This window comes from Dermochelys coriacea, chromosome 7 (genome assembly GCF_009764565.3).
Source record: "Dermochelys coriacea isolate rDerCor1 chromosome 7, rDerCor1.pri.v4, whole genome shotgun sequence".
NCBI lineage: Eukaryota > Metazoa > Chordata > Testudines > Dermochelyidae > Dermochelys > Dermochelys coriacea.
This window is the reverse complement of record NC_050074.1, coordinates 95,822,523-96,048,130: the sequence shown is the minus strand read 5'-3', so window position 1 is coordinate 96,048,130 and position 225,608 is coordinate 95,822,523. Positions and strand designations below refer to the sequence as shown.

Sequence of the window (225,608 nt, the reverse complement as noted above, 5' to 3'; positions counted from 1 at the left end):
ACTTGCGCTATATTGATGACATCTTCATCATCTGGACCCATGGAAAAGAAGCCCTTGAGGAATTCCACCATGATTTCAACAATTTCCATCCCACCGTCAACCTCAGCCTGGACCAGTCCACACAAGAGATCCACTTCCTGGACACTATGGTGCTAATAAGCAATGGTCACATAAACACCACCCTATACCGGAAACCTACTGACTGTTACTCCTACCTACATGCCTCCAGCTTTCATCCAGACCACACCACACCACACGATCCATTGTCTACAGCCAAGCTCTATGATATAACTGCATTTGCTCCAACCCCTCAGACAGAGACAAACACCTACAAGACCTCTATCAGGCATTCCTACAACTACAATACCCACCTGCTGAAGTGAAGAAACAGATTGACAGAGCCAGAAGAGTACCCAGAAGTCACCTACTACAGGACAGGTCCAACAAAGAAAATAACGCCACTAGCCATCACCTTCAGCCCCCAACTAAAACCTCTCCAACGCATCATCAAGGATCTACAACCTATCCTGAAGGACGACCCATCACTCTCACAGATCTTGGGAGACAGGCCAGTCCTTGCTTACAGACAGCTCCCCAATCTGAAGCAAATACTCACCAGCAACCACACACCACACAACAGAACCACTAACCCAGGAACCTATCTTTGCAACAAAGCCCGTTGCCAACTCTGTCCACATATCTATTCAGGGGACACCATCATAGGGCCTAATCACATCAGCCACACTATCAGAGGCTCGTTCACCTGCGCATCTACCAATTTGATATATGCCATCATGTGCCAGCAATGCCCCTCTGCCATGTACATTGGTCAAACTGGACAGTCTCTACGTAAAAGAATAAATGAACACAAATCAGACGTCAAGAATTATAACATTCAAAAACCAGTTGGAGAACACTTCAATCTCTCTGGTCACTCGATTACAGACCTGAGGGTGGCTATCCTTCATAAAAAAAACTTCGAAAACAGACTCCAACGAGAGACTGCTGAATTGGAATTAGTTTGCAAACTGAATACAATTAACTTAGGCTTGAATAGAGACTGGGAATGGATGAGTCATTACACAAAGTAAAGCTATTTCTCCATGTTATTTCTCCCCCCCATCCCACCCCCCACTGTTCCTCAGATATTCTTGTTAACTGCTGGAAATAGCCTACCTGCTTGTCACCATGAAAGGTTTTCCTCCTTTTCCCCCCTGCTGCTGGTGATGGCTTATCTTAAGTGATCACTCTCCTTACAGTTTTCAGAGTAGCAGCCGTGTTAGTCTGTATTCGCAAAAAGAAAAGGAGTACTTGTGGCACCTTAGAGACTAACAAATTTATTAGAGCATAAGCTTTCGTGAGCTACAGCTCACTTCATCGGATGCATCAAGTTGCAATGGGGGAGGTTTAGATTGGATATTAGGAAAAACTTTTTCACTAAGAGGGTGGTGAAACACTGGAATGCGTTACCTAGGGAGGTGGTAGAATCTCCTTCCTTAGAGGTTTTTAAGGTCAGGCTTGACAAAGCCCTGGCTAGGATGATTTAACTGGGACTTGGTCCTGCTTTGAGCAGGGGGTTGGACTAGATGACCTTCTGGGGTCCCTTCCAACCCTGATATTCTATGATTCTAAGTAAGCTGTAGCTCACGAAAGCTTATGCTCTAATAAATTTGTTTGTCTCTAAGGTGCCACAAGTACTCCTTTTCTCCTTACAGTGTGTATGATAAAACCCATTGTTTCATGTTCTCTGTGTGTGTATATCAATCTCCCCTCTGTATTTTCCACCAAATGCATCCAATGAAGTGAGCTGTAGCTCACGAAAGCTTATGCTCAAATAAATTTGTTAGTCTCTAAGGTGCCACAAGTACTCCTTTTCTTTTTGCGAATACAGACTAACACAGCTGCTACTCTGAAACCTGTCAAAAAATTAAACTAAATGGCTTTTTCAGCTCTGGGTCCTTCCTTGGGCCATGATAAAAATACATATTTTAGTTCATAAACTAAACTACATTCATTTCTTTCATAGCCTGAGGATAACCCAATGGCCAAAATAGCAGTTCTACTATTTGTAACTAATTTTACCAAAACAAATTTTTTTTTAATTTTTTAAAACAAATTTTAATATTTCAAATAGGGATAAATAAGAGGAAAAACAGACACTAAAGGTTATATGTAAAAATTGCAACAAGCGGTTGGAGGAAATTACGATGATCAGGGCATTAAGATGCTAAGCAATCTTCTATGGTGGCGTCACTTCTCTTTGCCAGCCTGCTGATCAACCTTAAAGCATTGGAAATCTCCCTCCTTACCACCTTCCCAATCTTGATACTTTATCTCAATTTCCTACAAAGAATTCGAGAACAAGTTCTCATCTAAGTTAAAGTCTTCTTTTATGTTGTAATTAATTCAGTGTGTTTGAACATGCAAAGAAAATTTCCCTCAGTCTAAAATCAAGATGCCCAATTCCAGAAAACAACTCTTCTGGCACGAAGATCCCCATTAATATACTGTGGGCCAGATTTTCAATGGTATTTAGCGTGCCTAAAGATTCAGATAGAATCCTAGTGAGATGTTCAAAGTGCCTAGGTAGGTGAATCCAAGAAAGAATGAATGGATTCAGAATGATACCTCCCCTTGCAGTTAATTGCTGTTTTTCCTACAGATCTTCTTTGAACCTAATGCAAACAGATTTATTTTCTTCTTTGTCTAATAAACACAGCATCAATGTCTTGCAAAGGCCTGTCAATGATCCAATTTTACCAACCACAACTTGTGAATTTAACTGGATTTTCACCTCCCACTTGAATAATCCACTCCCCTACAATTTTACAATATACATATTTCTTGACAATAATTCACAAGGTGGAATATGTACTTGGAGTAAGCAAAACACAATCCAGGTGGCAGTCGCATTTGTGGTTACTTTGCCAAAAAATAAGAAGCTAGGATTTAATCTCATGAGTTGCTAAATCAAATTTAAAATTAAATGTCATCTCCCTAAATTAGATATTTCCAGAATAAATGTTTTAATTATTTTGGTCTTACCAGTTATTTTTTACATCTAAGTAGACCAAGAAATAATTGTCAACTCTAGTGGTTCTCAACCTTTTGGCATCCAAAAAATCATCCATTGAGCCATGATACATCCCACAATCCATTGTGGCCCCCAAAGATTGTAGGATTGAGGAAATAGAAAGAAACAATGGGAGAAATTGGGTGCTGTGTGGCTGTGATGGTGAGGAGTATTGAAGTTGGATTGGGCTCCTGGGATTTGCTTTATTCATTGGTGGTGAAATATCATGCCCAGAATTCCTGCCTATCTAATTTTGTAAATTATTCCAAGAATGACATCATAGATCAATGAACTGGATAATACATTCATGTTATTTTTGTCCTGTATATCTTAATGGCCATTAGTTGGTTATGCTGCATATGTTTTCTTTATCTTACAAGGTACCATCATTTCAATTGTTCTAGTCTTTGTACATTCTTAAATATAGCTTATCACCTTGCAAACCTTGAGTTCATGCTGTGTCTGCCTCTGATGAGGAAGCAACTAGATTTTTAATGGTTTTTAGAAAATACAAAATACAATTAAATAAGCACATATGCAAGTTGATGGGCCTCTCTCACTGAAACAGTGCCTGCAAGCCACCAGCTTCGTCAAAAGTTAGAATCAATGTAAAACCAGGCAGTAAAAGTAGGGGAAATGTCAATACAATGGGAGACAGACCACAAGGTTTCTTTCAAGGATTGAAATAATCAGATGCATGCATCCATCAACCAAGAAACCTTCTTGGGGCTTCTCTACACTTAAAACACTGCTGCAGTGCAGCTACGCCACTGTAGCACTTCATTGTAGATACCATCTACGCTAATAGAAGAGGTTCTCCATTGGTGTAAATAATCCACCTCCCTGAGAGGTGGTAGCTAGGTTGATAGTAAAATTCTGTCTACACCGGAGTTAAGAACGGGTTAACTGCCTTGCTCAGGGATGTGGATTTTTCACACCCCTGAGTGACATAGCTATATTGACCTAATTTCCTAGTATAGACCAGGCCTCAGATTCAACAGGATTCTTTCATATTGTTTGCAGTGAACTAAAAATTCACATGAAGTGGTAAAAAAAAGCTATGCTAGTAAAGATGCCAGTCAGGGAACTGGCCAAATCTCAGACACTAAGTGCAGCAAAGGAATTCCTGATCTTTTCACCATCTAGGCTAGAGACGGTCAGAAAAAGCCCTCCCATTTTCCTCCTCTCCTCCCCCCCCCCATTGAAAATTTTCATGAAAACAAATTTAATATAATATAAAATCATTTATGTCTAAATTTTCTACTGAAACGTGAGAGTTTTGACAAATAATTGAACCAGGCCTATCTGGGTCTGATGCCAGTTGCACATATACGGCCCTGAAATTAAACAGCAGTTTTGGCGTTGTCACATTACTGAAGGTCCACTTTCAGGTCAGCATGCTGAATCCAATTTAGGCAATCGAGTTACTTACTATGTTGCTCTGGTGCAGGTTACACATGAACGTGTTGTGTAAAGAAACTATTCAATCTTTAACACCTTTTTGCACTTGACTCCGGATACTTTGGAAAGGGACTGGTCCACTGACAATCCAAAATGCATAACCACAAACCATATTGTACCTAATTAACTATGTGTTCAAAAATAAGAATGGGTGGCCTGATTCACAACTGCATTCACTTGGTGAAAAATCCACGCAAACATTAGTTTGTCATATTTTATTCTTCACCAGAACAATGGACAATTGCCGCAGGGCTGTTCCTCTGGCAGAAAGGCACCTTCCTAGTTACTTATATTGGATTTAAGTAGCCATCATTTCAGAAGAAGGTTGTCCCGTTACATGAGTCATGATACCATATGTGACTTCTTACTCTTCACCACCCATGGTTAGTGGCATAAAAACCACACAGACCACAGCACTGTTTTCAACAAAGTGAAATTCCTCTTTATATGCCATTCCCCAAGAGCATGGCATACTGCATTTGCAAACCTCTGTGGCAAGTTGACTACAGAAACCCAATCGTAGGATTTTTAGAACAACATTTCCCCTTTCTGATGCTGTTCCCATAGGAAAGGATTATCAAGGCCACAGAGTGCAAATGAAACATCCACAAATATTGTTGATGATTTAAATGATTATCCTATAAGTGTCGATGTGTTGCAGTGTTTGTATCAATCACAGTAATAGAAATAGTCTGCAAGCAGTACCCAGTATGGGCCTGATCCTGCACTCCTTATGCAGGTATGAGAGTTATAACTCAATGGGAGTTAGATCTGGAGGAGGAGTGCAGGAGCAGCCTGCTTCTGTAAAGCATAGACGTGCTTGTTCAGTTCCACTTCATCTCTGTATAAATGTATGTTTTCATTGTGCCTTACCTGGTATTTTCAGCCGTTTGCTTGCACAGAAACTAGATATTAAAATATATTAAATTTTTTTGTTACATTCCAGTTAGCTTTCTTGTGTAAACCCAAGAATATGCTGTGAGATGATTTTAGTGAATAGTTGCAGTATGTTAGTCTTCAAAGCAGAGGGAAGAAATGCAAATGGACAGCACCGTTTAACTATCAACAGAATCTGTAGAGTGATATTTATTCCTTTTTTTTTTCCCAGTTGCAACAGATATATACGATGACCTTTCCCCCATAGTTAGGTACAAAGCCCAAGGATTCATTTTGCATAGATTCTTTGAAAAGTGGCATAAGGAAGTGTTTACGATTTGTTGTCTTTGCCAGATGATGGAACTTGGATAGAAATTCAGCATTTTTCAGTCCCAATGATACCCGTCTTATTTTTGAGCCCTTCTAATCTGTATTTTTCTTAAGAGGCTGCTGTGACTTCTTGTTTGAGTTCTGGTGCTTATTTGTTGCTGAGTATTCTATCTTTTATCAATGCAGGTTCTAAAATGTCTAGAAATAGGTCAAGAAGTTTTAGAAATATGGAAGGTTTTTCCTTCTAATAAAGTTTCTGTGGGATAGATTTAAAACCCAAAACATATTTTGAAATGCATTTGTGATATGGTTCTTTTTTCTTATTTTACACTGCACAGTACAAAAGCATAAAAGGGCACATATATAACCAAAGTGTAAGACCTATATAAGATGTACTTTTAAAAGTTTCCTTTCCTCCTATTTTGCTACTAAGAACATAAAATAACAAAATCAGGGTTTTTAAGAGAGTATTTGTCTATTTTACTACACTTCAGTTATCTGCGGATTGCCATCAGGAAATAATACAGCATTCGCAATAGCTTCACACTTCTGTTCTTAATCCAGCTCTGTCCAAATAGGTTGTTAATTAGTTGTAGTTGGTGTCATTATTAAGTAGGCAGCCCCAGACTGCAGCAAAATATTTCCATTGCATTAGAACAAAAGTGTAAAGTATCTGGAAGGCACATATCTCACTTCATCATTTACCCGCCATTGTGAGGGCCTCCAGGACAGATGCAACTTGCTCTCTCTTATTTGCTGCCTGTGGCACATAATAGTCTCATCTCATGTGGGCTGTAATTCTTTGGTCTAATTTTCATTTTTGGGTTTAGTGTGCAAGTGCTGCGTGGGGTCTGTGGCCTGTGATATACAGGAGGTCAGACTAGATGTTCTGGTACTCCCTTCTGGCCTAAAACTCTATATGACAAATTAGATGAGCTAGAGCTCTGATGAGAGGTTCTGAATAGTAGTAGCCAAATCAGCAGCCATTGTTTAAATGTATTTCATGTGAAGCTATTTCTGAAGCCAATGTCTTTCTCCAGTTTCTACTATAACTCTGGCAAAATTTATACAGTAAAATAATTCAACCTGTTTGCAAACAGAGAAGCAGTTACTCATGCTATCAGGGTAGAGACCAGGGTTTGGAATAAGTGGGATAGTATTAGAGATGGGCAAATCCTGCAAAATACATTCCAGGTGTAGTGGTCTCTCAATCTCAGGCTCAGAGGGAGGCCACTCTGACTTGCTGCATCAGGCAATAAACAGAGGGTAATTAGCAGTCCCTATCCCAATCCTCTTTGCTAGGGCAGACAGTAATTCAAGTCTGGGCTCTGACCCTCTGGGTGGGCTGACCAATAAGCAGTCTTTGGGCCCAAGCTTCCTGAGTAAGCAGACAATAAAAACAGTCAGGCTCTGAATCCCTGGGCACAGCAGAGCTACAAGCTATCTTTAAAAAGAAAAGGAGTACTTGTGGCACCTTAGAGACTAACAAATTTATTAGAGCATAAGCTTTCGTGAGCTACAGCTCACTTCATCATCCGATGATGAAGTGAGCTGTAGCTCACGAAAGCTTATGCTCTAATAAATTTGTTAGTCTCTAAGGTGCCACAAGTACTCCTTTTCTTTTTGCGAATACAGACTAACACGGCTGCTACTCTGAAAGCTATCTTTAGTCTGAGCTTTCTGGATAAAGCAGGCAATAACTACAGTCTGGGCTCTAACCCTCTGGGAAGGGCAGAACAGTAAGCAGTTAAGCAATGTTTTGCCTAGCCTCCTGGCTAAGGCAGACAGCAAACCGTCTAGGAGCATGCAACTTTCTGGCCGGGGTAAACCACAAATAAGGCTCAGGCCTTCTGGCCTACGGCCATCCCAGGGTCGGAGTTGGCAGCAGGGGGGGGTAGGAGGACCTGGGCCTACCCTACTCCACCAGGCCTCAGCCCAGGACCTTAACAGTGACAGGGCATCCTGCCATTGGGTCAGGGGAATCCTGCCAAAACACACTGACTTGTATTGCAACAGCACAACCTGACTAACATCTGGTTCCCTGGGGCTATTTCCTACCACAGTCCATTGGTATGACTCCGTAGTCTGTGTCCCCTCAGTGGTGGGCGGCAGTCCCAACAACTCTTTCCCACTCTTGGTTTCCTTTGTGGGCAGGGCCCCATACAGCTTGGGGTCTGGTCCAGAGTACTACAGTGGGCTAGAGACATCTGCCTCCTTCACTGGCTCTGGCCCAACTGAGCTGAAGGGCCCAACTCTTATGTTTCCTGTCCTTCCCCTCTGCTTCTCGCCTGGGGGATACGGCAGGCTTGGCTCTGCCCACCAGGTAGAGTGTAGTGTTCCCTCCATCTCAGGCTTGGAAGGAGGCCACTCTGCCTTGCTACACGTGGATTACTTGTGCATACTTATACATCAGTTCACTTTCAGCAATATTCATGCCCCTTTAGTGTTGACTTGCACCAGCAACTGAATTTACTTATTTATTTATATGTTTGTGGAAAGCAACTTTGAAGTGTGCGTGTCAAGTTTTCACATAAGAAACATGAGACTTTATCAAGTAACCTATATATCCAGAAAATCAATAATTTTGGAAAGGGAGATTACAATTTATGGAGAAATTGATAATTGGTAGTATAGCTAAGTAAGCACAGTCAAGGCATATCAGGGTATTTGGACTGTAAGATAAGGAAGGCTTACAAAAGAGACAAAAATCTTATAATTGCTGTCATTCAGTGCCTAAACCTTTTGCGGTACATGAGTAATAAGAATGTTAACAGGGAAAAAACAGACAGAAAACTGCATAATGAGAATGAATTCATCAACGATACTCAAAAAACACACAAGAATTAGACCAACAACTGGAAAAATCCAGTCCATTTTCAGGATTTGTTTGAGAATTCTTTACACAGACTGCCTTCTTCATAGTTTAGAAAAACTCTCTTCTTTTAAGTCCACTCACCAGGAATTTATAAAAGACTGGGACCATACCATGATTCAGAGAGCATGACAATACGGTCACTGGTATTCCACTTGCACCAGGGGAAAATTAATCAGCACCAGTCCTATAACTGGAAGAGATTACTTCCCTTTCCATGTTGACTCAGCTGTACCCCATAGAAACCTCTTTTCCCATGCCACCACCAACTCCTACAAGGCTCTCACTTGTATGCGTGCATGATAAAGCTTATAATTATAAAAGCTCCAAAGTTTGTTTTCACATACACAGTAACTATACATATTGCAAATGATTGCTCAGCTGCTTCTGGTTGCGATTAGAACTGGGTGAATACTTGACTTTTTGGTCAGCCAGCAAACCAAGAAGTCAATGGAAATTTTTGGTTCATTTCCAAAAAAGTGTTCAGAATTTGTCAGCAAATTGGAAATGTTCATTTCAGGCAAGTGAATCGTGTGCGTGTGCCCCTTTAAAACCTTTAGCCCTGACACTTGCCTGGCTTGTAGGAAACTCAGGTTTGAATTCCTCCCAAGGAGCAGTGACTTGAAGTCAAACCTCCCCCACTCCACACACACACACACACACACACACACACACACACACACACACAGACTATTCGCTATTTTGAGGTGGATTACTCTTAGTCTTTCCTGACGAAGGTGTTCCATTTAGCATAAATAATTAAATATTCATTGTGTCAAAGAGATAGAGAGTGACGAGGACATTAAGCTAGCGATTAAGGCACTCATCTGTGGGGGTAGGACACGTAGATTCAAATCCCTCTTCAGAGAAAATAACCACTATGCAAAGGACATACACATACAGAAAGTTTGCTGAATCTGAAAAAACTTCCCCAAGCCAAAATTATCCATTCAAATTCACGAATAGTTCCAGGTCACCCAAAACTGCATTTTTGGGCAAATAAACTATCACACCCAACTCTAGTTCTAATGTGTTATTGGACTGATTTGTGTCTGCTGTGCTGCTGCTTCAATGATTTTGGTTTTTTAGGTTTGTGCAAGTTAGAAAGACATTACAGTGAATCCTTTCCTACCCCCAGTACAATTTCCGTAGACTCCGCTGGATCAGACTCACAGGGTATGTCTACACTGCCAACTAATTCAGGCTTGGGACTAGGAGCTATTTAATTGCAGTATACACATTTGGACTCAGGCTGCAAGGAGGAAGGGTCCCAGAGCTCAGGCTGCAGCCCGAGCCCAAATGTCTAAGCTGCAATTAAGCAGCCCCTTAACCTGAGCCCGGTAAGCTCAAATCAGCTGGCACAGGCCAGCCACAAATGTCTAACTGCAGTCTAGACATACCCTTATATGCAGTTAGCTAAATGTTGCTGAACATGCAGAAAGATCTTCTGAGAAAAGTTAACATTAATTACTTGTCTTAAATATACTGAAGATCTGAGTAATTCATTAGAGAAATAATAAAAGCTTTTTTAAACTAAAAACCATCATGTAATTTGTATAAGTTATTGCAACAAGTAGACTGGACTCTAATAGGTATACAGAAGGGACTTCCATATTCTTGGTATAAATGAACAAATTATTGTGTTAAGTAATAAAAAAAAGAGTACCTGGCCACTTGCACATGGGGACTGGCCCAGAGTCCATTGTAATCAATGTCAGGATCAGGCCCGTGGTGCTGGAGGCTTCAGCTGTATCTGCTATGGACCTGAATAAGCACCAAGAGAAATTTATTAGGCCAACTTTACCTATTGCCAGAGATATAATGTTTCATTAAACAGAGAACTGACACTCTCTGAAAAAGCATGGATCAATGGGCTTTGTGTGCAAGCACCTCCCAAGAAAACAGTCAGAGGTCCTAGGATGTTCAATATGGAATAGGACTTATCTGGACACTGGCTAGGACACAAACATGACAATGACAATACTAGCGCCAACTTGCTAAGCTACTAACAGTCAAAGATCTGTCAGGGGAGTGAAGCTACTCAAAGGGTTTACAGTATGGCCCACATCTGAATGGAGTGGTCGTCTCGTGGACCATTTCCCTGTGTGAATGACAATCACATAACATTTCTCTGGCCACTGTAACAACTTCTTACACAAAAATATTAAAAATTAGTCTGATATTCAATGCTTCTGCTGGTGGCTCCATTTCCTAAGCAAGACTCATTTCCTCCCCTCCTTCTCTTTTATAGTAGTGGCTGCTAATGCAGGCAACTAGATTGAGTCCACCTACTTGCAACCTTCTGCTTTCAAAGGTATCTTGTGCACATGGGGTTAATCTGGCTCAGGATCTTTAAAATAAGAAGCTAGAATACTTAACATTGGACCAAAACCCTAAAATCCTTACTCAAGCAAAACTTCCTTTGGGATAAATGGAAGTTTTGACTGAGTGAGGACATCAGGATTTAGCTCCCAGTACACCACAAAACTCCCCCTCTGTTTGAATGGCTAGTAGAAGCAGTGATTATTATCATCTCCTCCTCCAGGCCCCAAATTATCTCCAAACAAGCTGGTCACCAGCACTATCTCTGAAGGTTGTGAGAAGTGCTTTGCTAATTATTAAATCCTGCTACTTAGAAGTATTATATAGCTGGTACAGTACAGTCTGCACATTATAGTAATACTATAAATAATATAGTTCTACAGCTACTCATTAAAAAAATTGCAAACCAAAATGATGCATGATTAATGCATTCTATATTGTAGGTGGTAAACCCATGCTTCATTTAATAAAAATGAGATGCAAATTAATTATTCAAAACCAGTGACAAATAGAAACAGGCTGGCATTTCTATATTCAGCTTAATTGGGGAAATATGCGAAATTCATATAGAAGGAAAACAGGATTGCATTTAAAATACATCTTTCAAATATACTCAAGTTACAGTAGTGGGGGAAGGTTTCATTTTGCTTGCAGCTTCCACTTCACTAAACTGAAGATATCATCAAATCAGATATTATGGGAAGAGGGGATATATATAGTAAGTGCTATAATTAATACTGAGATTGTCTACATATGGGAGTTAGTCCACACTAACTTGGGTTAGTCTGTGTGAAGATGCCTGAATACACACTGTGCAATTCATTAGAGAACACTAACTCCACATTTATCATGTACTCTGGATTCCACTTTCAAGTGTACTAAGTTTGATGTGAATTGAGTTAGTGCAGTCTATTGTTTGTGTGTAGCCATTGCTGCTGTGCACTACTTTGGCAGTCCTCCAATTGCTATCCCACACTGCTTTGTGGGCATCTGACATTACGCCCCATATTCTTCATAGAATATTGTTATGATATGAATACGGCATAACTAAGATATGTTTTATGCAAGATGGGTCATGTGAGGTATCATTGGAAAGGTTACGATTTGCTGAATGTGATTATCCAATTTGTATGCATGTATCTTTTCTGTATCTGAAGTTAGGAATATTGACTATATAACAATTACAACTATGTACTTGGGGAATGCCCACCAGACAGTATGCAATCAGCCTGCGGATTAGGGGAAAAACTATAGGTTTCATCTTGTTTCAGCACTTTGCCATTTTGTTTGTAAGGAGTTGTTGTTTGTCCACCATGTTGGTGAACTTCTTCTTGAGACAACTGGCATCTTTTTCTCTCTAAGGTGGGAAAGAGCAAGGGTCACATGGCCTGTGTTCTACCTAGTAACAGGAGAGCATAAAAGATTGCTGCACCCGAGAGGAGAAGTTGTACATGTCCTAGCCAAGACTTCAAGAGATCTACAGAAGATGATCCAAACTCCATAGTTCCAACTATCAGTTCCTGATTGATTCCTATCTTACAGGTATCCTGAATTCTTGTGTCCTCACCTTGCTGTCCTGATGTATTCCATCCATGATGTCCTCTGTTGTGAGTCCATTCCTCTCAACCTGGTGTAGTATGCTGTCTACTTCTATACCTTACCGGTAGTAAATTCCCCTTTGTCCTCATGGGTTTGGGACCTTGACTTTATGTCAGTTTGTTGTGCCAACCTTTACCTGTATGCCCTTTGTGTATTGTTTTGCTGGGGGTCCTATAAGTTACTGTTTCCTGTTTGAGTCACTGTTTTATAAATCAGTTTGCTTTATAGTTAATCCTGTCCTTAGTTTTTTCTCCATTGATGCGGTTTGGGGGAATGAGTCTGCTGGGTGGGGACTCTGAGGTGTGGAACCTAGAGCACACCCAGTTAACCATAGGCAAGATCTGAGTTCCTGGTTAACACCTGGATGGGTCATTAGGAAGGATAATAGATCTTTAAAGGTACTAATCTCCCTCCTTCCTGAGAGGTTTCCTGGGATGCTGCTTTGACACTGCAGGGTCAGGTGATCATGTCACCTGGTATTAGACCCCATCTTGGGCTTTTAGTGTTTTTCTATAAAAAGGTGGTGGGGGTCAAACTAGGAAACAAAGCATTCCCGCCATATGCAAATCCGATTTAAGGCTGGGGAGTGAATTAATCTAGGCTCATCTCCACTGCTTCCCCACCCAAGAAGGAAGACTGCTGAAAACTCCTGAAGAAACAAAGGAACTAAGCTGGGGGAGGCGAGACAGATCAGCCTGTAAAAGGAATCCCTGGAGATTTAAGCTGCAAGCAGTGCAGTTTACTTTCAAGAACTCTGCAACATGCTTGAAACATTTAGGGTGAGAAATTATTATTTGTAGCCAGATTCCTTGCTGTATTAAGCTTAGTTTGCCTGTTTTGTTTTATTTGCTCAGTAATCTGCTTTGTTCTGTATGCTTTCCCTTATAAACACTTAAAATGTACCTTCTGTAGTTAATAAACTTGGTTTTTTGTTTATTCCGAAACCCAGTTTGTGCAATTCATAACTGCGGGAGGCAAAAAGCTGTGCATATCTTCATCCACATTGAGAAAGGGAGAAAATTTCAGGAGCTTACATTGTATAAATCTCTATACAGCGCAAGACAACATAATTTTGGGTTTACACTCTAGAGGGTGTGTGGACCACAGTGCTAGGTAATTCCCAGAGCTGAATCCTCCCACACAGAGCTGATTGCAGACTCTGTGAGATTCCACAGTTGGGTGTGTCCCTACCTGTATGTGTGCTGGAAGGGGGCTTCAGAGCCTGTCACAGCAGCACTGTAAGAGGAACCCAGGCTGGTGGGATAGGCAGGCTCAGTGGGACCCCAGCACATCAGGTGGCACCCTGGAAGGTGGGGGTCTAACCCATCACAGCATCCATGACCAATCTGTCTATTTACCTGTCTACCTTCTACTGCTCTGGGATCAAGTTGACCAGATGATCCCTCCCCCATTTAAAGACAGGCACTGAGTCAGAATCAGCCCATTTGCTCCTGGATTCAAATATATCAGCATTGTTGCAATATTACTCCAGCAGCCTTTACAACATGCCTTGAGCAGCACTTTGGGCCAGAGGTGCTAGCTCTCCTCACCATCTGGAGGGAAGCATTGATGCAGCAGGCTCTTGGGGCCAGCCACCAGAATAAAGATGTGTTTGTGAACACTGCAAGTCAGATATCTGAACGGGATCACAAGCAGGATCCTGATGGTGCTGGATAAAGAACAAACTGCTTGGGAGAATTTACGTTAAAACCAGGGATGTCAACTGTGGATGTATAACATGTCAATTTTTTGAGGAGAGGTGGCAGATCTGTACCTCCACCCCCTCTGCATGACCTCGCCTAAGGATAAGTGGCAAGTCTTTAGAGGAGGAACTCAAGCAGAGCAATGAGGAGCTCTTCCGGGAAAGCCAGGATCTCTTCAGGACTCAGTACCCTGAAGGCATCCAGCATCCTGAAGCCAATTCCCAGCAAGCAACTCAGTCCAGGACTCAGGAGGCATGTCCTATCAAGGAAACGTTGGCACATAAGTATCTCTATAATTTATTTATACTTTATTGCTGTGCTAGCTTCTGTTCTGGAAGCCCCACAGCTACAGCAATTTTTGGCAGATGTGAGCTAGGAGCATTTCAGAGTCTCCAGCCTCCACCTCTTTGGGCCCACACTATGCTTTTCATTCATTCAGCCCCTTTACACACACACATATTTCAAAATGGCAGCTGGACTGGCTGGGCAACTGGCTTTTGTCTGAGGCTAAAGTCCTGACCACTAACTGTTTACAAGCCCATACCATGGAGGGCAATGCCCATCTACCTATTTTCCTTTTCCCATCCCTGCATCTGTCTTGTCAAAGGAATACGCTCCCTCAGAAAAATATCCCGATGGCTGCTCAAAATGGTGGCCAGCAGCATTGGACAGCCACAACCTGTACCCCACTTCCCCTCCTACAGCATATTTGAATACTGAAAACATTCAATTGTGTGAAATTCAGCAGTTTGTTGAGACCGTGGTTACAGGAAAAGAAGTTTAGTTAGTGTTCTCAGTTTACAGGAGGTAGACATGGGCACTGCACATGCATAAAGATAGTAAGACTACAGCTCCTGCTGAGGTATACATGTCCTGTTACACACATTTAGGGAAAATACACACATTACAGGAAAATAAGTTTGCTTTAGGGATAGCATGTCTATACAGCTCTTAATGGCTTTTCACAGGCTTATGTACAGAAAGACTGGGAGCAGTTAAGGTTTCAAAACAATCTTTGCAGAACCCGAACTATTTTTCTCTGCACTCTCAGCAGTCTGCAGGGGAGATAAAGCAGAATTAAAGACTGAGAAATTCCTCAGTTGTATTCCAGAGGGATAGTTTCTGCAGTATAGCTTGCAACTCACTTCCTCTTCGGCGGCATTTTTGGGGGGACCATCTTGGTGAATAACTTCACAGTGGATCTCACTGGTCTGCCCTTTGACTTTTTGAATAAAGCCATTCTCTGCCTCCTAGTCACCCACCTCAGTGTAACATCAAGAGTCAGGGCAGCCTAACAGGGATGCAGAGGGAATTACTATCCAGCTCACCCCCAGATGACCTGCCCAACTCCTCTTACCCCATATAAGTACCTCCAAGGCACAGCTTAAACAACAAAGCTAAGGGGGAACATAATTCCTAGGACTTCCCCCAATAGCCTCCAGTGCACAACTGCAAACCCTAACAGCAAATCCTGCACACCCAAAAATTTCAAGCATATACCACTAACCATTTCTGAGATCTCCCCAAGACTGGAAACAATCTCCGGGAGGGGAAAATCAGAAATATGTTAAAAAATCTATTATAGCCTCTTTGGAATATGAATAACTGCTGGGTTGTTTTTTTCCATATTCCCCCAGCTATGGCACCTGCAGTAGCCAGACCCTCAAGGACAGGGCCTTTACCAAAGACTGAGTGGCTGGCTCACCTGAGGGGGAAGAAACTGAGAACTTGGGATGAGATGTCTGAAGACCTCCTTGCAGATTCCTTCCAAAAACAAAAACAAGAGAACTGGAGAGATTGTTTTTTAGGTCAGACAGGGAAAAAGAAAGGAAATTATCCATAGAAAGCTCACATAGAACCCAAACAGCCTCTGCATATTCACAGTTGCCAGCATAGCAGTGCAAAGCATTGCAGGGTCCACACTAGTAGACAGCAATTCAAAAACAGCACTAGCCCACCCAGAAAGAGAGGAAGCATGTGATGAGAGAGTGGAATCATGGGATTTTTGATTCCAAGTTCCAGCATTCATCTGGCTTCTGCTATGCATCCCGCAAGCCACAGCAAGAGCAATCCCAGAATGCACACAAATCAGTAGCAAAGCAAAGGACTGTAGAATACCCTCCCGAAATGCTATGCACTTAGTTTGCACCAAGCTCCTACTGCATGTACACAATGATGTGAATGGAAAGAGGCACAATTGTCCCATGTGCACACTGTTAATGAGTTTTGTACACTAACTAGTGCGTGTCAACTCATTGAACTAAACCACCAGGTAGCCAAGACCCTAGTTGAAAGGGGAAGAGAAACTTATGGATATTACTGTTTTAAAAAGATTTTTTTCATAGAATATCAGTAACTAATGAATAGGAATCAAGACTGTTTCTCATTCTTTTTTCCCCCTAGCAGGTTATGCCAATTACATAAAGATTATATATTTGATCTTTCTGACTACTAAGCAAAAGTGACAGTTTCTGGTTTAACACCACCAAGATTTCTGAGGAATAGTGCTTGTTCTGCACTCTCCATTGACACAAGCAGCAGAAAAAGACTGAAACTAGCAACAAAGAAGTTGAAAGAACTTCTGCATATGGGGATTACACACATCTTCCCACTACCTTGGGAGAGAAAACATAACAGCTGTTCTTCTGAACAATGCAATGTGAGGTTTCCAGGTGGATGAAAAAAATTAGATACCTTTTTCATTTTGTAAATATAATGAACGAAAGGAACTCACAGCATAGTGTAGGACAAAAACAACCAACCTTCCAGAATAACTCTCCTAAAATGAGCTATTATGTAAGGTCACAGTCCTAATTTCTATGGCTTATTCGACTGCAATTGCTCAGAATTCTCAGTCCTTTGATTTAGTGAAGTACTGAATTCAGTTATTTCAGAACTTACTGTCAAGTAACAGAAAAATAGCTGTGCAAGTATCCAAAGTGTTTGATTTATTCAGCTAGATATTTTTGAACCCAAAGCCATTCCTGCCTTATATCCAGAGAGCACACAGTCTCCAAAGAGCCATTACTTTCTGGTTTCTATCCAACTTCACCTTTCGTTTGTAACTGCCTATGGCATTATGAAATATTTTTAAATCATTTATTTTGCCATGCAGCTTTTAGTTCTACCTTTTGCTACACTGAAAACTCATTTAAAAAAATGATTCATTAAATATCAATTTATTTCTCAAAGCCACTGTAAATTCCTCCTCCATGCTAAATCAAACTTTGTTCCACAGTTTTATTTTACCCCAAGATGAGTATTAAATCAGTTCAGAATTATAAATAGTCTTTCTTCCTTCATTTATTTTGAAGTTTCCTTTAAGAACATAAGAACAGTCATATTGGATCAGACCAAAGGTCCATCTAGCCCAGTATCCTGTCTTCCGACAGTTGACAATCCCAGATGTCCCAGAGGGAATGAACAGAACAGTTAAGCACCAAGTGCAGAGGTGAAAGTAAGCCGGTACACCCCGGTACTGGGGCAGCCCAGCTTCCCCAGGGGGCAATTTAAAGGGCCTGGGGCTCCCAGCAATGGCTGGAGCCCCAGGCCCTTTAAATTGCCTCCAAAGCCCCACTGCTGGAGCCCTGGGGTAGCAGCTGCGGGGCTCCAGCAGCTATTTAAAGGGCCCAGGGCTCCCCTGCTTCTACCGCCCTGGCCCTTTAAATAGCCGCCAGAGCCCCGCCGCCACTACTTCAGGGCTCCAGGGGATATTTAAAGGACCGGGGCGGTAGAAGCAGGGGAGCCGCAGGCCCTTTAAATAGCCTCCTGAGCCCCGGGCTGCTGCTGCTACCCCGGTGGGGGAGTGGAGAGAGGAGGAGGAGGAGAAGGAGGGGGTGTACTTACCTTACAGGGTGGGCTGGCTCTGACCCCCTCAGCCCCACCACTTCCGCCCTAGGCCCCACTGCTTCTGGGAGCCAGAGCTGGCCCCAGCGTACTGGTAAGTCGTAGGACTTACTTTCACCCCTGACCTAGTGATCCATCCCATCTCCCATTCCCAGCTTCTGGCAAAGAGAGGCTAGGGACACCATTCCTGTCCATCCTGGCTAATAGCCATTGATGGACCTATCCTCCATGAACTTATCTAGTTCTTTTTTGAACCCTGTTATAGCCTTGGCCTCTCTAAAATGTAGAACATGAACTAACATTCCAAACTTTGATTTATATACTCCATTTACCAGAGACAGGAACTTACATCAGCACTGTCCTGCAACACTTATAAAAAGTATCAAGTTTGCATTTTAAGTCCCTATCTCCAGGAACGTTATTAGCTCCTTCATTGCCTGGCCAAATATTGGGGTTGGTACCACCAGCACACATATTCTGTTTCATCTCTATTAGAAAACCACTTCTGTTTTAAAGCAACCAACTTTTGTGGGGCCTTTCTGTGGTAATTTTACACTGCACTTTCCTTCCCTCCATGGCAAATATCAATACAGGTAATCTGGGCCACAGTTTTAAGATGCAGCATTATTTATTTATCATACAGTATCTGCAGTAACTGAGACATCTATTCAGTTCATTCATTTTCTGCAGGTCTTTTCCAGAAAATATCCTTCACCCTCATCTTTTCTATTCCCCACATCACAGACTAGAGTCCTTGGATGGAGGTCATGTGCCTTTATTTAATCTTATAACACACACTTCTTCATTTCCATAAGAGGAACCCCATTGCAGGTCCCAGGAGTTCATTATGCGATTCAAGGGAACAATGTAAATCCACATAATGAAATCCATTGTATACTGTGCTATCCATTGTATACTGTATACAAAAGCTAATTTTGTACCATGCCATAGTTCAGTTTATGTGGCTATTGAAGAGATGGTTTCTATTCAATAGTCAAGAATCAATAAGAGTACTGGAGATCATGCTCAACTGAAGAATTTGGTTTACTGTCACATTTTGACTTTTCTCCTAGCGTTAAAGTTTCCCATATCCCTGGTTAAAATGATTGTTAATGCCTTTCAAAGTGTGAGAGAGCAGGAGTGATTTAAAACTGGCCAAATCTATCTGTTGGAACTCAAATAATTCACTAAAGCACTTGGCTGCTTAGAATTTAGAGACATTTTGATTTAGCTCAACATGGTTTCATGGTGGATACATTCATAATTCAGTAAAGTGATTTTCCTTTGCTGCTGGTTGAAATATTACGAGGCATACAATGTACTGAAATTACTAACTGACATCAAGAGGAGCTCCGTGTGCAGAAATATATCAGTGGTGTCAATCATGAATAACGGTTTAAAGCTGCGGTATTCCATTAAAGCAAAATCAGGCTATGTCAGAAGACAATATTGTCCCCGAGACTGTTATAATGATTGTGGAGTGGGAATGCCATTGAACACAAAAGCTGAGAGCCCCTACGTAGAAGAATTTTGTTTTCATATATATTTTCTATCCCAAGGTATGTCTACACTGCAACCAGGGGTGGGATTACAGCACATGTAGACGTACCTGACCTAGCTCTGAAGTAACTATCTTCAATAACAATAGCAGTACAGCAGCACAGGCAGCATCAGAGGTTGTATAATCCTGATTTTTACCCTGGGCACCTACTCGAGCAGCTAGCCCATGCTGCCACCTATGCTGCTGCAGCTTCACTACTATTATTCTTCCAGCTAACTAGATCAAATCTACACATGCTGCAGTCACACTTGGGAATTCCTCCCTGTGGGGTACCCTCAAGCTGTTTCACGCCTCACTCCGGGGAAGAGCTGAGAAAGAAAAACAAAAGAAATCAGCTGTTGCCACCAGCTAATTAAACATGCACAAACCTCTTAGGACACAAAAACCCAATCCTGTTCTTAAACAAGGTAAATTTTATTAAAAAAACAAAAAGAAAGAAAATACATCTGGAACGTAGGTTTAAAAAAGAGCAAATATAATAATTAAGCATCAAGAATGTTTTTCTTGAGGTCCAGCTTAAAGGTTACAAGCAAAACAAAAGCACCTGGTGTTAGCACGGAGGAGTCCACAAGCCATAAAGAAATAAAAGATAAACCTAATCGCAGCTTCCTAGGCATTCCCTGATCTACTTACATATCTGGGGTTTCAGATAAATAATTTCAAAGTATGATTTGATGATTTTTCATACCTGGTTTAAAGCTTCTTACAGCATTGGTGTTCTGTGTCTCCTCTCTCTGGAGAGCAGACAGACAAAAGGGAAAGTTTTTTCCCCAATTTTAAAAAGTTCTAGCCTTCCCATTGTCTCTTTTGGTCAGGTGCCTACTCCCTTCCTTTTACCTATGGGCTTTTTTAACCCTTTATAGGTAAAGCAAGTAGAAAACAGCTACTAACAGGGATTTTGTAGCTAACTGGCTGGCTGGCTGGCTGGCTATCCATAAATGGGAGCTATCTACTCCCCTCCCCCTCCCCTTCATTTATCACAGTTTCAGATGACAATTTTTGGGGGTGTGAATTTTTAGTTTTTTGTTAGCAATAAGAAAAGCCTGAAAGTTTGACTAGTGTATTATGGATTAGAATAAACATATCTTCTTGGTCTTTTGAAAATCATACTTCCCTTCATCAAGCTGATTTCTGTTATTAGTTCTGGTAGCTATACTGGTTATTTTCAGACAATAGAAAGTAGCTGCTCCCCTTTCTTAAGAGGATTGGTTTCCTGAAATGCTGAATACCTCCCTGAATGAGAAAATTTCTTTTAGTATATCCCTTTGCTTAAATGTAAAACTATATAGGGTGTTTGACCATTCAATTTTAAACTATGCTTATTTCCACATGGATTGTTGCCCAAGTGCTGTAGTGGTTTCATAAATGTGGTATGTAGGAAAATGGCCTATAGAATTTAATAATAGAAATAACAAGTTTTCCACACAATGTTTAAACTAACCTAGACAAGCCTAATAGCAGACATATAGGCTGGGATTTTCAAAGATCCTCAGCTCCCTTGAAAAGCCCAGAGATAACTCTCCAATCAATTCTCTGGGAAAGCTTATAGCCTAGGAGACAGATATCATTCTTCATTAAGTACAAGTTTGTAGAGTTTTCTTTATAGAACCCTCTTGGTTTCATCCCTATTGCACTGTACTGGACTATTCTTACAGGGCTGGTATTACCTTTCATATATTTGATATTTTCAATACTTTTGGCTGCATTTTTTGTTTTTATTTGGGGGGGGGAGATATTTGAATTTTGCTCATTTATATTGATATTTTTGAACAAATGGGCCAGACTAATAATTCTTAATTTGGAACTGTAAAAAATGCTCAAAAAAATAAAAATAACCCCAAACCAAACCAAACACTAAACACACACAAATCCAGTATCACTGTTCTGAATTGGTTTATAGAATAGCAGATGAAATAGAAAACACATACAAAGTAAACAACCTATCCTAGGAAATCCGTTTGACTGAATAATTAAATTTTTTTTATAATTACTATACTATGTAATCCATTTTAATTAGAGTATAATCTAGAAAAAATATGATTTGCTGGCTAATGGAAGATTTGGAATAACTGGCCAATCTCTTACATTGTGTAGATGTCTTAATAAAATTCCAAAGTAAATCAGTTGCACCTCCTGCAGAGAAGGGACAGTGGGAGTATTAATTCTCTAAGGCATATTTTCATGCATCATTTAAAAGTAAAGCTAAAAGTTCTCTGCCACAAGTAATGTTTATTACATGCATATGCCTCTTTGCAGACCTGATGGTTTACCAATAATTTATTTCTCTGCCATGTGAGTCAAAATGCCTCCTGGATCTCTTGCTCCTCAACCCTCCAGGTGGCAAAGCATCACTCGGAAGGTGTGCAGGGGGTATTACTCTCAGTTCAGGGGACTGGAGGCACATGCTCCAGATCAATATTATAGTAGCCTCTATGGCATAAATTGAATGTAGTGCTCTAAATGAAAAAGCTGGAGAAAAATATCTAGTAATAAATATTTGTAGAAGGAGGTTAAAGAAACTTCCTAAATCAGTCTGAGAGAGTTTTTTCTGGTGTTTTCGAGGGGGAAAGTAAGAGGCTAGTATTATATGTTTGAGGGAAAGCAGGAGTGTGAGGAAGAAGAGGTTGTAAATCAAAAGCTGAGGAGGCAGATGTGTGTGTGTGTGTGTTTGAGAAGGCATTTCTAGGGAAAGGATCTCAGAGTGGGAAGGATTTGCATGTCTGAGGGTGAGGAGGCTACACAGACATTTCTATAAAGGCAAAAATAGTTTCACCATCTTACATCGGCAACTAGAGAAGCACCTTAAACAGCTCGTCTAGACCTTCTCAACTTGTTGAACCAAAAATATCATTAGAACATGCTGAAAATAATTGTATATTTATATAAGTACATATTATTCCTCAGTTGGGTATATAATCAGGAAACATTAAAACGATAATTTAATTTACTGTCCATCAGCATTGTATAGAATCATTTATAATTTAAAAAGTTTTAGTGTGATGGTGGATGTACTCTAACTTTTAAAAAGACATTATGTTCATTCTTTCTTGAACCGCGGGATTGGTGAGAAAAAAAAAATCAGTGATAGCTGCCATTTTGGTGAGATACAGATATAGCGTATGAGCTCCCCCTGCTGGTCTGCACCAAGCCAGTACTTGACTGTCAAATTGTATTTCTAGAAATGTTCCATACATTGAAATGCTAATTAACAGACAAAAGGAAACAAAAGGCAATGAAACATAGAAAGGTGGGGGGGGCTGGAAATTAAGGATTAATTTTAAAAAGAGGAGGCTAACATCATACAGAGTATGCTACCAGTTCTTGCCATGGCGGCAAGCATTAGCTAAGACCTGACAACCTCATAGCTAGAGATCCGATCAGGTCATCTGTATGTTAGTTTTGCTCAAAATAGGAATCAGTTTTATAAGAATGTATTTAGACTATGAAATGCTTGTAAATTGCTGCATGCATTACTCTCACCTATACAATCTGTATTCCAGGCTATACGAAATTATGTAAGTGTTGCATTATAACTTTGAAAATGTTTGCTCTGAACTTGTGAATTCAGGCACCCACTCTCCCATCCAGAAGGACTATCAAAATCAGATGGATCCTCATGGATTATAACAATAAAAAGGATTGGCACTGCCAGACGTGAGAAATGCTACAAGCAAGGAAACGCATCCTGTGGCGTTGGAAGTTGAATGAAGGAAATAAAACAAAGCCACAAGAAAATTTTCTGTCATTTTGCCTTTTTGAACTCTGAAGGGCCAGAGATTCTAAACTGAAGCCAGAGATCCTCCTGGGTCTGCCCTGAAAGACACTTTGGAATGACAGATCACTGCAACTCTGTCACTCTTAGGATTTAGACAGAAACTCATTTGTGTATATTTTGCTTGCTTTTTCCTAGTTGTTAAACCTTTAGATAATTTATTACAGGACTGGCTACAGGCATTATCTTTGGTATAGGATCTAGTATATCAGCTGATCTGGGGTAAGTGACTTGATCTTTTGGGACTAGAAGAAACCTGAACGTGGTGTGATTTTTGGTGTAAGTGACCATTTATCACTAAGTCCAGTTTGTCTGGGTGGGGAGTCTAAGGGGACTGTCTGACTCCATCATGAGACTGTTATAGTGATGGAGGAGTTCACATTTGTTACTGGCTTGGTGAAATCTAATTATAGAACAAACCACCAGTCTGGGGTGTCTTCCCTGTTTTTGATGGTCTGCCCTGGGATAGGCATTCACAGTCGTGAGCCACTCTAGACAATATGACAGGTGTGAAAAAGTAGTCAACGTCCCTTTAAATATATTCAACTGGGTTAAAATTTTTTTTGGTTGATCAAATGTTCATTTATTTTATATTGCCAGGTAACGTTACTGAACAACATATGCATTATGTAACAGTGCTTACGGAAATACACAGCATTATTAAAATTAAACTCCTAAGAAGGTGCTCTGTATGTGTATACGACTCAGTTACAAACAATTTATTACAGACTTGTCAAGCACAGCGCAATTTTATGCCATACATATGACAGCTTGTACTGTCTTGAATTTATAATAATGGCAGTTCAGCCTCTCTCAATAAACTGTCTTAGCTAAAGGGAACTCACCACTGCCCCAGGCTCACTGAACCAGTGGGGAAAACCTGCCAAGCCTGCTGCACTGGCAAAGCTTGAATGATCTGTGGATAGTCAGAAGAATCAGCTGAGAAAGCATTTTATTAATAGGATGATATTGCCAATTACTTTATGACCTTACTTTTTTAAAGAAAGATATGCAGCCTACTAAGTCAATCCCAGTGCAGGCAAGAGAGAATTCAGCAATATATTAAAAGAACAACGTCCCCAATTTTCTGAACTCCTTGATATTCGAGAATATTTTCTCATTAGATTGATCACTGGGAGTTATTTCCCTGCCCTTTTATTTTGTCTCCTCAGAACCCATCTTATTCCAGATGCTATCAGATCTGCTTCATTTTAGGCCTTTGACTTTTGAATGGTAGTTTCAGTCCCATTTTCTCAATCTTCTGCCATAAAGTTCTAGCTCTACAGTGTGCGTTCCTCCATGCAGCACTGTGCCATTTAGTACCTTATTAATACATGAGAATACTGAGCAATGCTCTCTTTAATGCAGCTGTTTCCCCGCTCAAAATAGCATTGAATCAATGAGAGGGAAAATATCCTCCTTAAAGACTGAAAAGACCATGCAGATCTAGAACATCCCAATTGTACGCATTTAGGACCTTGCTTTGATACTTTGATCTCAGATATATTATAATGGTATAATGGTAACATTTATTACTGATAAGCCGCTTTTCAATTTTAAAAAAAACTCTTCAAAATAATTTCTTAACATGCCTTCAAAGTAGGTGAATTATCCCTGTTTCACAGATCTCAAACTAACAAACAGAGATTAACATAAGTGAAATGCCCAAGGTTACACAGCATGTCAGTTTCAGAGCTGGGTTCGACCTTCCTAGCTCCCATACCATATTCATTCCCCATAAACCAAACTGCATCATTCTTATATGAACTTGCTATAGAGATCAAGTCTGAATACCTCTCTAGGCAACCTCTTTCGCAGTCAAAGGAAGCTGGAGTGAAAGTGGTTAGAACACAAAAGGTGGAAGCCTTGGGCTGAATCTGTTTGTATTTGATTTGCACAAGCTGCAATTTCCTCAATGGGTTATGGCACCCAGGGATTAGCTGAGAGTAAGAGAGCCCTAGCTACTGCCCTTTTCTCCAGGCTTGCCCTCTGCATCAGCTGCAGGGTCACTTGTGCATGACATAGGAACAATTAAGAGATTCTATGTCATCCAAAGATTCCCTCTAAGGAAACCCTCTCAGGGCTGGCTAGGCTGGATTTAGGGACATTTCATTTCTAGAGAAGTGCAAAGTAGCTCAAATGCAAGAGAGAAAGTGGCCCTATATCTTTATTTTATCTGACACTGCTAATGTTGTACAATGCCTTTCCCAATCTTTGGTAAAGATTGAGCCATTTATGAAACTCAGTATGGTTAATAACATAAAAGTAATAGCAGTAGGATGGGGATGTGACCAGAAGTCACAGTGAGCAATATATCTGTCACTTTAATTAAGGGCTGGTGTGCACTATTTATAACTTGAGCTTGCAATCTGGGGTTACTGTTGAATTCCCAGCTTCTGTTAGATGATCATAGCAGTGGCCAGGATTGATTTTTTTTTCTAATTCATTCTTGGTTAGGAGATTGCCACAATTTATTTTAAATGTGAACCTTGCTACTGGGCTTCATACATTTTTCACATCAAGATTAGACTATCACAGGGCACTCTGAAATGAGGTACATTAACTTCTTGAAAACTGTACTGGGTGCAGTATTTAATATTGTTATCAGTGAACTGGAAGAAAATAGTAAAAGTTTGCAGATGACACAAATATTGGAGGAGTGGTAAATAATGAAGAGGAGAGGTAATTTGTAGGCTGAACTCAATACACCAAAACTGAAGGCCAAAGAAACAGCTAACACAAGCCATACTTAAAGGATGGGAGGACATTATCCTGGGAAGTAGTAACTTTGAAAAGGGTTAGGGGGTCATGGTGGATAATGAGCTGAATATGAACTCCCATTGTGACACTATAGCCAAAAGCACTAATGCAGTTCTTGAATATATAAACAGGAAAACCTCCAAAAGGAGCAGAGAGATTATAGTCTTTGTGTTTGGCTCTTGTATAACCACTATTGCAGTAGTGTTTCCAGTTGTGGTGTTCACAATTCACAAAGGATGTTGAAAAGCTGGGAGAGCATTCAGAGAAGAGCCACAAGAATGATTAAAAGATTGGAAAGCACACCTTATAGTGAGACTCCAGGAGTTCAATCTAGTTAGCTTCTCAAAGAGGTTAGGGGGTGATTTGCTCAGTCTGTTTACACCTACATGGGGAACAGAAATTTGGTAATAGAGGATCTTTAATCTACCAGACTAACGTATAACACGATCCAATGGTTGGAAGTTGACATTTGACAAATTCAAACTGAAAAAAAGACAGGGTAATTAACCATTGAAAAAATTTGGCAAGGGTTGTGGTGGATTGTCTCACTGGAAATTTTTAAATCAAAATTGGATTTTTTTTCCCCTTTAGAGGTATGCTCTAGTGCAAGCACAGCTATTGAACTTGAAGCAGAAATTAATTCAGGAAAGTCCTTCATCATGTGTTATGCCGAAGATCACAATAGATTATCACAATGATCCCTTCTGGCCTTAGAATCTATTAGTCTCTTTTCTTAGGCTTTGGGGAAGCAAGGGATGATCTTCATGCTGGGATTTCTGCACTGGAGTGATTTCCTCCCTTCCTTCCTGGTTTTAAGAAGACTGCTGCATTTATTTCTGCTTCTATCAGTATGACTGTATGTTTGATGTATGGCAAAGATGCCTAGAACCCTGGAGAGGGGCTTTTTATGTTTTGTATAAATCTAAATAAATATATAACCAAGTAATAAATACTCTGATAGGTATGCAGCTCTTCCACTATGCAAGTTGCACAGAAAGGAATAGTGCAATGTGCATGCACATGCACAGCATAAACCTAACAAACAATATGGTTATAAGAAGACACCACCTGGTACTGGATAGTTTAAATGTTTAAAGTTGCATAACTTGTGGTACAGCTAATTCTGCATCCTAGAAGGCCAGAAAGGCAGCCTTGACATATAGGTGAGCTTTCTTGGACAAGCCACAATGTTCTGCAGGGCACTGAAACCACAGTGCTATGTTCATTTGGAGCACCTGCAGTTTTCAGTCCAGGTACTTATCCAGCCCTCATTACAATAATATCTTTCATGGCAGATAGATTATTCCAGTGAAGGCTCTTAAAGTAACTGTAATGTTTCTGATTTCGAGGATAAATCCAGCTTAATTGTTATATTGTTCATTACTTCCATCACAGTTGAGAATAATTTGGTACTAGTCAGACATATGTTTGATTTTTTTTTTACTTTTTATATGAATGGAGAATCAGGAAAACACAATGGCCGCCCCGTTGACCAAATATCGCTGAAAGACTGGGAGGCCAAAACAGGCTGAATATGAGAAGGCCGCACGGTTGAAGTGAGGAATAAAGAGAGAGAGGTATCTGGAAAGACACAGAGGACCATCGGGGAATCAAAGTGAAGCCATCGCTTCTATCAATATGAACTCTGATTTAAGCCTGGCATTCTCATAACTGTCTCATGCTTTATTCCAGATGACTAATAAATGCTACCTTGCTTCAAAAATGCTGCCCTGCTACACTGCAAATATCCTGCTAGTTGTATGGCTCCTTCAGAAGGTAAAGTCTCTCTCAGTAGTCTGATCTCAGACTTGCTGTTGAGATCCATGGTGAGAAACAGGAGGTGATGGAGCCCGAAGGGTCCATCTAGGAGTCAGGGAGGCCACATGGCCTGCCCTGGTGAAAAAGAGTGGACCCTTGGGGCCTGGCATACTAAAAGAGTTACTCCCAGGAACCTTTTTAAAGGCTGTGACATAGCAAAGACCCTGTAAATCCCTGACATTACCCATCTTCTAGTCTTGTGCCCTGCATATCATCCAGATTGTTCAATATGTTTAAGGATAAATGGCCTGTTGAAGAGTCATATTAAGAAGGCTTGACACACAGAACTAGCTGGAGAGCTAGCAAAGCTGCAGAAAGAGGCTGATGTGGCAATAAGCAGCTGGTAATAACAGTGCCAGAAGGGCAAATGCAGATCTCCAGCAAACTCTCAAGGACAGATAGGCATGTATGTGCTGGTCTAGCTACCATCCAATGTCATTGACATTTGGAAACTTTTTTCAGATGTGATGATAAATACCTGGCAGCATTGTTCCAGAAAAAGTGAGCATCAATGGAGTGTCATATCCTGAATGCAAAAACACATCAGATACAGACAGCCAGTGTTGCCCTGTCTTGAAAAAAGCTGCAGCTCTATTGCCATCATCTCCCCGTTAGCTGTAGGAGCCATCAGTTATGAACAATGTTCTGTCTCCAGCCCAGGCTGGAGCCCAGGCCAGCCCGGGCCCCAGTCATATCAAGCAATCATAGCAATGTTGCATTCAGTTCTACATATTGAACCTTGAGATACTGTAACCATTAGAAATTTAGGTGTCTCAGAACTATTGAAAAAGCTGACCATTAAACAGATAAGAATAAGTAGGGATCCATTTTGCTATTATTTTCCCCCAGAAAACTAGAATCAATATTTTTAAGTGTTCTGTCACTAGTTATTCATCGATCATCATCTAGTGCATTTCACATGTGCATTTCAAATCTAACAATTAGACTCAATACGAAGGAAATACAGTTGCAATTGTCCTTAGGTCATTAGTCAGTATAAAGAAATTACTTTAGGTTTCTGCAATTTTAATAAATGGCTTGGTGGGAATAATTAAGGTATTATAAGGTATTATTCTTAGCATTGACAGTTTTTTGAACCTCAGTTGCTGAAGAATGAAAAAGTACAGGAGTGACTAGGTGTAGGGCTCCTTTATTCCCAATTCCCTTGCTCAAAATCACTGTTTAATCAATCAAAACACAGAGTTAGATTCCATTAGGTTTATAATCAATGGCTATATGTTGCCTTTGAAAATGGCTTAGTCTGAAAGTTCATTTAATCTTTAACAAATATTTTCCTTCTGGAATCAGTGTCATCAGTACATTGAGTGCATCTGATCCATCAGAAAGAGTGTCTAAACCAAAATTTGGTATATTACAGCATGGTTTCCATTTAAAAGGTGATGCATGTTTACAGTGAATTTAGTCCTGGTAGAGGAACCAAAATGCAAAAGTTTGTGCTTTTTAATTACTGCATTTCCATTTCATATCCAGGAAATAACAGAAGTCACAAGAACCTGGTAAAACAGTTACAGTATTTTCCTTAAATAACCCTAGAGGTTGCAAGTCTAATTGTTACAGTGAGTAACAGAGGGCCTGCAGACCGGAGTTGTATTCCTAACTCTACCACTGATTATACTGAGGCATGCAGGGGTTGTGATTTTCTAAAAGCTCCCCAGCTAATCTCTATGAAATGGGCATATAGTAATTATTACCTACCTTAATGAGTTTGTAGAAATTGTGAAGAACTTACAGATACTCAGATGGCAGGCAAAGAATATACATTGTAAGAAGATATACAATTATAATTCTAGAATTCTTTCATTACAAATTTATCAAGATAAAATAATACTCTATATATTCTGGTAAACCATATTAAAGCTATGGCTATTTTATAAACAAGCCCCAGTTAACATGTAGATAATACCTGATATTGTGGGAGGAAAGCCCTGAGTGACTAAATACTATTTTTAAATGTACATATCACACCTATTTACCCGGGGTAAAATTCCAGACAGAATCTGTATTCAGTATGGAGATACTTACAATTATATCTCCATAAGGTTAAAGTTAATTCCTTATTCATTCTCCAGGCAAGCAGTAATCAAACTTTTTTGTAAGCAACAGAACTCCATACTCTTCCTCAAAATTAAGTTTAATTCTCAAGACTAATTCAGCAAAGCACCTAGGCATGTGCTTAATTGTGTCTTCAATGGGATTTAAATGTTTTATGCCTAAATATCTTAAGAAATCTTATGCTTGCATTAGCAATATAAACAAAGAAGTTATGTTCAAAAATATACCAAGTCTGTGCTAAAGCTGTTTAGTGTCTTTATACTCAAGGTTTAACAATTTAATGAAGTTAAGTTCTCCCCCTGGTGGTCTGTTATAATATGGCATTATAATATTGTGTCTCATTTATGATTAAAAACTGTAGCATATTCTGTATGTACCATACCCACACACACACTTCATTGAAGTTACTTTAGTTTAACTATCGTAAACAAGATTATAACTTGGTCCACAATGTATATTTGTGATAAGGGACATTTGTTATTGCCAGATGATTACTCACTGGCTTGCTTTGAGATCTATGAATGAAAATGACCATCAGAGAGCAAGATATTGATATTAAATTATTACTTGTTTTTGATATAATTTTCTGCAGTGCTCAAATACCAGTTATATGCAAGGCAACAAATATATGTTGTAATAAGATATTAATATTAGTATTAGTATTATTATATATCAAATAATAGATTAAAATAATTAAAGAGGGTTCATTTGAGCTTTTTTTTTTGCTTTCAGCTATTCATGAAATTAATAAGAACTTCACAGCTAAGATGAATTACTCCAAATTTGATTTAGTCAATTCCTGTAAGCAAAGAGAAAAGGAGTACTTGTGGCACCTTAGAGACTAACAAATTTATTAGAGCATAAGCTTTCGTGAGCTACAGCTCACTTCATTTTTCCACCAAATGCATCCGACGAAGTGAGCTGTAGCTCACGAAAGCTTATGCTCAAATAAATTTGTTAGTCTCTAAGGTGCCACAAGTACTCCTTTTCTTTTTGTGAATACAGACTAACACGGCTGCTACTCTGAAACCTGTAAGCAAAGAGTTTAGGGAATGGAATGCCCCTAAAAGTATTTCTTTGGATGACTCAGGGTAGTTGAACAAAATCTTTGTTTGTGGCACCTTAGAGACTAACAAATTTATTAGAGCATAAGCTTTCGTGAGATACAGCTCACTTCATCGGATGCATTTGGTGGAAAAAACAGAGGAGAGATTTATATACACACACACACAGAGAACATGAAACAATGGGTTTATCATACACACTGTAAGGAGAGTGATCACTTAAGATAAGCCATCACCAGCAGCAGTGGGGGGGGGAAAGGAGGAAAACCTTTCATGGTGACAAGCAAGGTAGGCTAATTCCAGCAGTTAACAAGAATATCAGAGGAACAGTGGGGGGTGGGATTGGAGGGAGAAATACCATGGGGAAATAGTTTTACTTTGTGTAATGACTCATCCATTCCCAGTCTCTATTCAAGCCTAAGTTAATTGTATCCAGTTTGCAAATTAATTCCAATTCAGCAGTCTCTCGTTGGAGTCTGTTTTTGAAGCTTTTTTGTTGAAGTATAGCCACTCTTAGGTCTGTGATCGAGTGACCAGAGAGATTGAAGTGTTCTCCAACTGGTTTTTGAATGTTATAATTCTTGACGTCTGATTTGTGTCCATTCTTTCTTTTGCGTAGAGACTGTCCAGTTTGGCCAATGTACATGGCAGAGGGACATTGCTGGCACATGATGGCATATATCACATTGGTAGATGCGCAGGTGAACGAGCCTCTGATAGTGTGGCTGATGTGATTAGGCCCTATGATGGTATCCCCTGAATAGATATGTGGACAGAGTTGGCAACGGGCTTTGTTGCAAGGATAGGTTCCTGGGTTAGTGGTTCTGTTGTGTGGTTGCTGGTGAGTATTTGCTTCAGATTGGGGGGCTGTCTGTAAGCAAGGACTGGTCTGTCTCCCAAGATCTGTGAGGGTGATGGGTCGTCCTTCAGGATAGGTTGTAGATCCTTGATGATGCGTTGGAGAGGTTTTAGTTGGGGGCTGAAGGTGATGGCTAGTGGCGTTCTGTTCTTTTCTTTGTTGGGCCTGTCCTGTAGTAGGTGACTTCTGGGTACTCTTCTGGCTCTGTCGATCTGTTTCTTCACTTCAGCAGGTGGGTATTGTAGTTGTAGGAATGCATGATAGAGATCTTGTAGGTGTTTGTCTCTGTCTGAGGGGTTGGAGCAAATGCGGTTATATCGTAGCGCTTGGCTGTAGACAATGGATCGAGTGGTATGATCTGGATGAAAGCTAGAGGCATGTAGGTAGGAATAGCGGTCAGTAGGTTTCCGATATAGGGTGGTGTTTATGTGACCATCGCTTATTAGCACCGTAGTGTCCAGGAAGTGGATCTCTTGTGTGGACTGGTCCAGGCTGAGGTTGATGGTGGGATGGAATTTGTTGAAATCATGGTGGAATTCCTCAAGAGCTTCTTTTCCATGGGTCCAGATGATGAAGATGTCATCAATGTAGCACAAGTAGAGTAGGGGCATTAGGGGACGAGAGCTGAGGAAGCGTTGTTCTAAATCAGCCATAAAAATGTTGGCATACTGTGGAGCCATGCGGGTACCCATCGCAGTGCCGCTGATTTGAAGGTATACATTGTCACCAAATGTTCAATAGTTATGGGTCAGGACAAAGTCACAAAGTTCAGCCACCAGGTTAGCCGTGACAGTATCGGGGATACTGTTCCTGACGGCTTGTAGTCCATCTTTGTGTGGAATGTACATTGGTCAAACTGGACAGTCTCTACGCAAAAGAATGAATGGACACAAATCAGACGTCAAGAATTATAACATTCAAAAACCAGTTGGAGAACACTTCAATCTCTCTGGTCACTCGATCACAGACCTAAGAGTGGCTATACTTCAACAAAAAAGCTTCAAAAACAGACTCCAACGAGAGACTGCTGAATTGGAATTAATTTGCAAACTGGATACAATTAACTTAGGCTTGAATAGAGACTGGGAATGGATGAGTCATTACACAAAGTAAAACTATTTCCCCATGGTATTTCTCCCTCCCATCCCACCCCCCACTGTTCCTCTGATATTCTTGTTAACTGCTGGAATTAGCCTACCTTGCTTGTCACCATGAAAGATTTTCCTCCTCCCCCCCCGCTGCTGGTGATGGCTTATCTTAAGTGACCACTCTCCTTACAGTGTGTATGATAAACCCATTGTTTCATGTTCTCTGTGTGTGTGTGTATATATATAAATCTCTCCTCTGTTTTTTCCACCAAATGCATCCGATGAAGTGAGCTGTAGCTCACGAAAGCTTATGCTCTAATAAATTTGTTAGTCTCTAAGGTGCCACAAGTACTCCTTTTCTTTTTGCGAATACAGACTAACACGGCTGCTACTCTGAAAAAAAATCTTTGTTGTTACTACCAATACCTGGCAGAAGATCATGAGACATGGCAACACTATTGTGTCAGCACAGGGTATGAAGTGACACTAACATCTTTTGGAGGGGCATGACATCTCAGAATTTTGCATTATTACACCTATGGACATGACTCTTGGCACCTGCTTATTCGCTCTAAAATGTGCACCAGGGGCCAGACGGTTCAGCATCTGCTCCAAACCTATGATCTGTAGGCAAACACATCCAGAAACCAGAGTAGCAGCCGTGTTAGTCTGTATTCGCAAAAAGAAAAGGAGTACTTGTGGCACCTTAGAGACTAACAAATTTATTAGACCTTGTCTCTAAGGTGCCACAAGTACTCCTTTTCTTTTTACATCCAGAAACATATGCTCAGTATATTTTACCCTGATAACAGTCAGATTCTTGATTATTCTGCTGCTCTAGTATACTATCTCACAAGATTATATCACATATAGTGTATGCCTCAATGCATTTATGTGCCTGAGTCATCTAAAGATGCAAGTACATTCATCTTCCAGGCAAAAAGAACCGATATAAATCAAAGAAGAAAGTAATGTTGGGGGAAATCTTTGATGAACACTAGCATACGATCCTCAAACTGCAAATTAAAAACAAAGTATACTGTAAAGCTCATGGAATTTCATTTACTTAGTTCAATACTAAAATATTGGTAGCAATCATCTTAAGTCATCTTGCTAATCACATCAGTTAAACTCCCTCTTTTCATTGAAGAAAGATTTCCCTCAGCCAGAAGATGCATGATCTAATGGCCTGCAGAAAACTAGAAACTGATAAATGCTGATTGTCTCATTGTTTCAAATGGGGTGGCAAACAAAGATATGCAGCTTTGCCACACCTTCTCTTCTCATTAGTGCTATTAGTAGTTTGTCTGATGTATTAGGTGCATTCTTGACATTCACCTTCCCTCCCCCAAAGAGTTTACAATCTAAGGACAGTCAGACAAGTTGACAGACTAGACGAAGGGAATCAAACAGGGAATTGTTATACAAATTACCTAGATTCCACAATCATTTTTATATGCAGGTTATTGAGATTTTCTATAAGTGGCATGGTAGCAGTAGGTCTTCAAGAGGTACTTAAATGAAGACATGTTAAAAATCTCACTTCTGTTAGTTGAAAAAAAGGATGCGAGTGGAAAGATTGGGGACAGGATGGAGGAAGCTGAGAAAAAGCACAGTATCAGCACTCTCTGATCATAGTTCATCCTGATGCAACCACAATGAATTCATCTACTATGCAAAGCAGTTTAGAGATCTGAGCCTTCCAAAACCCCCAATCTGAACATTGCTTTTGCCTCCATTTATTTATCATGCTTACTTAATTTTTCTTTACAAGATGCCATCTGGAGAAGAGTTCTGGTGAGGAAGTGAAACAAGGAAGTTATTTGATGACAATGTATGTGACTGTGTTGTCTGCAAACTGTAATCCATTGAGCCATTATGCATATTTTTGTTTCTTTCTACGTGGTTTTTGCTAAAATTGAGAAAGATATTACTCTCCGCCACATAGTATGAGAAGTTCTGCAAACTTTCAGCTGCAAGTCTTCAAACTGGACTAGAGAGATAAGTGACATTAATTGGGGTGTCTCAGAAGACTAAGTAACAACATTCTATATTTTATTTTATATTCTATAAAAACCACACCCCCTCCTATGCAGTGCTAGTCAATGTGAGGTAACATATGACATGCCCTAAATAACATTAAACTAAATCCAGCCACCACAGTAGATTGGAAACTCCACAGTATTGGATAGTAATTACATTATTTTAAAATGACAAAAAATCTGCAATCAATAGGCTATGGCTGACTCCATTTCATCCTGCTTATATAAGAAAGTCAGAGATGGCGTATGCTCCAGCAGCCTTTGCTTTTCATGTGTGCTGAGGTTATAAACCGCAAGGAGTTCATAAAGTAAAGTACTGGGGTTATAAACTGGTCAATTGGTATGCCAGTATCCAGATCTGGAACAATTTACAAAAAAGGTAGGGTTGGTAGAGATTAAATAAGTGCTATAGTTCACTGATCCTAGAGTGATGTGTATCTGCGGAGGGTGAATAGCAGATACTCAAAATGTTGGTTCAGAGTACCTGTGTGTGTCATGGGGTGCTGTATAAATTGCACAGATCACATAGGCCTAAAACCACCACTGCTTCATATGATTAACAACTTTTCACTTCAGCAGATAACCATCTGAGCCAAATCTCACAATTAGTTTTTAAGGCAGGGGTTCTCAAACTGGGGGTCGGGACCCCTCAGAGGGTCACAAGGTTATTACATGGGAAGTTCTGAGCCTCCACCCCAAACCCTACTATGCCTCCAGCATTTATAATGGTGTTAATACATAAAAAGTGTTTTTAATTTATAAGCGGGTGGGGGGGCGCATTCAGAGGCTTGCTCTGAGAAAGGGGTCACCAGCACAAAAGTTTGAGAATCACTGTCTTAAGGTCAATGTGAGGTCTTGATCAGCTTGACATTTAATGTGAAAAGGAAATGTTTATTTTCTAAGATGTCTTCTCCCCCCCCCCCCCAATAACAAAGAGCTGCAGACAGGAAGGATATGCATACACAATTTCCAATGACTTTTCAAAACATACTTGGATCAAAAGAGTCACACAGGTATACTTTGATTTATCAGTAATGTAAATGACATTATCAAAGTCTCATTCACACCACACATCCATTAAACTTTTAAAGACAGGCACAGACTTATAATTATCTGGAGATGCTTTTAAGAAGTTTTTGAAAATGTGAAACTATTTGAAAAAAATGCTACTAGAATATAAATTGTTCACGTAATATATTTCCTTTCTTTTTGATACTATATGCTCCAAACTTATCTAGAACTTCTGTACCAGTGTTAGAGAACCGAAACATCTGCTTCTGAACCAAAACAAGAAGCTACTCTGTTTTCATTGCTACTTAGCTTAATGTTTTGCAAAGTCCAGTTATGTAGTGTTGTGCACAACAATTGAGATCATCAATGAAGGAAAGATTGGGCTAGAATTGTACTTGAGATACTCATGAAAACATAGTTCTATCAATACTCACCTTTATCAGTTCACCTTTCTTTATACTATCTGGTAAAGAACAGTATAAAATACACTGGGATTACTTAAATTGATTGTGCATTTTGCAATAAAAAGTTTTGTTGTAGATGAAAGTTAGCCAGTGTGTTTAGTTCCCATGTTACTATTCCAGCCAAAATTTCACCATCATTTTGTACTGCTTTGTATGATGGACCAAGGGAACACAAAACATCACAGTATAACAGACTGGCAAAAGAATAATTTAACCACAATCCAAGTGAGAAAATGTTCAGTCAGTTATAAATATTATAATGTCACATGTATGCACACATATTGACCAATATACATATACACACACAAATACATGCATCATTAAAAAAAGTTTACTGGATTAATTTAATTTACTTACAAGTCAAACCCCAGATTCTTGATTGGTTGCATATTTACAAGCTGCTATGGTAGTTTTCTGGTTTAGGTTGGGAGATAATATCTACCACAAACCTCTTCATCATGTAGCAATTAGATTACCAGATTCAAGACCAGAAGGAATCACTGTGATCATCTAGTCTGACCTCCTGCATAACACATACCATAAAACTTCCCCCCAAATAATTCCCAGAGCAGATCTTTTAGGAAAAAAATAAATTTAAAAATCAGTGATGAAGAATCCACCACAATGCTTGGTAAATTGTCCCAATGATTAATTACCCTGCCTTAGTTCTAGTCTGAATTTGTCTACCTTCAACTCCCAGACATTGGGTCACACTATACTTTTCTCTACTAGACTGAAGAGACCCATCAGATATTTCTTCTCCATGTAGGTGATTATAGACCAGGAATCAGCAACCTTTAGCACGCGGCCTGTCAAGGAAATCTGCTGGTGGGCCGGGACCGTTTACCGACAGCGTCCGCAGGTTTGGCTGGTCACAGTTCCCACTGGCTGGGGTTGGCTGTTCCAGGCCAATAGGGGCTGTGGGAAACGGCACAGGACGAGGGATGTTATGGGGCCATCCTTAGGATTTATGGGGCCCTATACAGTATTATTAAACACCCGCGGAACCCCAGAAGAACCCCCCCCACCATGGTTGACACACATTGAGCTTCATATGAGCAGACGCTGCAGCAGCCCAGGCTCTCAGCCTGGGGTGAGGAGGAGGGACAAGGCAGCAAAGGATACCGAGCCGTCCAGCCTGCCTCATGGCGGCGGCGAACCACAGTTCCCTGCAGAGACCCCCGTAACCTCTCCCTCATACAGAATGGACCATACTGGCGCATTTGGCTCTGTGAATATGGCCCCTGCCTAAGGAGGCTACAGCACGCGCAGGGTGTGCAGGAGCCAACCGGCTGTCCCGGTAGTGTCGCAAATTTTCGGGTGCCCTATGCAGCCTCATATGCCTAAGAACAGCCCTGGATGTTATATTCTTGTTGTACTCATGTTATACCCTGTTATAGTCTTGGCCTTCACAACATCCTCTGGCAAAGAGTTCCACGGGTTGACTGTGCTTGGTGTGAAGAAATACTTCCTTTTGTTTGTTTTAAACCTGCTGCCTGTTAATTTTATTTGGTGAGCCCCTACTTCTTGTGTTATGAGAAAGAGTAAATAACACTTCCTTATTTACTTTCTCCACGCCAGTCATGATTTTATAGACCTCAATCATATCCCCCCTTAGTTGTCTCTTTTCCAAGCTGAAAATTCCCAGTCTTATTAATCTCTCCTTATATGGAAGCTATTCCATATCCCTAATCATTGCCCTTTTCTGAACCTTTTCCAATCCCAAAATATCTTTTTTGAGATGGAGTGACAACATCTGCAAGCAGTACTCAAGATGTGGGCGTACCATGAATTTATATAGAGGCATGTTTTATTTTTCTTTAATCAATCATTCTCATGGCTTTTCTCTGAATTCTCTCCAATTTATCAACATAACCTTGAATTGCAGAAACCAGACCTCAACACAGTATTCCAGTGGCAGTCACACCTGTGCCAAATACAGAGGTAAAATAACCTTTATACTTGTACTTGAGATTTCCCAATTCCAAGGATTGCATCAGCCCTTTTGGCCAGTGTCACACTGGGAGCTTGTGTTCAGCTGATTTCCATCATGACCGCTAAATCTTTTTCCGAACCAGTGCTTCCCATGGTAGAGTCCCCATCCTTTAAGTATGGCCTTCATTCTTTGTTCCCAGAGGTATACATTACATTTAGCTTCATTTATAATTCATATTGTTTGCTTGCCCCGATTTTACCAAGCAATCCAGATTGTTCTGTATCAGTGACCTGTCCTCTTCATTACTTATCACTCCCCCAATGTTAGTGTCATTGGCAAACTTCATCAGTGATGATTTTATGTTTTCTTCCAAAGAATTGATAAGAAATGTTGGGTTAGGGCCAAGAATCAATCACTTCAGGGCCGCACTAGAAACATCCCCAGTTGGTGATTCCTCATTTACAATTACATTTTGAGACCTATCAATGAGGCATTTTTAATCCATTTAATGTGTGCCATGTTAATTTTATGCCATTCTAGTTTTATAATTGAAATGTCATGCAGTACCAAGTCATACACCTTACAGAAATCCTAGCATATTACACCAACACTATTATCTTTATCAACCAAATTAGTAATCTCATTTAAAAAAAAGATTGTTTGATATGATCTGTCTTCCATAAACCCATGTTGATTGGAATTAGTTATATTATCCTCCTTTAATTCTTTATTATTCGAGTTCTGTATCAGCCACTACATTGTCTTTTCTGGGATCAATATTGACACATTAGCTGATTTTAAAATGTCTAACTTTAGTAGCTGCTGTTTAACATCCTCCTGAGATACTAGTGAATAGAAGGTGTGCTATAATCATCTGACTATATGATTTTTATCATGCTGTCTGGAATGGCTCATGACCATGAGTGCCAAAGCAGGGTAGAAACCCCAAACTGGTTGAATGTTCTGTAATTAGTTTTCACCAACCCAGTGATAGTAAACCCTGAAGCACTATAACAATCTTATCATGACGTCACAGACAGTCCCCTTGGGCATTCCAGTTTATCTTGCCATCAAGGCAAGCTGGACTATGTCATAGACAGTCACTTTAGACCAAAAGTCACAACAGTATTCAGGTTACCCATGGTCCCAAAGGACAAGTCACTTACCTCAGGTCAATTGTACTCAGATCAAATCAAAGACAATGCCTGTAGCCATTCCTAACTAAAGACTTATTACCTAAGAAAGTTATTTACAAGGTTAAAATATAGGAAACATACATCCATAAATGAGTTACATTCTTAGATTTATGATAAACAGCTCTATGTCTTTCAGTGCTGACCCATGCCAAGCAACATGAGAATCTCTTGCTTATGTTTAGGAATCTTCCCCTCTCAGAGTCCAAATAGCATAAAGATCCCAGTTTCTCCTTGTCTGGAATTTTTATCCTCTCTTACCCCAGAAACCAAGTTAATGGGATGAATTTATCTGCAGGTTTCCCCTTGCTGGAATCAGTCAAGAAGCTCTCTGTCCTTTGATGCTACGCAATGCCTCATTTGCCTTCGATGGGCCATATTGTGTGCAGGATGAGCACTTTACCTTAACTAAAAACCGCAAGGAGTCCTTTATTTGGACATAAGCTTGCGTGGGATATAACCCACTTCATCAGATGCATGGAGTGAAAAATACAGTAAGCAGGTATAAATACACAGCACATGAAAAGATGGAAATTGCCTTACCAAGTGTGGGGTCAGTGCTAATGAGGCCAATTGATTAGTGGAACTACTGCCCTTGTCTGGAGGAGCAGGGAAAGGAATGAATTGAAGCAATTGAAACAATTCTGTAGTGTAGTCAATTCACACCCTAAGAAGCGTCATTGGCATTGTGAATAGATAATAGCTGTGGGCATATTCGCAGTGGTGTTTTCCTTGTATCTCTCTATGGCAACCAAGCAGGAAATGCTGAAGCTACGGAGGAAATCTGGCAAGGGAAAGAGTTAGTTGATAAGGAGGACTGGAAATAATCTGTACCCTACAAAAACCCAGAGGTATTAAGAGCATTATAGACATGCTTCTCTGATTCTGACTGTGATCATTAGAGACTATATTTGTCCTTTCTATTCTTTCATGCTGATTTTAAAATCCTTGGGTCAGAGACCATTTTTATTTAGGACCACTCTGGTTGAGGCCTGTAGTCACTATCAAAATGTTACATAATAACAATGTGTTAATAAAGAGGAGTGAGAAGAAAGGGATGCTGAATTATTGTAGTTCTGATGGCTTGTGGTGCTATTCAAAGGCATCATTCTTCTCAGGCTGAGATTCAGCAAGCACAATAAACTAGGTCACATCTTTTTCTGGATACATCCTCCATGATTTGGAACATAATAGCAGCAATAGAAAGCATATTAGCAACATCATGCCTCTTGAATTGACCTTTGGTTGAACCTCTACAGTTTGTGCAGAGGGGACCGAGAGAAGTTGTAGTGGTAATTTATTCATTAAGATTTTATCATTTCGTTGACTTTGTCAGCTGAGCCTTGTTCATAAAATCCTGTGGCTGTGGGTTAAGGAAAAGATCTTCCAAAATTACTCAAAGCATCTAGAACTGACTTCCTCTTTAAAAGAGACTTCAGAAAACAGGTATGGAAGAAAGCAGCCTGAAATTCACATGGGACAGTTAAGGATATGGGAGAAAGGCTTAGCAAGCAAGCACCTGCTGGTCACTCTGTTTATGCTGTGCCAGTGCCTCAAGCCTTCTCTAGCATATGCACGCATGTGCGCGCGCACGCGCACACACACACACACACACACACACACACGTAAGGCCACACCCAGCTGCAGACACAGACTGAGATCAGCTGTGTGTGAGAGGATTCAGCTCAGAGATTCACCCAGAACTCACGTGCACACTCCCTTTGGGGAGTAAACTCAAAATAATATTGTCTTGCGCTGTATAGAAAAATTTGCACAGCGCAAGCTCATAAAAATCACCATCTCCCTCAATGTGGAGAGAGATGCACAGCTTGTTGCCCCCCCCACCCCGATATGAATTGAACAAACTTGGTTATGTTATAAATAAATAAGTTTATTAACTACAAAAGGTAAATTTTAAGTGATTATAAGGGATAGCAAACAGAACAAAGCAGATTACTGAGCAAGTGAAACAAAACACGCAAACTAAGCTTAATACACTAAAGAAACAGGTTACAAAACATAATTTCGCACCCTAAATATTGTTTTAGGCAAGGTGTAGAGTGTCTGTAGCTTAGAGTTCCAGTTATTTCTCTTTACAGACTAGACTCCTGTCTTAGTCTGGACTCAGCCCTTGCCTTTCCCTCAGCTCTGTTCCTTTGTCTCTTCACATACTTTCAGCAGTCTTTCTGCTTGGGCAGGAATGCAATGGAGAAGAGTCCTGTTTGCCTTACTCCCCAGCCTTAAATAGCATTTACATTTCCTTTGTTTCCAGTGGAAAAGTACCATCAGTGTCCAAGGACATTATCACCTGACCTTGCAGTGTCAAAGCAACCATGAAATCAGGTTTATTTGCAATGTTCACAGGAAGGCACTCCAGGAAGATGGCAGATCCACATCTTTAAAGACTCACCGTCTTTTCCTAATGGCCCATCAAGGCGGATTGCTTACTGTCTGGTGGGCATCTCCATTATAACCACAGTTGTAATTGTTACATAGTCAATATTCCTAACTCCAGATACAGAAATGGTATGTGCATACAAATGGGATAATCACGTTCAGTAAATCACACCCTTTCCAATGATGTCTTACATGAGCCATTTTGCATAAAATATATCTTAGTTATATCATATTCATATCATAAGTATATTTCTATAAAGAAAATGGAGCATCACATCACACCATCCACTAACACACATGCTACAAACACCCTCCTCAGTTTCTGCCCTCCTTTATCCCAGTCCTTTGCTTACAGAGAGGCTGCAAAAACTCTGATTTCACCCCTTCTTTTTCCCTCCCAATTCTCCCTTAATTTTTTTCTGTTAATTTTGTGACCTACCGGTATCACTGCAGCCCATTGCTAATATATTTTAGAATGACACATCCTATCAGAAGCACAGAAAATGAGAACACCAGACAATCACTGCTGTGCAGTACTATTTCGATGTTTCCCTCTCTGAGGTTCCTAGCTGGCAGGGTCATGCACCCTTTCTGATTACGTGTAATAAACAAGAAAAAAAGATACATATCAGAAAAGAAATCAGTTCTAGTTTCCACCTGATCTTTTAACTTTCTTGTTAGGGTCATGCAAATCTTTCTCCTTTGTTTGCAATATGAAAATGAAATAAAATAACCTTCCTTGCCCCTCAAAAATCCACACATTTTTTAAGTGCAGTATTGGTTTATTTTCAGAGTCTGATATTTACCTGACTGCTTACACATGTAAAACCCAATGGGTACATTCTTCATACAATTCCCAATGAATCAGTCTTACGAGTACAACTGTCACAAAACACTTAGATGTGGTTTTGTTGCTCTACGCAAGCTGCAGCCTCTGCTCTTCTTTCCTTTCATTATCTCTGATATACTGGCTCCTGCTTACATTTCAATCACTTCGGCTTTCATAAATGAACTGTCAGGTATTTTATTTATTTTGTGTGCATGCACACACACAAATCTTTACGTTTATTTTTATGCAAAAGAGGAAGCAGCAAACAGATGCAGCTCAAACAAATCAGCAGCTCAAAAGAAACTTGTTTTACAAATTAATGCTTCAAAATTGGATACATCCTCTGGTGACCCATTTAATTGCTACTTAGAATTTGTACTAATCCTTAGTGTAACACTTTTGATATTAGAATTTTTAAAAATAAAAATAAAATAATGTAACCTTAATATAAGCCTTCTACTAGGTATCATTCTTGGTAGGAAGGTTAAGATTCAATGACATCTAGGAGTCACATTTAAAATAAATAAAATGACTGGCTCAAGCTCTCACTTAAAACCATATCCTCTCCCTGGTTTAAGGAATTTAAATTTAAATATCATTGTCACCTCTACAGGTGCTTCTTCCCCCTCAGGCACACAGACAGGAATCCTCAAGACTATGAAACCAGAGATATCTTTTATTTGGGGGAAAAACAAACCACAAATGTACATAAAAGCGAATGAGCAAAACCCCCAGCATTGTATGAGAGGTTACAGCTGACTCCACAAACCCAGATATTAATTGAGGCCCAGAATTCTTACTCACCAAACAATGCCCAACCACCAAAACCTCACTGACTAATCCAATTAGAGCGACTCTGCAATGATCCTAATCACTGCAGGTGGTTCTCCTCAGCCTGTCCACTGCAGTCCAGAGAAGGCCACACTGTCAGTTCCAGCTCTGATCTGTGTATACTCAGTTCAGTCCCACAAAGTCAGCTCCACTAGCTTGGCCACTGCTTGACCGAGTCAAATTAAATCTACTCCACCTCTGTCAGGTCCAGACAAAATCAGCTCCCCTGTAGGGCCAGCACTACACAGGACACAAAATTTCTCAGCAAGAAACCCAGAGCAAATGAAGACACCACTGGCCATGGCCCTTCTAATCCCCTTGTTGAATATGGGCACATTACCCAATCAGAATCTACTAACTGTCATTTCTGGGTGACTCACTTTCCCCCAGCTATTCCTGTCACAGTTTCTCCCCACTTCCATAAATATATTTATATTCACTAATTAATATCACTTCCAGAAAACACAATTGTTTGTGGGGAATTCAAAAATTCAGTTCTGTTTGTATATAATTTTCACTATCCACTGCACTTGCTGGCTTCAATTAAGACTAGATGCAGAAATACTGAAATATCCCCGAAAATGTAAGGGCCAAATATTCATCTGCTCTAAGTTGGGATAGCCAATAGAGCTATGACAATTTACACCAGTGTCCTTGGTACTTCCAACTACTATAGGCTAAAACAAGGAAGTAAGAGAATCACTTTAGAATTCTTGTGCTTGTGAGATTCCAGCTCAGTTTTCCTACCCAAAGGGAGTAGTATACTTTTGGATAAACTCTAAATAGACATTCATGCTTTTACATCTGTGATAAATGAAGGGGGGAGCTCCCTTTTATGGACACCCAGCTAGCTATAAAGGTCCCTCTTGGTGGCTGCTTGCTTTACCTGTAAAGGGTTAAAAAGTCCCCAGGTAAAGAAAAAGGAGTGAACACCTGACCAAAAGAGCCAATGGGAAGGCTAAAACTTTTTAAAATTGGAAAAAAGCTTTCCCTTTGTGTCTCTGTTCTCTCTGGGCTGAAGAGATGGGAGCAGCTGAAATGCTGGGTAAAGTTTTGACCAGGTACAAAAATTCATCATCCATGCCTAGAAGAATTCATTGGGACAGGGAATGTTTAGATAAATGCGATCAGGGTTATTTCTTTTATTTTCTGTAAGGCTTGTGGACTCCTCCGTACTAACCCCAGATGCTTTTGTTTGCTTGTAACCCTTATCGGAACACCCAAGAAAGCTATTTTGGGTGCTTAATTTTTGGAATTGCTATTTTAAAATCTAGCAAAAGCCTAAGTTCCAGATGTATTTTCTTTCTTTTTGTTTTTAAATAAAATTTACCTTTAAGAAACTGATTGGTTTTGTGTGTCTTAAAAGGTCTGCGCATATGTTTTTCAATTAGCTGGTGACAACAGCTGGGTTTCCCTTTTGTTGTTTTCTTTCTCGGCTTCCCTGAGGGAGGGGTGGAGAAGCTGAGGGAGAAGACAGACCCAGATCAAGCCCAGACATCCAGCTCCATGACGGAAATAAAAGGAGCCGATGGGCGAACAGGGACTTCTCAGGAGGGAAAAGGGTCAGCCTTTCCTCAAACGAGATCCTGGTGCCAAGATGGAGGGATGCCCTTAACCCAGACCGAGTTCTGTCTGCGGAAGACAGGGATTTCTTCCTACAGATGATGCACTTGGAGGGGGAAGCAGAAAGAGAGGCGAAGCACTTGGAGTTGGAAATGCAAGCAACACACTTGGAGGTGGAATTAGAGCTGAAGTGCTTAGAGCTGGAAAGAGCTAATCTGGGTCCACCAGGTAACCCTAACAGTCCTTCTCCAGGAACCGTGCTCCCCATTCCAAGAAATCTCCCACATACAAGGCAGGCGATGATACAGAGGCCTTCTTAGACAATTTTGAAAGGGCCTACCTTGGGTACAACACCCTTACAGACCAGTATATGGTGGAGCTGAGGCTGCAACTCAGTGGACCCTTAGCAGAGGTGGCAGCTGAAATGCCTAAGGAACACATGAACGAGTACAAACCTTTTAAACAAAAGGCCAGAATTAGAATGGGGCTAACATCTGAGCATGCCCGTCGGCAGTTTAGAGCCCTAAGGTGGAAACCAGACATGGCATTTTCCTGACACACCTACTATATTGTAAAAATTGGAATGCCTGGATATCAGGAGCAAATGTTAAGTCTCAGGAAGATCTGACTCTCCTAATACAAATGGAGACATTCTTCGAGGGTGCTCCTGAGGAAAAAGAAAGGTACATCCTAGATGGGAAGCCCAAAACTGTAATCGAGGCGGGGGGAGATTGGAACCAAATGGGTGGAGGCGGCAGAGAAGAAGAAAGCTAGTATTTATATCCAGGAATTCTGTCTTGATGCAACGTAAGTGACCCATTGCAGTTCCTGCACTAATATCAGAATGGCCCTGAATAATTAAAATATCAACCTGCATCAAACTATAGACTAATGTGTTGTTACAGTCGCTGAGACTTTGGGTAGTAATTTTATGTTGTTCTTCCAACAACAACAAATTGGGTGTCATGTGAATTGAGAAACTTTATGTAAATATTAATGCTCAGATCAACGGGGCTTAACCAAGACTGTCAACAAAAATTATGTCCACATAAACATAACCTTTATTTAAAAAGGAATGAATGAGTCCCAGTTGCTGATTTTCAAATTTAAATTACAGAGGGATTCTATTTAAATGATAAAGCAAGATAAATCATTCAATTATAAGGATATAATACTATATATCATATGGAAAAGTAGTTAATATTGCTCATGTATGTTTTGAATAATGCAGGCAGATTTTTATGCATAAAAAAGTAAAATTTTAAAGCACTTGTATAGAGTTCCAAGATGGCAAATCAGTTTCTTATATTTTAACTGAGAGTTTGAACATGCATTTTGAGTGGTTCTGTTTTTCTACAAAGAAATAGCATATACTGTATGTGCAAACTCAGGCTGTAAAAGCCCAATGTATAATTGCAGCTCAATAGCTCTGACTTCATCGCTGCCAAGCTGTTCAAACAAATATAATTCAAAAAAGTGGCTCAATTAAATTCCAAAGAATGTTGGAACACACACAAAAAGATACCCCAATCAAGCATTTCATCATCAATTGTAGCCTTCAAAGATCAAAGAGAATTTCAGGTGAATGGAGTCACAAGTGTGGCAGGTATTTATCATCTTCTTTACTGTACCAGTTAAGAACAAGAATTTCTTACAGGATGAAGAAAATTAAGTACTAAATGTAGATTCCAACAGATGTGCAGGAGAGCAAAGTCATTTTCAGTGCAAAAGAAGGAAAAATTAAGAGTGGGTAAGAAAGCATTAAAAGCCTCTGAGATATGTCTACTTAGGACAATTGATTACATCTATTGCCCACCAAGAAGATAAGGGGAAGGCAACTATGATGGAGAGATAGAGGAGACTTTAGAAGGTTGAACTATAAGATTAAGAATAAATCCTCTTGAGACTTTATATCAACCCACTGTGGCATACAGAACAGAAAAACAAGCAATCAGCCAAGGGACAGATTAAAATTTTACTGAAAAATGAATAGGAAGGTGTATATTTCCATGGGAACATAGAGAAGAACAAGGGAGACAAAGAAGACAGAGGATATATTGAAAGCAGTAAAGCAGCTAAAGTAGAAATCGTCTAGACATGATGAAAGAAAAGGATGGTCTGCACTTATGACTCGATAGAAGACTATGATACATTCTTTACCTTTGCCACAAAGAGCAAGAGATGAGGCTGAGCCAACACTCCGGAAGCAAACTCCATGGAACTTCAGATACAAATCTGAACTTTAAGGATCAGATCTTTCTCAGTTGGGAACTTTTGCCCTTGTTCCATTCTTCAGCCTTGAGCTTGCCCTTAGAGCTGGTTTGAAAACTCAAAGTAAAAGTATCAAAAAAAGTGGCCAGCCCTAGTTTTCCTACAGTTGGACCCAGAGACCATATTAGGGGGTAAGATATGTCCTGCTGCTTTGTAGGTATATGTGCACTGGGAAAAACCTCGGGTGAAATCCTGGTCCTGATGAAATCAATAGGATTTTCACCATTGACTTCAACAGAGCCAGGATTTCATCCCTTGGTTGGGTCACTGCAGATGCAAACTGTTTGGCGGCGGGGAGAACGGGGGGGAGGGGGAGAAAGAGATCCACTGATGAAATTAAGGGGAGATTTCATGTAATTAAAACATCCATATGCAGTGTCATTACTTTTCCTGAGAGAAACACATTTTGGAGTTATATTTGGAGCTAAGCAGGTTGACTGTTCAGTTAAACTGAATTACATTTATCACCAGTTACACAGCATAAAACAGATTTTTTTTTCCAGTTTTTAAAATCAATAGCTAAACTTATTTTTGCAATTATGAACCAAGAGTCAAAGTTCTTTCAGAAATTTTCCAATGATATCACAGAGAGATTTGCCTGAATAAGAACTATGAAATGGCTCTTTATTACTATTTAGAATGAACTAAATACTCAGGTAGTTAATAGAGTGGTTAAACAATTCAGGTTAACTTTTCCATCACAAAAAGCTTCCTCATAATTTAGATTTCCATGAACAGAGAAATATATCCAACATTCCTGTAATATCTCACACTATATCAATCACTTCATGTGCTCAGTGACCATAACCACAAACATAAGAACAAAAATGTACTGCAACAACATCCACTGTATATACATATCTTATGTTAGCTCAGTGTTCACTTCCTCTAGCCATCTACTGCACCAATTTATTATAAATATTTAAACATGGCAACCAGTTTAGACACACCCTTAAAGGGTTTTATTTTTTGCCTATTCTGATTACAAGGAAACTGGATGTTTAGCACACCTATCTTTGTCACAATGTGGACTTTTATCAGAAAATGGCACTAGAAAGTTACCTTTTATTTATAAACTTGCCTATGGGTCTCCTTACCACAGTATCTGAGCTCCTTACATAGACAAGGATAAATCCATTCACCACACCACTGTGATGGAGCAAAGAGTTATCATTCCATATTTGCAAACGGGAAACTGAAACAGAGATTAAGGGGGAGATTTTCAAAAGCACAAGGGCTGTTAGGCATCCAACCCCCATTGTCCCTTTGAAAATCTCCCCTAAATGAATTGCTGCAGCCCAGTGTCACCCACAGTTCTGGACATCTGGGCTGTTCTTTCTCCGCACTTCAGAGACGGCCAGTGTTTTGGAGCCCCTCTGCTCCTGCTTTCTGCCAGTTTTCCTCTGCTTCCACAGCAGCAGACAGAGGTGGTATTTTGCTCCTGCCCTGACTTTCTACTTTAATTTTTTTTGCTCATTTGTTGGGGCAATGGGGAGTAGGGTTCTCTCTCCTCCGCATTTCCGCCTCTTCCTGCGTCTATTAACCCCTCAGAGGTTTAACTCTCCCTAAGCATCTGCTGCAGCATCTGACTGCTGGCTCCTCTGCCCCCACAGGCATAGCAGGGCAGCCAAGAGAGCACCAGATCAAATCCAAGCAGTGCTGTATATCTGAGGCAGCCCTCCCAGGCTTGGCAAATGTCAAGTAGTGCACAGATGCATCCTGCCTGTCTCCAACTCCACTAGATCCTGAGGCTGCGAGTTGGACAGACAAGTGGATTCCCCTACCCACTGAGGTAGCCATGACTCCGAAGTGGGGAAAATGGATCAGGAACCCTAGTGCAGAGCAGGGAGAGGCTCCAAAAGTTAGGAGGACTGACTACTCAGCTTGGGGGGTAAGTCCCAAGCAACTCCTATAACAAAACAGAGATGGAAGGCTCACAGGGCCACATTTCCACATACACCCCAATCTTAAAATAGTTCCTGAGCATCCTAGGGAAAGAAGCAGTGCTTCTAATCAGCCCCCCTCTACCCCAAGCCAACCAGGAGGGTTCTGACAAGTCCCCCACCTCATCCTAGAAGGAATGGGACCCAGCAGGAGAGGATTTTGAGACAGACCACTCAAGAGGGCTCCAGGCCCTAAGGAAGCCAAGCTGCAGAAGTTCTCACAAAGTGGCAGCAGATCTTCTATGCTCCCAAAGCATGCAAACAATGGGGTTTTTTTAAATCTAAAAATGCCAAAAATAGAAAGAAAAAGCACCAAAAATCAAGGAGATACGAGTCTTCTGACTACTCCCCTTCCTTCTGTGAAGAAGCTGAGCTGTCTGGCTTTCAAACCTGAGCAGACTTCTATAAGTAAGCATCAGAGTAACCGATGAAGTGAGCTGTAGCTCACGAAAGCTTATGCTCTAATAAATTTGTTAGTCTCTAAGGTGCCACAAGTACTCCTTTTCTTTCTCCCATCAAATTCTCCCATGAGGTTGCAATACCCACTTCACTCCTCATCAGAAGAAGTGATTAGGGATGTATGGAACAAGCCTAGGGTGAGCATTGCTGCATCCCCTGAATACCAGACATTCTGGTATTTCAGGAATGGCATGGGGCTGTCCCCACCAGCAGGACCTCACATGCACTTGCACATCCAAGATTGTCCTGGAGTCTCCAGGAATTGAAGATGAATTTTTAATTAAAGATGTCATGTGATAAAACTTCCAGGAATATGTCCAACCAAAATTACACTAGTGGGGGAAATGGCATCCCCAGTCATCCCCTCACAATACTAGACAAAACCACATCTTTTTTCCTAAAATGCCAGACAGAGGACAAAAACATGGGGGGGGGGGGGGAGAAGGACTGTCTGGCTTAAAACCAGGCAAATGGCCTGCTTAAGCCGGTGATATGTTTGCCCTCAACAAGAGCACCCTCAGGCTCGACAGCATTCAAGAACCAACGAGCCCTATTGCTGAGACACCAAAGGTTGATGCCGCCATAGCGTCCCTCATCAAGGATATGATAATTCCCCCAAAAGGGGAGTTCTACCCTAAAAAACCCACAGATAGAAAGATGGAGGCCACTCAGAAAGGGCTTTGAAGCCTCCTCCACAATCTTCTGAGCATTCCTCACAGCTATCTGCTTTGTGGAGCATCTCTTTCCTAGCTGGAAGATCTCAAAGCTCTTAAGGACAGAGATCACCCTGACTTTGGCTCCACTTTGAAGAAAGTCTCTGTAAGCAGGGTTAGAATGAACTCTCCTCTGACATCCAGTGACGAGCTGGGGAAGAGGACTTCAGGAACCAACCTTGTTCGCATAGACACACCCACTCTGCCTCGGTGCACAGCATGATGGATCTGCTTTGCCCAAATGATCACTTTTGATTGGTGTTGGATTGCAAGTCACTTTGTTATTGGGTGCAGGGGTAATAAAGTATTATCATTGTGTGAATCAAGGGGAGCAAAACTGTACTTGGCATGCCCTGACTGAGGGGTTAGCCCTCAATTGAACTGCACTTGCTGAGCAGTGAGGTAGGGGTGCCAAAGCCCAGTGGTAATGAGAGAGAGGGTGGGGACTGGTGTTTCTACCTGGTGGTGTGGACCCTGCCTAAGGGTCCTAGACACCATTTGACCCTCTCCCTCTCCACTGAGAGTCTTCTTGTGGATTACTAGAGCTGAAATCACTGATAACCAGGCCTAAGTGTTAGACCTGTGCTGACACTGTTTCTGGTGAAAGAAAGACTAGCCAGCCTGCACTAGCAGTGAGGCACCCCCACTAACAGCTAAAATCAATGTTCCCTCTAATTTTTTCCATCCATGTGCGGAATGAATTTTGTTATGTGCACCAAATTATAGAGGTAATGTACAGATGTGCACTACCAGTAGAAACAAAAATCTCTAGATACAATATATATTATTAAAAAGTTATCATAGGGATAATTACTTCAGCCAGGACTGGTTAGGTATTTTGGAACTCACTACTCAAAGAATTATATTTAAGCATAAGAGAAAAATAAAAATTATGAAATGCATAGACCAGTCAAAAAACTCAAACAGCACTTTGAAAGAATAAAATTACAGAGACTATATGTGCATTGCAGGAAGGATCAAGAAGTAACAACAACAAGAACACTACAAGTATGTGTTGGAAGGTGAGTGAAAAACTGTGTGTGTGTGTGTGAGAGAGTCTGAGTGAGAGTGTGAGACAGACAGACAGTGAGTGAGACAGAGACATGTGTTGCCCCTTTAAGTACATTCACAGCCTGGCAAGACTCCCCAGTGGACTGCAGCTGCCCTGGGGCAGCCTTCAGGTAATCAATATTGCTAACTCATGCTATACGGTGCTTTTCCTTAAAGCCCCTGTGTTTATACACAGGCACAGGAGGATGATATTGAGGAAGAAGTGTGTATATACAGCATCGTCTTGAGTTCTGGGAGAAGTGGAGCAGCTTCCTCCCATTCTAAGTTCTAGTCAGGGGACTAAAACTTAAAGTATCCATATATCCAAAGTGTGGAGTCCTGAGCTGTGTGCCGATAGAGAAGTCAGGCCATTGCCCCAGTCCTGGCAACCTGGATCCAGGATGGGAGAATACATCTCCAAAACCACATTCTTCACTGAAAGGGGCTTTTTTGTTTCGTGTTCTACAGAGGACCCAGCCCTCTCTCTCTACCAGAGGCAGCTCTGTCGGGGTTACTGTCATTCTAGCATTTACACATCAATTTACAGTGTTATGACTCAATATTCACAATGGAAAATGATAGAAACTCAGGGATTGTTTTAATTAAAGCGCAAAGTATCAGCTGATGGCAAAATGCATCCCAAATGGTGGAGACTCACTAAAATCCTGAGCGCTGCCGTTTCTTTTCAGCCACCAGCTGTATATTGCTCTTTTAAGTAGATCAGCACTCAAAGCAGCCACCAGCAAGCTCCATTTGTCCTACTCCTGAACCCTGTCGAGTCTCCCCCACCCCGGGCTCTGCAGAGATGGGGTACTGGAGTGGGGCAGGGGGACACTGACATCAGCAGCCCCATTACCCCCCCACTCTGCATAGTAAGCAGGAGGCTCCCGGGAACAGCTCCAAGGCAGAGGGCAGGAGCAGTGTGGCAGTGGGTGGAGGGACACCTGAAGTGCAGAGCACTTGATAGCTTTCTGGGCAGCCACCAGCCATGCAGCTCACAGGGAACTTAGGTGGTGGGACTTCAAGACATCCCAGTGGTGGCAACAGAGAGGGAAGTTCTAGAGTGAGCAACAGTGGAGCAGCTGACAGCAGAGCAAGTGGCTGGTGGAGCGAGCAGCCAATGGTGGAGCAGCAAATGAGCGGTGGCTAAGTGAGAATCCCCATCTGCCTTCCAGACCCTTTAGTCCTCGCAACTACTGCCAGCCAGGAGGGCTGAGGAGCTCACTTGGAGCTCCAAACAGTGCAGCATCACCAGAGCAAGGAGGAAAAGGCTTATACCACATAACTCCTAGAGCTGAGAGTAATCAAACTCGCTCTGCAAAGGTTCCAGCCCATTCTAAGGGGGAACACCACCTGGTTCAATCAGACAATACAACTATGATCACACATTTAAAATCTAAGTGGGGGACAAGGAGTCCAGCACTACACAGCAGCAATGGAAATAATGAGGTTGGCAAATCAGTTCCTCCTTTCCCTCAGAATAATCCACATCAAAGAGGACCAGAGCCAAAAGGTAGACTGGCTCAGCAGGTGCAGGGCCAACAAACAGTAGTGCCTGAAATCAGAAGCTTTTCGATCTCATTGTTCAGACATTCGGCCTCCCTTCAACCAGCCTGTTCGCATATCCTATGAATGCAAAGAGGCCAAAATAAATTCACAAGCGAGGCAGACCCCAACTCCATGGGGACAGATGGTTTATCTCATAGTTGGTTGCAGGACCTCCTTTATGCATTTCCACCCTTTCCACTACTTGGAAAGGTGGTCCACAAAATAAAATGAGAATAAGCAACAGTAATACTGATAACTCCTCATTGGTCAAGACTACTTTGGTTCTCAGACCTGATAGAGCTGAAACTGGAGTTCCACTCCAGCTTCGGTGGAGACCAAACTATCTTTCAGAGAGTTCTTTTCTTCATCCAGACCTAAAACAGATTCAACTAATAGCCTGCCTATTGAGAGGGAAGCACTAGAAATTCTTGGTCTGTCATCCAGAGTCATTGCTTCAGTCTAGAGAGTATCCACACTAAAAAGGTACTCCTCTCTAGTCCAGATTCAACTACTGGTGCCAAGAACACAATGCAATTCCCAGAAGTCCAGGAATTCCAACCATTTTGACTTTCTCCAAGGATGTATGGACAGAGGCCTTAAGCCCAGTAACATTGCACATCAGGTGCCTGCAATTAGAAGTATGCTATTTGCAGGATCCTTGGGCTCCCTGGTGGACAATTCAAGGGTAGCCGGAGTCCTTCGAGCAGTCTGATTAGCCAGACCAGCAGTCAGGCCACTCTTCCCAGAATAGGACCTTCTGGAGTTTTGAGGGCTCTGACAAGCCATCCTTTTGAGCCTCTGATTTCAGTGTTGGCCTTTTATTTATCCATTAAGATTTGTTTCTTTGTAGTTGTTATGTCTGCCAGGCAAATGTGAAAGCCGGCAGCCTTATCTATACAGGAGCTGTACTGTGTTCCACAGGACACCAGAATCCTTTCCTCCTTCCACACTTCCCAAGAAGTTGTATTTCCTTCATCATTATGTCCAAAATCACAACATCTAACTGAAAAGGTATGGCACGTGGAGATTCTGTGTACAAACCCACACTAGAGAACAAGGGGTTAAGAAGCAACTCTGGGCCCACGTGGCCACACCCAGCCCCACCTGCAAAGCCTGCATAAGATGGAAGCAGGTCTTAAAAGGAGAAGCAAAGCAGCTCAAAAGGGAACAGGCAATGGAAAAGAGCAGACTTCAACTCTGGGGAAGTTTGGAGGTGGTGAAACAAGCGGGACAAGTTGACTATGAAATCTGACAGCCAGGGAAGAAAAAGAAAATGTAGGTGTACCATGTTAACCTTCTGAAGGCCTGGAAAAACAAAGGAGGACTCCTCATAACACCCTAGCTACCTGAACCCAGACTAGGCCCTCAAGCACCTGTGACCCCAGAAACTCAAGCAGTACCAATGGGAAAGGAGCTTCAACCAGAAAGCTCAAATGCAGCAATTGATTGAATCCTTCCCTGAAAGATTTTCAACCTTACTGGATCAGACACTCCTCGGGTATCAACACAGCCACTGAACCAGGACAACAGGTCTGCAATAACCCACAATCCCTTCCATGAAAGATGAGACATCATGCGAGAAGAGCTACAAGCCACATTAGACCTGCAGGTAATGGAAGAGTTTCACCATGAGTGGAGAAGTCTCATTGTGCTGGAACCACGATCAGATGGGACAACCCATATCTATATTGATTTAAGAAAAGTAAACGTGATCGAGGTCTGATGCCAACCTATGCCCAGGATGGCTCAAATGGCTGGCAATTGTCAAATATATCCCCACCGTAGACCTCACAAAGGGATACTGGTAGATCCCTCTGACCTTGGAATCTCAGGAAAAGACAGCTTTCTCCACCCCATTTGATCTGCACCAGTTCTGAACTATACCATTAGGCCTCCCCAGGAAAGTGGCCACTTTCCAATGACTCATGGACCAAGGGCTGCAACTGCATGACCAAAATGCTACAGACTACATAGATGAGATGCTGATTTACAACAGTAATTGTATTGGCCAGATGTAACATCACCTCTGTCCTACAGCCCTCGAGAGTGCAGGACTCACTGCAAACCCAGCCAAGTTCATGATGATGAACCAGGAAGTTCCATACCTTGGCCCAAGACCTGGAGAAATTGACCTGATAGTATCTACAAAGGAGAGACTGTTGACTGATCAGGAAGGTCAGAGACTTTATTTGCAATAACTGCAAATAAGTGCTCGGAGGGGGCAGCTGCTTACCACCCTCAGATGCAGAGCACAGCTGTCCACTATTGGACCCTGGATCAAAGCCCAGTGGAGAGTGTAGTCCCAGATTCCCCTATCCACTCTCAAAAGATGGGACATCATCAGAAGCCTTTACCTCAGTAGAGAGTCTAGCAGTAGAAGACCCTGATTGTTCAAGATCTGAGCCCCACAAAGTTCCCATACTAAAGTAAATGCCATGAAGTCTTCGGGGAAGCTGAAAGACAGGACTAATGGAAAAGGGGCAACCACCTGCTGCACCCCTGCCTGACCCCCCCTAGGTGGCACTGGTGGCCCTTTTACACACCTTAGAAGTCTGAAAATCTATCTCAAATATACAGAATCCATGAGAAGATCAAGTTCCCTTTTCATGTCTTTCCACCCAAAATGCCAGGGACTCAGAACTTCCAAGTCCTCCATCACTAGTTGGATTAGACTATCATTGTGGAAAACTACAAATCATCAGACACTCCTGTCCCAAAAAGGATCAAGGTACACTCCAAGAGATCCTTAGTAACCTCATGAAATGAGCAAGTGTCTCCACTTCACAAATTTGCAAAGTGGTCTACAGTTAAAACTTTCATCAATCACTACGAGGTGGCCTTTCTATCTTCTGCCGAGGCCTCCTTTGGCAGGAAGGTGCTGCAGGCGATGGCCTAGAAATAATACAAACTTTTAAGCGAGCTCAGGAAAAGATGGCTATTTCATAACCTTCCCTACATGTGTTCACAGCCTGCTATTTCCCAGACATCCAGAATTGTGGGACATGCTGGGCTGCAGAATGGAAAGAATTCTTCTGATAATTTCCTTTCTGACAGTAGCATATCCCATGATTCTATCCATCCTGTATGTCTCCTGAGTCAAGGTCAAATATTAAATGGAATTGTTACCATATGACCATCTTCCGTGGTCTCATGTGCACAGTTATTTCATTGTAGCTGGAATATTTGTTAATGATCTTATGCAAGTTTCACAGCTTTGGATTAATTCATCTGGCAGCAAGCTGGAGCAGAGGGGGCATAGCCTCCCTGCAGCTCTAAAACACTTATCTGCCACCACAAGCTTGAGAGAGAGGACAGTAATTCAGATGTCAAGAATTGTGGGAGACATTGCTAGCAGAAAATACATTATTGGTAAGAAATTTTCCGTTTCTAAGTCACACAAGAAGTCTGACATTCAGGAATGGAACCCAGATCTGTTGATTTCCAATCCAGTGGCTAGCAAGACCATCTTTTTATCATAACAGAAAATATGCAAGAACACATTTCAAAATCTCATAATACACATTACCGTTACAATACACTTTACTGTCTAATTCCCATTTGCACAAACCCAAAATGGTCTTGCTGTCCCCCTGCCACAGCTTTGAGTCATTAGCTACCAAAGCACTTCTGAAGTTTTCTTAGCACAGGTGAAATTGGCAAAAAAAAAAAAAAAAAAGTGATGAGAAGAACAGAAGTCACTTTTAAGCAGTGTATTCTGACGTATTCTTCTTATGCAAGAGAAGCAGTTTTAATCTTATTGAATACATACTGGAAATTAGCAAGGTTTTGCAAAAAACACCAAGTCCCTGGAAAACGAAGGCAAATCAAAATTTGCGAAGTGTGATTGAAGCTTATCTATTGCAGTTATGCAATGATGTTTTTGCAAAAACAAACTTGTGTGAAACTCACTCACCCATGGCTACTTTCCAGAACCTGTCATTTCCGTCAATTACAGCCTGATCAAGACCATTGAAGTCCTCAGAAAACTTTCCAGCGATTTCAATGGCCTTTAGACCAAGCCCATACACATGAGCTGTTCCACAGACCATTCTCCAATTGACTTTAATAGTACTTTCTACTTTCAGGCTATCATATTGACATGAAATATCCCTTTTCTGCTTTTCCTCACCATCCTCAAACAAAACTGAAATTTACTCATTTGTGTTATTTTCCACTGTCTTTAAATGTCTAAATCTAAAAAATCTAAAATGTCTTTAAAGCTGAATTCTTGATTCACAGTGTATTTGGTTCCTCTTTTTGTACCGATGCCCATGTTTTCTTTGTCCATAAAAGATGTTTTAGAATATTAAAACATCATTTTGAAAGAGAAAGAAGATACAGCCATGTGTTACTGCTTTGTTTCCCATTGTCTTCTGGTTCATTTCAACCCAACCTTAGTCTAACAGTTGGAGAGAATGTACAAAGGTTTGTTAACTAGATTTCAAATCTTAGCCCAACTACTTTGTAGCAGTTCTACCAAGACCATCTTCAGAAGAAAGTCCACACAGATATAAAAATGTCAGTGATAGATTGTCTTGGTGAATCTAGTGCTCCAAAAATAAGTTCACCTCTTAAGTATTATTTTTAGACACTGTTAGAGGCTAAAGAGCGAACTGACAAAGTTTCATCAAACTTTTAGAAAGAATTGTAGGCTCCCTTTCCTTTTTTCAAGTCTGTCTATTTTTTTATACTAAATACAAAATCACTAGGTTTTGACTTTAAGGATCCTTTTCTCCCTCTTACCAGAGATAGCAAGCCTGTCAATCATTCCAACAACAGTAACCACAAGGGAGTGTTTGCTGCAGGATAGCAGATACAAGAAGCAGCTCTTACTTTAGTTTATTTGAAATCAGCTCTAATATGTATGTCTGTAGAAAAAATTATCCATGTTTGGTAAGCCATGTTCTTTTTACTGTTTTTGTATCTACTGGACAAAATCACCAGTGCTACATGTTTATACTTTGTATTAAAGTGATACCTTAAAGATCTAAGATGTTAGCATTTAGATTGTTAATGAAAATGATGTTTCACTATTAATATTAGTCGAGGAAACAGAAGTTGATGTAGTTGCTGCTTTTTGTAAAGCTGAGTTTGATTTTAAAGTTTGCAATAAATGTATATGTTAAATGATTACATACATGATAGAAGAAAAGGAGTACTGGTGGCACCTTAGAGACTAACAAATGTATTCATCGGATGCATCCGATGAAGTGAGCTGTAGCTCACGAAAGCTTATGCTCCAATACATTTGTTAGTCTCTAAGGTGCCACCAGTACTCCTTTTCTTTTTGCGAATACAGACTAACACGGCTGCTACTCTGAAATACATGATAGAATGTAAGTATTCGTGTTTGTATTAGTATTTGTGTTTGTATTAGTAAGTATTTTAGCAAGAAAGATTATGACATTCGCTGAGATAAATTTGTTCTGCTTAATGCAATGACTTCTAATAAATTGAAAATTGAATGTTTACCAAATGGAACTCCAAAGAATTATACCACATAAAAATGCAGTTGGCACTTCAAAACTGTAGATATATACACACGTGTACGGAGTAAATTGCTAAATAGTTTTACAGTCACCGGGTTTTAATAATATGCTGGTTGTTAGTAAATCTGTCAATCACTTTGCAAGTCACAACATATAGCAGAATTTGAAAAAGGGTAACAGACAAAATATTTTAAACTTAGTTAGAATCAGTTCCAATCCTTGAAAATGTGCCCAAAAACTGTTTGCACTGGGAAATAAAACAGGAAGAGCAATTAGAAAGCAGAACATTCCTTGCTCTCCAGCCTTTAATGGAAGACTTCACATTACGTCTGTTACAGTGACTCAGAGCTGCAATGCAGAATAAGCTGGTTTTATTGGAAGTGCATCTTTGCAATTTTATTTCCTGATGTATATGATACTCTTATCTATTAGTCTTATTTTTAAAATAATTTTATTGAATAAAGATGTTCTTTAATAGCATTAAGAATTTGAGGCCAAATTTTTTCTTTCAAATGCTCATTATGCATACAGTATTTAATCAAATGAATTATTTTACCCTGAGAGCACTGTGCCAGCACCTTAAACAGAGAGTCAGGTTAAGTAATTTGACAATCTAGAAATACAAATCCTGTATCTGAGCGCGCGCGCTCGCTCGCTCTCGCTCTCGCGCTCGCTCTCTCTCATCATAGTGTGTCAAAACATAGAAGTGTGTCAAACACAGTCTAAGAGCTGATCAGAGTGACTATGAAAAAGTTAAAGGTGTGCAAGAGGCAGTTGTCACTAACACTAACTTATTTACACCATGTGAAAAATGAAGCAGATGCCACTAAAATGCCTATAAACGTGGCCACACTGTGTCAATCAATCAAGCACAAGTATCCTTATCTTAACTCACTTCAATGGGTATTTCTGCCTGTATAAGGATGATATGACCCTATTACTGAATACCTTCTTATATTCAAAATCACTGTCCTGAAATAATGAGTGCATCAGTTTCCAAATTACTTGAAAAGGCGTGTACTTTAAGCAATCAAGCAGGAAAAAGTTGCAAAAGGGACTTCCTCTTTCAATTTCCACAGCAGATGGTGAATGTCAGTGAAGCAAAGAGTTTACTGTCACCAGAAACAGATCAAATCCTCCTCATCGGATAGCAAAAAATGGCCACAAAACTACCCCTTCGAGAGGAATGTGAGAATTGGACAACTCTTCAAGTTGCAGATCTCCTAAGACAGGTACTGAACCTAGGGCTCAGACTGCAGATAGTACAGTATATCATATTTGTTTCAGTTCAACTAGCAAAATAGGTTGCTGGACTTATCTACTCTTTGTGTTCAGTGTTGTAGCTGTGTTGGTCCCGGGATATTAGAGACACAATATATTACCACACCCACTTTATCTACTCTCTGTAATATGTGTGATTACTCCCTCCTGGATATAAACATAGATGCTAAAATGTGTTTAAAGCAGTTTAGTTAGCAATTGTGACTACCAAGGACTTATGTGTATTGATATTCTGTAAGTTTTTCTGTGTTCTCAGTTTTTATTGAAATTCAGCCCATGACAGAAGTTGCTTGTTAAGATAAAAAGTATCCTGCACAAGGCAAAGAACCACAATCATGTGTGCACACAGGGCTATATTGAGAAATATCTACACACAAAAATCATGCCACCTTTTATTTCCTTCTGGCATTAACTAACAATTTTATTGGAAGTATGTGTGTATTATTTTAGAGTGAGAGATCATCACTAAGATTTGCAGGATTTCAATATTAATTTGCTAATCACCTTGTAGTTTCTAAATGCTCCCTTGAAGTGAAGGGTACTTTAAAATCCTTGAGTTTTTTATCACTCTGTTGCACCTAAGCTCCATTGGATGCTCAGTTTGGGCATCCAAAAGTTCATGGAGAATAGGTGCATCAATGGCTATTAGCCAGGTTGGGCAGGGATGCAACACCATGATCTGAGTGTCCCTAGCCTCTGTGTGCCAGAAACTGGGAATGGACAACAGGGGATGGACCACTTTATCTGTTCTGTTCATTCCTTCTGAAGCACCTGGCATTGGCCACTGTTGAAAGACAGGATACTGATCTAGTTGGACCATTGGTCTGATCCAGTACAGCTGTTCTTATGTTCTCAGGCAAGCAGGGAGGCAGACTAGGTGGTACCTTCACTCCACACACACTCTCTCCATCCCCACCAGCTATATCAATGGCAAATTATTTCACCTTGGAAAGATAGAGGTTCCTGGCATACTCCAGCAACAGTGTGCTACACACTGTCCTTTATTCCAGGAGCCTGCAAAGTCACAATCTTGTTCTGTTTTGGAAAGAACTAATTATTTAGAACATGAGAGCAGTTTACTAAATCTCACTTAGAAATACTGGTTTAGACACTGATCTGGCTAAATGGGTCAGCAACCCTAACATTAAAAGTCTGGTTGGTTTTGATTTACTTTCCTCATCGAGGTTTTCCAACATAAATACTTTAGGAAAAAAAAAAAAACAAAGAAAATATACTTTACTTAGACTGAAGAGAAAAGTGCTATAGAAATAAAGCATCAGCTCAGAAAATCCAGTATCATTTTACAGCTTTGTTTCTGTACTACACTTTTTTCTGGTTCATCTTTCAAACAAAATGTTTACAGCTACACTTTAAAGAACAATCAGCAAACACTGAACAAACACTTGGCAAACGGACCCTAGAGTTTACAATCCTTGCCAAACAAATATGTTTTTCAAATTTCAAGTTTACTTTCTTAGCACTCTCAAATGCTTAAACCATTAAGGGTGCTAGCCTGGAACGTGCTGAGCACTTACTGCAGACTGCTGTGTGCCTTCAATTCCCATTGACTCTATAACTGCAGGCAGTTCTTACACATCTAGTGGAAGCCAAAATTTGCCTTCTTTCTGAGCATCGAGACTGTTAAATGTATAGTTTTCCTGAGTTCAATGGCTTACCTCTAAGCAAATGGAATGAATTTATATGACCCTAATTTTAAATTCACACTGTTAATGGAGTTTAAGACAGATTTGATGGTTAAGCTGAACTACTTGAATTCACTTAAAGTGCTATACATTTTTAATGAAAAAAAAAGTGCTGCAGTTTTTCTCCTGAAGTTCCTAAGCCCTCGGTTGTGCACACAACAAGACAGTTCTTTTAAAAAACCATGCCAAAGTGCTAAAGCTCATCAGTCAGAAACACTCTTAGGGCGTTTACCAAACCAGCTCTATTCCTGGCCACCCTTTATAATGAAAGCCTATTGAGTCTGTGTGACTGGATCCCTGAGCTTCAACCTGGAACTGTGGGATTGCTGTGCTCCCTTAATTCTCCAGCCTGGGCTGTCTCACACAATGCTATGCCAGTGACAAGCAGCAACACCCTTCAGGTGCTGTGATTATTCAGTCAGCATGGGGAACCCCACACCCAGCGAAATTACATGAATGCTCCCTGAGCCACTCATGAATCATACAGAGAGGTACCAGCCAATCACCCAGGCCCCAGCCTTCCACCCCAGAAATACACCATCTTACACTCAAGACTCTCTTGGACAGTGCAAAGTCATTAATTAGTCCATCTCTTCTTTAAAGGAAAGTGGACATGCACCAGTGTTTGTAATCTGAGCTCAGATTCCTCAAAGCACTTCAACCAAAAACAAAAAACACTTTTTAGGTAAAGTATAAAACAGATTTATCAACTATAGGTAGATTTTAAGTGATTTATAAGTAACAGGCATAGAGATCAAAGTTGGTTACCTAAGAAATAAAAATAGAAATGCTGTCTAAATTCTAAGCAAGTCTGGCATCAAGCAGTCTCTCACACTAACAGATGTTACAGGCATACAGGCAGCTCAGTTCCTCAATACACAGACTGAACTCCCTTCCAGCCTGGGACTAAAGTTCAGACACACCTCCACACCCTCACAGTGGATCTCACCTGACTGGCCAGTGAGAGTTGCTCCTTTGTTCCTATTGAAAGGCTGGCTGTGGGCATTTCCCAACATCACAACTTATTTCAGTAACAAATATAGCAATACTCATAACTTTACATACAACAATAGTACATAAAATTCAACAGAATATTAAGTTTTAACCTGATCAAGACTTTCATAATGCCTTGCAAGACATGCATTGTACAAAATATATCCTAATCATATCACAGTATGAATAGGGAGTTCCAGGGAGTTACTTTGACACTCTGTACCTCCCAGTCTGCTCTTTCTGATCAAACACTTAACTTCCTTTTGTCAAGGAACAGAGCTTCTTGGGAGTGACAGGTTAGAACCCTGCACAGGACTAGTGTAAAGCCCTGCAGCGGGATTGAGTCTTGCCAGTCCCGCAGGAGACTCTGCCATAATAGCAAAAGCAGAATTAAAGAATAGTCCCATGCAGGGCTCTACTGCAGGTTTGCTTCATTTTCCTTTACAACTGATCCACTTAGATATATTAAGAATTAAAAAAAGATATATCAGTATCTGTTCTCTAAGTTTGATTTTGAAAGTTGTTTTCTGAGCCACATTCTCTAGGAATGCCTGCCAGTCACACACTGCAATATTATTTACCTAGTTATCCACTTCAGATGAAATATACACAGATTCCTGCAACTACCACATGCAGTTCAATTTCAGCATAAAATATATCTATAAACTTATCTAAGATTTAGACCCATGTATAGTTTTCAATTTCTTTTTGTAATCCTCTTCCCCCTCTCCCCCCAGATTCGAATGCCTGAATCTGCGGCAGTAGTGGAAAAATTGGATATTAATGGAACTAAATTTTTGGTAAGTAATTAAAATATTTTCTCTGTTAGACATCTCTTAAAGATTTTCTATGTGAAACTTGTATTCACAATTGCAGGGTCCATTATGCTGGCTTCTTTCATGACTAATGGCAAGTTAGTCACTTGTTCTGATCCTGACCTTTGAGACATTTTCAAGGCTTGCTACTGTGAACAAAGAAAGCCACTCATGGTAGCAAAGTTCAGCCCTGCTACACATCCTAGAATAGGTGCAACAAATGCCTAGATACACATCCAAGCATCTGGTTGTTGGAAGAGAGGCCCCCTTATGGAAAGAATCACTTTCCTTTAAATTCTGTAGGACATTTTCTATAGGATTTTTTAAACAGCTGCTACAGAATTCTAGAGGCTGGTTTTCTCTCTGGTGAACTATTTTCCCCACCAGAGTGTGGTCAGACCTCTGAAGGAAGGTAAGCAGGAGAGGAAGAGAAGCACTAGAGGTACTGCTCCTTCCATACCAGCAGTTACTGAGGTAGAGGCCTTTAAACCCCATGCTGACTCCCTGAAACACAGAAATGAGGTCCTTTTGTGGAAAATGGGGAGAAAGCTGCTAAAAAATATTTAAAGTATATTTCTACTCTGCAAAGAAACTGTGTCTATATGGCCCTATCTTAGAAACCTGTTCCTTGGTATCTTAGGTGTGATAGCTGCTCACTCTCCTGATAAGGCTCTGATCTGCATAAGTGGACTCCTGCCCCCGTAGAGTGCCACTGACTCCAGTGGGATTGGAACTTACACCATCTGGACATAAAAGATCCCCCTGCAAGATCAAGAAGTTATTACCTGTTTCTATTAGCACTGCAGAGCTAATACAGCTATGAGAAAGGGAGGCTGAGTCTTGGCCAGCTCATGCATCACCAGCAAAACTGTAAAAGGAGTTCTGTTCGCAGTCTTTGTTGCGGGATGAGTGACAGTGTTGGGTGGAATCTAAATGACGAATAATCCTCGTGTTCGTTCTTTGCACCTGAATGAATTTTACCCATAGCAAGAAAAAGAAACATGCCCATTGCATAGCATTGGTGGAATGGAACATGAGAAATCTTTTCAGAACTAAATGGTAAACTAATAGGACAAGTGACAAAAAGGAAAAGGAACCATGGGTGAGTTCTGCAAGATCATCTGTGAGCGAAAGTAAAACAAAAGTGAAATGAGTGAAAGTGAATGTCTGCTAGTATGCTATGCACATTATGTATTTTCTTTCAAACTTTTAATAGTTGCCCAGTTTTAAGATTATCTTATTCTGCATTGTAGAAAACATGGCAATATGTGAAATGCCTGTGGAGTGCCACTAGCAACATTCATTTCTAATATTATACAACAAAAGAATGGCAGATCTCACACCCTACAGAAGATTCGTAGTGCTTTCATGTGCTCTTTAATTGAATTGTTCCACAGCACTGTCAACAAGATAGGAAATCCGTAATAAATTATGCTTGAAACAGAATGAATTATGCCAATACTGTAAAAAATGAAGTACAATAGCTTGTTAATAGTGACAACAGCTTTTGATCTAGTGGTTTGTACATGTGACTAGTAATCAGAATTCTTACATCCTGGATCGGTCACTGTCTTCCTTTGTGAGCTTTGGCAAGTCCCTTAACCTTTGAGCCTCAATTTATTGGTCTGTAAAATAGGGATGGATACTACCTACCACACAGGGGACTGTGAAGCCTTAATGAATGTTTAAACTACTTCGAGCTCCTCAGTTGAAAGGCACTATACACAGGCCTCCAGTGGCTAGAGAGCAAGAAAAAGCACTCAAGCTGGTCTGATTCCACCTAGCAGGTAGCAGTGGGGCATACACACAAGATAAACTACTCTCAACTACTGCACTCGTGTGCATTAAGACAGATATAGCTTTTTCTGAGATATATTGCATTGCATGGGACTATGCGTCAACAGTATTCAGACCTCAATTTTCATTTTTGCTATGAGGTGTATCAGCGACCTCTGGACATTTGACTTCATCTAAAGTCAGAGGATTTAAAGTAGGATGGCAACCATTTCTTGGTGCCTTCACTGTGACTTAAATATATGTTTTTCTTTTTTCCATCACACAAGGCACTGCTTGCTATGCAGTCTTTAGAAACAGGAGGTGCGCTACCCCTCTGTTGTATGATTGGCACTGCAACGTATGGAGTATTGTCCGTGAAAATGCAGATAGAGCCTGAAGGAAGCAGGCTAGATAGGCAGGTATGCAAGCCAATGAGAGTGGATAGGCCGGCAACAGAAAACAAGATGAATAATCTGCCAGAGAAATCTTGCACAAAATAAAGCAAGCCAGCCTGCCACGATTCTTTGTTCGGCTCTTGTTGAATATCATAACTCATGCATCCAATTATCAAAATTAACACACCTCCATGAAGATAAACCACCTAATTATTGCAGAAGGCAACTTATTCACTAATTTACTGTAAAGCAACTTACTTTCCTAAGATGTATAGCATGCCTCCTTTCGGAGTATGAAGGACTAGCCAAGGGGGCACAGTGAGACTTGTTAGTTGTTCCTCCATAGTGTCAGATTTCATTTCAAAAATTGACCAGAGTAACCAATAACACATCTGCCTGAATTTGAGGGGAGCCTAAAACAACAGCTGGTGTCTGAAATGAAATGAATGGAGCAACGGGTGCTGACTTAGATGCCAAACTGTCAGCATTAACTATTTCAACATGCAAGGCATGAAGGAATGGAGCAGTAATATCATATTACAGAGATTTACACCAAAGAAGGGAAAGAAATATTAAGGTGTGAAGGCCTTTAACAAACATGGTGGGGTTTCAGTGGTGTCGTCATTGGTTTAATTTTTTTTGAAGAGGGGCTCAGCTTCAAAAGTTTGTGAAGTGCTGCAGGAAATTATGTAGCTCAGAATGTACTTGGTAACAAAATAAACAATGTGTGTTTCACGCCGTTTGTCAAATATTACATTTTAATTGAAAATAAGCTGAATGAACTGGGCAATATGCAAGCCCTATTTGAAGTTTAGAATGCTAGAAGTCTGGCTGTAAATGCAATCATAGAACTGGAAGGGACTTCAAGAGGTCATCTACTCCAGCCCCCGTACTTGAGGCAGGACTAAGTATTCCTGACAGGTGTTTGTCTAACTTGCTCTTAAAAATCTCCAATGATGGAGATTCCACAACCTCCCTAGACAATTTATTCCAGTGCTGAACCACCCTGACAGTTAGGAAGTTTTTCTTAATGTCCAACCTAAACCTCCCTTACTACAATTTAAGCCCATTGTTTCTTGTCCTATCAGAGGTTAAGATCAATTTTTCTCCCTCCTCCTTGTAACAACCTTTTATGTACTTGAAAACTGTTATGTCCCCTGCTCAGTCTTCTCTTTTCCAGACTAAACAAACCCATTTTTTTCAATCTTCCCTCATAGGTCATGTTTTCTAGACCTTTAATCATTTTTGTTCCTCTTCTCTGGACTTTGTCCAGTTTGTCCACATCTTTCCCGATATGTGGCACCCAGAACTAGACACAGTACTCCAGTTGAGGCCTAATCAGCAAGGAGTAGAGTGAAAGAATTACTTCTCGTGTCTTGCTTACAATATTACTGCTAATACATCCCAGAATGATGTTTGCTTTTTTTGCAACAGTGTTACACTGTTGACTCGTTTAGCTTGTGATCCACTATGATGCCCAGATCCCTTTCCGCAGTACTCCTTCCTAAGCAGTCAGTCATTTACCATTTTGTGTGTGTGCAACTGACTGTTCCATCCTAAGTGGAGTACTTTGGATTTTTCCTTATTGAATTTCATCCTATTTACTTGAGACCATTTCATCAGTTTGTCCAGATCATTTTGAATTTTAATCCTATCCTCCAAAGCACTTGCAACCCCTCCCAGCTTGGTATTGTCCGCAAACTTTATAAGCATACTCTCTCTGCCATTATCTAAATCATTGATGAAGATATTGAAAAGAACCGTACCCAGAACCAATCCCTGTGGGACTCCACTCGTTATGCCCTTCCAGCATGACTGTGAACCACTGATAACTATTCTCTGGGAACACTTTTCCAACCTGTTATGCACCCACTTTATAGTAGTGCCATGTAGGTTGCATTTCCCTAGTTTGTTTATGAGAAGGTCATGCAAGACAATATCAAAAGCCTTACTAAAGTCAAGATCTACCACATTTACCACTTCCCCCCATCCACAAGGTTTGTTGCCCGGTCAAAGAAAACTATCAGGTTGGTTTGACATGATTTGTTCTTGACAAATCCATGCTGACTGTTACTTATCACCTTATTATCTTCTAGATTTTGCAAATTGCTTGATTTTCTTCATTATTTTTTCTGTGTACAGAAGTTAAGCTGACTGATCTGTAATTCCCCAGGTTGTCCTTATTTCCCTTTTTATAGATGGGCACTATATTTGCCCTTTTCCAGTCTTCTGGAATGTCTCTTTTTCAAAGATAATTGCTAATGGCTAAGATATCTCCTCAGTCAGCTCCTTGAGTATTCTAGGATGCATTTCATCAGGCCCTGGTGATTTGAAGACATCTAACTTCTCAAAGTAATTTTTGACTTGTTCTTTCCCTATTTTAGTCTCTGATCCTACCTCATTTTCACTGGCATTCACTATGTTGGATGTCCAGTTGCCATCAACCTTCTTGGTGAAAACCGAAACAAAAAAGTCATTAAGCACCTCTGCCATTTCCACATTTTCTGTTGTCTTTTTCAATATAATCACATAACATGCTATAAAGTGGCCACAACACCTTACATCAATTTTTTCTGGTTTCAGACAGGGAATTTAGTAGTATAATTGACATTCAGATTCAGCAGATATGTTTACTTCCTTGAACATTTTTCACCCATCTTGGTTTTAAGTAGTAATAAGAATCATTTTATAGCAATACTCATTTCTATTCTACAAACACACCCTATGTTTCAGACTGCTCTTTATAGGAAACAAGATTAAATGGATTTTTAAGAAATTTTGAAACAAACACCACTGCCCTTACAACTTCTGTGAAATTGAAATACAACAACATATGGTATATTAGAATGAAAGAACACTGAGCAGTTTAATTTTCTTTATTACCACTGGCATTATATTTGTTATCGTTATTCCACATGCATATCACATCCAAATGATACTAATCTGGTGCTAATGTGCAGACCAGCATTTAGCAACAGCTGAATTGCACAGGGTGTATTATATTTTCTCTCTCATTGGTATTTAATGGTTCAGTATTTGCTGCATTGTGCTCTGCTTTTCAGTTCTTAGAGTGCTTAGCCTCTTTGGTGCTTTTTTCTAATTTAATGTTGATTTTCAAGTGAGGGATTGAAAAAGAAGTAGGGATCTCAGAATTGAGAGTTGAGTTTTAAAGTAAGTTGATTTAAGATGCTACTATTGTCACAATAAAGTAGATATTTACAAGAGATAGGCTAGAAAATCTGAAACTAACGAAGAGGTTATATTGATTCTGGACATGTTTCACATTAAATATTTTTACACGTTTCTCTTTCAAGACGGTTTTGGATTGGGTATTTAGCACTTGAGTTGTTTGGGCTATTGAATACTTTAATTATTCACCCACATTTACTTTTCGAAAAGTAAATTTTAAAGATAAATCCTTGGCCCCACTATGGCTCCTTTGTGCTTCTCTGGCAGGACAGAGCAGCTGGAAAGCTGGTGAATTCAGCTCTGATGATTCCCTTTGCTTAAGTGGAATCCCAAGGTGGCACAGAACCATTCTTGCTCTACATCCTGTTCCCTCCCCCCCAGTTCCCAACAGAGTGAATGTTTCTCAGTGATCCCCAGCTGCTAGAATGGCTTTGGAGCCCTGGACAGCTGGGATGTAAATTACTGTGGCCCTGAGGCAGCTATAACTTATGGCAGGGGCAGGGCTATGGAGTTGAGGAGCATACCCACATTCCCAGCTTACGTGTCAAGCACAGTTCAGCTGGACCTGAACATTTGGTCCTGAGGGTTCAGTACTGGAAATAGAATCTAGATCCTGAGTGTCTCATCTGAACTTGAAAAAACAATTATAGGGAGGGTACCAGCTTAACAAAATAAACAAGAGGCATGCTAAACACTCAGTTGTGACCGAATACCCCAATACATTAGACAAAAACACTCTTCCAGTGCCTTCCCATGTATCAGATACATTGAAGAGTATTGCCAAATTTTACCTCTGAACAAGGTTGCAGCACAAGCCAGCAAAGAAGGGCTAAAGATACCTGTGGGCTATTGTGACCTGTTAGTTATCACACTATCTCCAGTTTTTACCAGTGAGCTGTTTTCTTAGACTTACCTTGTCAAGTACTTAAAATGTTGCAAACCACATTTTTCAGCCAGTATTATTTACTAGTGCTTTTCTTGATCAAAAAGATTATAGTTCATAAGGCAATCTCAAAAATCTTCATTGCTACATTTCAGAGGTATTCAGGCTTTTCCTATAATATGAACCATATCTTAATAGAGATTGTCTGGTGGACTCACCTGCCCTCCCTTTTGCAATTACAGAGTTTCCCAGTGGCAACTGCAGCAATTGCGCACATGGAAAAATATCATTAAAAAAGCATTTATCTATCTTTGGCTGCATAATGGATGAAGTTCCATTGGAAGAAAGTTAAATAGACCATCTCATTTTGTTCATTTTACTGCATCTTTACTGCATCAGTTCTGTTCCTCTCTTTTGGTCCCATGCACATTTCACTGCCACCTAGATCCCCTCTCTGCACATGCTTCCCAGTGGCTTGTTCCTCTCTCTGCCTCCTCCAACTTACACATGCTTCTCTGGAAATGCTGCCCAGCCACCCGGTGCTCTTCTTCCCTTGGGCATGCTGCCCAGTCATCTCCTTCTCTTCACCCACCCCCTCCCCCACCACCACCATGCATGACTCTCCTGCTGGTGGCTTATCCCATTGGTGGTTCCAGTCTTTGAGGGTAACTGGTTTCAAATTGTAACCCTTTTAATAGATTCTTTAACTTACCTGTGCACATTAGTTATCAGAGTAAAGACAAAGGGAAGGGGTTGGTTAAAAAAGGTTGGTTAAAAATAGACAACACAAGTGAAAATAAGACATGACAATCTTGCACAATTATTAGCCATTAACTGAATGGTTTATTAAATCTTTCAGGCTCCAGTGTCAGTGTTTCTTCTGTAGCAATGGTCAACATGAGTACTACCTAACAGAGCAGAGTGCTGCATTCCTAATGTTCAGTAGGAGATACTAAGGACAACTGTAGCATAGATAAGGCAGCTCTCTGGACTATAAGCATGGCAAAAGTTGGAGGTAGAGGAAATTATGATCCTGATCCCCAGTGGAGCTACACAGATTTACACCGGCTGAGGATGTAAATGGCTAAGTGTTTAAATCTTCACCTATATTCCATTGAGGATTGCATCTTTGTTTATCTATTTTTAAAGTTTTTCAGGTCACCTTAGAATATCATTATCCATTAAGTGAGATATTTTTACTGTTTCCAGCCAAACATGAACCCAGCTCTGAAAGCAGTAACATGCACTCTCATGATCAGTTCAGAAAGAGGGAAATGACTGGGGAACATAATCAGGGAAAAAGGAAACGTGTTGTACTTTACTGTAACTGAAGCATGGAGAATGATTTTTAAAGTGATTTTAAGGCCTGGGTTAAAAGGAAAACATTTTATAGCTGAATGCACTTGCTACCATCAATCATCTTCAATTAAATAAGAGGGAGAAAGGGCAATACATATTCATATTTCTTCAACAAAGCATAAAGAATGTGTACAAGTGTAAGAGTAAACTGCATATTTATCTTTATTTTTCTCCAAAAGGCAGAAAAAGAAGATAGATTATGTGCTGAAATCTACAATACCATCAATTTACACACCATTTAACTGTGCCATTCAAGAATACAATTATGAACTGATGACAGAAAATTAACCTAATTCTTAAGATTATCAAGAAAATAGTAGGTTAACGTACAACTCAAGCATTAGTGCCAAAAGCCCATAAAATTTTAATTGGAGATTGAAATTGTATCAGGTTGTTTTGATTTATTTTCCTTCTAGATATTTGCAAATATCCCAAGTAGCTATTTAGTGCATTGTCTAATGCCCTGATCTTGCAATGCAATCCCGTAACAACAAATCCTGAGACAATGCTGAAGTATCTATTGAAGGACTGGGACCTTAATTTTTACTGTGACAGCAACAAACTTCTGCTATTATTCTAAATATTGCTACCAGAAATGGTTTAAACATTAACTTTGTTTATTCTTATGCAGTGGCTGTGAATTATGGGAAGTGTTTGTCTGCATTCCAGTCCTTGAACTCCGTCACAAAATAATCCAGCAAATTCTAACTGTCAAATCATTCATAATTACATTAAATATGGATTAAAGAAATATTCTTTGAAACTGAATCCTTTGTTCTTAAAGCTAACAGATCACGTGGAAAATTACAATATTTTTAAAAGTCCTTCAAGTTTTATGGAGGTGTCAAATTCAGGGAATGTGCAAGGAACTATGAGGAGTGGTAGGAATTTTAAAGGTCATGGTGTCACAGATTCCAACCTTAACTTTCTGAGAACTGAACTCCACAATGGAAAAGCTCTACACATTCTCAGTATTTCCAATTTTGAACCAACTGCTGCTTATTGCTTTACCCAGACATTCTTGCCTGGTTAACAGTACAAAACATCAGTCATATGAATGCACCAACTCAGAACCTATTAAAGGAAGATGCTAAGAGTGACTTTTAATTTGGGGCACCTCTATTTTTGGCACTTGGATGCTCATCCCTTTCTGAAAATCAGGATATATTAAAGTGTCTCAGGTTGAGCACCCAAAAACTGAATTGTCCAAAATCACTAGTCACTTTTGAAACCTCATCCAGAAACTTTTGTCACTATTCTATTGTCACACCCCAGCTTCAGAAATCTTCCCTGTGAGACCCTGTAATATCATCATTTCAGTCACCCTATATCAATCTAAACTTCTTCCAATACAAGGCTATATATTTCTAATTGCCTGTTTTTTCTTTGTGCTTGAAGACATAGAAATACAGGAAAATAATGCAAGTCTTTTAAGAGACTAAAGGTATTTTGTTCATTTTCCATTATTTTGATTGTTTATGCAATATTTGGTATTTTAAATAACAAATGATGAAAAGCAAGGGCATGTCACAGTGAGTTATGTTGTCTGATAGGTTATTTGAGGAACTGATGTGGAAGTTTTCAGTCCCATTAGGCAACTTCTTTGGGAGGTCAGCAAATATTCCACAAAATTCTCACACAACCACAGGGCAATTTGAGAAAGACAGCTTCTCCTTTCTTTCCTATGAGGAATAGTGGGTGAGATTCCCTGGTTGCTTTGTGCTGTTCCGGCAACACAAATTCAGTTAAAATGGGCAGTTAGGCCAGGTTTATGATTCATTCTCATCACAAGAGAGACACAAAGCTGCCAGAATGTAGTAGCTTGTGGCCAGCCAATGGTGATTTTTCAGAAGCATTTAAGGAAGTTAAATTTCATGCTTTTTGACTAATGAAGAAATAAACTGGAATGATGTGGAAGAATTTGCTAAATATTTATATTTAAATGATGACAGTTACGAAATGGCTATGCCACCAATCTGCTGGATGAGCAGATAAAGCAAATGCTCAGGATTCCTGTCAAAGTTCATTGAGATCTGGATATCAGTTACCTTGTAGAACACCCTTCTTCAAATTCTAGGTAATAATGGCATGTTTGCATTAGGAAATTATCAAATTGCAGGACCCGTATGGGTTTTTATAGGCAGATGTGTGACAACAGAACTAAATTTAAGTAATATGATCAACATTAAAATTACATTTTCATTTTAAATGCATTTTTCAAGTAACCACAAAATGACTAACTAAAGGAAATCTCTTCTCAGTTTGTTTACTTCATATTTCATAGCACTTAGTGGAATTCAGTTCTCCCATTTCGTTGACAGTGTACAGCCTTCCACAGGCTCTGCATGCCAGTTCCTGCAGCAGCAGAGCTGAGACAGAAGGTAAAAATGAACCAGTAACAAACACGTGTGCACAGAGGAGGGGATGGGGCCTGAGTATACTTGGTTTTGTTCCTCTCAGGCCCACACAGAACATGCTTCTAAACAAAAAGGAAAGTAGAAAGTGCCTTAACATTCTTGTTTAGTGTAAAGTTGCTCTCTCGGGAAACCTATCTTTTAAAATGAGTCAAAAATGTAAGTTGACAGTGTTCCTTTAAAGAGACTGAGTTTCCACTAGATGGCAATTTTGAGAACCCAAAGAGGGGCGTCAAAAGATTTAATTAACATGGCTTGTAAGGATAGCAATGTGAGCATGAAGACATACATACCTACCTACCTGACAAGGTACTAGTTTAGGCAGCCAGAAAAAGTAATATTGTGGTTACATGGCATCAGAATAAACTGAGAGAATGAAGTGGTATATCCCAAGCCAAGAAACCCCATCTAATCAGATACTTAGCAGAGCTCCCAAAAAACAATGCAGCCATTATTAGTGTAACTGTCTTACAGGTGGGCCTGTAGAGACCACTACATTGTAATATATAGGACCGTCTTCTCAGACAGGTCTCAACAAACCAGTGCTGCATGGCAGAGGGTCAGAGGCTGGTGAGACAAGGGCTGGAACGCCTAAGAAGACTGCATCTTTGGCTTCTTATTAACCAGTGTGGTGAGACAGAAGTTTACTTTTGTTACTGGCTTGGTGTAATCTAATGATACAACAACCACCAGTTTGTGGTGAGTTTGCCCTATTTCTCAGCAGTTTGTCCTGAATTTGGCATCCACAGCTGTGACTCACTGAGGCATGGTGACACCTCCCAAGGGAGCCTAACCTGCTTCCCATAGTTCCTGCAGGAGCATCCTCTCAAACCTTAGTCCCAAACATTCCTTAGGACCATGTTTCGCTCTGCTTTTACCTCAAGAGAAAACTCTCAGCCTTTCCTGGGTCTGCTCCCTGCCATCCTTCCCATTGCCCTGTGTTCCTTCCTTTATGAATGTTCAGACCCTTGTCAGCTGTTTTTATTAACCAAATCCCGACAATCCCTTCAAATATCATTCAGTGGCCTAATTGGTCTCAGACTCCCATTAACCCCTGGTTAACAAGTGTGGGGTTTATACACCACATTAGAGGGCAATAATGATGTAAACAGTAGGACAGAGTTTCCAATGAGATATATTATGAGCACCAGATAATATCAGTAGGTATTCATGTTGGACCATGATGAAACAAATAATGGAGATGCTCACAGAACTCAAAGATGGCCAAAAGGAATTAAAATAAGACCTAAAACAAGAGTTGGAAACTTCTCAAAAGGAATTAATGCAACACCTGAAGATTTCCCAGAAAGGACCTGTGGTCAGAGATAAAATATTTGTTGTGGGAGCAGCCACAGAGTGTCTGGGCAGATTTTGAAGTCATTACAAACTACAAAGCAATATAAAACTAAGCAAAAAAAAAGGCTACTGTTTTTCTGAATAAAAGTGTCCAGATGGGGAGTCTGACGAGTAAAACTATAGTAGTATAATTATAACAGCATAATAAAGCCAGTAAATTTCCCCATGGGGACCAACCCATAGCCTAAGATTTGTATATAGACCACAGTTACCTGAGTATATACTTCACTCATGCTGACCGGACCTTTCTGTTTATCTTAAAGTTTAGCACAGCTGAAATGAACAATCCACAAAGTCTGCAATACAAATTTTACAAAAAAAGTAATAATCAAAGATTGATAAATACTAAGTTACTAAGCGATAGGGATTTTCCCCTAGTAAAATGAAGCCATCCTGTTTTCTCCTAAATTACACCATCTGCTCTGAATAAATATGAAGCCAGAAAGACACACACAACAGGAACCTGTAAGATCAGTATAAGCTTAGTAACTGATTAGTTACAAAAGTCATATTTTCCCCCACATTGAAAACAGTTGTCAACAAACTGTGCAGACCACCACAATCTTGCAGATTGGCTGTGGAGAGTTTATTAAATATCAATCTTTCATATTTAAAAACCTATGGCGTTTGCCCATATTAAAATTGTAACCACATATAAAAACACCTGCCAAGTTCTGTCATTAGTGACTTTTCCAAATGCCTGTCCTTACAGTCAGAATTTAATGTTAAGGCATCTGGCTTCAAGTTCTGGTTGCATTGCTAATAAACCACATCACACATTAGCAAAATTTGGAAAGAGGTATGCTGGAAAGAATTCTCTGTGTGCTCACAAAACCAGTGCTTAGAAGAATAAGAATTTGAAACATTTCATTCATTTTAGGCTTCTTGCAAGAGCTGTGCAAAATTCCCATTTCTGTGGCTTCTACATGTAGGAAACATGAACTTTGTGTAGGTATCATAACCTGCAGTGTCTGGATTTGCATATTAAATTCAGTAGCCATAAAACTTCCACTAAAGACATTTGAAAGAGGTAACCATTTATTACTCTCTATGGGAGTTGCATGGAGGGAGCCTTTAAATATGTTTCTCAAGCTTTTCTTGGGTTTCTATCAGTTATTTTTTCTTGACATTAACAAAACAAAAAACAAGCTTGGAAGCATGCACAAGTCTCATCTATATGTGTAATAGTTCATAATCCACATCCTTTTCCCCCCAGGAGTGACAAGGGTAGTTTCAAAAGTACAGGACCCATGGCTATAAGAAAAAAGAAAAGAATCACAGTCTTGCAACTGCTCTGGAGGGACATGTTAGCACCGTCCTACTGCTAAAATAAAACTAGCATTCCAACATGGCTTACTTAAAAGCCCCTTATACAAAAACAGGGTCTGCTCACCATAATGGAAGTAACCACTGTGCAATCTACAGAGAATACAAGTATACAAATCAGAAACAAATCTAAATAAAGTACAGATAGTAGATTAAAAAAAATCTTTAGCCAACACCTATCTCTACCTGCTTTGCATTTTGGAGGAAAAGTTGATGTACGCACAAGGACTCCTGGTTGTTTTTGCTGATACAGACGAACACGGCTACCACTCTGAAACCTGTTGCTAAGTCTAGAAACTCTCTAGCTCCCTCTATAGGTAAAAAGGGGAAAGTGTGTGTGATGGGATCCCCGGGATCTTTGAGACTGCTGTGCTCCCTTAACTCTCCAGTCTGAGCTGTCTCACAGAATGCTATGCCAGTGGCAAGCAGCAAAACCTCTCCAACTACTGTGATCACTCAGTCATCAGCACGTGGAGCCCGACACTCAGCTAAATTGCATAAATGCTCCTGGAGCCACTCATGAATCATACAGAGAGCGGCATCAGCCAATCACCCTAGAGCCCCGGCTTGCACCCCAGAAATATACCATCTTACGCAGCTCAAGATTCCCTTGGGCAGTGCAAGCTCATTAATTAGTTTGCCATTCCAACAAAAGGGTTGTGGACATGCAACAACCCTTGTTAATGGGAGCTGAGATTTCCCCAAACTAAATCACAAGTGGATCACGTGCTAAATATGAGTGAATAATGTAACAGTTGCAAAAAAAGCAATCATGATTCTGGGCTGTATTAGCAGGAAGATTGTACACAAGACATGAGAAGTAATTCTTCCACTTTACTCTGCGCTGATTAGGCCTCAGCTGGAGTATTGTGTCCAGTTCTGAGCACCACATTTCATGAAAAATATGGACAAATTGGAGAAAGTCCAGAGAAGAGCAACAAAAATGAGTAAAGGTCTAGAAAACATGACCTATGAGGGAAGATTGAAAAAACTGAGTTTGTTTAGTCTGGAGAAGAGAAGACAGAGAGGGTGGGGTGGGGTGGGGGACATGATAACAGTTTTCAAGTACATAAAAGGTTGTTACAAGGAGGAGGGAGAAAACTTGTTGTTCTTAACCTCTGAGGATATGACAAGAAGCAATGGGCTTAAATTGCAGCAAGGGCAGTTTAGTTTGGACATTAGGAAAAGCTTCCTAACTGTCAGAATGGTTAACCACTGGAATAAATTGCCTAGGGAGGTTTTGGAATCTCCATCATTGGAGATTTTTAAGAGCAGGTTAGACAAACACCTGTCAGGGATGGTATAGATAATACTTAGTCCTGCCATGACTACAGGGGACTGGATTAGATGACCTCTCGATGTCCCTTCCAGGATTAGATGTCCCTTCCAGTCCTACAATTCTTTGATTCTATGTGTTCTTTTTTGAGTCTTATTTTTTTGTTTAGCTTTATATGCCATGACCACACCACTATGGGTTATTTTAGTCATTTATAAGGAGGAGTTTGCAAATATATTTTGTTTCACCAAGACTGTATGTAGGAGTGAAATGGCTGTTAAAAAAATTTAATTTAAATCTTCATTCACTTTTCATTATATTTTTTCTAAAGAAAAAGTTAACAATTAGTGTATTTCTATTGTCATCAATACAGCTCATTTAAGTATCGGGGGTAGCCGTGTTCATCTGTATCCACAAAAAACAACAAGGAGTCCAGTGGCACTTTAAAGACTAACAGATTTATTTGAGTACAAGCTTTCGTGGGTAAAAACCTCACTTCTTCAGATGCATGGAGTGAAAGTTACAGATGCAGACATAAATATACTGACACATGCTCTTCATGCGTCAGAATATTTATGTCTGCATCTGTAACTTTCACTCCATGCATCTGAAGGTGAGGTTTTTACCCACGAAAGCTTGTACTCAAATCTGTTAGTCTTTAAGGTGCCACCAGACAGCTCATTTAAGATATTGGTTTAATTCCTAATCTGGATAGTGGAAGATGTACATCTTTTTATTGCTCTTCAGAGCAGTAACACAAGAAAAGATGGCATTCATAGTTAAGCTCTGAAGGAGTGAAACCTTATAAGTAAAGTAATGAGATAATTGCTAGTGGCTAGAAGCCACTAATAAGAGAAGAAATGTATTTGAGTATTACTTAGTAATATTTAATAATCTATTAACAATTCAGGAAGGGACTGGCTCTAATTAAAATTGAGTAGAATCCTCCAATTAACACATTTTTTTGTTTTCCTTGTGATTGCTTAGAGAAGACTGTGTTCATGCATTGTGTGACAAAGTTCCTCCTCTGCCTTGGTGGGTCCTGCACTTATTAGCGGATTTTCTTGCCTCAGAGATTCACGACAGCCCTCAGTTTGGCCACTTTTGTGGCTCAAATCTGCCGTTCACTCAGTTAGCCTCATCACTGGCCAGCATGGGGAAAGGAAGAAGAACAATCCCCACTGTCTCTGCTGATCCACCTCTGATGGAACCCACAGTCCAGGTCAACTCCTCCGGTATCAAGTAGGGAGTTGGGGGAATGGAGGGATGGGGGGAAACCCGGGCCCGCCCTCTACCCTGGGTTCCAGCCCAGGACCCTGTGGATTGCAGCTGTCTACAGTGGCTCCTGTAACAGCTGTGTGACAGCTGCAACTCCCTGGGCTACTTCCCCATGGCCTCTTCCCAGCACCTTCTTTATTCTCACCATAGGACTTTCCTCCTGATGTCTGATAATGCTTGTACTTCTTCCAGTAGCATGCCTTCTCACTTTCAGCTTCTTGCACCTCTTGCTCCCAGCTCCTCACACGCACACCACAAACTGAAGTGAGCTCCTTTTTAAACCCAGGTGCCCTGATTAGCTTGCCTGTCTTCATTGATTATGCCAGCTTCTTGATAGGCTGATTAGAACACCTGCAGCCAGTCTGCCTTAATTGTTTCTGGTAAGTTCCTGATTGTTCGGGAACCTTCCCTGTTACCTTACCCAGGGAAAAGGGACCTACTTAACCTGGGGCTAATATAGCTGCCTTCTATCACTCTCCTGTAGCCATCTGGCCTGACCCTGTCACCATTGATAGGTATGGCTGCATATGAAAATTCTTACCTAGACTTTTTAACATAACATGCACACATGGTCAATATTTATCAACATTTAATTAGCTCACCCTTATCAGGTCTATAACATGATTACCTTTCTAGCCCTTCTCTGGATAAACATTTATAAAACAGTCTTTCAGGATAAATATTACATAGAATACAATCTAATATTTTCTATTATTGCCTATTTGTTTTATTGAATACACCAAATCGTTTGGAACGAGGAGAGTATATTTTAAATTAGTATGCAGTGGTCATCATTAAAATCTTTACTTTGCCTTTGGGAGTAGATATGCTACTATGGCATTCACACTGGCATTTTAATTGCCTGAAAAAAATTAGGATTCTAATAGCACCTACTGTATACATAACAGAACTTTAGATATTCACTATGCATTATATTGCACAGTATTCACTGTTCTGAAAATAACCAAAATGTTGATTATTTGTCCTAGAAAAGTCAAGTAGCATTACCCCCAAGGACGAGTCAGCTGAGACTGTGAAAATAATTTAAGACAAACATGCAAATATCCTCTTTGGTGCTAAAATAAATTTATTTACAGGCATTAGATATGGTGATGAGCACAGTATAAACAGATTAGATCTGATCACACATGTACATTGTACCCATGGAAAATGTTTCTTTACATTTGCAACTATGTGAATCCCCCAAAACTACTAGCGTGTGGAACATTTACTTATGCAACTTTCATCTCTTCTCTTGCACTTTACTCATTAATGCATCTCAGCTTGATCTTGTAACATTCCAAAATCTTAACCAGCTTTTCAACAGTGAGCAAGAGCCATGAAAAGAACATGCCTTCCCCATGACCCTCCCCTTCGAACCCATGCCAAACAAATCATATCAAAACAGATTTAGAATTACACTGTTCCAAAGTCCATGGCTGACACTGTTCAGTCCAGAACAACTAAGATTTAAATTTCAATACCCCATAAATTGCCAGGGCTAAAACCCTGAAGCTGTATCTCACTGGAGAGGTGGGGTTCCTTGTATAATGTTAGTTGCTAGCCCTGATGTTTGGCAAGATCTCAGACCTTAACTGATATATAGAAAGTTATTTTAGATCAGTGGCTCTCAACCTTTCCAGACTACTGTACTCCTTTCAGGAGTCTGATTTTTCTTGCGTACCCCAAGTTTCACCTCACTTAAAAAGTACTTGCTTACAAAATCAAACATAATACAAAAATGTGTCACAGCACACTATTACTGAAAAATGGCTTACTTTCTCATTTTTACCATATAATTATAAAATAAACCAATTGGAATATAAATATCATACTTACATTTCAGTGTATAGTATATAGGGCAGTATAAGCAACTCATTTTCTATATGAAATTTTAGTTTGTACTGACTTCACTAGTGCTTTTTATGTAGTCTGTTGTAAAACTAAGCAAATATCTAGCTGATGTACCCCCAGAAGACCTCTGAGTACCCCCAGGGGTACATGTTCCCCTGGTTGAGAAACATGGTTTTAGATCATTTAAAATTGTATTCTATTTCTTTCACTCTACAGTCTGTACGTGGTAATTGATACAATCTGATCACAAAGGCAGAAGGATATTTAAAAAAAAAATTGAGAAGTAACTGCCCTAAAATAGGGGATACATATTGATACATGGTGGTACTGAAGTTTCATTGGAACTTGGGATAACCTCTACAACTCACTCATAACTATGCTACCTGCAAATAATGTAGATTGTCTCAAACAAGTGCCAACAAAAGTCTCCACCTGCATATACTATATGCATAGATGCTGAATATACTGTACCAGAGATACGTTCAAACAGGTCTCAACACCTCAGCACTCTGGACAAGACAGCTCTAGATCTGAACTTTGTTGCTTGGACCCATGTCTAACATAAATGCACATGTTTATGTTTTGCAGACTCCTATAGTAGTGGTGATTTTAAATATAAGTTGAGGGTATCCTAGAGCTCTAGATAGCTGCTTTTCGCTTTGGCGTTTCTTTTAGACTAAAATCCAAATGAATAAATGTGTGTCTGTGTACACATATAGGGACAGAGAGAGAGAATATAGATATTATAACTTATGCACTAATGTTTCAAAAAACAAATATACATGTATATAGTGGAGGCCCTCTTTGTTCTGTGTTCATACAGTGCCTAGTACAGTGAGGTCCTAGTCCATGACTCCTAGGGAATGTCTACCCTGTATTATATACCTGGGACTGTGGTACCAGGTTGTGGAGTTGGCGTTTTCAAGCCTATGTCTGAGTATCCACACTGCATTGTAAATCTGGTTTACAATTGCTAGAGCCAGGTCTCACAGCCACGAGAACATGTCCACATTATACTACACAGACCTTCTGATTCAGGTCTGTGGTTTGAGCTGTGTCCACACTGCAAAATGACAGGGCTTGGACCCAAATTGCAACAGGAGTCTGGGCTCTGACCCACCTCCCAGATGCTTGCTGACCAAGTCAGACTGGTTTATGTGAGGAGAGAAGCGGGGCTTGAATTCAAACCTGAGTCAGACCCTGGGCTTAGCATGCAGTATTGGCCTACCCCTAGGCAGTACCACAATGCATACAATTAATAACTCTACATGCAGTAAATATATATACATAGAGCTGACGAATGGTTATACTGTTCGCATGTGAGAGAAAGAGGTATGTACAAATCTTCAAAGGCACCTTGTTCTTTTCTCTTCTTTCTGTCTAACTGGCATTGCCTTTTATTTCACAGTAACTAGAGCAAAGAGAAACCTAGCCTCCCAACTGAACTTTTTTCCTCTACTGTTTTTTCTCTAAAAGAAAAGGAGTACTTGTGGCACCTTAGAGACTAACAAATTTGTTTTTCTCTCTGTAACAATCTGTCATCCATCATCATCAGCCTCAGATGTGTTACTGACATGACACATCAGTTATCACATTGGGCATACTAGTCTAGAGGTGACTTTAATTAAAGCTTTAAGCATGAAAGAAAATCCAATAATATTCAAAAATGGCACACACAAAAAAAAACCAACCACAAATGCACTATTCAAAGTCTACCTTTAATTTAAGGAAAAAGGGAACAGAAAATGGGACATTTAGGCCAAACACAACCATTACATGGTAGACAATCATCTAGAACAGAATGGTCACACCTGTGTAACTGTAAACTGAAGGAAGCCACATGTACCTGAAACATGGATGCTTTTATATTTTAATTGAAACCAAAAATAGTACTGCATGCACACACTGGCCAATTAGCCTCTTAACTACACAAGAATCGAAGTTCAAGGTCTCACAGCAATTTGTTTCTTGCAGGTATGCTTTACAATAGGCTCTTCATTACACTTCAACACAACGAACAGAGCTGCTTCCAGATATAGCTCCTTCCATTTGGAAGACTTCAAAAGTATGTTTAAAACCTACCAATTTGCAGGAATTGCTTCACCCATCATTGAAATGCAGCCTCTGAGATGCGGGCCTGGTTGCCCTCTAGGGGTTACCACAAGATAAGTGTTAAATAGTAATACTACTAGATGGACAGAATGCAGAGCCTTTTTAACATTGTATAACTATGCTAAACAACAGCCTAGGGATGAAGTGAAGAATACTGTTCTAATCAATTGGTTGTGCAGATGGAATTTAAGTCAATATAATGCAGTTACCCAAACTAAAACATAAACAGTGGGAGTACTTGGAGGGAGGCAGATCTTCAATTGGTCAAGACTTTTGATTTTGCATCTCAAAACAGTATCTCTTACCACACCCTAAAATGAGGCTTAGGTGTTGGTTCAGCACTGACTTAGACAGGAGAGAGTCAAAGTTTCAATAAATTTGGTAACAGTCTACTTTTACCTTGGTCATCATCTCTCATCCAACTACAGTACTAATATAATCTGATCCTGCTGAGCTTGTGAGCACCCAGAAGACCTCTGTCTGGGTAATAGGGTCACAGTGATCATCAAACAGTATGCCAGGTTGCATACTATCTGGAAAATTCAATGTGACCCAAGGAAAGGAAATGTGCTTTTGCAATAAACCTAGAGACACACACACTCAGCATTTTTATGTTGGTGTTTACTTAAAATGACTTTGTGGACAGCACTGCTGAAAGATTGGAGTGGATTTGAGGGATACTTCACCATAACCAATGAGCATAATGTAGTATTACTAAAATTAAGTGATACAGATACAGTACTGGATTGGGAACATATGCATATTACATTAAAGGAGACATGGCAATTTTATCTAACAAACTGCAAATGTGCTTTTCAAACTTAAATAACTCAGTGGATTTGAGGGGAGTTGTGCAAATAAAGTTGTTAGTCTAATTAAGGATTGTGAGCAGCTCACAACAAAAAAGACACACCACTAGAATCACTGGCACTACCAGGTACCTAAAGATCCATCGTTTTAAGCCCTGATTCAGCAAGGGCACTGAAGCACATGCTTAACTTTAAGTACTTGTAGCCCCATTGCTTAAAGCTGGGATTACTCATATTACGTAACTATGCACATGCTTAAGAAATTTGCAGAACTGGAGCCATAAAGATTAAGTGCATTGTAATACATGGATTTTGGATTTAAGACTTCTGTTGTATTTTTAAGATAGCTAATGATTTATGGCATATTCGGTTTGGGAAATGAGACTGTTCTCACACCCATATACACAATTTTTTCCTGCTTAGCTATTTCCCAGCATGGATTTCTTATTATTTTTGTCCAGATTCAGGATAGCATGAAGCAGCTGTTTTTGCAAACAGCGTCAGCAGGGAGTACTTCTGTACATTTCCCAGGCCCTTAGCCAGCAAGGGCTCACTCACTGTGTTAAGGGGTGACTGAAATCCTCATTTTCTAGGATGTTATGAGGTTGATTGGACTGCTCTTACTGGACTGGGATCATTGCAGAACCTCTGTATTGCACTGTTTGCCTTATGTAGCAGTGTTTGAGGAGGACCTTGACATAGTTTCCCTGCAAGTACTAGAGTCAGTCTGTCTCATCAATCATTGATGAGAATTGACTCATACTGTGCTATATCCTGTTATCATTTCAGCCTCCCCCATGAGAGCAAAATGCAAAACATTACTGCTCAAGGAATACAGAGAAGCACTTGGCTGCATAGTGGTGCACATGGCTTCTTAAAATGAGACACTGCAGTTCAAAATGGTGATCTCAGAGTCAGTGGAGCAGGAGCAGCTGTTACCTATAATCCCCACTTTTGTTGTACTCTGGCACCTCAGCATGCAAGTTAGACCAATTTAGATTCAATGCAAGTGCACTCACCGAAGGCAAACCTCTTCACAGGTGGGCATGGCATAGTATTTCTTTCCTCATCTAGTGACCCCAGACCTGGGGAGGTCTCTCTTCATGTGACTCAGCCCTCCAGCCAGGTCACTTTAAAATCTTTCCCCTTTAGGGTAACCGTCTTCCACTCAGACAGTGCCCCACTTGACACTGGTCATCAATAGGACATCTTCTGCCCCTCCAGGGCTCCTCTTCTGTTCTACCTTCCTGTCAGAATAGTGACCCTAGGGATTCTTTCTGGAGTCATTTAGCCAAATTCAAAAGCAACTGGAGCCCCTTCCTCATGCTTGGGATTTTAGTCCCCCCCTGTCTCTCCATTCTACTGCAGAACACTAACTCTCAGGGATTACCTCTCAGGAGACTTGCTCCTCGTCTGGATCCTGCTTTATGCCTTACAATCTGTCTGTCGGCTAGCCTTCCCTCAGGTTCACTTCAGGAATTTTCTGCTACCTTCTTAAATCAGAACTAGGGTGTAAACTTCTTCTCTAAATTCCTTTGCTATTATCCAGGAAAAGACTAGAAAAACTCTTTTTCTTCTCACCCTGCAGCCTCCTTCTACTCTCGGTTTCCTCCCTTTATAGAAACCATCCAGCTCTTCCCCCAACTGGGGCTCATCATTAATTGGGCCTGGCCCATTCCCTGAGTGAAAACAGGTGTGTCAATTAGCCACTCAGGCCCACATTAAACATTTCAACATCAGTGCCCCATCATACTCTACTACACATGCAGGGGTGCTGGAACAATTTGTGTAGTGGGGGTGCTGAAAGCCATTGAACCAAACTGTAAACCCTGTATATGATGGAAACCACTTCAAGTCAGAGGGTGCAGCAGCACCCATAGCACCCGTAGTTCCGCCGCCTATGTACACATGGCTACAGCAAGTGTTTGTGATATAGGAGTGTGTCACAGGATGGGCTGACCCCTTAAGGGGGTTGGACTCGGTCTACCTGTGCCTTCTCAGGTGCCTTCCCAGGTGATGGGTTTGGAAGCAGATAAAAGCTCAGCCGGGGGTGGGGGATGTTGGTGTCACAGGGAGACTCTTGTAGAAGTGCAGGGCAGAGAGGACTGAAGCAAAACCTTTCTAGCACAGTTGCCAACTTTCACATGGTAAATAAGCACCCTGACTTTCCCAATAAGCCAAAAATCAAGCTAATCCCATTTCAAAATGAGGTCAAAACAAGCCCATCCCTAAGAACCCCAACACTATGTGACTACCTTCCCCCTGGTGTGCAGCCTGGGACTGTGGTGGGCCCACAGTGCTCCTCTGACTCTCTCTCCTGCTTCTCTCCCCTTTGCCCCTGCTTGCTGGGAGCTGATAAAAAAAAAAGAAGCTACAAGCCAAACAAGCAACAAGTTAAAAACTAGCCAGCAAGCAACTCACAAGCCAATTAAACAAAAAACAAACCCAATTTCTGTGTTTTTTTCACAGATTTGGCATGTCTGCTTTCTGGCCAAGCTAAATAGAAAAACCTGGCTGGAGCTACTTGCAGTGAGGGCCAGGAACAGACACCTTAAGGTGAAGAGGTTTGAGGAAATGCCAGGTAGAAAAACCTGGATTTTGGCAAGGAGCTGTTGAGCCCAGCAGGGTCTGAAGAAACTCTGAAGTCAGGAAAAGGCTTGTTTTGATTTTAAGTTGACATTTGACCTGCAAAGCAGTTTTAATACAACAGACCAAGAGTCTGGGTGCAGTTTTTGGGAATACCAAGAAAGGGAAACTGAGGAAATGGCCGAGGCTGACACCGATCGGGTACAGTCCTTTTACAGAGTCTGTGTAAGAGGTTTTAACAGAATATACACCATGTTAGATATCTCTAATTTGGGTGCAATAGTCTAAGCAGCTGAGTGCCCCTTGATGCCACCACCAATTCCTGCAGAACCCAGGGTTCAAGTACTAAGGGAGTCAAATACTTCTTATCTGAGGCGAGCATAGCTCTAGGTGTTTATGGCTGCAGACTGTGAATCAACAAAACAACAAGATTTCTCCTGATTGCTAATTTCTAGAGCTGTTGAAATTTAGAATTTAAGTTCTGTAGCAGGGGTTCCCAATCTTGGTTCGCTGCTTGTTCAGGGTAATCCCCTGGTGGGCCGCGAGATGCTTTGTTTACCTGAGCGTCCGCAGGTACGGCCACTCGCAGCTCCCAGTGGCCATGGTTCACCGTTCCCAGACAATGGGAGCTGCAGGAAGCGGCACAGTGTTAGGGTTAGGAGCTGCGGCCACTGAGAGCTGCAAGTGGCTGTACCTGCGGACACTCGGGTAAACAAAGCGTCTCGTGTCCCACCAGGGATTACCCTGAACAAGCCACGAACCAAGTTTGGGAGCCCCTGTTCTATAAGAAATTTCCTGTTGTCCCACATTGGAACAAAAAGTTGACATTTCCATCCTTTTGCACCATCCTCCCAAAATGAAAAGTTTTTTTAAAAAATTCATTCTGAAAGGATTGAAAGACCTTATCAGAAGACTACTTTGAGATTTTTATATTATATTGCATACTAATAAAATGATGAAAAATGAGTACTTCAACCTTGTTGAAACAGAGCATTTTGGTAATCTTTTGTCAAAAACTTCAACAAAATCAATATATTCTCTCAAAATGTTTTGATTTTGTTGCATCAGCTGTTTCAGATATAGAAGGGTCTGTCAGAATATTTTCAACCAACTCTACTAGGTTCTTTGTTTTTTGAAAAGCCTGTGTAATCCACAGGAGCAGGCTGTGCTGATCTTTAGCTGATGTTTTAATTCTGTTGGTTACAATTTCTATTCCTGTATTTGGTTACTTGTTTCCTTTTTAAAATACCAAAAATGTTTGTTTCAATTTGCTTAGATGTACCGTAGTATGTTGGTATGAACAGCTGGGAACTTCCTTTTCTGAGTTTTGTGGTACAATTGTTCCAAAAGCAGCATCCTTCCAGTAAGTGCATGCAAACAGGCACCAGCCCACAAAACATCACATTGTCAGGTGTGAAAATAACATGAGTTTGAAGTGTCTTTGGAATTCCTTTCTTATGCCTTGTGATAAATGAAGGGGGGGGGGCTCCCTTGTATGGACATCCAGCCAGTTAGCTATAAAATCCCTCTTGGTAACTGTTCTCTACTTTACCCGTAAAAGGTTAAAAAGTCTGAATGCATGCATACATAAAAGGAAATGAGTGGGTACCTGGCCAAAAGAGTCCATGGGAAGGCTAGAACTTTTTAAAGTTGAAACAAGACTCCCCTTTTGTCTGTCTGTGGTTGTTCTCCTGGAGAGGAGACACAGAGCAACAATGCTGTAAGAAACTTGCACCAGGTATGAAAAATCATCAAATCATACTTAGAAACTACTTATTTGAAACCCCAGATATGTAAATAGATTAGGAAATGTCTAGGAAGATGAGATTAGGTTTAGCTTTTTTATTTTCGTAAGGCTTGTGGACTCCTCTGTACTAACCCCAGAAGCTTTTGTTTTGCTTGTAACCTTTAAGCTGGACCTCAAGAAAGTTATTTTGATGCTTAATCCTTATAAGTGGTTCTTTTTAAAATCTAGCAATAGTCTGAGTTTTTAGATTTATTTTCTTTCTTTTTATTTTTAATAAAACTTACCATTTTTAAAGAACAAGATTGGATTTTTGTGTCCTAAGAGATCTGTGCACATGTTGTTTAATTAGCTGGTGGCAACAGCTGATTTTCTCTGTTTTCTTTCTCAGCTCTTCCCCAGAGAGGGTGTAAAGAGGCTTAAGTGTACTCCACAGGAAGGAGTTCCCAAGTGCTCCTTCTTCGGTTCTCAAAAGGGTTTTTTTGCACTTGGGTGGTGGCAGCATCTACCCATCCAAGGTCAGAGAAAAGCTGTAACTTTGGGAGTTTAATACCAGCCTGGAGTGGCCAGTAATCATTTTTAGAATCCTTGCGGGACCCCACCTTCTGCACTCAAAGTGCCAGAGTGGAGAATCAGCCTTGACACTCCTTTATCTGGAGTGCAGCTAAAAGACTAACAGAGGCACCATATGTTCCAGGATAAAGTATGAACCCTTCCCCATTTCACACACTCAAGAGACAAATTTATTCAGCAATTTAATCTTCTGTCTCCTTTTATGCCAGTTTTGTTCTTGCTGCCCAACATGGAGGAGCACTGAACTTTAGTTTGTAGGGTTGGACAGTAAAGACACAAGAAAGACAGTCTAGGATAGCTAAGTGTGTGCTGACAGCTTCTGTGATACAGGAAAGTGGAACCTGGCTCTTTCACAACTGCTTACAAATGAATAAATCACTGCCCAACACCCAACAGTGCTGGTGACATATGAAAGAAGAGGACTGGGCTTAAATTAGTTCAATCTTTGTTTTACTGATAGGTTTGCTATCTGGAGGAGCTCAGTCAAAGTCCAAGTGATAAATTAAAACACACAATTTCATAGAATCATAGAATATCAGGGTTGGAAGGGACTTCAGGAGGTCATCTAGTCCAACCCCCTGCTCAACGCAGGACCAGTTAAGAGTTTGGAATTCTGAACTAGACTTCAGAGGGAATTTACCTCTAAATAACATACACCACAAGGGTATTAATAGAAAACTATGATAACTTTATTTTCAAGAGAAAGTTACTTGGTTATTTCCTGACACTCCTCCAAAATCACATCAGCAGGAAATGTAATGCATTAGTGTTTCTTCACTTTAAGGAATGATATATGATTATGATAAACAGTGTGATAGCTCAAAATCTATTAAAAATGTATGGAATTACCTGTGTAAAAATGAAGTCAGTCATTCAGAAAGATCTTGTGTCCCAATGGGGAAAATGAGAAATATGCTTTTGCAAGGCTACCAATACATCTCCATAGATGTGACAAAAATAGGCCTGGTGGTTCCCATGAGAAAAAAAAATGTTCCACCTTCCAGTACAGATGGAAATATACCTGTGACCCCAAGTCTTGTATGGCTTTGCACACAGCCCTCAGAATGTATCAGACCATTAGATAACCTAAGTCACTTTGACTGAGAGTGAACCATTCCTGAAAACAAAACAGCAGCAGCGATTCCTGCTGTTTGATGTGTTCACAGCAAGCTCAGGAGGTCCCTTCTCAGAAGTTTTGGTTACACCAAACACTGCCAGGATTTTTCATACTTTTGGTCTCATACCAGTTTAGCGCCAATGGTGCTAGCAACAATCAGAGCCCTAATGCAAGTCAGGTACAGACATTGTTATGATCATGTTTTAGATCATGTCTTAGTGGTAAGAACACCTGCATGCAGTCTACACCAGTGCTTCCACCATTGTAAGCACTAGTGAAGCTGCACCGGTGTTAGGCCAACTGTGGGAGTTCAGTCTACACTGAACAGTTGCAGACAAGGCTAATATGGTTGGTGATCATGTTTGGAATAATTCTTACATATAGCTACAGGCCTCATACCAGTGGGACATGTTTTGCGTCCAAACTTGAAAGGTGTAAAACTGAGAAAACAGTGCTAGACCACTATGGTATTGGAGAATAGTCTATGGCAGAATATTGTTAACAATATAATCCAGTCCATACTGGACAGAGAAACTCTGCAACAAACAGGATTGTTGTTGGCAAGTAGTTATATGTTCAAGCAGTAGCGTGGACACAGCTAGAGTTACACAAGCACTGGTACATACTTAACCATTCAGTCTTATGTCATCTTTCAAGATGACCAGAATCTACATGGAATTGAAGTATTTAACCAAAACTATGCCACCAATTTTTTGTTTCCTTTGAAAATATGCCACTTTCAAAAATAATTGTTATAAACTAAGTTGAATGGACCTTTTCAATAACTTTTTCAAAATATAAATCCCAATAAATACATTTTAATGCTTTTTGCAACGAAGTTCCAATCTTGAAACTAAAATTATGAAATTCAGCTTTGCTGTTACTGCCCACTTCCAACTATATCTCCAAGGAAGTAATTTTCCTTTTCTTCCTCTTCTAAATTCATCACTTCTTTCGCCCAATCTTCTATTGCTGGTGTCCTACCACTTAGTATCTGAAGAGAGCCTAGCTAGCCTAAGTGTTTTTCAACAATTTCCCTTCCATTAGTTGTATGTTGTACATCCTTTACCAGTAAATATTATATCCCTAAGATTAATTATCTAATAATATTTCATTTGCCATTGATTATTATTAAAGTGTTATTTGTATTGTGGTAGCATCTAGAGGCCTCAACTAGAAACAAGTGCCTTAACTTTACTTGAGTGTTTTGTTTGAATGCCTTGTCTAAATTTGCACAGGAAGTATCCTAATCTGCTAATCCAGCCCTTAACCACAAGGCTGTCTTTCCCCTCCTAAGGATTCTTACAAATTTGTATGGAGACTGTATTCCTCTGTTTATTCACAGAGCAGCTGCATTGCTCCTGTAAACTATCCTGCTGATGTGCCTTACCCTGACATATGGCGGGGGGATCACCTCTTGGGGTGAGAGTATTGTTCTCTTCATGTTCATTCTTTCCTTTTCCTTTCTAATGAATCTGCCAATAAGGGTGACAGTAGCTTTGTGATATGAACATCTGCTCACTAGAATCCAACTGACACCACAACTGATTTCACATAGATCACATATTGATAAATGGAGTTAGATTTAATTTGCTGAACTGAAGGTAAAAGACTGTAATACAAGTAGAGGGGGTTTCCTTAGTCCATATGTGATATTACAGTCTTAATGGGGCCAAACTGCAGTTATAATCTCCTGTAGTACAGTAACGGTTGATAAATCTGCTTTGCAACCTGGAATTGCAACAGAGCTATCTTTCAAGTACATTTCCTTTACCACCACTAGATGTCATATTTTTATACACTTTAAAGTGGCTAGACCAGGAGTACTTGTGGCACCTTACAGGCTAACAAATTTATTTGAGCACAAACTTTCGTGGGCTACAGCTCACTTCATCGGATGCATAGAATGAAACATATAGTAAGAAGATATATATATATATATACTTACAGAGAACATGAAAAAGTGGAGTAAGAGGCTAATTAATTAAGATGAGCTATTATCAGCAGGAGAAAAAAACTTTTGTAGTGATAATCAAGATGGCCCATTTAGACAGTTGACAAGAAGGTGTGAGGATACTTAACTTAAGGAAATAGATTCAATATGTGTAATGACCCAGCCATTCCCAGTCTCTATTCAAACCCAGATTAATGGTATCTAGTTTGCATATTAATTCAAGCTCAGCAGTTTCTCATTTGAGTCTGTTTTTGAAGCTTTTCTGTTGCAAAATTGCCACATTTAAGTCTGTTACTGAGTGGCCAGAGAGGCTAAAGTGTTCTCTTACGGGTTTTTGAATGTTATGATTTCTGATGTCAGATTTGTGTCCATTTATTCTGTTCCGTAGATGATTACATTTAAAAAATTCCCTCACACTTTTACAACACAAATACATTCCATTAATCTCCCATCTTTGCTGGCAAAAAATTTTGAGCACTTGAATATAAACTATAATGTCTAGGTCTTAATTCCAGGGTTGCCAGGTTTTTATTTTCCTTCCTTTGCTCTTCCATTTTCCCTATGTTGCACCATTTTACCTTTACATGAGGAAGATACCAAGAAGTTCCCACTCCACATTTTATTCCATGAATCAGCCAGTATAAAATACATTGACATCATTCACCCCAAACCACTGCCAAATCACTATTGCCTTGCATTTTTTCCTGGTGGAGAATACTGAGATCTCACTCAATGAGAACACTGAATAATATACCATTTTCAACTAAAGAAAGTCCATGTCTCCCCTGACAGAGTATGTCCAACGCACAATTCTGTTCCAGATGTGGAAGCTGCGGGATGTACATGATCCTGGAGCAGGTACCTGAAAGGAGCTTTGTTTTTATGAAGTGGTGATTGACAGAGCTGAGGGAAGAGAAGATCTGAGGTTTGGAGATGCAGATGGAAACTATAGTTGAGTTTCAAAGGGAATTTGTGCAGATGATGGAGGGAAGGAAAGAGGAGGCCGAAGGAAAAGGCCAAGACTTGCAGATGCAAACTGGACTGAAGAACTCTGAGGGGAGATTCCGTGGTGAGGAAAGTGGCCAATGGAAACATGTGACTACGAGAACCAGGCAGAGGAAAAGTCTGGATAGTGAAGAAGAAATAGGGCTCAGGAAGAGGTTTGCTGAGTTGGAAAATCAAGAAGTGGCACAGCAGGCAGTAACTGAAAGTGGAAGGGCAAGGAAGAAGTGAAGAGTGGCTAATCCTATAAGAAGAAGTGAAGACCCAAAAAGAAGAGGCCAAAGAATCACACCATCACCAGGAAAAAAGGCAGATCTCCGTAAATGGTGACTCCCTACTAGGAAGAACATACTGGCCTGTCACCAGAGCTAATCCGGAGAACAGAAGGGTGTGCTGTCTGCCAAGCTAAGATACTGGATGTGAATCTGAGGCTGAAGAGAATCCTAATAGGAGCAGGAAAGAATCCACAGATTCGCCTTCCCATGGGAACAAATGATTACAGCTAAATTCTTGCTGGAACGTATCAAGGGCGACTAAGCCAGTCCCAGGAATACACTTAAGGAAATGGAGATAAAACAAGATTATGATGATCAACAGATGGCTCAGGCAGTGGTACTATAAGGGGAGATTTGGGATGTTTGGCCTCTGGGAGGCATTCATGGACTGAGGACTATTCTCATGGGATGGACTCCACTTGAGTAGGGAGGAAATAGACTTCTGGGATGGAGGTTGGCACAACTAATTAAAAGAGCTTTAAACTAGGAACTTGGGGGAGATGGTTGGGAGATGCTCTTGTAATCTCCATACCTGATTCTAACACTGAGTGGGAGGAAAGAAAAGAAAGAAAACATACAGCAATAGAGAAAGGAACAGCAGTGGGTAGGAGCATGGACATTAAGAGGAAAGATAGTACTGATACCAATGAAACTAACAGTCAGGTAAGCAATACTGGCAATAGAATGATTATAGCCAAGCAGGAGAAGAATCTGGGCAAAGCCAAGCGGAAACAACTAAGATGTTTGTACACCAATGCAAGGAGTCTGGGTAACAAAATGGAGGAACTAGAACAACTGATGCAGGTAGTGAAACCAGATATAACACCAGGGATAACAGAAACATGGTGGAATAGTAGCTATGACTAAAATATGGGTATTGAAGGGTGTGCTGTTCAGGAAAGACAGAAATAAAATACTGGTTTAGCACTATATGTGAAGACAAGCCCTTGGTGTGCATGTTGCATTTGGGTTATGAAGACTTCTCACTTCCTCAATATATCAGACCAACATTTATACCACATCCTGCAATGCCTTCATCACTAAAATATCCTGCACTGGAACTTGTCACATTTTTCATTGTGAATCATATTTCTGATTAATTTAGTCCCTTTTTCTTTTTGCTTGTATAATTGCTCAACTATCCCTTTATGGAAACAAATTACAGCCAATAGGTTCTTTAAGAACTGCTCTTGTTCACACACCATCATCCTTGTTTGCATGCGACTGCGGGTATTCATACAAAGGATAGCCTATTCCCCAATCATTTGTGTCAACAGAAATTTGTGTAAGGGAATGTGGCTGAAGCTGTTCAGAATCAGAAAGACCCTTTACAAACACTATTTCGCAGAATTTGCCACCCAGCTCTAAGCTGAAGATGTACACATGCTAAATCAGAGAAATGTTTTGAGTTTATCAGCTTCAAAATAACTGGCTTCTAGAATCTAATGTTCAGAAAATCCTCATTCTTTTCACAATACAGTCTACCACACAACTTTTATATATCTAAGATACTTGTATATGTCCTGTTATAATATCTGAATACCTCACAAACTTCAGTCCTCACAACATCCCTGTGAATTAGGGAAGTCGTCTTACCCCCATTTTACAGATGGGAAATTGAAGCACAAAGAGACTAAGTGACTTGCCCAAGGTCCTTGTGACAGAGTGCTAAGAACCAGCAGCTGAAACAGCATTCTGATCACTGAAAATCCAATTAGTTCTCCTGGAGATGCCTGATTGAAAGAATAAATGGCTTAATACTAGTTTTGCCTGGGCTGATGAGAGATAATGAGCCTTTTAAAAGAGCACAGGAAGGAAGTGCAGGAGAAGGAGAGGAGGCAAGGAACGGGAGGACAGACAGCAGAGCTGAGCCAGAATAAAGGGAGATCTCTGCATGGTGATATCTCTTCCCCCACTTATAATTGCATGACATTGTAAATAGAAATTGCTGCATCGGACTATAAGAGGGTGGTGTTGGTGAAACACAAAAAAAGTACACCATGTAGGTGTCAGAGCCATTTATACAAGAAGACAGGAGTGAAGGGCTGCATGCTGTCATGGTCCTACAGAAAGTCTATGGTAGAACAGGGACTTGAACAAAAGTCACCAGAGTCTCAGACTAATGCTCTACCAATTGGCCCACCACTCCTCTGAGAACTCATCATTCATAGACATGGTGACCTCTTACCTCCTTTTTATCCTGGGTATGTACTAACATCAACATTTCACTGTTGGCACTATAGATGTATGAAGTGGCTTGGTCCTAGATATCCAGGGTGAAGATTGATCCACTCCCTCAAAAAGATGCTCTTACATCTCTTCTGGTATTGACCATTTTTCCTTCCCAGCATCACAGGTGAACCATGCATCAGCTACAGCTACTACTGTAGAACAAGTACAGAGATCAGGTGCTTTGAGATCTGGAGTATTGATATCTCCTAAGCTGCAATATTCTGTCAGAGAATTAGAGCCTGACATATACGTATGGACACCCGAAAAACAGCACATCTACATGTGCAGTAGTCGATTTACTTCCAAATCTATCAAGTCGTATCAATCCTTTTGAATACTAACCCTTGAGAATATTATGTTGGGCTTACCATTTGAACCAGTATAATTTTCTGGTGCACAGTTTACACCAGGGAAGAACACCATATGACTGGTTTTCTCTCTTAACATTTGGTAGTCCCTTTTGATTCCATCAGCATAGTACATGCATTTTTGGAGGCAGATATTCCAAAGTTCCTACGTGATCCAATGAAGCTTTAGGATTAGCCGATTGTCATCTAGAAATAGAACAGAAAATAACTCTTAGTATTAGACATTAGGAAAAACTTCCTAACTGTCAGGGTGGTTAAGCACTGGAATAAATTGCCTAGGGAGGTTGTGGAATCTCCATCATTGGAGATTTTTAAGAGCAGGTTAGACAAACACCTGTCAGGGATGGTCTAGATAATACTTAGTCCTCCCATGTGTGCAGGGGACTGGACTAGATCACCTCTCAAGGTCCCTTCCAGTTCTATGATTCTATTGTCAGGTGATGACAAAGTCAGCAATATAAATACATCACTTTCTGGTCAGACACTGAGAATCTTAACAAGCAATAACGTACGTGTGCAAAGCGAAGAGTCCAGAAAATCCCCAGTATTGTCAAGTGATGACAAGGTCAGCAGTATAAATATATAATTTTGTGGTCACATACTGAGAACCTTATCAAGCAATATGAATTGTTTGCAAAGCAAACAATCCAGAGAATCCCCACTATCTCCATTCAAGCTAAAGTCTGACCCTTTACAGATTTCCAGTGATCTTCGATAGAGTTATCATATTTCAAGTTCCCAAATAAAGGACACGGCCAAGAGGAGGGTGTGGGAGAGTGGGTGCTGATGGGGACATTTTGGGGGTGCTGGAAGGGTCTGTGTGTACTGGAAAGTGTACTGGAGGTGCTGGAGGGGTGTGTGTGCTGGAAGAGGTACTTGAATGGTGCTGGAGGGGTGTGTATGTATTGGGAGTATTGGAGGGATAATTTGGGGGGTGCTGGAAGAGTGTGTACACTGGGAAAAGGTATTTGTGTATGTACTGGGAGGAGAATTTGGAGGAGTGCTGGAGGGGTGTGTGTGTATGTACTGGGAGGGTATATTTGGGGAATACTGGAGGGTGTATTTTGGGGTGCTAGTGGCTGTGTACATACAGGAAGGAGTATTTGGGGGGTTCTAGAGAGGTGTGTGTGAAGGGAGGGGTATTTGGGGGGTTCTAGAGAGGTGTGTGTGTAAAGGGAGGGGCATTTGGGGGTGCTAGAGAGGGGTGTGTCCTGGGAGAGGTATTTGGCGATAGTGCTGGAGGGGGTATTTGAGGGGTACTGGAGGGATGTTTATCTACTGGGAATGATATTTGGGGGGTACTAGAGAGGGAAGCTGCAGTGGTGTGTGTACTGGGAGAGGGTATTTGGGGGTGCTGGAAGACTGTGTGTATACTGGGAGGAGTATTTGGGGGTACTAAAGGGGGATGCTGGAGTGTTGTGTGTGTACTGGGAGGGGTATTTGGGAGTATTGGAGGGGGTACTTGGGTGGTGCTGGGTGCATGTGTGTACTGGGAGAGGATATTTAGGAGGTGCTGGAGGGGTTTTGGGTACTGGGAGGAGTATTTGGGGGTTGCTGGAGGGGGTGACTTCCAGCGACCTCCGTGACTTCAGCCAGTGGTGGCCAGGAGCTCCAGGGTCTGTTGGGGTACCCTGGAGCTCCTGGCTGCCACAGGCAGCAGGGGCCCCCCAGAGCTGCATCTGCCTAGCCACAGGAGGCGGTGTGGGGACCACACAGCTGAATTCCCCATTTTGTGATGGATATTTTTGGTAAAAGTCACGGAGTAAAAAGGTCACAGGCTTCTGTGATTTTTTCTTTATTACCCGTGACCTGTCCATGACTTTTACTAAAAATATCCATGACAACATATTAGTTTTATTCATAGCCACCCACTTTAAATCATCGTGGAAAAAATGGCTCATAACCATGAGAGGAATCAATACCAAAACAATCCCTTTTCAGGGACATCTGGGAGGCTCTTCTATCAACTCCCATTAATACCTCAGCTAGGAATTCCTGAAGACTTAGCAGAAACTCTGAACCAAATGCTTAGGGTAAAACATGCCAGATCCCTCTACAGGGAACTTTTGAATCTTCTATCAGGAGAAAAAATGTCTTGCTGCTCCAAGCGGCTAGAGGGAGCTTGTGCTCCTTAGATGGTCTTTGTTTTTCTTTTAGTCAGTTAAATGTGTTATTGTAACCTTCCCTGCTACCTCATGGGTGGAAAAGTAGAAGTCAGGGGACTGAAGAAGCAAGGAGCAGATAGGAAAGTAGTTGTCAGTTGTTAGCTAAAACAGAATTATTAAGAATTTCTCCACAGCCACTGTGGCTGGTTAATTACTTTAAGAGGGAGCTACACCAGAGGAATAAAGAAGCTGTGATACAGATAGTAAGGAAAGGGCAAAGCATTTTATGGTGACTAATTTGCTGAACATTAAAGTGGATTGTTCCGACAGTACCAAAGTTGCTAAACATAATATTGCTCTAGCTCTGGTACAAAACAAAAGTTAGTGAGGTCCTGTTGTGAACATTTAAAAACTGGACACCAATCTCATGAGTTCCAATTTATTTTAACTTCTTTTGAAGTATATTTAAAGGACAGTATAGCATGTGTATATCTTTAATGTAAGCACATACCTATTAGGTTCTCTTTCAGTTTAACACAGGAAGTCCTAGAGAACAAAGTCTCTTGTCTGCCCCATTCGTTGCTCATTATGTGTCCTGTAGCTGAACTCCCTCCAGGGAAGAAACAATTTTAATGTTTTTGTCCTTTACATATGCAACATATCCCAAGTCTTGCCAGTATGAGTCACATGCAGCACCTATTATAACCTCTAAAATGGGTAACAATAGAGGTAGTGAATAATGAAAACTTGAGAGGAGTCACCTCCCACAAACCATCATGTAATTTCCTGAATGCTGAGTTTGCATGGTATTTTTGTACTTTGTTTTAAGTCATGATTTTTCTTGCCACACAACTATGATCAGGGATACAATTTGCTGCAAAAGTGAATATGTTAAACAAGCTGAGAAGAGATGGGGCTCACCTAAAACCCTGGATTCCAATCCCCTCAAACTTTGGGAAGTTCAGATATGAACTTCACAACTCTGGGCTAGCTCTAATAAAAACTAGAACTCTGAATCCAAACATTCCCCAGTGTAGGGAAAAGGGATCCAAATATGAACCTAATATTGCTAGGAGAATGTCTATTAATTTTGTGTGTATGCACGCAGACACGCACATGAGACAGACAGCTTTAGAGCCAGAATGAGTTCTCATGTGATTACTTCATTAATCCAGTACATCAATTGTACTACCAGCTGGCATCGGTATAGACAGGGTTAGATTCCATCCTTGTGGCTTCATGCAGCCTTTTGGGGCACTAATATGATTCCAAATTAAATAATCCCTCTGGAGACTGTTGCAGTAGAAAAAAATCAGAATATTAGTTGCAATTCACAGAGTGGTTTTGCCTTAGGAATCTTAATATACATTTCATTGAACGTAAGTGAGAGGATGACCAAAACTGCTGGTAAAGAAATGAAAATAAGCTGCTAGTTTTATGGTGAAAGGGGAGTGATCATGAACTAAAGGTATTGAATAAGATGTGTGGGGTTCTGTCTCCTCAGGATTAAAATGATTTAATGATAGAAGATAATGACATTAATATAACTGGTCAGTTTTCTACAATGGGGATCTGGATGCTTGTTAGTTGCTGACTGTACTTAAACTCACAAATGTGCCATATGTCAATAAGACAGCTAGATATACTTTTAAAAGCTCCAAAGGAATTTGCTGATTTCCAGATGTGGCAAATCATCCACTAATTATTGTACACACTATGTGCAGTTCAGCAGCTGCTGTGTGTTACAGTATAATTATAGGATAAGTTTTAAATATGAAGGGTTTTCTACTGTCTGAAATAACATATTTTCCAACAAATATCAAATAACAATGAGATGCAGATACACTTGAATTTAAATATAGGCTGAAGAGAGATGCTTTGACTCAGATCTTCCATGTGCATCACTTAATGTGTTCAATTCATTTGATTGTTGTTGCTCTAGTTTCTCATTTTAATTGTATGTGTTTGGCATCAATTTGTCTGTAATGCCAAGGGACAAGTGAATGAGGAAAACAAATGGGACAGCTTGTTTTTTTAAAAGTCAGATGGGCACAGTGAGAATTGATGTAAGCAAGTCAATTGGGTTACAATGAAGTCAGTATTGCTGAAGTCACTGGAGAGCAACAGTTTACACCAAAGCCTCAACTTCAAAGACTTCACATCCATCTGTCCTGTGCTTAGGGAACCTCAAGCCACAAGCAGGAAACCAATCCACTCCGTGCAATTTGTAAATAGAAATTGGGCTACAGTTCCTTCCATAATCAGGGTCACACTGGGGGCCTGCTGCTTCTGTTGAAATCAGTGGGGGATGCACCTCCTTCCCACTCCCCAAGAGTTCAAAGGTACAGTGCAGTTGTCGTTACCACAAATGATGATTTTCACCACAACATGGCCACATCCAACATTGAACTCAGAAATATCATTAGCAACTACTTAAAGCCCAGGCTGAAAGTTTGACTTGTATTCTGCTGTTCATTTCCTGAAATTGCAGATGAAGAGTGATACAAAACCCAGTCAAGTAACAGACCAAACTCTGACATGTTTCTACCTCCCACCAATTTGTACCCCAACCTCCCTGATTTCAATGAAAGCTCCTGAAGAGAGGAGAATATAGCTGGAAAGTCTGTGATAGAACAAGACAGGAGAAATACCATGCAAGATGGTTTATCACTTTTTTTAAAATAATCCATTAGCCAGTGCTTGTTAATCTGTGACATTCCAGATTAAATTCATAACTGCATGGTATGTGTGAGCTACCTTCCAGAAATGTTACCAAATGCTAGTCATAAAAGTTAAGCTTTAACTCAGGCTAGATAGCCTTGTGACTTCATAAACTAAGGGCAAATTTTAAAAAATAATTGCTTAATTCAGAACTTCAGACAATACACTGATCTCAATCTAGATTAACCCTTTAATTTGTTTTTAAAATATATTTTCTTGATAATATTTCTTGATAAAAAATATATATTCTTTTTTTCTCTCTTTTCAGAATATATCAGACTATGAGTTGAACAAATTCAATGTAATGCACCAACCGTAAGTCTCTTGTTCCTTTCTGCTTCCCCATTAAATAACCATTGTTCCTTTGCATATTGTCACTCTTTTTGTTGGTAAATAGGTTGACACTGAGAATTGTAAGCTCCTGTCCACTGCATAGTAAAGATTGTAAGCCATTTGGGTTGAACTTTCCCAAAAGAAAGGTGATAAAATATTTGCAAGAATACTGACCCAGATCAGCTGACAAAATAATCATTTCAGTTGCAGCAGCAGTTATTCTTGTGCAACAGAATGCTATCAGGGAGAACCACAAGAGGAAGAAAAGTACAAAGTTCAACTTTAACATTCAGCTTTTCAGATACACCAAGCAGGTTTCATTTTGCACTGATTTTCAGTTGAGCTCATCTCCCAGATAGGCATCATAGTAAGTGGCCAGGTTTTCAGTGGACCTCTGAAAATAATATGATATTTTGAAAATCTTGTGAATCACTGGTTGCTGCTGCGTGTGTCCCTTATTTAAGTATATGCATAAGAGCAGAGTTCTTTTGAAAATCTGGGTTGAGATCTTCTGAAACACATGTGAACTCTGCAAGAGCAACATTGCTATGATAATCCACAATGTGCATAGACTGCATATAAAGAATCAGTTCAGTGAGGTAATGGTGATAGCATGGAAACCACATTGCCTATTGCTGTATATTATACAGAACAGAGCCCAAATAATAACTATTTACCCAAACACTTTCACTGGGTGTTTGGATTAAATCAGATCCAAATCCAAGCCATTCAAGTTTTCTTTTCAGCAATCTCTATTTTGCAGTCAATTTAAAATCTACCTTCCTTTGGTATGAGATGGCTCAGAGGATTAGTAATGAGCTTAGAGGGGCTAGGTCACACAATCATATCTAGCACAGGCTGCAAATGACTAGAAGTTATTACTATTCAACAGCCTATGTGAAACAAATGTGTGGGTGATCTCCCTACAGCTCCTAATGAGTGAATGTCATACACATATCATTTGGTACAACATTTATAGGCAACGCCCCATGGTAACATTTTATATTTAAATATCCTTTAGAATACCAGTAGTATTGTAAAATTATGAAACAAGAAATTTTGATTCTAAGGTTATGAAACGCTTACACACACAATTTGTGGCCACTTGAATCGGTCTAATATTTTTAATATTTTGGGATATTCTTTCTCTTGGATGCCTTTGGACACACAGAAATATCAGTGTGTTTTCTCTGTGAAACAATTAAAGCAGGAAGACATGGATATTAGCTGATAAAACGTACACTGTCAACTATGATGAAGCATATATTTTACCTCCTGGCTTTTTGTCCTGTGTTATATCTTTTTCCTATCTCTGATAAAACATTAATCTGCTTTAAGAACAGAGCTGTCTTCCAACGTCTCTCTCCCTGTCAATAAGAAGCTTGTTTTTCCCCATCATAACTTCATTCCTACTGATAAGACTTTGAAAACAAAGAAAGTTAATATTTCCCTGGACTTGTTTTAATAATTAACTAAATGAATAAGGAAATGTTAGGAGACTTTCATGTAAAGTAATTAAAATCTAATGAGATGTCATTTCATTAGGAAAATCAGAGAACATTAGTAATAAGTTGACTGAAGCTGCGACCTTTGTTTCTGTGATACACAAAGCACACACTCAAAAAGTTGGCCCATTTTTCTATGAAAAAGTTTCACATGCAAAAAAAAAGCAAAGAAAATGAATGGTGGAAAATATGTAAGGGCTTGCTTGTTTGTAGAGTTTTCTGGTTTTTCATACAAAATGGCTTCTTTAAAAACACATCAAATGCATGAAGAATATTTGTTTTTAAGAATGAGATATTTAAACCAAAATGTTATTTGCTTTTTTAGCAGTTTAAAATGAAAGAAAGACACCCCTTGAAATTTGCTGAGGGGTGAAGCAAAAGAGAACAAATGATTTTTTACATAGAAATTTGGCAGAAATGTGCAACTTTAATGAAGGTAACATAACAATCTAATGCTTGATGACTAATACTCCAGGCAGTGGTTGAAAGATGGGGAGAACCATGGTAGCCCCATTTCATTACTGGAATCCCAGTTTTCAGGACTCATATAGTACTGCATTCTTGAATGTCCAAGGCCTAAACTGGCTCACCTAACTCCAAAGCCCATATGAGCTTTTCTAATTAAGTTTGCAGTCACAACAGGTTCCCCACAACTGATTTATTCCTAATAGTAGAATATAGGAACACAAACTGCCATACAAGATTTGACCAGTAGTCCAGCTAGCCATATATTCTCTCTCTGGCCAATACCAGATGCCTCAGTAGAAGGTGCAAGAAACCCTGCAGCAGACAGCTATAAAATAACCTACTCATAGGGAAAGTTTCTTCTTAACTTCCATTAGTTACAGGTTGATTCATGGCCTTGGACTCCCATAGACATAGACACCCCTTCCAAACTCTTGGTCTTCACTTTGTGTATTTTTAAATCCTTTTTACTGTAGCTCTAGATGTAACTCTAGATCAGTGGTTCTCAACCAGGGGACCAGGGCCCCGGGGGGGTAGGGGGCCGAGCAGGTTTCAGGGGGTCCACCAAGCAGGACCAGTGTTAGACTTGCTGGGGTCCAGCGCAGAAAGCCGAAGTCTCACTGCCTGGGGCTGAAGCCCAGGCCCCTGAGCCCCGCCACCTGGGGCTGAAGCAGAAGCCTGAGCAACTTAGCTTCACAGGACCCCCTGTGTTGTGGGGCCCTGGGCAATTGCCCTGCTTGCTATCCCTGACTTTTATATGCAGACAACCAGTTGTTGTGGCACAGGTGGGCCATGGAGTTTTTATGGCATGTTTGGGGGGGCCTCAGAAAGAAAAAGGTATTAGAACCCCTGCTCTAGATAACCATAAAACTGTAAAGATGCCGAGGCTAGAAAACTAAGACCAGTCTGAGGGCTAAAACTTGCAGTCATTCTATGTTATACTGTGTGATCCTGCAAGAACTCACAAATTAACCAAGGGCAGGCTGCATCAGTGTATAGGTGGGAGTCCAAGTAATCTGCTGGGTGCTGCAGTAAGTGGTGGTGATGATGATTCAGTAGAAGACTTTCCTTCCCTCCCAGTTAGTACTGAACATACACCCCAATAGGAAAAGTTAAAGCAAAAAATTACAAACTTTATGCTGTGGGAAGGATTGGTTGTAGCCCTTCTGCTTCTAGCAGACACTCTGAAACAGACCTTGTCTACATTAGACTTCTCTGGGAAAGTGTATTCCACTAGTAGAGCTCTACTAGCATTGACAACATTGGCAGTGCTGGTGTAGAGCTGCATTCCCCAGGACTTACAATCATGTCATCTAGACCTAAGCACAGTTAGTGGACACAGTACTAAAATCACCAATTACCTGTCTACACTAGCACTCTGACCCGTGGTTATGCAATAATGAAAAATATCCCCAATGACACAGAGGCTCCTTGGCAAAGGCTCCCTTGTTCTTTGCAAAAAACTCTCACCTCAGTCCCAACAAACGCTGCGCCAAACATGTCTTACAGGATATTTATCCATAAAGAATAACATGCAGGGTATCAACAGAAAGCTTGTAACTTGTTAAGATTCATAATCATTGAGAGAAATATGTATGGGTAATACTAAGAAATAATGTATTTATATTGAAAGTAAGCTTTATCTGGACTTGGAGTAAAAAGTTAGTCACCACGGGACAATACATAAGTGGATAATTGTCCATTTAGGCGAGGGGAATTGTCACCTCACCCTGGTGAGTCCTGGTGAGTGACATTGCAGGCTCAATTGTATAGCCTTGTTCCATCCCAAGACTTTCAATGGAAAACCATCAGAGACAATTTCCAACAACTGAAACCACTTGGAGTTAAAAAAGGAACATTACATCAGACGGGATCACCCTGCCTATGAATAAAGACAAAAGACTGTTTCAGTACAACATGGAGTGGGGAAAGGCAGAACTCTGGATCCTTGTACTAAGCAGACATCTTAGGGAGCAGGGATGTTCTCATGAAAAATGGGATCCTGGTTCCTGTGAAGCCAGCCAACTCTACAACAGACTGAACTTCGGAAGAAACCCTTTATTAGATAGGAAAGGTAACTATTGCTGAGTGTAGATCCAGGTTCACATTTTATGATTTTGTTTTCTATTCCATCTCCTTCTTGTGTTTCTAGTAGAATTTCTATTCTTTCTTTAGGAAACCTTTTGCTTCATTACAAGTACACAGTTATACAGTATCAGGGAGTTTAAGGTAAAACTGGTAAAATGGGATACAACTGCTCCTTTGTGTGGGGAAGAGGATTTGATATTTCTGTGAGTAGCCAGTGTCAAGGATTCAAGAACCAGAGTGTTCTTCTTGGTAACCTGCAAGACAAAGACAGTGCTCGAGTTGCTGAAAGGCTGGTGATGTTAGGGACCTAACGCCCAGGCAGGCAGACACAGGGAAGACTCCCTCACTCCAGAACCAGAAGGTAACAAGGTGACTCTCAGTGCTGAGTGCCCTGAGAACCGTCACATCCCACTCCCCCACAAAAAAAAAAGTCTAATGGAGATGCAGCCTTTGAGCACTGCAGAGGCAGTCCTAGGGGACATATACTCATCCCCTGGGTTAGGGCTGCTGAGGTAGCACCTTGATTTGCTCTCCAGTTATGCATTCCAGTCAGCCTTGGCTACAGGTTTAAATTCTCTGGAAGGAGTTCTGCAGAGTCCACTCTTCTGGGAGTCTGGTGAAATATGTTTTCAGACAGTGGGACATTTCTATTTTTCACTCTGCAAATCAGTCTATAGGTCAGACACTGTCACTCCGATACCCTGGAGTCCTCCTGAAATTCTCAGGTATTTGACAACACTCTGAAGAGCTAGTGGAGGTGGTATACCCAGCTGTTGTGGTCAGAAGCAGCTTTATTCAGGGCTGAAATTCATTGCAGAAAAAAAAAAGTTATCCAGAATAGTACATTACTTTCAAGAATGTTGTCTAAGACACATCAGTTTCCACTCTTGGAGAAACTCATCAAAAAGCCTTGCACACAAGTACCAGTGTTCTGAAATAGCCTTTCCAAAGATGCTCACTTGTGTCTTTAGTGGAAAGCGTAAGGCCGAGTGTGAAATTTGCAACTGAGTATGCTGCAAAACTGACATATAAGTCTTAGATATAATTGAGTGGTACATATCCATAATTTAGAAATAAATATATATAGAGACACAAAATTATAGCTTAGTCTCTTAGGTGTATAATTCAAGATTTCTAAAGTTAGGTGTTTACACAGACAGGATTTCAGAATACTCTGTTCACTCATGTTAGGGACAATTAAATTAAAAGGCCTTCCTCAAAATGATTAGAGATAAGTCCCAAACCAGAGCATGAAATGACATGAACTCCCCAGCCCCAAACACTAGGGTGGGGTTTTCAAAACTGGGACATATGTTTAGGGAACATCTCTCTGTAATAGGCAAAACAGACACCACCACTCCCTGTCCCTGAATTTGCACATGCCGCATTGTTACATAAGTAACAGACTCCAAATCTGATTTGAACCGTCAGTGGCTTGGGCCTATCTTATTTATATATGGTAGCACTGAAAATACCTAAGATGCTGTGCAGTAGTTGAACCGTGATGACCAGCCTTTAATTACAGGCCTTTTATAATCATCATGTGGGCAGCAACTGGATTCCTTGCTTTGAAATCTACCACTTTTCACTGTGGTTCTATATAGCAGTTGTCAGTTTACACTCTAACCAGGAATATTATGGTATTCATGAAGCACAGATTCAATAGTTGAGACTGATCTCTGGATCCTTTTCTAACATCTTTTTCAGTTTTTTTGTGGGGGAAAATTGGGCTGAAATTTTCCATAGTTGGTCTCAAAGAAAAGGAGGCTCCCTACACTCTGGGAACTTAGAGCAAAATTGATTGAGGTATTAGAGAGAGTTATATCTGCATTAACAAAAAGATATTTTCCCCATATATTCCAGCTGAAATGTTTGCACTTGTATAACTCAAACTGTTAGTGACAGAACCTTTAGATTTGGCTGCTTCTCTCCCCTCCTTCACCACTTTTAATTCCTCTTCAGGAAAGGCAAAACAATCCAAAAATGTATTTTCAGCATTTTTAAAGCTATGAACATTATCGTGTCCATGGAGCTTAGTTCATGGTTGCTCCAGCTCCTTTATGCTGGGAAAAGGGCTGGAGTGGTGTCAAGGGGCTCTAAAAGCCTCTTTCTGGCCAGGGCAGGATTCTCATTGCACAGGCACTGCAGACACCAGCCCCAAGGCTGCCTTCCCAGGACCACCTCACGAGGCTGGAAACAGTCAAAGAAAGGTTTCAGAGTAGCAGCCGTGTTAGTCTGTATTTGCAAAAAGAAAAGGAGTACTTGTGGCACTTTAGAGATTAACAAATTTATTTGAGCATAAGCTTTTGTGAGCTACAACTCACTTCATCGGATGCATGCAGTGGTTACAGTTTTATTATTTTCTGTTTATTTCAAGCAAGGGAACTAGAAGAAAGGAAAGCGTAACAATGAGTAAGAAGCAGAAAAGGCAGGAGGAGCAAAGAAGCAGATACTGAGCTCACCAAGAAGCAGTTAGAAGAGCTGTGTGCACTGTGAGATCCGTCAGCAGCTGATTAGAAGTCCAAGCTAGTGACCATGTTGCATTCATATGACTTGAGGTAGGATGAGGCCCCTGCTCCATACGGGGCCAGAGCGGGTCCCTTTTTCTCCCACAGGGTTGCCTGGCATATAGACATTCAGGGTGTGACCTGCATGCTGGTAGGTGGGGGGCTACAACAACAAAGCATTCTAAGGCACCTACGGTTACAGGGCAAGTGGTGACACAACCCCTCAGTGGTCTGGCCTGGATTTGCACCCCTGAACCACAACACCCTGTGACACTGTGCTTTTATAATTTACTGTGCCTAGAATAATTTAAAATGTTGAACATTTGCAGTCACGGATCCATTTGTTTTTGTAGGTTGTTTTTGTCTTCTTTTAAAAAAAACACAAAAATTTAATTCAAACACATTAATGAAACACTAATGTTGGGGAATCTAGAATGGAAAAGTCAGAAATATAAAACATTCTGTTTCTAGCAGAGTGTTACTTCTGCCAATTTGTACATAGATAGCATTTTCTAATCCTGGTTTCTTTACATATGTGGGTTAGTCATAGTTATTAAATGTATATCAAAGTACACTGCATGTGCAACATGATTCAATTAAGGCTGCACTAGGAAACTTGCCTTTTAGGATTCTTGATTGTTAGCTTGATTGCTGTAGCCTAATTTTATCTTAATGTTAGTGTTAAGGATTGGTACTGCACTACTGAAATCAACAGAATTTTTAACATAGACTTCCGTGGGCACAGGGACTCAAGCCCTTAACAAATAATGTAGGTTGAAAAATTGTTTTAAATGTCTGAACTTCTGATTACTGCCTCTTTAAGGGAGAAGCTACAGTCTTGAAAGCTTGTGACTTTCTTCATTTGCACTTTCACCTTCAATGGAGCTGAAAAACATATTGTAGGTGGTGCTTTCTAGCCTGGTAATTAGAAACTAGGCAAAGTTTGCCCTTCTTATTAGTGTGTATGTTGTTATGGATAAGAACGGCCATACTGGGTCAGACCAAAGGTGTGTCTAGCCCAGTATCCTGTCTTCCGACAGTGACAAAAGCCAAGTGCCCCAGAGGGAATGAACAGAACAGGTAATCATCAAGTGATCCATCCCCTGTTGCCCATTCCCAGCTTCTGGAAAACAAAATATTAAATTACCTTCTTGTCTTCTGATACCCAGTACTGACTCAGGCATGCAGCTTTAAATATTCAGAGATTTTGTTCTCTTGATTTTCTTAGTTTCCTGGTGCGCTTTATATGATCCCTTTTAAATCTTTATATCTAGGCTGAAAATGGACACTACCATGATGAATTGTATTGAAGGTTTAGATTTTTCTCTCTTAAACACAATATCCTCCCAAATGGTAAAAATGACACCTAAACATGGACTGAAAAAGGCTTCTATCCCCCACTTCGTTAGTAGCACGTAAATATTTCACAGGGCACCTTCTCAGCTGCTGGGTTGAAATGTGCAGCAGTACAAATACTCCACAGAAAAGGCTTTAATCACATTAAACTTGAAAAAAACACTTTTAAAGTATTTATTCATTCATTTTTGGCAAGGGAGAGCAGAATTTAAGTATTTGACAGAAGAGTCTCACCCACCAATCACAGGGCAGAATATTCGTAAGAGCAGTCATTACCTGTTTATAAGAAATAACTCAGAATAGTTTCCTGTTCCTTTAAAAAAATAACTTTAACTTCTCAGGCCTTTCTTGAAGTAGTATTGAACAGTATCCTTAGCCTTTCAAAAAGTCTGACAAACTCTCACAAATATGCTCTAAGATGGCTACATATTAATATAAACTACAAATGTGGAGACACACTAAATAAATTGGACATGAAACAACTGTGGAAACAAGCATGTATTTGCCTTTCTTTCTCAACAAAAATAAAGATGTAGCCTATAATTATTACAGTTGGAAGTTGTGCAGAGAAAAAACAGCTAACAATGGATACTAATTGTTGGGGGTCACCAGAGGAGGCTATTGCACATAATTGTACAAGCTTTGTTTGTAAATGACTTAGCAGTTAGATTTTTAAGAAATATGAATTGTGAGGTGTCAGGCAGTTCTATTTCTAAAAGCTGAGAAGACATGTAAAGTTTGTATTTTCTGTCCAAGTCTCTGTGACTGAATCCTTAGTTATAGAGCTACTACTTTTCACATTACCAATGCAAGCAAACAAAAATATTACAGCCAGTTATGAGATTCAGTGATTTGCAGATTCAGTGGCTGCAGGGGCTTAAAGTGGAAATGCATTATTATATGGGTAGTATTTTTGTTGTGTGGCTTCTAATTGTTCAGTTGAGCACACCCTTACCTCTTGGCCAGAAGGGCAGGACTTCAAGTACCATACAAGGACCTTGCTGCATGCATAGTATTGTGTCAGGATTACCACCATTGCAGTACTAGTGAATGCTGTACTAGTTGAGATATATTTGACATAGTCAACTTTTCCAGTGGGGGCAAAGGAGGGGAAAAAATGGTATGAAATCAAGTTGAATTTTCTCAATTTGATGAGAAATTCTGTGAAAAATGTCCAATGAGACAAAAATTGTTCAATTGCTTTCCAAATTTTTCTCTTAAACCAACTGTCATTTTTCAGACAATTAAATTAAACTATAGGGGAATCCTGACGGAAATCTCTTGACTTAATTGGAGCTACTAGAGAGAATTGAGGGGATATCAGAGGACTTAAACAGAAAAGTCTTGTGTGTGCGTGCTTGTTTGCATGCTCTCTCTCTCAGCCTGTAGCTGCACGGCCTCCTGAGTCAAAAGAGTCTAGAAGAGATCTCAAAGAAATGAACTCTCAGTATCTTTTACCTCTGCAGGGCTGCCCAGGATCTAGCATTTCATATGACATTTGGCAGCTGTGTCATACAGCCCTGCAGTCCAACACCTCATCCAGCTTGGCTGCAATTCTTCCTCCTAGCCACCCACAGGGGACTACTGCGGTAATAGGTATGAGGCTACCTGATCAACTCTCCTCACTAGCACAACTCCCCCTGCCAAGTCTGCCAAGGAAGCAGCAGCAGATGAAAACAGGGTTGAGAGTGGGAGGAGGTACCAGTGGAAACTGGCAGTGGTCAATCTAGAAGGTGAAATTGTGCACGCTGTTCTATCCAACCCTAATATGCAGGAGGAGGGACCTTCCTTTATTTTAATGAGGATTGTCTCCATCTGTTAATAATAATAATTTGTGCTTAGATGGTATTTTCTAGCCAAGAATTTTGAAGCTTTTTGCAAACATTAGTGAATACTGCCTTACAAATACCCCTATGAGATGGTTGAACATTACTACCCCCATTTCATAGCTTGGAGAAACTGAAGCTCAAGAGATGAAGGCCAAATTTGCCCAAATTGAGATGCTTTGGGCCTGATTTTAGAGGCCCACATTTCTCATTCATTTCATTTGTACTTACAGATGCTCATCACCTCTGAAAATCAGGCCCAAGATGACTCAAACTGGGCTCTCAAAAATTGAGACAAACAAAATTAGAGACCGTTTTTGAAAGCGTAGGCCCATATGACTTGCTCGTGTTCACACAGTAAGTCTGCAGCAGAGCCAGAAATAGTACCTAAATTTCCTGACTCACAGACCAGTAGCTTCCTGTGCCTCCACAGGATCTTTCCCCACCCCATCAATTGATTTGCTTTGCTTTGCGCTCCTCTGTTGTAAGAGGGCATTTAGACAACAGAAAACAAGATGTTGTAGTTTCAATGGTCTTTCTTCCCTTTTAAAAAGTTATATTTGGTAAACAAGAAAGCGCTGCACCTGGCGCTCGCAATTGAGAAGAAAATAACTTCTGGTTCACTGGAGCATTGAAGTGTGAAGAATTGTTAATTTATACTCTCATTTGAGCTGATTTCCACATGTGCAGCGGCTCAAGCACACACGGCACAGGAAACAGAACAGATGGCTTAGCTCATTTCACTCCAAGCCTGAGAACTTGAGTCTTCCCATTTAAAAAAAAAAACACATTATTTATTTACAATATGTTATCACCACATACTTATCTACTGTGCAGGAGAGTATTCCATCTTTCTCTTCTTAGGCTGACCACTAGGATAAACAGTAAAAATAGCAAAGAGAACGAGGAGTACTTGTTAGTCTCTAAGTGCCACAAGTACTCCTCATCCTTTTTGCTGATACAGACTAACAGGGCTACCACTCTGAAACCAGTAAAAATAGCAACCCTCTTTTGCTTTTGAGTAACAGTACAATAGTTAATGTACAATATTAGATGTTTGTGTTGTGGTGGGGGGATTTCTGTATTAACCTCTTCATTTCTGACTTTTTAAGCTCAGGAATGAGAGGAGGAGGTCGACGACGACGCCTGGACATAAATAACGCTGGGTGATGAAGTATCTGTGTGGGGAGTGAGAAATATCGAGGGTATGAAAGGAATGGAGTAGTTGTGGGTGAAGCTGGAGGGATGAGCAGTGCATGGGAGGTGCTGTAAGTGAGGCATGCTTCTAGAAGAGAAGCAGCAAAGTGACTGGGGAAGGACCTAGTAGCAGCTGCCGACAGACAGCAGCTCCGTGTAGCATTCAGTCACCTGGGGGAATAACAGCAGAATGAGCTCAGGACAGCTGACCCTGCACATACTGCAGGAAAGTCAGGGAGCTGCTGTGCAGCCATCTGATATGGCCACTTGCTCTTGACATACCATTTTAATGGCACATTAGAATTAGAGAGTTAAAACTGAAGAGACCAAACATCCACAAGTCAGCAACCCATAAAATCATTAAACATACCATATATTATATATATAAAGAGAGAGAGTTTTACGCCAGCTAGGGGTAGAATTCACATCACCCCATGCAAATGAGCACCACTCTAATAGCACTGTCCCAGTAAGCAGCACCACAGCACCAATTCATAATTCTTCCTTTCCAGGACCAACTCAAATGTGAAGAGACAAGAAATCACAAGGATACCAGCACTTGTGTTGGTATCATGGTACCTGTACATGGGGGGTGTTATACATTTGATGCAGAGTCCTATCTCTGGTTTCAGAGTAGCAGCCATGTTAGTCTGTATTCACAAAAAGAAAAGGAGGACTTGTGGCACCTTAGAGACTCACTTCATCGGATGCATTTGAGCTGTAGCTCACGAAAGCTTATGCTCAAATAAATTTGTTAGTCTCTAAGGTGCCACAAGTACTCCAGTCCTATCTCTGGGGGTTCTGTGGGGAAAAATACTATGTGATCATGTAAATACAGACTGTATCATAATGCATAAGCATAAGGCAGCTGGATTAAGGTTGCACAGACATTTCCTAGCTTTTGAGCGTCTGACTTTGCAACCTTAACATTCTTTTTATGGTTTTTTTTAATATAAAAGATTCTTATATGTTGAGAACTCTTGAAATGTTACAATATTGTAATGCCAGAATGTGATCCTATTTTTATTTTAAATCATTTTTTAAAAATAAATTTTGTGCTTAGGATAAGTGTTGGTTTTAAATTTCTGACTATTTTAATAGACTAGATATGGCTAAGGCAGCAGCAGTACAAACTTCCACACAGTATGGTACAACTTGGACCTGGTGAACTCAACTGTCAGAGTGAAAAGGCATTTCATTCTCTCTGCCAGTTGAATCCTTGGTCTTTGTTGAAGCTATCATTAGAAATGCAAATTGAACAGCTTTGCTTGAAGCTAGTTTGAAAAAATTGAAACTTTTAGTTCCAAACCCCCCAAGTCTGATCTCTTCAGCCCTACTAACTTTTTTCTGTTTCCATTAGTAAGAAATTCTGGGGGTAAGATTTAATGTATTTTTACAGGCCCCCCTGACATTCTTACTGTTTTGTATTCTCCCTGTTCTTTTATTTTTGCCAAGCCCTTGTCAGTCTTCTATATCAGTTTCCTATATTATTCTCAGTGGAATTTTAACTCTTAGTTTTTCCTTTATGTTTCTAGTGTCTCATTTCTTCAAGGCAGCTGTTACCACAGCCTCTATCATTTCTCCTATTTAGTTCCTTAAAGTCCACTTTCATAGCTTTTTATTATTTCTGTAAGTTGACTCAGAACACTGGAAATGATCTAAAAATATCTTCTCACATTAATATTTCAATGTAACTTTGATATCAATCAATCATTAGCTAGTTTCCAGATATGTCAGATATAATTAGCCAAATTTATCAATTATTCTCATCCATCCCTGACCCATCTGATTTCAACAGTAATATCTGGGGAAATATTAGGATCTCTGGCATACCTATAAACTTGCTTTAGTGAATAGATAATGCTCTTCAGGACCATGGAACTAACAGGATTATTTGTATTTCCTGAAATAGCCACATTAATGATTACATAAGTTGCTTTTAAAATATTTATTCATTGAATATCGCCTCCTTTTCTGGTTACATGTTGCCCACAAATAGATTGCAATTTTCTCAAATGCATTCACTACTTGAAATTAGTTTCTGAATAACTTCTGCAACTAAATATAGCTCTATATTTATTTATTTTCTCAATTTAGAACTATAAAAAAAGCACAAAACACATAAGCTCTGAGTGCCCTTGCCAATTATTTTAAAATTACAGATCAAATTGAAATTTCAATCTGCTCCCCCATTCTACTAAACGGGAGATCTAAGTTCATACAATAATGCACCAATACATTAGCCAGTGCTTCACTCTCTCCTAATTCTCCTAAGGGGTCAGGTGAAATAATTGGCCCTACACCATGCCCTGAACATCAACAAATCCAGCCTGTTTCAGACCAGGGGCAAGAGAGCATTCCAGAGCTCCAGGACCCTTACTGAGAATGTCCTGTCGGCAACTGCAAGTCTATTATATCCAGGCCAGGAGATGTAACATCAGTGCCTCAGCTAATCACAAGTGTGGCAATGAATAGTAGGAAACAGAAGGTCTTTCAGGTAGGCTGGTTCAAGGCCATTTAGACCTCTGCAGGTCAAAATCAACACCTCAAAAATCTATCCAGACTCTACTAGATATCCTGCAGCACAGCTGTCATGTGTTTCATACTGAACCCCTACTTACGAAGCAGGTAATCCCATCTGTGAACAGATTTATGATGTTGCCCTTCATGAGCAATTCTGAAGAGCATTTGGACATATAGATCATAAGATATAATTCTGTTCCTTAGCTGGACAGGCATCTGTCTTAGAATCAGTTATGAATTTGACACAGTCAGTGCCACCAGAACATTCAACAATATTCATTTGCAATTCAAGGAACTTCCCCGCCAGCAAACTAATCTACATAAATATTTTCAGAAAATGAACACTCCCCCTCACTGAGCTGGTATGCCATGCCCTGCTGGACACTTTGAAGTGATTTCATTTTCACTTCAGACAAAGATTCATGGAAAAGATTTGGTAGTATGGGCCTGTATTTAGGACAAAGAGTTTCTGTAGACCAACATTTCATGAGAAGCTTATAATGTGAGTTTCTTTTAAAGCATAAAAAGGGAAATATACCTGTGAATTCAGTACTGAAAGTTAACTGGCAGACTAAGTGTGAGGCTAAAGCTGGACGGAAATGTTTTGGAGCCCACAGCCCCTGGGGAAAAAGCACTTTAAAAACTAAGTTTCGTATAGTGTGTTCTCGAAAACTACTCCCATGCTTGTTTTATTACTTGTTAAATAATATGAACATTTTAGAACTCACATATGTAATACCAGAAATACCCAAATGTTCTACAGTTAATATTAGTAGTACAATAGTTACTGGAATCTCGTTTTCAGTATACAACTTCTGCGTGGCAACAGAGCCCAGTCTATTGTTAATATTGTGTCAGTAAGAAATAGGGTAGCTTAAAAATTATTACATCCTAAAATTCCTGTCAGATCCCCACAACATGAAATAATAGGAGGAACCTTTAATTGCCAGTGTCCATGCTGTAGCGTTCTGTGAATAAATCAGTTTCCCAAATACCACCAGGACAGCCATTTTAGAAATATATAGACAAATAGTAATCACTAGGGCTGTCAATCCAGAAACTCTCCTTAGCTCTACTATTTACTTAGATTCTAAACTCTTTGGTCCATTGTTTTTCATGGTGCATAGGATAATGAAGTCCAGGTCCAGTGGGGCTCCTAGATGCTATGGCAATATAATTGAAATATTCAGTCAATAAATAATAACATTTACTCTCAAATTTTTCAGTTTAAAAATATTTGGGAACCTGTCAAATCTGGATAGTGTTCCTTAAAAATGTAGACTTTCATAAACTTCTTCTTCCTCAACCCCACCCCTACCCACACTTGGCTGCCTTTTCATTTTAAATCAACAGGGGAGGGGAGAAACAAACTGCTATTTTAAAAAAGAGTCTTTACTATTAAATGTAAATTTGTTCTTTTCCTACTGTACTCCCCCTAGAGTATAAAGTTACAAGCTTTTATGTCCTCAAACATACCAAATAACAGTTTCAAATGCTGTACCTCAACAATAAATGCTGCACAGGAGGGAACATAAACAATAATAAGCAACTCTAATATAGAGATGTACTCCTATTAAATAACTATGGTTTTGTAGTTTTAACTCAAAGTTACCAATTGAGTAAACATACATAATATCTGCAAAATTCACAAAATCTGCAATCTTAGGTAACAGACAAATATCATGGCTGTAGTTATAATTCTGAGCTGTGGTTCTCCAGAGATGAGTGTCTTATGGTAAGCTAATTATTTTGCATCTTATCTAAGTCATAACCAAGTTGATGATCTTCACTTATATAATTACCTATAGTTTTTACTTTGGTGCTCTAACACTTGATGTGACTTTTCTTTTCCTAGAACCTCTCCTCTCCTAACAAACCCACCTGGCTATTTCACAGCCATCACCCTTTCCACCAAAGAACACTTTTTGGCTCTTTCCTTGCCACTCCCTAATGCTGCTACTAAATGACATGGTTAGGCCACTTCATGTAACTGAGGAGCAGGAAAGGAGCAGGATGAGAAAGCAAAAGTTAGGAAGTGAGACAGGCTTAAGACAACTAGTAATTGCCTATTCCTAAACACTGAGATGGTCTGGGCTCTCTCCTTTGCCTAGGCTGCCAATGGCCTCCAAGGGCCATTGCAGCAGCTAGGGATTATCAGAGCATATACCAGAACAAAGCAACGTTCCAGCCATACATGCTTTCTCTGGCCATTCCAGAGGGCTTGTCCACACAGAGACATAGAGCATGGCAAGCTGGAGTGTAAATCTACAGTGCACTAGCCTGCTGTAACTAAGTGGGCCAGGCTACCACACACAAAAAGTCTGTAGTGCACTTTGACATACTGCTCTTTGCAGTACATCAAAGGGCACTATGGACCTTAGAGCATGGTAGCAGGGTCCACATGGCCAGTTAGCGTGCAGTAGGCTATCTCACTGTAGATTTGCACCCTAGTTTTCTGGGCACTAAAGGTGTATCTACACTGGGGCTGGAAGGTTTAATTTCCAGTTTGAGCAGACATACTCATGCTAGCTCTGACCAAGCTAGTATGCTAAAAATAAAAAAGTGTAGGTACAGTGGCACGAGCACAGGATGAGCCAGCTGCCTGAGGTCACACTTACAGTCTCAGATAGGATCATATTTCAGACAGTTAGCCCCTCTCCCATTGCTTGTGCTGCCACAGCTACACTTCTATTTTTAGCACACTAGCTCAATCAGAGCTAGTGCAGGTATATTGATTCAAGCTGTAAATTACACCTCTAGCTCCAGTATAGACATACACTAAGTCTCCATGCAGATGAGACCAGAGACTAAGGCAAAGAGAAGGGAGTGTAGGAGTCATTGGCTTTCCACCTGCTTTGCCCTGCTTGACTCATAAAGAAGAGAGAGCAGTATCTGGTCCATTATGTATGTAAACAACATTTGTACCATGCAAAATATTTCATATCTTAGGACATCCCTTCCTTTCTGAAACCTGCAGAATTAACATCTTTGTTTGACTCCTTTTTCTGGCCATGTCAGCACTGTAGAGGACACCTATTCAAATAATGAAAAGGTTTAGGGCTGAACTGTGACTGGCTCTTGGGTGGGCACTCAAGAGAAGGAAGATTCTAAGAGCTCTTCTCCATCCATACCCCACTCTCTATGTCCTGCACTAGGGTCACTCACAATCACTCTCCCTACAGTTGGCCAAGTCTCCCATGGTGCACTAACTACTTAGAAGGGGTCAGAGAGGAGGCAGGGCCCAAGCAATGCTGCCTTGGTGCAGAGAGAGGAGCACTCCTTCTCAACTGTGCTCCAGGCGGGTGGGTGCCTCTCGTTGGCACAATCACGCCTGAGGTCTCCCTCTGGGAGGAGTGGTTCCACATGGCCCCCACATGGCCCAGTATGGCCCCAAATATTTAAAGTTCAGCATTTGATCATACAGCAACATTTTAGTCAAACTTTCTTTTTTATTGAGAAGAACGGATGATAGTAAAACTAAAAAGCAGAAGTATAACTGTAGACAGTGGGTTTTGTTCTCAGGGGAAATAAAACACATTGCCTGCGCAGATGTTAAAGTGAGTTTGTTCCAGTATGAGAAACTCAAACTGCATAGTGTTGTAATGATACTGCCTAAATACAGAAGGCTTGTTCTTTATGTATTGAAACTAGAGATGTACCCCAATTCCTATCAGATTTTATTTTAGATACTAAAAATAGATCCACCTTCCCCTAGTCTTGCTATTTGCCTGCTACTTACCACACTTCGAATGAGATATTCACTGTGCAAAGTGGTAACCAATTTAGGCTTTTATGACAACTAATGCCAGTTTCCAAGATTCTTCCAAAGTTAATACAGAGTTGCAGTTCTGTGGCATAGAGCAATTTGACCCACAGAGATGAGATACATTGTGTGAAAAAGAACACACTTAACAAAGCATTCATTTAATTTTATTTGGCACAGAAAGATGTGATGTAAATGAAAAAGGCCTATCTTCTCTAGGGCTGATGATTGAGAAGTCACTGTATTTCTAACTCATACTTCTTTCTGTGCTAGAAGTTAGTGTTTTCCAGTTTAAAACATGCCACTTAGGGTTTATATACATGGTGAGTTAGTGTGTGGCAAGCCAGGGTGTGAATCTACAGCGCACCAGCTTGCTGCACACTGCGCAGTAGAAGTCTAAGCTGCACTGCAGGAAATAGTGATGTCTCTCAGGAAACATGCTAATGGACTCAGACTGAGTCATGTGACCTATATACGATCCTTTTGGGTGTTGGCTGGAAGAGCTTTGTTGCTCTCCATTCAGCAGTTCCTCTAGAAGAAGCCAAACAAAAACTCCTTGCCAAGCAAAAAAATTATGAAGCACTTCTTAAAAGTAAAATTGTCATCATCTTCTGTTTTGGCACAGGAGTGGGGAAGTTCGCTAGTAATCAAAATATACCACAAAACAGATTGTGCATGAAATCAATTTTAAAACTCTCTCTGGTAGCACAGTTACACCTTTAGTGTGGGCAGGGCATAGTATAGCTAACACATTTTTTGAAAATCATTTTCACAAGTAGGCAAAAACTGATTCTTGAATATTTCTGAAAACCATTTTAGCCAAAATATGCTCTGCTCATGTTGGGAATAAAACTGCACTAACTGAAATCAATTTTAAAAGAGGGGTTTCTAGCATGGCGAAGAAAGAGAATGCCAGGTTCCAAACATGAAATAATTGAAACCTGAATCATATTATAATCATCTACTCCCAACCAAGATTCTTAGTTGAAACTATAAAGTAACACTAGAGAGTAAATAAAAGCATTAATGCAATGTGTAAATTAGTTTCTTCCTGAAACAGAGCAGTGCGTGATTTCTTGGTATTCTCTATTGCAGTACTGTCAACTCCATGCATTCAGAAATCACAATACTGGCTTAAAAATCATGAGATTTTTCAAAGTATTAAATCTGGAGTTCTTTTTATTTATCTTCTAGTTTCTAAACTTTTAGGGTATGCTTGGTTCATATTTTCCAATGAAAAGTGAGACTCTCACCTTATAATATTACTCCAGGAGCCAGGGCTTTAAGAAAAACACCAAATACTGTTTCAGAGTAGCAGCCGTGTTAGTCTGTATTTGCAAAAAGAAAAGGAGTACTTGTGGCACCTTAGAGACTAACAAATTTATTAGAGCATAAGCTTTCGTGAGCTACAGCTCACTTCATCGGATGCATTTGGTGGAAAAAACAGAGGGGAGATTGATATACACACACAGAGAACATGAAACAATGGGTTTATCATACACACTGTAAGGAGAGTGATCACTTAAGATAAGCCATCACCAGCAGCGGGGGGGGGGGGGGGGAAGGGGGGAAGGAGGAAAACCTTTCATGGTGACAAGCAAGGTAGGCTATTTCCAGCAGTTAACAAGAATATCTGAGGAACAGTGGGGGTGGGGGAAAGAAATAACATGGGGAAATAGTTTTACTTTGTGTAATGACTCATCCATTCCCAGTCTCTATTCAAGCCTAAGTTAATTGTATCCAGTTTGCAAATTAATTCCAATTCAGCAGTCTCTCGTTGGAGTCTGTTTTTGAAGCTTTTTTGTTGAAGGATAGCCAACTCTTAGGTCTGTAATCGAGTGACCAGAGAGATTGACGTGTTCTCCAACAGGTTTTTGAATGTTATAATTCTTGACGTCTGATTTGTGTCCATTCATTCTTTTACGTAGAGACTGTCCAGTTTGGCCAATGTACATGGCAGAGGGGCATTGCTGGCACATGATGGCATATATCACATTGGTAGATGCGCAGGTGAACGAGCCTCTGATAGTGTGGTATCAGAAGTAGTACTGATTTAATTAAAGGTGTGATGTTGCAACAATTCAATTAATCCAGTGCAACTTTGTGTATGACCACTATAGGTATATCTACCCTCGGAGACCATAGTGACCCAGCTCTGTCAGCATAGCCCTATAGTATAGACACAGCCTACACTGATGGAAGAAATTTTTCTGTCAGTGTAGGAAAACTGCCTCAACATAGCTGCATCTGCACCAGGGCTTTTGGCAGCATAGCTATGTCGATCAAGGGGGTGGCTTTTTCACAGCCCTTACCTATGTAGCTATGCCAATGTAATTTTTCAGTGTAGCCCAAGCCTGAAACAGGCTAACTCTGGTTTACAGAGGTTTATCCTGCCCCATCTGGTTTAAGAGTGCTAAATTAGAGTTTCCTCAGTTTAATTAAATCAGTGCAACATCCCACCTCTAGTTATATAGTTGCAACTTCTCCCATGCCAGATCACCTCTTCCCCCCAACACTCATTAGGTACTGAAATGGTGTTTTAAATAGTTTGACTCAGGTCTGCACCTGAAACTTAGGTCCACCTAAGTGAAAATGGGACACCACACAGGGCTAGCCCAAGTCTACCCACCCCTTACCCCCATCCTATGCAAGGCTAGCATTGCTGCTTACCCAAGCCCCCCCTTGCACAGAGCTGGTAGTGCTGAGCATCTCCCCTCCCAGCTCCCTGGGTACGGCTGGCCTGAGCCCCTTGCCCGAGCCCACATGAGGCTGGCCCAAGCCGTTTGTCCCAGCCTCCTCGCCCCACCCCTGATCCCACTCCACACAGGGCTGGCCCAAGAATCCTGGTATTGCCGCTTACCCCCTTGAATGTTCCCCTGCATCTTGTCGGGGGGAGAGGGGCATGCCTCACTTTTTTTTAGCGAAACTGGGCATTTGTCCTGTTTGGTTTTGCCAGCTGATCATCAGTTGGCAAGAGAAAACAGGACACATGCCCAGTTTTGCCCAAAAAGTTGACATGTCCAGGTAGGGTGACCAGACAGCAAGTGTGAAAAAAATTGGAAGAGAGGGGGAGGGGTAATAGGCACCTATATAAGAAAAAGCCCCAAATATCAGGACTGTCCCTATAAAATTGGGACATCTGGTCACCCTACATCCAGAATAGGGCTTAAAAATGGGACTGTCCTGGCCAAAACAGGACATATGGCCACCCAACCCCTGACAGACGTAGTTAAACTGACCTAACCCCTGATGTAGACACAGCTAGGTTAATAGAAGAAGTCTTCCATTGACTTAGCTACCACCTGTCAAGGGGATGGATTTACTACAGTAATGGAACAATCCCTATGTTGCTGTAGCAAGTGTGTCTGCTGCAGCACCACAGCTGTGCCACTGTAGTGCTTGTAATGTAGACGTACCTTTAGGAAAGGTTTCAGAGTATCAGCCGTGTTAGTGTGTATCCATAAAAAGAAAAGGAGTACTTGTGGCACCTTCGAGACTAACAAATTTATTAGAGCATAAGCTTTCATGAGCTACTGCTGTCACATAGGAAAGCTTATGCTCTAATAAATTTGTTAGTCTCAAAGGTGCCACAAGTACTCCTTTGGGAAAGGGAATTTCAGGGTAACTGTTTAATTTCCAAAAAGAAAAGGAGTACTTGTGGCACCTTAGAGACTAACCAATTTATTAGAGCATAAGCTTTCCTGAGCTACAGCTCACTTCACTGTAGCTCATGAAAGCTTATGCTCTAATAAATTTGTTAGTCTCTAAGGTGCCACAAGTACTCCTTTTCTTTTTGCGAATACAGACTAACATGGCTGCTACTCTGAAACCTGTTTAATTTCCAGTCTCTTGCCCCTAGACCTCCAGTCACCTGAGAGTCTTCCAGGTAGACAACACTTTCCTTCACAATATAGCCCCACAGTAAGATCCTCCCCACTTCTCTGAGCTTTTAACCCCGATGAAGTGAGCTGTAGCTCACGAAAGCTTATGCTCTAATAAATTTGTTAGTCGCTAAGGTGCCACAAGTCCTCCTTTTCTTTTAACAACCATGTTGCTGCAATCAGTCCTCACAGGGCAGCCCCACCTCTGAATTCCATTGTTCCTCTGTGGGGATGGTGCCGCTGAGCATTGTTTTGGAATGGAATGGAGCTGTGAAACACCAATTTAACAAAAAGAAAAGGAGTACTTGTGGCACCTTAGAGACTAACAAATTTATTAGAGCATAAGCTTTCATGAGCTACAGCTCACTTCATCGGATGCATTTGGTGGAAAAAACAGAGGAGAGATTTATATACACACACACAGAGAACATGAAACAATGGGTTTATCATACACATTGTAAGGAGAGTGATCACTTAAGATAAGCCATCACCAACAGCAGGGGGGGGGGGGAAGGAGGAAAACCTTTCATGGTGACAAGCAGGTAGGCTAATTCCAGCAGTTAACAAGAATATCAGAGGAACAGTGGGGGGTGGGGTGGGAAGGAGAAATACCATGGGGAAATAGTTTACTGCTGCAGGCTACTCTGGAAACATCACCACCTTCACCTGAAAGGGGGGGGGGGGGAATAGTTTCAGACATATCTCTCATATCAAATGCATCCGATGAAGTGAGCTGTAGCTCACGAAAGCTTATGCTCTAATAAATTTGTTAGTCTCTAAGGTGCCACAAGTACTCCTTTTCTTTTTGCGAATACAGACTAACACGGCTGCTACTCTGAAACCTGAGACATATCTCTATGGCTGTTTGGAGTTGAGTCATTAAAGGAAGCTACACTGATGCCAAACCGAAGCCGCAGCCCATGCATAATTTGTCAGGACACTGAACAGGATCATCCCTTCCGATAGCTCGCCTGCACTTTTCTGCTACCAGGAAGTAGTCAGCATGGGGCAGAGAGCTGGCGTTTGTGGCGTAAATGTTATATTTTCCAGTCATGCCATCTGATTAAAACACCAGCTGCATGAAAGACACAAAGAGGAAGTAATAGAGAGAGACTTGAGCCATTCAATTTCAGGGGAATTTGCACGCCCAATAGGTGTCGGTCATCAAGTTTGCATAACATTCAGGAGTCAAAGCAAGCCGCCTGGCTGGCTGTGAGTGTCACATGATGAACTAGAAACATGAAACTCAAATATGTGCTCAGGCAAGTTTTCAGGTCTCGTAATAAATTAGCATTCTCCTTCTCACAACGTAGAAACCAGGCAGAGATAACCCGTGGGATCTAGCTCAGGTCAACTGCTCGGTATAGCGCTCCTTCTTACGATCATACAAAACAGCACGTGTTCTCGTTAAATGATCACTAGTTTACCTGATACTATCAATACGGAACATGGACAAGTTCAGTAAGATCACTGAGCCAGCTGGTCAGAAGCTAAGGTACGATTTTTTTTTTCCTTTTACATTTTGTTGGTTATGACTCACTGTGTTCCTTGAGTGCTGCGCCAGGTCAGAAGACAGACTGCGTTTGGAAATGGGAATTGCACACTGTTATAGACTGTTAATACAGGACTATGCAATTCCAACAGTACCTGTGGTGTCGAAAGCACCTGCCATCACTGAGGCTAAAATGCTGACAACTAAAAACGAGTACAACCGATAAAGTGTAGTGTATGAAGGGAAGTTTAGATATAAAACAAGAGCATTTTCTTCCTCAGTAAAATTAAAATCTATTTCAGCATTCTGCAGGCACAAGAAGTTAAGCAGAATATTGAGTATAAACGAGAGTCATTATCTGTATACATCGCTGCAAAAAGAGTCAATTAAATAAACATAAAACAATCATGTGAATCACACTCAGAGACAACTCAACTGCTTTCACAGCATACACTGTCCATGCTACTTTTATTCCCTGTGAAAAAGCAAACTGCTATATTTTTGTTTTAAAGGTTTTGTTTAAAAAATCATTAATTCACCATGAGCCTTAAGCACATTAGTAACATTTGATCAGGAGTTTGTTTATGCACAGTAGATTTTGTATTAAGAGGACTCTCCTGTTTAACTTCTTTGGTATCTCCAAATCTTCAAAAGGGACAGTGTTGTGTAGACAAACAGGAAGCATAAAACATTCTGAAAATAGCACACTTTTAAATACAGGGTGTTGGCGAAGAAGTAGGACTAGACTATTACAATGTAGTATTTTTAGGGTGACTGGATAGCTCAGGATTTGTACACTGGAAATGGCATCTAGAGATAGGCGGGAAATAGTTTTCCCATCCCATGAACATTTTTGAAATTTCAAAACATTTTCCTGTTCTGCATCAGGACAGAACCAAAATCTTTTGAATTTTTTTCATTTAAAATGGGGAAGAGAGAATAAGAGACCCCAGAATAGCCAATAGCCTGATGGTTGCTAGGGCATTCATCTTTTACTCATGTGGGAGAGTCAGGTTCAAGTCTCCGACATCCCAGCCCCAAGTTAGAGTTAGCCTCTCTCTAACCCAATGAATATTTACAAAAAGAAAAGGAGTACTTGTGGCACCTTAGAGACTAACAAATTTATTAGAGCATAAGCTTTCGTGAGCTACAGCTCACTTCATCAGATGCATCCGATGAAGTGAGCTGTCGCTCATGAAAGCTTATGCTCTAATAAATTTGTTAGTCTCTAAGGTGCCACAAGTACTCCTTTTCTTTTTGTAAATACAGACTAACAAGGCTGCTACTCTGAAATGAATATTTAGTTATTGAAACAAAGTGGAACAGTTCCAAGAAGAGGCTTTAAGCAAGACTCGCCCACCAATAGCCTGGTGGTTAGGAGTCTCGCCTGGGAGATAGGAGACCCAGGTTTAAGTCCCTGCTCTGCATTAGGCAGCGCCCTAACCAGGTATTAGCTATCCTGGGGATGTCTGTCTCTCTTTCTTGAGAAGCTTCTGTTGAAACTCAGACGTTTCTATGAAAACTTTTGGTTTTGACTAACTGGTATTTTCAGACAAACATTATGTTGAAAAATTTCTTAATGAACTACAATGGAGTTTTAAGCTTTTAGACCAGCTGTTTGAACACAGCCCAATTTGCTAATTCCTGCTCCCCATTCTGTTGGTGGAAGAGCTGGTGAGCCTAACAGAAGAGGGCACGGGCTATATCATCACTGCCAAAAAAGGAATGTTTTTACATGGAGATAGCCAGGTTAAGATCGCTATCACAATGTAAAATCCGGGTGGAGACAAGGCATAAGAGTTTTTACTCCCGAGCAGTTAGACAAGGCCATCTCCAGGTGGGGGGATACCATTGACCTCAACTAATTATGCTGAGCTAAAAATTAGCTGTGCCGTGTCACCACAAGGATTTCACTGCAAATTAGCTATCTCAATGTAAAAACCAATTTTTGCAGGAAAGACATAGTCATAGAGGTTCCCACACACACCATTACATAAGATTAAAGTAGAATTTCCTTCAAGCACTAGGAGGAGGTGCCAGCTGCCATGCTAACCTGGGCACGATGGCAAGTTAATTATTTATGTATCTATTGAAAGCCCATCATGTCAGAAAGAGATGCCATTTCTTCCCTACTGTATCTTCAGCCAGGCTGGTTCAGCTTCTGTTTCTCCCTCTCCCACCACTATCTAGTGATGTCCTAGCATAGATAGTGGAAGGAGACTCTGCTTCCTTCTGATACCTCACAGTATTAAGGCTGCTTCTTCTCCCCTCCGCCTCCTTTTGGCCAGTACATGTCTGACCAAAACCCTAACTCAAGGAACTTAAGCATATATCCAGGGCCATCCTTACCCATAGGCCAAGTGCGCAAAATTTCCTGATGCCCTACGTAGCTGCATGCTGCTCCGCCCCAGCCCCGCTTCTTCCTACCCCTGCTCCGCCCCAACCCAGTCCAGCCCCCACTCCACCCCTTCCCCAAAACCTCCGCCCGCTCCCTGTCTCTTCCCACCCCTGCTCCGCCCCAGGCTCACCCCACTCCACCCCTTCCCCTGAGGACAGCAGCAGGGGTTGGGCACCTGTACTCACTGGGCAGCAGTAAGTGCAGCAACCCAGCCCCAGCATGCTCCGTGCCGCCAGTGAGTGCTGTGGGGTGGTTCCCCCTGGCCCCCAAGCCCCAAGGCTGGGAGCCAGGGGAGCAGAGCAGAGTGGGCTGGGGCCGGGTCACTCCACTTCCCGCCGCCCCGTGTGTGCAGGGTCGGGCCCACCCTGCACTCACCAGGCAGCAGGAAGTGGAGTGACCCGGCTCCAACCCACTCCGCGCCACTGGCTCATACTCGGGTGCCGTTTCCCCCCCATCCCCCAGCCTGCTCCTGCCCCTTCCCCCCACCCCCCGTCCCCGCGGAGGCCTGGGGCCACACACACACTCTCCGCAGGGGGGCTGCCTAGGGCACCAAAATGGCTAGGGACGGCCCTGCATATATCTACCTTTAAGCATGTGAGTAGTCCCATTCTAAATGCACACGCTTAAAGTACCTTGTTGGATATGGGTCCAGATATTTGACCATATGGTTTTAATAAAACTTCAGGCTTTGCTAATTTTTTAGCAATGGTTGCTATAACTGCATTGCTGGCTTAGAAAGAGAAACCTGCCCAGATTTAAGAGGGATGCCACAAACACAACAAAGGATGAACATAATGGAGCTGCAGCCATTGCCTCACCCAGGAGTAGTCAATTATTTTTTGTCAGGGTCCAAATTTCTTGGTCAAGGTCCAGACTTCAGAGAAAGTCTGTGGTGTGATTATTTTTCACACCACAGTAACAATAATGATAATAATAAGTAAATAAAAAGATTTTGTGATCCATACAAAAGCATCTAGCGGTCCAGATTTATCCTGCAGTTCACCTATTGACTACCTCTGGCCTAGGGTGACCAGATAGCAAATGAGAAAAATCGGGACAGGGTCAGGGTTAATAAGTGCCTAAATAAGAAAAAGCCCCAAATATCAGGACTATCCCTATACAATCAGAACATCTGGTCATCCTACTCTGGCCTCACCCCGTGACATAATCACCCATTTACCTATTTTGTCACCAGCTCATACTACCTGGTATTATCCCTGGTGTGTTGGCAATACAGTTGATTATATAGTAGGATCTCTCCTTGTTTCTCCTTTGCAAAAAATATTTGCCTCAGCATTTGCACTGAATGTTACATTGGGGAGATATTTGCATTTGAAGTCTAAGCTTTCTTCATGTGCCAAAGATTGCAGAGACAAAAAATCCTACCGAAACAAAGTTCCACTTGTGTAATTATAGTCCATTTTCTAAGGCAGTTTTCTTAAGAGTTAATTCAATAGCTGCAAGAATCAAAGTGCCTTTAGTGCTGTATCAGCATTTGTTTGTGCCTAAAGCTTCAAGCTTATGAATGCAAGTCTGTAAGGCTTGATTTTGTGAACTGGGTTTGATACCTCATGTTGATATTTATCAGCTTCTCTCCAGTGGTGTATTTTTTATTATATTTGATGTATCTCTTTGTTGACATCATTGCATCAGCATCTCTGGGCCTGTATTTTTAGCTCACTCATCTCCTTCACTTATTTGGATAAGATGGGAACTAAGAGTCACCACGTCTCTTCACCCGGCATGTTGTAGACTTGGACATGGTGCTTGCAACTGTGAGAGTCATTCACTTTGTCATCTGTTTCATATCACTTGGGTCTGAATGCAGACACTTCGTAGAATTCTACCTTTATTATTTTTATAAAGTGTAGTGTGGATGCATGAGATTATATCATATACCATACATGGGATTATACTTTGATAAACTGTCTGTATTTATTGTCATTGTTTGAGTTGCCAGGAAACCTTGGACTCCAGAGAGAGTGAGAGTTTTTGTCAGGAGAGGAATGAATTATGTAGCATAGACTTTTTTTTACAACAGCATTTCCCAAAGTGTGGGGCACCAAAGACCAGTTGGAGGGACATAGAACAGTATCAGTGCAAGTGTCCGCATGCTGCCCAGCTAATATGGTGGGTAGTGCATCTGGATTCAGCTTTCAAAAGTTAAGGGATTGCTGCTTCATAATCAAATTGGTCCATAAGCAGATATACTGGTAAACACGGGGAATAGTCAGCAAAGCTTAAGTGCAGTTAGCAACTCAAAGACATAGCACCAAACTTTCAGAACCCCAGCAATAGCTTTCTGGTTCAAGTGACTGTGTGCTAACTCAACAAATATATTACAAGCACAAAACTTTAAAACGGCACCTTGACATTTCGGCCCGGTTTAAATGTAACAATTAGATTGACCCCGGTTATGTCACTCGGGATTGTGAAAAATTTTGCACCCTGTGCAACGTAGTTAGGTCGACCTTACCCCCACTGTAGATGCAGAGCTAGCTACTGCCTCTCAGAGAGGTAAGCTCTGCATCTGCAAGGACTCCTCGTTATTTTTAGCCAGACTGTGATCCTGCAACTTCTGCTCCTACAAATGATTTCCAACTGTGGTGTGACTGTGTGCTAACTCAGCAAATATATTACGAACACAACCTTCCATCAGTATAGGAGGCGTCTAAACTACAGCAGCACTGCTGCAGTGCCATAACTGTGCCACTCTAGTGTAGATATACCCTAAACCCCATGAAATCTTCATCTTTCCCCACCTTTTTTGCTCCTCCAAATACCTTGCAATATAACTTAAAATCACCACCTCCAACCACTGCTCCCAGGTATTATTTGAAAGCACCATGAAAAGTATTTCACTTTGTTCTGGGGTTGGTTTTACAGTTGCTTTGCAATACAAAAGATAACCTTATTGGATTTAGCATTTCCACTTAAACATATTGGATGAAATTCTGACCTTATTGAAATCAGTGGGAGGTCACCTAAGAGCCTGAGTGTCTGCTGTTAATGGCCCATCAAGTTTAAAAGTATTTGTGGTCCTCACCAGTTTTTTACTAACCTAGAAGCCTTGGAAGTGGCTTAGATTAGAGTATTTCAGGAAAGTATTAGTCTTATAGTTTACCCTCTTCTGCTTCACTAAGTTATTCCTCTTGAATGTGCAGAGCAGAAAATGAACTCATTTGGGAATGAAGTGATATTTTATTGTAAATCGGTACCAACTATGTTATCCTGTACAGGATACTTTATTACAGGGAGCAGTTTTCTTTTTGAGAAAAATAATCAGTTGGGAATATTAGGATATGTCTACACTACAGTTTGTCGGCATAATTTATGTCGCTCAGGGGTATGAATAAACCACATCACTAACCAAGATAAGTTACACCAACATAAGCGCCAGTGTGGACAGCGCTATGCCAGTGGGACAGCTTCTCCCACCTCTTGCAGGGGCTGGAGTAGTTAAGTCAATGGGAGAGCTCTCTCCCTTCAGCTTAGGGTGGCTACATTAGGGCTTGGCTACATTGACATTTTATAGCGCTCTAACTTGCTGACTCAGAGGTGTGAAAAATCACCCCCCTGAGTACAGCAAGTCTGAGCGCTTTAAAGCGCTAGTGTAGACAGGCCCCAAGAGCTGGGAGCCATGCTCCGAGCACTCAAAGCTAATCCCCTTGTGGAGGTGGATTACCAGGAGTTCTGAGAGAGCTCTCTCCCAGCACTCGCGGGCGACCACACTCACCACTTCAAAGCGCTGCCATGGGAGCGTTCCCACAACAGCGCTTTGAAGTTTCAGTGTAGCCATGCCCTTAGAGAGCTTACAGCAGCACAGTTTGAGAAAGTGATGGAAATTTCACTAGTTAAGTTCTTGTAAATATTAATAATAGTAATTTAATCAAGTTTTGTAATCAAACTTTGACACACTATTTTATATTTAGAAAAAAAATACCTGGAAAGGTTGCAAACAGGGATAGAACTGTTGATCTGCCAAGTTGCTTATTATGTACATGGTCCTATGTAGTCCACAGCTTCAGAATGTGCTACAAAATATACACCATCAGAGATTTCAGGAGCAAATTCTAAGCCTCCACTCATCCCATTTCTAGCCATTATGGTTGCAAAGACAACCTTCCAAATGTAATCAGTGCTTGTTGCCCAAGTCCGCAGAAAGCATAAAACATCAGGTCTGAAAGAAGTATGGATTGCATCATCCATCTGAAATGTGTAATAACTCTGAAACCTAAAGCTTGCTTTGTCAGCATTAACTATTTCATTGCTGATCATTTTAGGCAAAACACCCAGCAATTGTGCGTATCTACTGTTGTCACATGCATCAGCAGATATTAAAGCAGTGATGGAGCTAGCTGCTATCAAGGGTTGCTGGGATAGGGAAACTAGTTCAACTTCTCCCCACCCCCACATCACCCACAAAAAAAAAAAACTCTTGACCCTTACCACCATGATGAAGGGAGAAAAAGAGATTCATTTCCCTACCACCCATCTCACCACCTCCACTGCCAAAAGCCTCAACTGCCTCAAAGTTCCCAAACCATCTGTGTGCCTTCCTGGGTGCCAAAAGCCCCAGCACCCACTCCCATTCCTGCTTTCCCCTGGCTGTTGCCACCAGGCAGTGACATGTTGTCAATATAAAAAAAAGCTGTAGCCTGTTGAAAATTGTAGTGCAGCCAGAGCCATCCCTAGGGCACGGCAAATGGGGGCGAACACCCTGGGTCCCACGCTTCGTGAGGAGGGGCCGGGGAGGTGAGTCCTTCCACCAACCTCCCCCTCCCCCAGCGCCTCCTGCCCAAAGCACCTCCCAGAAACTACCACCGATCAGCCGTTTTGCAGCATCGGGAGGCACCAGGGGGGAGGGGAGAACTGGGCGGGGGAGAGGTGGGGCCGGGCCTTGGCGGATCTCGGGGTGGGGGGAGCATCCCCTGCAGATAGAAACTTGGCGCCTATGTCCCGGGCCTTCAAAGCCTCCTAGGGACAGCCCTGAGTGCAGCATAATATAAACTGAGTAATATTATAATAAATCACATGGGGCAGCATAGAAATATTTGTTGTTTTTTAATCCACCCAAAGCTCATGAATAATTCCCAGTCTGCCTCACTAGAGGTGTTGTTCACAGGATGTAGGCTCAGTTTGCCAGAGAGTATACAGAACTCTGATTATTTAACTTCTATTTCCTGCAGCTCTTTGTGATTTCTAATCAGCTACTGAAACTTCCTCCTATTTGGCCTCCATGCATCTTCTCTCACCCACTTCAGCCTCTATAAAATACTGTTGTAAAAATCACTTTTCTGTCCAAGTTCAAGAACTGTGTGACTTTCATATGTAACCCTTCTGCCAGGTGGAGTCGGCAGCACCAAGGGGCAGGTTCAATATCTAGGGATTCCTTTTAAAAATACAGAACAGAACGGTTCAAGCCCCCATCCAGTCTAGGAAAACCTAACACCACTCCCAGGAGCCTCGAAGAGGCATACTTCCCACACGCAAGCACTGAGTCTGAGTATAACAAAAAAGAACTTTTACTAAAAGGGAAAGGGACTCATTTCTGGGGATGATTGAGCCGCCTACAAATGGATCAGAGAGAATTTTGGCACTATGCTTGTTTACATCTGAGGGCCCAGTCAATCTTGTGAGTGTGTATACTCTCCTCATCTTCTGACATCAAGGACCAGTTCTACAACCAGTTGAACATCACCATCAGCAAGACTCCAAAACATGAATATGTTTTCCTGCTAGGGGACTTCAATGCAAGAGTTGGAGCTGTTCATGAAGTATGGACCAACCGTCTTAATCAAAATAGAACTAGTATGATGAATGGAAACAGTCAGACTGCTAAAATTTTGTTCCTATTACTACCTCTGTGTAACAAACTCATTCTTCCAGACAAAGCCACAACACAAAGTATCTTGGAAACATCCCAGATCTGGCCACTGGCACCAACTGGATCTTATTATCACAAGGCATACCAACCTTAACATCGTCCTCATTACCCATAGTTATCGAAGTGCTGACTGCGACACAGACCAATCTCTGGTGTGCAGCAAGGTCAGATTTAAACCAAAGATAATACATAGATCTAAAGAAAAAGGATGTCCTGGTATTAACATCAGTGCTATAGCAGACCAAGAAAAGTCACAGCAGTACAAGAACATACTATAACAAGCCCTTGACACCAGTTATTGTGCCACACACACACCCACCTGAAGTGGGAGCAACTGAAGAAGACAATCTAGGATGCAGCTCGGTCAGTCTTTGGGAAGAAATAAAACAAGACCAGTGACTGGTTTGACACATATTCCAGTGTGTTGACACCAGTCATAGAGGCCAAACGCGCAGCCCAAACCAACTACAAGAGAGACCCAAATGAAAAGTAAACCTTACAAGCATTGAGAGTGGCAAGAACCAAGGTACAACAAACTGCTCTTTGCTGCTCCAATAACTATTGGCTGCATATATGTGAAAGCATCCAGGTAGGAACTGATGCAGGCAACATCAGAAACATGTATGATGGGATCAAGAAAGCCTTGGGTCCAACTTCAAAGAAGACAGCCCCATTGAAATCAACAATAGGGGAAACAATCACCAATGCAGGGGAAATCATTACACCAAGCAGATGAATCGCTGAGTAGAACACTACTCTGAGCTTTACTCTCATGAAAATTATTATTATGGATGTAGCCATCAGTGCCTTCCTGTTATGAACCAACTTGACTATAAACCAACTGTCAAGGAACTTAGCCTTGCCATAGATGGCCTCCCCAATGTAAAGGCCCCCGGAAAAAACTGCATACCGTCTGTGGTCATAAATTGCTATAAAATCCTATTCTACTGCAACATCTTCATGAGTTGCTCTGCCTGTGCTGGAAAGGAGGCGAAGTACCAGAAGAAATGAAAGATGCCAACATCCTCTTTTTTTTTTTTTTTTTTAAATAAAGACAGGAGCAACTGTAACAACTATCATGGCATTTCCCTTCTTAGTACTATGGGAAAAGCCTTTGCCTGAGTTGTCCTGAACAGACTTCAGACCCTTGCAGACAGAATCTATCCTGAATCACAGTGTGGCTTCAGAGCTGAAAAGTCTACTATCTACATGATCTTCTTGCTGAGACAACTACAAGAAAAATGCAGAGAACAAAAAAAGGCCCTCTACATAGCCTTCATCAATCTCACAAAGGCTTTTGACTTTGTCAGTAGAAGTGGATGATTCAGTGAAAAGATTGGATATCCCCCCAGGCTCTTAAGCGTGATTCAATCCTTACATGAAAACATGTACAAGACAGTCCAATACGATGCCTCAGTCTCTGAAGCTTTCCATAGTGGAGTTAAGCAAAGTTGTGTACTTGTCCAAACTCTGTTTCAGATCATCTTCTCTCTGCTCCTGAAACAAGCTTTTGGTTCCTCAGCTGAGGGAATCTACTTTCACACAAGATCTGATGGAAAGCTGTTCAATCTTGCAAGACAGACCTAAAACCAATACTCAGGAGGCCCTTATCCAACACCTCCTCTTTGCTGATGACACAGCAGTGACAATCTACACAGAAGCTCATCTTCAAAGCCTTATGGACAGTTTTTCCAAGCCTTCCAAGACTTTGGGCTTACTATAAGCTTAAAAAAAATGAACATAATGTGCCAAGGAATTGAGGAAGCACCCTCCATCAAGATCTACAACTATTAACTTGAAGTGGTGAACGAGTTCACATACCTGGCGTTCAGGACTGTTACCTGCAATGGGTCTCAGTACTGGTGCAGACAGATCTTATCTAGCATGATTTGTGCAACATGTATGCAAAGGCAGTTAGTTGTTACACTTCCATTGCTAAAGACCAAAGAAAATGCTAATCTACTCCCAGTTCAAAGCAGTGTGACAGGAAAGTGCTGCTTTGAAGAATAAGATGGAAAATCCATCCGAGAGATTGAGAGGGAGCAGACCATAAAAGACAAAACAATACCTAAACGCCGTCTAAGTATTTGTTTCTTAGATAGATAGATAGATAGATAGATAGATATAAGGCTCTTGCTGAATCAGGGCCAAGACCATCAGACAATTCAAGATAGATTTTTAGTTGCTGCTCAACAGATGTCCAGTGTGACAAAGTTCCTGCGCTACCTTGGTGGGTCTTGCGCTTATTGGCGGATTTGCTCACCTTGGAGCTTCATGGCAGCCCTCAGCTTGGCCGTTTTTCTGAATTCAGAGTTCAGGTCGACGACTCCTGTGTCTGACCAGGAGTTGGGAGGATTTGGGGGAACCCGGGCCCATCCTCTACACTGGGTTCCAGCCCAGGGCCCTGTGGAATGAAGCTGTCTAGAGTTCCTCCTGAAACAGCTGTGCAACAGCTACAACTCCCTGGGCTACTTCCCCATGGCCTCCTCCCACCTTCTTTATCCTCACCCATAGGACCTTCCTCCTGGTGTCTGATAATGCTTGTACACCTCAGTCCTCCAACAGTCCGCGTTCTCACTCTCAGCTCCTAGTGCCTCTTGCTCCCAGCTCCTCACACGCACACCACAAACTGAAGTGAGCTCCTTTTTAAAACCCAGGTGCCCTAATTAGCCTGCCTTAATTGATGCTAGCAGCTTCTTGATTGGCTGCAGGTGTTCTAATCGGCCTGTCTTAATTGTCTCCAGAAGGTTCCTGATTGTTCTGGAACCTTCCCTGTTACCTTACCCAGGGAAAAGGGACCTACTTAGCCTGGGGCTAACATATCTGCCTTCTATTACTCTCCTATAGCCATCTGGCCCAACCCTGTCACACCAGGGAATAGAAAAACAAGTCAGATCTGAGGTGCAGTGGAAAAATCTATACAACAGGACTTGCCATGTAACTGTCCTCGGTATGCTAATTTCAAACCTATGATACTAGTCCTTCATTCTTCTGTATACAACTGACACATAAAATATACAAAATACAGATTATTTCCATCAGTTAGTTTGCTCTTTGCATCATCTTTAATGGAGCAAGATAGTGGTTTCAGCCTACATGCCTGTAGGAATGTTTTCTCATCTTTCAAAAATTCCTCTAGGATCTTGATTAATAGTGACATCAGACTCAATGGGTTATAATTCCCTGATGCCACACTATGCATTTTCTTTATTGGTTTCTCTCCAATGACTTCATACTTCCCTTTGAAGAGCAATAAAAACATTTTGGAACCCACTATCCTTGCTCTGCAATCCCCTTCAGGATTGTAGTGGGTTTGTAATTTGTGTAGGCCTATAGCTCAGTGAGCTTGGGTGTGTATAATATTTGTTTTAAGGTGACTGTTAATGCTGTTGATTTCAAAGCATCCAAATGAAAAACTCTTCAGAAGAATACAATAGGCTTCATAAAAAAAACCCTGCAGTTATGGATCAGCTGTTGACTGACTGACTGATGTATAGAAAAGGTCTGTCTGCCAAATCAATCAATCAAAACATAGGAAACCAGGATCAGGACAACGAGTATCTCAAATTGTTACATCCACAGATGAAATTATTACAACTGCATCAGTTAATTGGTGTACATAATAAAAATGAAAATAATAACTAGCTCTCATTCATGGCACTATAATATAGCATTGGCACAAGACCAATGTTTCCTGTTTGAAAATGAAGTTTCAGTGTCACTTTAGCAGCAAGACCCCATTAGCTGTTGACCATATTTGATGATATTGGCATTACCTCTTAACTTGTCATCATGCTGAACCAGAGCCAAAATTTTCAAAATATACAAAACAACAACCTCCCCATCTATTATTACTGACTGCTATATGTCACCTTTCTCAACTATCAGCATGCTTTACAATGTAGCAGTGAACACTATAATCAAAAACAGCTCAGCCGCAAGTTATCAGGCTTGATGCAGGAATCAAGTGGTGAAATTCCTTTGGACATTAAAAATCTATCAACTTATGAAACAAGCATTGGGAGCAAATGAATCCCCTTCCTCCATGGTTGCAGGAGGTCCTCTGGTAGCAGAATCCATGCAGTTCTGAATCCAGGGTGCATGTCCAAATTTTATGCAGGCCAGTTCATTTCAGGCTCCTTACATGGCAGGATGAGAACAGGCCGAGTGAAGGGTCTGAATCTAAAAGCAAAAGGTCGTACACTGCTTGCCAAGCAAAAGGATAAAAAAGGTTGCTTGGTTATCCCTCTCTTTGGGCATCCAGAAGAGCCACCAGAGGACCCCAAGACTGCAAACACAGATAACAGAAAGCAGACCTATCACCCCCACCCAGACTAGAGAGACAGAATCATTCTATTGAATAAAATATGAGATAAACACAAAGTTATTACAGATATAATATACTGTTTGTACATATAATATATTGGTCTATTAAAACCAAGAAAGGTGGTGGTCTCAATTTGCACCATGCCCACTATAGAATTCCATATCACACCACAAGTTAGTGTCCACTCAACAGTCAATTCCATTTTTGGACTAATTTACAGCAAAAGTGTAATTTATATTGCCTTTGACTCTGCCACAGATTTTAATGCACTCTGCCTATGCAAAGTAAACTTTCCTTTACAGAAAGGAAAGAATGACATCTTGTTTGTCAAGAGTACCTAGAGGACACACAGAGATGGAAAATAACCTAAATATTTATTATTTCTGAACCACTGTGTACTATGTAAACAAACACCTGCTCTAAATCGAATTCTGCTTTTAGTCTTCAGATGGAGCAGTGAATTATTTAAAAATTAGCAAAATAAGATAGTGTCATGGATTAAATTTTTTTTTTAAATCAGGTTGAGGAAAAAAGGATATTCTTCCACTTTCTTTGGCTTATCCCTTTAGAAAAGTGGAGGAAAGAAATACGGTTAGTTCTGCCTGCCCTCTCTTAAGTGTTGAAAAAGTGCTAGGTGCTTGGAATTGATTTCTCCCTATAAGCCAATCAAAACTCTATTTTATTTATTCACAGCTTTCAGATATCTTCAAAGGGATAACATGGGTCTTATAAAATATTAAACCAGTTTCATATGCACACTTGATATATATGCCAACATTCTGGCATATATCTTTGACAGTCACACACAGGGATCACAATGGAATAGCGGGATAACAGCAAACTGAGGCAAACTACAGTCCATGTTTCCTGTTCTGGATAGTACGGAATATGTTAAAGTAGGTACACTGTTGTATCAAAATTGGAGGAAGAGATTTTCAGAAGCTTGTAACTTCCAAAAAATTCCATTAATGGGGAGACATGGTGCACTTGAAGTAAAGCAGAGAGAAACTGGTATCAGATAAATTTGGAAAGTTTAACTTGGCTAATATACAGGAATGGGCCGAGGGAGAATGGTGTTTGATGATTAATTTACAGTGGAGTTGCATCTTACGCAAGGATTAGTCTAAAGTCAGCACGTAAGGTGAAAATCGCGTATAGTCAAAATTACCCTTGAAAAATCCCTTAAATTGCCCATAAAGTACAGTATACTGTACATGGTTGTGTATACAGCCCTGTACAGTAATATGTATAATGTATACAGTAATGTACAGTATATAATGAGTACATATGCAAAATATAATTTTACAGTACTGTATTTTTAATTACAGGGGATAATTACAAGGGAGAAATTACAGGGGGTCCTCAGGGCTTGATGTCGATCCAGGAGACAGAGGTGACAGAGAGTTTGGGTGATGGAGAGTGAGTTGTAGATGAAGTGGTTGGCTCTGGTTCAGCTCAAGAAGTTGATCTGCTGCTGGTTGTTTTTCCTTGAAAAACATGGTGATCGGCAACTGTCCTGTTCTCTCTTGAGCTGCTCAAACATTTCTTGATATGGTCTCAAATCATCTGTAATACTACGTGTGATTTTGAGGTTTCGTTTCATAGAGGGATCGTATTCAGAAATTAAATCATTCAAGTGTTTCACTGCTTGGAACACTTCAGCAAATTTATGAAGATTCCAACTTGCTGGCTCTTCCTGTTCATAGTCATCATCTTCATCTTCTGTAGACGATTTTATCAGTTCCTCTAACTCTTCATTAGTCAATGTTTCTCTGTGTCTCAGTTCTTCAATTTCTTCCTCAAGGATGTTGACGAAGCCATCACCACCCACTTGCCTGGCCACCTGAACAATGCTTTTTACTTCTTTGTCAATGGTCGGGAAACCCTGAAAATCATTCATATGTTCTTTCCATAGGTTTCACTAACATGCATTGACTGTTTCAGGCTTGATTGCATCCATTGCCTGTTTAATATAAGTGATGCAATCGGCAATGTTGAAGGACTTCCAACAATCCATCACATTAAGATTAGGATCAGCATCCATAGCACTACATATCCATGAGAACGTAAGCCTCGTGTACGTGGTCTTGAAACAGCGAATCACACCTTGGTCACGAGGTTGGAGGTGGCATTTGGGGAGAGAAAGACGACTTCAATGTCATTATGCGCAAACCGGAGTGCTGCAGGTGGCCAGGAGCATTGTCTACGATCAGCAACACTTTAAAATCAAGTCCTTTCTCTTCGAGGTACCACTTGACCTCCAGAATGAAACACTTGTGGAACCGATCCAGAAATAATGCTGCCATCACCCAAGCCTTTTTATTTGATTGCCAAAACACAGGCACGAGATTTTTGTTCTTGCCTTTTAGGGCACGGGGATTTGCAGCCCTGTGGAGCAAGCCTGGCTTTATTAAATGCCCAACCGCATTGCCACAAAACAACACAGTCACATGGTCTTTAGCTGTTTTGAAGCTAGGGGCTTGTCTTTCTGATTTCGAAATGCAAGTGCGGTTGGGCGTTTTTTTCCAGAGTAGTCCAGTCTTGTCAGCGTTAAAAACTTCTTCCGGAAGATAGCCCTTTTCTTCTATGAAATTCTTTAATTGTTCGGGGTAGGCTTTTGCTGCCTCTTCATTGGCAGATACAGCTTCACCAGTAGTCTGCACGTTTTTGGGGTTGAAGTGGTTCCTAAAACTGTTAAGCCAACCTTGGCTGGCTTTGAATTCCTTCTCATCAGAAGGCTGTCCCGCTTCGGCGGGCGGTTTGAACAGCACATAGAGGCTAAGAGCCTTTTCTCGCAACGTGTTGCCATCAGTAGGCACACATTTACGGTTCATGTCTTCCAGCCATAAGTTTAATGCCTTTTCAGTCTTCACTAAAGTCTTATCACACACCTGGCTCATCATGTTAGCAGCTATTGGAGCACTTAATGCCACGGCTTGACGAATTTCTCTCTCTCGAATCTTGATGGCAAGATGCTAGATTCATTGGGGCCATATTTACGTGCCATATTGGAGACCGACATACTGTCTCTCAATAAGTCCAACACAGCCAGTTTTTCCTCCAGCATTGGAACAGATTGCTGTTTCTTCAGTTGAGCATCAGAGGAAGTAGTTGGCTTGCATTTAGGGCCCATGTCGTATGAAAAATACGTATTTTTAAACACTAGAATCACACTCAGCGTGGCGAGATGCTCACATTATGAGAGGCACGCAGGAACTGAGACTGACTGAGGGAACAACAGATTCATGTCTTCCATCTCACGTTCACTCCGGGGCATATGCTCATTGAGTGGAATCATGGGTGGAATCGCCCACACTATTTACAGATATCTTATTTTTCTTTTTTTTTTGCCGAGCGCGTATAGTTGAATTTGCATAAGTTAAATGTGCGTATGATGCAACTCACCTGTACACACTTCTATCCTTTTAAAATGGGATTGTTTTATAAACTGAAAACAGGCAAGTAATAAGGACTTTGCCTCCTTTTTGGAAAATAAGATAGATGAAGATCATACTCAGAAATATTACACTGAAAACTGAGCACTTCCAGAGAGAGCTGGTCGTGACTACTATTTTGAACTGCGCATACTCAGACAAAGATGGTAAATTATTATTCCATTATTTAAGTTTTATGAAGGTGGAGAGAGGAGAGATTTTTAAACTTTTCTAAGCCTCAGGCAGTACATTTACAAACCCTCTTCAGAGCTTGCAAGCTTTATTCATGGCGAGCCTTCCTCTGCACCTTTGTCCAGAAACAAAAAAACCTCTTCCTTAACTTCTTGCTTGCAGACCTGTTTATAAAATTACAAAGCTAATAGAGAAACCAATCAAAATAAACAGATAAATACCAGGTGGGGAGACTATTTTGGAATGATTATGCTGTGTGAGTGCGAGTGTGTGTCACCAGGAGGAACAATAACAGAGGGGGCTGGACATGTGTTTTCTTTTGCATCATTTCACATTTCAGTCTCTGTATTTATTTTCCATGGCCACAGTATAATTGTCTGTTTGACTTCTTTAAAATGTTCCTGTGACATACATTTTTTCCCCTTCTGCTACCATTATATTTTCCCTTCTTTTCTGTTTTCCATGTAACATTTTCTATAGTACCTTTATGACTATGACAGTGTCAAGCTGTAATTCCCAACTTGAATTTATTAAATATCCCTTCTTATTCAAAGTTCCCACTGGGCCCACTATCAGAGGAAGCATTTGCTATCACAGAACAAGATTGTGATGGGCTCTTATGGAGAGCTGAGGGAGCATATAAGAGGCCTCCTCTGCACATCCTGTCACAATACACCACCTGCACAAGGGGGAATGAAGGCACTCCTCTTTCCATATGTATCACCCCAATAAGGGGCTCTAGCACCACCTTCTCAGGGTGAAGAGCAGCTGCCATTGTTGTGTAAGGATATGGGGCATGGCTACAGAGACTAGAGGCCATCCTCCATTTTGGAAAGCAGGATTCTGGACTACAGAGGGGAGATCAGTTAGTGGCAACTCTGATTTTTGTGTTATGTCATGTTTCAATATAATACATAATTGTTAAATACAAATTCTCATTGCTCTAATGTGCAAACACCAGCACACTCCACAGCAGCTCATGAAATGATCTTGTGCACTAGGGGGCTATGACCCCCTGAATACTTCCCTTGCATGCCAGAGAGCTCTGGGTAGAATTCTGAAGAATTACTTGCACAGCTTCCAGTAGGGCAGTGTCCCTCTGAGCAACCACAATGCCAGGCTGTGCCTAACTGGCACAACTGAATCAGTAGTGCACAAGGTTTCTGGGGGCTTTACTTCGTGTTCCAAATTATGGGCTTTGCCTCATCCACCCAAAAAAAAATATTATTGGTGGTCTATTTGAGGAAAATAAGTGGTCACTCACAGAACCCAAATGGGAGCCAGACCTGTTGTGTGGGGTATGACATTTTAAAGTGACTGTGGGTGGTTACTGTTCGCTTAAGTTATGGAACATTCTAGATCCAGAATTCAGAGGAGCCTTGTCAGGTAGAAGCAGTTACAGGTGGAGACGTGATGGCAACTGAACCCAAGAATGAAGATGTGCTAATTAGTAATTAAGGGACCCATTCACTTTGCTAAGTTGTTTAGTTTTAACTTTATTTTATTTGTGGTGTTATTTTGAATCAGTTAAAGTCATTGCTGTTAAATTAAAGGCATGACTGAATTTAGGAGACAGAGCACATAGGTCACTGGATAGTTTATACATTTAAACCCAACTCACTACTGCTTCCATAGGTTTCCTTTTTGCCTTTAACAGGTTCCTAATCCTGCTGCCAGAGCAAACCCTCTCCACGGTGGAGCCCTTGATAACTGGAAAATCTGGGCCTCTAGCACAAACTTAGTTGAGTGTTTCTCCTTTCGCCTAGATTAAGGCTGGAACTCTTTCCAAAGGTGCAAAAGACAATTCAGCAAGAATTACAGATGGCAGAAGTTCTAGGGGGCAGGCATCCCTTATTCCTGGAATTCCCCCAATACTCTAGATTCATAGAAAGCTGTATGCCTGTAAGACATCTATACAACTTCCTGGGTCAGCAATTCATTTCCTACTTCTAGTGCTCTGTTTAGTTACATTGCCATCACTCGCCTCACTCTTGGCTGTTGGCATTGTGCCTAAAACTGTTTACATTATCAGCACCACACTCGATTCTGACTTCATCTCTGCTCAGAGTTTGGATTCTCCTACAATACTACTAAAAACTCTGCACACAGCTAGAGGATTTCTTAAAGAACAACTGCTCAGAAACTCACACCAGCCCCACTCTCTCTAATGGCATAATTTTTTTTTAATGTCCTCACAAATATATAATATTGATAGATACAAGATCAATCTTTCATGTGTCTGGAGAGAGAATCTCCTTATTGCATAGATCTCACTGAAAATAAAATACTTTTCTCTCTCTCTCTCTCTCTCTCTCTCTCTCAATCTGGTGTAATTGAAAATCTTAGTTGAAAGCATATAAACACTTTGTAAAGTTGTTTGCTGATCTTTAAACATGCTCTTTGAGTGGATAACATGTCACAGGAAAGAATTATGATGAGCACAAGATAGGTTGACTATATTTCTCCAAGGAAAAACTGGACACTGTGTGGGGGCTAGCCCGAGCCCTCCCACCCATGCCTCTGCAGAGCTTGCCCAAGCCGTTTGTCTGAGCCCTTCCCCCCACCCCCATGTCCCCTTTGAGGCTGGGGCTGGCATCACTGCTGCTTGCCCCCATGCGAGGCTGGGGCTGGCATCGCTGTTCGCCTGAGCCCTGCTTCCACCCCTGTGTGGAGCTGGCATTACCACTTTCCCCACACATACACACCCCACATGTTCCTCCGCACCCCACTTTTGCCAAAAAAGTCAGGACAGCCATGACAGGGCTTAAAAAAGGGACTGTTATGGCCAAAACACCCTAGCACAAGGTAAATCATTCCCTTTCTATTTCACATACACTCATCCCATGCTCAGCCATCTGTGGGGCAGCCACAGTCAGACATTTAGGGCATGTCTACACTTACCTCTGGAGCAATCGATCCAGCAGGGGTCGATTTATCGCATCTAATGAAGACGCGATAAATCTACCACCGAGCGGTCTCCTGTCAACTCCGGTACTCCACTGGAGCAAGAAGCGTAGGTGGAGTCAATTGGGGGGAGTCAGTAGTCGACCTACCACAGTGAAGACACCGCGGTAAGTAGCTCTAAGTACATCAACATCAGCTACGCTATTTTCGTAGCTGAAGTTGCGTAACTTAGACCGACTTAGCTCACTCCCCTCCCCCCCACACACAGTGTAGACCAGGCTTTACAGTGCACAGACAAGTTCTTCTTTCTTGATCTGCTGCATTTGCAGTCATCAGCATTTCCAATCTGTGCCATATACATCCTATTTTTCCTCTCACCAACCATTTTGAAAGAACAACTCTGCTGTGCTGAGGAAAATGGGTTACTTATCACTTCTTTTAGAAACAAATATACAGGAAAAGTTGTATGACATTAAAGATGCTGGTTTTCAAAAAATACTTTTTGTGTGCACATAGTCCTTGCCCAAACATTCAAGGAAAATGCCCCCCTTCCTATGATGATTCTTACCGCTATTTCCTGTCAGTGTACTATTTGCAAGTACTGGGACAAGCAAGTCTAGGCCTGCCCAAAGCTAGATGTCTACCCCCTCCACTGAGGGGGAACAGTCATTGGACCCAGGCGGCAAGTCAGTACTGGAGACAACAAATGAAAAAACAGGGACAGGAATGAAGGTTAAAAGTTGGTATCCAGCAGGTGGACACCCTGCAGAAAACCCCCGACAGCACCCACTGCTCCACAAAGTGTCTAAGGAATCAGTGGACAATGCCCAGAGGAACTCTGCCGGAGGTGTGATCAGACAAGGGGCTGAAAATAGGCCCCCCACTGACAGAAGATCCCTTGCCCATTCAGCTTCCTCTTCCTGGTGTGAAGGACATGCTCTTGGCCAGCCCCAGGAGGAGGCTAACAAGGAGGTCTTGCGACTTTGTGGGGCCACAAGTGGGGTGTGCATGAATTAGGGGATGCAGGGAGAAGTGCAACCAGAACCTTAGTAAAAGGTTCTGAAGGAACTGGAAGAGGAGCTGTAACCTGATACACCTTACATAGATGTGCACCAGAGTCTCCCTCTCACCACAGAAAGAACTGGCATCAGAGGGATTTGTGAACCATACCAGGTACACACCTGTGCTTATGTCTCCATGGAGAAGCCACCAACTGATATCCCCAGTGGGACGTGGAACCAGAGTGGAGTACAGTGGAGATACAAAGCCTCTGCCTTCAAAATGCCTACAACCTAAAGATGCACAATAGTTCTCACTGGAGAAACTCAAGAATATCCATTTGTCAGGAAGATTATAAGAAGTACAGAATCAATCCTGCCACTATGCCAGGGTATGTGATCTAGGGTATCCTTTGGACAGATTAATTGGGTACCTACCCCAAGCACATGAGGCACTATGAAATAAGGCACAAACTGGGGAATGGAGACAAAGGGATCAATCTATGAAGCATCTTTGAGGAGTATTCCCTCCCCTCCCCACAAGCTTGTGGGATGTAAACCAAGTCTTTGGCAGAAATCCAAAAGCTTTGCAAAAGAAGCTCATAGATGAAGAACCACCATATTCGGAGTGTCTGATCCAATGTGTACTGAAGTCAGTGGGCTTTTGATTGAATCCTAAATCAGCTACATAATTTTCACAAACATTTCCAGATGTAAAAAGTTACACTGACATGCACAGAAGCCCTGCCACTGTTTCTCTCTCTCTCTTTTTTTTTTTTTTGGCAAGCCTGGTTCTAATTAACATCGCTCCAGAGCTGAACAAAGGGATTCAGTGTTTATCGAGAATCATTTAGCTTAAGGCAGGAAGGGACCACCAGATAATTTAGTCTGACCTCCTGTATATCACAGACCATCAACACCACCTCGCACCTATGCACCAAACCCAGCACCTGAAATTAGACCAAAGTATTAAAGCCTAGAGGACTCTAGAATGTTATGTGCCATTGGTAAAGAATAAAAGGGACCAAGGTGCATTAGTGCCTGAGGTCTCCAGCAATAGCAGGGAAATTATTAAGTGAGATATACCCAAATAATCCTGTCAAGTGACCTGCTCCCACATGATCCAGAGGAAAGCAAGAAAAACCCAAGGTCACTGCCAACCTGATTTGGAGGAGAATTCCTTCCCAGCCCCACATATGACGATCAGTTAGACCCTAAGCATGTGAGCAAGAACCAGCCAGGCAAGCACCTGAGAGAGAGAATGCTCATTGACACTTCAAAGCACCCTGTCCAGTCTCCCGTCACCAGTAATAGCCATCTCTGATATGTCAAAAAAAGGAGACAAAACACACAAATACACACACATGCTCAGACCACATTGGAATACACAGGGGGAGAGGAGAGAGAAAAAAATCCCTTTCTGATCCCACCAGGTGACCAGCTTGAAACCCTCAAGCATGAGCTTATGGGAACATAAACCATAAACCAGAAATGAAACCGAGGGCTGCTGAGCCTTACCCCCTATCATCATAAGTTGCACTCATAAGTTTGTCCAGCTCTTTCCTAAAACTAATTACGTTGTTTGCCCCCACTATTCCTATTGGGAAGCTGTTTCAGAACCTCACTCCTCTGATGGTTAGAAATCTTCCTCTAATTTCCAGCCTGAATTTGTTCCTGGCCAGTTTATTTGTTCTGGCACCAACATTGTCCTTTAGTTTAAATAGCTCTTCACCCTCCCTGGTGTATTTATAGAAAGCAACCATATCCCTTTCACCCTTCTTTTGCTAGGCTAAACAAGCAAAGCTATTCCAGTCTCCTCTCATAAGATAGGCCGTCCATTCCCCTGATTATCCTACCTAGTAGTTCTTCTCAACACCTGTTTGTTTGAATTTATCTTTCTTTAAGATGAGTGACCAGAATTGAACACAGTATTCCAGATGAGGTTTTACCAGTGCCTTGTACAATGGCATTAATACTTCTGTCTCTACTGGAAATGCCTTGCCTAATGCAACTGTGATACATGGATGTCTTTTTTTTTTTACAGCCTCATCACACTGGTGGTGGCTCACAGTTGACCTGTGATCAACCCACAGATCCAGGTCCCTCTCCTCCTCAGTCACTTCCAACTGATGACACCCCAGCTTGTAGAAGAAATTCTTATTAGACCTAAGTGCATGATCTTGCACTTTGTGCTAGTGAATTTCATCCCTTACTGGCACTCCAGTGTTTAAGGTCATCCAGATCTTCCTGTACAATATTCCGATCCTCCTCTGTATTGATGATGCCTCCCAACTTTGCATCATCAGCAAATTTCATTAGCACACTCCTACTTTTTGTGCCAAGTTCATTCTAAACAGAAGTAAGAATAAAAATTAAGGCAAAGATTTAGGAACATAGGAATTGCCATGCTGGATCAGACCTCAAGTCCATCTAAACCACTATCCTGTCTCAGACGGATGGTGGAATATATGCCTACATTAGCCACCTATGGCCATATTTAAAGTACCTAAAACATAGCCTAATTTCCAAAGTGCTGAACACCTAACGGTTCCTATTGACTTCAATGGAAAGAAGTTTAGGATCTCTGTTTAGTTATCAAGAGAGCCTTGTTAATATACAAATAAAACTTGTTCTTTTATAGTGCTTTCCATCCAAGAATCCCAAAGTGCTTAACCAATATTATTCAATTAAGCCTCTGAACACTCCTGTTAAACAAGTACCATAAGTAGGAGTCTTCTCATTTCACAGATAAGGAAATGAAAGCACAGAAAAATTATTTACTGTCACTCATTTAAGAAAGGTTTCAGAGTAGCAGCCATGTTAGTCTGTATTTGCGAAAAGGAGTACTTGTGGCACCTTAGAGACTAACAAATTTATTTGAGCATAAGCTTTTGTGAGCTACAGCTCACTTCATCGGATGCATTCTAATCAGTGGCAAAGCTTGGAAGAAAACTCAATAAATCTAAGTCCTATGCTCTAACCACTACACAATGCACATGCTAATTACACATCTGGGCCTGAGCCATTGATTTCAGGTCCATACATACATAATTACACATCTGCTAGGCACATTACATTATTTTCCAAGTTGGTTTTATTGATTCTCAACTAATTCCAATTTCCTTTGAAAATGATTTTAATTAGTTTAAAGAGACCCCTAAAATTACTGAGGGAAGTGAACCTAGAAGTTGTGTTTTGTTTTGGCAAGTCCCACCTATTCCTCTGCCCTTTCAATACTTCTGTGCAGATTAAGACTTTCAGATTATTAAAATTCTAAAACCATACAGATGTAGCATGAGGATTTTACTGGTATATGTAGACAAACCCTCCAACAACTTCCTAATGGACTTCTCCTCCTTTGGAAATAAAACAAAGTGAAAATAAAATATGGAATGAGTTGATAACTTCTAATGATTGTAGGCAGGCTTTCAAAAAGATCATTTTTTAAAATCACATTTATTCTTCCTGTTGGTCATGATTTGATCTGAAGATTTTATCGAGTATAGTTCAATTTTTCTCTGGGAGTATCCTGAGGAGAAAACAATGAAAACTAAATAAAATGGTCTCTCTGTAGAAATTTATATTAAGCTGTGCTCTCCCTATTAAAATTTTAACTAATTTTTCCTTATGAGTATGTTTACAAAGAGGTTACTCAGTGTCATTGGAGTCACCTTGGGTGCCTAAATCATTTTTTTTTGTTAAGAACTCAGCTTTATTTCATTTAAGTGTTACTCAAATTACCTTACTCACAGGAATATTCCTCCTGAAGTCAATGACACTAACTGACATTCAGATAAATAGGCTTTAGCTCTAAATATATCAGATCATGTAACTATAGTCTAGAGATCATGGGCTCTCAACCTAACAGTCATGACTAGAGTAGTGTGAAGATTTTTTGGACAAATCTTTTATTCTCCTAAAATGCAGTTTTGGTCAATCCAAAACATTTGACATGAATTTCACAAATAGTTTTGGCAATTTTTTTTTCTTGACTTTTTGGCACCATTCACAAAATAGCCGGAGGAGAAAGAGGTGATGGTGGTCCCTATTTATATCTTTTAGCCAGTAGTTGGACATTCAACTAGTATGTGGGGGATTCAGGTCCAGATCCCCCCTCTGCCTGACAGAGCAGCGATTTGAACTTGGATCAGAGAGAAAGAGTGCGAAAATGGCTCTGTAGCCTGGTGGTTATCACACTCTTCTGGGTGGGGGTCACCCAGTTAAACTCCCTGCTCCAATGACTATTCAAGTATTTTATACAAAATGGAACAGCTTCAAAAGAAGAGAGACCTGCCTTAGAATACCCTCTAGCCCTGTGGTTAGGGTACTCTATTTGGAGGCGGAAGACCCAAGTTCAGATTCCTGCTCCATATCAGACAGAGGGGGGAATTGAAACCAGGCATCCCATATCCTGGATGAGTGCCCTAACCACTGAGCTAAATAAGGGGGATCCCCATCTATTTCTCTACCCATTTTGTGATTCTAGTCCTTTCAAAATGCTCAGAAACAATGTTTCAGGTTGAACAATTTTTTTTAACCTGAATTGGACTTTTTTGATTTGCCAAAATTTGTCAGGAATTTTCTGATTCAATTTGTGTCAAATAAAAATAATGGGGTGGGGAAGAGAGACTGCTTGCAAAGAGAAAAAAAAATCAATTATTTGCCCCAGCTCTAATCATGACTACACAAAGGGACGGTTAGATGGGACAGGGGGCAAGGTTGGAAAAAAATTGTTTTTCTGTTGTAACATGGGGACCATGATATGGAGGAAATTGAGAAGCACTGATCTAGATGATTCATATAGATTAGAAACCAGAGAGCATTTCCCACCATACATATAGAGAACTGTCAATCCATTTTCTGAAAACATTGCATAACGGATTCAAGTTTTTCACTTTAGTCAGTGATGCATCTTGATTGCTTTGCTGTTTCAGCCATTTGATTGGACTTAGAATGCTGTTTAAACTTCACCAAACTTTAGGCTCTAGAAGGATAATCTTTCTTTCCTCAAATGCAGAGCATGCCAAAGGGTTCTGTTGAAAGGCGGAAAAATATTGCGTATGTACAAGTGAAATAGTTAATAGTGAACAAACTCTTTTTGATGTGTCAATTACACTGAAAGGAAAATAATTGTAATAGTTGGGAAAAAAAAAATTGCCTTATCAGCCACATATGATTTTCATGATGTTTTGTTCAATTTCTTACAGGCAGCTTCAAAAGATGGTACATGATATCAAGAAAAATGAAACTGGAATAATGAGCAAGTTCAAAAAGTAAGTTATAGATGTTCATATAATTGCACCTTGTTTAAAGCTCAGAATATCTAGCATGTTGTATGACCACGTTGAGGGTAGGAGTGTATGTTTCTGGATAGACATATATTAATAACAGCTTTATTCCAGAGCTGCTACACATGCAGGATTGTCATTAGTATCAATGGAAGCGGCTGCAGAATCAGGCCCAAAATTATTCTATAGTCTAAGCTGCTGGTGGATCAGTTTAAACAATATCTACATATAATGTATCATTTGAGGTTGATTCTCCCAGGCAATATTTGTGTGTCCCCTTTCTCTTTAGACCTATGTTCAGGCTACCCCCTACAATTTAATTTTAATTTGAACTCCTACCTGCATGCAACTAATCAGCCAGAATATTCAAAACTCAATCCTGAACATTCCGTACATATTAAGAAGTTCTAAAAGAAACCCATAACACTAAAATCCTAACCTAAAATTCTTAGTCCAGCAGTAAATTGCAGAATGATTATCATTAAATAATCACAATGTATGTGTAGATAAATCCCGGTGTTTCTTCATGGGTGGTTTATATTAATAAGACATCCTTTATTTCCAAAGTCAGACTTATCTTTTAGCACAATAGCTATTAAGCATGCACACTAATTTTTAATACAACATATCTTTCACATGGGATTAACATATGTATGTGACAATCTCATTATAATCCATGAATCATTTACTATAGATGTAAGAAAGATGTTCACAAGATATATTAAATGAACTTTAAAAAAAAAAGTTATTTACCAGGTTTTCAGGAAGCATTTGCAATGATAGGACAACAACACACAGAATAACTCAATATAGTCTATCGATGCAGCTCTCATATACAATGGAATCATATAAGCACACAGAACACTGTGCTTAAGTAACAGCAACCATGATGGATACATTTGAGATTGGAAAGTATTATTTTAGTATCTGCTAAGTAGGGAGCATCCTCTCCTCATGGGGGAAATGGACTCAGTTTTGTGATAAAGCTCTCCCTCACTGTGACCTGGTGATACACATGAGGATGAAGCAGGGAAATTCAAAGCTAACCATTACACTTTTTCCTGCACTCACCCTGTTGTAATTAAGAATTGCTGCAGCTTGCAGAAAATCTCATATTCAGATATTAAATAGGATCTATACCTCTTCATTGCCTACACACAGGCACAACAGCACAAGTGAAGGGCTAAACGTTAGTCTTACCTTTGACTGGCACTTCTTTTGTCAGTTTGGTAGAGCCTTCAGTAACTTAAACATACTTTGCCTTTTGGGGAGTTCTAACATGGAGTATGTACAAAGTGCAGAGCTCTGGACCTGCATGAAACTATAATGAGGAGTCTGCCCTCATGGAGTAGAATCAAAACCTTAGCTTTTATAAGGCATAATATCACAGTAGCAGAATTAGAGCAGTTAGACTTAATAACATCACAGTGGGTCAGCTGCAAATGTCTCAAAGATGAAAGCACATAACAAAAATGAGAGAAGGATCTCAGAGTTATAATTTACAGAGACAAATCATTTTACCATGGTTGCTTTCACCTGGAGATGAAATTTTAATAGTATGGCTTTGAGGATGTGCCCCCTCTTTAAGAAGAAGAAGGGGAAAAATAATAGGTTCTAAATGTACTTACAAGATGGAAGGGTGCGAGGTGCAGCCTGAATCAGATAGATACAAAATGGCCATTATAGGGCTGCAGCTCTCAATGCTCCCAGATTTAAAGAGCAAGCTACCAGCAAAGCAGGCTGGAGGATTCTATTAAAGGGTGAACCCAGAATAGAGCTCAGTAGTAACCAGGAAACTATGAAATAAGCAGCTTCCTAAAGGGGGGGATGGAATTCTATTTCTCAGGGAGTAGGAAAGTATTGCCAGCAACAAATATTCAAAACCACAAGTCTAGCTTCCAACAATCATGTAAGTGCTTTAAAATAATATATTTTTAAATTGCCTTTGGGCTGCACTGGGATCACATTTTCGTGCTTTTCTCTGAAACCCTGAGGGCTAGAAACTTATTGGGGGGTTTTAAAGCTGAGATTCTCATATTCACATGGAACTAGGGCTTCGAGAAAAACACCAAATATCATTAGTGAATAAAATTGCAGAAGTTAGCAATAATAGTAAGAATAGAAGATTCCAAGGTTCAGAGACAGAACCTGGTGGGAATGAGTTAGTGTATCATTATGTTTTTAGACTATATCATTGCAGTCCATTCCAACCCTATGATTCTTTTTGTGGACTGTGCATATTATTGGGCAAATCCTATTTAGCAAAAGACTAGTTAAATACTATTGGATAAATCCTGGTGCCGTGGGATTCAATAAATAAATAAATCTCCCATTGACTTCAACAAAGTCAAAATTTCACCCTTAACGATTTGTGCATGCTTAAGTGGCTTGCTGAGGCAGGGTGTAGGAGCTCAGGACACTCAGCACATTGCAGGATCAAGCCTTAGATGAAGTATCAAATGAACTGTCTCTACATCAAAAATTTTTCCAAAGTTTCCTGGGGACATCAGTGACACTTCATTGACAAAGCCAGCAGCAGTAAGTGAAATAAAGAGGCTGCCTGTAACCAGAATCTGTCCATTCCTTGAGATGACGTTTGTGCCGTCATGGCACGGCACCTGAGATCCTGCATGCCTCACACAAGCAAAACATCCATAGACTTCAGGTCTCTCCTGCTCCATAACTCTGTAGCACTTACTGTGCCCCCTGTTTTCATACAATCCTGCAGATGGCAGCTGGAACTGTGGTATTTAAACACTATGCACTGAGTATGTAATATTGCAAACTAGTCAAGGAAACAAAATGAAGCACATGGAGAAAGAGGTAACAAAACAGAAACAGTATAATCATACATGTATCTTAGCTGAACCAAAAGGAAACTTGTGTTTCCATTTATGTACCAATGTAATGTGTTTCAGATTTCTTATTATTGATGCTCGAGGCCTTTTGTTAATAAATGGGACAGTCCATTAAAGTCAAAAAGTATTATATCGTGTAGCCATAAACATTACAGTACCACTGTTTTGTGCAAAGAAAATATGTAAAACCATATTAAGAACATTAATAACGCTCCTGGGCAGCTTCATAAATATTTTAAAGAGTTTCTTTATCACCCGACACTTCCAAAGCAGCAACAAAATATTCCACTCTATCATGAGATTCCAATACAGACTAACACGGCTGCTACTCTGAAACCTGTCAATTTGGGATCAGTTTGTTATCAATCAGTTTAACGGCACTAGTTCAGAGTTTTGACAAAGTTTTCACAGGTTCAATGCATTTGTTTTTTAATAATAGTTGTACTTATGTAGTACACTCAGGGCACTGCACAACAATAAATACAGTAAAAACATATCAGCTAAAGAAAACAATATAATTAAAAAAAAAAACCCTGTTAGCAAAAATGGACCAGAAGAAAAGGACACATCCTGTATGAAAGGGCCAACAATAGTAAAATTAAAGAACATTTTTGAAAACAAAAAATTTTCAGCTATTTCTTAAAAGCTGGGAGAGGTGGGCTGAAATGCCGGGTATAGAGGAGTCAGTGCCAGTCTCCAGCACAAGTGTTGAAATCTCTAAAAACAAGTTTTCTAGGAACACAGCATCAGGACAAGGTTCAGAGTTCAGTCCTGCCGTTCATTAAACACCCTGTCCACAATCCCGCAAAGCACTTACACGCCTCTTCAACTTCAAGTAACTGAGTAGTACCTCTGATGTCAGTGGGAGTATTCCTATGCTTAAAGTTAGGGACATTACAAAGGGCTTTGCTGCATCAGCCTCAGAGTGCTCAGCACATTGCAGAGAGGAAGATTCAGACCATGGTACTTTTAAATATTGAAGTCATTCATTCACTTAACTGCCTGCTAGCTGCTATCTAGTGTATGGTGTGCAAAGCTACTAAAGCAGTGCTGGTCTCATATTAAATGAAATGCCTCAAATACCAGCTGATTACTTATTGAAGCTAATGATGCAGAAAGATGTGTTATGTTATTTTTAAACAGCTGTAAATATTCTCAAAAACCTGTTTGGATTTATTTTTATTTTGGATGAGTCTTGTAGAATTGAAAATTATATCCCAGGTATGGAATTCTGTAGGATGTTTTACAAACCTCCACAAAGGATATCTCATTCTCTAATAAACTTATGGGTGAAAGCCTGGCCCCACTGCAGTCATTGGGAGCTTTGCCACTGACTTCAGGGTGGTCAGGATTTCAGCCTGTATATTTTAGAGTTGAGTAATTTCTGTAAATCCCTATTCAGGTATACTTTTCCAGAAGGATTAACTCACAAGTCTATCAAATTTAACTTAAATACAGAAAAGAGTATATTTAGAGCACTTTCAAAGTGATTGAAATTGTTACCACCATGATTTCTTTTAGAATCACTTCTGATGTAATTGCCTATTTTGCAGATAAAAGATATGCTGAAGAACAACTATAATCTCTCCCTTGAGCAACATGCACTTAGATAGGACTTGATCCTCTTCTACTGAAGTCATTTGGAGTTTTGCTATTAACTTCAACAGGAGCAGGATCATGCCCATTGCCATTGCTTACAAAAAGCAGTCCTAAAGAGTAAAAGTATTATAAATGTACATATTTATTATTTCATCAGCATGTACAGTAACTAGACAGTAAGCTCCCAGAAACAGGGATCTTGTCATTCGTGTTTGCATATTGCAGAAATAGTGGGTGAAATCATGGCCTCATTCCAGTCAATGGCAAAATTCCCACTGACGTCAATGGGACCAGGATTCCACAGTGTTGACATTCACTAAATAATATTAATACGGTGCAGTATCTTTTCTGTGGGTTTGTGTTTGAATTTTAGAATAACTAACATATTTGAAGAGACTAACAAATACAGATGTGGCCATAAATTGTTTCATTTTTGTGACAGAAACAATTTCTTTTCTATTGCTATTTAGGTTCCAAAATGAACAAGTGGCCTTAATTTGCAAAACTGGGAAAAATACTTGGGATCGGTATGCTATTTCAGAACCACACAAGGCATGATAGATGGCTCAGATACAGAGCTCTTCTGTGCTTCACATGCTTTTGTTGTAACATATTTACATATTCTGCCAGGGCCACAGCCAGGATTTAAAGAGTCTTGGTCAAAATACTGAAGCAAGCCCTCCCAATTTATGATCCAAACACCTACAATATGGACCAGGCCACACATTCCTCTCCCTCAGAAGGGTCCTTATTGGCTTCTCCACCCTTTTCCTTTGTCTCTGGTGTCCTTGTGCACCTCAACACAAATCCAGCACAGAGCACCCTGCTAGATTTGGGGCCACCCTCTCCATCAAACCTAGACTTGGGACAAAGCAGCAGCCATTTCCCCTGGCAGTGGCCCTGGTTTCTTCTTTTTAACATGCCTGTGCTAACCTGGATGAGATATAGGAATAATGCTGTTAAGAATGCTTAATAATATACTACCTGCAGGATAAGTTATACTCATGTTGTTGGGCACTAGTAACCATTCAGCAAGGAAGAGCTACCTCTACCTTTTTCTGTGACACTACTAATCAAGAGAGCTGGGCAACCTCTGTGAAAAATGTTCCGTGGATATTTTCTTGAGCTTGGTAATTAATTTATTTTGGCCATGCCTTCACCATGCATACATGTACTTTCTACAACTATATGAGCAGTAGAGTTTCACTAGCATGAACGGTGGTAGAAATCATTCTCAGAAGCCAAATCTTTAAATTTGCACATCTGGGTATTCAGTCAGATGCACTGACCCAATCAGGGAACAAAAACAACATTTAGCTGTGGGTCTTAGCTGAACAGTCACAAGTAAGCAGCGTGTCCAATTAATTTGAGTATCAAATTTGAGTATCAATTTAATTTGAATATCAAATTATTGCAGCAAACTGTTAAAAAAACAAAACTGGGGAAAAAATGAGAGAATAAATTGAAGAAAATCACAATGGCATCACAATCAGAAACCTTCAAGAGCACAAGAAAAAGTTACAGTCACTGTGGACATTATTCCTGATGAATTATACGCTCAGCTCTGCAAACAACATCTCCAGAAGCACTTCTTTTGGGACCTGATTGAAAGCCCACTGGAATCAGTGGAAGTCTCTCCATTGTCTTGGGCATTGGCTCAGGCCCAGGGTGCAGTCTCATCAGTGCTAAGGAAAAATTGTTGGATTATATATGTAACCCTTCTGCCCATCAGAGTTGGCAGCAACAAGGGCCGGGTTCAGTATCTAGGGGCCGTTTCAATCACACAATGCAAAACTGGCTCGAGCCCCAACCCAGTGACCTGGGGCAATTACATACCACCCCCCTGGGTGCCTCTAAGAGGCAATACTTCCCCTCTAGCAAGCACAGAGTCTGAGTGTAGCAAAAGCTTTTTAATAAAGGAAGGAAACAATGCACCATTATGTTGGGGAAACACCACAAACAGGATTCATAACACAAACCATGAGCAAAAGACCTACCCCCAAGTAAGTTTGGCAGTGTCCTTTTCCCCGCCGAGTCTTAAGTCCAGCAACCCAACAGTCACCACACACACAGTTTCTGATCTTGGTCAGTGCAGCTCCCAGAGTTAGGAAGTTCATCTGCAGAGTTTAACCTGGCTGGGGTGGAAGTGGAGGGAAGTATGGGGGGCACGTTACATGCTCCGCTGCTTGGGTCAATGGCCGAGTGGTCTCCATGGGGTTCTGCTGCAGTCTTCACCACCAGCTGCTCCTCTCTGCCAGCCGTCCTGCTTTCTGCTCCTCTCCGCCAACTACCAGGCTATCTGCTCTGCTAGCCACTCACCAACTTGTCTTCAGGGCCCCCCTGCCCCCTACTTAACACAGTTGTCAGTGACTTCAGCTGGTAGTAGGGGGAACCTCAGTGCTGGTGCACCACTAGCCTAAAGTAGGTCTAATGCTTAGACCTAGGTATCAGTGATTTCAGCTCTGCAGCATGTAACAAGACTCCTAATGGAGTCAAAATTAGCTCTGTTATTACACAGTGGAGAAAGGAGGGGTCAAAGTAGTGTTTAGGGCCCTCGGGGGGGGGGCATACTACCAGGTACACATTCCTATCCCCAGCCTCTCTCAATTCATTCGATTTTGGAATCCATGTCCCTTGCCTAGCGAGTGCTGCTTTGTTGAGGGCGAGTCCCTCCATCCTAAAATGCCAAGTACAGTTCTACTGTCCTTGATTCACATAACCAGGATAACAACTCTTTATCACTCCTACCCCAATAACAAAGAGACTGGGGATCCCAGAGCAGCCAAAGTGACCATTTGGTCAGGCAGTCCATCATGTTAGGCAGGGTGGGTGTGCCCAGGCAAACAAGATCAACCCCTGAAGTCCTTTTTCACAGCTCACCACCAGATATCAGGATAGAGCTCATTTTGACTCTGCTTACATATATTAAGAATTATTATAAAAGGGCATTTTAATGCAAATTGTATTAATGCTTTATATTAATACAAAAAGCAAAACATTATTAGATACTTCAGATACTTCCACTCAAGCATGTAATAGCCCAGATGCACCATTGAATCTGACTTGAATAACTTCACAGAAATGTGTCTCTCTTCTTATGAGGTAATGTCAGATGATTAATGGAATAATAAATAGATCACTACACTAAGCTCCTGGGGGTGCTCTCCCAGGGCTTACAATTAAACAAACAGGAACCTGCATGATTTTAAATTCTAGGTATAGCTAGCACAGTTGAAAATGAAGAGAAGCTTGGGAAGAATGTTTCAATCTTTCTCTAAATAATCTTTTGGTTCACTCAATATTACAGAACCAAAGCTATTCAAATTGTATTCCCTTATGAAAAATAATTGGTGTGAGACTTTCTGTGTTAGTACTTCCATTATTGTACCAAATGTGCATATCTCATACATGTGACAGATGCAAAGGTTGAGACCCCAGATCTGATCTGATACCAACATAAATCAGTAACTCCATTGACTTCAGGAGCAATACATGTACAAAATCATTGTAAGTGAGATCAGAATTTGGCTGAGAGACAGCCTGGGAAAACTTTTAAGCCTCAATTGGAATTTAAAGCACATGCTAATCTAAAGTTGTAAATTAGAACCAGAGAGCATTGTACTCTTTTATCATCTCGCATATAAACCTCTTACTAGGATTTTTGTGAACCTCAATCAGCTTTACTTCTTCAAACAGATATGCACATAGCTATAATGTATAATGCTGCCTATAGCTTCTGCTCCTCTATGTGTGTGTTTCTTTAAAAAAAAATTCGTAACAAAAAACTCAGATTGCAGTCTATATTCTTGGCTGTTTCCAAAAAGTACTCTCTTTTCAGAGTATTTGCCTGCAGCAATTGGCTGAATATCTGTGACAATGACCTGTGTCTTCAGTTGCAGATATCTTTTGTCATCAGCTTTTTTTTGTGCGTCTGGCTAATGCTTGCCTTCCTACAACTATTACCTATTGGATCACAAATGTAATAATTATTGTTTACAGGCTAAAAAATAAACCCCCACCAAGTGTACCACAAAGGGATTATACTTCAGGTAAGGATGGCTTAATGGAACTTTAAACTGTATATTTTTTCTAAGAGTGTTACAATTGCATATTTGCTCACATTTATCTTCTATGTGAGGTGAATCCTAAACCATTACCAATAACTTATAGTGCATTTCTTTCTAGTGCAACTTAATAGTGCAAAACTATAGACAGCAAACTGTGGAGAGCTGCTCCAATGGGAAAAACAAATAGTAAGAAGTAGTTGATAGCAAGTGCCCCTGCTAGCTGACTCTCAGAAGCAGCTTTCACTCACTCTATGGGATCCATCTCTAGGCCATTCCCAAGAGGGAGAAGGCTCCATAGCCAGCCATGCTGGATGGAGAGCCAGTCCAGTTCAGGGCTTATGATGCTTGTGAAGTGAAAGTAAAGAAAGAAACTATGGGCAAATAGGTCTCCTTCCCGTAATAATGGAATCTGATGTTAGTGTTAATATAATGATGGCATCAAACATTATCTTCAAGTGTGAGTGGAGCTACATTTGCTTATTTTACACCTTCACTGCCTGCAATTTTGTTTTACCTTTGTTTTGAAGTGTTAAGAATTGTTTTGTTAAGGAGAAAATAACGTAAAACAGCAGCAGACTAGGTGGGGAGTGACTGGAAGTTGTCAATCTAATAATCGTTCAGTGACTTCCATAGCCAGTTCCAAGTGGACAGGCTTCCACATCCTTAAAACTATCATAATCAATTGGCCTCCAATTTGGAACTTTACCAGAGAGGCCAAGAACTGAATTATCAAGAGGGCTGAACGAGCTCTTCTTCTCTCTTCATCTCCTTTAAAAAAGGGAGACACGGACATGGCAGTGTGGGGAAGCTTGCATTGCTACTATTCAGACTGAGGATGAGTAGAGGACTGCGTTGTCCAGCACATCAGTCTGGGACTCTTTCATGAGCACTCTCAATTAATTTCTAAAACTAAATAAGCAACAGAAGCAGAATTCTAATTACCAACACTGTTCAGCCAAAACCAAGCGTTTCTGGCACAAACTTTCAGGAGAGAGAGAGAGAGAGAGAGAGAGAGTGTGTGTGTGTGTGTGTGTGTGTGTGTGTGTGTGTGTGAGAGAGAGAGAGAGAGAGAGAGAGAGAGACTGGAATGCAATAGAGCCATTCAATCAGTAGTTAAGATGAATGTTTGTGATCACTATTCTATTCCCTTAAATAACTCAGATGTTTGGTTTAGAACATGCAGAGGATGAAGAAGAACAATGGTCTGATGATTTTGTAAGTATATTTTCCTGGGGTCATAAAGCAGTTACTCTTTCAATTAGGACCACACATAATGAAAGTTTATTTCTGAATCAGATAATTTCAGGCAAATTTACATTTCTACTATTAAAATCCTACTATATTCACGAGGCTGAAAATTTTCAAAAGCAGCCACTGATTTAGGTGCCTTGATTTTTGAGTACCCAGCTTAGAAATACCTGGGCCCAATATTCAGAAGCATTGTTAATGGTAGCTGTAGATGATCAGCATCTTGCAAATTTAGGGTTATGGTGTCTCATCTTGAGCACCCAAAATTAGTGGCCACCCAAAATTAGTGGCCACTTTTGAAAAAACACTGGCCTATTCTTAATTAGAAGATTTACAGATTCTTTTAGATTTCACTTATTCATCAGTGTTGTCAAATTTGCGATTAGTGACTTATTTTTGGCATCACTTATTTAGACGCTGGTAGAACCCACCAGTGTGTTAAGCATTTTCCAAACACTAGAAAAAACACAGGGTGAAAACTTGCCCCATGGAAGACAATGGCAAAAGTCCCATTAATTTCAATAAATCCAGGATTTCATCTACAGTTCCTTCCCCCAGAGACCATACAATCTATATAAATTCACTCTCCTCTGTTGTAAGATTTGGTCTCCGTTTTCTGACATTTCAAATATATTTAATGTTTATCCATTTTCCTTTATTCCATGCTACTTGAGGTGGACCCTCTACAGAATTCCAGGTCTGAACACCCCTAAATTTGCCTAAATTTGAGGAAAGTTCAGATCCAAACTTTGTAGCTCAGGACAATCCCTAATTCTTTTATGTTTGAGATGCTCAGATTTTCCTTGCATAAAGAGTGTGAAGATTATTCATTAACCCTTAGAAAACTAGCTAATTCCCAGGTAGATGTTACCTGGTGAATGGCTATCTTCTTGGGCTTTGGTGGCGAAGCCCTATCAGGTAGGGTAGAGGATGGTAAGGTCCCCTCAGGACTTTAGAGTGAAGCAAATCATGATCCATCCTGCCACAGGGCGAAGAACACTCCAGATTCTACAACTTGCTTCCCTAAAGCACGCTGTTTCCTCCTGGTGCTAGTTCCTGACCTCTCACTGAAGACCAGGAACCAGAACGGGGAGATAGAGGTCACATCATCAGCTGAGGTTGAGACTGGGAAGGAACTGGCTCCCAGGGCTGGTGGAGAAGCAGAAGGCTGTTGACTCACTGATGTGCAGGGGATGCAGTCCCAGCTTAGCAGAGGGCCTGTGGAGATGGGAGGGAGAAGGCAGAAATAGGAAGTGAGAGGTCTGTGGTGTTCCAGTGATGATGAGAGGAAAGCATAGGGGTACTGAAAATCAGGGTGTTAGCACTTGGTTAAATCCTTTCTCTCCAGAGCAAAAATAATCTAAATATGTTTTTATGATGAAATAGAGTAACACTAATGAAGTTGATCATGTTCATAACTGTCATATGACAAGTAAGTGTCTTTATAGGTTAGCCAATAATGCAACTGGTGGGATGTTTGAGTGTTACTTCCATGAATGAAGCCCCAAGTGTTTTACAAAGTAAGAAATGGGAAGCTGTGTGTTTCTAGGACAGCGATTATGAAAATCCAGATGCCCACTCTGATTCAGAGATGTATGTGGTCCCAAGTGAAGAGAACTGTGATGACAGTTATGAGCCCCCTCCAACCGAGCAAGAGAAAAAGAAGATTCCCTCCTCATTTTCATTTTCAAGGGGAGAATATGCAGGTACCTATGAAATCTTTGGTTACACAAGCCTGTCAGTCCCTCAGCTATTGATACCAGCACCACCATGAACAAATTGAAAAACCAGAAAAGAATGTCAAATGGTGTCAATGTGGTGTAAAGCCCATCCTTTTCTCAGGAGTTAGCCTCAAAAGGAAGAGGGCCTGTTTGTTCCTGACCCCAATCATCAGGGTGCTTACTTTCTGGAAGGATTCATGGATTTGCTGGTGTGTGAGACACCCCACAGCATTGCCGCTGTCTACCAAGTTTTTATTAGTATATTTTGTAGAAGGTCTGCAGGCTTTGTGATGAGCACTTATAAACCGAGTAATAAAACAATATCCATGGGAACCATCGGGAGAAATTTCACTGAGCATGCCCCAGGAATCACCCACAGTTAGCCTAATCTGGGGAGTGGTTCTTCCCTAGCTGACTTAAGGTCAAGCAGGAAGGACAAAACATTAAAGGACCCCTGTTTTCTATCTTGTTTATACCCTAACTTGTTAGCCAAGCAAGTGCAAAACAGGGGCCATAACAGTCCCAGAGATCTCAGCCTATACTGCCCTTAACAATTGGGAGTAGGAAGCAGGTAGCCTTAAAAACAGGACTGGAAGGAGATGACTCTGCTTATATTGCTCCAACAAACAAACCCTTCTCTTCCCTTCAACATTATATTCTGAGCCAAATACTGGTCCCATTGAAGTCAATGGAAGTTTTTATATTAACTTCAGGTGGACCAAGATTTGGAACATTAGGAAAAGGAATATCAACATAACCATCCCCTCACTGCATACCTCTTCCCCCGTCTCTTTCAGTTTCGTTATATGAGGCTCAGGTACTGGACATATAGAAGGCACTCAGCTACTACAGTGCCAGACAAGTAGCTGGATAGGTAATAAACACATTATTTGCACACACTTCAAATAATGAGGAATTGTATTACCCAGTTCCTTGTAGGTATTTTGGTGGTACCCCAGAGAAGCTGGCCATATCATCTATTTCAGTCTCACCCACCTTGCTGCATGGGAATTTATATGCCACAGTACTTAAGAATAGAGAACATAATAGATTCTTGTCACCTCCAGTCGCAGAACATTCTATATGACTTATGCTATAGGCAGAGTAAAGACGCTCAGTTTGCATAGATATTAAAACAACTGTTTGCAGTTAGTGAGTAATTATGTACTAAAATTATTTCCCCCTTCATTTAAAGACAATCGTACTACCCATCAGGAGCCACTGCCAAGCCGGCCAAGTCAGTCTTTAATTAAACCCAAGAAACCATCTAAACCATCTCTGCCATCATCATCCGCCGCTCTGAAACCAAAAGTGCCACCCAAGACTAAAGAGTTCAATGAGGATGAGGTAATGTTCACAGATACACAAGTCTTTACAGTACAGATGAATTATGCCCCCATAAGTATCTTGAACTATATGCTGCACTTGTTTAACATGCTAGCCTTTCACATCTGACTGCTGTGGTTCATCATTACGTAGGTCATAAAAATAAGTGCATTGTCTCACACTAGTTTCTAGTGGACATTTACCCACATCCTAAATCTGTGGAGCCATTCAGCCCACTTAGCATTCTCTGTTCACCAGAGACAGACTGCTGACAGGTGGGGAAGGATCAGAAATATTGAGCACCGGGGCAGGTCTACGGAGTACTGAGACAATAAGTGGTCGATCAGCTGTGCCACAATTGAAGCTGTTTGGTGAAGGGGAAATGTCCATGGAAAAGCCCAGCCTTATCCAGCCACAGAGGGAGTTTAGATGCCTGAGACAACCATGGGCATTAGTTCATCTTGTCCATCCCCGCCAAAACAGGCTTGTGCCGTTTGGTGTATTTGACACAATGCAGGCTTAGCTTGTAGCTTTTCTCTGCATTTTTCTCAGGATGATTATATCGTGCCTGTAGATGATGAAGATAACTACATTGAACCAACGGAAGGCAGTACCTCACCATCTACAAAACGTGAGTTTTAATCTTTTAAGCACATGATAATTTTATTCTAGGGTAAACACAGTGCCACTGGATGTCTGTTGCTAGGGTTCATAGTAGGGCTATCGAGCTATTAAAAATTAATTGTGATTAATTACACTGTTAAATAATAGAATACCATTTATTTAAATGTTTTTGGATGTTTTCCACATTTTGAAATCTATTGATTTCAATTACAACACAGAATACAAAGTGTAGAGTTCTCATTTTATATTTATTTTTGAGTACAAATGTTTACACTGTAAAAAAAAATGGTATTTTTCACTTCCCCCATTACAAGTACTGTAGTGCAATCTCTTTTTCATGAACATTGAACTTACAAATGTAGAATTATGTACAAAAAATAACTGCACCCAAAAATAAACCAATGTACAACTTTAGAGCCTACAAGTCCACTCAGTCCTACTTCTTGTTCAGCTAATGGCTCAAACAAGTTTGTTAACATTTGCAGGAGATAATGCTGCCTGCTTCTTGTTTACAATGTCACCTGAAAGTGAGACCAAGCATTTGCATGGCACGCTTGTAGCTGGTGGCACAAGATATTTAGGTGCCAGATGCGCTAAAGATTTATATGTCCCTTCATGCTTTAAGGGCAGCATTACCACCATTCCAGAGGACGTGTCCACGCTGATGACGGATTCTGCTAGATAACGATCCAAAGCAGTGAGGACTGTCACATGTTCATTTTCATCATCTGAGTCAGATGCTATCAGCAGAAGGTTGATTTTCTTTTTTGGTGGTTTGGGTTCTGTAGTTTCCGCATCAGAGTGTTTCTCTTTTAAGACTTCTGAAAGCATGCTCCACACCTCGCCCCCCTCAGATTTTGGAAAGCACTTCAGATTCTTAAACCTTGGGTTGAGTGCTGTAGCTATCTTTAGAAAATTCTCATTGGTATTTTCTTTGAATTTTGTCAAATCTGCAGTGAAAGTGTTCTTAAAATGAACAACATGTGCTGGGTCATCATCTGAGACTGCTATAACATGAAATATATGGCAGAAGGTGTGTAAAACAGAGCAGGAGACATACAATTCTGCCTCAAGGAGTTCAGTCTCAAATTTAATTAATGCATTTTTTTTTAACGAGTGCCATCAGCATGGAAACATGTTCTCTGAAATGGTGGCCGAAGCATGAAGGGGTATATGAAAGTTTAGCCTATCTGGCACGTAAATCTCTTGCAATGCTGGCTACAAAAATGCCATGCAAACGCCTGTTCTCACTTTTAATTAAGAAGTGGGCAGCATTATCTCCCATAAATGTAAACAAACTTGTTTCTCTTAGCGATTGGCAGAACAAGAAGTAGGATTTAGTGGACTTGTAGGCTCTAAAGTTTTACATTTTTTTTTGTTTTTGAGTGCAGTTATGTAACAACAACAAAATCTACATCTGTAAGTTGTACTTTCATGATAAAGAGATTGCATTACAGTACTTGTATGAGGTGCATTGAAAAATATCATTTTTACAGTGCAAATATTTGTAATAAAAATAATAATATAAAGTGAGCACTGTGTAATTTGTATTCTGTGTTGTAACTGAAATTGATATATTTGAAAATTTAGAAAAACATCCAAAAATATTTAATTTTCAATTGGTATTCTCTGAACAGTGGAATTTAAACTGTGATTAATCATGATTAATTTTTTGAATTAATTAATTGAGTGAGTTAACTGTGATTAATCAACAGCCCTAGTTCATAAAGAAGAGGGGAAAGCACTAAAGAGACTGCAGTCAAGTGAGGGGCAGTGTGGGTCCCATAGCTAGGAAAGTCCAAGGGCAAAAGTTAGGGGTGTCTTTCCCAACTGCCATGTTTGGCTCCTACCTCTCTTTCCATGACCTTTCACAGTCCTGCACCCCTACAACTGAGAATCTTGGCTTGGTTTGGCATGCCTCTCTTCTCATCCAAGAGTATTGCTTTATTAAAATTCTCCACATGCTGGGGTGTCAAGGGGGATTTTTAACAAACAAATATGGGGATTCATTTTTTACCTCAATTGCACCTGGGGGTTTACTTAACCTGGAAGTAAACGTACAGTGCTAAAGTGAAAAGTCAATGGAACAGTATGTAACTCTGCACTTTCACACGGTTGACAATCTTGGATATTTATGACAAGGTGGAAGTACTGAGAATAAGGTTACTCACATGAGTCAGAGGCTCTTTTTCTGCCACAGATGAATTTCTCAAGGTCTCTTGACTAGCCCTCAGACCTTATTTGTATTTATTCTTATTTCATAGACATGACATTTGTATGTTTGTCTCTTTTTTTTATTTGTTTTAAGCTCCTGTAAACAGATCTATCAAACCAACAAAGCCAGTTCTTCCTAGCTCTACCAAGTCCTCTCCTGCTCCTGTGTCTCCGTTCATGCTAGGTATGCAAAGTTTATATTGGTGTAAGAGGATCATCTTGTAGACACCCTGTTTTGAGAAAGAGGTTTGGAAATGCAATAGTATGATTTCTGGATGGAAAAAGTATTACTATGTTGCACATAATTAGGGATGGCTGAACCAGCTCAGACCTTTGCTCATCCCTGGAAACAGCCAACTAGATGCCATTTGTTTCCTCCAGTGGCAATTGGTGGGGGGGGGGGGGCAAGTGGATAATCTTGCTCCCTATCTATAAAAGTAGGAAGTCTGAAAGCCTGCTACTCCCTCCAATGGCAGGTATTCTTTATTCTTATATTATCAATATAAGATAAAAACACTTACCGGAATCAATAAATCATTGATCAATTATCTCATTTCAGTATAGGATGCCAAGATGAGTTTTTAAAATATTGAATCAAGATTCAATCTTACTGAGATTATGTGGATTCTGATAGCTTTGTATATGCTTCTCTCATTGTCACGTACTGTAAAAGGAAGTTTATTTGGAAAGAGAAAATATAGGCAAAAGCAAAAAAAAATAGTGGAATATTTTCTTCTGTAATTGCAAACATGTGTTTAATCCTCTTTAGCTAAGTAGCGCCAGTTGTATTCTGTATTGCTTCCTAGTCATGGCATTAATTGCCCAGAATGTAACCTTTACAAACTAGTTACACAATTCTTACCAAGCATTACGCATATTCATTTTCATTAGGAATTTGTTTAACTTCCAAGCCATAGTTACAAAATTTCTCTGTGATTTGCAGTTGTATCACATAACTTTTCAGACATCTTTAAATCCCTTTTCAGTGTTGTGATTTCCTGTTAATCACAGTTTCTAAGCAACAATTTTCTTGATGGGTTTTAAACAAATAAAACAGCTCCCTCTAGTGGGTATTAGAGTACTTGCCAGATTACAGTTCTGACTTTGCTAAAGTTAAAATATAATAGAACCTTGCTTCACTACACTCGGTGAAGCTGGATTTAGATTATGGCATTAATTATTTTAATGTTTGTTTTTTTAATATTCATTAACATTCATAATCTGTTGGTATTTTTGTGAGCAAGTAAAAACTCTGCAATAATGAGCAGGAGCTCAGAGCTAATAGTGTGGCGATATAAAGGACTCAGACCAGTGGTTTACAGTTCATTAGGTCCCTTCTTCACCAAGGTTAGAGGACGATTTAAAGGTTATCCAAGTGTGATAACATTAAAAACAGTTCCTAGTTCAGGTTCTTTTCTTACCTTTTGTACTAAGAATGGTACAAAAATAAAGGTTATTTGGGTGCAATGTAATTCCTGTAATTGTTGACTGTGAATAAGTATTTTTGTCCTTTTCATCGTAAATTTACAGTTAAAAAGGAGTAAGGCACAGTTTATTATGAATAAGACAAGAAGAATCAGTCCCTAAGTGAGAACAAGATAAGTGACGCATCTTGTCACACAATCACATCTCCTAAAATGACCTTTTCCCCAGAAGAATCTTATTTTCTCTTTAATAGCAGAACTTTGATGTAAATTCCAAACTGTATTTCTGTCAAAAAGAGACCTGTGATTCTCTTTTGTAACTACAGAATATTTTTTTTTCCCCTTCAGACGTCTATGAGGTTCCTGAAGAAGAGGTAAGACCTTACATACATTTTATGGGTCATACTTCTTGCACTATACATGCATGCTGCAACTTAAAAGCACTGTATCCTGTGGTGCAAAATCATTCAGAATAAATGTGAGAGTAAACCATTGCATCAACTCTTTAATAGAGAGAAAATTGGAACAAACCTATGCCACTGAGAATGGTGCCCCATTCCCCTGGTAACTTCATAACTCCATCTCCCTCCACCAAATGGCAGTGAAAACTTGTTCTACTTATTACAAATTGTTAGGTGGGGTAAGGCTTCCAGCTCTGCTTAATGTGATCCAGCCTAAGAAGCATAGGCCTAAGGGACCATTTTCTAGAAGTGATGCCCCAGCAAAGGAAACATGAACTGTTTTGACATGATAATTTCCTTCCCACCTCCCAGTACTGACATGACACATAACTTAGTAGCATGCTTGGGGCTACACTGATATAGCAGTGGTCATTTTCTGGCTACTCTATCTTTATGCATATTCCCAATAGTGAATTTTTTGGAGATACATGCTCCAATAAATAAGAAATCACAAAGGCAGCTTAAAATTCTATATTAGCACAAATGAATTTTATTAAATACAGATATGACCAAAGTTATTAACAGTGCATTTTCTCTTAAAGGAAGAGCCATCACCACCAACAAGCAGGTAATTCATTACCATGAAATTCTGTACATTATTAAAAGTTTTAGACCTTGTCAAGAAATATACTTTGATAACATGCGAGCATTGTCTAAATATCTATATATTTAATACCTATGTATCTCAATAGAAGAGGTACCGGATTAATAAATATTGTAATATTTCTTGATGAACTTTCAGAATGAGAACACACAATACATACACTCAAATACATTGTGTTGTCTAGGATTACACAGACTTTTGCCTTTAATTCAGTATTTTTTGTATAATGTTTCTAACTTCACTTGTGTTGTCTTATTAGGATCACTAAACCTCTTCCTCCCAAGCCTGTTCAGAGTACAGGAGGACGTTCCCACATGCTCAACTTAGCCAAAGAATCCTCTAAACCAGACACTTCTAGGTTAGTGAAAAGCAGCTTATGTTTCCTCAAGCATGGAGCAAACACTGGAGGAAGCAGATTCGTCACCTCACCTCAGCGTGCCTAGTTATTGCATGGCCTTCAGCCAATGAATTATTATTAGGCCATATGTACGAACTACCTAGGCATGAGGGGGTGAGTTAAGAATGACATTTCTCAATTAACTCTCAGTATCCTGGCTTTAATGGATTTGCCAGAGGTGTAATACTTCCCTAATGTATTTTTTGCTGTTTAATGTAACATGAAGCAGGAGATTGCAGTAGCTGATTCCTGCCAACACAAATGATTTGAGGAGTAGGCGAGGTTAGGATGCTTATTATCAAAACCAAACCCATATACCCATTTTGAAAAGAAGTGTTAGAGCAAGATAGAGGAGCAGCCCTCTCCTCCCCCTTACCAAGGCGTGGAGGTTCAGGACAGTGGTAGAACAAATGAAATTCCACCCAGTGGAGTGGGGACACAGTTCTGGGACCCAGTGATGGAAGTGAGAACTTCCTGCATGCCAGAGCCAAGTTCCACAAGGGTTTCTGTGCCCAAGCAAATATGGAGTTTTTAGGTTGGGTGTGATAGGGATAGGGCAAGGCTGGTGGACCCATGAGTACATGACCCCCACCCATGGATCAGGTGCATAGGAACAAAGCTAGCTCTTGCTATAATCTGTTCCTTCCATGTGTCCCCAGGAACATACAGTGCCCATAAGGGAGTGTGGAGGGGCCGGAAGGAGACAGGGTCTCATCCCCACACATTGTCCTACAGAACTGGGTGAACTGGGAAAAAGCAGGCTGCCCTCACCCCATGCATAAGAGGGAGCATGGGGAAAGAAGGTGCAGAGCTGCACCTGGCCTCCCCCTGGGATAGCACAGCTCCACCCAGTCTCCAACTCAGGGCTGTGTGTTAAGGCACAACCTTACCCGGAGCAAACTGCAGCAGAACATAGTTATAACTAACAACCTATTTACTAAGGAATACTATGTATCTTAAAACTTAAGAGAACTTACACCTTTGGGCTCAGCAATTTTAAATGAAATCAGAAAAATATTTACCATTTAAATCTATCATTTTGTGTGTTTTCCAGAAATATTCTTCCTCTTCCCAGAAACCATCCTCAGCAAAAAGCCGTGAGTAGCTAAACACCATTAGAAAAGAATGCATTTAAATGGTGAAGGGCAGAGCTGGTATCTGAATTATATACTGCTATTTGTTATTATCTGTATTAGAGAGACAGTATAGAATTGTAGATTACTCTATGTAAACAGATCCAAAGCATCAAAGAGCTACAGACTCATGCCATAATGTTATAATTGTGGAATTAAAACTCCAAATGTATCCTTCGTATTCAAAATATTAACATGATTTCTTACAAGTCATGATGGTATGAAAGGAATAGCTGATATATACAACCAAGATGCTGACACTTTTATATCCATGAGTAAGCCCTGTTGAACTGAGTAGATGCATTTGTGTGAGAGAGAAAATGAACCCTATTTCTGTATTTTCCACCCTTTTGGGTCTAATATCTCCCATGCATTGATGGAGAATACATTCATAATCCCCAGTCTACAAATAAAGCCTTTTCAATGGAAAAATTCTAGTGCCCGACCCATGACCTTGATTTTCAAAAGTGACTAGTGATTTTGGGTGCCCAACTTGAAGCACCTTCAAGGATCCTGATTTTCAGAGGGTGAATGATTAACACTTTCTGAAAATCCGGCCTCTTTTGAGGTGCTCACTTCATATTATTATAAAAACAATAAAAAGGATAGTTCAATCTACAAGTTGAAGCATGAAGGGGCATATGAATGTTTATCGTGTTTGGCATGTGACTACCTTGCAACACCAGCTACAACAGTGCCATGTGAATGCCAGTTCTCACTTTCAGGTGACATTGAAATTAAGAAGCGGGCAGCATTATCTCCCATATATGTAAACAAACTTGTTTGCCTTAGCGATTGGCTGAAGAAGTAGTAGTACTGAATGGACTTGTAGGCAGTAAAGTTTTATATTGCACTCAAAAACAAAACAGTTATGTGGGGAAAAAAATCTACATTTATAAGTTGCCCTTTCATGCTAAAGAGATTGCACTACAGTACTTATGAGGTGAACTGAAAAAAATTTTTGTTTATTTTTTACAGTGCAAATATTTGTAATAAAAATAAAATACAATGAGCATTGTTCACTTTGTATTCTGTTTCAAAGGAGTAGCCCTGTTAGTCTGTATCAGCAAAAACAACATCTGATAAAGTGGGTTTTAGCCCACGAAAGCTTATGTCCAAATAAATTTGTTAGTCTCTGAGGTGCCACAAGCACTCCTTGTTTTTTTTGTATTCTGTATTGTAACTGAAATCAATATATTTGAAAATTTAAAAAAAAAACAACCAAAAATATTTATAATATATTTAAATTGGTATTCTATTATTTAACTGTGATTAAATCACAACTTTTTAAAAATCTTACATTTAACTGTGATTTTTAATCGTTTTACAGACTTAAGAAATTAAGTTATATTTAATGAGAATTAATTAAGAGCTAAATAAGTTTAAAAAATTAAGTTAAAACAATAGTCAGAACAGAGTACTTTTATTTCTATTTTAAATCTTTTTTAAAATGTTGGTCAAATTTAATCAAAATCAACAAATTCGCATTAAACGTCTTGATTTTGAAGAAACAGGATTTTCTGATGGGGGGAAAGGGTTCCACTGAAAATTTTTCAGCCAGCTGCCATTTCTGAGGCACAGAACAGTAGCAGAGGTGGGAAATGACTCCTCATAATCTACTCCAATCATTATGCCAAAAACGCATTATGGCTCTTATGATAGCAAAGGCCATAACTAAAATTAAGTTGGGGCCTTGATTATAACCCTCATTTCTCAATGCTCACACCTGAGAGACATTCTTCTTTGGGGTTTAACCTTTTCAGGCTTCATGATAATTTTTTTGGAAAAGCATGAACATGATCCTGTCAGTATTTCTGAGTTATTAGAAAATTAAAAAAAAAAAAAAAAACTTTCATGCGTGGCACATCTTGAAGTTAGTTGCTCGCAAGAGTTGCTGTGGAGGAGGGAACTAAGTGTTCAAGGCCCCTAAAAGTCACCTCTGTTTACAAGAAAGGAAAGGAAAGATTAAGTAAATCTCCTTCCCACTGCCAAAGTCCTCAACTGTGTTCTGGGAGACAGAAACCCAATACATTTCCTTGTTGTCAAGTGCCCCAACGGTCTTCCCAGATGTCAAAGCCTCTGATTGCTTCTAAAATGTAGTGTTTTCAATGAAAAAATAAAACTATAGCACACTGAAAATTTGGGCACAGAATAAAAAACACATTTGATGCTCTACTGATTGTATTACTGAATTTTTTGTTCCCTGGTCTGGCATGCTATGTGAACCAGGGGATTTTACTGCTGAATTTAGCCCCAGTACTTGGAGCTTGAGGATCATTAACATCTATCATGCTGGGGTATTATGAATTAATTAATTAAGTGATTTCAAATAGCTGGATGAAATGTACTAGAGGGGCTTAATATAATATACACTCTATACAACCATTTTAGACATTGGTGCAATTCTATATGGTCCATACCAGAACATCTTAGTCCATTCCCCATAGATTCTACTTACATATTTATCTTTTTTACAATTGCTGTATTGTAAGTGTGAGCTGACAAATTCTGTATATTTCAATTTCAGGAGCACGAAAGGAATGAAGCACATAATGATGAAAGTAAGTATTTTGCACTGAAGACACGGTGATTGCTAGAAAGATTTTTGGTCAATATATTATTGACTACCTCAAATGCAGTAGTACGTTCCTTTAAGTTTAAACTGCAACCATCAGTGTTAGAAAGGGAGTTTAATGAACAGCTAAAGAGCATAGTCAGTGTGAAGACAAGTCAGGAAACAACTTACTTTAGACTTGAGTTGTTGTTTTTGTACTCGGTGTAAACCAGGAGTTCTCAACCTGCTATAAAAAGTCCATAACCCACCTGTGCCACGGTAACTGGTTTTCTGCATATGAAAGCCAGAGCTGGCATTAAGGAGTAGCAAGCAGGGCAATTGCCTGGGGCTCCATGCCACAGGGGCCCCCGCAAAGCTACATTGCTTAGGTTTTGGCTTCAGCCCCTGGTGGTGGTGCTCAGGGTCCCAGGCTTCAGCCCCATGCCGGGGGGCTTTGGCTTTCTGCTCTGGGCCCCAGTGAGCCTAACGCTGGCCCTCTGAAACCTGCTTGCGGCCCCCTAGGGGTCCCTCTGGGCCCCTGGTTGAGAACTGCTGGTGTAGACTATATACAGAGATGCTCTGTACTGGTAGAAGTAGGGCTTTCACCAATGTGACTTACCCTGGAGAGTTATAGAATTAAGATATACTGTACTGCATAAGGGTTTGCACTGATGTAGTTACACCAATGCAAGTTTCCCAAATCTAGAAAGCTCTTAATCATGAATTCCCCTCCACAGCCATTGATGCGCAGTGTCCACTTACCACAGTCCTTGATGGCAGCAATGTAGTGGAAGCACTCACCACCACCAAGAAGGGGGCTGAGGGAATCTCCCTCCACTCAGAGTATGAAAATAGAGTGATCCATAATCTTTTCTTCAGGGACTATAAGAGCCACCTAAGCACATTTCAGAATGATTATTAAAAAAAATGCTCAGATATGTTAAATATTATATACTAAATATGTTGTGTGGGTATTTAGATCACAGCAGCAGTGGAGCTCCGGACTTCAAACTTCCCTCTGGTGCAACTCCATCACCATTACCGAGGGCAATGTGAGTAACAAAATATCACTGCTTCTCTTTCATTGTTAATTGCTGGATTTATTAATAACTAAATTCTGCTCTTACTGGAGGCAGCCATCAAAGCAAGAGTTGTCTGTCCATGAACCATGAGTCCAGAGCAAGAGGCATCCTGCCCTGGCAAGAACAAGGTGGGATTGCTGGTTGCAGGCCACTCTACTATTTCTCCAAGCTGGGGCAGTTTGCATACTGGAATTGTTTCCAATTACTATCTGCTGCTGCTGACAGAAAACCTTCTGGCCTGCTTGAGACAATCAAATGCTGCAGGGATGAGATCTTCAGCAACACTGTGCATATATAAAGCCATGCTCCTTTTCTTACAAACCACCCTCCCACTAGCCATGACCTGGTTCTTTGCAGGACATAGCTTTCTCACACACCTTGATATGGTTCCCACCACTACCTTTGAAACCTATGTTAAATGCAACACAGCCTCTGCCCTTTTTTCTCTATTACATCAGCCCAAGGAAGGGCCGGATTCAACCCAAAATCCCACCTCTGCCAATAATATTATGAGTAACAGTTAACTATATACTTGATTGTTCAATGCACTGCATGTGTCTTTTAAATAACCACTTACGTTTTCAATCCTCAGAAAGAAGACACCTAATCCAATAAAACCACCAGTAAGTAGACTTTGTATTTTCATAACGATACTGTACAGTATCCCACCTGTGATTCTTAATATGCTTGTAAAACTGAACTTTGTCATAAATACAGTTTTCTTAATGGGAAGTAAGGAAAGAATTAAGAGTATTTTTGCCCCTTGATTAATTAACATTAATAGAAGTTACATACAGAATTGGAGAGAGGAAGATACACTCAAGAGTCTGTTACCACAAGAATGGCAGAAAATCCTCTGGCCTGCCATAGAGACTATTCTAACCATTAAAAAAATGTTTTGGGGTCATCATGAAGGCTTTAATATATAAAATATGTGGAAGCAAGAAGGGTGGAAATCATTTATAATAGCATATATGTAATTAAAGGGAGTCACAAGGACTTGGCTATGGAATGTATATTTACTCAGCAGCAAAGGGAATAAACATACATGCATTCCTGAAAACTAATTTAGATTAAATACACCTGGGGTAGTCTTTTGCCCCCCAGAGAGTTATCAGCATATGAATTCTCTTCCCTAGGAGATAGTGGTAGAATACACATTAGTGGGACTCAAGAAAACAAATAAGAATTATTTGGAACCATGTTCTGCCCTCAGATTGCATCCAGAAATTCCCACTGATGTGTGTAGGAGTTTCCCCTAGGGAATGAGAATAAAATATCATCCTAGAACAAGAGTCGTATCTCAAGGTAAAAATGGGCTTTTACGTTGGTCTCCCTTGCTCATAAACAGGTTTGGAGTCTTTCCAAGTTTATGTTGCAAAATCTATTTGATCATATTTACACAATCATCCATCTGAATTCCTTGTATGAGAAGGCAATGCCCTTATTTCCCCCAATCAAAACATCCCTGTCAATTTCAAGTGTAAATAACAAGTGAAAAAATCGTTTTTCAAACTAAACACACACACCCTTTTGCCAACATGTCATATTGCTTTTCATGACCATTTACTGTTGCAACATTGCTAAAGAATGGGATACTTTTAACTTAATCATATTTTAAGCAAGTTCCTATACCTACCAACAACTTGGATTATTAAAACCGGAAAAAAAAATTAAAGTTCATTTCCAACTCTTTTATTCTGCACTTAGTTCTTATATTTCTTCCATCTTGGACAATGAACGTTGCAAAATTTAGCTTGCAAATATTACACAGGAGGATTGGTTTAAAAATGTGAACACTATTTTTATAATAAAAATATTATATAGAAACATTTCTATTGGGCTTAAGCTTTTGGAAAACCCTCTTAAAAATCTAAATTTTGATCCAAAATTTAAGTGGATAGTTCTCTACCACGTTAAAAGGATGCTAAGTCTACATTGTGCAGCATGTTTAAGATGCAAACAGAAAACCAATAACCTCTTAATCTAACTTTTGTATGCTATTATTTTATAATGATTGTTTAGGGGTTCATGCATGTTTTGAGCTCTATAATATACATGTAATTGTTCTCCACTAAAGGTATCGGGGACTTTTGTATAATACTGAAACAAAGATCCTCTATAGCAATGTCTATTTTACAAAATATTAATTGGATGTCATTTAAGTATACAAATGTTTTGATTGACATTTGTTTTATTGTAGAAACCAAGTTTACCACACAAAGAAAATTTAAATGTTACTGAAGGTAAATTATTTCTGTTACACTGAAAAAAGTTCACATTCACAAAAATTGAACTTTTGCTTTTTAGTGATTTAGAACCTGAATCAGCCCCCGTTACTTGCATTGAGTAGCATTTTTCTCTGCAAGCAGTCCCATTGAAATCAGTGGGGCTGTAGGCAGAGTAATAGACTGCTCAAAGAGTGAAATTCACACCACAAGAGAGCCATTTGGAGGACGTAAGCGGGCCCCCGGGGCAGAGGAGAATGCCACCGAAAGTGAGTAAGGGTGGAAGAATCTGGCCCTCCTGGTTTCACTTTTTCATTTGCTATTGTTATTAGTTAAACATCCTGTGTTTTAATTCACTAGCATTAAGGGGAAATATCACACCACTCATTTGTAAATAGTCCCTGTTTAAATCAATAGGGAGCACTGCCTGAGAATTTGTGGTAAAATATGGCCCAGTGTGCGTGAGCATTTCCCTTAGTGTACGAGTTAGGGAAAAGGCACAGTAAAAATAATGCTTATTCTACAAATTAAAAAAAATGAATTAAAGTTGTCATCTCTCACTTGGGGTGATTATTTTTAAAGCTAATCCTGAATTTATAACTTTTTCCATATTACAGAGAAACCTATAGCAGCTGAACGGCGACGAGGTCCCAGCCAAGAGGTCCCACTTCCACCCCTACCAACGACAGCCCAAAAGTAAAAGCTACTTTCATTTCCTTTCTTAGAGCTATAGACACTAGACTCACTACTAAGTTTGAACAAAATGATGCGAGAGATTCAGGGGGAAGCATTCTTCTCTCTGCAGCTTTTACTTCCCTTTTAAAGTTCTATTTCCTGAGACTTTTACTTCAATCTTCAACCTCATGAGGGAACATATACATCACCACATACTCTCTGTTATTGCTTTCTTCCATACACATGCTCAGTTATTCAGAAGTAGGTGTTAAGTAGACATCCTCATACCTTTCAGTAATCTCTAAATATTTATTTCAGGCCATTATTTCAAAAGCTACCAGCCCTACCAAGTAAGTACAATTTATCTTTTAAGTAAGTCTGGGTTTATTTCAGTTGCCACATATATATTCATTAGATTCTGAATATGTTGGTCTCTGTAACACATACAAGAATGAGATTAAAATACTCAGCTGGTTGTATGGTATTAATTTAATTAGTACAATTATGCAAGACCAGTGGGACTTACTGGGAAAAATCAATGGGAGTTGGGCACCTAATTCCCCTTTGTGCCTCTGGAAGTCAAAACCTAAGCCAGTTTGGGCTGAATTCTATAAAATTCCATCTGGCTTCCACACCACACAAAACCCCCAAATACAAAATTTTTCTGGGCTGGTTCAGTTTGCAACTTGGAAGCCAGATGAAGTTTTTATTGAATCCAGCCATTTGTACTCACACTACAGAAAAGAAATGTAATACTTTCTTTATGACTAATGCTTAAGTTCTGCTGTAAATAATACTTTTAAGAGGCAGTTGGAAATATTTCAATTTACAGTTTCAAATGTAGGGCAAGGTTTCCTATATGCAGTTCATTATTTTTACACAAATAGAAATGTAAATTAGATAAAATGATAATATATACCAGAAAGATTTCAGCATTTCCATTATATGGTTATAAATTATCCAGAGAATTTTAATAGGCTACAGAATTTAGTTTTATGAAGATATTGGTCACTCTCTTAAAGTGGGATAGATTTTTCTCCTTATTCCTTTAGCCAACAGAGTTATGACAATCTACAGCATTATTGTTTCCTCCTACCTCTGCCCCCAACAAAATAATAGGAATAGTTACATTGGACACTTACACATGTTACACCTTGTTCTTCCCAGAACCGCTAGACACTGCAAACCGCACAACGGGCACTCTTCCACGCAGCAGCATTTCAACTAGTTTGGATACTACAGACCAGGTATGAAATTAGCTCAGGGTGAAAAGAGACACATGAGGAAGCATGTGCCATCAGGCTCTGTTGTAAGAGGAGTCTTACAGAGAGACCCCTGGCTGTCTGATCCTATACTTCTTCATACCACCTACTCTACAAGAAAGCATAATCCTGGGCTGAGGGTGCTTGTGGTCCATTTCCTTCCTTATAACAACAACTTTGGCCCTATCTACAGTGAAATCTTTTGTCATGGTATGAGTCATCTAGTTGCCCAGTTCCAGCCCAAAATAGGTGTAGAACACAGGGTATTAAACCCATGCTAAACTGTAGAATTGTGATTATATATAGTTATACAAAACCTAGGCAGGAAACGTTTTCTTGCTCAATGTAAACAGGAACTGAAAAACAGTTGAGTCAAACTTCTGTTTTAGGTCTTCACTTTGCATCAAATAATCCCATAGCGAGTACACAGAAAATGCCTTGTTGGTATATTTTGCCCAGTCCTGCGTGCAGATAGATATAGAGTGCACTTAACTTCACTTTTCCTTTTTGTATTTCATAGCTGAACTCAGCTGCTCACTAGCCTTTCTGAAAGTATGTATCCACATGGTTAGTCCAAAGCAGTGCAAACCATCTGCGGTTGTGTCAGTGGATAAATAATGAAAGATCCCAGAATACACTAGTAGGAACACACATGCACACCCTTGTGAACCATGCTAGGTAGAGATGCTCCAACCTTGTTGGAGCATGAGTCTGCCAGAGATAGTACAACACAGAAGCACAGGAATGCAAAAGACAGTCATATTTAAAAACATTCCCTTGTTTAATAGAGTTTGGTTTGTCAGCAGAGATGGGATCTAAGAGACTAAGTGAGAGGCCACAGGTTGCCCACACCCTTCTCTGTGAAAACTACGATCCATCCATCTGACAAATAATCTTAGTCCCTCCCTATCAGCTTTGTGCCCTGCTGCTCCCTAAAATAGATTTCCCTTCACTATAAACCCCTTTTGGAATTAGTGCCAAGTTATCTTTGTGAATAACTGGAAAACTTTTTTTTATTTTGTATTTCAACATAATGGGTTTGAAAAAAAATCTAAGAAAATATGGCTACTTTTATTTCAATATGTCCCCTTCCGTCTCCATCGGGAAGATGGCAGAAGACAAAATGCAGGAAGCAGTCCTGTCTAGTAATCACATATGAGGTAGAAATAGTTCTGTTGACGGCCTAACAAAGGCTCTATTATTGCAGAGCTAGTAACACTAAATGTTCTAAAGGCTGATATGACAAAGATAATACAGCAGCAAGAAACACAAAGAACTTCCAATTGTGGAACAATTTTAACATTCTGTCATAGTGGATATTGTGAAAAAATCTTTTTTCATAAAAATAATCCAGCAGACACAAAAGCAAACAGCTTGTAACAATTATATTTGGAGCTTTTAATATGGCAGATATGGGCAAAACCAGAAGACTGACTGACTAAAAGATCAATTTCACCAGAAAAAGTGAAACATGGCTGATGAAATTAATGATATTTTTTCCAAAATTATAACGTACACTGGTATTGTCATGTGCAGCAGCAAACTGTACAGCACAGGTGCTCTTTGATTTGTTTGGTTCATGAAGGCAACACCTTCATTAATTGGTTGACTTTCACTGCACAGCTGTCATGAGCTCTCTGTTCCGCTAGGTGGTTCCCAACAGTTTGTGACAGGAAGAAGGAAGGTTTCAGGGAGAAGCTGTATTTGTCTATTCTATATAGGTTCTTATACCATGCTAATCACCATTGTATGAGCGCATTCCAGATTTGCCATTGCTCCCCCTGCTCCATTACAGTTAACATAACAGTTCCAGTCACACTGTATTATGTTTGAAGGACTCTTGGACGCCTGGCATTATAAAGAGGAGAGGGGTGTTGTTAAACCTTCCTGTGAAAGCAACAACTTTATTGTAATGTAGTTATGATGATGTATGAAAATAAAGTGACACATTCCTCCCCTCAAGAAAACGTGACATCATATGTACACTCATGGAACCCAAAAATGATTAAGGTTAAATTTAAAATGGAGACAGGGTATATTCTAGCAAATTCTGTAAAGATATTAATAGTCTTATGAGGAGGTTGTATGCATGACACCTGCAGAACAGCACTACCTATACAATGATAATTTACTACAACAATTCCAGCTATTCACAGTAATAATTGCTACCCAAGCAGCCACTTGACATACAACCTATAAACTCACAAGTCTGCATACACACCCTTAAAGAGAAAAAGGCCCCGACCATTCTACCACTTTATTTTTTTATGAAAATCCAATAGGAGGGAATAAAAAAACCCTCTTGGGATTGTGTGATGGGAGAGCTACAGGAAGTATAGTGAAAATGTTAAGATTTGCTAGGCTTACCTGCACCTTCCCTTACTTCATTCTGAACAACTCCATATGCCTAACCATTGAATGCTTTCAGAGCCAGTGGCAATCTGGAGTCCAGTAAATCATTACAAGCTTATATCCAGATTCTATCATCCCATATTTCATTTTTGATTCTGCTCACATACACAAATACAACTGATGTCTTGCAAATATACTTGCACTCCTGCATCAACCTATTTTATAGTGCCCATGGTATTGGCATTTATAACAAAATGATGGATGCATTATAAGAAGTTAGATGGATTAGAATTATCATCTGTAAAGAAAGGCAGCCAATAATAATTGTTACTTCCAGGGGGAGAAAGAAATGACTATTTTAGACGACATATTTGGAGGCAGAAATTCCCAGCCAACAGTTAGTACAAGCAACCCTTAAAGATAATAAACTCATTATCAAAAGGAAGCTTCACTCTGGAAACACCCTACCACAAAGAATTGAGTAACAATCTCTCCTTTTAAAAATGAAAATAAAAAATGAGAGAGAGAGAGAATAAAGATTCACTTCTGCAAAATCAGGAGCAGTTAGGGAGAAAGTATTTTGACTGTAGTATTTAGGCCAGCCGTTTTTCTTTCTTTTCTTCCAGGGACACGTGGGGGAAGGTCAAAGATAGCAGAGAAGTACCGAGAGTCAAGGATGTGCTGAGCTCTCTCTTTCAGTCTATGTACTAGCTCTATAACAAACTTTAGCTCACTTCAACCATACTTTGACCGTAAGCTCTCATATATATGAAGAGGCCCTGTTTTATTCCTGTTGTCTTTGCTGCTACACCTTAGTACCCTGATCCAGTCCTTTACAGACAGAGGCTGCCTTGAAGGTTTTAGATCTTTTCAGAGGTCCTAGTTTTAGTTTGTTTTACTTTTTACCTGGTTTTAATTAAATGATTGAAACCACTTTAATTCCAATACCATTCAGACCCATACAGTCTGGGGTTACTGAAATCCTGGTTATTTCCCCCACTCATGACTCTTCCCTTGGAACAGTACTCCTTTGTTTAATAAAATGCATGTTTCTAGTGAAGTGTCAGTGAGTCTGGTGGACCCTTGCATCCTGCGGGGGATGGGTGGGTGGGTGTATTTTATGTACAGCAGATCAAAGAACCCTCCTGCAAGATAGCTCAGTGGTTTGAGCATTGGCCTGCTAAACCCAGGGTTGTGAGTTCAATCCTTGAGGGGGCCATTTATGGATCTGGGGCAAAAATTGGGGATTGGTCCTGCTTTGAGCAGGGGTTTGGACTAGATGATCTCCTGAGGTCCCTTCCAACCCTGATATTCTATGATAGAATAAAATAAAGCACATTTTAAAAAGATTACAATAATTCCCCTTCCTGCACAATAAGTTCCACTGTTCCCTAACTGTAAGAATAAATGTAATCTCCCCTCTAAATTACAGGAAAATAAATCTGAGCAAAAATATGTGCTTCCAGATATGCAGTTAGGGTAATTTTTTCTAAAGCACCTGAGTGACTTAGGAGCCTAGATGACAAGTAATTTTGGAAAATGGAAATTCAATTATTTTGAAAATTTTTACCCTTACCATTTTTCTATTCAGAAGATCCCAACTTTTAATGATAACACTCAGCCCTTATAAACTGAGGTTTCAAAGCATTTCACAGATATTAATTAACTAAACCTCACAACACTCCAGGAATTAGAAAAGTATTGTACCCATTTATAGCTGGGAGAACTAATGCACCAGAGAGGTTTAATGACTTGCCTAAGATTACATGGGCAAGTCAAAGGTAGATCCAGGGCCTTACCCTAGGAACGGTGATTCCTGCGGAAGGATTCTTTCAATAAATAATCAAAAGCTATCAGTACTCACCGGGGAGGGCAGTCCTGCTGCGTGAGAAATGTTTGGAGGTATAAGAGCAGCCATCAGTCCTAGCATCTAGGAGTATCCACTAGATGACAGAATCCAACTGGAGTGGAAGAAAAGAACTGGGGAGAGTGTAGTTTGCAGGATGCTTTTATAACCAGTTTTGAAAACATTGTCAGTTTGGAGGAGAATGTCCATCCTCAGATGTGGTACGAATAGAATTAATGGCTGCTAGCTTTGAGGAGCATGGGAAGTTAATAGAACAAAGGGCAGATGAGGATAAAGTTTCTACCCATATAAGCTACATTTACTGTTACCTCTTTTTGACTGAGCATCTAGTGAAAAGATGGGTCCTTGCAGATTGTTTCAGCCGGGAGGAGAAACTGAAGTTGGAGTCTGGTATCTTTGATGCAATCTTATTTACCAAAAACATACAAAATTCTATTTCCCCAAACATGGGAGAACCCCATAACAGGAGACAGTGTCCTCACTCACAGCACTAAAAACTTTCTCTCTAGGTTTTTGCAGGGTAATGCTACCAGGTGCTTGCTCAGGCTGTCTCTGTCTCACTCACTCTCTATCCTGCTTCTCTATTCACTCAAACGCTCTCTGTCTCTCCCCCCAACTCTCTGGTTACGTCTACACTACAAGCTAAAGGTGTGATTCCCAGCTTGCATACACATACTCTCAGAAGCTATCATCGAGCTAGCACATGTATACATGGTAGTGTATCTGCAATAGCACATGTCAAGTACAAACCTATCCGAACCCCATGGGTATGTACTTGGCATGGCTAAGCTTTGCCGTTGCTGCAGCCTATGCTACTGCAGCTACTCTCCTATTTATACTTGTGCTCAGTCTCATTGAGCTAGTGAGTATGTTACATGAGCTGGGATTTACACACCTAGTTTATAGTGAGACAGCCTTACACACCCACACCCAAAGACAATAACCTAAGGAGCCTTCTACCCACATGGTCAAAATGACTGGGTAGGTTCATACATCCTTGGTCTTAGGGCATATCTACACTACAAAATTAAGTTGACCTAATTTATTTTGGCATATAGGCGCCACACTAATCACATCACTTGTGTGTGTCTACACTTTGCTTCTTCTGTCAGCAGTGCGCATCCTCACCAGGAACGCTTGTACTATCAGCATGAGGCATTGTCAGATAGCTTCTGAAAGCCAGTAACAGTCAATGTAACCAGTGCAGTGGCTATACGGATACTGCCTCAACCTAATTACATCGACATTGATTCTATGCCTCTACTGGAGGTGGAGTCAAGTTTAAGTCAGCATAACAGAGCATTTACATCAGTGGGAGTGAAAATTTAGTGTAGACACTTGCCAGGCAGCTTACATCAACCTAACTATGTGTTGACCTAACTCTGTAGTGTAGACCAAACATCACGTTGGGCTGCTTAGCTCTCTTACCTATCTTAAATGAGGGGTGGAGGTCAGTACAGTTTAAATTGGGTTTAACCCAACCCACAATGATATATTCAGAAGCGAGAACAACCTTAGGTAGGGTGGAGTCACCATGTTATACAACTTGCTTGATTTGGATAGCGTAAAAGAAACCTGGCATCCTGTGGACAACACACAAAAGTATATGCTAAATCAATCAGCAAAAAATGACATTTAATTATAAATAGTGAAAATGACTCACAAGTCTCTTTCTTAGTCAGTCCTCTTTCCACTGGAACAGTCTTCTGCTGTACAAGTGCCAACTATCCTCCATCTCCACATGGATATCTCTCCTTAAGATCGCCTCTCTTAGCATTCACTGACTGATTTCAACTCATCCTTCATTTGAACTGCATCTGTCCAGTTAAGACTGAGCTCTTGACAGAGGCCTTTCTTAACTATGTGTTTTCTAAAGTGCTCTGCACACTTATGGTTCTCTATAATCATCATCATTTGGCAATGGATACACTACAATATGTGTTCATCTTTTATTACCCCTATCTTATAGCTGTGAAGTACACAATATCCAATGAAGAAACTATCATATTTTGCTGTAAGTTATAGAAGAAAACCAGGGCTTTTCCACTGCATTGACAAAGATCTCCATTTTTCTCACAGGATGCTGGTGTTCATGATAAAGCATGGTATGCAGCTTATTGTGATAGAAAAACTGCAGAAGATGCATTATACAAATCAAATAAGGTAAAGCAGGGAGTTAACATTTGCGCTATGCCTCTTTTAAGAACATTTTAGACATGTGGAATGGGGAATACAACTTGAATTGTTCTCAGACAGTTTGGGCCCCACCCTGAACAGATTACAGTAGTGTTGGCTGAAGTGTGTCTACACAATTCAGTTTTGGGTGAAATGGTGGTCTCTAAAGTTAATTAAAGTTGTACCTGTGTAACTCAGTACAGATTTTTGGCCCACTGGAGGTAATAGTTTATTATAGCAGCTAGCGATGGAAAAAATCTATTAACTCAAATAAATCCCTTACCAGGGCAAGAAACAGGCCATAGATACTAAACAAGCTCCATCACTGCCCACTGTCTCATACTCAAATGCTGATATCTGTAAAAATTGGTCTTACCACTTTATTTCAAAATGATAACACACACACACCCCTGAGCCCTCTGACCTGGGTTTTAGACTTTGTCTGAACTTCCTGACTGAGACTAGATCAGCCTGCAGAAAGCTCTAATGCCACAGGGAGCATCACACTTAGGGCGGCACCCTATGTGCCAGGCAAAGGCCCAGGCTTTCTTTCCCCCAACAAATATTTCTTTTTTATGGCTCCACCACGTGGGATAGAGGGACAAAAAATAGGGTAATCTTTAGGATAGGATATCACTGGCTAGAAAGCATTAGGGTAACACCAACAGCGGCTCTCAGTGTTTGTTTGCTGCTTGTGTAAAGCTGTTGAGAGCATGTCATCTGCTCAGGTTCTCTCTCCTTCCTGCCATTGGTGGTAACTTGTACAGTCTTCACTTCCTAATGTCCTGTTATCCCCAGGAAGCTGTTACTGCCTGCTCATTTCTTCCTCTAGCTGAGAGGGAACACGCAGCAGCAGCCATTGGGACTTGGGTCAGCAGAGGATGCTGCTAAATGACACCTGTATAAGCTAATATTGGGGGGGGGGGAAGTGCCCCCATTTCTCCCAGTAAATTTTTTCCATTAATGATATTAATTTAAAGGAGGAAAGGATTTGATGTTAATATTGATACATCCTCAGTGATTGCAACAAATTAAACTAATAATATATTATTGCATTTCCTTTCCTTGATATAGGATGGATCTTTTTTGATAAGGAAGAGTTCTGGGCAGGATTCAAAGCAGCCGTACACACTAGTTGTGTTTTACAACAAAAAAGTGTATAATATTCCTGTACGATTTATTGAATCAACTAAAAGATATGCACTGGGCAGAGAAAAAACTGGCGAGGAGGTGAGTGATTTTTCCTTTTTCAGTTTTATGCCCTAATAAGTAAAAATGATGGGGTCTATTTTAATTACATTGTTAGGGAGTAAATCTTTATTCACCACGATAAAAATATACCACATCAAATAATTGATTTATCCTTCAGACTGAAAAATCTAACAAAACAAATATAAAATAATGTACTTTAAATCAGTGGTTCTCAACCTTTCCAGACTACCGTACCCCTCTCAGGAGTCTGATTTGTCCTGTGCACCTCCTAAATTTCACCTCACTTAAAAACTACTTGCTTACACAATCAGACAACATACAAATTCAAAAGTGTTACAGCACACTATTACTGAAAAAATTGCTTGCTTTCTCATTTTTACCATATAATTATAAAATAAATCAACTGGAACATAGTGTACTTACATTTCAGTGTATAGTATATAGAGCGGTAGAAATAAGTCATTGTCTGTTGGAAATTTTAGTTAGTACGGACTTTGCTAGTGCTTTTTTTTGTAGCCTGTTGTAAAAATTAGGCAAATATCTAGATGAGTTGATATACCCACTGGAAGACCTCTGTGTACCCCCAGAGGTACATGTACCCCTGAATGAGAACCACTGCTTTATATCCACCTCAGAAGTTTAACTTAAGTTACTGCAAATTGGAACTTTAAAGTCACAGATTAGTTTAAAATATACAAATATTTATCATATCATGTCATCAGGATCAGACCTTCAGTTACTAAGTGTAAATTGTCCATACTTTCTTGAAAACCAAATCTTCTAATCATCCTTCATGCAACAGCTCCCATTGAACTCAATGGGATGTTTGAAAAAAGAACAGTCACATTTAAATACTTAGGGAGAAAATTAGTCAGAACCGCTCCCTCCATCTTCCCACCACTTACCAAGAGAGAGAATTCATATCTTGGGTTGCATATGCACAAATGTTAAAACTCTTGTTGAGTGTAATCATAGAATCATAGAATTGGAAGGGACCTTGAGAGGTCATATAGTCCAGTCCCCTGCACACGTGGCAGGACTAATTATCTGGACCATCCCTGACAGGTCTTTGTCTAACCTGCTTTTAAAAATCTCCAATTTCCACAACCTCCTAGGCAATGTATTCCAACGCTTAACCACCCTGACAATAAGGAATTTTTTCTTAATGTCCAACCTAAACCTCCCTTGCTGCAATTTAAGCCCCTTGCTTCTTGCTCTATCCTCAGAGGTTAAAAAAAAAATTTTTCCTTCCTCCTTCTTGTAACTACCTATTACATACTTGAAAAGTGTTATCATGTCCCCTCTCAGTCTTCTCTTTTCCAGACTAAACAAACCCCATTTTTCTATCTTCCCTCATAGGTCATGTTTTCTAGACCCTTAATCATTTTGTTGCTCTTCTCTGGACTCTCTCCAATTTGTCCACATCCTTCCTGAAATGTGGCGCCCAGAACTGGACACAATACTCCAGTTGAGGCATAATCAGCATGGAGTAAAGTGGAAGAATTACTTCTCGTGTCTTGCTTACAAACACCCTGCGGGAGGGAGGGAGAGCTCTGGCTGGGGGTGTGGGTTCAGGGGTAGGGCCAGAAATGAGTTTGGGGTATGGGAGGGGGATCTGGGCTGAGGCAGTGGGGTGTGGGCTCCAACTGGGGGTGCAGGCTCTGGGGTGGGGCTGAGGATGAGGTATTTGGGATATAGGAAGGTGCTCTGGGCTGGGACAGAGGGTTTCGGAGAGTGGGAGAGGGAGGGGCAAGGGCTCCGGCTGGGGGAGTAGGACTCCAGGCTGGGACTGAGGGGTTCGGAGGGCGGGAGGAGAATCAGGGCTGAGGCAGGAGGTGGGGGGGGGGGCTCAGGGGTGTAGGCTCAGGGCAATGCTTACCTCAAGCAGCTCCCAGAAGCAGCATCATCTCCCCCCTCTGGCTCCTACATGGAGGTATGGCCAGACGGCTCTGCTGTGCGCTGTCCTGTCCGCAGATGCTGCCCCTGCAGCTCCCATTGGCCATGGTTCACAGCCAATGGGAGCTGCAGGGGCGGTGCTTGGGGCAGGGTCAGCATGTGGAGCGGAGCCCCCTGGCTGCCCCTATGCGTAGGAGCCAGAGGATGGATATGCTGCTGCTTCTGGGAGCCACACAAAATGGCTCCCAACCCTGCTCCCCTGCTGGAGTGACAGAGCAGGGCGAGCCCCAGACCTCACTCTCCAGCAGGAGCTCGAGGGCTGGATTTAAACAGCTGGTGGGCTGGATGTAGCCCATAGTTTGCCCACCTATGTGCTAATACATCCCAGAATGATGTTCGCTTTTTTTTTTTTTTTCCAACAGCGTTACATTGTTAACTCCTATTTAGCTTGTGGTGCACTATGACCCCCAGATCCCTTTCTGCAGTACTCCTTCCTAGACAGTCATTTCCCATTTTGTATGTGTGCAACTGATTGATTGTTCCTTCCTAAATGAAGTACTTTGCATTTGTCCTTATTGAATTTCATCCTATTTACTTCAGACCATTTCTACAGTTTGTCCAGATCATTCTGAATTTTAATCCTATCCTCCAAAGCACTTCCAACCCCTCCTTGGTATCGTCTGCAAACTTTATAAATGTCCTCTGTATGCCACTATCTAAATAATTGATGAAGATACTGAACTGAACCAGATCCAGATCTGATCCCTGTGGGACCTCCCTGTATCAACGTTATCCTATTTCTAAAGCAGTGTGGAGATTTGGAGGCTCAAATACCATTGCCCATTGTCACAGGGTAGAAGGGCCTTTTGAGGGAATGAGGCTTAGCCCCACCTGAGCTTCATTATCTGCCTCCCAGGGGATGGGTTTCAGGGCAGAGATGAGGCAATAGCCTGAAGACCACCTGTTCTTCAGATAAAAGGCCAGCAAGGAGGTCAGGGAGACCTATGGGAGCCCATAAATCAGGGGAAAGGGGCCAACCAGCAACACCTGGTTTATGTGTTTGATTTATGTTGGACAGTTGGCTTTTGAGAAATAAACCAACCCTTGAAGAAAGGGAATGAAATTTTACTACTGTTTGGAGCTTTATTTGACACACTGGCTAGTGAGTTGGCTCCTGCCACCAGCTTCCAGATTACCTAGATCATCACCTTTGAATAGCTCAGCCTTAGTGGCCTGTCCCCAAACCTTCTTCCTAAAATGAGCTATAGGAGAACCAAGCTATTCCATGATTGGTGCAAATATTTCACCAAAATATAAATATCAATACCACATTTGTTCTAATTTGTCTATCCTACTGTTAGAGGATACACAGTACACAGTGGAGGCAACATACTTAGTCACAGGGGGAAGGGAGACGCACTTATTTGATCACATGATCTCAGAAGATCCTGTAGTTCCAAAGATGACAGTGGCAGAGAGAAAGAGAAGATGAGGTAGTGATTCTTGTGATTTTCATTGTTAGAAGTCTTATCGATTACTTGGCTAACTGATTTCTGTTTTCTCAATCCAGCGCTTCACAAGTGTTGCTGAAATAATAGAGAATCATCAGCATACACCCCTTGTTTTAATCGACAGCCAAAACAACACAAAAGATTCCACCAAACTGAAACATATTGTTAGAGTTTCATAATTACACTGAACTGTAACAAGATCAAGATTTTTATATGTATTTTTCCAACTTTACAAAGTTTCTGGATCAAGTATCTTAAACAAAAAAAAGTTTAAAAAAAACACCCTAAGGATACTCACTAGAAGAATATTATTTGAAAACTTCCACTTAATAATAAGAAATGCAGATCAGAAGAACTTCAAGTCTACACCATTTTATCAGAAAATCTGAAGGAGTTATTTTTAATGCCGTTACCCAAATCAGGTAGAAGTTATTCATTTGTGGTTTCACCAGTCCTAATGTGGTAATTCCAAACTCATGCCAATAAAAGCTATACACCCCATCCCTTTCATCTATTGTTCTCTATTTTAAAGATGCATTTTCTGTAGAACATTCTCAATTCAGAAATGAAGGAAATAAATACCCACTTAGTGAAATAGGCCTATTCAATATGTTCAAAGAACTAAAACTACCACAGATCGCTGTTTTCAATAAAGTAATTCCTTTGCAAGATCCAGAGCTCTTGAAAGTAGAGTGACTATAACTAAGAAATGGACCACTGTGTGCAACCAGCCAAGGATATTATTTTGCACCATGTCTGGCTCTACTCCAACTGTTTGATTCATGAGATTTTTTTGGTTGTATTTTTAATGTGCAAATAAAATGTTAAAATACTGTAAAATGAATAATGTACAGTATTACCGGTTAACATTTACTGTTGTGCTTCTAACTGCTGTCAGAGTACTTTATTATACCTTGTGTTTATTTTAGTGTGACTATTATCTTTGCATGAGCTGCTTCACACATTCTATTGTTACAACAAATATCAATGTACAGTTTGCTCATATGCCTGTATTTTTTCTCCCATGTATATTTTTGGCTAGACAGTTTTCTTAAATGCCTGTCTGCAAATTGTTACCTGTAGGACTTAGAGCTTAATATAGGAACATCAGATTCCTTCAATGCTAATTATTACTTAAACACTACATTCTTGGGCAATCAAGAGGGAAATTGGGGCAGGATGACTACAGCGCCATGCTGCAGGCTGGCATGTTCCAGGATCACCACCTGTACAATTCCAGCATCTGCCACTAGTAGATACAAGAGACAAAGTGGGTGAGGTAATATCTTTTATTGGACCAACTTCTTTAGGTGAAAGATACAAGTTTCCAAGCTACACCGAGCTCTTGTTCAGGTCTGGAAAAGATAATCAGTATCCCAGCTAAATACAAGGTGGGACAGATTATTTTTTGCATAAGGGATAAACAGCTGTTGCAGAAGATCCTTAAAGATGAAGTGGGCAATTAACACCTCTGCAGTCATAGGACAAAGGTTTAGTGGGTTACAGATTGTTGTAATGAATCATAAAAATCAGTCTCTCCGTTGAGTCCATGATTTTTAGAATCTAGCCAAGTTATGAGTCAAGCTCGCAGTCATGACATGACTAGTAGATATGTCAGCTGTTTTCATCAGATACCAAGTCTAGTGGGTTCTAAATATATTTTAAAGTTGTTTTTAGTCTGACATCTGAGGACATAGTAATTATTTGTTCAGATACCTTCCATATTACAATGCAATACAAAAAAAGTACTCCAGTTGACTTTAAGAATAATTAATGCATAGATAAATGTAGAATCAGTGAACAATAATTTTAGGGCTAAAAGTAAGGCTTAATTTTAAGGAAGACAAATGTAGTACTCAACCTGCTTTTAGCTCCACAGCTCAGGGAGGATGCAGAACCATCTCACTTACTTATTCATATTAACATGCAAGAATTAGAGTACTTGATATCTGTCGGATACTAAAATTGCACCATAATGACCAAGTAGTGTAATTTATTCCTGCCAGTACTGTTCTTTGAAAGACAGGGGAGCTCACATTCTCAAAATTCAAAAGCTGAGACAAAACTACATTCCTTTCTCTCTCTAAAACCACACCTAGTAGGCAAGTTGTAAAAAGACAGAAAAACTGCGTGCTGATGTCACAACAGCTCTGGAACAAACCGATATCAAAACTTGTTACAAAAGTTGTTTGTTATACTTTGAAATTATTGGAGAAATTATGTATTGCTATTGTAACAAAGAATACACAATGGGCCAAATTCTAAGCCCACTAAGGTCACTGTGCACATCTGGAATGGCAAGGAGCACAGCGCTGTTAAGATTTTAGCTCAAAGCATTTAGTTATTCCCCAGATTTTCCAAACAGGAGAAATGCTAACCCCATACCTGTAAACGGTTACCATCCACTCCCAATAAGCGTGCAAAGATTTTAATGTTTGTCTCTCTATATACATATACACACTATATACAAATTACATTACAAGAATGTTAAAGTTACTAAGCACTCAGACTTTAGGAAATGTCAACATTAGGATCCCTGTGCAACCTTAATTTGGCATACTTGTGCACATGCATTATGATATAGTCTTTAATTACATGATCAACTACTATTTTTCCATGCAACCCCTGCTTCATTCAGTACATAGGATGGTGTGTGCTCACTTGAGTAGCTATTCAATATTTTGTTTTCTATATATGGCCCCATATCTTATTTATTGCATAATATTGAAACCTGCTCTGAAAAAGAGAATTATTTCCTCACAGGCTTTTCTGTGATGCTCATCACTATAGTATCTGATTGTTGTGAAAATAAATGTGAATGCTTCTCGTGTATTCAAAGTGAGTGGTGGTGGTATCCCCATTTTGCAGATGGGGAACAGAGACAAAGAGGTTAAGGTCAAAAGCCTCCAATAATTTTTGGTGCCCAATGTGCAACACCTAGGATCTTATTTTTTAAAATATTTATTTATAGCTCTTCATATGTTCAAAGCACAGCTCCCCTGATTATAGTTCCTACTGTGAGTGCTCAGCACTTCTGTAACTCAGACTCCAGGTTATCAAGTCAGATACTCAGAAAACGGTGAACACACAAATAGTGACCACCTGTGAAAATCTGGTTTAAGTGACTTACCCAACATCACAGAGGCACTCTGTGGCAGAGGCAGAGATAGAATCCAGTTCTCCAGAACAGCACTCAACTATCTTAACCATGAGACCGTCTTTCCTCTTCTTGCAATCTTCTACCTCATTCACTACACACCTTCCAAGTTCTGCAACAAATTAAACGGGTCCTACAAACAACAGCCCCCTTTACTACACAGTGCTGATTATCCCTAGAGAACTGTACCTCTACCCCACTGAATGAAAAAGGGGTCGGGGGGGGGGGGGGGGAGAAGAAATAGTATGTGCTCATGTAATTAAAGATTTATCATAATACAGATGCATGCACCGGGGAGCAAATTAAGGTTGCACAGGTAACCTTAATTCAGGCATTTTCCAACTTTTAAGTGCTTGACTTTGCAACTTTATTCATGTTCTTTTAACATAGTTTTTTGGGAAATATCCTAGGTTTTTAAGAATGCAAATTGGAAAAAAGAATTCTATCATGTGGCATCATATTGGCACCTACGTGAGTCAACAGGATTGAAACTTTTAGATCCACAATACAGAACTCTGCCTTTGAGTTAACAGAATAAATGATAGCAGCATAGGTTGTCATCCTCAAAATGGACCAGCCACGAGAGGGGAAGACACTTTGCCAGTGCATTTCCACAGATTTTTGCTGACAGCAGAGGAATGATTGGAATCTTGAGTTCAATTCCAGGTTCTGAAAGGGAGTGTGCTCTAATTAGAGACACAGACCATTCAGCCCGTTTCTTCCTCCTCCACCCAAAAAAATACACTGATCCCTTCTGCTCCTGTCCCAGTCCCATCTTTGCCCAGCCAACCTCCTCATCCTATTCCCACTCTTCTCAGACATGCTACCCAAGTACCAATTTTCCTTCCACCCCAGCTCACAGGCCCAGTATCCCCACCCATTTCCTTGTGCAGCCAGTCCCAGACTCCAGGGCTCTCATTCAACCTCAGTCTTCCTCCTCCACTTGTTCTCATTTTCCACTGTCCCCATTTCCCCTTCCCATGCTCCTTGTCCCATTCTACCCCCACAGTTGCTGCCAGCCTGGGTCTTGTCGTCACTGCAATCAAATGAGACCGTTGCTTTTTCACACTGCCTAGGCACCAGCAGAAATGCTGGGACTGGACAACAGGGGATGGATCACTTCATAAATTCCTATTTGAGCATAAGCTTTCTGTAGCTCACGAAAGCTTATGCTCAAATAAATTTGTTAGTCTCTAAGGTGCCACAAGTACTCCTTTTTGCGAATACAGACTAACACGGCTGCTACTCTGAAACCTTTCATAAATTCTGCTCTTCTGTTCATTCCCTCTGAAGCATCTGGCACTGGCCATTGTCTGAAGACAGGATACTGGGCTAGCTGGACTATTCTTATATTATGTTCTAATTTAGAGCACAGTGAGAATCTCCTAACTCTCAGTTCCTGTGCCTAGTACCACAACTGCCCGCAGCAACCTGCATGGAAACTGCTCAGTCCCTGGACTCCAGGCTGGAGCATACTCAATTTTGTTGCTTAACTTCCAGTATCTATGCAACATGTATGACCAAAGATCTTTCAAAGGCTTAAAATTTGGCCAAATTTGGGTAGTGTGACAGGGTCAGGCCAGATGGCTATAGGAAAGTAATAGAAGGCAGATATATAAGCCCCAGGCTAAGTAGGTCCCTTTTCCCTGGGTAAGGTAACAGGGAAGGTTCCAGAACAATGAAGAACCCTTCTGGAGACAATTAAGACAGGCTGATTTGAACACCTGCAGCCAATCAAGAAGCTGCTAGAATCAATTAAGGCAGGCTAATCAGGGCACCTGGGTTTTAACAAGGAGCTCACTTCAGTTTGTGGTGTGCATGTGAGGAACTGGGAGCAAGAGGCATTAGGAGCTGAGAGTGAGAACGCGGACTGTTGGAGGACTGAGGTGTACAAGCATTATCAGACACCAGGAGGAAGGTCCTATGGGTGAGGATAAAGAAGGTGTTGGGAGGAGGCCATGGGGAAGGAGCCCAGGGAGTTGTAGCTGTCGCACAGCTGTTCCAGGAGGCACTCTAGACAGCTACATTCCACAGGGCCCTGGGCTGGAATCCGGAGTAGAGGACGGGCCCGGGTTTTCCCCAAATCCTCCCAACTCCTGGTCAGACACAGGAGTCGTCGACCTGGACAGTGAATTCAGAAAAACGGCCAAGCTGAGGGCTGCCGTGAAGCTGCAAGGTGAGCGAATCCACCAATAAGCGCAAGACCCACCAAGGTAAAGCAGAAACTTTGTCACAGTAGTTTTTCACAAGAGGAGAAAAGGGCACATATCTGACACAAAGATCATGCCATGCCTCTGCCAAATTTCAAATCCCTGCGTCCACGCATAGAGGCACTAGAGCACAACTAAATATTTTCCCCAAATCTTGTTCTTGGAAATGGCTGAACCATGGCTGGAACTTTCAAGCAGAAAACCAGCATACAAAATTTCATCCCAAACAGTTAAAAGTTTGGCAAAATAATACGCAACTAAAGACAAGGTCTTATGTCGGAAAATGTTAGGCAACCTTAACAGCAGTCGGCACTACCAACTGCATCTATAATATAAAACGTTAATAAAAAGATTCTGGTGTGTGGTCTATTTATATGATCTTTACTTTGATATTAACAACAACAAATTCTAAAGTGTTTCCATATAAACCAATTTTTTTAATCAATGAAAATTTGGTAATTGTGTGGCTGCATCCCTTGCCAGTAATTTTCAGAAAGATATTTACAAATGCATTTCATGTACCAGCGAAGTATCTCTTAACAGGATCCTTCAGCTGTAACACAAAGATGCATGCTGAATGCTTTAACTCTGAAGAAGCTGATATTTTCCAGACTATCAGCCATGGAATACTTATGAAAAATTTATACAGACAGTATGTCTATATATAGTTCCCCAAAAAATTAAGACTGTTACAATATTACAACAGTCAATCACTGCATCCATATAATTCTGGATAGTGCAGAAGAACAGGTCAAAGTACAAGTAAATCCTCAAGAGTCTTTTGTAATTGGCTTATTAGTAGTCACAGATATAAAATTGATAAATCATACTGAGTTTTATAAAGGATCAAAATTTAATGTCAATATTACAGGAATGAATTTCAAAAGTGACAGAATTTTAGATTTACAACAAACATCCATATACCCGCCCAAGTCTGCTTAAGAGTTGCTTTGCTGCAGCAGGGGGCTAAAATCGCCATTACTATGTACGCTCTCACTTAGCTGCACTGCAGCACAAGTCACACAGAAGTAGCCCAAGTAGTAGATTCTCCATAAATTAGTGTTAAAAAGCCAGGCAAGAACCTCATAACATTTCTTTTCTCCCCAGTATATTAAAAGTTTTTCAAAATTAACAAATTGTGTGACAAATTCATTATGAAGCTTAAATCTCACCATGAAAGGAAAATATTTCACACTTAAGAATGAAATATTTGATCTGGAATGCTGCTCCATATGTGTATGCAAATATACGTTTCAATCTAAATCCACTTATATATCCATTTATTAGAATCCTCAGTCTGTTACAGAGCTGAAGTAAAAACACCTCATGAATGACATAAGCCATTAATTACAACGTTTTCTAGCACTAAATTGCTTATTTTCATTTCCAGTGAAGACTGCTGCTTTGCTTCTACATTACAAAGCAACACACACTCTTAAGCACCTTCAAAAACACATTTTTTCATACTTCCACTCTCCCCCACCAATGAAGGTGTTGGCATTGTTCATGCAGCAAAACACACCTACACTGTACATAAAAAAAACAAGCAAGCCAAAAAGCCAAGATGAACAAAAGTTTTAGCAATCCCTAGAGCCACTACATGCTCAGCACTTTTTGGAGAAAAAACAAAGACACAAAGACTTTTATTTTGGGACCTAAATACAAGTTTTGAGCTTAACTTTAGGCACCCATTTCTGAAAAAATCTTGGCCAATGAAAATATAAATTAAGACAGTTATAAAACTATTTGCATCTAGCAATCTGTCGATGCTAAACTTTTTTGCAGGCAGAATTTAAGAGGAAATTTCTAACAAGAGAGTGTTTAAATGTTGAAAGCACATACTTTTCCTGATAATAAAGTACCAATCCCTATTTAAAAAACGTTAAAAACAATTCATTTAAGAGACATTTTAAAACAGAAAACACTTATTACACCTTATGAAATAGAAGTTTAATCATTAGTCTAATTTTGCTCCTATTGGCATCAATGAGAGGTTTACCACCATGTTCATTGGACACAGAATCAGGCTCCATATTCATGTCAGAGTGACATTCACCCTTCTACAGAGAACCAACACAGAGAACCTATGTTCAATTTAAGGCCTCACAATGTTTTAAATGTGCAGATCCTTTGCTGAGAGCACAGAGCTGAATTTCACCCATTTGAGATTTCCAGCAATATTTCAAAAGTGAGTCAGACATTTAGAGTACAATTCTGCAGTCCTTATGCAAGATTCCCAGTGACTCCCTAAGAGCTGCAGGATACAGCCTTTAATATAGTAATCTCTATGGGTCAGATTGTGATCCTGGCTGTGTGTCCACATAGGAAAGTAAGGGAGCATAAACTTATTCCTTTGCATGAGCCACGGCTATTTACCAGCTGCAATAGGAGGTAGAGCAGTCTTTGCAAGGCTGTTACTCCTAGGGTGACCAGACAGCAAGTGTGAAAAATCGGGACATGGGGGGGGGGGGGGGTAATAGAAGCCTATATACGAAAGAGACCCAAAAATCGGGACTGTCCCTATAAAATCAGGATATCTGGTCACGCTAGTTACTCCCCATACAGATGGGTGGGGAGTGGGCAAAGTCTAGGCCTCCCCAAATACCAGACAGCGCAGTTGAGGAAGCAAAGAGGGAAAGCAATCTGCACTCACTATAGGAACAGATAGTTTTCCCTGGAGCAAAATATAATCCAATTTCTGGTCCTAGGACAGTGCAACTACGTGCTGCCACTTCCTTGGGATTTGTGACGGGGGGTAGTATACTGGGGCTAGAAAACAAATGTCTATAAATTCTCACAATCATTCTGTAAACACAGTTATAGCAAATTTAATATTGATGAGAATCAATACAGATTAGGAATGTTCACCATTCTTAAACACCATATACTGTATATTTCCAACTGATTCCATTCTCAGGCTCAATGTATTAACCACAATTGTAACATGTTTTATTAATTTATATGAAAAATACTTCACTAAGAAAGTAGACAAACTGCACAGAAATAGTACAAGTGTCATGTGCATAGCAATACAGCTTAAAGCATTCACATATGGCTTTGTTTAAATGAAACTATTGGGGAAATGGTCCTATTTGGACCTATGGTTATACAGTTGACATAATGTAAACTGTTTCACATCTTTTAGGCACTTGCTAACAATAGTGTTCAATCCCTGAAAAAGCAAAATCAAAAACAATTCAAATTGAAAACAACAAAAAACCCATGGATAATAGCTGCGTGAAGTTGAAAAACCTTTACAATCAGTTTTAGTAGTGCATGCACAGAACTGAAAAGGGAAAAAAATTCTGTGCATGATTTATAGCAAGTAACTGAGCAGTACAAAATTATTTACATGTTTAGGTTTTTTAATATGTACAGAACAAAAATCGTGTGAACTCATTCTATTGAATAATAAAAATATAGGACATGATAGCAATAAAAAATATTTGAAGTTTTATGGTACTGTAATTGCAATTAGTTATACAATATTTAACCACAGTTCTTTGTTGTATCGCAACATTTGATGCTATCATTTTGCATTATTTTAAAATTTTGTTTTGTATTTATATACACCATACCTAAATAACCTCTGTATCATAATTCAACTTGGTTCTTTTTAAAATGAGTACTGTAAGATATTTAATTTTTAACTTTCTTCACTAATCAAGATTATACTAATGAATTCCAGTCTCGAGTTGCTTCCATCAAATGTCTCTGTCCATGCCCTACCCAATTATCTTGATTGTCAAATATCCTACCACAAAACCAGCAGCTAAAGTTAGCTTTCAAGGTATTATCAGAGGTAGTTTTCACAATCTGATAATTGTTTTTGCTTGTCTTTTTCAGTGTTAATTTTAACACAAATCTTTCTTTTACAGGACTAACAGGTTTTATCATCCTGTGCCTCCTTCGAGAGAGATCCTCAGTAGCAATGTCCAAAGTATTGCAGTATGCCGGTTCCAGAAGAGCATCAATTGTTCTTTTTGACAATGAGACCTTAAGAACATGTCCTTTAAATTTAGCAATAGTTTTCATTACGTTTACAACTTCTGGAACGTCTGCATCAGGATGGTTCAGTACTACAACTGGCTGATTTCTCCGAGGACATTTTACAAGTTGTTTAGAATTAAAAGGAAGTAGTTTCAAAGTCCTCACGGTTTCCTTTGATGCCCTTGATCTGTAAGGGCCCCTTGATTTGCTAACAACTTCAGTTTGATTCTTTTCTTTGCACTTCCTGTGCAACGTTATTTTCTTTCTAGGGGGTTCCTGGAAATCATCCTTAGTTTTTCGTTTGGAATTCTTGTTTCTTTGTGAAACCACAGCATCAGAACTTTTATGACCAGTTTGTTTTAAACGAGGTTTGACTTTTGAAAGTTTGTTTCTGGTGTTCCACGTGGACTTTTGACTACCATAACTATTCCCTTTGTTAGCAATTACTGCTAGTCTAGAATTAATTGAACACTTTTGCAACCATGCCCCTGTAAGCTTGGTGGAATGTACAGGTTCTACAGGAAGTACACAATTAGAGCTTGCCAAAGAGGGATTTGCTGGCATCAATCTACCTGGTAAAAATAAGGCATCACTAGAAGTAAGAATAGTCTGTTTCTGCCCTAGTGCAGGACTTTTAAAGGACTGCATTTTATCCAATTGTAGTGAGGGCACCGAGTTGCTAACTGATTGTTTTAGATCACTAGTTGCATCAGAAGTAAAGGTCTTAACTTTCAGCAAAAGCTTTTGTTGCATGGCTCCAGTTTTCTTTGGTTGACAATTTTGATTAGAAGTATTATCTTGAACAACATTATGTTTCTGTACCACAGGCTTGTTTGGCGTCATACATTTCAGAAAAACTGCCTGTCGTCCATCAGGCAAAAGCGCATAAACAGGCTGCTTCTGTGGAATCTCCTGTTGTTTTACTGACTCCAAGGAACCAAACACCGTGCCATGATGTTCTGGTAACATTTTTTCAGAAGAAATTCCTTTCATAGAAGAATCAGCTGAATTTGTAATTAAAAGAGGTGCTTTGAATGGCACGCTATTTGACAAATCACTTACTGCCCCATCAGATGCAGTGCTAATACCAGAGGAATTACTTACACTTATAACACTGTCATTTTTCAATTCGGTCTTTGAAGTCGGTACAGTTATTTTACCATACTCTTTAGATGCAACTCTCCCTAAAATCTGAGAGCTATTACCAGTGACATTTGTAACTGTACCAAGTGTCCCGTTATTAAATGTCAATATCATTCCAGGTCCTTTATTTAAAAGGAAGGATGCAGGTATGCTTTTAGTCAAATGAACATCTGATGAACTCGCTGATGGGAGAGGTTTTCCTGAAACAACTTGTAAGCTTGGTTGGTTAGCAAGATGCAAAGGTACAAGAAATCCTGGTGGAGGTGACTGAACTAAAAGTGTTTTCTTCTGTTCTGGAAGAACTGTCGAGAAGCCGCTAGGATTCTGGGTTGTAGATCGCATCCTATCTTTTACCAACTGCTGTGTTATGATTGCATCGGTATGAGTTTTAAGCAACGTACCAACACCCACAGTTCTAGATAACTTATCCATTTCTTCTGCATCAAGTGATGTCATTGGTGCCTGTCTTTCTTTCCCAAAACATATACCTTCACTTATTGTGCTACATTTCATGTTCAACTCTCTCTTAGACATATGAGCACCTACATTAGAAGAACTGGCTAAACTACATGCAGTTGAGTCCTTTAAGTGTGTAAAAGTTTTACTGTCTGTCTGATGACATGAAAATGACTGATCACAATGAAGTTTTATGCATGTATTTAACTTATTGTGAGATTCTTGCTGAGTAGTTGATTTTACTTTTAGCACATCTTGAAGTAATTGGTTTACTTCAGGTGACAAATAATTGGATGCCTGTTTACTATGTAATGAGAAAACTGATGTGATTTTAGGCATAAGGGATGAATTAGCACAATCTGAAATATTTTCTGCTTTAGATTTCTCAGCTACATTTTCAAACACTTGGTTTATATTAGTGTCCAAATACTGTTTGCTACCACCATGCCATTTTTCTGTAAAACACTGTCTATCAGTAGCACATTTAGATTGGTTTCTTGAAGACAAAGAATTATTCTTAGTGTTTACATGTCCATAAACTGAATTAATATTAAACTGGGATGATACATATTTTTCAGGATTTAGGCCTCTCGCTGACTGTGAAAATGAGGCTGTAGAGTCACTTCTCAAGCTGTTTTGAAGAAGAAACATTTTGCTGGACATAAAGTCTTTTGGTTTGTCACCTGTTGGCATCCAAATGCTACATGAATTATCTGAAGAGTCTATTTTAGAGTAATTATGAAAAGGCAGTAGTCCCTGGTTAGATGAATCAACTGATGGATAGTAGAGATGATTAGGTCCACTGTTATTGCTCACTCCACCATTTTGTATTTTAAATTCAGTAGGGAAAGGCATTTTCATGGGGTCATAATGAAGTGTATTTGTAATTGTGGGAGATAATACCTGAGGACGACTGTGAGCAATACAACTTTCCCATGAGAGAACATTACCCTTAGTTCCAACCTTTGTCACCAAGTCATATGGAGGTGCAGTTGATCCAGGCTTCATTGGCAAATGAGTTGCATTCTTTCCTATAACTACAGTGGGAGATTCTACAGTCTGAGAAATATTCTTACCATGTGATAAAGTATTATTTTGTTTTTCTGCTTTTGCTTTTCCTGAACAAGGAGTAGAAAATGAAAATGGAGTGGAGGTTAATGGATGAACGGAATTATTCTTCAGAGTCTGATGATTAGTTACATGTGATGTAGCACCTGAAGACAAGCCAAAAGTATCAGCAGTTGGTAGCAAAGAATCAGCTGAGGCATCAGATTTTTGTCCCGATAAGTACACGTTCTGTTTATTTGTAGGCAACAATTTTATTACAATATGCTGTTTTCCGTCCACCATCTTAAATCCCATAAATTTAGCACTGTAGTTTGCTGGAACAGATATTTTATTATTTTTCACCATCAGAACTGTAGGTCCATGAACAGCATTTTTCAATAATCCCAAACCAAAACTTGACCCATCTTCTGCTTTGTTGTATTGCATGGTGATAGGCGACAATGTTCCACCTTGCAGATTATGCTTTTCATTATGTATAATTTGATCTTTTTCTTCATTCATATGCAGCTCCTTCACAGACTGGTTTAGCTCTTCAGATTTGGGTTGGATTTTATTCAAATTCCTAAGCACTTGTGCATTTTGCTCTTCAGTTTTGTCATTTCCATTAATTTTTTTTCGCCTCCAAAGTGCTTTCCTTGATGCTCCTGTTTTGTACCTTCTCAAAATAAGCTTGAGCCCTGCTGGAGTCTTTACTATTCTTTTTTCACATTTATCTTTCTCCAGTTTATCTTTTGCATATAAGTGATCTCTATGCAAAGCTATTACATGCTTTAAAAGGTAATCCTTCCGTGGTGCACTATAGTTGCAATACTGACAACTGAAAGGAAATGCACCAGTGTGAACAAGAAGATGCTCCTGAAACTCCCCTTTTGTAAAGCTGACATGATGGCATTTACCACATTTATATTGGATTTCATTATGTCTATGAATGTGCTGAACAAATGTGCCCACATCTCGAGTAGAAAACCCACACTTTTCACATTGAAAATGACCATTTATACAATGCTTTGATGTGAAGTGTTTTGTCAAGTCCAACAGGGTATATATATGCTCATCATTACAAATCTCACATTTTACTAAAGTGCTGCGATGGATGCGGCGATGTTGTTTAAACAACTGGAAGTCATTGGCTGAAAAATTGCACATTTCACAAGGATATGAAGGCAACTCTCCATAGTGTAACAGTTGAAAGTGTTTCTGTAGATCATTTGGGCTATATCTAATTTTGTCTCTACATTTTGTACAGGTGAAATTCAGTATCTTTGCTGAAGTTTTCAAACCCTCTTCTTCAAACTGCACTTCTGGTTTACTTTGCAAATTGTAGCTCTCTGAACAATTTAGATGACTTCCATTTACTTTCTCTTGACTTAAAGATTTTCTTGCAGTTTGCTGTTTACACTGAAATAATTTTCTGAATCTATCAACTTCATGTTTCAATACCACTTCATTTGGAATGTTCACTTTGGGCAAATCAATTTTCACATTTTTCAGTCCATAAGAAAGACTGACATCTAAAATCAGCGGTGGAGGCATTACACTTCTAGTATCATTCACCAATACTTTTTCCACAGCATTATCTGGAATACAAACACAAAGTTTCTTTGCAGCATTATCTTGTAATAAAGTAGTTGGCCTTTTATCACAAAAAATGTGTTCCTTTTCAGATGGCATGGTTTTAAAATATTCCTTATTTTGTTTTAGGGAGATCTTGTGAGTTTTTGTAATTTGTGCAGCAGACAAGCCTGTTATGCAGAAATATCTTCAGAGTTCCAGGACTTTCTCCATTTTAATTTCCCTGAAATTAAAAATAGCACAGTGAATGCTACTTTTTAAAAGCTGATTCAATTGTAACATACTGCTTACGAAATTATTTAAAGCATAGTTTATGAGCCAGCATTTTAAATATATTTTTAAACGTTTATTACTTTTATATATTTGTATTGCTGTGGCACCCAGGAGAAACAGCACCAATCCAAAAAACAAAAAGCCTCCCTCCAACAACTACATTAACTTTATTTTTATGAGAAAGTTTTTTATATCATTTGGGCATTATATTTTCAAACATAGATACAAATATTTTAAAAATTGTATGTGCTATACCTATTGACAAAAGAGAAAAATACACTTTAACAGTTCATAACTACAGCTTTATGTTTTTTGTTTTCCTCACAACACAGCTTTTTGTAAACAAAAGTCTTAAATATACGTTGATATTGTGTAAGCATCAGAACTTCTGAGTGCTTTTTTTATTAATCCAGATTTTATTATATTCTCAGAACAGATAAACCCTGGATTCAATCCATATAAAAATTACTGTAACTTTACTATGACATGGGTCATGAAATGGCACCTAATGTATTATGAATGAATTCCTAAAGTATGCAGTAAAATTTGACTTCATTAATAAAAATATGAAAATGCCCCTTTTGCCAAGTTTTCACTACTCATACTAGTAGCTAAATTTTGTGTAACAGAAACCAGTATCACCTATTCTTGGGGAATAGCCAGATTTAAGTTTTACTTTACAAATGATGTGGACAAAAAATCTATATCAATAGAAAGCAGCACAAGAGGTTTCACTGGCATAAGATCTGGAAGCTCAAGTCCATGTTTGAAAACAAGGTTCCCACACGGCAACATAGTATCAGGTGCAATGGATTGTCACAGAAAATCATTTTCACTCCTTAAAGGTAAACTGCAAAACAAAACAAAAAAGGGGGTTGCCCTGCCCTGCTTCTTCATAATCTATAAAGTTCTCTTTCCTGTTTAGGTTTTTAACATTAGAAAAAATGATATCTTCATGTCCCTCTTTTCTGGAGTGCTTTAGCAAAATTTTTTGGAGATGTTGTTTGAGTAGTAGAGTCACAAGATATTGTAACCTGAGCAGCACCCCCCACACACACATGCGCGCACACCTACACAAAGTGATGGGATACTGAATCTTAGATCCTTTTATTGGTTAACATTCAAACTGTAAGAATGAGTTTTTCATTCCCTCTTGGTTAGGGGTATGCAAAAGCTACAGTATAGGTAACAAGCTCTGACAACAGTGCAACTGAAGTTCTCCAAATATTTTATCATAGTCCTCTAGCAACAGAAGACCCAATATTAAACACGTTAAAATCATGCAGCAAGATGGAAGCTGACAAAAATTCCGAGGCTCTATTTACACATCAGAGGAGCAAGAAAGGCAAAAAAAATTTTTTTATTTTTTTTTTTTTTAAAAACATTCTTTATTGTACACCTTTAAAAAGTATTAGGACTCCTAAAAAAGTCTTCCAAATGATAAAGAGCAAAACATTTTCCAGTATTTTATACAGCTTTTCAATAGTAATATATATTATTATTATAGTATAGTAATAGCAATATTTTAGACTGAATTAAAATTCAACTAACAGTGTTCCTCAGTTAAGTGAATCACAAAGTTTTAAATTACACATTTGGTGTTCTTAAAACACACACAGGAGTCTTTGGTAATTAGGAGCAATGACCTGGCATACAGAAAAGAGGAATTTTATTTTTAGATAAGCTACTGTACATTTCCTGTTTATACTCACAAGTGTGAGATTAGTCCATCTGATATTACTCTATTTTATGCCATCACAGAGACACTGCATATACACTTCATTGTCACTAAAAGAAAAATATACTAATGTTTCCTCTTGTCAACACTAGGATCCACTGATGTACTGGTATATAAGTAGAGAAAATAATCTAGCTCCCAAATAAAGCATGGGTGACAAAGTATGGCTCAGAATTCTTCACTGTAGCTGGATATTATTAATAGACAAGATGCAACCCATTCAAATTATACGTCCAGCATGCCATGCTCCATCCTGATGCTAGTAGCTAGCTGCTTAGATGACGATGGAGCATTATACTGAATGCCAAGACCGGTAATAACTACAGACTGCACTTTGCATTAAAAATGAAGTCAGTCTGCTGTATTTTATGCAAAGGTGAACTTCAGGTTCCTACTATAGCACCAGTGTGGTCCTGAGTTGGGCAACCTTTCATTAACTGCACAAATGCTCTTGGCAAAGTGTTTGCCAGATATAGCCAACCAAGTTAAATTCTACTTAACCTAACCAACCACACAAGTTACAAGTTAACATTCATATTCAAATATAAAACCGTCTCACTGTACAATAGCAAACTTTTTCTAAGTGTAGCTTCCCACACAACAAACAAAATTCTTAACTACTACACTTACAAAATAGAAGCCCAGTGAAATTTGTGTGTTTTAGCTAGACATACACTGAACTTACTCAGAAGGGAAAGATTAGATTTCAACTCTTCATTTGTCTTTTCAACATTTTTCTTCCACAAGAATGAAAGGCATAAAAAATACAACGATCAGAAAAGGCCACAGTCAGGAGAAATACTTAGAGAAGGATCTGGAAATAAAAAGGAGAGAGATTTTAAAAGCTGTAAATTTAAGCATTTCTGAAGAAAAAAAACAAAAAACAAGCACAGATTCTTCACAATCTGACATTTTGTGTGTTTTTAGCCAAATGACAAATATTGTTCTGTCAAGAAGAATGGAGTAATTTGTGATATGACCTATAAATCTATGCGTGGAATTAACATAGTTGGCAATCAAAAAAACAAAAATGTACTCTCCCATCAATGCCTTGGGTACTTCTAAGGTGCCTATAACTTTGGTAACCAAGTAGCCAGACATGATAGTTGTCAACAAACCACAGAAAGAGAACACTATTTGGTACCACAGAGCTTGTCTACATTTACAGCGATGCAGCTGCGCCACTGTAGCACTTTGTGAAGATGCTACCTAGGCCAACTGGAAAGTTTCCACCTTCCCAAGAAGGTGGAAGCCCTCCCATCGACATAGTGCTCTCTACACCAGTTCAGTCAGTATAACTGCGCTGTTACACCAACATAAGATTGTAGTGTAGACTAGGGCTCAGTCCATTGATTCTTGAATCTGCACCAATAACTTTGGAGAAGACGTACAACTATTTCCCAGGAGGATTTTGAAAAAAAAAATGCTTTTTAAAAAGAAAAAGGGGGACACGAAAGGAAAGGGAACTAGTCTACTCATAACCATTTGAAAATAAAACTGGATTTACACGTTTTATATTTGATATTATGGAGTAAGGACCCAATCTTGAAAACACTTACACATATGCTTAACGTTACTCAGATGAGTAAGCGGTTTCTAGATTTTTCTAGGCCCCAATCTTGTTTTGAAGGACTTCCAGTTGGTGAATATGTTAATAAAACATGGTGTAGGTGAAAAAAAAAGCAAGCCATTGAATACAAAGAAGAAATGACCCAGTTTAATCTGATGATGATAATTAACTATTCTTCAATTTAATCTGATGATGATAATTAACTATTCTTATTTATAACATAAAAAAGAACCAACATTAGCCCTTTGTACACAAATTTAACTCCATGTCAACTATTATACATCTTGTAAATTTTCATCAAATAGTAAGAGAAAAAATTAAATTTGAAATATAATAAGGTCAGCCAATTCCTAGTGTCAAAGTTTTGCATAAATTTTGTTTCCACTACCTTAAATTTTCTAGTTTAAAAATAACTAACGTTTTTGGTCAAATCTGCAAACTTTCACTCATTTAAGCAGATCTTTGACTTTGACAGGAATATGCACATGTTTAAGGGCTTACAAAAATAGGCTCTGATGTTAAAATATATTTGAGCTCTCATATCTTTATTTTATTAAAACAAAGTGAAACTTGTTAAATTTGAACAAAAATCTGAGACTAAATTAAGATGGACATTAACTGAGAAAGGTTTATTATTTATAAAAGCATCTTATATTAGAAATACAGTGCTATGCAATCATCATAAACATACCTACAATTACTTTCTTGAGCTACATTTGTAACAGTCTATAAAAAGCTTCATTAAATATACTATTAGCGCAGGACAGGGTACACATTTTAGACACTCTAAGCACCACAATTAAGTAGCTCTTTCTAAAGGCTACCAGCTGACTACTCTACTCATGGTATGATGTAAAACCATAGTGAAGGGTTTTTCTAGTCTAGGGTATAAGCTCTTGGGGGGAAAAAAATGTAAAGTGTGTGAGTGTATACACATATATGGTGGACAAACAGGGCTGAAATACAAAACCCGAGGTGTAAAAAGGTGTGTTTAGTGTTTATGAATTACTGCAGTGGTACATTTTGAACTTACAAGGCATTATTACAAGGCTCTCTAAGCAGAAGTGGGGCTGGGGGGAGACCCCCTTTTCTGGGGCACTGAGAAGAGAATCCGTCGTTGTAGACTAACTCAAGCCTTTCAGGCAACTCTGGGGATAAACGCTCTGGCGAGACACAGGGCACCTGATGGGCAGTGAGTGAGGCCCCCCCCCCCAGCCATAGTCACCTCTCCCCAGCCTGACCCCATCAGCCTAGGTAGTGCTGGGCAGCCCCCCACACCTGGCTGCCCCGCTTCAGGGCCCCAGGGACGGGGGGGGGGGGTGGGGCGGGTGCGCGGGGACACAGAACTTTTGCTGCTGCCCACGGGGATGGCCAGGCGGAAACTCTACTGGCCCCCTCAGCCAGGCGGAAGGATACACGGGCACAAATCTTGGGCTCCCTGCCATGGGGCGACGGGACACGCTTGGTGCCCGCGGAAGGGGGCTCAGCCGCTTTCCCTCTTGCTCGCCGCTCGCCTCCCGCCACCCACCCGGAGCCTGGGGCCACCCCACAAACTTTCATGGCGGGAGGCGCTACGGCACTATTTGATGGCTCAGCCCTACAGCGGGACGGATTCCTGCCCCGCCAGGGAGTCGCCCCCTGCTTGCCGCAGCCCCCTCCCGTGCACGGGGCCGCGCGAGGGCCCATCCGCCCGCGGGGGACTGTGCCCTGCGACCACTTACCTTGCCCGTCTCCATAGCCCTGCGAGTCACAATTGGCGGCCATAACAGTTTCCATCCGGGGACTGTAGGGCTGCCGAGCTGAGCCCAGCCCAGCAATGGGGGGTGGGGGTGGGGGTGGCGGCGGCGGCGGCGGCGGCGGAGGGATACGCGCTTCACCTGGTGCAGCGGACGGAGGCCGAGGAGGCCCAAGGAGGGGAGTGCGTTCTGATGACCCTCCGGGCCCCCAGTTGGGGGGCGTGCCAGGCGCCCTGGTTGCCCCCTGTGGTGGCTGCTGTATGTTGACTGCAGCAGCTGCAAGGCTGAGATCCTGCTATATATGAGGCAGCAGCATTGACAGTCCCACACACCCTCCCTCTTCCTCCTCTTCCTCTTAGGGTGACAGATAGCAAGTGTGAAAAATCAGGGCACTTTTTGAAGGGGGGTATAGTTGCATATATAAGACAAAGCGCCTAATATTGGGGTGTCTGGTCACCCTATTCTCCTTGTCTTTGACTGGAGGGGCTGAGATTGGGAAGGGGGGACATGGCACGGGAACATAATACATGACTCCCAGCTGCAGGGCACCAACCTCCCACACTCCCTACTTTGCCAGCCAAGTACATACCCTTCACCCTGTACAAAGACACATACGACCCCTTCAGAGCCTCAGACCTTGACTTTTTGAAATGGGGCCCTAACCCTGATGCGCACTAACCCCTCGCCTACCACCTCCCTTATCCAAACTAAGGTCATTTTCCCTCCCCTCCCCACAACACACGCCAACCAACTCTGTTTTTTAGCAATAGTTTGCCATTCCCCAAAATGAACCTTTTCTGTCGCCAGTGTACTTCAATGAAGTAAAAAGTTGTACCTCTATTTTTCTCACCAAATATTACTATTTATTTAGCAAGTTTATAATTCCTTCACACAAACACACATGCATCCCATTGCATTCAGATTCACTGAACAATGATGGTACTCATCATCATGCAGACATAGAGGAAGATATGGTTGCTACTTCAAGGAGTCCAGTGCAGATAGAGACTTTGCAGGTCACACATTAGAAATACCTGGCAGAGATAAGATATTTTTATACACTCAAGGTAATGTAGCAACCAAAGCTGAAAAATTCTGTGGAAGAAATGTTTCTTCAGAGAGAAGTTGTTTACTTCACTAGAAGAGAGAGACTGTTCCATGTATAAGGGTTAAACTACAGTTGCCATTTTCATAACAATTATGTTAGTAGAGTGTTGTGTTTGTGGTGCTTTACAAAACATACCAAATGTCAAGGTCCCTGTCTGAAGAATTTGCAGTCTCAGACATATACAATATAATAAATTAAAATGCAAGACGGCAAAGAGGTATGGTCAATGACAAGATAAATATAGGAAAGATTAGCGGAAGAAGTGAGATTTGAAGGAAGAAAAGGCATTGAAAAGAAATGCTGTTTCAAACGTAGAGAAGGCCATGAAAGAGGGTGCAAAGCCAAGAGGAAGGAGTAAAAAGGACTGATGGTGTTTCCAGTGGGGAAATGCCCATTGCCTTAAGTGAGAACAGGATTGAACCCAAAGGGAGCAGTTCAATTAAGAATATGTCTACACTACAACCAGTACAGTAGCACAGCTATGGCACTGCAGCTGTGCCACTGTAGAGTAGACACTTTCTACATTGATGGAAGGTGTTTTTCCATCTGTGTAGGTCAGTGGTTCTCAAACTTTTTTTTCACGGACCACTTGAAAATTGCTGAGGGTCTCAGCGGACCACTTAATGATCTTTCCAAATGTTGTTTGTACCATTAGCTAAGTATTGTAAAGCACTTTGGATAAAAGCGCTATATAAAAAAAACCTTAATAGTAATTAACATTTTTTGTTCTATAAATAAAAGCAAATAATTTATATTTTAATATCAGTAGTCTTACCTTTCTAACGTGATGGATGTTCCCTCTCTCCCCCGCTGTGGCAGCCCTGAGCTGGGGCTGGGATGGAGGGCTGTCTCTCCCTACCAGCCACAGCCCTGGAGCTGGGGAAAGTCGCCTCTTTCTCTGGCCACTGCAGCCCTGCACATCCCAAATTCCCCCCACCCCCTCCTCAGACCCCATTTCCCCCTGTCACCTACCCCCTATTATCTCCAAGGCCACCCCCTCACCTTACATGTGCATCTTCTCCAGGGTCCAGGCATGCCTGCGCGACTTCCTAATTAGGTGGGTGGCCCTTCATTCTGTCGTGTGCAGTTGCCCAGGTGCGCATCTTAGAGGGAACTATCTGTGGACCACAGTTTGAGAACATCTGATGTATGTAATCCATCCGTCTGAGAGAGCAAAATTTTTCACAGCCCTGAGCAATGTAGGTAGATCAATCTAATTTTTAAGCGTAGACGAGGCCTAAGTTCTCCATACCTGTTATTAAGTCTCACTAATTGAAAGGAGGAAGACATCCTCTGAGGATTCAGTTGAAGTCAATGTTTAAAGTTTCTCCCTTTGGAGATGAAAGATGATATTGTGTGGGGTTCATGTGTTAAGAGGAGCCGTTACAAATTTCCATACTTTTTTTATACTTCCCTCATTCAGATTGTCATCACAGCTTGATATATTGTCCCTGCATTTCTGATTTTAAAATGAGAATGAGAGGAAGCCATGTCAAGTTTGTGGTGTGCCAATTCAACATGTCAAAAAGTGCATATTCCTACAAACCCTCAGATGCAAAATCTTTCATTTATGCTATATTATCTGTAGTCGTGTAAAGCCAAAAGCATGTCCATTTATCTCTGGAATATTTTGCTGTCATCATGTTCTTATTCACTTTTATGTTTTTATGCCTATGCTAAATGTGGAACTTCAAATAAGCATTATGCAGTTAAAATGTTACAACCATGAATTTCCCCAAAAATGTGCATCAAAATACACAATCGATTAGAATCCAAAAATCGAGATTTTCTTTCATTTTATATTGGAAGATTTATGTTTGCTATTTGACATTTGTGAAAGACTAGGGTTTTACTTTTATGGGGTAGTGTTTATACACACACACCTGCACACAAACACATATGCACTCAGTTTTGCATTTGCACATTATTCAATTTTCATGCACAAATCCAAATTTAGAAGGGCACAGAAACTGAACTTCAGCCTCCTCATTTGTAGAACAGTGATAATGATGCTGTACTTCCATACCTCAAATACATATTATGAGCCTTATTTTACTAAAGCTTGTGAAATGCTTTAAGATTCTCAGATGGGTGGTGCTTTACAATTACAAACTATTAGAATATATGAAGTATTTTGTAGACTTATGGTGTGAGGGAGAGCCTACTGATTCCTACTGTATCTCATTTTTCAGACATGGTTTTGGTTTACAAAATATTTAAAGTTCAATACTACAGTCCTTATTCAACCTAAATTCTCACTGACTTTTTGTTTCATTAATAGTAACTAGCAGTCTTTTGTGGTATACTGTTTCTCCTCTGCATTGCTTAATTGACTGCTTCAGAGCGGGACCAGAGCAGAGCCCTCAGTAATAAAAGAATGGCATCTGTGTCTCTAGAGTCCATCTTTTATTGGACCAGCTTCTGTTGGTGAGAGAGACAAGCTTTCAAGTTACACAGAGCTCTTCTTCAGGTCTGGGAAATGTATTCAGAGAGTCATAGCTAAGTACAAGCTGGGAATGGGCAACAGAAGATGGCTCACTTGATTACCTGTTCTGTTCATTCCTTCTGGGGCACCTGGCATTGGCCACTGTCGGAAGATAGAATACTGGGTTATATAGACCTTTGGTCTGACCCAGTATGGTGGTTCTTATGTTCTTAAGATCAAACAGATAGTTTATCATAAGCAGTTACCACATATTTTAAGAGACCATTCAAGGTGAAGTGGCCCATTAACACCCCTATAGTCATAGGACAAAAAGGAGGGTTAGTGGGCTAAAGATTGTTGTAATAAACCATAAATCTAGTGTCTTTATTAAGACCATGATTTTTCGTGCGAAGCAACATTATAAATTTAAGCTCCAGGCTTGTCTTGTGCAGGTTTCTTTTGAGGACTCAGATATAGAGTGATCGCTTTGTGAAAAGGGTGCATTCACAGGTGATGTGGGGTTTTTGTCTTTTATCATTTTCTATGTGAGTTCATTCGAGAGCTCAATGATTGTGTGGTTTCACACCATGTAGTTTTTATTGGGGCATTTAATCCACTGAATGAGGTACACCACATATTGTGATAAGCATGTGTAAGTCTCATGGATCTTGAAAGTTGTGCTATGGGAGGTGCTGATTATAGTAGCAGTAGGTTTTGCATCTGTTGTTTTGGCAGGGTCTGGTGCCACTTTGAGTTGGTGTGTCCTGGTCTGTGGGGAATTCACTTCTGATGATAATGATGATGTGGAGGAGGAGGAGGAGCTTGGAGAGGTTGGAGGGTTGTTTGAAGAGGGTCTCTGTCACAGCCAGATAAACAATTAGAAAAACTAAGTAAAAAGTGGTAAGTGAGGTAGATACTAGCCTACTAATGAATAGAGGTGTATCCAACATTTTGTATGCAAGCCATCAGATTGTTGTTCCGGTCAAGAAATAGTTCATTACAACTCTAAAACAAATTCATTAGTTGTGACTAGGAGACATTAGTCTTTATTAATAAAAGATAGCAAAATATTCACAAAACCCAAGAGAAAACTAGGAGACATCATTCTATATCAGAATATAAAATAGAGACTAAAAAAAGTAAAATATTCATTGTGTAAATCTGAAGACAGCCAAATGAGGACTCTATGACAAGCTAAACTGCTATAAGAGGAGCTAAATTTTCATACGTGGTCAGGGATTATCAGTGTTTGAATTGCAGCCGCTGTTTTTTGGGTCAGAAAACTGTCCATACTTTGAAAACAGAAAAAACAAACAACACCCCAGGATGTATATACATTTTTTTGTTTGCTTCCTCAGTGTGAATACTTGTCAGAAAAATCATCATGAAAGAATTATCTATGCATATCAGAGTGCAATTCACATCTACAGTAATATGTCACATTCGTGGTTGTACTTTTTTGGGGGAGGGGAGCATGAAAATATAAATTGCATTGTCAAATATGTTCCCATGCAGATTCTACAAAATATTAACATTTGAGTTTATTTATATATAAGGGCTGAAGGACTGATCTATCAAGGTGAGATTAGATAGATAGATAGATAGATAGATAGATAGATAGATAGATAGATAGATAGATAGATATGCTGGAGATTCAATATAATGGCAAAGAAAAACCAGGAACATTATTGATACATATTACACAGGAATATACTAATAACAGTGACTTTACAGTGAAGTCAAGTTTCATATAAGAATGTATGTATAAAGAAAGATATTTTGTTACATTTAATACTAAAGTTCCTATTTTAAAAGTTGTAATTATTTGTTCTTACCCAAAAATAATATATAAGGGTATGTCTACACAGCAAAGAAAAGCCTGCGGCTGGTTTGTGCCAAACAACTCGGGCTCGCGGGGCTCCGCCTGTAGGGCTATTTCATTTCTGTGTAGACTTCTGGGCTCAGCTGAAGCCCAAGCTCTGGTACCCTCTGACCTGGCAGGGTTCTAGAGCCTGGATTCCAACCTAAGCCCAGAAGTCTATACAGCAGTGAAACAGCCCTACAGCCTGAGCCCTGGGAGCCTGAGTTGGCTGGCCAGCCCTGCCACAGGTTTTTCTTTGCTGTGTAGACATACCTTAGATCCTTAGGATATTTGAGTCAGTACCCAAAAGTACTCTCTGAGATTTACCAGGTGTACCATCCACTACCTCCAGGTCTGCAGAGGTGTCAAAAAATCTCACAGACAATGGTTTCAAAGACTGACTAAAAAACTAATTGAATCAGAATAGACACTTGCTCACTGCCCGTCACTAGGAGATCATCAACCAATGCTACCAACATACATACTAGAACTGAAATTAAACTGAAAGGGATCAAGGAAATTTAAGGACTACAGATGAATCCAACATCTCACTAAAACCTTCTCACCAACCAATATTCAGAGTGCATCCAGCTGAATGCATAGAGACAGAAATAATACGTATTCTCCATGTATATTGATGTTAACATCACATTGTGATTGTTCTAATGTCATATCAACACCATAATGTTTTGTTTAGGGTTTGGCGAATGCTGCTTCTGAACCAGAGCCTCTTAGTGTTCTCCTACCCAAGAGTTATGACACATATAATACAGCTGGAGTATCTAGAGATGTAAATGTCACACTGAAAATGCCTAAATTCCTAGAGATCTCAGGTTAAATCTAAGCAGAGCCAACTCAGTTCTTCATTCTTCTTTAGCAGGTAAGTTGAATTTGATCCATTTTACTGTGTGGGGTCTTTCAGATGAGATATTAAAATCCAAAGTGCTCTATGTAGACATGAAAGATCCCATCGCACTTTTTATAAGAAAAAACTTGCTCCAGTCTCCGGGCCAATATTTCCCTTCTTCCAGAGTTGTGCAGTGTTCCATAGGTTGGCTGGTTGTCACCGTCTTCTGCAGAAGTGGCTACATTTATGTGGTGTGGAGCATTTATTCCTTGTACAGTGATTTAGAATAAAGGTACTAAGTAAATAAAACATTTTATTATATTATTAGATTAGATTAATAAATTATCTATGATCCAGACTATTCCTGTTTTCAGATAATGCAAAATGACATCTACATCTAAGAGTCAATGGCTTATTTAAAGATTTCCTCAGAAACTCTGAAAAGAGAACTTTGAATTATAAGGTCACTTCTGGGGTAAGAGGTCAACACAAATCACATTGGAGGACTCCATGTTTTCATAAGAAAGCCACTTATCCACATTAAAGACACTGTCTGTGGGTCTGCCTAATTCTGAAATAGCTTCCTTTTGAGGAATCTTAGAAGAAATGCATTATTGTTATTGATAGTGTGCTCCATACTTGAATTAATAAGTGAATATGTCTGGCTAAAACTGATAGCATTATTTCACGTCTTCTGCTGTGCTTTCATCCCATAGCTAAACTTCTAGATAATCTGTGGCATGTTGTATTTCTTCATCGACACTGTTCATCTGGAGCTGATTTATGGTATCACGTTAGCTGAGACTAGATTCAACACTGAGATTTGAAATGGTGGGGTATTTTGGATTTTTTAAAGAACCTGATCTATAAATATACATATAAATAACTACTCATGTGAGTATTATCATTGACATGGAGAAGTAAAGGGGACTACTCATATGAGTAAAAGATACTCCTATGTGTAAATATCTCCAGGATCAGGCCCGAATTGGTCACAAATGCTCTTTGGATCCACTGCTGTTCTTAGACTTGGTTGAACCTCTAGTCTATGTTGAGTTTAACATAATTTTAAGTCAAACTTTTTTTCTACAAACTATGACAATATTGTGGTTGTCTTCTGTAGTGCTTCAAACCTATCACCCACACTCCTGCAACATTAAAGGAGTTGGCTTAGATGGGTCTGATGCTGACTGGCACCATGAAAACTACAAAGAAAGTTAAAATATCAACCACTTTTACTATTACAGTGTCATTGCATGAGCAGTTCAGGCAAGACCACTCTGAGAATGCAATGACATCCTGATATTAACAAAGACAGCATTGGGTGTAGTAGGCATTAATACTGGTATATTTAAGAGCTCACAAATCAGTGGGGCAAAACAGCATTGCCATTTGATTATGGTCTCCTGCTATTTTAACTGTTGATGCATTTATCATAAATAAATACAGAGGCCAAAGCAAGATGTTTATTTTTATATCAGTGACAGTTGCTCACTGTATCATTGTGCATTCTGATTGGCTGAGTCAACAAACAGGCTACTTCAGCCAATCAAAAACAGTTTATTCACCAAGAGGAGTTTTTTTACTTTTATGAATAACCTGGGTTTCTGCACTACACCATTTTGGTCTCCTGGATTCTGTTTGTCTTAGAGAAATTATTTATTGGGTTATTCCTAATAACCACAGCTCATCCACAAAAGTGCAGTTGTTAAAAAAGTACACTGTACTTCAAAAAGAAACTGACCTCTGAGTGGCTCATCTTTTTAGTTTGTTTTAGTTATTAGCATAAATTGGGGCTTTCTGTAAACAAACCTAATGCGAAATTAATGGATAAGTACTCAGCAGACCCTACTGAAAGGTTTTAATAAAGAACTGTTTATTATGAGGAAGACAGTGAGCATCTTGTAAGGTTTGACCTTGTAAGGTGACTAATGCATCCGATGAAGTGAGCTGTAGCTCACGAAAGCTTATGCTCTAATAAATTTGTTAGTCTCTAAGGTGCCACAAGTACTCCTTTTCTTTTTACATAGAGTAGAATGATGATTCAGCTGTGTGTTTTCTTTGAACTGTGCAGTTACTTTGCATTGTATACCTATAATGTTACGCTCTTTATTTAAAAAAGTAATTTTAAAACAATTGAAAGCAGCCATCTAACAATCTGACTACTTGGCACAGATTCCATGTTCTACATAAATCACCTTTGAATGTTTTGGAGCCATCTTTTTAAATACATATACTCTGGCTAAACTTTTTAGATGAAATTATGTTGAAACTCTTTCTACCCCAACAATAACAATGGAATTTTCTATTAGCCATTTTACAGCTTAATAAATAAATAAATAATATAATATAATATAATATAATATAATATAATATAATATAATATAATATAATATAATATAAATATCTCTCTCTCTCTCTCTCTCTCTCTCCAAAAGAGCACCCTGTCTGTCTTCTTCTGGAAATAAAAATGCTCCCTTGAGCTGTTTTGATTATACTAAAAAGACAAGGTAGGTGAGATAATATCTTTTATTGGACCAACTTCTACTGGTGAGACAGACAAGTTTTTGAGCTTACATAGAGCTCTTCTTCAGGCATAGGAAACATACTCAAAAGTGTCACAGCTAAATACAAGCCACTTTTCACTGAAGCCACTGAGCCACATTCTGCTCTCATTTACACATTTGCAACCTCCTGAAAGCTAATGAGTTGAATGGCTATAACAGAGGACCAAATTTGGCTCAGTGTAAATATATTTCACATATGTGTGCTATATATCTTCCATGTCCTTATGTATAGGAAGCATCTCAGGCATGTTGGACACACCCATCAAATGCTTTATATATAGCTTTCATCACTTTATTATTTAACCACCTCCCATATACTACACTGCATTTATAAAGAGTTAGTGTAGGTGATTACTAACAAATTTCAGTGTATATGTTGTCAGAAGTATAGAGAAGCAATACTTGAAGCAAAATTCTCCATGAGATCTATGGCAGAAATGTCCCTTCTTCAAAAGCTTCTATGTGTCAAATGGGGATTTGTAACTATTTCCTCAGGTGAAATCCTGGCCCCATTTAAGTCAATGCCCAAAATCACATTGACATCAATGGGGCCAGCTGAGAAGCCTGACTTTGTGGAGTCCCATGTATGCCTTGGCCATGCAAATGTGTGTTTCACAATGTGTTTGTCTCAGGATGATATTCTTTATACAGTATGTTCAGCAGAAGGATGTGCATACCAACTCCATGTGCTTTTGGCAGCCAGGGAGAAGGCCCCTTGAACCAAGACCAAGTGGATAGCTGTATTTCATTTGAACACTGATTATCTGCAGGTCAAATCTTGGTATCCAAATTTTTCCACCCCCAACAGTGATGGGTATCCTACAAATGCTATCAAAAATAATGAGAATAGTCTTTAAAACCCAGATTTCAGGGGCAGCCAGAGAAGGTTTGAAATGAGTTCCACAGGTCTGCTTGTGCACAGGTATCCTTAAACTATGGGATGATCTGCAACCCTAGGAGGAGAATTTTACCCTTAGTAGACTAAAGAACAAGAAACCACACACAATTGACAAATGTCTTCCTGATGCAACATTTCAAAATGCATCCTGAGTACTGGTCTTATTTTCTTTAGCAAGGCTGGCATTAATTCTCCCTACTAGAATTTATAGGAGTAGAATTATAGACATACAAACAGAAAAACTAAAATCAGCAGGTTTTAAATCATAACTGATGAAATTACAAAATTGCATGCAGCTTTTGTCACTGAAGAACATATAATTTGAGCCTGCAGACCCTGGTTCTGGTTTAGCTAATGGCTGCATTCTAGCTTCCACTTCTATAACAACTCTCTGCGGTACCAACTTGAATAGGCATCTTTTGAGTACTGTCATAAGCCATTGCCATCCAAGTGTTCATTTGAATAATGAAGACCCCCCCTAACCCTAAGCCTGTTTTTGGGCAAGTTGTTGAACCTCTCTGTGCTTCAGTTTACCCATCTGTAAAACCTAATGCACTTACAACTCACAGAGGTGTTGCAAGACTTTAGTAGCTATAAAGTACTTTGAGATCCTTCAATGAAAGGTACTGTATGCACTTAAAGTATTTCTTTACCTTGTGCTGCATACAGATCCAAAGACTGATGACCATGTGAGTATTTGACATAAGTGACCACATTTTACCCTCAGATACACACATACAACTTTGCAAACCAAGTAGATGACTCTGGTTAGAAGCATAGAAAATCAAGTAGGTAGAGGACATAATGGATACATTTTTGCTTTCAGGAATGAATGAACAATTCCTGTTGACCTTGGTGGGAACTGGGTATGCATATCTGTGTGCAGAATTTGGCACTACTTGTTTCCTCTGTCTTCTATTTTCTCCCCTTTTAATACCAATCACCTATATTCTGGTCACTGCTCATAGTAACCTTGGTTCCCGTACCATCCTTTGAGTGACACTTAAATCCAATATTGAAAATGTATTTTCACTACCAGGAGAATGCAGATTGACTAATGCTCTTTCTTTCCCCTCACACACCATTAGGATTCTCCAGATTTTAGTTACATCACCACATACTGAATTTTAGTTAAGTCTCCCACAACATGCCCTGAAAAACTTCTAGATGGTTCATCATACCATAATAATCAGCACAAAAATTTGCTTTCTTATTTCATCCATTTGTTATTTGTTGCACTGCTTCCTAATAAGATTTCAAATGGATTTTTAAAGTGGTATTCTCAGTCTACAAGAACGTTTAATATTCTATTGCTCTGACACAGTCATATGATCTTTCTCACCCTTTTGTGTCATCTCACGCCTTGAGTCTTTGGTTTAGTATTTAACTAAGTCCTCTCCACAGAACAAGTTTGGCAGAGGCAGCAGCACAGTTTGAGCTTCCCAAGGCCATCCTGCAATTTACCTTTGTCCTTGATTTAGAGTAACCACTCATCAAGGCAATGGCCATTTCCATGTCCATTCACTGCTTGGCATCTAGTATCAATCGTGATATTGTTTTTTGTGATGATAGGGACATTTTGTTCTCAAGGAACTAGACTGAATTTAAACTCCTTTCATATAGACATCAGTTGATAATGATTTCCAGTCACTAACTGGGCTAAATTTGATCTAGGAAACTAGAGGGGGAAAAAACCTCTATATCTCATTACCAATCCCTTGATTATATTCCATTACCAATCCCTTGAAATACTAGTTATTTCAAAAGATACATCTGAGATATCAGGTGCCAGGTTGCATGTTAATTGTGCCCCTAGGCTTTAGAATTCACTGCCTAATGACAGCAGATCAGTTACTCTGTGTTTACTTCATTTGAAAACAGACTGAATAATGACATTTTTGTTTTGCAAGCTCTTTAATTAATCTGAGATATGTAGGCTATTATTTTAGTTCTGTGCCCTAGGAGGCTTCCTATGCAGTATTCCAGACATGCATATTGTATTAGTTCCTGTTTAAAAAAAAAACTTAGTTGAATAGGACATTGGCTTGTTTGTTGTTTTTTAGCAAAGTACATTTGTGTGGGGAAAAATAATCCTATAAATGAAATCAACTGGTAGTATACACTGCCATGTACTCAGTGATACTGAGCATAGTTTTCCATTTGAAAGATATGGAGCAAGAGAGAACAGGAGGATTTCTTCTTTTAACTAAAAACTCTGCTGCTGATTTTCCTCTTAAATATGAAATACCCAATCATGTAAAAGAGATCAGTAAAAACTATTTCACAGTAACAATCACAGGCAGCACTGTTGGATTTATATCAAAGAGATTTTTATATAAAGACAATTAATTGCCAAATGACAGCAACCTTGTTGAGATTTATCTATTTATAGCCAGCCAATTCCCTTGAAAGAAGAAATTCATGAAGAAAAATAGTTCAGGAAATATCAAGCTTCTGACACAACAGCATATGCCTTTGAGGGATGACAAAGATATACATAATACTAAGAAAATATAAGAGTTGGTACCCTAGACCACTGGGTGAGGCACCACATTGTCATTAAATATGGCAGACTCCACATTATCTTAAAACTAATTGTTTTTGCCTTCAGATACAAGTCAGCTTTCCTATTGCCATTTCACAACACTCCTTGTGGAACATCTATGCAAGAGTCAAGCTGGTTTTGACCCATGATAATGTGTTTTGATTTTACAAATATGAACTTGTTATGTATATGTAGAAGGAGCAAAGGATTAGGAGCGAAGAGAATCTGCGGTACTAATCCCACCTGAGTCATTTACGGTATAACCTTGGGGAAGTCACTTGACCTACCTGTTGTTACCCAGTAAACTCAGCTAGAAATTGGATACAAACTGGACCTCAGAGAATATCAGATGCTTCTCCTGAACTTCTCTGAATTAATAAATTACAATAAAATAATGGTTTGTATATACAGTGATATACTTTTATTTGATTCTTGTGTGTAAGAGAAATCCCTTCTTTTAATGGCAGGCCTTAACTGATACTAATAGGTGGACTGTATGCCCAAAAGTAAATAAACTAACAAAAAAAATGTTGTATGCAGTGTTGTTGTAGCCAAGTTGGTCCCAGGATATTAAAGAGACAAGGTGGGTGAGGTAATAACTTTTATTGGACCAACTTCTGTTGGTGAGAGAGACAAGCTTTCAAACTTACATAAAGTACATTTCTCAGCCCTGAAAAAGACCTCTGTGGAAACATGAAAGCTTGTCTCTCTGACCAAGAGAAGTTGGTCCAATAAAAGATATTACCTCACCCACTTTGTCTCTAAAAAAATATGACTATCTTACTGTAGGAGAAAATAGCGGCACACAGGGGTATCTAAATATGAGACACATTCCAGCTGTTCCTTTGTATTCCGGCATTCATCCACTTATCGTATTCGAGAGATCAGATTTATATGGCCAGATTTTCAATTGCATCCCATATAAACTACTGAGGGGGGGAAGCTATAAGGAAGCTGGTTGCAGATCTCTGATTCTGGGGCTAGTTCTGCTGTCTTCAAGGGATAGTCTGGCAGCTGAGGATTACTAGACTGAAGCAGCACTCCAGCCACTTCCACTCCTGCCCCTGAAATATGCCTGACACTTGTCCTAACCAGGAGCTCATATTTCAACAGCACTACACCCACGACTCTCCTATGCCAAGCGAATACCCAGCTAAGGAGATCTGACTGTTTTCTATCCCGTTTGTGTTACCAGAGTGCTTTGTTAGTCAAGGACTAAATTTTCTTGAAGTATTTTCTATATAGATTCCTTGTGTTCTTTATTAGAAAAAGTGGAGAGAGAAGAGATAAATTATCAATGCTTAATAATGTTAGCAAGAAAAGTATATGAGCCCAACTAGTTTTTGAAGCTCATTCTTTATTGAGGTGAATGCAGTAGAGGGGAAAAATGAGTTCACCCATTTACTACGGTTGTGTTTTGTCTAAAGATAGTTTCATGCAAGGCTGGGTTGAACACATCAAGACATCTGATAACATTATCGTGGCTGTATCCTGACAACTGACAAAGATACAAAGTGGATATTTTCAAATGTAGCCTTACTTATTTCTCTATAAAAGTGAATTTAGAAATATCTGTATTCTCAATATAGTGCAAATATTGCAGAATGCACAAATTGTGGAGGAGCTATAAATCATAGACTCTGCAATATTTTCATGGCCCTGTTTCTATTCTGTACCTGATGGGAAGGCACAGGATCATGCCGTGGTTTGAAGTGGGAAACATAATATCTTTCATGCAAAATTTCCCTGACATGCCCTGAAAGCAGCAGCCCATGTTCAAAGGTGCCAAGTTTCTTCGAGCTCGAAAGTAAGGAAAAGGGAGAAGGAAGAAAGGAATCCTGGCAGGGGTTAGATTAGATGACCATTGCAGTCCCTTCTAATCTTATGATTCTAGGAAAGAAAGAATCTTAGCTGATAACTTCTGAGCATGCTCAGATGTAATTTTTCAGTTAATAACTTTAGCATTTTCCAACCAATTTATTTTTCATACTCATGGATGTACACCTCAGTGATGAGTGGGCAGAGTCTTGGCACTCCCACCTTCCCTCATCCTATACATTGACCAGCACAGCTGAGCCAACTTGAATGGTATCATATTTTACCACTGGTAAAGGCCAGTTGCCACAACAACCACCACCTCCCCAGAGCAAAGGGGAAGCAGGGACAGAATTATGCCACAGAGACTCTCTGAGGCACATTGTCTCACAGGGCTAATGCTATGTTGGTGTAGCTTATGCATCACTCTTTGTTCAGGGTTGTACCAAGTGGTACAATCTAGCCGATAGCATGTTTCAAAGTTCAGCCACTACTGTACTGTGTCAGAAAAGGTGTGACAATAATTTATTATGGTGTGAAGGTGTATGTTAGAATGATCAGACGTTAAAACATATAGAAAGTCAGAACTAGTGTTAATTGCAGTTTTAACACAATACTTCTGGTTTTAGCCAAATGGAAGCAACGCAGTTGTAGCTCTGTTTCAAACAACCTCCCTTTTTTTCCTTTTAGATGGGTACTTTCCCATCTGATTCTACACCTGGATGAGAGAATCTCAGAAACATCCTGAGCCTTGTTTATAATAAAAATCCCTGATTAAAGCTGGGAGAATCTGAATCTTGGGCAATAAAGCAGGAAAAATAAAACATATAGGATGAAATCCAGACTCCATTAAAGTAAATGGGAGTTTTGCTGTTAACTTTAATGAGACACAACTTCACCCATAGTATGTGGAAAACAATGTAGAGGACTAAAAGGTATCCCATCAAGTTGTCATTTTCTAGGACATTAAATAGTTTTAATAAATTGTATCATATATATTAAAGTTGGTAGAATGGGTAGCACCAACTATTTTTAAGGTTACCCAACACTTCCCATTATAATACCGTTTTTCAGTTGTTTATAACTTTAACTGGGCTGAAATTTTCCCATGCTTGGAGTCAGACTTAGGTGGTAGTGTTTTTTCATTTCAGCCAAAATGGTTTAGCCACTGCCAAGAATGAAACCCAGTAAAAAATACATTGTTCTCTCCATTTTAAAAAATAATAATGACCTTTTCGTTAAAAATCTCTAGAACCCCAAGTTTGGGAATTGTGATGTGAAATTTGACAGGGGGATGGCCTTTGTGTCAGGGATGTGTCCCTTTTGAAAATCTGCCTAAATTTTGCCAAGTTGTAAGCCTTTGAAAATTGTAATTCACATATGCTCAGTAGAGACTTGCTAGAATGTAACCGCTAAAATCTCTGAAGATTCAATTCCATCCTCCCTAAGAATGCTCCCACATCACATGCACCATCCCCACCGAGCAACTGAGCAAATTCCAGGCCAGGGCTACAGGGATGAAATTAGACTTTCTCTGTAGTCGCTGCTTCCAGTTGCTCCAAGCAGGGTTGGGGCAGGGCTCTGGAAGCTTCCCTCCTTTGCTGGCAAAGACCCTGCTGCTGGCACCCATGCAGCATGGAAGCTCTAGAGGGGATAAAAGGCAGACAGAGAAGGGAAAGGTTTCAGAGTAGCAGCCGTGTTAGTCTGTATTCGCAAAAAGAAAAGGAGTACTTGTGGCACCTTAGAGACTAACAAATTTATTAGAGCATAAGCTTTCGTGAGCTACTCTAATAAATTTGTTAGTCTCTAAGGTGCCACAAGTACTCCTTTTCTTTTTTAGAGAAGGGAAAGTAGAAGATTGGGGCTGAAGGTGGGAGAAAGAAACTGATTCTAACTGGCTGGGCAAAGAGAGTGAGTGTGGGAGGTTGGAGGTGGGGATGGGAAAGGGAGGAGAGGCTGGAACTTAAGGAAAGGAGACTTAAGACTGGGAACTGGTGAGAGAACGTAGAGGCATGGAGGACTGTGAGTCAGTTGGCTGGGTGGGGAAACATTGGTGAAGAGTTGCGGGGAGAGGGGTGACTGGGCTTGGTTGGCCTAGGAGATGAGGAGTAGGAACCAATGGGGATGGGGGAAACAGGGCCAGAGGGGAAGGGGTGGGGAGGGGAGACCGAACTGACTAGGAGCTGTCGTATGGGGAGAGAACTGGGATTGGCTGGGCAAAGAGATTGGGACAAGGAGCTAGAAAGGAGGTGAGATAGAAATTACATGAGGACTCTGGGCTAATGTTAGTGCATCCTTAATTCGTCCTCCTGGTGCATGCATTATGATACAGTCTTTAATTACATGATCACAGACTACTCTTTCCACAGGACCCTTGCCTCATTCAGTGTACCAGGATAGGGCCTGATCTGGGTAGAATCAGGGTTGTGAAGTGAACGAGGCTATTGTCCGTAGGATGCCTGACTCATTTGTTGCAGAAGTTGGAAAATGTATAGTGAATGAGGTAGAGGATTGCAGGAAGAGAACAGATGGTCTCATGCCCGGGATTCTATCCCTGCCTCTCCTACAGAGTTTTTCAGGTGGTCACTAATTGTGAGCTTCTCATTTTCTGAGTCCTCTACTTGAGATCCTGGGGTCTGATTTATAAAAGTGATGAGCGCTCACAGCTGCACATGAAGTCAGTGGGAGCTGTGCTTGAACATATGAAGTGCTATATAATACAAAATACTCTAACAAGTCACGTCCTAGACATCCCAAATTGGACACCCAAAATTAGTGGAAACTTTTGACCTTAACCTCTCTCTGCCTCAGTTCCCTATCTGTGAAATGGGGATAATACCACTCCATCCCCTCAGAGGGGTCTGAAAATAAATTTATTAATTTTTGTAGAGTGCTGTGATACTATAGTGACAAGGTTATAGAAAAGATGATGAGGAAATTTATAATTCTTCAGAGTAGGGTATGAATATTGTGCCATAAATAAGGCCTGGGGCCACACATTGAACAATGAGGGGAAAACAAAATATTGAATAGCTGCTCATTAAATGAGCATCATCTATTCTGTGCACTGAATGATGCAGGGGACTTGTGGGGAAAAATATAATGTGATCATGAGTTAAAACTGTATCATAATACATATGCACCAAAGGGCTGAGTTAAAGCTGCACAGGCAACCTTAATTCTGGCATTTTTTAAACATTTGAATGCTTGACTTTGTAAACTTAATGTTCTTTTAATGCAGTTGTTTGTGTGTAATTATATATCTCACACACACACTTCTGCTAATCTAAGTAAGCATTTCCCCGCAAGATTTACCACGTTTGTCTTCCATTTGCACTCCAGAAGGGCTTGATTTTAAGTGATGTTCATACATTTTCCCTGCAGAAAGGGGTCAGGATTAGGACCTTACTCCGCTGAAGAAAAGTTGGTAAATTTGCTGACTAAGGAGTTCAGGGTCAGGTGTTTCCTTTGTTACTCCCCATTTTCAACATTTCTCTTTCACTTTTGCTCCTCTCCCACATCTCCCTTTCTTCTACTTAAAGCTCCCAACATCCTTTTTGCTCCTTGTGCATTTTTTCCCATTTGTTCCAGTATATATATATTTTCTCAGGGGTTTTTCCCTTCTTCTCATATTTGTTTTTAATTCTGGATCTTAATTTTCTGTGTTTTGTTTAATTTTTTTCTTCTTCATCAGTCTCTCTTTGTTTATCTATCTTGTTTCTGATAGCCATTTTACACTTGATTCTGACTAACAGGGAGGTTATGAATCTGAGAGGTGAAGGCAATGTGGGTGAAAGTGATCATGCAATGTATGTTTCATGATTCCAAGGAAAGAAAGGAATGAAAGAAGAAGCAGAATAAGGACAATGGACTTCACAAAATGCAGACAAACTCAGAGAACTGGTAGGTAAGGTCCCATGAGAAGAAAATCTAAGGGAAAAAGGAGTTCAGGAGAGTTGGCAGTTTCTCAAAAAGACAATATTGTTATGACCTGAATGGGTGAAACTTTGTTATGGTACACATAAGCCCTACCTAAGACAAAAGGGGGTGTGGTTAAATATTGTTTTGAGTAGGTATGGGTGGGCCTGTGAGAAAACACACAGATACTGAGGTCATTGAGAACCACAGGGAAAAAGACAGGCAGAGGAAAAGAGGCAAGAAAAGTCAAGCAGGGCAGGAACCTGTAAGCACAGTATTAGCCTAGAAAAAGCTAATAAACTGCTCCTTTAGTCTTGGTTCCTTCTGCATTCACATTCAGAGATGCATCACTTTGTAAATGAACAAAACTGCATCAAAGAAATACCTGATTATCACCAATTTCTACCTGGAACATCTGCAGGCCCCCAAATGTCACTTAACTGCTCAGGTCAAAAGGGGCAACAACATTAAAAGTCACAACAGCAAGCTATCCCAATGCAGAAGAAAGATAGGAAGAATAAGAAGAGGACAATATGGCTCCAACAGATGTTCTTTAGTGATGTGAAAATCAAAAAGGACTCCTACAAGAAACTGGAAACATGGACGAATTGCTAAGGAGTACAAAAGACTAGCACAAGCATGCAGGGACAAAGACAGAAAGGCTAAGGCACCAAATGAATTATACCTAGCAAGGAGCATAAAGGGCAATAAGAAGTTCTATAAATACATTAGGAGCAAGAAAAGGATGAAGGAAGGCATAAGTCCTCGGCTTAGCAGGGAAGGACAGCTAATAAATGATGACATCAAGAAGGCTGAAGTGTTATTTTGCTTTTTTTGCTTCAGTCTTCTCTAAAAAGGTTAATAGTGACCAGATATTCCACAGAATTAACTACAAGGGGGGAAGGAACATAAGACAAAATAGGGAAAGAACGGGTTAAAAATATTTAGATAAGTGAGATGTGTTCAAGTCAGCAAAGCCTGATGAAATGCACCCTAAAGTACTTAAGGAACTAGATGAAGCATCTCAGAACCTTTAGCAATTATCTTCAAGAACTCATGAAGGATGGATGAGATCCCAAAGAACTGGAGAAGGAACATGTAGTACCTATCTTTTAAAAAAGAACAAAGAGGATCCAGGGAATTATGGACCATTCAGCCTAACTTCGATACCTGGAAAGATCCTGGACAAATTATTAATCAATTTGTAAGCACCTAGAGAATAATATGGCTATAAGTAATAGCCAGCATGGATGTGTCAAGAACAAATCATGTCAAACCAACTGAATTTCCTTCTCTGACAGGGTTACCAGGTTGAGCAGATGGGGGAAGCTGCAGACATGTATATATCTTAATTTTTAATGCTTTTTCACACAGTCACTCAAGACATACTCAAAAGTAAACTAAGGATTTGTGGTCTAGATTAAATTACTACAAGGTGGTTGCATAACTGGTTGAAAGATTTCAAAGAATATTTAGCAATGGTTTGCTGTCAAACTGCGTGCACATATGTAGACGGACCCTCCAGGGATCTATCTTGGGTCCAGT

At 40.2% G+C, this 225,608-nt stretch overlaps 2 protein-coding genes and 1 long non-coding RNA gene across 21 annotated transcripts; 1 reads left to right on the top strand and 2 right to left on the bottom strand.

Moving 5' to 3' along the window:
- The first annotated feature begins 58,073 nt into the window (after positions 1-58,073).
- On the top strand, positions 58,074-188,010 carry BLNK (B cell linker). Of its 12 annotated transcripts, none has more exons than XM_043518292.1 (27): positions 58,074-58,220; positions 59,899-60,048; positions 63,531-63,593; positions 86,105-86,191; positions 100,581-100,627; positions 148,596-148,661; positions 153,604-153,660; positions 157,133-157,182; positions 158,375-158,415; positions 159,998-160,154; positions 161,365-161,516; positions 162,048-162,126; positions 164,428-164,517; positions 166,106-166,131; positions 166,761-166,786; positions 167,082-167,180; positions 168,274-168,316; positions 170,880-170,913; positions 171,886-171,958; positions 172,581-172,611; positions 174,192-174,234; positions 174,834-174,912; positions 175,210-175,241; positions 176,059-176,138; positions 182,452-182,535; positions 183,622-183,777; positions 187,226-188,010. In XM_043518292.1, exons 2-27 carry the CDS (start codon positions 59,974-59,976, stop codon positions 187,343-187,345), a joined length of 1,890 nt encoding a protein of 629 aa, XP_043374227.1. In that variant the 5' UTR covers positions 58,074-58,220; positions 59,899-59,973; the 3' UTR covers positions 187,346-188,010. The 12 variants fall into 12 exon arrangements, with proteins under 12 accessions (XP_043374227.1, XP_043374226.1, XP_043374228.1 ...); XM_043518291.1 differs by having other exon boundaries at positions 59,896-60,048; XM_043518293.1 differs by lacking the exon at positions 86,105-86,191 and adding an exon at positions 73,532-73,591 and having other exon boundaries at positions 59,896-60,048.
- Positions 122,542-206,413, bottom strand: ZNF518A (zinc finger protein 518A). 8 transcript variants are annotated; one of them, XR_006282570.1, is made up of 8 exons: positions 206,065-206,335; positions 203,459-203,587; positions 187,076-187,241; positions 180,370-180,466; positions 171,669-171,801; positions 168,242-168,324; positions 156,961-159,666; positions 122,542-122,598 (listed from the first exon to the last, which is right to left on the bottom strand). XR_006282570.1 is itself a non-coding variant. In XM_043518289.1 (5 exons), exon 5 carries the CDS (start codon positions 200,859-200,861, stop codon positions 196,203-196,205), a length of 4,659 nt encoding a protein of 1,552 aa, XP_043374224.1. In that variant the 5' UTR covers positions 200,862-200,985; positions 202,748-202,823; positions 203,459-203,587; positions 204,333-204,405; positions 206,065-206,265; the 3' UTR covers positions 195,346-196,202. The 8 variants fall into 8 exon arrangements, 5 of the variants coding, with proteins under 5 accessions (XP_043374224.1, XP_043374222.1, XP_043374221.1 ...); XR_006282571.1 differs by lacking the exon at positions 122,542-122,598 and adding an exon at positions 151,834-151,871; XR_006282572.1 differs by lacking the exon at positions 180,370-180,466.
- On the bottom strand, positions 193,135-224,260 carry LOC122460934. The gene is made up of 4 exons (XR_006282573.1): positions 224,247-224,260; positions 222,501-222,504; positions 215,859-215,868; positions 193,135-194,884 (listed from the first exon to the last, which is right to left on the bottom strand). It is a non-coding gene; the product is annotated as an uncharacterized LOC122460934 (long non-coding RNA).
- Between the last annotated feature and the right edge of the window lie 1,348 nt (positions 224,261-225,608).

Coding starts and splice junctions, on each gene's coding strand:
- BLNK (XM_043518292.1), top strand. CDS start 59,974: ATGGCCACAAAACTACCCCTTCGAGAGGAATGTGAGAATTGGACAACT. Junction 157,183..158,374: donor ACAAAGGGATTATACTTCAG/GTAAGGATGGCT, acceptor TGTTTGGTTTAG/AACATGCAGAGGATGAAGAA. Junction 162,127..164,427: donor TACCTCACCATCTACAAAAC/GTGAGTTTTAAT, acceptor ATTTGTTTTAAG/CTCCTGTAAACAGATCTATC.
- ZNF518A (XM_038409619.2), bottom strand. CDS start 200,861: ATGCCATCTGAAAAGGAACACATTTTTTGTGATAAAAGGCCAACTACT.